At 43.7% G+C, this 239,272-nt stretch overlaps 5 protein-coding genes across 6 annotated transcripts; all 5 read right to left on the reverse strand.

Moving 5' to 3' along the window:
- Positions 1 to 7,135: 7,135 nt before the first annotated feature.
- On the reverse strand, positions 7,136 to 30,558 carry LOC311495802 (BTB/POZ domain-containing protein 10-like; the record flags this gene model as incomplete). Of its 2 annotated transcripts, none has more annotated exons than XM_084555413.1 (8): positions 7,136 to 8,318; positions 10,955 to 11,065; positions 11,212 to 11,409; positions 12,966 to 13,086; positions 14,293 to 14,395; positions 18,974 to 19,283; positions 19,372 to 19,694; positions 27,865 to 27,995. In XM_084555413.1, the coding sequence occupies 8 exons, from the start codon at positions 27,993 to 27,995 to the stop codon at positions 7,861 to 7,863; spliced, it is 1,755 nt and encodes a 584-aa protein (XP_084411539.1). In that variant the 3' UTR covers positions 7,136 to 7,860. The 2 variants fall into 2 exon arrangements, with proteins under 2 accessions (XP_084411539.1, XP_084411540.1); XM_084555414.1 differs by lacking the exon at positions 27,865 to 27,995 and adding an exon at positions 30,390 to 30,558 and having other exon boundaries at positions 7,137 to 8,318.
- Positions 30,559 to 31,053: 495 nt separating this feature from the next.
- Positions 31,054 to 31,853, reverse strand: pth1a (parathyroid hormone 1a). Its single transcript, XM_084554686.1, has 2 exons — positions 31,651 to 31,853; positions 31,054 to 31,532 (listed from the first exon to the last, which is right to left on the reverse strand). The coding sequence occupies exons 1-2, from the start codon at positions 31,731 to 31,733 to the stop codon at positions 31,274 to 31,276; spliced, it is 342 nt and encodes a 113-aa protein (XP_084410812.1). The 5' UTR covers positions 31,734 to 31,853; the 3' UTR covers positions 31,054 to 31,273.
- A 16,424-nt stretch (positions 31,854 to 48,277) lies between these two features.
- Positions 48,278 to 48,861, reverse strand: LOC311496067 (phosphatidylinositol N-acetylglucosaminyltransferase subunit Y-like; the record flags this gene model as incomplete). The annotated part of the gene is made up of 1 exon (XM_084555807.1): positions 48,278 to 48,861. One exon carries the CDS (start codon positions 48,859 to 48,861, stop codon positions 48,649 to 48,651), a length of 213 nt encoding a protein of 70 aa, XP_084411933.1. The 3' UTR covers positions 48,278 to 48,648.
- Positions 48,862 to 49,058: 197 nt separating this feature from the next.
- Positions 49,059 to 49,986, reverse strand: pyurf (PIGY upstream open reading frame; the record flags this gene model as incomplete). The annotated part of the gene is made up of 2 exons (XM_084555806.1): positions 49,719 to 49,986; positions 49,059 to 49,203 (listed from the first exon to the last, which is right to left on the reverse strand). The coding sequence occupies exons 1-2, from the start codon at positions 49,919 to 49,921 to the stop codon at positions 49,059 to 49,061; spliced, it is 348 nt and encodes a 115-aa protein (XP_084411932.1). The 5' UTR covers positions 49,922 to 49,986.
- A 13,920-nt stretch (positions 49,987 to 63,906) lies between these two features.
- Positions 63,907 to 211,326, reverse strand: LOC311495481 (polypeptide N-acetylgalactosaminyltransferase 18-like; the record flags this gene model as incomplete). The annotated part of the gene is made up of 11 exons (XM_084554941.1): positions 63,907 to 64,053; positions 73,515 to 73,682; positions 86,063 to 86,158; positions 96,367 to 96,504; positions 99,023 to 99,208; positions 104,548 to 104,662; positions 107,240 to 107,437; positions 115,087 to 115,273; positions 119,661 to 119,827; positions 121,041 to 121,248; positions 211,053 to 211,326. 11 exons carry the CDS (start codon positions 211,324 to 211,326, stop codon positions 63,907 to 63,909), a joined length of 1,884 nt encoding a protein of 627 aa, XP_084411067.1.
- Between the last annotated feature and the right edge of the window lie 27,946 nt (positions 211,327 to 239,272).

Genomic DNA, 239,272 nt, shown 5'->3' on the forward strand with positions numbered 1-239,272 from the left:
TACAGCAACATTTCACTGTGCAACTATCAACGCATAATGTACAGTAAAAAACAAATAAATATTAAAGAAGAATGAATTAACGTGGATCTTTGATCAGATCATCATTAAAAAAGAATAATTAAGTATAATTAAGTTATTTAGTATAGAATATGTCCAGCTGGAAGCACCACGACCAGGAGGCGGCGACATTATTCTACTTATAGCAATTTACCCAAACATGTTGAATGTGGGAGGAAGCCAGAAGCGTCTATCAATTAAAAACTTAATAATTAACTGATAGGAAGGAAAAGTATCCGCAAATATCGCGAGAAGAGAAGAAAACTGGAGCGATGCCACACAAGCCAGAAGGGAATTCGAAAAGGGGGCGTGGCTTCTACGACGTTCGAAGATATGATGACGCATTGGACGTCTAGAACGTCAGCTGAAGATCAAAGGCAGACACGGTGTGGCTTTGATGCTTTGATGTGAAGCAGAGTCTTTAAGTAGGACTCAGCCTCTTCAGTCCACACAGTTACGTTTCGTTACACTGATGCACCAGTTCGTGAACAGTAGTTTCTCAACACATAACAGAAGTTCTCAAAACTCAATGCAAGTTTCTCAACAAACCATTCGTCCAAGTTTCTGTATCTGTAACACAATGCAGACAACACAGACAACCAGCGCCATGGACGGAAGAACCCTTTCCCAGGAAGAAGACGTCCCTGGAATTACAGTGGACACAGTTCTCCCTCTGGTCGAAACCTTTTTCAAAAGGATCGACAACAAGCAGTGGCTGTTTCAGATAGCAGCGAACCCTGACGATGAAACCAAGTATTTGTTGGGAGAGCTGCTATCGGAGGTGGTAACACTCATTTCAAAACACATCCTGGAGAACGACAAAGCCGCCGTCTCTCCGAAGCGTGTTTTGTCCACGGTGGGCGACACGCTTCCTCAGACTTTCGCTCGATTCCTGGACGTTCCAGAGGAGGTCGACTGCGAGAGCTCGGATATTTTGAAGGTCTTGATCGCCATCGACGTGACAGTGTGTGTCAACTCTGTCCTCTTCGCTCACAAGTTCAACACAAAGTCAGTTGAACATGTCACTCCCATCGAAAGACTCGACGTTATGGTCCATCACACCATGAAAATACTGAAGGAGTTAACCGAGAAGAAGAAAGTGATGTCCAGAATTGACTCCTGCATTCTGACTGTGGACACCCAAGACACAGCCTCCGGAGGAGCACCAGAGAGACATTTTGAAAATGACCTGGACATGAAAATCCCAACCCTGAAGGACTACAAGGCCCCAGACACTGAGGAGCTGGAGAGACCAGCTTCAGTCACCAAAAACCCAAAGTCCAACAGCAGACGAAGAATAGGGAGCAGGATTAAGGAATTCTTCGTAAAACAATTTTCCAAAGTGTCACATTCTGCCAACAGAGTGGCACCAATGGAGACACCAAATGATAAAGACAGCACTCTTAAGGAGGCCTTTGTGTCCAAGGAAGAGTGCTCAGAGATTACTCCTGTGGAGGCCTTTGTGCCTGAGGAGGAGTGCTCAGAGATTACTCCTGTGGAGGCCTCTGTGCCTGAGGAGGAGTGCTCAGAGATTACTCCTGTGGAGGCCTCTGTGCCTGAGGAGGAGTGCTCAGAGATTACTCTTGTGGAGGCCTCTGTGCCTGAGGAGGAGTGCTCAGAGATTACTCCTGTGGAGGCCTTTCTGCCTGAGGAGGAGTGCTCAGAGATTACTCTTGTGGAGGCCTTTGTGCCTGAGGAGGAGTGCTCAGAGATTAATCCTGTGGAGGCCTTTGTGCCTGAGGAGGAGTCTCCAGAAGGCAGCGCTTCAGAGGTCATTGAACCTCTGGCAGCATATCCATCACCTACCCTTGGATCCGTGGAAATAGATAAAAAGGATCTACAAGCAAAACAAGAAAGATGCAGAATGTATGTGAGCCTCTTCGTTGAGGACCTGCTTTTGAAGGCCACAAAGAAATCACGGGCGACCTGGCCTCCAGAAGTGATACATGACATCCACCTGCGTCTCGTGGATAAAATCATGGCTGAAGTCGACTGTCTCAACATTGCCCCAGAAAAGTTTAACAACCTTCACAAGACAGTTTTCAAAGACCTCAGCAAGAAGTGGAAGTCTAAAATCCCTGTGATGGTTCTCATCGATTTAGAGAGTCCAATGGCTGACGATATGATCGTCTCTTTGTTCAAGAAACGTGTGACACAACCTGGAAACATCAGAAGGTTCCTGTCATATGCAAGAAAAACCACCCACAACATAATCTTCAGACCCCGTGCTGAGGATATGTGATTTGGGTTAATTCATCGAGAAAGAAAAACAAGTGGGGGGGAGACCTACTCCACTGGTTTCTGCTGGACAGAAATCATGGGGGGGGGGGGTTATTTAAAGGGGGGATGCCTTCTCTTCTTCTGGTTTCTGCTGGACAGAGATCAGTTGAGGAGGGGGTTACCCACTTTTAGGAATACCTCCTCTTTCACATGTTACTGCAATGCAGAGAGCAGTGGAAGAGGGGTTGGTGGGGCGGGGTGGGGTGGGGTTGGTGGGTTTGGTTGGTGGGGGTTACCTAAAAGTGGAGATACCTTCTCTTCTTCTGGTTTCTGCTGCACAGAGATCAGTTGAGGAGGGGGTTACCCACTTTTAGGAATACCTCCTCTTTCACATGTTGCTGCAATGCAGAGAGCAGTGGAAGAGGTGTTGATGGGGTGGGGGGTGGGGACTTATGGATACTTTCTATTCCTGATTACCTGTTTTTGAGTTAACCTTCTCCTCTGCTGGATGCTGCAAGTCAGATACCAGTGGAGCAGGAGGATACCTGAATACAGGTCAGGACTTCCTGTCATCTCAGTGGACAGCAGTACAAGCTGACAGCTAGAAGAGAAGGGATTGATTTCCCTTTCATCAACGTCTGTCAACGTGTGGTGCTGCCCACTTTAGTGGTGTGAGTTTTCACACCATTCAAGCGTTCAAAAAAAAAATACAATAAAAAAAAAACAACAAATCAAAATATACGTCTCAACTTCTTCTTATTTCATTTGTCATGTTAAAATGTAATATTATGTTTTCAATAAACTGAAATATACAGTCAAGGATTTCTCAGTTTTGGTGTGAATCATTTTATATATAGTAAATGTATAGAGGTATTACCTTTAGTGAACTTCATCTATTGTTGCTGTCACATTATATTCAGTGTTTATCCTTCACGGAAAAATAAACACAAACAAAAGTGTGTATTTTCAACTCTTGTGTACAGAGCATTCATTTAACATTTACACATCTAAGTGATTATCAACACTTTTTAAATTCAGTTTCATTTATGTTGCATCAATAACAGTCAAGACGTTTTAAAGAACCAGAGAGTCTGAGTCCCCCAGCAGCCTGGGCCTATAGCAGCCTAACTAACTGAGGATTCTAGGTTACCCTTTAAGCCTTTTTGAAGTCATATAATGGACAGTTTTGAACTATGAAGCAACTTTTTACAAATCAAAGTGTTTATTGGGAATCACTAAGTGTATTTAAGACCTTTTATTGACATTTCTACCATTTATTAGTTATTTTGAGAAGCTCAGAGATAATCCAGTGTCATATTTATGTATTTATTTAGTTGTCCTCATTGATTCTGAGCTGTGTTTTAGTGTTAATGCATTTTCACTGGACCAAACTATCACGGTGAACAACACTGTAATAAACATAAACAGTTTGAGTAGAACCATACTGCATGGTAGCAGTTTTACAGCTGAGTGATGGAGGTCCTGCTGATATGTTTCATCTTTTCAAGTCACCGAGTCGAGTCACACAAACAACATAGCTGCCAGCAATGCGTGGGTTGCCAGAAAAATTTGACCACCACGCTCATCAGCACGAAGGCACAACACGTTTTTGTCCGGTTTCAAGAAAGGAGAGCTGTGTCTTTTCATGTTCTCTCAACAAATCTTCAGTGATTTGAGGAACCAAAGAAGAAGTTCTGCCACTGAACAATCAATGCAGTGTTTGAGGGCAAAAATGGAGCAATCTGCTTGACAGAATCAGAGGTAGCAAAGGTTTACAGCTGGAACAAATGCCTTAAGTTATAGCTATGAAGCAGTAAAAGATGTGTATGCATTGGCCGGGAATCGAACCCGGGCCTCCCGCGTGGCAGGCGAGAATTCTACCACTGAACCACCAATGCTTGCACGAAAGACTTTTCTCCCTGTTTTTTTTTTTTTTTTTTTTTTTTTTTCGTGGTCTATTAACACATCTAAGAGATTATCAACACTTTTTATCCTAAATTAAATTCAGTTTAATTCATGTTGCATCAGTGACAATCCCAAATCAAGACGGTTTAAAGAACCAGAGACTGAATCCTAGTCTATGCCTGGTTCTAGTCTAGTCTTGTTTGAAGTACACATCCAACTACTGTGTAGGTAGACCATTTAGATCTGACACAGCAGTTACAGTTAATTAATCTGATAGATGACATTCATCTCTTTCTTTAACATTATTTTTTGGAAGTCATGATTGGATTTAGGTGCAGCATTGAGATCCAGTTCACGAGAAGCGTCTGTAGAAACGGCGCCCTCTAGTGGTAGTCATCCCAAGTGGAAACTTTCAATAAGGTCCAAATTCAGAAGTAGTGACATTTTTATTTTTATTTATTTGCTGATGTTTTCAGAATTTATGAAACTGATTGATGAGTTGATGAATAGTAATTTATACACACCATTTTCCTGCGTCCTCTTGTCAGAAATCCTGCTGCAGTGTCGCAAGGCCGCCTTGGTCATGTCTGAGGGTGATCAGAGAGCACCCTCAGACATGAAAATGTTTTTACATAATATATACCCAACCAGTTCATTCATTCATTCATTCATCTTCTGTAACTGCTTGTCCTCAGGTGGGTCGCGGAGGGCCTGGAGCCTATCCCAGCTGTCACTGGGCGGTCCACCCTGGACAGGTCTCCAGTCTATTACAGAGAGACAGACAACCAATCACTGTGGGAGGAAGCTGGAGAACCTGGAGAGAACCCACACAGACACAGGGAGAACATGCAAACTCCACACAGAAAGGCCCCAGTCGGCCATGATGGATTAGAAGCCAGAACGTTCTGGCTGTGAGGCATCAGTGCTAACCACCACACCACTGTGCCGCCCTGAAAGAAAGTTTAATCCGTTTGTTTTATGAACGCTCATTATGTGTAAAATTCAGGAAGGGACCTTAAAAATATTATATTAGATAAAACATCACAGGTAGTAGTTATTGAAAAGGATCATAGTTTCACCTGCTTTAAGTGTAGATTTGAAGATATGTTATTCATTGTCAAAATCAAAAACGTCAGCACCTTCACTCAAATTATTCCTTAATTGTTCTTAAGGAAATGAAATAAATGAAATGTTGAGAAACCTTTATTTCATTGTCTTAACTTTGCTTATGAGCTGGTATGTCTGAATGTTGTATAATGTTTCTGTTACATAATCATTTTCAATAAAGCACTTCTGTGTTTGAAACCTTTACTGGTTCATCAGGTGATAATATATTTAGGCCAGAACGGATTGAACAGTAGCAGCAGAGCAAGATGTTTCTGTAAATATGTGAAGAAAATAGTCTGTTAGAACATTTATTAGCCTGAATTTCTCTGGTAACTTAAGTCACTCTGCCATAGTTTATTGTTGGCCAACACAAATCACAACCTGAAGGAAAACAGGAACAGGAAACAGCCAATCAGACACCCTCAAAGCATTTGACTTCCTCATTGTCACCTGAGCCAATCACCTGCAGTCTTGCTAATCACCTGCAGTCCTTTCCACCTGGTATTCACCCCTTCCTTTGTTTGAAGTGAACTCAGCTTCATTCAGACACACAGCAGCCACTCGATCGCACCGCATCACTCCACATCAGAATCTGTATCGTAAACCAGCAGGAAGTTGGAAACAGGACTTCTCCTTGGATTGGTGAGTCACATCTCAACTGAAACAAGTTGGAAACTGTTCAGTATCAGAGCTAACAAATGCTAATGCTAACAGGCCTCCACCATTCCATTACCCAACCATTTCTACTGCTGCCTTGGATTTCTGGATAGTGACTTTTGTCTTAACACTGGTGAGACTGAGGAAAAGCGCATACATTTAATGTGGAAAGACTGATGATGATGATGATGATGATGATGCCTGTTTGCAAAACAGGTTAGGCTTTTATGGATGGAGAGATTCGAGATTGATGGCGAGCTACCCCTTTGAATGAACTGGACAACTTCTGAAAGGATTCGAGGATTCACCCATTCACCCACCCCACCTGTTGGCAGGCCTCAAGCCTACCTGCTTCATGCCTTTCTCAATGGTGTGGTAGGAACATCACATCATATACGGCATTCACTGTTCACCTCATGAACAAAGAACTGCCATTTCATACTGCTTTTGATTTAAGTGATTGAAAGGTTTGAATTTGAGACTTAGAGGTGCATTTAATGAACTTTTACTGAAACCACTACTAGTAGGACTGAATATAACCTATTGCATTGCAACTGTGAGATTTTTGTGTTATTGTTTTGGCTTTATAATTTTGCTCATTGTTTTTCTTGATGCATTTCAAGTATTTTTTTGTTCTAAGAATATTCAATACAATACCGGTAACATCAGTACTGTGTCATGTGCTTCATTGATCTTCACACAGCTCCATGAGTCGAACCTTAGCCCAAAATTACATAGAGTAGCCTAGCAAATTATTATTCTTATTCCACATATCTATTGTGTATTATTTAATAGGAATATTCCATTGTAAGTGTTACATAAACACTGGTACATCAGGCCGTTATATATTTAGTTACTTTGAGGGGAGGGGCCTCTGTGGATCATCCCACAGATACTTGATCAGTTTAGGATCTAGTGAATTTGGAGGCCAGGTCAACACCTTGTGCTGTTCTTGTTTTTTTTTTTTTTTTTTTAGTTGTTCCTAAAGTGTTTTTGTGTCTGTGTCAGGCTGCATCCTGCTGGGGATGGTCACAAGATTGAATTGTCACAAGATGGTTTAAATGTTATTTACTTCTCCTGTCAGTGGTCATAATGTTGTGGCTGATCGGTGCGGTGTACATCTAGCTTCAGTTTAGGGAAGGGATCAGAATAAGGAAGCGACTCGTGAATTCTTCTTGTGAATTCTCTTTATTAGAAAAAGAAGAAAACGGTGTTGAACATGTTTCCTGACGCCGCTCGGTCGGACCGAGGGTCTGCGCCGCGTTCGGAGCAGCTCAGTCAGGACGAGGGAGCAGGAACCAGTACAAACAACCAAAACAAATTTAACTGGAGTGAAAAAATCTCATCTGCGCCGTGTAAAAAAACAACAAAATCATAAAAGGCCTTCACATACAACCAGGATCAACATGGTGTCCCTCTGAGTAAACTATGAAGAGGCACTGGAGTCCACCTCCTCACTGAGGTACAGCATCCAACTCTCTCTCTCTCAGGCTTCTTCTTCATGTAAAACTCTCTTTATTTATTTATTTATTTTTTTACATGTGTACAGAAACAACTGAACTCCTTCGGGGAGATAAATAAAAGGAGGAGGGTGAGGAGGTCCGCTGATGTGCTTCAAAGTTCTCGTTTGTACGTTGGGGCCGCCGTGTCGACTGAGGAAAAGGCTGCAGCAGAAGGCAAAGTGGTGCTTCGCCACTCGGAGGGGGAGGAGGGGGAGGAGGAGGGAGGGAAGAGAGGTGGGTGTTCACACTGAAAGCAACAAGAGGCCAGAAGTGCTTTAATTTTAGCTGGAGAGGTGGACTCTGTGCTTACTGGCTTTTATTTCTCTCTCTAGCTCTAAATGTGGCTCGGTGCGGTGACGAGGGCCTTGCTGCTCGAAGTGTGAACGTGGAGGTGGTGGGGGGGGGGCCCATATCATGCAGAGGGTGACGGCGAGTCGGGGTCCGGCTCGTAGTGGTAGGTGGCCTGAGTGTGACTGCTGCTGTGCTGCTGCTGCTGGTTGCTGAGGGCCAGGCCGTGTGGGGCCTGGTTCTGGCTGTCCTGAGCCTGCTGGTTGGGCCCCTCGTAGGGCGCCGCCAGCTGGGGGCCCGCGTTGTTCTCCGTTGGCCCCGGCGGCTGGGGCGGAGTGTCCAGCTCGTCCACCTGCGGCCCCGGCGGGTGCATGACCACCAGCTGGTCCTGGGGGATGTCGGCGGCGGCGGCGGCCAGGTTGGTGGTGGACTTGGACTTGACGCACTGGAAGTCCACGTGGCGGCTCTTCCCCTCCTCCTTCTCCCAGGACATGCGGATGAACGGCCGCTGCACGTAGTTGTAGATGACCTCCGGGCGGCCTCCGGGACGCCGCTTCACCTTCTCTTTGTAGGTCGGGTATCCTGTGGGGAGCAAACGAGACGCGGGTCAAGACTTTTACTTTCACTCGCTCAAAGCTGCAGAAGATAATCAGACGTAGAGTCATCTGTCTGGATGTTATGACGGCCTGCTGTAGTCTGGTATCACTCCAAAACTCTCTCAGCATCAACTAGAACTAGATAGTCCTCCAACTCTCTTCTGTCCATCACCACATTAAGCCCCGCCCTAATGATCTGATTGGCCCAGCAGATCTTTGCAGGAGCATCAGTTCCCCACAGAGAGACTCCAGAACAACCTTCCACTAAAGGAAACGCTGTGAGAGGCTGACGTTTCTATGAGAACACGTCATTTTTCTGGTGCAATACAAAACCAAACTCCAGCTTCCTGGATTAAGAGGTAAATACCAGACCCTCGCCAAGATGTTTGTAAGAATCTGTGAAGTTTTTCAGCTGAGACTGATCTTTGAGATGAGGCGTTGGAGTAGACTACAGCAGAGAAACCAAGAACCAGAAACTCAGCAATGGACTCAGGACTCTGAGGGACTGTAGACATTTATTAAACATACATGAGTCAAGAGTATCTGTGCAATTAATCGGAAAACAAAAGTTCTGCTTTAAATAAAAAAAAACATGTTGGGAAACACACTCACTTGCCAGTTTATTAGGTACACTAGTAAAAATAACCTAAATCCTCCTTCACGACTCTTCTAAAGTTCATGTTTTATTTAACAGCGTCAGAAAGGTGGTGATTCACCTGGAGGATGACTGTGGAGGATGGAGGTTGTGGTGCAGATGAATCTCTCTGTTATTTATAAACTAAAGCTACATGGAGACGAGGTTTACTGCAGGACTGTCTTCACTAGTGTACCTAATAAACTGGCGGGTGTTGAGAGTGTGATGTGGAAACCGTGAAGACCACGGTGCGTGTACAGTAAATATGGAGCAACAGGATCAGTTGCCAGGCAACCAGCTGAGACTCCAGAGAGCCCAGTGTCGTGGCCAAGAACCGGTCCAGCACGTAGCGCCTCGTAAACCAGCGAAGTGTTGCTTTTACAACGAGCTGTGTGTCCATTAAACAAGAGAGAGACAGAGAGAGGCTCATAGGAATGAATGAGCTGTAGATATGCAGCTACATGCTAAGCTAACGGGTCGTAAGCACACGGACCTGAGAGTGATGCTGATCTGGTCTAATCCTCAGGGAGACAGTGAACCTTGGATCCAGTTACTCTTCGGTTTTGACGTTTTAGTTTTATTGGTGTTGTGGAAACTCTGTCCTCAGGTCGAGTCTGTTAGACTTTAACAAGGTGTTGACATCATTTACCGAGTGGAGACGTGTAAAAACGTCCCGCTGAGGCCCCGAGGGGACGGTCCAGTTTGTTAAACTTTAACATGTGAAGCTGCTTCCAATCTTTTAATCATCAGGGTTTGATCCACTGAGGAGGAGCCTGATTCATCCTGCAGCAGGACGACGAGCCCAAACACACGTAAAGAGCTTTAACCACAACAAGAACAAGGAGCCTGGGGCTAATTCATTAGCATACATAGTGTTGACTGTTAACTGTAACGTAGCTGTAATATTGATTTACTAAAGGTTAATAGAAATCTACAGGTTTTATTGGTCTGTATGTGCAGAAACAAACCGGAGCTGGAAGGTAGCGGTGCCATGCCGCCATGCTAACCTTTAGCATCTGCTCTGGAGAGTCTCAGATCAAATCTAGTCTGACACACACCAGGCGACACAAGGACGACTGTCAGACTCTGACCACAGTCAACAATCAGACTGACCTCTCTGCTGTCTGGTTGTTTTAAGAGCTGAAAGCTGGAGGATCTTGTTGATGTTGAGATGCTCATGTAGCTACGGCTGCTGTGCTGCTACTGAAGGATGTTTCACTTTCAGTGGGTGTCTGTTTAATGAGTTCCTACGCTTTTGAATACGGATGGGAATAGATTTTATCAATAAAAATGCTGTTTGATCCAATTTATCAGTTCCTGATCAGTTTTCGGTGTGGGGCAACGTAGTCCTGCATGGTTCCTACATGGTTCTCAGCACCAAACCAGCTGTTTCATTATCTGTCAGCACAAAATCTGGAGGCCTATGATGGAACGCTGCAGAGGATGATATCATGTCTTGAGCGGAAGCATTGGTCAGAAGAATCAATAATGTCCGAGGCCTAGGATTCTGATGAATTGTAAAAACTGGAATTGGTTCCAAGTAGGATCGGGTTTCTGATTCCCGCTCCTACTTTTGAAGTTTAAGTTCAGGCTGTTTTTTGCTGAATACTGTGACAAGTCCTCAGAGATTTAGGAAAGTATCCTCATGCTACGTTTAGAACCTAAAACTTTTGCACAACACAAAACAACAACAGACATCTCCTGCTTTTAGAAACTCAGGGAGTAGGTGTGTGAGCCAGAAGAGACACGCTATAAAAACCCTCCAGGAACATCATCCCAGCCTATCCCAGCTGTCATCGGGCGAGAGGCGGGGTCCACTCTGGACAGGTCTCCAGTCTATCACAGGAAGAACATACAAACCCCACACAGAAAGGCCCCAGTCGGCCTGGACTAGAAGCCACAACCTTCTTCACCGTGATTCATCAGTGCTAACCGCCGCGCCACTGTGCCGCCCATCATATAACATTCACACTGTAAATAATAAGTACCTTCTATTCCCAGTCTGATCTTCTTCAGTCCTCTGTCCTTCAGCACCGACTTGGCCACGTCTCTGTTCTCGATGTACTTGAAGAAGCGGTACAGTTTGGTGCTGTAGATGACTGTGGAGGAAGAAGAAAAAAGGAACGTTCAACACACACAGAATAACTGACACACTATTGTCTCAGTGTTGCCTTTAACTGTCTTGATTCAGTTTGTGTCGACGGTGCAACACCACGAGCTTCGTCCCCACAGAAACACATCTTACTCTGCGAGTACTCCTCTCCCATCTGCGGCGGGTACTCCTCGTCCCAGTCCACCACGTCGTCGTCAGTCAGCACCACGACGTGACACTCCCTCTCCCCGCTCTGAGCGCTGGCCACCATCAGCGGCAGCACCATCTCCTCCAGGTAACACTCGAACTGACGGCGCGCTCCGTCGTTGGACAGCTCGTGCATCAGGGCGCCTGAGGACGAAGCGGAAGGACGTCAGAGGAAGACAGACGTTGAGTTCTTGAGAACTATTCTAAAAAACTGCAGAAGCTACTTTTTGATTGGCTGTAACAAAGACTGTGAGTCCTGCTCTTGTCTTTTTTAAGATTTTAGTTTAAAGACATTTACTGTAAATGCTTCTCCAGGCTTAACTAAACTGGATTTCATTATGTTACAACCAAAAAACAAAAAACCTTCTGCATTCAACTGGACAGTCCTACAACCAATCAGAGTCCACGGTGCCCAGAAGACGTGTATACCTGTCCATCACCACATAAAGCTCCGCCCAAACTATTGGCTGTAGAATTCAGTGCTCAGTGGAGCGGATCATCCAGGCGACACCAATCAGCCACAACATTAAAACCACTGACAGGAGAAGTAAATAACATTTAAACCATCTTGTGACAGTTCAATGTTCTGCTGAGAAACTTCTGGACCTGGCATTCATTGGTGTAGATGTTACTTAGACATGTAGCACCCACCTAGACCAGACCAGACACCCCCACCCCACCTAGACCAGACCAGGCACCCCCACCCCGTAGCAATGACACTCCTTGACGGCAGTAACGGTTATGAACGCTTTAGGAACAACTAAAAAAAAACATAAAGAACAGCACAAGGTGTTGACCTGGCCTCCAAATTCACTAGATCCCAAACTGATCAAGTATCTGTGGGATGATCCAACAACAAGGTGGTCATAATGTTATGCCTGATCAGTGTATGTGCTTGATAAGTTGCAGTTAAAGGTCCAGCGTTTAGGACTTAGTGACATCTAGTGGTGAGGATGCAGACTGCAGGCAGCTGGTCCCAGTGGAGCGACTCCAAACCAACTTTCCACTGAACAAAGTTTCTAGGTAGGAGAAGTCCAGGCTGGCTGCCAGGCTAATAAATGTCTCCACTGTAGCAGAACGCTTTCTTTACTTATTTATAGAAATGTCTTGTTCAATTATGACCTAAATATATTACCGCCTGATGTACCAGTAAAAGGTTTCAAACACAGAATTAGACTCCAGACACAGAAACCACTAAAGACAATCGAACCTTGTTGTGGAGGAATATTTAGCTGATTGCTGCGGTTGCCTCGTTTCAGTCTGCGCAACCAGCATTAGAGCTCACAGCTAATCATGACCTACTTAGAGGCTCGGCACAGAGCAGCCTGGGAGCTGAAGCTGCTCCTCCCACACACTCAGACACACAAACAACAACAACAACAACAACACCACAACACAGAGGCGGCATTGTGACAAACCTACATCTTCATGTAGCTGCACGATGCTGCGTCGAATACAAACAATCGTTCATGTGTCGTATACTCTACGAGGGCTTTAAAAGGAAGATATAATAACCGTTCCAAAGAGATGTTTCTGTTTCTGTTTTGTTTTCTGCTCCAACGTAACAACAAGAACAACGACAACAATCTGCTGCACACTCACCAAACTCTGCACTGACCGAACCCGGAGCTACATCTGCCTGCAGCCACGCACCGTTCACACAGTCACCCGGCAGCATGTAGAGTTTGCGTTGTACTCACTGAGGTCTCTGCACTTGATGGTGCTGTAGTTGAAGGAGATGCAGAGGTAGTCACATGCCTCCCTCAGCTCGGGGATGGAAACGCCGTCGGGGCAGCGGATTATCCCCGACTTGTAGTAATCCTGCCATTTTCAGCGGCGCGCGCACACGGACAGGAGAAGAGCGGGAGAAGAAAACAGGTCGCCATTATTAATGCTGCTTCGCTTGCAGAGAGGGAGAGAGAGAGAGATGGGTGAGGAGGAGGAGGAGGAGGAGGAGGAGGGATGGAGGACGAGCTGTGATGAAACTGAAATCAGGCGACGTCACAGAGAGGGAGGGAGGGAGGGAGGGGGAGAACAGAGGGAAGGAGGGGGGAGTAATAAGCGAAAGGGTGATGAAAGCACAAGCTGCCGACGTCACTGTCCCTCCTCTCGCTGTCTCCGTGCAGCTTCTGTCAAACCAGACTTTACCCAGGAGAGTTTCTACAGAGCGCTCACTTCCTCTCCTGTCTCCTCGAGTTAAGATCTGATTTCTTCTTCTTTGACACACACACTCCTCCCACCGTCACCCATTAACTGATAATTACACCTTTGTTGCCGATGCTCTCACAGAGATGCCAACGCGTCGACCGGACGACACGTGAAGCTGCTGCAGTCTCCAGTGGGCGTTAATAAACCAGCACGCTCTCTGTTACATAAAAGATATTTGAGGTTGGACTGAAAACGTTGTGGCGCCGCGGTGATTCGCACTAAAGCTGCTCTGCTTTAATCCAAGTTCTCCTTCAGTTTACATGTTTGGCTTAAACTAATATTTATTTTTTACGTCAGGCAGGTGAAGGTACAGCTTGTTCTTGGACCTGCTGCTGCTGCTGCTGCTGAGTCAACAACACATTTTTCTTTTTCTTTTTTTTTTGCGTTGTCTCACACGATCTTCACCAGCAGGTGGAGTCTGCTCAGGTGGTAAATACTAAATAAACTTCTCTCATTCACTCACCGAAGAATGGCAGCAAATTTAGGTTTCGGTGTCTTGCCTAAAGACACTTCAGAGCATTTAACCCTGCGCTGCTGCAGCCTTTACTTTATCATTATTATTAATAATAAAGTTAATGACGTGCAATTCTAACAGGAGCCAGATCTAACTGAACAGGTAGAAGAAATATTGGAGGGCAGCAAAGTGAATAAAACATTGTGATCTATGATCCTGGTTCTGACGTCTGCGCCTCAGACAGAGGAGAGACGAAGATCAGAACAAAATGTGAAGCAGAGGAAGCAGGAATGCTTGACGGAGGAGAGGTGGTGCAGTGACACGGAGGGAGGCATGAACACAAAGTGGCAGACGTGCTTTCTCACCAGGATGGCTCTGAAGACGGTGGAGCTGATGCCGTCTGCCACCTCGAACTCGCCCTTTTCGTTGGGTCGTGTGAAGTTGTTGTCTCGCCCCGAGCCGAACATCCTAAAAGAAATACGGCCGACAGAGAAACAGAGACAGAGAGACAGAGAGCAGGGGTTTAATGGTCGGTTTCTTATGAAAATACCAAAACACCCTCATGGAGGGAAGCAGTAATTTCACTTATTCCAAAAGAGGGGAAGGATAGACATGAATGCGGTAATTATAGACCGGTTAGCGTGTTAAATCAGGATTACAAGATCTTTACACATATACTGGCCAAACGTATAGAAGGATTGTTACCACAAATCATTAGCCTTGACCAGACAGGTTTCATTCGCCACAGACAAACCCAAGATAATATCAGACGGACTCTACATGTAATAAGTCATATAATAGAACATGATTTAGAAGCAGTATTAGTAGGACTAGATGCAGAAAAGGCGTTTGATTGTGTAAATTGGTCTTTTTTGTTTAGAGTCCTAGATGAGTTTGGTTTTCACAACTCTTTTATTAAGACAATAGAAGCTCTCTATGATAACCCGAGGGCCAGACTTAAAATTAATGGTGTAGTTTCGAACCCTTTTTCACTGGAACGTGGAACAAGGCAGGGTTGTCCAATTAGCCCCCTTTTATTCGCGCTCTTTATCGAACCCCTGAGTAAATGGATTATTCAAAATAAGAACATTGAAGGAATACATATGAAAGGAGGAGAACAAAAGATTTCATTGTTTGCAGATGACAGACTGTTACAGTTATCCAGTCCAGAACAATCTCTAATACATTTGTTTTCACTTTTAGATCAATATGGATCCTTTTCTGGATATAAGTTAAATGTTTCAAAAACACAAATTCTCAGTTTCAATTACAGTCCCTCAGAAAATGTGAAAAAAAGATATAATTTGAGATGGGGAGCTGAATCCATGAGGTATCTGGGGGTGAATATACCAGTAGATTTGTCAAAACTGTTCTCACTGAATGTTCTTCCCCTGAACAACAAAATCAGAGAAGACATCAGAAGATGGGATTTAATACCATTTCTTAATTTTGGTTCCCGTATTGAATCTGTTAAAATGGTTATCCTGCCGAGGTTATTGTATATCTTTCAGTCCCTTCCATTAGACATACCTGATCAACAGTTCCAGGAGTGGGATAAACTCATCTCCAGGTACATTTGGCAAGGGCGCCGACCAAGAATCAAATATCAGAATTTACAGTTAGCAAAAAATAAAGGGGGGGTTGCGCTCCCATGTTTAAAAAATTATTATATTGCAGCTCAGTTGAGACCGTTAGTGTGTTGGTGCAATCCAGAATATACTGCTAGATGGAAGGAGCTAGAGGGGGCCATAACAGCAGAGTTCCCAATTCAAGCGGCAATAGGAGATAAGGGTTTGATGGAAAAGTTAACTGATATAGGAAACCCCTGGATTGCTTTACCACTTAAGCTGTGGAATAAGGTAGTAATTAAAAAGAAGTTGAAAGAGGCGATAAAAATACTGAGATGGTGTGCATTTGATCCAGATTTCATGCCTAAAAATTTGGATGCAAGATTCAAGGCCTGGAAAATTCATGGACTTACAGCATATTGTACCTTTTTGTTTAAGGGGTCAGTGAACAGTTTTCAAAACCTTCAGAGACAATTTGGTCTAAATAATGATGACTTCTTTAGATTCTTACAGCTTCGTCACCATGTTGAACAAATAAGGAAAAAGATTATACAAGAGCAATGGGATAACACTCTACTAAAAGTATTTATGGATGCATATGTTTCAGGCCCAGGCCAAAAAACCATCTCAAGACTCTATAAGGGTTTACAACAAATGAAGGGTAGCTCATTGCATGTAAAACAGAAATGGGAGAGGGAAGGAAATCTAGTCTTAAACGAAGAAGATTGGGAATATTTATGTGAGATACAATGGAAAACTTCAAATTCAACACTATGGAGAGAGTTTTGTTGGAAAACCCTTATTAGATTTTTTATCACTCCAGCTCAAAAAAGACACTATTCCAATTCATCTATATGTTGGAGACAATGTGGATGCCTCGAGGCAAACCATTTTCACATATTTTGGTCTTGTTCAATATTGTTACCTTTCTGGTACGAGGTCTACAACATTTTGCAAAAAGTATTCTGGACAGACATTACTTTTGAGTTTGTATCATTATATTTAGGAGTTTTACCATCAGAGAATGTCTCCTCTAATGACGAATACTTGTTTCAGATTTTAAGTGCCGCTTCTAGGAAAGCCATAACAAGGAGGTGGCTAAAACTAGAGAAACCCACAGTGGACGAGTGGTTTGACATCATTTATAACATTTTTAAAATGGAAAGAATTACTTTTGCTATAAGGCTAAAACAGGATCTATTTTTGAAAAGATGGGAAAGATGGATTAGATATGTCACTCCGATTCGTCCATCGTTTGTCTAGTACCAGGTTTCATATCCATTTCCTTTAGTCATCTATGTTTTTCTGTGTCAACCCATACGCATCAGTATTTTAATTTTATTTTTTTCCCTCTAATATAACAGATGTGCACCCCAGCATTCTTGTTCAAAGCCTAAGGAGTTACGTTCTAAATGTTTGTATTTTATTATTTTCATCTTTTGTGTGATTGAGGGAGGACCAATCATCCATATCTGTGTATTGTCAATGCAATCGTGGATGTATTACTGAGCTATTCAGATGTAATTTACAGATGAAAGGATGAGATTGGTAATGTGAGATGTAAATGAACATGTGAACCATGAAAATCACAATAAAAAAAGAATTGAAAAAAAAAAAAAAAGAAAATACCAAAACAGTTGATAGGTAATATTCTTTTTTTGAACAACTGTGTAAAAAGGACGCAAGAAAGAAAACCTCCTCATTGACTTGTGTGAGAAACAAAAATAATCCTGTATGACTCGAATTTCATGATTTGATTTGATTCCGATTCACAAAATCCAACAACTTTAAATTTGGAAACGATCAGGGATGTACTGATCCAAGTTATTTTGCCCCCTCGATCCGATACCAATCTTTTAAATATTCAGTATCGGCCGATCTGAGTCCTGGTCCGATCTTACATAAACATATAATGATGATGTTTTTACTACCACCTCACCAAATATATCCACACTGCATCATTTATACATTTATATCTGAGTGACTTTATTGACTATAGTTCTTCCAGACAGCAGACACGTTTAGTCACATGATTTTAGATCATCTTCTTCGATTTTTGGCAGCTTTGACGTTAGCCAACCAAGAGGAAGAAGACGTTTTGATGCTACAGAGACGTGGTTTTGGTTTATGGCAAAACTAGAATCAATAACTACAAAAGATCAGGCCCAGAATCAGTCAGATCATTTAGAAAATGCCTGGATCGGCCCCATACTGACTGGGACATCCCTAGAATTTATGTGTTTCTGAGATTTGTTGTATTTTCACAGCGTTCTACGTCTAGTTTCACATCTTTCATGCGTCTTTGCTTTCGTGCGGCTCTTCTCTGTCGTCATATTTTATAAATCCAATCAGCTTTCAGTCATATTGGTGCTCTCAGAGTTGGACCTTCATACGTGGGGATAATCTCACTGGGAGATCTCACAAAACGAGTCATGGGAAACCAGACCACTGCTAGATTTCTACATTTCAAATGAAATCCAAGGGTTTTTTGAACCGATATCAGATCTTTCAAACGAAGATCAGTTTGAATCGGAAATTTATTTATATGATTTTTTTAAACCCCGACCCTTGTGGATGCATATTAAAGCAGGAAGTGTGCAGAGGCATGACTCAGACTGAACCACCAGCTCTGATTTAACAGGAAATCTACCGGAATGATTAGAGCTAAAAAAAAAAAATATATATATATCTATATAGAAAAAAGGGAAGAGGAGGAGAAGAGCGCTTCGCTCAGCACAGATACAGTTAAAGCTTTTAGTTTCTGGGAACGGCAGATGGCTGATGGAGGGAAAGGTCAAACAAAAAAAACCTCCAGCTTTACTAAAGCCAGAGGGGAAGTAATAATAATGCTGTTATAAACCGAGAAGAAATATTCCATCACTTTCTACTCATTAACAGTTCATGTTATATCAGTCACACTCTTCTTCCATGTCTTCAAAGGACAAAATAAAGTATTGAAACTGTTTAAATTTAGGGATGTTTCCCAGTAAATGCTGCGAACTGTTTATATATAGGACGTTATTAGATATCACTGATCCTGCACGTAAAAGATTAAAGGAAAGTAATCAGATCTTCATGCTCCATGGATTCTGACTTTACTGGAGCTGCTGAATCAAGTTGGTAGAACTGAAGGATGATCTCCTACTACCACCTCACCAAACAGATTTCTGCCTGACTGACTTCATTTCTTTCAGCTTTGACACTAGCCAAGAGGAAGAAGACGTTTTGCCGCTGCATAGTCGTAGGTTTGGTTTCTGGAGGAGCTAAAATAAATACCTAGAAAAGATCAGACCTGACTGAAACCTGATACTGATCCGATCATTTTAGAATTGACTGATTGCCCACGATACGGATTGGGATGTCCCTACCCTAAAGTATGAGGCACTGGTGCATGGTATATACCTTTACACATAAAACAATATGGGAAATACTAAAGTAGAGACTAAAACTTGAAATAAATCCGTCTCTGTGAGCTCACCTGCCCAGCATGGTGTTGGGCTGAGCTGTGAAGATCGCGGGATCTACCACAAATCTCGTATTATCCACAATAAGCGTCACTCTCTCCCCCAGCCTCAGCCCGCTGCGATGCTCTTTACTGCTGATGTCGTACACGTAGATCATATCACAGGGTCCAGATTTGGAGTGGTGGTCGCTTCCCGGAGGACCCAGGGACCGAGGTATGTGGCCCCCCATCAGAGCTCCACCTATGTGGGAGTAGGAGAGAGAAACCCTGGGGGGTCGTGGGCTGGAGGATCTGGAGGACGAGCCTCCGTCGCCGCGTTCACGATCTGCGGATGAGGAGAGGACACGCTGGTGAGGTAAAGGGTGAAGGCAAACGAGCTCAGGTAAACGCTAACTTTACGTTCTCCTCCTCACCATGCTGTCGAGTGGGAGAGGTAACGTTCCTGATGCAGGGCGTCAGCTGGCTCTCTCCCCTCTCGTGTGAGGAGTCGCGGGAATGATCGCTGGAGCGCCTCCGCTGTTCCCGGTAATGCTCCACCACTGCTCCTCTCTCTCGCTCTCTCGCCCCGCCGACAGCTCCGCCGACAGCCCCACCGACCCCTTCACCGACGGCCCCGCCGGCGGCCCCACCGCTGGCACCGGCCCCGGCCCCGGCCCCGGCCCCGTATAGACTCATGGTCTGGACCTGCTGCTGTGGTTGGTGGCTGCAGTCCAACGCTGACAAACCACACGGCTCACTGGAGGAGAGATGGAGGAAATCACAATTAAGACTTAAGGTTAGACTTTAAAAAAAAAAAACAGCAATAATGTCACAGTTAGTTTGAGATCTTTGCAGATTCAGATGTGAAGGGACGATATTGAGCCAGTGATCACTTCCTGAACTTCAGCTCCACCTTTATCGACGTGACGAAGACATTAATGCGTCAGTGAATAACATACAGCAGATTCAGTGTCATCCATCTCAACCCTCTTATCGTCCTTCTGATGATGATTTCACTCCCGTAATGGTTTTGAGATTGCTTTTAGTCCGAACAGAGTTTTCCTGCCGTGCAAGTGACATCCTGACTCTGCACCCTAACAGCTATCCAAACCTTCATTTATAATCGCTGACGCAGCCTTCGCGGTGTACCGGCGGAGAAGAAGAAGAAGAAGAAGAAGAAGCTGAAACAAACAAAACAAAACTCGCACAGCGGATATAACAAAGATGTCAATTTGAACTGGACTAGGATCGTGACAGGACCAGCTTTTACTTCACAAATTACCAACATGGAAAATTTAAATGAGATTCACATCACAGATTATTACAAGTTACTACAGATCCCCAGGCGATACTAGTCCCATGAGAAAGGGGCTTTGGACACGGCTGTAAAATACAGACTGTGCTACAAATACCTTGAAGTATCTTCAAAGGCGACTTATTGTTTAGCAATGAATTTGCAGCCTGGATGAGGGGTGACACGTCTTCATGACAAGTCTAGTTTTCTTAGTACTGGGGCTGATTGTGAACGTTCAAGTTCGGCTTTACACCACAAAACCATTTACAAGTACATTAATAGTTTTTAAGCTGATTATTGGTTCAGTTTTATAGGTCTGTATGATCAGCGCTGCCACGCTACACATCAGCATCTGTTGAAGAAGAGACTTCGTTCAACCAGACCAACGTACACGACCAACATTTTATTATTTTTTTGTGAGGGAAAGTTGGTCTGGAGTAGCTCAGCTGAGAAGTGATTCTGCCATAGACATATATAGATAGACGCGACATTGAGCGCTGCCGTGTACTAGAGCGGCGTGCCTACAGGGCGGCCATCTTGGAACAGGGCCACTCGCTCCTACAGTGCATTACATCTATGGAGGAATGGGGTTTCTACACAATAAAAGTGATCATAAACCGCTCTGTCAGAAGCCAGTCTGCTGATAACATTAAGTAGAATTTGTATTTGGGTAGTAAAACCATATTTTTATCATAGCTACATGTGTGACGTTTTTAACAGTTCAATACGTTTTGAAATCGGTCAAAAATTCAGCGAATAATTCTACTTTGAGATTGAGGAGTACCTCTTTCCTTCGTATGTTCATGCACCGCTGCCTCTGCGAGCCCTGTACCAAGATGGCGGCGCTTTAGGCACGTCCCTCCACAGTCAATGTCGCGTCTATCTATATATGTCTATGGATTCTGCTCCTGCAAAGATCTCCTGGGCCAATCAGATCTTTTGGGGGGCGGGGCTTTATGTGATGATGGAGAGTAGAATAACAGCAGTCATGCACGTCTTCTGAAATCCAGTTCTTCTAAGTCAGGCTAGGCATTTAAAGACATTTAACTAAACCTTAAAGCAAATCTTAATAATCCATTATTAAAAACCTCACACCTCACAGACGGTTCTACTTATGCAGCGCGTCCCATAATGAAATCCTACTGGAGTGTTACCAGACTCATATTCTGGTAAGAGTTGAGTAAAGATGCCTTTGCTTTAGATAAACCATGACCAGGACGACTGAGAATCTTCAAAGACACCATTTTCAAACCTTTTATATCGACGACATAATCAGATATTTCTATCAAAGGAAACATATTCAGTGACATTTTCATTTCTTGCTTCTGTCTCGCAAAGAATAAAAAAAAAAAACAACCTTGATCACAGCTTCAAGTCTAAGCGGGATGACAGGACTAATCACACCGGTGCAGGATCGTCATGGAACAATGAGATGGTTTACTCGGTGCACAGACTACATCCTCTCCAGGCACGTCCACACACAGACACGTATATAGAGTTGAGCAGAAATCGCTCAGGGGGATAAAAGGACTCGTGTGCCATGAGCCGAGCTGCGGAGAAAAGAGGGGGCGCCGCTGAAGTCTGCAGTCAACTCGTGTGAACCCTTCCAGAGGCTGAGTGCTGCAGAAAACACGCACCAAGCTGTGAGCACCACCACCACCACCACCACCACCGACCCCATCCCGCAGCTACAGACGCACACATACACATCGGCCAGCATCCATTAGAGAGCTGATCCACGTGAGACCGACTCACTGAGCCGCACGGCAACAAACTTTTAACGCAAGCTGGTTTTTAGGCAACAACCGGTTCAACGTGAGAGCGCGTGGAGCGTCCTGGAGCGTCCTGGAGTGGTTCAGAGACAGACGAGCAGCCCGGAGAGAGCCGTTACAGTATCTGGCCTCCACTTCAGAGACTTAACACAGTCTCCTGCACGCATTAATGCAGAGGGGGGGAATACACAAACGTACATTTAAGATCCATTCAAAAAGATGCTTTTTTTTTTTTTCGCACAGAATTAGAAATTATTGCCGTTTAATGAATTTGACCACCATTTATGTAGCTATGAATGAACAAATATGAGACATCTGGATAATGGAAAGATGCAGTTTTACAGTGAATATGCTAAGACGATGAACGGAGGCATTGATGGTGGTTGCCTGAGTGATTATTATATTGTAGTTCATTGAGTTCAAGACTTTTTACACAGACTACGATAAAAATGACGTTAAATAAACACCAATCTTTTTGACTATAATGCATCGGCAAGTTTTATCTGAGTTGTTTTTTTTTTTACCGGACTCTTTGGATGAAGTCGACGCTGCTTCTGCATCCTTGCGCATTTTCTGTCTTTCTTCATATTCTGGTTTGTGCTTGTGTTCGAGGTGGTGGAACAAATTAGCGGCGTTACTGTCCTTTTTATGGTCTATTTGTTTGCAAACCTTGCATGTTGTAGTTTGCTGCTCCGCATCAGACTTTTTAACCCATTCAGACCGGATCACGCATCTGTGCGTAGTCACCATTAAGGCCGGCAAACGTGTCTGTGTCATTTTGAGCGTTGTCGTCTTTTTCGAGGCACATGGCCAATTATATGCACTGTGATTGGCTGAAATATTCTTGGGGTGAGTGACAGAGATGCTTAGGGATTTTTTTTTAAAACTCATGTGACTAATAAAACGCTTTGTGATTGGTCGAAATAAGCCTGACACGTGGAGTATGTTTTGGTCGAAAATTTTAAACACCGTGCTAGCGATCCGTCACGGCTGACTCAAGCGAAGGAAGTGATATTGACGAAGTAATTGGAAAAATAGATCTTTACTGATTTTCAAAATTTTAAAAATGTTTGGTGTTTATTGATTTTTAAAAAAAATGCATTTGAAGATTCCACAATTTTGGAATGTTGCCGCTTTTTTCGGGCTTCTCCATTCATTTCAATGGGAAATTTATCTACGTTTTTTCTTCTTCTTATTATTATTAAACTTTTTCCACACCCGATTTTTCGAAACTTTTCAACTCAAATACCGTTCGTCGCACACAGACACAAAATACATCAAAACGTGCGTCTCGATCGGACTCGGTGTGCTTCTATACAGTTTTTTCAAACAAAATTCCCTAGCAAGTCAGTCAAGTTGAAAGCCAAAGAAGTAAGCTGTCAAATGCTTTTTATCTCATGTTTTTATCTGCTACAGAGCCTGAGAAATTAAGGTTTTAGTAAGCGTTGACATATTTTGAAAAACCTCAGGTTTTGAGAGGGGGTTTACAGAAGAGTATTTAGGCCTGTGATTGGTCCGCTTGGTTGTAGCGTGTTTCATGCCTAATGTCGCAAATTCGCGACGCACTGTTTCCGTTCAGACTGCAGCCGAAATAACGCACGTAACACTCCAGTGTCGGTTTGTGCACATTCAAAAAATTCCTAGGAACCTTTTGCAAGCACTAGTTTCTGGTAGGACCGGCCGGAGTGGTGAGCAAAAATACAAATATTTCATTTCTTTATATAATTGAAAAATCAATTCAGGCGTTAAGGGGTTAAAACCAAACCAGATAACGGAGGTGGAGCCTCGTTTAGGAAGGAGCTCCTCGCTGCCCGTCGTATCTGCTCCGCCTTCCGCCATCGTCAATTTGTCAATATTCCATACGTGTTGGGCTGCGAGTGTGTCGCGCATATTTATACGTCATCAGTGGGAATTTATCGTTTTTTATCGCGGGACAACATATTCTTATCGTTGGGGAATGTTTTTGACGATATATCGTAAACGATGAAATATCGCACATCCCTAATTACCACATATCTTCATATTTATTGCATTCTAGTATTTTGTACATTTTATATACTGTTTTGCTGACCGTTATTTCTTCCGTCTCTACGTAATGATGCTACTCGATACCAATTTTCCATCCATCCATCTTTACTAGTGTTCCTAATCATGCCGCTAACAATGGTTAAATCCCATATTCATTAATCTTACAGCTGGTTTAGACTTCTGCGTGAAGTTGACGCAGAGGATACGGCAACAGTGCAGACCCTAACACCGAAGCTGAGATGATTGTGATTGGTCCGCTTGGTTGTAGCGCGTTTCCGCTTTAGTATTGCCGACTGCTTCTCCATTGCTGCAACTTTCAAATTGATTGCAATGGGTCAATAAAGAATCAGTAAGGTGAACCGAGGAGGTTTGGAGATATACGGACAATTGTACGACTCGTGTTCGGTGACATTTTTGGCAAAATTCGGTCGAAATTTCTGCGAAAGTTTCAGTTGACAATCGTTGAAAGTAAAGCAGGAAGTAGAAAAAAATAATTAACTGATGAGCAAGTATAGATGACTCGCACCGGCGCAGGCTATGTGCGTGAGTTACGGCTACTCTAATATTAATTTCGCTGATAAAAGATGGACAACTTCCATCCTGTGTCAATTTACTGCAGAGTACCACACGAAAACAAACAAATCCTCACATTTCAGAAAGCGAATTAATTAACCATCAAAACAGCTCCCAATTAATTTTATGGTGATGTAGTAACTGACTAATTGATGCAGCTCTAATTTAAATCTGGGAGAAGAACATGGCTGGCTGGCTAATGATACCGAACAGATGTTTAGCCCGAAATATCAAGTTAACCAACATCACACAAACTGTTTAATTATAATTTTAAAAAAAGTGCATCATGCCGCATTAGCAGATACTAAATGTTCTCGTATTGGTAAGAGGTATCAGCTGGCACCAAACCATTTATAATCATTATTTAATTTGGATAAATGACTTCCTCTCCTCTCGGCTCCTCTGCGACAGCGCTGCTGGCTGATCTGATCAATAGCGCTGAGCTTGTAAGGCAGAAACACATCCAGGTCTTAGTAATGAAGAGGGGCCGGGCTCTCTGGAGAGGAGCCGCTGTGAAATATGATGATGACCATCCACTGTAGGCTACGGCAACAGAAAGGAGGAGACGCAAAATGGAAGGAGGAAGAGGTGGAGGGGCGGAGAGAGAGAGAGAAAGATCTTTTTATTATTATTTCAGAGCCTGCTTCAACTCTGCACGTGTCCAGATAAATAAATTAAAGCCGGGGCACTGACTTTGCTCACTGACACTGATTTTTAAAACTAAATAAATCAGTGTTTAACCACAAAGCGAGCTGCTTATTAAGTGAATAACCTTTAGTCTTGCTTCCGTGCACCGTGCTGAGTGAACTGTGTGTTTTGGCAGAGCTTCAGATGCTCGTGATTAGAAGAACCTCCCTGGATACTGGCTGACTTCTTAGCACGCTGGAGCTGCTGCCGAGAGGCCTGACTGGCTAATAGACTGATTGAGTGGCTGATTGGTTAACTGTCTGGATGGTTAGACCCAGACAGGGAGGACCACAATGTGGTGAGACCAGCTGACAAAAGATTAAATGATCAGGAGCGCAGCGTGGCGGCGGCGGCGGCGGCGGCGGCACATCACCTTGATTTCTACTACGCACCACCCACTCAAGGTCACAGATTAATATTTATCTGATGGCTCCCGAAGAGGGATTATGATGTTTAAAATTCAATCTTCTCCAAACATGGACCAAAAAAATATGGAAAATCTAATTTAAAAAGGATCCAGTGATGTCGAATTTTACACACATAAAGTAGGGATGTCCCGATCAGTGTCGGGAGATGGGTCAGGACTGGACTTCAGCCAAGTCTGATCCATTCATTCATTCATTCATCTTCTGTAACAGCTTGTCCTGTGAAGGATCGCGGGGGGGTGGCTGGAGCCTATCCCAGCTGCCACTGGGCGAGAAGCGGGGTCCACCCTGGACAGGTCTCCAGGTCTATTGCAGGACGAACACAGAGAGACAGACAACCATTCACACTAAATGAACCTAACCAGCATGTCTTTGGACGGTGGGAGGAAGCTGGAGAACCTGGAGAGAACCCACGCAGACACAGGGAGAACATGCAGACTCCACACAGAAAGGGTTAGGGTTAGGGTCGGCCTGGATTCAAACCCAGAACCTTCTTGCTGTGAGGCATCAGTGCTAACCACCACGCCACAGTGATGAAGTCAGACCGACAGCAACTTGTAAATGACGCACTGTGGGACGTTTGGCGAGGTGGCAGAAGGATTGATTCACCAACAAAACATCGACAAACACCGAACGCTGAATTTAAAAAGGAGAGAAACGTTTCCTCGAGACGGCGTCAAGGAGAAAAATATCACAGAGAGGGTTAGGGAGTTGAACCAGCGCCAGGTTTTCTGGAGTCAAGGTACGAGCTACCCTCTTGTTACACAACATTAGCACTGACGGTCCTATTTATTGGACTTAATAAAGCCTTTCTTCGGGGGGGGGGCACATTTAGACGGGATGGGATCGGGACTTGGATTCGCCGATATATGAATATAAAAAGATAAGAGGTATTGGATCAGGGGAGCAAAAAAACCTTGATTGGGACATCCTTAATGTGAAGCCAAACAGCACATGGTACGGTTCTACTTTACTTCTTCGATTCTGCTCACGATCGCAGCATTTCTGACACGAAAAGGAAACCCCATCTTTTCTGTTTATAGCTAATACGGCTGCAGACTCTAGCAAACGTCCTTGAAGACAAGGGTCACCGTAACAGCCGAGGAAAAGGAGCAGACGCACACCTCCGCTTCTGGTTCACTGTCTTCAGGTGAACCGTCTCACAGAGAATTAAATGATCTTGTGAGATAAGACTAATTGCAATGTGTGTGTGTGTGTGTGTTTACATCCATGGCTGACACTGCAATCTCCCAATGGGATTTTAATGGTTGGCAGAAACGGGACAATAAAAAATAAAAAGCACGTCTGGCAGCCGGCAGGCCAGACCAGACCAGACCAGCAGGGCAGAAGGAACAAAAGAAGAAGGAACTGAGAAGGCAATATTTCACTTAGGGGGGGGCAAGCGCATCCTCTCATCCTTCACTATGCTAATTTTACAGCAGCAGCCAAAGATTTCACACATTTAAATTTATTGTCCCAGTTTCCTGTTAGCGTGCACCACCTCCTTGACATTAACAATTTCCCCCCTTTTTTTTCCCGATCGGGTCACTCACAAAAATCCTCCGGGCGCGAGTTCGTGGCGTTAAAAGACAAAGTTGAGCGACCTTCGAAAGGGCACAGGAACTCAAGACAAAGATGCAGAAGGCAAGGTCTATTAAAAGCACGAGGTGCGCGCCCCCCCCCCCCCCCCCCCCCCCCCCCCCCCGAGGGGTGAGGGTCCTATCTATTATTTAGGGGCTGCCGCCGACACAGACGCAACACTGACGGGCGAAAAAGCAGGGAAGATGCAGCCTGGCTTGAATCCGAGCAAAAAAATGACAATTAATGTAAAAAATAACAACATGTGTATTATTCCTTTTCTAAAGTGATTAGAAATTAATCTTTTGAAGGTTATACAGATTTTTCTTCCATTATAGAAAATAAAAGACCATTTTTATATATTATAGGGTTTATTATAGTATCAGAGAGCTCCATTAAGGATAAGTCAAGTCACTGGTTCTCCTTTAGGGGCACTGTTATTTATATAGATGTGTATTTTTTTTTTTTTTTAATTACACTGAATCAAAAAGCCTTGCACAACCGTGTAACACAATGACAAGGCTAAAAAAAAACAACCCCTCGGTGCTTTGAAAGAGGACGTGCACCTACCGGTCGGTGTCCGCGGGCAGACAAGTGAAGACAAAGCAGCAGGGGACGAGCTGCGGGATGACCGCGGCACAAAAGCCCTGCGCTCCTGCGAACAAAGCGGGCTTGCCGGCGGCTTCAGCATCCTCGCTCATTACTTTGCAACTTCATCAGCATCGTTTCACACACACACACACACACACACACACACACGCTCGAGCCGGACTCTGAACTCGCTGGTTAAAAAAAAAAAAAAAAAAAAGGGACCCAAAAGCGTCCTGGAAGACGGAGGTGGTGGAGGAAGAGGAGGAGGAGGAGACGCGCACCGGCGAGTCGTTCAGAGTCACCGGAGGGACCTTAAACTGTGAATGGCCGCGTGCTCGACTGAATCAGAGCGATGCTGCGTTCAAGTGCCACCTCGTAAGATGCCAACTCGAAGAGAGCTCCGTGAGTCGGTGGTGCATTCAGTTGCTCGTTTGTATCGATGAGATTTTTATTTAATCCTCATTTAACCTTGCTTCTTCCACATCATCCGCAGTCAGATTTATATTTATATTCATATTTTTTACTCATATTTATATTCCATGCCTCTCTAATATAGATTCAGATTATATATTTGTCCCTGCTGTTTTTTTTTTTTTTTTATACCATTTCTACTGGGCATCATAAAGAGCTGAAAATATATCTCGCTGCATTGCAGATATTCTGTTCGGCAATGACATTAAAGACTTTTCCATTATATTATTACATAGAGATCACAATAATATATGCAGTATGCTGCTGCCATGTCATATTATCACATAAATCCATAGCCATTAGACAATGACTATGATTCTAGAGTGTATTTACCACCTCTAACCATTCACGGGGGAAAATCGTCCTTTCTTTTTTCCAAAAGTCCAGGTTCTAACTCATTCTAGATGTAATGATCCAGATGGAGCCATCAATAAATAAATCACCTCTGGGATTAATGCTCAGCGGAGATTTAGATAATTCACACGCTTTGGGATTAACAGTAAGAGCATCTGTGTGTGTTCTGTGGGCACTGTTTTTCTGTCACTCCCATAACAGTGAATTATCCAATTAGCTTATTTCACTGTGATATCAACAAATTTTCTGATAGGATTTGAAGAGCTCTGATAGTATATTAAATAAAGACTAGATATCAATACAGTCAAGTTGACCTAGAAATATAAATTCATGAGTAAATAGATTCATTTGTTACATGTAAAACTACTGTTTATGTGTTTAACAGCAGTCTACACAGCCTTCCAATATAAAAGCTGTGCTCTAAATCTCATCTTCATGAAGGTTTTGGTATTCAGAGCTGTTGATTCAACTGTGTTTTAATGTTGGAGGCCATCCTCATGGCTTGAGGAGATGAAACACATTTTAAAGCAAGCTGCATTGTCTCTCTCACTCACCGAGAGCAAAGAGGAATATGTTAGTAAAGCTGAATAAAGACATAACTGAGGAAATACAATTTAAATTTACGCTTACTCGCCAATTAATTGGGTTCATAGGGAAGAGGATAGGGACAAAACAGTCCCCCCTCAACAACAGGTAAGTACCCAGTCGTTAATGGAAATTAGCTGCACCAGTTTCTGGTTATTAGCATAACAAGCAAGTTTTTTTCAGGAGGAGTTCCTATTTAAACCTCAGACTTCCCATCAGTGCCCTAGAACTGAAGAAGCTACTCGGATGAGTGGTGAAGCGTCTTCTCTAAAAATCTGCAAGTCCAGTTGCCTTTTTTGAACCTTTGTTGGATAATTAATTGGGTACACTATGAATATATCTATTAACAATCCTGCAGAGACCTGTTGATTCTGTGTGTTTTCATTTTGGAGGCTGCGGTTTGTAGAACTATTCAACTGCATCGTGCTGTAACGACACTAGCTCCTAATATTCTAACAAACTCAAGTTTTAGTCAGTGAGCTAGACTAAATAACACAAACACTTATAATTAAATTCAGTTAAACAGCACCAACAAACGACACCCTAAGAAATAATCACACAGTTGAATCACCACCTTTCTGAGCTGAACATGGAGGGTGATTTAGTGCTGTACTGACTGTTGTGTTTGAATATTATCCCAGATGTACCTAATGTTTTGTCCAGCCAGTGTATGGCTACAAGTTCACCTCAATAAACAGAAGAGGTGACATGTTCAGCTGTGAACAGATGTGGTGCCATCTCAGCAAAGAGCTCGTCACTGGCAGGATGTCACACTAGTTTAATGTAGCATTAGCATGAGTTAACGTCAGTTAAGCTACATAACTTGTAAAATTAGATATAAACTGGGCATCTTTCTTCCTGCTACACAAACCGCGGCCACATTTTTAATATATACGAACTTAACACCAGTGTTAAAATGAACCAAGTCGTGGCTTTACAAAGACGTTAGAGCAGCTAAGAGGATTTCAGACTTTTTGGTTAGCCTGTTGAGTTAGCACTAGCCGCTAAGCTAAACACAAAACCAGCCGTTGGGGTGCTACTGTTAGCAAGCTAACGACTAAAATAAACAAGATTTTCCTTCAGCATGTCTTTACCTCTTTGCGTTTCATTCCGGTTTGATCAGCTGTTGGAAGTGTCCGGTGTAAAATCCACCGAAGACATAAAAAAAAAAAAATAAGGAAAAAATATATTAATAATAATAAAATCCCAGCGTAAGCGAACCACCAGTCAGTTCAGGATTCTTTGTTTTGGTCATGGAAATCTGAATTCACGTTGCAAATATCGCGATAGTACAACAACGGCGTGCACATGCGCGCGCACTCAAACGTGGAGATCAACATGAACTGGTAAATATTTCTGAATAACCCATTAAAACGACGTTAAAACATTTAATCTGAATGATTTTAATTCATTCATATCATAGAAATCTAACATTTATTTAGCCTATAAAACAAACAGCCTTGTTTTATATTTGTTTTTTTGTTTTTAAATAGTTAAACATATAAAAATATCCTATACAATTTATTTCTAGGGTGTTGAAGTGCATACAGTCTTATTCAACCGTCTGTTTTTGGCTTTTTTTTTTTTTTTTTTTTTTTTTTTTTACAGTTAACATCCAATAAGGAAATAAGAAGCAAGAAAACATACAATAATATCGGCTAACTTAGGCCGATTTAACATTATTTGAAAAATAAAACAGAGTGCCCGACGATAAGAGAAATGACAAATAATTAAAAAAATAAAATAAACATAGCCTATAGTTGGTCCAATTCTTCACCTCCTTCAAGTTGTGGCTCTAAATAAAAGTGCGTACGTAACAGGGAAGCTTTGCCTCATGGAGGTACCGCTTTAAAATATAATGTCAATATCATAAATAGCCTAGAATTAAATAAATAAATTCAACATGTAAAATGGAACAAAACAAAAGTAGACACTGGTACATGAATGGAAATGTTGCTGCGGCAGATTTCAGACAGAATCATGACTGCTGTGACTTGAGGAGCCTCTCCAGAAGGTTCAGTGCGTGCTGGATCTCCTCCGATGTCAGGTCGCTGAGCTCGGGCAGCTCCTCGGGACGGAGCCTCCTCCTCCTGGGTGTCCCCGTCTCCCTGCTGCTGTCCCGGGCTGCCACGGTGTGGATGCCCCGGAGCCTCATCTGCAGCCACTCCCGGCGCTCCTGCACCTGCTTGTGCTCTCCGAGGTTGTGCATGAGCTGGACTTCACTCACGGTCCTTTTACTGTTAACACAGAACATATATTTGAGATTACATCACCAGTGGTGACAGGAGCCTATGAACATATAGACGGGGTGATAGTGTGGCGGAGGTGACTGAGGGGGGGGGGGGGGGGGGTTACCTCATGGGGCGCCCTTGACAGTGAATGGAGAGGTGCAAAACGCAGAGGGAAATGAAGAGGATTTTATAGTCCATGTGAGTCATGTTCACCTTGATGACCTGTTAAAATGACAATGAAACACTTAAAAATCATATTTATTTCAAATTATAGACTGTAAAACACTTTAAAATATGAAGTTTTTGTAGTTATGGGCCTTAAATCTGACATGAAACACTTAAAAATCGCATTTATTTCAGATTATAGGCCTTAAATCTGATATAAAACACTAAAAAACTAAAGTTTTTCTAATTATTGGCCAGAAATCTGACATGAAATACTTACAAATCACATATATTTTAAATTATAGGTCATAAATTTGAAATGAAACACTTAAGAATCCCATTTATTTCAAATTATAAGCCTTAAATCTGATATAAAACACTTTAAAATCCAATTTTCTTCAAATTGTCCACCATAAATTGGTAAAAATGTGAAAAGCAATATTTGAAAAACTGAAAAAAAAATGAATGTCTCAACTCCAGCCTTCAATGAAAAGTAATCAGTTCTTTTTGTATGTTTTAAAACACATTGCACATATTAAACCTTGTAATATAACGCAATATAAGCAGAAAACAATCAAAGACATAATCTCTGTTAGGTTAAGGCACATCTGAGGCCTCCACCTTCCGTCTGAAGGTGAACATACCTTGTGTTGTGGCTTCTCTTCGGTCTGATAGGAGCTGAAGTGGAGCAGTCTGGTTTGGTGCTTCCCTCCTATCAGTTGTGATAAGCACCGGTCTCCCCCAGGTTCCTTTTTATAGCCCGGGGGTCCGTGCCATTGATGAGCTGCCTTCATTATTGCTGTTGATGTCATACCTCGGGCTCCTGGAGGAGGAGGAGGAGGAGGAGGAGGAGGAGGAGGAGGAGGGGAGTCGGTGGCTGGATAGGAATGACAAAACCTCCCCTGAGCTCCAGGCGTTCATACCACACCAAATACCTTCAGACGGCCTTTGCATTTTATAGGAGCCTAAATTGTCCTGGCACAAATTACTCTTAAGTGCCTGCTGAGATTTTATTCATATCAATATAATGTTTTTTTTATGTATAATAAACACAGAAACACGTTTGGAAATATTCTCATTAAAGTGATGACAGGATGACCTCTACATGATAAACCTTGTCTTCTCCCATCCAAGACTACATGTTCCCAAGCATTGTTTTAGCCAAGAGCTTCTCGCCGCATTTTCAATTTTGCACGCCTGCCTTTAGTTTTTTATTTCTTTCTTTTTCTGCAAACTCCAACCAGATCTATCAGTCCACATCTGCTGTGACCTTTTTTGTCCGACTCGCAGCATGCCTCCCAACAATAGCACCGACGTTCGGATGGATTTATGGCCCTCCCTGACCATTAGGGGGTCTCCCTGGTTACATTGCCACTTTACTCAGGAATTAACATAGTTTTAATGAGTTCGACCCCTAAAAAAAAGGAGCTCTTACACCGACCTGACGTCAGAAGAAACACCCTGAATCAAAGAGTGAGTGGGAGTTGCGGGAGGTGTGACAGTGGGGGATGCCGCTGTCGTCACGGTCTTGGCCTTGACCGGCGGCTCGGTCATTGTCTCTTAATATCTGGAGAAAGATAGAGGTGTGCTTTCATGTTCATTTATAATTTGACAAAAAAAAAAAAAAACAATATCTGTGCAGAAGTTTTGGCACATTAGATCCAAAACTGCAGAAGGACAGCAACAGGAAGAACAAGGAGCCCTGCAACAGATGGTCTGAACCCCACAGAGCTCTGATCTCAGCATCGTGGAGTCAGTGTGGGATCACATAAAGAGAAAAAAGACGCTGAGAGAGACTGAATGCTGGTAAATGCTCCAAGATGCTGGAGCAATATCTAAGTTCCCAGTAGCCTGACAACCTGCAAACGAGTGTAAAGACAAAAACTGATTAAATGAAAGTAATGCATCATGTTCTGTACGTTTTCAGGCTTCTACCCGGCTGCGATGTGTCCAAAGGGCAGTGATATCAAGTCTTGATGGGTCCTCAACATGTCAACATCTCACAGCTTTGCATTAAATCATCAAATCAACTCTTCTACCTGTAGCAACAATAATGCCCAGTCTGTAAATCTGCAGTAATGAGTAGTAGTTGTAGCCTGAACAGTTGCAAACATCAACAACAGCACTCATTCATTGTACAGGCAGCTCTTGTACGGTTATAAATTAAAAGTCCCTCTTGTAGATTTCAGCTGAATATCTGTGGTGAAGGTCCTCTTCATCACGTGGACTGATTACCAAACATCACACTGATAACGGGTTTTAGGAATTCTACGATATAAGACGAAATATATAACTCACAGACGCTGAAAGCAGAATGTATTTTATTGTGAGTTTTGGGTGGGTTTCTCTTGGTGGGGCTTCTCAGCTGCTACTGATGAGGGGGCCTGTCTTGTGAAGAGATGATTAGAGAGATTTAATGTAAAGAGATTTTACATTAGAGCTTTTATCCAATCATATTTCAGCCGTCACGTGTTGCCGGAGTCAAAGAAATCTGCCTGGGCCGTCACAATTAAAACTTGAAACACATTGTAATGACGCTGTTCCTTTAACCAATCACATTTCTAGCTAGTATTCTTAGGTTCTTCTCTGTGGCCTACGGTAGCGTCAGCGTTTTCGTGTCCTCTGATTGGACGGTCAGAGAGCCGCTCTGTTTAAGCTAAGCTAGCAGTTCATGTTCATCTCTTGCTAGCTGCACAACGTTAATGTTTTGAACTCATGATGACGGAAGGAGGAGGAGAGGCTATCGATTTGGTTGCAGGTCTTCTTAGAAAGACATTTTCACGGCGGACTTTGAAGGAAAAGCTGGATATTGTGAGGAAAGGCCGCCCAACCCTGGAGGTAGCTAGCCTGAACCAGCCGGGGAAACTTTCAGGTCAGCAACTATGAGCGCTACCCTTGGTTGACAGGCTCTGAGGAGAACTCTAAATTGTTTCTTAGGTTATGAGTGAGTGAGAGGAGACTTTTTGAATTGCTTTAGCAATGGCATCCATCTAGCTACATGAGAGAAAACATCCTGTTTTACTGCGTATCCGTATGATGTTGATAGTTTCTAAAGCAGTGGCGTCATAGCGATCGTATTAAGACGTGTTTTGAATGAGGCTGGAGGTCATTGAAAGCCCAGGTGGAAAACACACGGCCCGCCACTGGTCCAGGGTGTACCCCACCTCTCGCCCAATGACAGCTGGGATAGGCTCCAGCCCCCCCTTGGAGACCCACCAGATGAATGAATGTTCTGGAAGCGGCAATAAACACGACTTGGATTTTCGTCATCTTCTTCATCTTCTTCATCTTCTTCAGTTTCAGGTGTCCCATGAACGATCTGGGTTAGGTTTTCTAAATGCAGAAACTCATTAAAACGTGTTAAAAAAAAAAAAAAAACATAATCAGACTTTTTAATGTTCCTCGCAGAGAGACGATCAAGAACAAAAAGTGATGTTTTGTGAGGAGAATCTTGCGTGAACCATGACGCTGTGATCATCCTGACAGGTACATTGATCATCTTCCTTCCGTGGGGCTGCTTAGACCTCCTCCTCCTCCTTCTCCTCCTCCTCCTCCTTCTGTTCCCACGAGGAAAAATAAGGTCATGACAGCATCCACAGAGAAGGCAGAGCATGACGTTATGTGAAGCAGCTCAAGCATTCACGCTCAAGAAGACATAAACATGTAGAAGCGGATCGCACATTCAAGATATTTTCATGCCCTTCACTTGCAAAATCTTAAACATCAGTATTGATCTGAAGTTAGCTGCTGCACCTGTTGATCTGTGAACGAGTGTCTCTAGAGGATTAAAGCTGTTTACATACCAGCTCTGGGAGATTTATGGAGATCGGCGTGGAGGCGCTGACCTCCTCTTGGTTTCCCCCGTGATACTATTACGGCCGGCAGCGGACACACGCTGGACGCTTTGACCTCTGACCTCAGCTCAGCGCCCTGCACCTTGTCGTCCTCATTACCTCATGCTCCCTCAATGTGCGGGCGAAGGCGGCAAGGTGCACCTACTCAAAGTCAGCGGTCCCACAATAACGCCAAAATGAGAAATAAGAAAAAAGGAAAACACGTCACCAGAAAGGTAAAAAAAAATTAAAATATCCGAAAAGATTAAATGATCTGAGATGGATTTTATACACAATAGCAAAATGGAGAAGAATCGGCTGTTAACTTGACATTGACAGCTGTTAAATCAGGTGCATCAGTAAGACAAGCTGGTCCCCGGGACCCAAGAATAGCCGGAGAGGGTGAATGCAAAGGAGGCTAACCGCTATTTCAGGTTCGACTCGGGCTTTTAAAGAGGGTGACGACATTTTCCTGACAGAGAAGACGAGTAACATCACAGCACAGATGCGTCTCGAGTCGCTCCGGAGAGAGTTTAAATAAAAAGAATTATAAAAAAGGATTCTTCTGATGCTTTTGTGGGAAACTGATGAATAAAGAGACTACCTCCATCCACAAAATAAGAGATTTTAGTTGATTTAGAGATAATTTGATGGAACATTTTAGTTATTTGGGTTAATTTTAGCCTCTTAGGGAGGCAGGACAATCTAACAACACAACATACTATATATTATTATACAGTATGACATATTTAATAACTTAGGTATCTTGTTGAAACTGTGGAAACTTTTAAATACCTTGGCACAGTTCTGGACTGCCAGATAACCTTCTCAGAAAACACAGACTTTGTTTTTAAGAAATGTTCACAGCGGCTTCACCTTCTTAGAAAACTGAGCTGTCTTGGGGTCAGTCCAGTGATTCTGGAACTTGTATATACTGCACACATAGAGAGTGTCCTAACATTTCATCTCTCTGCTTGGTTGGGACACTTAAGCAGTAAGTGCAAGAATAAACTAAACAGGATTGTGGCAATGGCAAGCAAAATTGTGGGAAAACCCCAAAAGTCTTTGACCCACATCTATACTGAGAGGACGGGGAGGAAAGCTGAGCGAATCCTCTCAGATAGCTCCCACCCTCTTTTTAATCAGTTCGAACTTTTGAAATCCGGGAGGCGCTATAGAGCCCCTCTGGCCAAGGGGGTTTTTAAAAAGTCTTTTATCCCTAATGCCATCGGCATTCTTAACACAACCAAGTGACCAATCCACATGTAGTGACTTGAACTGCCATCCACTGTCTTATTGTATTTATTATTATGTCAATGTAATGTTGTTTGTCTGTATTTGTCAACTTTGGTATTTTAGTACTGTTCTTTGTGTTTCTGTGTAATGACATCTATCTATCTATCTATCTATCTATCTATCTAACTATCTATCCATCCATCCAAATATACCAAGATGCTCTGCAAAGCTGAGCTGGTTTAGAAGCTGATCTCTGGGTCTAGGCTGACCCAGACACTGCCTGTCAGTAAATCCTGTCATAGAATCTCATCTTTATATTAAATCCAGTACGAAAGCTGCTGTTTTAGGGTTTTACTGCACATTTTAAAGTTGTTTCTTCTTTATCTTTAGGTTTACTTTGTGGGTTTTATGTCAGGTTTTGTTTTTGTTTTGTTTTTTTCTAGAAAGCTGAGGCAAACATTATATGAGCTGCATATCTCTCATATCTCTTTTGCAAATGCGCTTTCAATTTGCAGTTGCACTGATGATGTCAATTCATACATCACACTCTTTATTATTGCTGATATTGTGATTTATATCTATTTTACAGTATCCATTTAATTATGTATGAATGGATATTTATTGCACTGCCATGGAGCTGGTCAAGAACATATTTCATTTCTTATTTATGTAAATACTAGGAGAAATGACAATAAATAATACATCTTGAATCTTGAATTACCGAGATTTAAATACAGTAAGAACAATATATATATATCTATGGGTCCTGATGAGAAGAGATCAGAATCAAACCAATCGATCAGTCCAGTTTCTTATTTCAGTAAAGCTGAGAGAAGTGTAAAGCACTGTCCTGGATCTAATATGAGCAGTTTTGCCTCGTAGCCGTCTGCGATTGTCAGGACTTACGACGCAGGTCGAGGGGTCGGCCGACACTGTGAGTCACCTCTTGTGCATTGCAGACAGTTCATCACTTGGCTGCTTGACCCTCTTTTCCCGTAACTGCAGCCTGCCTCCCTAAGGCCATGCGCCGGGGTTTTACTGCCGACAGAGCTTTACAACCGTCAGAACTCCTTTCACAGCTCATGCTACCTCTCTAACGGATGAAATGTGGTTTATAACAAAACTGTATAAAGTTTCCTTTTAAACATTACACTCATTCAGGTTAATTTTGAGGATGATCAAATGAACAAACTGACTGAGCTGTTTCTCACTGAGGGAAATAGATCTTATGCATACAAAACACTGAGTTAATGTTGTTCCCTTGTAATGCAGAGACACAGGTTTTAAACGGACCCTGGATCAGTGACGTTGGCCATGAAACGTCTGCAGATGTTTTATGGACCCCAGAAGATGACTCATAAAGACTTTACCAATCCAAAGATGTGTCCTTTAATGTCGTCAGCAGGTGTACATTTTTGGTTTTGGTTTGAAATATGCCCACAATTACTGTATCAGACCACATGACCTTCTTCCATTGCTCCAGAGTCCAATCTTTATGCTCCCTAGCAAACTGAAGCCTTTTTTTTCCAGTTAGCCTCACTGATTAGTGGTTTTCTTAAGGCTACACAGCTGTTCAGTCCCAATCCATTGAGTTCCCTTCACATTGTGTGGAAATGCTCTCACTTTCGCTATTATCTATCTATTCTTCCAGTTTTTAATAATGCGTTGGACAGTTCTTAACCCAGTTTTAGTAGTTTCTACAATCTCCTTAGATGTTTTCTCTGCTTGATGCACGTCAATGATTTGACCCTTCTCAAACAGACTAACATCTTTTCCACAACCACAGGATGTGTCTTTAGACATGGTTGTTGAAGAAATGAGAAGCTACTCATTGCATCAGTTGGGGTTAAATAACTTGTTGTCAGCTGAAAGATAATCACCCATGCAGTAATTATCCAATAGGAGGCTCCTACCTATTTGATTAGTTAAATCCAGGTGGAGACTTTTATTTTTTTGGCCAGGCAGTGTACGAACGGTTCAAGGTGTTGACTTGGCCTCCAAATTCTGCAGATCTGCAGGACTTAAAAACGAAATCATCTGCTGCTAACGTCTTGGTCTAGGGGGAACCTAGACGCGATGAAGCATGTGGTCATAATGTTATGGCTGTAACTAACGTGCCTCTCAGAGCGTGTAGCGTGGCTTTAGGCTGCTACTCGATCACTGAAAGTTTTATTTTGGTTCCTGAAATGTTGTCTGGACTGTTCGTACTGTCTGCACTGTCTTGCATCGTCTTCATAAGCTCACACTTGTATTATACTTAGTCCTATGTCTTCATGTAGCTCCAAGGTCCTGGAGGAACGTCCTCTTATCTGACTATGTGCTGCACCTGATATATATATGGTTGAAATGACAATTTAAAAAAAATCCTTTGACCTTTGACCTGAAATTATTAATTTAAAGCAAGAACCTTCCTTCATAGCAGCCAGTAAAACATCATAACTAGTTCTTCAAATGTTCTGCTTTGTTAAGCACATATAATTAAGATGCAACAAAACAAGTGTTTCGACGACAGATTCTTTGAAAGAGCCGTTTGGAAACAGAAACCTGAGTGTGTTGGTGGATCTTAAGTTAAAGCTTCTTTCGAGAAACACCCTCCGCAGAGCGACGACAGCGCCGGCGTGTACTTCCAGCGTGAGTTGGAAAAAAAATAAGTGTGGAAAGTGTGCAGGGGAAGCAATTTAACACCAAAAACACCTGAGGGGAAATACCACACACCTTCCCCCCCTCTGAGCTCTGCAGCCTGGCTCCATGCGGTTGGCATGGCAACGGAAAAACTCCCCACAGATGAAACTGAAATGTCCCCGGCGTGAGTAATCTGGAGGCGCGACGCGGCCACTAGAATGAGGGATTATGGGATCTTATTACTCCTCCGACATGCTAATGGCTTTATAGGAGATTCAGTATCATTATGAGAGATGCACTGCACCCCCCCACCCCCCACCCCCCAAAAAACTAACCGGTAATAATAGATAATAATCATTGCAGTTGTTTTCTCTGTCCGTTAGATTTTGCGTGCAGGCTTGTTGAAGGGCTTCTGAGTCATGTGTGCTAATCACTCCATCCATCAACCCCCACACATGTATTATGGTCAGTTAATGCTGCAGGCCGCAGAGAGTCTTACTCATAACCTCTTTAAACTCCCAGGCAGAACGAAAATAACTCGCACGGTTTGGAGCCACATACTTTCTTTTACACAAAACATCATGGTGCTATATTTGCAGTGTAGTCACGAACGTTTTTAATGCGTTGCAGATTCAGATAAAACGATCTTAGACGATAAAGTCTGTTTATTGGAGATGTCTCAACCTTTCGTCCCATTGAAGTCACTCAGGTTCACACTGGTCTCACTGGGAGACCTCAGTATGTCAGGTCGGGGGGGTCTGCACGTCTGGAACTATGGTCAGCAGCACTGGGGACTGTCCTGTTCACCCTGTACAGCTCGGACTTCAAGTACAACACAGAGTCATGACATATGCAGAAGTTCTTAGACGACACTGCAATTGTAGGGTGTAACAGGGATGGACAGGAGCAGGAGGACAAGAATCTGGTGAACAACTTGGTCTCATGGTGCCAAGGAAATAGTAGTGGATTTGCATCATCAGTAGTCATAGACTCAGTATTCAAAAAAGGTCAGAGCCGTCTCTATTTCCTCAGGAGGCTAAGATGGTTTAACATCTGCAGGAAGCTGCTGGACATGTTCTACCAGACTATCGTTGTCAGTGTCCTCTTCTACGGTGTGGTGTCCTGGGGAGGCAGCACTAAGAAGAAGGACACCTCACGGCTGGACAAGCTGATACAGAAGGAGGACTCTGTGGACTCTACTGTGGTAGTGACAGAGCTGGAGTACCTGACATCAGAGGTAGATGCAAGGACCCAGAACAAACTCTGGTCCGTCATGAACAATGTCCACCACCCTCTACAGGACACCATAGTCAGACAGAGAAGCTGGTTCAGTGACAGGCTGCTGTCTCTGTCCTGCTCCACGGACAGGTTGATGAGGTCGTTTTTCCCTCAGGACACAAGACTCTACAACGCCTCCCTTTGAGGAACCAACTGGACTGTAGTCGTTGATGATACTACTGTATATTTTTTACACCGTATTATATATATTCGGTATATATAGGGAGAGGGACACATTACATCCTAAATTGCCATATTACATCCATTGTTAATGGATGTAGCCTTGACCTGGAAGAAAGTTCATCAGGTGGTACCCCGCCATCATTGAGTGTTTTGACCCTTAACCACAACACTCTCCAGCTGGTGGGTCAACAGTGGTGGCCAAGTCCCTGTCCCTCTCCTCCAGGCTTCCAGCTAACAGGAGGCTCTTACTGCTGCCTCCCCCAACCTTTCAGCTGCTGTCTTTCTCGTCCGACCACTAACCCCCAACTTGGTCAGCAGCTTCCAAACTGTCTTGGGTCCGCAGGGAATAAAGCAAGTCGTCCACCCTTTATTCTGAGAATCCTAGACATTTCCTTTCTTCTGCTTCTTCACAGTTCTCCTCCCACGGGACGGTTAGTTCACTTACTTCACTTCACTTCACCTAAGTATCGCTGTCTTACCCTCGCTGGACCACATAACAAAGTCTGGTTTTAGCGCTGTGGACAGGATCACCTCTGGGAACTGGAGCTATGTTTCTAGGGCTACTGTCAAGGTTTGTTATCTATCTATCTATCTATCTATCTATCTATCTATCTGCATATTTTAAGTGGTGTCTAATGTGCTTAAATGCCCTTTATAAGTAAAATTGATTGGTTGGTGATAGATCCGATCAAGGTGGTTTGATTTGTGCAGAAATTAAGAATTCTAAAATTTTCTGATTGCATGCAAACGAAGAGGGAAAGTCAATAAACCTGACACTAACAGGATTTTGACATGATTTCAGGGAAAAACAGATATAAGAGCAATGCAAAAAGGAGATTCTTTTACAGTAATTCAAACTTAATCCATGTTTTAAATAGAAAGCCATTTTCAAAAGCAATAAAACCATTTAAAGAAGTGACTCGAGATCATGTCACAAGTGAACAAGCGTCTGTCATCTTCCAGGAAGTCTTTTCCATAGCTGCAGACTCTGAACGCAAGTATCACCAACAAATGTTCCTTAATGGGTAACTCATACCTCCCAGTGCGAACCATTTGTCTCCTGGACCGTCAGCGGTTCAATATTAGAGGAGGGGTGGGAGTGATGTAACATCCTGCCCTGGATGAGGAGAAAGACGCGTGAGGACGGAGGACCAATGTGCAAGTCACACAGTGTAATCCCACACCGAGAGTCCGTGGGCCATAAACTGTATATGAAGACAGACTGACTTAATGTGCCCCATCGATCCGGTCCTCCACAACAATCAGCCTCAGAGTCAGAGTGAGTGCTGACGAAGATGTGCAAAATAAGAAAAATGTCCCGGAGCAAATGTAAGAGCAGCGTCAGGAACAAAAGGCCTGAATAATGCATTTATACGATCAAAATCTGTTTAACATCTACAGCACTATAACAAAAACATCATGTGAGGGAGTTTTCAAACCAGATTTTTTATTACAGCTAAAATAAAGTGTAAACAATTTAATTCACCATGTGAATGCCATAAACTACAACCACTTTGGGATGATGTACGTGCTATAACTCAGGATAGTTTGGGCTATGCAATACCTTCTTCTTCTTCATCTTCTGTAACCGCTTGTTCCTGTGAAGGGTCGCGGGGTCTGCTGGAGCCTATCCCAGCTGTCATTGAGGCGAGAGGCGGGGTCTACTCTGGACAGGTCTCCAGTCTATCACAGGGCTAACACAGAGAGACACTCACACCTACGACCAATTTAGAATCACCAATGAACCTAACCAGCATGTCTTTGGACGGTGGGAGGAAGCTGGAGAACCCACGCAGACACAGGGAGAACATGCACACTACACACAGAAAGGAACCAGTCGGCCATGATGGATTAGAACCCAGAACCTTCTTGCTGTTGTTTAATTTTATTAATATAATTATTAATAACCATAAGACTCTACAATGGAAACACTGTAATCTTTGTGGTCTGTGATGGGAGATGCATTTGATAAGAAGAAACCTACCAGTATCAACATCGCTGTTATTCAGTTCTGCAAAAATCTACGGTGAATGTTAGGAAATCTGCAGAACAGAGTTCGAAGGCTCATTCTTCACCGTGGAAATCAAGAAAAAGTGTGTTTACAAAACCTTTTGAAAGCATGTAACGGCCTTCTTTGGTTGTCGCGGCGCTTTTATCATGTCTTCATACAATGCAGACTTCAGTAAAAGGATTTGTTAGAGTTTATAAATTAAAACTTTCTCACAGACCCAGAAAACATTTGGTTAAGATAAATCCAGACTCATTTTTTTCCCTCATTTAATGTATCAAATTAAGCATTAAATGTGTTTTTTTATTTTTAGAAAACACTGGGGAGAAAAGGATATGTCCTACCTAAACTTAACTAGTCTGCTGCACATCAGGGTTTCAAACTAAGAGTATGAAGTATAAGATATGTAAACGGATTCAGACGTAGAAGAAGATACTGTAGATTAGTTTATGGACACATTTTTAAACTGAGGTATGGAATGACAGAAATAATGTTGGCAAATATTTTATTTCCCTATTTTTTATTTTGAAGGATTTCATCCCACTTCACGCGGCTGTATCGTTCCTGTATTTGTGGTACGTTCAGGTGCATGTGGATCAATTTGATTCCGTATCACATCAACGTTTTAAGCAAAGCAGCAATTCCGACATCTAGTGGAAAAAGGCAGTTTTTGCAACAAAAATAATTCATTCAAAAATACATTTCCAAAAGCATTTTATGACAGAAAGGTGTGATATATTTATAATGTTCAAGTGGCGTGTGATTTCATATTTGTTTTGGCAGTAAGTTGCATTTCTTCCCTTTAAGAAAAAAATAAAAAATAAATTAAAAATGTGTCGTTTGCTTAGAAGTCAGGCTTTTCCCATGCGCACTTGAATGCAGCACGAACTCTAGGCGGCAGATGCGGTGCCTTTGAAGTTGAATTTGCCGGATGAAGTTGAATTTGACCTCTGAGGTAATTATTAATTTATAACTTAATTTTTTAATTTTTATTGTATTGTGAAGGTGTAGTCGCTACACGGGTCATAAAACGTCCTAAAGTTGTTTTTAAAATGCCGAAATATGCGGTGAAAACATCAAAAATGCGAATTAAACCTGTTTCCAGTCAGCGGTTTTGCTAAAAGTTATATCATACATTTCTCCTTAATGCACCAGTTTCCAGCTAAAATTTAGAAAGTAGAAAGTTTAGAAGAATTCATCACAACTTTATGTAACTAATTTTAAATCCAATTTAAATTTCAGCGAGCAGAGTTTCAGCTCCTAGATACAATGTTGTAGACGCCATTTTTTAATTAACTACAAACAAATGTGAAAAGACATCAGCGTCTTCTTGTATCAAAGATACAAAGAAACAGTTTAATGTTGCGGAATACGTTAAAGAAATCACATCAGACGTATTTAAGACTTACTTAGACCAGTTAAACTACAGCAAATCTAACAAGAAGACGAGTATGTATTAAAATATAGATCATTATGGACGCTACATTGACTATAAGCGTGAATAATCTTGGGCTGATTTAATATGCCATAATGTGCCATGGAGTCTAAGTCTAAGTCTTCAATTCAAATTTCTTGTGTGGAATATACATTTCATGTCCTCCGGTTGGTTTAAACAGTACCTGGACATGGAAAACTAGGACTTTTAATACTTATTTTTTCTTATCTATTAATCTAGATAAGATAATATAGGTTTTATTTGTCACATGCACAGTTATACATAGCACAATGCACAGTGAAATATATTTTTGTACCTGCAGCCAAAATATAGACTGTAAACGTGAAATGTAAACTTAAAGGGGGCAGCTCGAATAAACATTTACAATATTTTAAAGCAGCTGTATGATTAAAGTGCAGCGACGCAGTGGTACTGAGGTCCAGTTAAGGCTCAGAGTTGCCATGGGGATAGAAACACTTCTTCAGCAACTAGTTTTATCATTGGATCCAGAGATTTGTGGTGTTACCGCAGCATTCTACCTCTAGTTTCACATCTTTAATGTGCCTTTGCTTTTGTCCAGCTCTTCTCTGTCGTCATTATTTTTTAAATCCAAACAGCTTTCAGGTCTGACGGGGATCTGAGAGTTGTAGCTTCTGTCGCCTTCACGCATGGATTGCATCTACCAGAGGATTGTATGAATCTATGTCTGATCCTTTAAATGATTTAAATGAAAACGCATTTGCATTGGAAAATCCATCTTTTCTTTAAACCCAGGTCCAAGTTGCAGCCCTACACATGGAGCCCTAGGCTGATTCATGCTGGAAAATGACAAAATAAACAGCAGCTACAGGGTTTATTCGTACCAGTATTGTACCACAACAAAGGCAACGCTTGTAAGTTTAGTGCAAAGGTGCAAGAATCAGCATACTGTATGTTAGTGGGTCAGAGTAAATGAAGGAACATACATTTAAGGTTTAGCCTGGCGTAGTCATTTAAATCCATACAGAGAAAAAATGGTGGACACTCCTCCAACCAATCAGAGCAAAGATAAATGCCTTAATCACTGTTAACTGTCCTGTCGTGAGTAAAGAATGCAGTTAAATTTACAGTTAATCTCAAATAAAAATTCCATGACTGATTAGAAACTGCATGTTTTAAAAATGTAATGTCCTCTTTCCTTTAAACAGACAGACGATGGACTTTGAGGACGCAGACTTCTTCTTGGACTCTTGGACTCCGCGTGAGAAAAGAAAAAGAAAGAAGGACTCCAAGAAAGCCAAAAAGGGACAAAAACCCAAAACCAGCACGGCCGTGAAAACTCCCGAGAGCATCCCGAAGAAAAAGAAAAGCTCCAAATTCAAGGAAGCAATGGAGGCAAGGAAAGAAAAGAAGAAAGAAAAGAAGAAAAAGAAGAAGAGGTCAGCTTCTGAGATAGATGACAGTCTCATATATACGCATGGAAAACCTTTAAAAATGTCTGAAGCATCAGATCTGCCCCGAAATGAGAAACCAAAGCCAGAGCACGTGACTCGAGACACCTTGAAGAAAACCAAAAGAAAGAATAAGGTGACGTTTGATTTACCACCCGGCCACATCCCCGCCAAACGTCCTAAATTTGAGAAGGAAGAGAAGGAAGCCGTGGGGGACGGCGAGAGCTGTCCACAGGTCCCCGCAACAGAGGACGAGTCTCAGTGCAGCTGCGACGATTACAACAGCCAGGACCTGTTTATCACCCAGAAGACGTTCAGAGCATCGCCCTCCCAGCCTTCCAGTGGTGAGGTAGCAGATGAAGCTTTCATGGCGTCTCCACAAGGGTTCTCACAGCGAGGCAGGCGTTGGTGCACGTCACAGCTTCACGAAGATCTCCATCAGCATGTCAGAAAGTCAAATGAGCACGAGCCGGAAGATAAAACAATACTTAAAAAGGAGGCACGGATGGAGTTAAAAGAGGACAAAGTTTCATCTTACCTGGATGAGCCAGTTGTTGTAAACTCCTCTCCAGACGTTGCACAGATAAATACCTCTTACCCTGCACACATTCACGAGTCGCCATCGCTTCCACCGTCTGCAGTGAGCACTTCCACGCAGACGGAAAACTTCTTCACCGCCGAGCTCTCCTCCTACCTCAGCTTCCGCCTGAAATATGTGGAGAGCGTACGCATCGAGGACTTGAAACCTTTAGACCTCAGCCTGCCGCAGAGGGCGAGGAAAGACGCCGGGAGACATCTGTCAGTAATTACAGTCGGAGAAGACGAGAAAAAGCTCAGTGACCAGAAAACATGGGCGCTACCGGGAGAGATTAAAGGCGTAGAGGTGAAGACGGAGGCCTGCGCCGAAGCTGAAACGACTCCGAGCCCCGAGTCCGAGTCTGAGGTCAAGGTCGTCGACACGACAACTTCCAGCGAGGACAACGACTTGACCTGGCGCTCTGGGAAGCTGGATCTGACCCAGGTGAGAGCACATGATCCTAGTCACTGAAGTTATGGTAGAATTAATCACATGTCTGTCTCTGATAGAGATTATTATTATCTTTATTTACAGCTCCCGCAGCATTTATTTGTACAGAAACAGAGAAGTAAAGTATTTTAAAAAAGGAGGCTATGGATAGTTAATTTACTCGAGTATCAGACTGTACACCGATCAGCCACAACATTATGACCACTGACAGGAGAAGTGAATAACATTGACCATCTTGACAGTTCAGTGTTCTGCTGGGAAACTTCTGGACCTGGCATTCATTGGTGTGGATGTTACTTAGACATGTAGCACCCACCTAGACCAGACCAGACACCCCCACCCCATAGCAATGACACTGACACAGACACACACACAAAAACACTTTAGGAACAACTAAAAAAAACATGAAGAACAGCACAAGGTGTTGACCTGGCCTCCAAATTCACTAGATCCCAAACTGATCAAGTATCTGTGGGATGATCCACAGAGGCCCCTCCCCTCAAAGACACCACAGGACACCCTCAGAAGGCCCATGTCCATTCTCTGATGAGTCACCACAAGGGAGACCCGCACAATATTAGGAAGGTGGTCATAATGTTATGCCTGATTGGTGTATGTTTTCTGTGTTTTTGTCTCCCTTACAAAAGCAAGGTTCTTAATATACTCTTCCTGGTAAAATAAAGATGAAAATGACTGAGTTAATTTGCTGTGTGACAAACTGTAATTACTAAATATGGCATAACAAAACCAAGTACCTGGAGAGAACCCACGCAGACACAGGGAGAACATGCAAACTCCACACAGAAAGGTACCCGTCGGCCGATGGATTAGAACCCAGAACCTTCTGGCTGTGAGGCATCAGTGTTGTCGATAGTGCAGCAACAGAGACGTGTTGATCAGAACAACTTCTAACTGAAACACCTTGCGTTGTTGGACTCCAGGTCAGAGCCGTCCAGACGAGACTCAACGAATCCTTCTTCTTCAAGACGAAAGGAGAGGGACGGTCGCCGAGGCCGGAGTCACCGCTGATGAAACTCACTCAGGGCAGAAGCATCAAAACCAGGAAGAGGTCGTGAGTGGCTGCCGCTGCGTCACCTTTACCAAGCACTAGTTCAGTGTTTTAGTAGCTCGAGTTAAAGAACTTTGTCTGTCAGATTAGTACTATAGTGAATAATAGTGAAACATCTTTAAACAGAAATGTGTGCAGAGATAAACGTCTATGAGACAGAGTGTAGATAGTTATGATGAATGTTAGCAAAAATAAATCTTCACTAATCCAACATGAACTTCTGGGATAGAAAAACTATTTTCTTCTGACTTTTTTTGAAAGTTGTTGTTTTCGAGTTAACTTTTCCGTCATGTTTGTTTCATTTAAGGTTTAAAGTTTGAAGTTTTTCCTTAAAATATGTTTTTATTTCACAGAGGTATCAATCTGAAGTTTGTAGCTTTGTTCTGTCTGTATGAGAAACAGCCTTTTTATCCATTAAAGTTTATTTATTATAAAGGTCTTATGAGTATTAACACAACACCACAGTCCTGCATCCAGTTTTATTAATTCAATCTTTATGGAAATATATAAGTTTCTATGTGACACACAAAAACATTTACCTTTGTCCACGTTAGTTTATTCTGACTATATTATTGTCTATGAAGCAAAGAAGCAGCTCTCCCCCTTAAACAATAACTGCAGTGAAGTAAATCTGCCCTTGGTGACTTTCTCTCTGCTTCATTCATCTTCCTTTGTCTTTATTTCTCAGCAGTACATTTTAATCTGGAGTTTATGTGATAAAATAGCATGTTGAACCATCCATGCATGGGCAGCAAAGGGGCTCAGACATCCCAGACGCATCAGAAATAGAAGTTTTAATACATTTAAAAGGTGGATCCCAGCTGGAGAACAACAGCCTAGTTGTGCCTGAAGAGCTTGATCCCCATCCAGCTCCAGAGGTGGAAGAAGACGTAGACGGGGATGGTGACCGGCAGCAGCAGGCTGTAGAAGCACAGACTGCTGCTGCTGGTGCAGCCTTGAGGGAAGTTCTCGTCCACGGCGGCGGAGTAGAACAAGCCAAAGAGGGACACTATCGGGACGAGTCCCACCATCACCGACAGGGAGAACATGCTTCCTCCGGTTTAACGTACTGCTGGTTTAAATAAATAGGAGGCGATCTATTACACGTAGTAAGCTACAGCTGCAGGAGTGGCGCTCAGAGCGACGGTGTTACAGGTGATATCCAAAGCCTCTGTCTTACTCAGTTCAGTTCATTTACCAGAGTCTGGGTTTGAGCGGGTCAGCTGAAGAGGCTGTGGTGGAGGTTCTATTCTTGCTGCGGTGCGCCCGAAGTACCTGCGCCTTTCTGCAGGAGTCTGGCTTCCTGAGGGATCATGTTGGGGATGCCGTCGACGATGGGATAGGCGATGCCGAGCTCCTCGTTGATCAGCTCATTGGTCTTAGCCTCGTACCTGGGGAGGGACAACGTGACGCAACCTTTTAGGACGGCGCTCTACATGAGTTTGACAACACATCCTAAGACGCATTTGTGGAGTGGACTTTTTTTTGTGTTTATGTTTTTGTAAATTTAAAAAATAACACCGATCTGGCATAACATTATGACCACCTTCCTAATATTGTGCAGGTCTCCCTTGTTCCTAAAGTGTTTTTGTGTGTGTGTGTGTGTCAGGCTGCTGCCACCAAGGAGTGTCATTGCTATGGGGTGGGGGTGCCTGGTCTGGTCTAGGTGGGTGCTACATGTCTAAGTAACATCCACACCAATGAATGCCAGGTCCAGAAGTTTCCCAGCAGAACACTGAACTGTCACAAGATGGTTTAAATGTTATTTACTTCTCCTGTCAGTGGTCATAATGTTGTGGCTGATCGGTGTACAGCAAAGTACTTCAAAGAGATGAAAACCTTAATAAACATATTTGCTATCATTCCCTAAAAGAAGCAACACGGCTTGTTGTGAGAGTCTTGTCACCTCAGCGGCTTCTTGGACAGAGGACAAACCAGGAAGTCCAGCAGGGACGCGTCAAAGGGCGGCTGCTCTTCGTCCTTCACGTCCGTAAAGCTCCTCGCAGGCGCCGAGGCGGGACTCAACCTCCGCAGAAACGCTCCGTGTCTCACATAACGATCAACGAGAACCGTTTCTGTCACCAGTCTGCTCAAAACATTCTTAAACATGACCAAAAAAACACAAAAAACGAGCTCAAACCGCTCAACAAGCTCGCCTTAATCTCCAACCGGAAGTATCAGAATCAGTGTGACACAAATACCAGACAACTTCCGGTTAGCCGCTCGCCAAAGGTTCCGCTTGTTTAGCGTTCTTCTCATTAACTACTAAAAACTACTTAAAAATAACACTTTAACTGATTTTAACATTTTAAAAGTTTCACATATAAGATGTTATATATTATTAATCTCAAAATCGTTAATTTAATTGTAAAAATGCTTGTTTCCACTTTAGCCCGCATGGGGGCAGCATTGTACCGTTTAGCCTTGACTGGAACTGGAACCAAAGACGTGAAAAAAAATAAAATAATATATATATATAAAAATACTCATGAATACTTTGTTCAGCTTGACTACACTCAACACCTAATTGCTCAGTCTATTTCTTTTCTTAATTTAATCTTTTCATAAGAGTTTTGCAGCCAGTTTCATGCAGAATAATAAAGATCACAGATATTAGTTGGACCGAGCAGAAGAAACGAATGCAGACCCACACACCGTCTGTGGATTTTTCACAACAGTTGCTGTTTGTGCTGTGGTTTCATTTGAGCCACACAGACGTCCCGGACATGATTTCCCAGCAGGTTTATAGCTATACAATATTAAATATTGTCTGAGAGCCCGGTGCCAGCAGAGCCGTGTGCATTCCCTCATCCATATGGCTGCAGATATTGCTCTGAGACTTTCTTGGCAGGGACCCAACTAGTTTTAAAACTGCTTCTAGCTGTAATATATCCCGCTGCTCGATACATGACAGACCGGCTAATAAAGTATTTTCCCTCTCCTTCCTTTCCAGCCTTGAACACGGCACTTGTAGCACAACAGCCTGTTCACCTTCTTCTTTCTTTGTGCTTTCTCATGAGGTATCCATCATCTGTGACATGTTCCACACAGCACGCCGAGGCTGGAATAATACAGAGAGAGGTCAACATACGCTGGAGACAGAAAGCATCACAAAAAGATTGAGTGCCTGGCCTGGATGGTTGTTACGCAAGGAAACTAAAAGAGTGAGGTTAAAAAAAATAACATCTCTGTGCGTCTGTGTTTCCTGCAGATCAAAATTCAACATTTATCTTGGCTGCTCGGTGCACACGGAGGAACGTCAGCCAGCTGCTGAAAATCCTAATTCTCTGATGTAATTTAACACAACATTGCTCTTGAATGAGATGTCAGGATGGGACGTTATCCACGCAGAGGAAGATGAGATGGGATAACTCTGCTTTACATTCCCTTTGAGGCAAATGACCGAGAAATTAAAACAAAAAAAAGATCACAGTGATATTTGAAATGACACAAATTGCTGAAAAACAACCTCGTAACGTAATCCTGGCAAATAGAAACTGTTCAATATCTTTTTTTTGTGTGTGCGTCACAACATTTATTGGAGAAGTATGAAGGTGCGAGACAGGAGAAAGGTACAATAACACACACTGTCCAGTAACTTAAACACTTTAAACTAATGTGTAAAAAGGTTGCATGCACATAGAGCCCATGGTCGATGTTGTACGTCCCGTAGCAGGGGCACAGAGGTGCTGGGTGGAGGGAGGAGAGGTCCCTCAGTGAGTTGACATGAGGAGGAATACTTTTACTAAATCATGTCACTGGGAGGGAGGCGCTCAGAAAAGTTAATAAGTGATCTCCTGTCTGAGTGGAAATTATCCAGGGAGCCTCTAAGAGAGCATTTAAATTTCTCCTACTTTGGAAAAGACATGACATGAGTTTAAAGGATGGAGGCTGGTGATACTTAGAGCATCTATCCATCTAGAACAGGAGACATCATCTACGATCAGTTAAGGAAGTAAAAGCTTTTGTATTAGCTTTAGGAACAACTAAAAAAAATAAATAAATCACTAGATCCCAAACTGATCAAGTATCTGTGGGATGATCCACAGAGCCCCCTTCCCTCAAAGCCCCCCCCACTAACAACATTGTGTTGCCAGACACCACAGGACACCCTCAGAAGGCCCATGTCCATTCTCTGATGAGTCACCACAAGGGAGACCTACACAATATTAGGTCATAATGTTATGGCTGATTAGTGTATAGCGCAAACTAGTCTTTTTAAGACTAAAAACAAGCAGATTTATATTGAAACAAGGAACATATGAACAGTTTACTCAATAGCAATCGTTGCTCTGTGGACATGTGCAGTGTCTGTGCTGTGTTGTAAGACTAACAATAAATCAATTATCTGTTTTTAACACGCTTGAAATAAGACATTCTAACTTTGACAAAGCGGTGGTTGCACGCATCTGTGTTCATCTAAAAAAGAAGAATCATGCTGGGAGACAGAAAACAAGCATATCACGCCTTGATTTAAGATCTCCTCATAGTTCGACTACATTTTGTTCCTGCGGTGCAGCCAGCAGCTCAGACTTGGCAGCTCCGTCCTCAGGCCTCTGCCAGGGTTGTTACAACACTAATAACGTCTAAGCTTTCTGGGCTGGGACACCGTCTCTCACAGTCTCAACACACACCAGCAACGTTGCTCCAAACTGCGTCGACGCAGAGGACGTTCAAGGCCCCGTCCCAGACTGTGTTAGATTTTCCTCCAGTGGTGTTTATTTGCTGTTTTGCATCCAGGAGCTCATCATCAGAGACAGTGAAGAGATGCACAACCTCCCAGCAGCCTCTTTTCAAGCTTCTCTGTTGCTCCCTGCAAAAAGGAAGAGAGGGGAGCGGTTGGAAGGCCTCGATGCAGGGAGGGGAGCGTCTCATTGCCGAGCCCCACTCCTCTCCTCTCCTTGACGGAGCTTTCATCCGGGCCCACGCTGACCTTTGTGTGACGACTGTTTTTCAGGTTTTGCTCTCGAGGAGCAGAGAGCGGCGTCAGACTCGTCAGAGCTTTCGGATGAGATGTTTGACGCTTCTTTTGTTCCTCACAGTCACCCCCACCCTCCTCCTCCAAGCAGCCTCCACGGTGCATGCGCAGAATCGTGCAGGTTCCACAGTGATGGAGGGAAAAGGCTGCACACCTTCAAACTAGACTTTCGCTGCATAATGGAGCAGCTCCCCTCGTCAGTCTAATTATCACTGACCCATATGGCAAGTCTATGGTAATGCCAAACTCTCCTCCTCCTCCCCCGGTTTCCACCATATTAATAAAATAAAAGCCTTAATTTTTGCCTCTAAATTTCAAATTTCATCACTGCTCTGCATGCAGAATTAAAATTGAAATAAAAAGTTAATGAATTTCATGAAAGTGCAATATCAATTACATTTATCTTCAGTCGTATCTGGGTCAATTGTGGACAGGTCAGGTTTGGTGTAATAAACTCTGTGGAGCACTTGGAGCAATGAGGCTCAGTTAAACACCAGAGGAATTCAGAAAAGGTGCAGCTGCATCAAATCTTCCCCATGAACGGCTCATTTATCTGCAGCACCAGGTCATAGAAATAAGAGACCTGGCCCTTCTCGCTAAAAACTAAACTCTAGAATCTGTTGTAGCCGGTGTGAAAAGACGGTTCCTGCTAATATAGGAGTCGATAGTGAGGAGGGGGAAGGCGCTTGCAATATATTTATAATGTGTGAGTTCATTGCATTATGGCTCAAACGGTCTCAGGACTCAGCACGGCTGGAGTTATGTTTGCCAAACTGCAATTTATGAACTGAATTTCAAAGTTCACCACTGCTCTGCACGCAGAGTTAAAATGGAAATAAAAAGTTAATGGAACGTGCTCTAGAAAATCAGCATTCAGCGTCATCCTGAGTCTGATCGTTGGCTTCTTGAGCTCATGTTTTATCCAAATAGAAACAGAAGATTAGAAACTTTTTTATTTTTACTTCCTTCCAGGAGAGTTTTCATTTCAATGTTGTTTACTTCTATCTTCAACCGTTTCTGGGTAAATTGTAGAAAGCTTAGGCTCTAATAAACTCCGTGGAGTACTTGGAGTAATGAGGAGGAGGAGAGTCAGTCAGAAAAGGTGCAGTTGCATCAAATCTTCCTCATGAACGGCTCATTTATCTGCAGCATCAGGTCATAGAAGTAAGAGACCTGGCCCTTCTTGCTAAAAACTATAATCTAGAATCTGTTGTAACCGGTGTGAAAAGACGGTTCCTGCTAATTCAGGAGTGGGTAGTGAGGAGGGGGGAGGCGTTTGCAATATAGTGAGTTCATTGCATTATGGCTCAAATGGCCTCAGGACTCAGCACGGCTGGAGTTATGTTTGCCAAACTGCAATTTATGAACTGAATTTCAAAGTTCACCACTGCTCTGCACACAGAATTAAAATGGAAATAAGAAGTTAATGTAACGTGCTCTAGTTACTTCCTTCCAGGAGAGTTTTCATTTCAATGTCGATTACTTTTATCTTCAAGTGTTTCTGGGTAAATTGTAGAAAGCTTAGGTTTGGCTCTAATAAACTCTCTGCAGTACTTGGAGTAATGAGGAGGAGGAATTCAGCTCAGAATCGGCCAGAAAATGTGCAGCTCATCTATCTGCAGCACCAGGTCATAGAAATAAGAGACTTGGCTCTTAGCTAGCGAGTCAGCACCAAACTACATGATCTGTCCTGTAAATATCTGCAAAAGAGCCGCTCACGTACAAGTCCAAACAAAACTGAAATGTAGAATCTGTTCCAGCTGGTGTGAAAAGACGGTTACTGCAAATATAGGAGTCAATAGTGCAATGTGAGTTCGCTGCATTATGGATAATACAAAAAAAAAAAAAAACCCGGCCTCAGGACTCGGCCGGCTGGAGTTCTGTTTGCCAAACTGCAGCGATTAACTGAATTTCAAAAATTCTCCCACTGCTCTGCACACAGAATTAAAATGAATAATGTTAGTGCTCTCTGGTTCCCTGTGCACGACCTGCAGGAGCTGATTCTGCAAAATAAAAGACAAAAAATGAGAGAGAGAGAGAGAGAGAATCTTTTTTTTTGTAGGAAAATGAGAATTCAGTGTCATCTGGAGTCAGATGGTTGGCTTGCTGAGCTCAGGTTTCATCCAATTAGAAACAGAAGATTAGGCCCGTCTTCTTTTTATTTCCTGCCAGGAGAGCTTTCATTTCCAGGCTGAAATTATTGCTGACGTTGCATCTGCTGCCTAATCTGATAATCAGATCCCCCGTGGACATCATCCTTCTCCTCTGGCTTCCTCGTCTCCCCCGTGGATCCTCAATCCTCTTCCTTCTCTCCGTTTGCCCTTCCCATCGTCTTTCCGGCGTTTTCTCCTCTGCCGCCGTGACAAAGCTGAGCTCGTGCTAATTGTGCCTGACTGATGCACGGGCGTGGGGCCGGTGAAGCCCCGCCTCTCAACTGGGGCCTCTGTGGTCACCCGGCCACCGTGCCGACGACCATTCAGTTGGGCCTCACCAGTTGCTCTGCAGAAGCCCGAGCATCGTCAGCGCTCCTCCCTTCCAGGCTTCAATCACTCAGCTCAGGTCTGGGTGTGCGTTCACGGCTCGTTGGAGGCTCTCAGACTTGTTTACGAGGTCTTCATGGTAACCCCCCCGCCCCCCAAACAAGGCCAACGCAGGGCTCCAGCTTTTATGGCACTCATCTGTGAAAATGCTTTATAGCTCACAGAGGGAGCGTAAAGATGTTTTGATGCACGGGCGTTACTGTAACGCTGTAAGAAGGCACTGCGTTAAAGGACGGATCCCTCTTTAGTGAAGACGAATCCTCTCTGTAATGGTCTCTAATAAAAGATGGGAGGAGGAGGAGGAGGAGGAGGAGTGGGAGGAGGAGGAAGAGGAAGTCCGAGCTACTCTTCAGCGGCTAACGAGAGAGTCGCACGTTGCCTGGAGGTGATAATTAGCGTACCCCTCTGAGGCTGGGGAGGCCCCCACCCGTGACCCCGAGTTTATCGGCACTACAGAGAACAAACCGCTCCTCTGAGGGTTCATTATTTTCTCTTTGGTCTCTGGTGTTTTCCCCAGAGAGTTTTCTATCTTGTGAAATCTTCCCCGAGCCTCTAGACCGTCACGAAATACTGAAACGTTCATTCATTCGTCCACTTTCTGCCGTCCCGTGAAGGCTGGAGCCCATCCCAGATGTCAGAGAGGCAGACAACCATTCACACTCACAGCCAATTTAGAATCACCAATGAACCTAACCAGCATGTGTTTGGACGGTGGGAGGAAGCTGGAGAACCTGGAGAGAACCCACGCAGACACAGGGAGAACATACAAACTCCACACAGAAAGGAACCAGTGGGCCTGGATTAGAACCCAGAACCTTCTGGCTGTGAGGCATCAGCGCTAACCACCACGCCACTGAAACCCAGGATGGTGACATTTCTTTCAGGGACAGCGGCTCTGAAGCAAAAATGACTCCTACGTACATTCTGGGAATTTCAAAAAAAGGTAAGTGAGCGACCTTAAAGCAGAGCAAGTTTAAAGTTGATGTAGTCTCAAATCTTTGGTGGGAGGTGGGAGGGGGGTTACATGTCAGCGGGGAAGTCTGAAGTCACGTTGCAGGAGGTCTCTCTAGCCAAGTCCCCGCTCTTTAAACTGAAATGAACCGACCTACAGCGTGGGTCTTTTCTGCGAAAGCTAAAAGGGCAAAAGAGACACTTTGACAAAGCTTTAAGAGAACGTCGGGTCCAGTCCAAGTAAATCCTCACGTCCAAGTCTCAAGAGGCTGGCGTATGCTAATTGCCAAGCCTCATACAGTATATGTGTGTGTAAAGCCTTAGTGGACCGGCCTTTGGTTGCCTAGGTAACCCTCCTGCATGTTTCCTAGTGATACATGCAGAGCCACTTCTCGTTTCACTTTTTTAAACATTTAACTTCTGTCCCCAAGAAGTTTCAGTCCCGTTCACACCTTGAGACCGGAGCCCCTGACAGATAATGGGCCGTTAGAGCACCGTTCATAGGGATAAGAGGACCGGGACACTCACCACCTCCCACCAGTCCCTTGGACCTGAAGAAGCTACCCGGATGAGCTGTGACACGTCTTCTCAAAGTCAATCAGCTGAGACAAATTCTTCAGATTTGGTAGCAGATCTCCTGGAGTTAACATCAGATCAGGAAGTAAGTTTGACTCTGAGAGGTTCCTAGACTTTCCTTTTTGGTCCATTTAGAGAGAAATCTCTACTGTTTCAGCTGTGAAACACATTAATGGCTTGCTGGACAAATATTCAAGCGTCCCTCCCAATGTGCAAAATGATATCTGTTACTAAATCCATTGAATAAAGCTCCAATGCTCCTTGAAATGTTAATCTGACAAGTAAATGAACATCACCAGACGCTCTGCTTTGTTTTCGTTTCTGACGATGTTCACTTTAATCTGCGACACGACGGAACGCGTGGAGCATAATGAGATTACTGTAAATCCATTATGTAAAATGTTTCGCCCCTTAGCACCTCAGGAGTCAAGAATCACACACACCATCCGCTTCTTTTCCCGTCTCCTGTTTTTTTTTTTTCGTGAACCGTGAGCTGTGTGCGTGCGCCGGCCCGTGTGCATGCAGATGAAGGCTTTTACCAGACGGTGGGAGAGTAAACAGCAGCATTACGAGGATTTATGTCAGCGGAGCTCAGCGTTCGCCTCATGCATGTTTCATGGCGGCAGACTTGGGGTTCAGCAGAGACGCTCGGGATGATGAGGCCCGAGCTCCTGTTCAGAGGCCTGCATCTGTTTAAAGCTGATCTAAAGTTTAGTAGACGCAGATGAATGAGGCCTCAACTGTTTTAGACTCGACGCTGGTTGGATGGAATGTGGATTGATACCTGCAGAGGCTTGAGACTGTGAGACATCTTTTCTTTCTTTATAGACTTTTGCAGTATGCACCGATCAGCCATAACATTATGACCACCTGACTCCAAAACAGTTGTGACTCATCAGAGAATGGACATGGGCCTTCTGAGGGTGTCCTGTGGTGTCTGGCAACACAATGTTGTTAGTGGGGGGGGGGCTTTGAGGGGAGGGGCCTCTGTGGATCATCCCACAGATACTTGATCAGTTTGGGATCTAGTGAATTTGGAGGCCAGGTCAACACCTTGTGCTGTTCTTCATGTTTTTTTTTTAGTTGTTCCTAAAGTGTTTTTGTGTGTGTGTCTGTGTCAGGCTGTATCCTGCTGGGGATGGCTGCTGCCATCAAGGAGTGTCATTGCTATGGGGTGGGGGTGCCTGGTCTGGTCTAGGTGGGTGCTACATGTCTAAGTAACATCCACACCAATGAATGCCAGGTCCAGAAGTTTCCCAGCAGAACATTGAACTGTCACAAGATGGTCAATGTTATTTACTTCTCCTGTCAGTGGTCATAATGTTGTGGCTGATTGGTGTACATAGTCATTTTTTTGTATTTAAAAATGTATGCATTTATGAATTGTTATTTATCAAAATGAATGAAATATTTGCTTTTATTCAGTTTCCAGTGAAGATCTAAACATTTTTGTAGAACCATTGTTTTAAGTACAAACGTCTCAAAGGGTTTGTCCATCTCTATCTACAGTTAATTGTTGCTGTGAGGCATCACAGTGTCTGAATATTCATCATAAAAAGAAAAACAAGTCACACAGAGAGAGTGGGTTTTATTCTTTTTTTTTTTTACTATCATACTTACAGTATAAATATCTGGTTTAAATACACTAATAAAATAGCTTGGACATTGTCATGAGTCGATAAAGTAACAGCTTCCCAAAAATTGAGATACTTTTAAAATTTTCAGGATCTACAAACCTGAGCCACAAAAAGAAATAATAATAATAATAACGAAGAAGAGAAGGATGACAGGAGGTTTAGAAACCGATGCTACACAGTAGCCGATAGAAGACGCACAGCTCCAGTCCTCCACAAGTTACCACTGCACTCAGAAGTTTCCATTTGCAGTCATAAAGCGGTGGTGAGTTCATCATGTTTTTGTGTTGAATCGTTGACTGTTGGAGGACGGGGAGCCGGTCAGGCTGGAGAGCAAATTTAATCAAAAAGGACTGTCACTGTAGAGTAAATAATTTAGCAGTAGTTTAGGAAAGTGTCCAATCAGCAAAAGCTATATTTACCCTCACACGAAGCACAGATCTGCACACTTAACGCCCGTACATTATAATAAATGTCACATATTTCTGTGCAGGCAGTGGGACATTTCAAGCACAAACGAATTAAGATTTAAACACGCAGAGAAATTATTAATGATGAAAGGTGTGATAAGAATTTCTCTGCAGTCTCCTGTTGCTGGAGCTGTCCCGACGCAAGCTCAAAACTGAGGCACAAGTTAAAACCATAGACTGAACATAAATATGGACAATGCGTCCTCACTAGTGATGTGTCATGCGCAAAAGACACAGGCTCCCCACTACTTTTTTCCCCTTTTGCTCGTTCATCTCTGCTCGTGTGAGGACGGGGGGCAGAACTTTGTTTTGGTGAAAGCAGATAGGGGGAGTAAGACAGCAGACAGTGATGAACAGCCCGTCAAAGCTGAGGCATCTGATTTTTCTCTAGTCTCCACTTCCTTGCATTGGCCAAACTGATTCCTGGGGATACGGGCGACGCCTTCTTGCGACTTTGGAGCCAGAGTTTGATCAGTAGGGCTCAGAGAGTGGAGTCGATATTGATGCCCCGCCCACACTTCCTCCAGACTCACTCATGTTTTCGTTTAATTAATACTACGCTCTGCTCTACCTCCACCAGTTACAAGGAAATGTTGGATTATACACTGGACTTATTTTTATTTTTTTTATTTAGTTTTTACAACTCTCACGGTCCTACAGGATGCTTTACGGAGCGGTTGGCATGGCAACTCATAATCGCCGTTATGTCACATCCTGTTTCTATAGCATCAAATAACTAAAACAAAATTTATCCGAAAGAACTGACACTTGAACATTCATCAACATTATATTAACTACCTAAAATGACAGAAACCATCTTTGAAAAAAAATTATTTGACGTGTGTTTTAGTGTATTTGTTTGTCCCAAGTCCCGCCCACTAACATGGAGGAGGCGGAGCTTATGACCTATACTGCAGGGAGCCACCAGGGGGAGCTCTACTTGCTTTGGCTTCACCTTTGAGGAGCTGTTCTGCCGTCCATCTTTATACAGTCTATAGTTAAAACTCAGTCAGACCCATGTATATATATAAAACTGATTGCATGTGTTTGGGTGCCAACTAGTGACAAAAAAGAAAAGTAGAAGAAGAGAGGGTACTCTTCTTCATTGGTGCAATTTCTTGCAAGCATCACTTAGCCGCTGATGTGGAGAAAAGTTTTACCTGCTCACGTTTCCCTTTGTTGAATTATTACCTGCATGAAAACACGTAAATCACAGCAAACTTAAACTTAAATAAGAAGTCAAACACACACACACACACACACACACTCCACAGTGTTTCTTATGACTCCAGGACTCAGACTTCAGATATCTCTCCTCAGACGCTCATTCGCTCCATCTCTGACGGATTATGTAACATCCACCCGTCGTGTTCAATCCACTGCTTCTATGTTACTCATCATCGTGATTCACCCTGTGTGGCGATGTCCTACATTTCCCACAGCGCACCATTTAACCACCCACTCTAACGGGGGGGAAGGTTGACCTTGTTGAAGCTGTGTGGGCGGAGAGAGAGTGGAATGTCAAACTGGGTCCCATTTCAGGGGCCGCCTCCTAAAAGGACGCACCCAGGCCTGAACCTGAACCTGAGATGAGACGACGGAGGATTCGTCAGCGTGTCACGGAGGAGAGCGAAGCTGCTGTTGAGAGCTTTAGTTCCAGGTCATCAGAACTATATTAAACTTTGGCCTTAGTTTAGTTTTGAAAGCTTTGTTTCCAAGGCTTCAGACTGTTTAACCCGCGTAGCACTGAGAGGAAACGAGTCCAAAATGTGGGAAGCAGTGTTAATGTTTTTGATTTAGTCAGGCGGTTTATACCTCGGCGCCAATTTGTCCCTGTAGCTATGGCGACAGCCCAGACCCTACGCAGACGCTAGCGTCATAGTTTAAGTGCACCTCCCCAGAAATGTAACAATGCGCCGCAGCGACGCAGACCGCAAGAGCTGTGATTGGTCCGCTTGGTAGCAGCATGTTTCCGCTTTAGTATTTCCGGCTGCTTCTCCATCTCCACAATTTCTGAATTGATTATTTTGCATCAATAAACATGGAACACATGGAGGAAAGGTTAACTGAGGAGGTTCGGAGACACAAACATTTGTACGAGTCGTCTTCAGCGAAATTTTGACAAAAGTTTCAGTCGCCATTGTTGAAAGTGAAGCAGGAAGTAGAAACAAAAATTAAGAAATTAACCCCTAAATTACATTTTGTCAAACTGTTTTATATGTCGTCTCTGGACAAAATAGCAATCATTATCTATTATTATTCTCGCTTTAGACCAATTTAATTTGAATCCACATCTACATATCTCTTTCCTGCTGTGCTGTCCTTGATCATTTATACGTTTGGATCAGACATTATAGAGAGATAAAAGGAGGGTAGCATGCACAAGAAGGATTCATTCCAGGAACTTGGACACTGTTTAAATATGTGTCAGAAGGCAATATCTTCATGTAGCGCAAAACTGCAAATTTTAAAGTACTTAGATGAGCCTTCTTTAAAGGGGAATTACCGTTTTTTACAACCTGGACCTTATTTCTGGCATAAAATATGATTGTTTACTCACCCATATAACTTTCGTGTCATTTTAGTCCTATTTGGATCCAGTGGAGCGCCATGTATATCCATATAGTGGGAGTGACTGGGGCACCGAAACGCAGCCTCTAAATAACACATTATCTGCCGCGAAACTCGTTCATTTCACCAATATTTTGTTATGATATGCTAGTGCTATTCCCCGTTGAGTCTGGAGTTACCTGTTATCTATTCGCGGCAGATAATGCGTTATTTAGAGGCTGTGTTTCGGTGCCCCAGTCACTCCCACTCTATGGATATACATGGCGCTCCGCTGGATTTAAATATCTTCCGAAGGACTAAAAATGACAGCAAAGGCTGCATCAATATCAGAGTGATGATTCCTTCAAATGTCGTATTCTTCCACCTAATTTGTAGCCACGGGGCTAGTAGCAGCTTGCTAGTTTCGCTCGGTTAATGCTAAGATAGACATACGGCCCAGTCTGCCGGTATGAAGAGATCTTGTATTCTAAATGTCCAACAGTTGAATATCGTCTCATTAAGTAACATTCTGGTCCCGTCTCGTCTTGTTAACAGATAAAGACACAAATTTTCTCGTAGTTTTCATCGTCAGATATTAGTTTTAGCTCGTCAATAAACGGTGGTTGACAAATATTTTTTGTCTTCGTTAATGAAATTAAAACTGGTGGGAAGTAATCTCTTATTGTACGGTAGCTGGGTTCACCATAACTTTAAGCCAGATTTAAGGTTCAGCACAAGATCTAAATGCTGTAAGTAGTTCCAAGGTGCTGCGCAAAACCAATTCACTTAAAAGTTAATGGAAAATAAAAGCCGTAGGACTTAAGCTTGTCCGTCATACTGTGGGGGGGTAATAAGAGCAGCTTACATGCCACGATGAAGAACATGTTCGGGCCTGCGATGAAGACGAGCACCCCTTTTCAAACCTTTTCATTTTTGAAATTCAAAAAGAGGAATTCGAAAGAGGACGGCCCTGAAATGGTAAATATTTGAGCTCCCGTGCACATTCATCTCACACCCACACAGGCATTTTCAATTACTCTGCTCGATTAGACCTCATCTCAGGACTGTGTGGGAGTTAACATCTACGCGCTGTGTTAAACTGATGTTCGGCTCTATCGTGCCTTCTACGGTAAGACGTGTGAAGCTTTCGGTCGCCTTGCTCGTCTCTTTGAGGACTCAAGGTCTCTGCTGATCTGCTGATGCTGACGATCGATTGATTCCTTCGAGCTGAAACCACAAACTAAAAGAAACAAGAAAAATGAAAGCGCTGGGGAGATTTAAAACTAAAATCGGGGTGCAGAAAATATAACTGAACACCTAAATGGATAAATCTGAAATGCTTCTTTAAATACCCTGAACATTGCACAGAGTTTGGTTAGAGGCTAGTCCACAGCTTCTTATGCAAGTGGAGTTTGTCTGGGAGTACTTTTGAAATCCTGGCTGCTGCTGCTGCTGCTGCAGGTCTGATGTGCTTTCCTTGAAATCAGACCAATCTTTGAGGTGTGCTTCATCTTCTCCAGCGCCAACTGTTGCCACATCACTTTCACTCTTTCGCCCGGGGTGTTACAAGAGATTGCAGGAAGTCTGAAAGCTTCTTTTCTGGGATGAATCTCCCACGAATGTGGCGCCTGCCAGTGCGATCGGCGGCTCCGCTTCTGATCCAATTAATTCAGAGCGCACTCTGTAACTTCTGAGGGATAAGAGTTTCCATCGGGATGCCAGTTTGAATCACTCTGTGGTTATTCCCTCTGTCCTGCCTGCGCTCCCAGTCGATCCTGTCTTATATAATCTAGGGGAACAAATCGTCCGCTTTGCTTTGTAACACATCTTGAGTTTTGTCCGGAAGGTGTGCAGTCACTCACCTTAACGCCTGTCCGTCTGCACACAGACACACCAGAACCATGGTTTTATGGCGACAGAGTGATGAGAGTGAAGGTCCATCTTAAACTAAAAATGCGTCACAGCCTTGCTCCTGCAATTACCAGGCTGCTTACGCGATTTCACAAGCCTGTCCCGTGGAACAAGCCGCTATATTTCTCATTTCCGTTGCGGCGTGGGAGGTTTTAAGAGCCCTGCTCCATCTGTGAGTGTCTCTTCTCTCAGGTTGTTGGTTATAAAACGGTTAGTAGGTTCCTGATGGCCCGTGTCTGATTGAAGCACATCATTTCCTGTGCAGATCCTCGTTAAAAATAAGTCCAGTAACGAAACTTTGGATACTTAGTTTGCTTTGTTCAGCGTGTTAGTCGACGTCTAACAGGACTGAGACTCGTTTTATGTGCAGCAGAACTGGAGGATGCGACGGTCCAGCCCGGATCTGGGCCCTTTTGGTTTTATCGATTCAAAGTCCTCCTCGCAACGACAAAGGCGCTCCAGCTGCTGAGAGGCGTCGCTGGGTTCACTGTGGCAGGACAGTCAGGATGTTAGTGATGGTCCATCTCTGACCGGTGCAGTCCTGGATGGCCAGCTGGAAACTGAACTCTGACTGTCGGCTCTCCACCAGCTCCAGACAACGCTGAGACTCAATGTTCTGGATGGATCCGCCCTGGAGATAGAGAGGAGATAGAAACAAGGTGAAGGAAACTAAACCAGTAATAACAAGGTATCTTGAATTACAAATATAACGTATGAGAAAGGACTGGTGCACAACTAGCCTGGCCAGTCCACACTCACTACAATAATATCAGAATATGAGTCTGGTAACACACCATTTGGATTTCATTGTACTCGTACAATGACAATAAAGACATTCTATTCTATTCTATTCAAATGTTGGCTGGGCATGAATGTGAAGACGAATTTTAATGTCAGGCATGAACACAGGTACTTAAAGTTGGACACTTGGGATCAGATCGCCCAGGTCGAATGTTAATGGAAGATCTGAATGAGGACAGAATAAAATGTTCAACAGAGGCTTATACACATTTACACAAACACTGTTTCGGACTGCTGTGTCCAGAAAAACCTGCTCGGTTCAGCCGGAAAACAAAATGTAAACGCAGAAACATCAGCTCATATAAAGAGCAGGACTTCATATCAATGTACATTCAGACAGAAACTGACCACGTGCTAAATGCAACGTACACAAAAGGCGACGTAGAACCTCAGTTCTCGTTCACAGTTTAACTTTATTCTTGCAGCCCTTCCTGCAGCTGCTGGATGGGCGCTGTAAAAAAAAAAATTACGAGCCACTTTACGGCGTGGCTTTCAGGCACAGCCGGTGTATGTTTGACCTTGTGTTCTGAATTTCACAGCCTGTAATCACAAATTAGAACCAGTTTAATACCACAGACAGATCCGTTTGGTCTCTGCTGTAGATTACTCTGGTTTAACACGAGCCTCGACCCCTTCCGTTGTGTGCGTGTCAAACGTCTTAGCTTCTTAAACAATCGTCCGGCACCAAAAGAGCTCAGTTACAAGGTGAGAGCAGTGATATGTTTTAACGAGACTGAGCCCCGCGAGAGAGAGGACTGAACCCATTTGTGTCTAACCGGCTTTAAGAAGGCTGCTCGGCTTTAAAATCAATATGCTTTACATCTCCTACGATTACACACAGGAATGACCATCAGAGGAGGCCTGAGGAGAGAGATGTGTGTGTTTCTGGACACGCTGCTAACGCTGCCTTCTGTTCTCCAGCGACCAACCACATAACAAATACAACAGCAACACCGTCACATTGAGCTCGAGGCGGTCGGCTCGCTGAGAAGATATCGATTCCCTCGGCTTGCTCGGGTGTCTGCGCACGGCTCTTTGCCCACGTATCGTCGGGCGATGTGTGGGCAAACCGCTGACATGTAGGAGTGATCGCTTCATGGATCAAAGTGTCGGAGCACAACGCTCAGGTCCTAAACATGCTCCGACGCAGAGAGGAGGAATCCGTCTTTCAGGACCCGTTCGCTGGTTTCACTGGATTCACAGCGTTTAACCTTTACATGCATTGATCCGAGGCTAATCTCTGTAACACCACACCACGCTGAGTTAGGAACTGAATTATATCCTGCTTGATTTCTCGTGATGGAACAGCTGAGCTTGATTAAAAAGATTCTTGCTGAAGGGTAGCTTTGTGTGAGGCATTTAGATAAAATTGAATAAAGGTCTATCTATTGTGACTTTAAATGACACAATCTCCTTGTTTGAAGTTTTTCAGATCTTGCTTAGTGTCCTTAACCCTTTAAAACCGCAGGCAGGCACGTTGACTTTGCATTACTGTAATTGCATCACGGTGTCCGGAAATATTCCAACAGTTTCTGGAATACAGGCAATACAAAAAGTGGACGTCATGACAGCTCCTCAAAAGAGAAGCCAAAGCAGGTGGAGCTCCCCCTGGTGGCTGGCTGCAGTATAGGTCCTAAGTCCCGCCCACTTCATGCATCTAACCCAATCACCAGTGAGTCTTACAGAAGTGTCTGCGGGTCAGACTCAAGCTCAGAAAATGGCGTCGTTTGTATCCCAGGATACTAGCATCAGTTTGAGCAATGTGGAGACACGTCGTCCATTTTCTGTGACTCACACTATGAGTGACAAAAACTACAACTCGGTCAGCACTGCCAGCCACATTGACCCAGAGTGGAGTGTCACTCAGGCACTGGAAGACCTCATTGACAGGATTGACTGTATTCCTGTTAGGGGTTTAACCGACTGGTCAACTGGTGATCACATGACAATAACAACATGGACGCCTCCTAGAAGACAGGTGAGGAGCCCAGTGGGTTGTTGCAGCAAACTAGCAGCAGTTCATCAAGTGTGTGGAAATACTTCACTAAAGATGAAGCCCATTCTACCGTCACATGTCAGTCCTGAAATACAACTAAAGTACTACTGCAATGCATCTGAAAAGGCTAACGCTAAAGCTAGCAGAGGAACAGTCCAAATCCTCTGGACAGCAGTCAGTTAACAACTTCACCAAACATCCTGTGGTAACAGAGAGAAGGAGGCTGCACATCAACTATTTGATAAAGTTATTAGACCTTTAGCTGCAGTACAGCTATCCCAGCTACATTATATTATCTTACAACACGCTGCGAAGTACTATTAAACACTATTGACGGTGCTGATTTATATACCTCCATAGCTTCTTTTGTGTGAGATGCTACAACGTGTATTCAGGTCAAGAATATAGATTTCATTGGTGCAAAGCATTACTTTCTTTACCGTAACGCCATCGACTAGTTGACGTCGACTTTAAAAAATCCAAAGTCACTCAACCCCTAATACGTATATAACACAGCAAGCCAATGCACTTGATTGGTCGGCGTGTCATGGCGCCAGAAGAGCAACAATAAAAGTTAAAGCCAGCTCAACCTTCATGTCACATGTCCCGTCTGACAAGTGTCGGGCCGTCGGCTTGTCGTCTGAGCAAAAGTGACCTAAAAGAAGAGTGAGCACTGAACTGATGTCAGTAAGTTTTGCAAAAACACATCTCTTAGTAATTGCTAATGTTACTTCATGTCATGTAGTTGTGCTACAAACAAGTTTTTAACCTTTTTTTCCTCCTCTGTCGTGTTCAAGCTGCCCAAAAATCACACAACAAATTCCATGCATGCGTGAACACTGAGGAGCTGTGTAGTGAAAGCTATGTTTGATTGATGACACAAAGCTTGTGTACCTTCAAGGTCTTATTTTACAGCGCTGCACAAAACACAATCATCTGCCACATTTTTTAATATATATAAATTTTTTTTCTGCACAAGCTCTGCACAACTGACATTTTCAACTTTTAGACTGTCTCCTGCAGTGGGCTGCTAATGGGACATTACAGCAGGAGGAAGCAATCACAGCAGTGTTCACTTGATGGGTCTTACTGCATACGGTACAGTAGGGGCAGACTTTAGATCCATTAAAGTAATCACAATGATCTTTTTTGCCTTCTCCTCCTGAACACGAGTCAATTGGCTTTCTCTAAGTGCGCGACCTCCTGAGTGACTTCCATCAAAATGTGCTGAAAAGTCCGAGCTCGACCCCCTTGAGCTTTCCTCGAGGAACCCAACGTGCAGAGGCTGAGTGAGTGCAAATTCACTCATGCGCAGATACATATATATATAAACGTAGACAAATATTTGGCATATTTCCACCACCATGTCCTCAGTTCTGCAGTGAGCCAGCCGGCCTGTCATTCTGCAGCGTGCAGAGTTGGAGTGCACTATTGATTCCCTGCTATTAAGGCGGGACCGGTAGTTAATCAGGCGTTCAGACGGCCAGTCAGCCAGAAAACCATCAGACAGACAGGCAGCCAGGCAGGCAGCTGGACTGGCAAGGCAAGCAATCTGTCAGCCAGACGCTCAGTCATCGAGACATTCACCTTAAAGGATTTGGCAGAGAGGAAGCATGAAGCGCTTGTGCAAATGTAAGTTTTTTAGAATCGAAACATGTTCGTGCTAAAGTGGAACAAATAATCCCTTCTCTGCAAACTGAGGCACTATATCGGTCAGAAATAAATTTTATCAATAGTTCTGCATCTGTATAACGATAGACTAGTCTGGGATGTCCAGTTTTGAAGCTCAATATGGTGGCTCTGGTTGCTGCCATCTTGGAAATGAAAAAATGTCAAAGAAGTAGAGCATGAGTGGACGTCAGACAGGCATGTGACGCCCAGGTAGGCAGCTAGCAACGTGTGAGGACACCCAGCTGTTAATCAACATGGCCCCTAATTATGCAAAACATTAAGCCTTGATATAATTTTAACAGCACGGTTCTGTTGTAATTCTCTTGTGAAGAGTAAAGAAATTGACTATAGAGGCTGTAGACATGATTAATTCTGCTGTAAAGTTGGACATTTTAACATGGAGGTCTATGGAGATTGACTCACTATTAGAGCAAGCATCTAGTGGACATTTGAGGAACTGCATGAGGAAAAACAAAACCATAAACCCTGCTGGTATTCTATTATATCAAGCTCATAAATCACTTTTAGTAATTTTTAGAATATAATAAAATATTATAATTATCAATCCACGGATTGTTATAGATTTATAAAAACTAGTTCAAACTAGTAGGCGATCCGTTTTTGAGTATATGCATATGCTAGCACTTTTGATGTTTGTAGCAACAATTTGAGAAATTTGAGAAACAAAATTATTTTTTTTTGTCCTGAAAAAGGTTTAAATTCAACACGTGCTTCTTACCATAGCAACCATAAAGGCCACTTGTGCCTACCCTCTGAAGAAGTTGCATAAGAACATAGTATAGATATTATTTTCAACATTTTCGTTTACTTTAAGCACAAAAACATCTTAGATTTAGGGAAGGAGCAGGGGCTGGGTTAAAAGAGATGACTGGGAAACAAACAACAGCCTCCCGTGTTGGAATCCAGCGTTTTGCTGACCCATCCATCCACCCCAACATAGCTGAATTCAATTTAATTCTTAAGAAAAATGTGAAATTCTGTCAAATTGCAAAATTGTATCAATGCTACCCCACGTTTTTTTCAGATTTCACCCATTCTTCCCCCATAGATTTTTCGTGCTGACTTTAAAGATCTTTTAAACACATATAAATTGTTCTCTGTGAGCTTTGTTGAACTGCTAGGGATAAAAAAAAGAAAAAAACAACACAGTCTTGCAAAAGCTATTCTGCAGAGAATGCAATCCTAAGATACTGAACTTCAAAGATTCATCCAACCACCTCACAAAACAACTAAATATCTTTTAAATATTTAAACACAGATGGTTCTTTCATACAACACTACACAAGCAGAAAGTAATATTCTCCGTTTGAAATGTGTCAGTAACTCCAGACAGTCATTTAATTTATAAGCTGAATTGAAATGTTAATGACTGAAGTTTTCAACACACGTTTTGTATTTGCCGTGTTCACAGCCTCTTAGAGAGGAGCTGATCATCTGGGAGGAATTATGAATGATTGATATTAGTTACCTGAACATGACTGGAAACTATTTTAGTAATAGTCTGGTGTAAAAAAGAAAGCGGGAAACCTGCACAAGAACCCAGACGGCTACGTTTGATCCATCGTCATTCACTTCACAGTCTGGATTCATACGATACATTGAGGTCAGTAGAAAGAACTGATGTTTCTCTTGATGTCTGAGCTTTGATCACGGCTGAACGCAAACAGTTCTCGCTCGGGAAGCCCTGACTGTTCCCGTCTGACGTTGTTCTCCGACGTTCTGTCGTGCAGCAAGTCAAAGTGATGATGTGCTCATGGTTGAACAAGGGAACTTTTGATTTAGCTACCTTTAGGGAAAGTGGACGAATAAAAGCAAGACAACGAAATAAAAAAGCCAGCGCAGAACAATTCACCTTCATCACAAGACACGAACATCAGCCACAACATTATGACCACTGACGAGAAGTGAATAACATTTAAACCATCTTGTGATAGTTCAATGTTCTGCCGGGAAACTTCTGGAACTGGCATTCATTGGTGTGGATGTTACTTAGACATGTAGCACCCACCTAGACCAGACCAGGCACCCCCACCCCATAGCAATGACACTCCTTGATGGCAGCAGGCATCCCCAGCAGCAAAACTCACAAAAACACGTTAGGAACAACTAAAAAAAACATGAAGAACAGCACAAGGTGTTGACCTGGCCTCCAAATTCTCTAGATCCCAAACTGATCCCTCCCCCACTAACAACATTCTGTTGCCAGACACCACAGGACACCCTTAGAAGGCCCGTGTCCATTCTCTGAGGAGTCACCACAAGGGAGGGACACCTGCACAATATCAGGAAGGTGGTCATAATGTTATGCCTGATCCGTGTATGTAACAAAATACTAGCCGCTGTTTTCTATCTCAGATTCCTCTTCCCTTCACCCTCTTGTTCTCTATATTGATGACAGCTCCCTCAGGGTCAGGCTCAGTTCAATATTGTAAAAGATCCACTCATCAATAATTCACCAACACTGACCGCCCGCTTCAAATGAAACGCTGCCTCCCTCCGTCTCCGCTTCTCCACATTCGCTCCAGTCCTCTCCAGCTCTGTCAAACCCCTCCGTGTTATCTTTTATTCTCTCATCCCGTCTTCCTCGGCTCAGATTCTGACACAAGTCCGCCGGCGTGTTTTTATTCTTTGTGCCTCCTTGCCCGAGCCTCCTCTCCGTCTGAGCTCCGTCTGAGCTCCGTCTAAGCGGGGGAAGACCTCTGACTTCAAAAACCACAGAGCTGTGTGTTTGTCGGCTGCTCAGCCTTCACTTGTGTTTCCACAACAGCATCCTCTTCTGTCTTTGAAATAATTTCTGCTGCTTCTGTTTCTGCTTAATCTACGTTACTGATTATATGTTTGGACAATTAGCTGGTTAACAGTGTCCAAAGGTCTTCAAGATGTTCCATCCAAGACTGGCGGAGAGTTGGGGTTTAAATATGAATATCTGTGAGTGTTGCCCGTCAGAAACAAGTGTAGAGTCTGTGTGGACAGCGGTGAAAGTTCTTGGGGACCAGATTTGTGTTGTAAATTGATTTGAGGACAGCAACGTCCACGTGTTTTAGCGGATGATTTGAAAGAGGACAAAAAGTACCTTCTCATTGCCGTCACCGCTCTCTGCTTTAGCGAAGTCAGTTTGAGTTCTCTTGGAGATATTGGTTCTCCAGTTGTATCTGAAGTTTCTAACTTAACTGTTCACACGGACATCTGATCAGATAAAAGTGTTCTATAGACCTTTATTGGCAAAGTGGTTCCGCTGCTGTGGAGTGACAAATGTGGAGGAAACATAATAGAAGAAGAAGGTTTTAGAAGATGTCTCCACGTCTCCAACGTCTCGGTCCACATTGGTTCCATCTTGGTTCATCTTTGTTTTTCTACCTCCATGTTTCTGTCCCTCACCTGATGTTTACCCCACGTGGAGCAGACATGCTCAGAGAGAATGGATTTATTCCAACCATTCTCTAAACATGTGGAACATATAACGAAGGAAGCAGCTTTTTAAAAGCTTTCTGTTTCGCTTGAAATATATTTGTGTGATTTAAGCGACAGGGAAAGAGACATTGAAGAAATAACAGTACAAGCACAAGTCAAAACTAGTCATTTCTGGACCTCATTTAACTCCACCAAACTTTTTTTTTGAAGAAAATGGAGTTCTCTTTTTTAAAAAAGCCCACAGGGACGTATCTAATGGGTTTCATCTCTTTGACTTCTGACATAAGTAGGAAGTGAAATTTCTGAATCTGGCCAATGCTAATGAGAGGATGATTCCCCTACCACCGTGCCCAGCAGCTGCACTCGAAGGATGGCGGGGTGGTATGGTTCTCTGAGGAGACAGGACGGTGGGCGAGGGAGATTCATTCTGCCGTACGGGACAAACCCGGTGCACAGACACATGTGGGAAAGCTTAAAAATGTCACACACAGGCCAGAGACGCCTAGGGCTCTAGCGCCTTCTTTAAACTAATTATCCTTCGCTCTCCGCTTATCTGTCACATTCGGAGACAACATTAAAAGTGTGAAGATTAAAAATAAGAGAGGGTTGTTAAAATTCAGAATCGGTGGACGTGTGAAAGCTCATTATCCGACTGAAATAGACGTGCTTTTAAAACCGCCTGTCGCATTAAATAGTGTAGAATAGAATGATCTCTGCTTTGACGAAGCCAGGAGAGGTGCCTCTTAGAGTCAGAAACAAAGTGGAGGAACAGAGGCACGACTCCCACTCAATTTTTTAGAAAAACAGAACAGACAAATCCTGGAGCTTTGGTCCAGCACGTAGAAGACGTAAGATGTTACAGCTACATATTAACCTGGAAGCCAGTCCAACTTACTGGTCTATATATTGTTTGTGGTGGAAAGATGGTCCACATGAAAATGATTTTGATCCACAGTGACGGATACAGCCGTGTAGTTCATACATGAGCGGTTTCCTGCACAATCAGGTGGGTGAACAAAACGTGGGCTGGTTTGGGGTCATTTGACTCTTTAATGCTGATTTGGAAGAAAACCATAGTCTAGTCGTCACCGACTAGTCTCTGATGACGTCACTAATAAAAACACAGTAGAAAGTAATGAAATCTATATTGTTAACCTGAAAACATATGCTGAGAACAGCTCATGCGCTACATACTGTGAGCTGTAGATATGTATAGCCTGTATAAAAACAGGCAGCACCCCAGCACCATCAACAGCATTTAATGAGATGGGTATTTCTCTGAAGCCTTCTCAGTGTACTGCAGCTAAAGGTCTAATAACTTTGTAAATAGTTGATGTGCTGTCCAGAGGATTTGGACCGTTCCTCTGCTAGCGTTAGCGTTAGCCTTTTCAGATGCATTGCAGTAGTATTTTAGTTGTATCTCAGGACTGACGTGTCACGGTAGTATGGGCTTCATCTTTAGTGAAGTATTTCCACACACTTGATGAACCTCTGCTAGTTTGCTTCAACAACCCACTGGGCTCCTCACCTGTCTTCTAGGAGGCGTCCATGTTGTTATTGTCACGTGATCAGTGACTAGTCGATGTGATGCTTAAAGTGTCAGCAGTGAAGTTGACAAACCGACCAGTCGGTAGGCCACATTAGGGAAAGCAATCTAGGTGGTTAAAGTGCTAAAGACATCTAATATTTTGGGCCATTTCGTGTACATCTGTGTGCAACAACACCAAAGCAAATTCCTTGGATGCACAAACATACTTGGCAACAAAGTCTTTTCTGATTCGGATCTTATCTTGGCGTTTTTTTGAACAGCTTTTGGGTTGGAAACCATCAGCTGTATCTGGCCCCACTTTACAGATAATCTGAGCGCCGTGGAGTTGAATTTGTTTACAACAAAATGTCTGCCATGAAGAAAGTGAGTTGTTTGGAGTCCGCTACCGCTATTAAGGTATTTGTTGAGTACATCTTAATGGCTTAGCACCAAATCTTTCCTTACGCTGAAACTCATCCCATAATGAAATCCAGATGGAGTGTTACCAGACTCACATTCTGATAAGAGCTTAGTCTGGTTATACACCAGGCTAGCTACATACAGGAGACCAACTAGAACATCTAAACAAAGGACCTGAAACGGATAAAACATGTGCACAGCCGGAACTTGTTGTGTTGGGCTGAGTGTGGCTCGAGTGGCTCACCTGAGAGAACGTCCAGGTGAGCTTCATGTGCTTGGTAGCCGCGTAGCTGCACTCCAGCAGCCTGGGTCTGCTGTTCACGTCCACCAGACACTTGTTGTCGTCGTCGTCGATGGTCGGACTCAGCACCCCCAGGTGAAGCTGCTGGGAGCTGGTGTAGTACACGTTCTGCTGGAAAACAAGAGGCAGGCAGTGAGGAGAAAGGACTTCACGATTCACAAATCTAAGGATCTTGTAAGTATTTAATAATCGAGTAGTTAGTTATGCTGCAATAGGCCTAGGGTGTTGGGGGACGATGCACTGAGCATAGGTCCGGATTCAGATCTGCTGACTGGGGACTGGATCCTTGCTGCACCTTCCGACCGACCTTCAGCAGTCACAGCAGAAATGGAGATTCAGATTCAGACCACGCTACGTTTTCCAACCTTCATCAGTCCAGTTTTGGTGTTTTTATGCGTCCACTACAGACTGCAGATTTATATTCTTGGCTGAAGTGTTCTTTTCGACATTTCATCCCTTATTAATTTAATTTCACAGGAGGATGATTTTCCAACACTCCAGTTTCTCTGGGGTCTGCCAGAGAGAGGAAGGAACCGTAAACCACAAAATTAAATTTCAACATATCTGTCTCTGCAACCTCGCAGCCCAAAAGTGAACGCGAACAACTGCTCTCTGCACAAGCAGGCAGTCCGCTTGAATGCTGAATGATTTCCAGCTTACTAAGCTGTCGTAGGGATGGCATAGTAAGCTTCACTTGATTGCAAAGACATAAGCTATGATGAGTATAATGTAAACAGTAATATACCTAGAATAAGCCCCTGAGGAATCCCTTTTCTGACGGCAAGTTCATCATCTTTTTTTTAGACAATTTACACCAACTATCTTGACCATAAACATCTTCCGTCCTCTCTTCAAAGCATGCAGAATTAAAGGCAGTAGATAATTAAGATGGTGCATACTCCTCCAGTCGATTATAAAGCAGCTTTGCAGTTGCCTATATTCACAGAGGGTTTTGTAATTAGCAATTAGCTGCAGGGAGTACCGCAACTAGGCTAATTTTTGAATGCTAAATATATTGTTTTTATTTCACCTGCAACACTTTATTTTCAGGCCTTTAAAAAGCATTTCCATTTTTAATGTGGCAGAGAAATAAACAGACCACCTGTAGCTGATCTAATTAAGAAGAAAAACAAAGAGGAAAGAAACTGAGGAGGAAATATTCAGTGGCAAAAGATGAAGGGGGGAGAATAGAGGTCAGGACAAAAAAAAAAAAAAGATCCTAACTAAATATTAGCTGAGGAGATTCTGCATACCTGAACAAGAAAACAAAAAACAAAAACAAATCACAAGGACCTGGTAATGAAGGTGAACGCTGGCCCAGTTTTGAAGCCTGCAAAACATCTCAGCGAGGTAAATCAGACACACACCTTAAAGCGGTTTGAAATTTCAAACCATGAAGTGAGACGCGCATTTCCCTTTCTGACAGAACAGAAGAGGATGAGGCAAAGAATCACAGGCAGCCTGACACGAGTAAAGAAAATGAGGAGGATCAAGGTCGACACGAAATCCAAACAAGCAGAAAAAGTTCAAGATCAAGGAGCAACAGAAGAGGAGGCGCCGAAGCGACGCCGCTAAGAACAAACGGAAACTCGGGCTGAGTGCTCTGAGTGTGTGTGTGTTTGTGTGTGAAAGCTCGGAGGAGGTAATTGAGGAGAATGATGACCGTCTTGCGGGAACAGGACATTTCTAGATGGGAGCCATTATCACAACGCGACGCGGCCGCAGAGCTTTTAAGCTGCTCTTTAAAATCTCCCCAAAGACAGAAGACGACGGCGTGCACTGATGTGGGGGAGCATCATGCGTATGAGTGCAAACGCTCGAAGAGGGAGAATTTGTTTGTTTCTCTGCGTGCACGTGCGCTAATAAGAGTGATTAAAGCTGCATCTGTCAATCGAGTGACGCTCTGCCTCCAACAGTGGGCTTAATGCTATCTCCTCGCCTGTCACGGCTACTTAAGACCGTTAATAGAAGGATTAACACAGTGCTGTGTTCGGCAGATAGCAATCTCTCCTGACAGATGCACATATTAACAAGCGTGGACGGAAGAAAGCCTGTGAGAGAGGGAGGCAGATTTTCTGGTGTTTAATGTCTACCTACAGCAGATGACATTTTAATCTGGGGATGAAAAAAATAAATCTGAGCGTAGAAAACTTCATCTCGTCTCGTTCGTTTGAAGTTTGCATACTGAATGCACAGGCAAAAGTTGTTCGGTGTGGACAGCGCCAACACTGTACGAACTGGAAAAACATGTGGAGAGGAGGCTGCAGCTCGTATGCAAAGTTCAAAGACCCCTAGAGGCATTCATCACATCCTGAGAACTACACATTGACAAGTGAGCTACTCATGTACGCCCACGTGGATGAGTGTCAGAGCATTGCAAGGCATTCTGACGATTATTTATTTTTTGTTTGCACAAGGAACATTTGGCCTGAAGTTGGAGTGAGCTGAAAGGTCAAGGGGAGATTTTCATTCTGTGACAAATGAGAGCATCGGTGGTTTCAGCATTTCCACAAATCCCCAAAGCTCTTGTGATTGCAAAGAAACTTCTGACTATGCAGGAGTGTGATGGGGTTGAAGGGCAAAAAGGCTCCATAGACACGGGTGGATGGTTGGGTCAACAATATGTGGACGATTAATGTTCATTTCCTAAACCAACTGGAACCAACGGCTTCCTGAGGGTTGTCTTAGGGCTGTGACGTGCCACCAAGCCACCGTGTCCCACACTAGACGGGTCCCTGTCGCTGGGTTTTGTCTGATTTCACATGTGGCATCGACGACAGGGAACCATCTGAGACGTGTTCAGACCTTGCAATGACATCTGTCCCGGGGAATCTGATTACAAGTGACCAGCATAAAGTGCAGGCGTGAAGACACCCATGACACTTTGAGATTGCATTAGAGAGATCTCTGACCACATGTGGAGGTGGTCTGAGACACATTTGACCTCATTACTTCGGTAGCGTGAACACGCAATGAGTCCTGGGTCACATTGAAGACCACCTACTCAACAGGGGTTTTGCCTCATTTAGTAAATGATCACATAAAAAGGAAAAACAGCCGTCAGTGATGTCTGTTCATTAGTAACCAGAGACCTTTAAAATATTCTGTCCTTGTAGCTGCTAACTAACTAAAGAAGAAATAATTAAACAACATATTTGACATCATGGTGCGTGTAGAAGCTTCCACAGAGATAAATAACTTAATGTGCACGCCCAAGTCATGATGCTGTGGTTCTTAAACAGCGGTAGAGATCCATAAGAAACAGTCGTCGTTCAAATATTCTACTCAAACAATGTCGGAGTTTGTTTGCATACAGGGAGAGAAACTGAGGTCAGATTTAGAGAGCTGGCTGGAGACGAACGTGGAGATGCATGATAGTGCCAAGTGTGATCACACATACTTAAAGCTGCGATCAGATTGTCCAGGACGGATGACGATGTGAAGTCTGAACGGGGCCTCTAAATGGTCAGGAACTCCAGACTCAAGGTGTAAAAGGGGGTGAAACTTTTTGCAGATTGATGTTGAGACCATGTTGTAAGTGGCTTACATCTGGACAACCTCCCCTGTTTAGAAGAAGCCACCTGGATGAGCGGTGAAACATCTTTAAGAAAACTCAAACAGTTGCTTTTGTTTGACGGCAATGAGAAATACTTTTTTGATTTATGATCTAAGGAAGTGCAGTGGGTTGCAAACATGTGACTCCATGGTGCCAAAGCTGCTTCTGCAGGAACACAGCGGCACTTGAAGAATATGGAATACCTTCATTAGACCATCTTCTATTCTGCAGCTAAAGGGCTCGTCCGGGATTTGAACCCGGGACCTCTCGCACCCTAAGCGAGAATCATACCCCTAGACCAACGAGCCATGTTCAACAACCACATCTGCTACGCTACACCAGACATTGACATTTTGATTGAAAACACTTTTAACTGAAGTGACCTCTTGTATCCTAAGCGAGAAGCATACCCCAAGACCAACGAGCCCTGACCTATCACTGAAGCTTCATATTTGTATGTTTAAAAAGGGCAGTGGGCTGCCCAGGGAGCAGATTAGTGGTTTCTCAAGGCACCTTAAAATGTGAGCAAAACGACATGGGGTGGGGGTGGGGCGCTTCTGTGAACACTGCTCCACAGCTCCCCTACAGGGCTCTGAACCCAGGACCTCTTGCAGCCTAAGAAAGAATCACACCCCTAGACCAACGAGGCCCAGAACCATCCCCTGTTCACTGAAAGTTTGACTGATATCATTATTTATATTACAAGAGGTTACCAGGGCAACCAGAGTCTGAACCATCCCTTAGCGACCAGCTGTCAGCTAGCTCTATGAGTCGACAGAGCTTATATGACCAAGAGTAGAAAAACACTATTACACTTGCTTTTCTGTCCATCCCTTCACTAGTCACGATACAGTTGACCCCTAATTACACCAAGCTAAGAACAATCTAACCCCCCCCACTGCACTGGCCGTGCACAGCGGACATCTTTCCTCGGCGTGAAAGCGACTCGGCTCCGTCTGAGGCTTCCGGTGAGCTTATTCCTGACAGCTAGGGATGTAGTTAGACGGGCTAATCACCGGTGTTTCCCTCGGCCATCTGCTGCGGCGGGGAGGAGACAACGCACACAAACACACAACAGCTGCAAAGTTGTCCCAGAACATAATGAACATAATGAAGAGGTTTTATCTGGACGAGTGGAGCAGACAGAGGAAGGGGAGGGGAGTTTGTGGCTCCAGAAAAGATGTGATTTATAGAAAACAGAAAACGACTTTCTAATTCTAGAGGGAGAGCACTGATCAGATTGGTTCCAGGTTTAATGGGCTTACAGTTCATTGTAAAACTGTAAACTGATTACTTCAGTGCAACGACAGCCATTACGATATCTCGTCTTTATCGACTTTTAATGACCCGAAAATTTAACCGGCAGGCTTCGCTGTATATTCTCCTGCAGCTCACGCCTTTTGCATTTAAGAAAATAAAGTTGAAAGTTGTTTGAAACCCCCCACCATGGAGCTCCCGTAGCTGACGTCACCCTCCACCGGCAATCACAACGCCGCCATATTGGCAGGAAAGTTGCGCTTTTCGAATTACTATTCTAACTTGTCCTTGTATCAGTTGGATCCAAAAATGTTCGACAGCTGTTGCGCCCCAGGATGCCAGAATAGTCGGGGACAAGGGAAGGGGGAAATCGTTTTAAAGGATTCCCAAAGATCTCGCAAGACTGCAGAAGTGGTTAACTACAATAAAACGAGAAAACTGAGCGGTGGGATCCCTCAAGAAACGGATTTGTCTTGCGTAGTGATCACTTTATATCAGGAACAGAATCCAGTGTTTTCCAAGTGTAATGTCTTGTTTATTTAGCATGTTTTTAACACCATGTCCAACAGATTTCTTTTCATAAAGGCAAGTTAGGCTAATGTTTATAACATGAATTACAAAGGGGTGTTGCTCATTCAGCACTAAAACTACTCAACTGGGGATAAACAGTTACTTGTTGTTGTAGTTACTGTCATGAACGTCCTCAGAAGAATTCTTCAATGTATGCTTTCAGTGACTCTCTGGAGTAGGATGAATGAAAGTTAATGAGGTAGTTATATATGTCTGGATACTGTAGATCAGCAGCCGGCTGTTTCAATGCCCGAAAAAAGCACACGATAAGGGTCCGTGATATATAATCTGTGGAGTTTTGCCTTGTACTGGTCGATTTCTATCTGTTTAAAGTGCGCAGTAAACTCATTGGTGGTACATGGATATGTATAAAGACTGAATCCACTGGGAGGACGGGCCAGAAGGCTTTTCTTTCGCGCTGACACACACAAACATGTTCTCACACATCAATTTTGGCAATGGTTAAAAGTTTCATAAAGTCCAGTAATTGGTTTTCTCTGAGTTTGTCAAAACTTTGGTAATTACTTTGAGTTTTCTCTGCCTCAAACCGACTCCCTGGTGAAATCGCGCCATCTTAAATCATTAATGCACACCAGACTCTCTCCCAAAAATGATAAATCGGCGTCTTTTAAAGCCTCTTTATGGGATGAAAACTCGCCGTCGGAGCATTGGAGGAGAGATTTGTCTCCTCTGTGAGTGAAGAGGCCGAGTTTCAAAGTGTAATCTTTGATTAAACTTGTCCGGCTCTTTATCAAGGCCTGTTTTTTTCTCCCCCCTCCCCGAGCCACTTGCAAACATCAAATTCTGCTGCAAGATTTCCTGCAGCTTGTTCATTTCTTCCTGAACTTACAAGTTCAATATCCAAGTAATTGTCACTGTGTAGACGCACAGGCACGCCAGTACACACACTTACACACTCATATTGCTATACTTGGGAGAATTCTTGGTGTCAAAGTATAAAGAAATGGCACAACAACAATGAAGTCACGTCCTCAAATAAGATCAAGAAGAACGGCACTTTGCACAGAAAGTCTAACAGGTCCTCACAAAGGCAGGACTACACACCCAGAAACACACACGCTCACAAATGCCTCCCCGGTAAACAGCCTCAGAGGTCTAATTTTCAGACTTTATTGATCCGGCCACAAACCAATCTTCTTTGCAAGGCTACACCAATATTGAGGCACAGATCAGATTTCTATTACCTGCTTAATTTCCACTGCAATTTCTCGCTACTCGCTCGAATAAATATCGTCACCCCGCGCCTCCTGCACTGGCCTGAGATTAGCCCCGCCGATTCGACGGCTGCATTCATTTCTGAAATTGACCAAATGGGATGCAGGCTTGTTTATAAAGAGTCGAGGATGTGTGCACAGCTGGTGGGTCCAAAAAAAAATTGGCTTCTAGACAATTTCAGCATTTAGAAGAAAACACAGATTACAAGAACACTATGGATTCGTGTCGTGACGCTTATTCTTGTGATGAAACGCCCGGGTCAGCGTACTTGTAGGATTTGCAGAACTATCGACCAACCGTCACTCAGCGTGCTTTCTTCTGGAGAAGCTGCAGAAATGTGACTTTTTCTACATTTCTGCATGCAAATGACTCAAAATATCAGCGGGGTTTCACACAAGTCCTGAAAGTAGACAAAGAGAACCCAATAAAACAAATGAAACTATAAGATTATATTTGTTTATTCGGGAAAATGAGCCAATATTACATATGCAGTTGAAGGGGAATTACCGTTTTTTACAACCTGGACCTTATTTCTGGCATAAAATATGATCGTTTACTCACCCATATAACTTTGGTGTCATTTGGAGTCATTCGGACGATATTTAGATCCGCGTATTTCCATATAGTGGGAGTGACTGGGGCACCGAAACGCAGCCTCTAAATAACGCATTATCTGCCGCGAATCTCGTTCATTTCACCAATATTTTGTTATCGTATGCTAGTAGGTCAATCTACAGACCCTGGATGATGATAAGAGGTAGTGCTGGACTCAATAGCGTATCATAAAAAACTACTGGAGAAATGAATGAGTTTCGTGGCAGATAATGCGTTATTTAGAGGCTGTGTTTCGGTGCCCCATTCGCTCCCACTATATGGATATACGCGGCGCTCCGCTGGATCTAAATATCGTCCAAATGACTCCAAATGACACCAAAGTTATATCTGTGAGTAAACGATCTTATTTTATGCCAGAAATAAGGTCCAGGTTGTAAAAAACGGTAATTACCCTTTAATTTCAAGGGCAAATGTGTTTCCATTCAAGATGCTCATCAGGCCGGAAAATGTGACAAAACCATCTCTAAAGAGTACTTCAGCAGCTAACGTGAGTATCTATCTATCTATCTATCTATCTATCTATCTATACTTCGTGTCGTTCTGGAAAAACAATAAAAAATACTTGAAATCTTGACATGCTCTGTTGTTATTTGTATTTTTTTTCTTCTCCTTTCATGCTCCTGTTCTTTGTCCCGAGCCTCAATCCCTGTGATCACCAAGACCTTCAGGTTCAGGTTTTTTTTTTTTTCCAGCTGACGCCACTCGAACGCAGCACGGGGTCGATAGCTGGGGTCATTTACCGGCACGTCTGGAAAAGTGCTTTTCCCCCTGAGCAGGTGAATTACCCCGGCTGCAACATCTCTCACTCTGTTTGTCTGACTCCTCGTCTGAACAACCTTCTCACCCCCCCCCCCCCCCCCCGTCAAATGGCTGAAAAGGAAATTGAGGAACGTTATGCATCGTCGACGCTTGACAGTTCATCAGGTATTCAAGGCCACATCCGTCCATCCGTTCACTCTGAAACGGAATGATTCTGTTCAGAACCAAGAGGACTCAGAGGTAATCTGAAAGATTGGATGAATCACAATAAAAGGCTCTGAATGGGGAATAAGAAGGGCCTGGGGGGGAGGGAAATAACATTACAAACCATACTCCATATGAATAAAGAATAAGGAATGAGAAGCGTTAAAGTCCTGATAGAAGACCCGAGGAGTGTTGGGAGTCTTTGATGTCGGCTACGATGAGCTTCCCGCTGCTTCTCGCCCTCCGTCCTCAGGCTGCGATTCGCTGACGTCTTTCAAACACGACATTTTCCGGACACGAAGCGAAGAGCTCCAGATTTTAACACACAAGCATCCGAGGGAACGTGTTATTGTTTCACTGTGTCAGTCTGAGCAGGGTGAGTCACAGAGGCCTGAAATTTCATTAGGCTAATGCAAGGATGGGAGGCTTACCAGCGAAACGTGTATGAAAATATCCATTAACCGGGAAAGATTAGGGCTTCATCCATTATATGGTAACGCTCTCTAATCCCTCTCTGACTATCACAGCAGGTACAGCATAGATAATAAGTTCCACTTCATTTTATGTGCAGCGTAACGTATGTATGAACCTCCCACTCAAAAAGCCCAAATATGTGGAGTCTCTAAAGTGATTAGTTCCGCCCGCTGATCCCGTTCTGTGTAATGATATTCCGCCGCTATCTCGACTCATCCCAGCAAAGCCCCTAAATATCCCCCGTTATCGGAGGACATGCTACAGTGCAGCGGGTGAATTATGGCTCCATTCATTTTCTCTTGGATGGACAAGCTGGAATTGCTGGAGTCTGAGAGAATGAACGAGCTTTTCATTGACCGGAAACAAGCGAAACACAGACTGGGAGAAGCAACGTGCTCAGCTTTGAGGACGATTACGTCTTAAAAGTTGTCAAAACAGCTGCTCAGATTTTAAAGCATCGACACTGAATGATCTTTCACTCCTTCTGAGCTTCACAGGATCGGATCGTAAGGTTGTTAACACGTTTAGGACGTTAGGAAGTTGTAGAACATAAAAGAACGTGGGATGGTATGACACTACCTACAGGAAAGAAGATATGACTTAATAAATATAGGGGTGATCCTCAGATTCTGGATTTGAGGAACTGGATGGAATATACACCGATCAACCACAACAATATGACCACTGACAGGAGAAGTAAATAACATTGACCATCTTGTGACAGTTCAGTGTTCTGCTGGGAAACTTCTGGACCTGGCATTCATTGGTGTGGATGTTACTTAGACATGTAGCACCCACCTAGACCAGACCAGGACCCCCCACCCCATAGCAATGACACTCCTTGATGGCAGCAGCCATCCCCAGCAGGATGCAGCCTGACACAGACACACACACAAAAACACTTTAGGAAAGGCTTTATTGAAGGCAAAAATGTAAGAATTCATGGGGCCAAAGCAATGATGCTTACATAGTCTGTACAAAAAGTGGACGCCATGACAGCTCCTCAAGAGCGTCTGGCTGCAGTATAGGTCATATGATAGAGGATCATCAGGTGAGGAGTGCCCAGGAGGGTCAGAAATGGCACAAGGTGTTGACCTGGCCTCCAAATTCACTAGATCCCAAACTGATCAAGTATCTGTGGGATGATCCACAGAGGCCCCTCCCCTCAATTCCCCTCATTCTGTTGCCAGACACCACAGGACGCCCTCAGAAGGCCCATGTCCATTCTCTGATGAGTCACCACAAGGGAGCCCTGCATTATATCATAATGTTATGGCTGATCGGTATATGTATCCTCTACTTAATGTTTGCCCTCAAGCAGATGTGTCCCCCCCTCCCACTGTCCTGTCTTGAGACAATTATTATTGAGGCTATATAAATAAAACTGTCTCGAATCACTTTGGGCCGCCTGCTCTGCCAGAGGCTGAACACAGTCACCTGTCCTCTCCTCCGTTTGCCAAATTCCTATTATTATCGTGACAACTTCCCACAAAGTATTAAGCTGCCAGACACAATTTAAGCAAAAAAACTACTGGCAAACTCAGAATTAAGCTTTTCATTGTGAAGAGAATAAGCTCAGGACCGCCGGCGGCAGCCTCTCTTACTTCTATTACTCCTGTTTAAATAAATAAATAGAGACAGTAAGGGGAGATAAAAATGCACTAACAACTCAGTTTCTTTATCGGCGCCTGCTGATTGTGTTGTCTCCAGGAGAGAGAGAGAGAGAGAGACGACACGGGAGGCTGGGAAGACAGGAGAGGCGGCGAAGCGCAAACACAGCTGTTTCTGCGGCTGATGCCGTATTTACCGAGCGTGACCCAGAAAGAAAGTTGGATGTCTCCGACGTCAAGGCGCCGGTCAAAGCTATTAACTTTACTGACAATGGAGGCGAGGCAGGGAGCATCCTCGGCGAGCTCTTCAAGAGTCTAGCTCAGATTATGCGAGCCCTCTTTTGTACAAGGCTGACAGTTAAATATGAATTTTTAATTTTGTGCGGAGCTGCAGAGCGTTTCAAAGCACTGAAAAGTGGAAAAATACGCAGTCGCATTCCCTCGGTTTATAAATTGTTGTCCTTCAGTCTCCATTAAGGGGGCAATAAGTGCAGCTTTTATTGCCTCTCTGAATTAAATGGCCTTAAATCTGCAGCGAGGTGATAGAGCTGTTGATTGGCCTCAGTGACTCCAGCATAACTTTGCAGATATTTCAGCTGCAAAAGGATAAAAAAAATAAAAAAGTTTCCCCTTGACAAACAGACGCAGCACAAGACGGATCAGGCTTATTATAGCTCGGTGATATATAAGCCACTTTGCTAACATTTCATTCTAGATCAATGGTCTAATTAGCTGACCCACTCATTATGGAAATACATGCCTCCACAGCTCAGCATCTCAGCGTCACTGACGCACCCACGGCTCTGAAACTAATCTAACTAACAGACCTTTGTCATGGCAGACATCTTGACCTGTCAGAGTATAGGGGAAGCACAGATGTATTAATGATGGCTCGGTCCCAGGAAGCCATGAAGAAAGGAAACAAAAGCAGATTATCCACTAAATAGAATGCGTTAATGCACCTAAGTTTTCCCAAAATCAATAATCCTTCAATAATTTCATACAAAGAACTATCATTATTTGAGCTTTTCTTTTGGGGCTGAATGTTGGTCTGGTGCATAGACTGTATATAAATATGGACAATACATCCCCACTTCCTGTCATTGGCCAAACTGACACTATTTTCCTGGGGATACGGACGGTGGCATCTTGCAACTTTGGTGCCAGGGTCTGATCAGTACGAGTCCGAGAGTGGAGCCACGTGGAGCAGCGATATCGATGCCCCGCCCACACTTCCTCCAGACTCACTCGCGTTTTTGTTTAATTAATACTACGCTCTGCTCTACCTCCGCCAGTTACAAGGAAATGTTGGATTATACACTGTGTTTGTTTTTAAATTTTTAGTTTTTTACAACTCTCACAGAGCGGTTGGCATGGCAACTGGTGGTCACCATTATGTCACATCCTGTTTCTATAGCGTCTAATAACTAGCTAAAATGAAACTTATCCAAAAAATTCACACTTGAACATTCATCATCATTATATTAACTACCTAAAATGACAGAAACCATCCTTGAAAAGAAATTATTTGACGTGTATTTTAGTGTTTTAGTTTGGCCCAAGTCCTGCCCACTAACATGGAGGAGGTGGAGCCTATGACCTATACTGCAGCCAGCCACCAGGGGGAGCTCTACTTGCTTTGGCTTCACTTTTGAGGAGCATTTCTGCCGTCCATATTTATACAGTCTGTGGTCTGGCGTCACTCTTTTAGGAGCTGACTATGCTCCTGCAAAGATCTGTCGGGCCAATCAAATCGTTTTGTTCAATCAAAGTTCAGATAAACCAATCGGTGGGCACAAATCCAGTATTCAGCAGCTCCCTTTCCACAGTGTAAATATGTTACTGTGGTGTTTATCTGTTCGCTCCACCGCCCCCGGAATAATCAGCAAAACTCAACTCATGCAACTTTAACAGCTGGGCTCGTGATGTCAAAATACTTCCATAAATAAGTGTTTAGAAACGAGACAACACGCCGACTACACAGCCTTTTAGTTCTAAAGAGATCACAGAGGCCGATCTCGCTAATTTCTGCTGCTATGATTCAATTTAATGCAACTGCCTGCTCTTTCTAAATCCCTCATTTGAAACAACAAAAGGCTGTGAATCGGTCCAATTATCTGCTGCTGACGAGCTCGCCTCATATCTCCCTGTGCGATCGGCCTTCATTGGTGTTTGTTAGGTTTGAAGAGGCAGAATGAAAACCCACTGACCTGAGGCGTCATACCGTGACAGAGGTACATGATGGGGACGTTGTCGGTATCGGGTCCCTGGTCCAGGCACAGGTCTTCCCTCAGACTGTTCTTCAGCTGGAGACATGGAGGAGGAGAAAGAGGGAATGTGAAAGTGTTTTTCATCTCCAGCCATGATAAGACTTAATGGATTGGTTCTGCGTGCGTTTGATTAGTGAAGGTAGAAAAAGAAAACACACATCAAAATCAAATCACTCGAAGCAACAGAGCCAAGAAGTCATAGATTTTATCACAATATGTCACTGGTGGAAAACCTTCAATAAAAACCTAGCTGAAGATTGGCGAGCACAGCCTGAGCACTGGGCAGCCATGCAGGCGTTAAGCGGTTGGCAGCTCTGATCAAGGGCACTTCAGCCATGGATTAGTTTGTGTGATGGCTAATATGCTAGCTCCACATTAGCCTGGAAGCTAACGGAAATTTTACACCCACACTTTTACATACCTGCCAACTTTTCAAAAAACCTTGGAGTGAGATTTTGTCGTGGGTGACCAAAATTATGCTGTGAACGCAGTCACACAAATTGGTGGCTCAGATATAAGATAATTGGAATTAATTTGATGCTGTACCCATGTTGTACCCTGCATTCTGGTGGTTTGTGGGGAGGTCCAAAGCTGTTGATAGGGGCAGCCCACTGAAGATGGACAATACTGGTTACATTCTGTGAAGCAGACATTGCTGAAGGTCCACCCCCAGGAGATTTTGGATTAAGTAGATGTGGTTTCCAGCATTCTAGTGCATTTTTGGGCGGTCTGCTAAAGATGTGCAATACCTGAACTTATTCTGATTCATGTTCGGCATCATGACTTGTAGGTCTTAGTCTGTAGACTTGAGCTGAACATTCAATCAGCAAACTATCGGTGTGCCTAAATGACAATAAAGCCTTATTCATAGATCAGTGTTTAAGATTTGACCTTGGTAGGTTGATTGATATTTTGATTAAAATGGTATTAAACTAATTCTTAACTAAAACCTAACCTATGTTGTGAATAATTGTATTCTTAAGAGCACTTAATGATTTATGTTCAGCCAAAAACGACACAAGATTAGTTAGGGAGGGACATTATTCTTCATTCAAAGTCTCCCACCACATGGTCCATCAGAGACAAATAAAGTGCAACAAATAAAGTGCTTAAACAGTACAACTTTTTCAAGCAATAAAACAGATGAATGCATTACAAAAATAGCTAAAATGAGGCATAATCAGTATCAGATGCAGATCAGAAGCTGGGTAAAGTCCTTGTCTATGATCTGTGTGCATGGTTATACTGGCCTAGTCTCAGCTCAGATTCTCTTCTTTATCAGACTTCTCAAAGTAGTTTCTGGTTTCTCCTGCTGTCCTGGTGGTCTCTGTATCTCTTCTTCTGTCTACTTCGGGGTGCAGGCATAGATAGTAAAGGGGTGCACTGCAGGTGTAGCGCAGCGCAAAGGTTCAGGGGCGCTCATCAGCGCCATCTACCGTCGTGGAGTTTGAAAAGGAACGGAAGAGTCTCGGACCAAGATCGGATTTTTTTTTTTGCGTGAGAAATTGGATGTGTGGCGTGAGTGCGTGTGAAAACAGGCAAAACCGTGTGTCACACGGCGAAAGCGTGAGAGTTGGCAGCTCTGCTTTTATTAGTGGTAAAAAGTTGGTCTGGAGTCTCTCTGTTGGGAGCTGATTCCGCTCCTGCAAACATCTGCCGGGCCAATCAGATCATGTGGGCGGGGCTTTAAGTGGTGATGTACAGAAGAGTAACAGCAGTCATACATGTCATCTGAGAAACGTGGAGTTGAACGCAGAGTTTAATTTTGTTCCTCTATTGGTTGAAACACGCCCCTTAATGAAATCCAGATGGTGTAGCTAGACTCAGTTATTATCTGATTATGAGTCTGGCTTTGCCCAGGCTAATAAAATATTGAAAGTAAATGAAAGGATTTTTTCTTTTTCTTTGTTAGTTTAAGGATTTTATGTCACAGCAAGAAGGTTCTGGGTTCTAATCCATCATGGTCAACTGATTCCTTTCTGTATGGGGTTTGCATGTTCTCCCTGTGTCTGCGTGGGTTCTCTCCAGGTTCTCCAGCTTCCTCCCACCATCCAAAGACATGCTGGTTAGGTTCATTGGTGATTCTAAATTGATGCAGCTGCAGAAAGAGGATTCCACTAAAACCTAAAGTGTTTAAAAAGTTATTTAAGCCTGCAACACATTTTCCAGTTATAGATGTGTCGCTATACTTTATACATACGAAAGGCATTTAAAACTGCATCTCTCTCTCTCTCTCTCTCCCTCTCTCTCTCCTCCATCTGTCTCTCTCTCACTGTCTCTACATTATTAATTACTCCATTATGACAGAGTGGTGCACTACACAGCTCTAATTGTGTCGTTAAAGTGAAGACAAATGGAACCACTGCAGGCTAATTACTGCTCGCCAGGAGAAAGTCATGCACACACTTTAGACTAACCTTCACCTTTTTTTTTTTTTTTGGCAGCTGCTGAGTAATATTTCAAAAGGAAAAAATAAGTGTCATCGCAGGTTATTCCCTCAATTTGGCCACACGCCACAGACGATTAGAAACTAATTGTGCAAAATATGTAGATTAATGCTGGAAAATCAATACTTATGGTTGTCTTTGTTCCTTCAGTACGGACATGAAGGCGCATTAAGCTCCAGATTCCAGATCTCAGCAATTAACTCAGTGGATACAGAGTTATTGTACATGATAGAAGTGGCCGTGCTGGTGGTCAGATTAATGGAGCTGGACGTCAAATATAAACAATATGAGTTATATGAGCAGCACATAGGAAAAGAAAAAGAGTACCGTGGAGTGGAAGAAATACTTCAGCTCAGAGAAACCTCGCTACCTTGAAATAAATTATATAGTTTGAAACGTCTTTTTTCCATCAATGTCTCTGTCTGCACGTTGAAGAGAAGGTCAGGTGGCACGAGTTCTGCTCGAGCTGAGCGAGAAGAAACCTGCTATAAATAAAAAAGGACGACGCACAGGAGCTACGGACAGAATGACTGAAAATGGCAGCACTTTGGTAAATGACTGCAATTCACGTCTAAGCTTCTAAAAACAACAACAACCATTTCCTTGCGTGACAGGAGTTTTTTTTTTTTTGCCGTGGTGCTTTCAGGAGCACGTTAAATCTGGGCACGGGACTCGGGACATGTTTGCAGTAATGGCTGACATCGGCAGCAATTTCAGCAACGCCAGAAAATTGTTAGCCGTGTTGCATTAACCACCAGCAGTCAAGGCTGATGTGTTGGTTTTCTCTTAGAAATAGGGTCCTGTCAAATCTGAGGTATAACTAAAAAAAGATGAGACCCAAACGCAGTGCTTTGCCCTTAATGGTAACACAACAAACTTCACCACAAACCATTATCTGCTATTAGCATGGGTTTACTCTAAAGCAACCTGAGAATCCAGTGACAGCCTCGTCCTCAGTTGCTAAACTCTTGTAGTGTGGCCGGTAATTGGGTTTTAACACGTTTAAACCTGAAATGATTCTGCAGCGGGCATGGATGAGCAGAGACAATGTGTGAACACAGCACCAAGAAAATAAATCATCACAGAAAACATTTGTTTCTACACACATCCAGCAGACATGCAGCGGCCTCGGGCCTGAGAGAAGGATGTATCCATCATAAGGTAGAGACCGCAATGGATTTTTAGAGGTTTTCTTTTTACTAATAGGTTTCTTGCAGCTGCTGGAAACAAGGCGACATAAGGGTAGCAGAACTGATGATGTGCTTTAAAACCAAAGCAAACAGTGGCCATTAGATTTGCCATTGTATTAGCATTAAACCCTGTCCACATAACAGCAACTAACTATCCTAATTACTAAAGGAAAGTATTAGGCCTGGTCTGGTCTAGGTGGGTGCTACATGTCTAAGTAACATCCACACCAATGAATGCCAGGTCCAGAAGTTTCCCAGCAGAACACTGAATTGTCAAAAGATGGTCAATGTTGTTCACTTCTCCGGTCATAATGCTGTGGCTGATCAATCAAACACATATATGAACATGTTGGTCATATATAGAACTATGATACATGAACCACAGAACAGTTAAATACCTGCTGCTGAGGCTCCACTAATCACTAAACTCTTTGCAGTCAGTGGTGTTGAAGATGTGTCTTGGTTGCTTTGTCTTAATTTCCCTGTGAACATGAACTGAACCAAGGTTAAATGCAATCATTGGAATTATACTGTATGAATTATTCCATGAATCTGAATGAAATATTGCTCTGAGATGACCCTTAGTTACTGCAACGGTGACATGAAGGCAGGAAACTTTGACGTTATGGCTTATAACTCTGACTTTGGACCATTTCTTCAGCTGCTTTGCAAACGTTCAGGGCCACTGGTCTGAAGTCTGCCATCTGAGTGACCTTTAAAAGGAGAGGATTTGAATAGAAATGCCTGTTTATCTATTCCAACTCTGAGTCCATGTGTGCTCTGTGTTTAAACTAAACTAAATGTGTAATATTTGTAGATTCTGGTGAGTAAACGGGAGGCTAGACCTTCATCTTCCACTAATATCTTTTACATACACGCTGCTTTTCTTTCCTGTCCGTCTGCAGAGCGCTCCGTCTCATCACTGACGACGTATCCACCTCCTCTCTGTTGCTTCTCTGCAGTCACATCACATACGGTCCCGCGGGGGATTCAGCATCGTTCTTGATACATTATTGAGGGCCGAGCTCGCCTTTCTATCGTTCCACATTCACAGCCTCTCACGCTGCTGTCACACACATTACAGCTGCTCAATAAGCTGATATTTTATTGACCGCCTCCCACCCACCCTCCACTCAGGGAATTTCTTTTTCCTCTAGCCCAGTTTTTAAGGCCCAACTACGACACTACAGAAGATTTGTCAAAACAAAAGCTTGGACCTGTCCTCTTCACAATACACCGATCAGCCACAACATTATAACCACTGACAGGAGAAGTCAATAACGTTGACCATCTTGTGACAGTTCAATGTTCCGCTGGGAAACTTCTGGACCTGGCATTCATTCATGTGGATGTTACTTAGACATGTAGCACCCACCTAGACCAGACCAGGCACCCCCACCCCCGCAACACATACTTTAGGAACAACTAAAAAAAAGATCAAGATCAAAAAAGATCAGGTGGTGCAGGGAGGTGGTCAGGGTGGATGGTGGGTGTACAATGCTTAAGTCTTTTGATACCAAACGCACGAGTTTGTGTCCTGAGTAAAGATTGTGGTTACATTTGTAATAAGTTTGTGACATGTTTTCAAATCTTCAACAAGATACTGCATGTGTTCTTTATATGTGGACCCCCTTCCCGATACTGTGCCCTGGCCCCCTCAATCAGAAATTGTCTAGAGCCGCCCCTGCACGCCGCTAGATGACAAGCTGATGGCATTTCATCACCACATCTGACAGAAATCCTTCCAATAGTCGACCTATTTCATTGGACTGGTGGAAACTTGTTGACCTGGTGGTGATCTGGGAGTCTGGGCACCGTGAATGTCTGCGCCAAATTTAGCAAAATCCACTTTCATCCTTCAAGAAACGTTGGCAGCATTGTTAAAAGGTTAATTTCTTCGTGTAGTACCTCGAGCGCTGCGTCTCTCCGTGCTTCTGTCTCCGAGCTAAACAAGAGGCGAGCTCGTAAACACCGTCCACAGATGGCATCACATCACTTGTTGTGCTCTCCCCAGCGGCCATCTCCACAGAGACAATGTTTTTTTTTTTCGTCAAATATGTAAACTTCATATCTGCATCTCTCAGATGTCGCTGCGGCAACACTTTCATCTCACACACTGGAATCCAGCACACCCCCAACCCCTCCCGCACGTGCTCAGTAGTGTCAACAGATGACAAATCACATCGTGACTGAAGTGTTTATCGAACAACAAACACAAGAGGCGACACGGAGGCTGTTTTCAGAGCAACAGACTCAACGGCTGCTGCAAATGTCTGAGTAGGTTTTCCTCCCCGTCGCTTCACATGCGTCTCTTCTTCTCTTGCACGGAGGAAATAAAGTTGGAGGAGTTTTCAAAGCACATTTAAGCTTTCAGGAGACATATGACTTCAGCTATGTCCACGCTCAGGCTGTAACTTTCAAAGGTTTTAATGGCTCAAAGATGACAATCAAAAAACCAAATTAAATTGTTAGCAAGTGGACTCGGCCCAGAAGAAGTCATTTTTCTTCCTCTATCAGCCCGAGCAGTCGGAGCGGTGGGACAATTGTGCTCAGCTTTCAGCAGATTACTGTCATTTTTCAATTATGCAAAAACCTCCCACAGCCGTTCGGCGAAGAGAGGGAACGGCCGTGCGGAAATTAAGCGGGCGTAAAAAGGTTCACCCTTTCAGTACCTCGCCGCGGTGCTCTGGAGTGGGCAAAGAAGCGTACGCATGAAAGGGCTGAGCGCAATTAGACTCAACATTAATGGAAAAGTTCACAGTTTGAAAGTTGATGAAAGTGTTTTAGCCACGGAGGACGTGTTTATGTGTCAGGGCGTATGATAACAACCACGGACAGACCTGAGAATAGCGCCGCTGCAAAGAGCCTTTAATAATATCTGCAGATCAAAACATAGAGTCTGTGAAAGGGAATATTAATGAAGGTGGTGTAAAAAAAAAAAATAAACCACTGAAAAACACAATATTTAATCACACGGTTGAGACTTTACAGCTGGAAATAGTGGAGAGTTATGAGGAGATGTTAAAGATGCTATTGTTATGTTAATGCTTAGGCCACAGATTATGAATCTTATTTGCATCTTCTAGTCACGAATAACCCTGTAAATAGAATTTTTGATTCATTCATCATCTGTAACTGCTTGTCCTCTGGAGGGTCACGGGGCTGGAGCCTATCCCAGCTGTCACTGGGGAGAGAGGCGGGGTCCACCCTGGACAGGTCTCCAGTCTATCACAGGGCTAACACAGAGAGACAGACAACCATTCACACTCACACCTACGGCCAATTTAGAATCACCAATGAACCTAACCAGGATGTCTTTGGACGAACCTTCTTGCTGTGAGGCATCAGTGCTAACCACCACCCCACTGAGATGACCTGGTGTGATTCAGTATCAATTAATTTTGAGATATTTCAATTTTGTTTTCAACAATTTTGCTTTGAATTTTTCACAAAACTGATATTGCCACTGGCCGACACAGTGGTGTGGTGGTTAGCACCGATGCCTCACAGCAAGAAGGTTCTGGGTTCTAATGGTCCGACTGGTTCCTTTCTGTGCGGAGTTTACATGTTCTCCCTGTGTCTGCGTGGGTTCTCTCCAGGTACGCCAGCTTCCTCCCTCCGTCCAAAGACATGCTGGTTAGGTTCATTGGTGATTCTAAATTGGCCGTAGGTGTGAGTGTGAATGGTTGTCTGTCTCTCTGTGTTAGCCCTGTGATAGACTGGAGACCTGTCCAGGATGTACCCCGCCTCTTGCCCGATGACAGCTGGGATAGGCTCCAGCAGACCCCGCGACCCTTAACAGGAATAAGCGGTTACAGAAGATGAATGAATGAATGAATGAATATTGCCACTGGTTCCTAGCACCGTGCACACCTTGCATAAGGTTTTGCTTTTGTGCAGCTCTTCTCTGTCGTCGTACATTTTACTTCCAATCAACTTTTAGTCCTGACGCTGCTCTCAGAGATTTTCTGTGCAGGGCATGACATGTATTTGTAAAAATGTATCCAAGGATTTCATGAATCGAGATCATAATCAGATAATCTAGCAAATAGGAAAAAAATATAATCCATATTTTTAAATAGGCAGCCACTCAAATAACCATCCACACGTTTTGCTCTGTGCCAAAGTTCAGAACGTTTTATAAACACAATTTTTCGGAAGATAACTATCACTTTATTTGGTGGAAAGAACCCAGGCCCAACACCTGAGAAGCTGCAACAACTCTAACTGCACTGCAAGGGGACAAAAAACTACAGAAGGATCAGGAACCAGGACAATGGTCTAAATGTAATGCCAAAAAAACGTAACGTACAACAGACTTGTTTGGAATTGTATCTGCCCCATCAGGATTTATTTGGTTAATTGGTAAGTTTTTGGGGCTGCGTACGGCTACTGATTTTTATTACTGATGTTTTATAAATCCACATCCATGTCCATTTGGAAGAGGCAGACTTGGGTCTACATCAGGTGTGAAAGCTAGCTGTACAAAAAACGACTAATAAGGATTATACGTCAAAATTAGCAACCTAATCTGGAATCGTAGTCACTGTAATGTGAAAATTCCCTTGTGGTGATGAGTCCATTAAAAATATAGAATTTTATTGTATGTTTACCTTCAGCTCTGCGAAGCATTTTGGCGTCATTAAGCTTTCCGTTTTGATTTAACGGTCAGGTTTTGATTCACCCTCCCCTTTCTCATCAGCTGACAGTTGTTTTCAGAAGCAAACAGGTGAAGCAGAATGAGTTTGTGAGCAGTCAGTAACACAGTAGAGCATTTAGCAAATAAAGAGCGAGATATTAAACTTGTGGAGACCAAAACTGAACTAAAAGAAGAGTGGACACTGGTAGCCACATGCTAACAGGTCTGTTTGTCCAAAGATGCTAGTGCATTTAAAAGTTAAAAAATCATTTTATATTAAATTCAATTAAAAAGTCGTTCTGCTCTCAAGTGGCAGAAAAGAAAATCAGTTAATGCAAATTTAAATTAAATTTAAAACTCCCCATGCTGACTTACTCAACTAAAAAACGGAAAACATTTGAAAACCAACAGCACCGTAAACCCAAAGCCTTAATGTTTTTGAAGTCAACACTTAATGAGTCTCTTAGAAATGCTGTTCGCGTTCCTCTGAATAGTGACAAGACAACAGACACATGGAAACATGTTCGCACATTTCTGAACTCCTTGCTGGAGCGCTGCCACGACAAAAGGCTCATGAATATTTGATAAAGCTAAAGGAGTGACGGTATTTTTCATGAAGGGATTCACACAACCCCTGAATACTTGATGTTCTGGGTTTGAGGAGCTGTGTAGCAACCAGCGGGGACCGAGGGTGGGAGGATGGATATGGTGTAGAGGTGGGCTGGGATCCAGACTGGATATGGAACAAATAGCAGGGAACTTAAGCACAGTTTATACCTCTGTGGGACATAGACGGCTTAACGTATGCATGTAACATATGTCGGTGTGAGCCATTTATACTTTGTCACCTGGCAGTACGTCGAGAATAACATAATTACACGAGGAGGAGGTATGCTGTATCGGTACGTGGGATCTGGAGACAATCTCCACTGCTCTCAAGTGGAGTTGGTCTCTAGGAAAACTAGGAAAGCAATTTAGTCTCGAGAGGATCTTGATCTGTGGAGCAAAGAACAGCAAATAAATAAAAACTGATGCTTGTCTAGGGGGTTAACTGACATTTGAGAATGGGATAGATGTGAATCCCAACAAGGAGAGGTGCAGACATGTGAGCTGATGTCGATCACTACATGAGAATATTGGTTTCAACTGCTTGCACTATAAATGTTGGGTTGGTATACTTCCTGGAATGACAGCTCAAACGTACGTAAAGGCTCATTTAAAGTACCGCGGGACAAAGACCTACGTACGTAGCCTACGCCGGTGCGATCCATCTATACTTGTACGCTCGTCAGTCTGACTCGCTCTGTAAAAACACCACCCAAACGTTAGCCGGCGCTGTGCCTTTTTTACCTGTCGGATTCATTTTAGTTTCTACTTCCTGCCTCACTTTCAACAATGGCGACTGAAACTTTCGCTGAAGACGAGTCGTACAAATATTTGTATCTCCGAACCTTACTCAGTTAGCCTTTCCTCCTTGTGTTCCATCTTTATTGATCCAAAACAATCGATTCAAAAACTGCGGAGACGGAGAAGCAGCCGGAAATACCGAAGCAGAAACACGCTACTACCAAGCGGATCAATCACAGCTCTTGCGGTCTGCATGGTTACATTTCTGGGGAGGTGCATGTCAGGCTACGGCGCTAGGGTCTGCGTAGGATCTGGGCAAATTGACGGAGATGTATAAACCATACATTAAGGTAGTAAGAAAATAATTTGTCTCTGCTAGCTCAGTTGAAAGACTCTTAACCTCAACCCTTTGAGCCCCATGTTGGCCACAAGCATTTTCAGGGGACACTTTTAGGACTGTAAGGCCTTGAGCATGGCACCTAAAAACACCCCAAACAGCTCCCTGGGTGCCTTGCATGGCTGCACAAGTGTGCTCACCAGATACTGTATATGTTTATATGGCAATAAAAATAATGCTGATTTAGATTTAGATTTAAAAAAAGGTTGACGACAGGAACTCACCACTCCATAGGCGACTGTGTCACTGTAGGACCGGAGCTCGGGGTAGATGTTGGACAGGAACCAGCTGAACGGTCGGCACTGGAGTCTGGAGCGCAGGGCCTTTCTCTCAGAGATGTCCCCGATGTCTATCCCCGGGTTCTAGGAGGAGGACGTAAACACAAACACGTCAGAGTCTCCATTTTTTTCCCCCCACAACCTCGAGCGACACAACTACAAAAAAAGTACAAAACTTTCTAATCTCCAACGTTGCAATAAATCAAGAATAACAACTGCCTCTGGGTCCTTGTGGCACTACTGGGTACTTAGGATGGAAATGTAAGAGCTTGGAAAAAAAATAAAAATAACTGAGTAGAAAGACAGCGGGAAATGTTTAAAGAGCAATCACACAGAGAAATGACATTCAGAGAGGAGGGGCTGAGCTGGGGGGACATTTTTATACGGAGGCTTTTTAGCTAACAAAGAGAAATTAAATGAAAATAGACCAGAGCTGACCCGGCACAATGTGCATTTAAAATGTGTGCATTAAAGAGAGCTTTGGGCTACTACCTAGGGATGGATCTTTAATATTCTTTAGTCATAAACCAACTAAAATTTTTATGAACCTGCTGCTTTTTCCTCCATTTGAAATCATTTTAAATACAAAAATGAAAACGAGAGGAGGCAACAAATCACCTCGGGGTTCGTGAAAGCTGTTGAAGGCATTTGCGAATGCTTCCAGGGATGAGAGCGAACTCGTGAATAACAGTTTAGGTGACAGTGGTGGTGAGCAGCGTTTTCTAAAAGTTATGACTCAGACTCCTCACCAGAACTGAACAGACACGGTAAATAGAGAATAATCTGAAAAGTGAAGATAAAGAGAATAAAGGTCGCCATAAAGAGAATTATGAAATTATACTAAATTACCCAGAAGAGGGCTTTATTCAGTTATATTTAGACGCTCGTACTGTAATTAGTTATGAACTCAGAGGAGAACGGGTGAAGGCAGAGGGGTTATATTTTTGTCGGAGAGGAACACAGTCATAGCGCGTCGTACTGTAATGTGAAGCACAGAGAGAGACTTCTTTGAAATTAGAAAGTTTTTCCTGCATTTTTTGGGCTGGTGTTTCTGCAGAGAAAGTAAGCATTTCTGAATCGGGGGACTCTGTGGTAGTCACAAGGATGATTTTCATTCAGATTCAGATTCAGAAAACTCGATTTGTCCCTGTGGGGAGGAGGGGGGGGGATTTAAGGCACAGGTGAGCAGCGTGACATGCAAGAACAAGACACTTTTAAGGAACAAAACACAGTATATTCAGAAAAACGATGCCGAAAATGTTGGAATGTTCAATAATTGAATAAATGTTTAAAACACAGGGTCACATACGGAAAAATAAAAACAAAGTTTTGTAGAGCTTCAGACTAGCTGCCATTTGCTTACTGCCTGCTCTCTTTGAGCACCAGTGTAAACCTGACGTTTGGTTTCATGGTGTCGTTGTGTATTATATATATTATCCGTTTCCTTTTCTGTCACGAAATATTCATTTTCGTGTCTGAAATGTTCTCCGCTCCCACTTCTATCTTGGGTTTCTTTGGTTCTGCCATTTCCGGTCACCTGTGGCCACAGTCTCCTTTGATTAATCTTGTTTTGTGGAGAAGCTGCAGAGTTCAGGATGTTAAACTAAATGCAGTCAAGTGCAAGTTCCACATGCTGCATGGCGTTTGGACACCACTGGGTTAATTGGCGATTCTTAGCCCTGTGATGGACTGACCAATTAGCTCCATCCCCTGTAGCCGTCTACAGGATAAGTAGTGGACACTGATCATTATCAGCCCATCGTCTGCCTAAACAGTTTGATCGGCGACTTCTACAACGACAGATCGAATGGCGCAATAATAGCGAGATCATTTCCGTGGCTCGCACCCAAAATGTCCTCCAGCCCCAGATATATCACCTACATGCCATGTGTGGTGTTTCACATCTGAACACATGCCTATAAGAGCCAGTCGTCCTTCAAGAGGCTTGTTATTTTTGTTTTTTTAAGCGGAGGAGAGAGACTGTTCAGCTCTGCAGCTCATACTGGAGACGAGAAGGCTCTATATTCAATCTTTCTATCAGCCCAGTGGAATTTAAAGGAGTGAATTGACTCTTTTTTTCTGTTCCCGTCTATCAGCATGCTGGGATTTATTTCTGTGGCTTCAGTATAATTATATTTGCTTTCAAATTTTATTCCAAAGGAAAGCAGGGTAAGATTTGTTCTGCTTTTTTTCTCGACTAACCGATGGAGAAAAAAACATTAACGTAATTTTTTTTTTTTTTATCCCTTTTGGGAACAAAACTCAACAAAAATAAGTTCTTGTTGAAGCGGCTTCAGACAGACACGGCCAATAGCGTTTCATCGGCTGCAAACGCGCTGATTGGAGCTGATTCCTGCTGGACCTGGCAACCCTTCACTTCTACACACAGCATGCATGACTAATATGACATGTACCCACAATACCACAGTCTGTCCTACAGTCTCCCTTAGGTGCATTCATATCTCGTTTATATGCAGCTGATTCTCCAGTGGACCTCTATGGTGGCACTGGTTCATCACGGTTGCTACGAGATGAGTAACACAGCCTCTGGACACAAATAATTCACAATGACGCCCACACACCCACACACAGACGTGTTTACCTGCAGTGGAACGTTCCAGGCCATGTACACGTGACTCTTGTACTGGTCCATCCAGACCTCGGCCACCCTCAGGGCGTTGCGACGCACGTGGGCCGTCAGGTTCTCCGTGTAGGGTTTGTGGGCGCGCTCGATGTGGGCGATCCGAGAGCAGGGCAGGACCTCCACGCTGCCCCCACATTGCCACACCTTTGTGAAACACACACACAAATTACTTGAGGAGTCTATAATGTCATCAGCTTGCCATCTAGCGGCGTGCAGGGGCGGCTCTAGACAATTTCTGATTGAGAGGGCCAGGGCACAGTAGCAGGAAGGGGGTCCTCATAAAAAGGACGAATACAGTATCTTGTTTAAGATTTAAAAACATGTCTCAAACTTACTGCAAATTTAACCACAATCTTTATTCAGTCAGTATCAAAGACTTCAGGATTGCGGTCACTGCTTTCTATTAGAAAGTAAAATACTACCAACATCAATGCCGCCCCTCCATCTGGGTTCATCTAACGCTCCGAGCCCACTATCAGCATGGTGAATTTGTCAGTAGGAACCGCAATTGCGCACGGGTTTCGTTGTGGTAGACATTTGAGCAACCTGAACTGTATCAGTCACTCCCATTGGTCTTCGCTGCAAAGTTGAGATTAGTTCAGTTTGATTTTTGCACTCTTAGCAAAATGTTTTTCTGCAACAACTACACTGAATTTCCCTCTTTTTCGAGTGCTGTCTGTAGAGAGACAGGAAGTAATGTGGTGCCACTGTGTCCAGGGCTATTAGCCTCAGTTCTTGGGGCGCCACCTCAACAAGGCGAGCTATTGGCGCACTCCAAACCCAGATTTCACAGTCTCATCCACATCGCTGCTAGTCTCTTCCTGTATGTGGGTGCAACTCGTGCTCTAGAAATTCCAGCTTCATTTGCTACACTTTCAGTGCAGCTCATATCTTTAAATAATGCTCCTTTTAACATTTCTAGCACACACTTCGGCTTCTTCCACTATCTGCGTTCCAGCTGCTGCTTCACATATTTCAGATGTTTTCCATCGGCGAGCAGATGGAAATCCACCTTTTCTATTAGCCTCAACAAGGTTATCCACTGCCACACGCTTTAAACCTTCAAGAAGTAAACCTATGCTAATTTCCAGGATGGCACTGCTCAGCATTCCGCAGCAGGCACCTTAGAAGTTCAGTGTATCCACCAAACTAACGCCGGAGAACACTGATTTGAATAGAAACCCCTGCTCGCTCTATTCCAGTTGCCGCACTTTGTTTGTGTTGTAATCCCTCCTGCCGGGCCAGCCTCCTTCACTGTACCCTTCAAAAGGAAAGAGCGACTGCAGCACACGCAGCAAAACTGTGGCACTGGCCTGGCGCCCGAGCAGGAGCAACACACTGGAGCCAAATTCGGAGATAATACATGCTTCTTTCAGAAAATACCTCGCCTCACTCCGTGAAGGATTTACAACACAGGGTTAGAGTACGAGGCGCTGTTCTTCGAGTATGACAATCTACGTCTGAGCATGTGGGTGTGCAGAGCAAGATAGAGACCGAGACGAGGAGGAAAAAGTGAACGAGGAGGGGAAGCGAAAAGGCAGAGATTCAGAAAAAGTGCGAAACATAAAGCAAAAGGTGAAGGGATAACAAGGAAGGGAGGGAAGGTGGGAGGTACACAGAGAAGATAAAGGCCGTGAAACAAAAGGGGAATCTTCTCGAGTCGTCCTTTCCAAAGGCCTCTCCTTTCTTTTGTTTTCTTATCTTCTGTCTAAATAAAAATCCTTCTCCCATGTGATGAAGCAAAGTCACACACCAAGCATCACCCAAGCAAACCTCGCCCAACGTCACGGCGACGTCTGGAACTTGTGCCTGGCTGATTTATATTATTATATTGGCGTCACTCAGACAAAAGGCAGCACATTTACATCCCTAATTGTCTCTCGCTCTGTCTCCTTTGGTCCGACGCGGAGCGAATCTCACCCTCGGACTCGTGTTTTTTTAAAAGTTTTAATGAGAAAATGAGCGAATGAAGCAGCGTATTATAAATCACTTTCGAGGACGACCGCCCGTCGCGATAAAGAAGGCGGACAATGAGAATTAAATATGCACAGTGTTGCGCAGATGAATCGGCATGAAAGCAATCTTTATCGCAATGGGAGCGTGCGGGCCAGAGATACGGAGCGGCTCTGCAGAAACCGAGGGGAGGGGGGGCGAGGAAAAAACTGATAACAAAAGACGCCCGTGTTTGCTGTGAAGGAGATAGAAATAACTGGGTGTTTTCTGACTTAAACCTCGAACTGAACCTACCGCATGATGAATTAATGCCCTTGAGATGAGCGTGAAGAACTGATTCTGTCAAAATATCACCGCTGATTTCCATAATCATTGATCTGAAAAAGAGGGGGGCGTCGGCACTGCAGTCTGCAGCTTTAGCAGTAAAACTGAAATATTGACTTTTCTTGACGCGTTTATGGTAAAGTGTGTATTATAAAATAACTGAGAATGATGAGGTGTTTGTAAAAGTCTAGGCAAGGATTTTCTGGGTTCCCTTTGATCCCGGGACTTCAGAATACCCCCGGTGGCGCTGGAAGTGTTTGCCGTGGAAATGAAATGTCAACGCTCTGGCTGATGTTTTTTCTGCTAACCTTTTGTTGCCTTTCTCTGGTTCCAAAAAGCTCCACACACAGATAGATAGAAAGAGAGAGAGAGGGGGATAAACCTGTCCAGATCTAGCTTGGCCCATAAGCGTGGCTCAGCAGCAGCTTTGAAGCGCCTCTCAAACGGGACGGGGTTCATTTCAGTTCACACCGTTTGTTGTCGTCGCTGCAGAGGAGGGCGGTTGATTTCCAGCAACCGTGAGAGACTCTTGGCCCTGGTTGTGTGTAAATGGAACGTGGGCAGAGCAGCTGACAGCTGGACGGAGCATCTGATGTGGGGCGGACAGACACGAACCGACGGGGTCAAAGCAGGAATCGGTGAGAACCCCCCGTCCCCCCTCAGAGACAACGGCTGTTCCACGGCCTCGCAGCTCATGCTCAAATAACCCATCCAAGCCTCCTCTGTGCTAATGTCAACAGGTGTTCAAGCAATTTGTCCCTACAGTAGAGGTTGGAACGGAGCAATTACGCGCCAAAAGAGCTCTTTAATACGGAATAACCCCAACGTTGCAGAGGAGAACGGTATTATCAGGCTACGGGAGGCTGCAGAGGTCCGAATGTCAAGGAGGAAAGTCCTGTCAAAGGAAGTCAGATTATATCCAAACTGTGCAGAAACAACAGGACACTTTGAGCCTTTGGCAGATTTAGTCATTCATATTCATGACATCTTACAATGCTTATGATATCAGAGAATATTCAGTGCACCCTAATTCATTTAACGACGGCCCTAAATTGCTCCTTTAAGCAACATCGCTGACCTAAACTGATTCCTTTCTCCACAGCGTCACTGTGCAGTGATTATGGGGGGGGGGGGGGGGGGGGGGTGGCATTCATCACTCTCCAGACCGAGCGGGATACATCCGTCACCTTGGATACTGCCAGATTGTCGACTTGTTCAGTTTGATCCCTTTTTAACTTATGTGATGCACGAGCACAACTGAAGCTACCATTAAGGATGTGTGATCAGTAAGCACATTTAGATCTCAGTCATAACAAATCAGCTTTAATTGGTCGACTGAACCAGAACCCCCCCCCATAAGTTCTGCCCGAAATGATGCTACATTTGTCACTGGATTCTTGCTAAAGTTGGGAAACCTAGCAATGAAGTTGCTAAGCTGGCGGCTCTGCTTGTTGACCTTCACTCAACCATCGCTGTCCTTCTAACATCAGCACAGCTCCTGCAGACCGTTACACATTCAATACACTGTTAACAGTAAAGGCAGTGGTGGTGGTTAGCACTGATGCCTCACAGCAAGAAGGTTCTGGGTTCTAATCCAGGCCGACTGGTTCCTTTCTGTGTGTAGTATGCATGTTCTCCCTGTGTCTGGGTGGGTTCCCTCCAGGTACTCCAGCTTCCTCCCACCGTCCAAAGACCATGGACAGAGCCATGGACATGGGGAGGGGTTAGGACCTGTGATCCCAAGCTGCGTCTCTAACCACTGGGCAATTTTATGTAACTTCAATAATTAACTTCAATAATTACATGTAAAGATTGTAGCAGAGACAGCGGTTCTGTTCAGACCTTACGTTAGCATCTGACCCGGGCAATCAGATCACAAGTGTTCAGCTTTTAGTACCTGTGTTCACAGGCGGCATTAAAATGCATCTCCACATGTGTCCCCAGCCAGCTCTTCAGATCCAATCTCATTTTTGAGCCCTGAACCTTGGTAAGGACTGTAATCTTTCCAGGCGGCAAAGTGGTGTGATGGTTAGCACTGATCAGGAATTAGCTCGAAACTTTTTTCTCCAGTAAGATAATAGAACAAAGAACCCCCGTCTGTAGGACATGATTCCTTGACGATCAAGTGTCCGAATCACCAAAATTGCTGCAAACTTCTCCAACTGAGCTCAAAGCAACCTTCATTTCTTTTGCAGTAATTCGGATCTTCTGGCTTCCATCATGTCTCCCTCATGTTTTCATGTTTTCTGCACTTTATCGATTGCCACCAGCGTAGTGTGTTACCTGTAACTACCAACACCTCACAACCGGATGCAATAAGAGGTACGGTAAAGCCACTGGTGCTGCACTGCGGTATGTTCTGCACAATACGACAATTACATGACTATTTCTCTCTATCGATGGTCCACAGCTGAGCACTAAATCTGAACCTGACGACCACGGAGCCTAAGAGGGGGTTATACATCTTTAAGAGAGGGATGTGTTCTTAACCCAGAGGCTCCGATCACTGTCAGACGGGCCTCAGCTGATAATCAAACCTGTTCTCCACCGGCACGACCCTGTAAATCTCTCTCTGCGCCCAGCCTGAGTCAACAGTTTCTTTTTTCCTCCGACGTCTCCTGCATCAACTCTGGGGACTGATTTGCAGCCTCGGCGGGACGTCGCCGCATTTGGAGATCCGATTACCGATAAAATCCCCGCCGTAACTGTTAACATTATCGTGTCGTTACACTCCCTAAAAAAACTGCATAAAACCTGTTAACGGCTCAAATAATCTGCTCCAGAAACAGAAAGAAAACTGAAAATTACATGGAAATTATAGTCTGGGTGAAGAAATAAATGTCAAGTAATGCAGCTGTATTTTATAGAAAGAAATGAATTTTGAATTTAATCTTATTATATTAGGCTGCAGTGTTATTTTCCAGCTGGTCCGTGATTAGTAATCAGCTCAGTTTGCCTGAGTCAGACTGAATGAGTAATGTCAATGACTGATAAAGGCCCAGTTCTGTCAAAGGAAAGGTCATTCTTCTTCCTCCTTGTTCTCCTGCTATTCAGGATATTTCAGTTTGGACAGAGTCAGTGTCTGAAGCCTCTGTGGTGTACGGGACATAAATAACACCGTGCTACAGGTATTTTAGTGCATGAATCACTGTACACTGAGGTGACTACAGCATGCGCAGCAGTAGCCCCGGCTTTATAAGTCTCACCCTGACGCCGAGCTCCACGTTCTCCCCGCCGTAAATCTCCATGCCCTCATCGAGCAGACCAATCTCCTCAAAGTATTTCCTGTCGACCACGAAGCATCCAATCAGAGCAGGACTCCTGAATTACAAAAAAAAAAAAAAAAAGAAAAGTGGAAAGAGACGGGGTTAGAAAAGTAGGATTTTGTATTTTGCAGTGTGCATAGCATTTACAGGGCTTTGGAATTTGAATTATTCTAGACAAGTTTCATCCTAACCCTCAATTATGTCCACTCAGGGCATCAAGGACCCTGAAGGTGTATTTCCAAGCAAGTGGTGCGTGTCGAGCTCTGAACGCAGGCCTCGGCCTTCCATGATAAACCTGTGCAGTGCATGATACTTACACAAATAATCCAGCTGTCAAAACGACGCCTTGGCTCGACACAGGAAATTTAGGACATTTTACAGAAATCCAAAAGGAAAAGAGAAGCACACGGATCTTTCATCGACATCAAACCGAGTCAACGGGAATTTAAAAATAACTCCTATTAGCATTCACGCTGTCAGTCCCACACATCTCCTCTTATCCGTACCAAATACAACACTTGCTGCAAGAACAGCTTGTTTTGGTGAATCTCTCCTCCCCGTGGATGCACAGGTTGGCAAACAGCCAGACACTCCAGAGATCCAGGAACGCTGAAAGCCCAACAGGCTCCTTTGAACGCACACGCTCTTCAAACAGGAGCACGGTGAAATCAGTTCATCAACGGTCGGTGTTTTTTTAAAGGATTGAGGTCTGAGTCCAGGAAACAAAGAGAACATAATGGTTCTAATTTAATTTTTCTGCACATTTTGCACAAGAAGCAACAAAGTCTAGCTATGTAGCTAACAAGTGTGCTGTGTTAGCATCAATGCTAAGCTAAGTGAGAAAACAAAATGTCCCTTAATGTTATATTTGTGAAATAAAGGTGCTTTAACCTGTTAAATGGCTAGTGCAGCGCTATTTGTTCTTTTTTATTTTTGTTATTACTGCGAAAACTGAGCCAGGGAGGGGACAGAACCACCACCACCAACTTTATCCACAGCTTTTCTTATCCCGTGTGAATATGAAACATAAAACACAGACGTAGAGGAGGGAATTTCTAAATCATGTGAGACTAATCCCACGTGAATCAGGCTTGTGTTCTTCACCAGTGTAAAGAGATGTTAGGAGTACATGTGCATGGAGTCCATCTTGGTTCCAAATAAGCCAGGACAGAGACGGACAGTTGCCAAACTTGAAGCTTTGAAATGGTAGCCAACAAAACATTTGGCAACGTCTTTGCACCTACACCCATCTTTACATAAAGCCGATGGTCCAGACTGCAAGTATTTGCACAGAAACCTTTAGTAGCCAAGTGTCCAAATACTTTTGGACTCCTGTATTATGGGAAATATTTCCTGTGTCAACTTATTTAAATTAAAGCCAGCTCTATAGTGTAGTATCCAGTATTTTGTCTGAAACTGAATGCAGTGAATCACATTGTCTGAATAACAAAACAACGCGTCATACTGTCTAAACTTGTTCTTCAGTTAGGGAAAAGCAAAATGAAACGCAATCTACATATTTACTCGAGGAATGAGCCACTTCTTGGACAAAACAGCCTTGAAAACCGTTAAGCACCCATGAGTGGTGCTTCTGAGCAAATCCAGTGATGAAGAACACTTGATGAGGATGAGGAACAAACAACTGAGGCCATTCATCTTACGCCATCAGAACATCGAGCGGGATTCGCCTTCTTGTCTTGTATAAATCTATAAACATCCACTTCATTGATTTGCTTGAAATAAACTGTAACTGCAGATGAAATATTATCCCCTCGTGGATATTGGCGAGTAGGCAATTCCTCTCTCGCTTGCTGATTTTCTGTAGGAGCCTCGGCAGCGTGTCTGAACGATCTTTATCTGTCATATATACGGGGTTTTCCTGGATGCTGCTACTGAAGATCTGGTCATTATTTCCATTTTTAGAGTCCGTACAACAGATGCTGGAAGTGCATCAAATATGAACCTACCACTGCATCAGATCAGACAGTTTATATACACCGGCTTATATCAGGCAAAACATTATGACCACTGGCGGGAAAAGTAAATAACACTGACCAACCTTTGGACCTGGCATTCATTGGTTCATTGGATGTTACTTAGACATGTAGCACCCACCTAGACCAGACCAGGCACCCCCACCCCATAGCAATGACACTCCTTGATGGCAGCAGCCATCCCCAGCATGAAAACGCTTTGGGAACAACTCAAAAAAACATGAAGAACAGCACAAGGTGTTGACCTGGCCTCCAAATTCACTAGATCCCAAACTGATCAAGTATCTGTGGGATGATCCACAGAGGCCCCTCCCCTCAAAGCCGCCCAGACACCACAGGACACCCTCAGAAGGCCCATGTCCGTTCTCTGATGAGTCACCACCAGCGAGACCTGCACAATATTAGGAAGATCTGATCCATGTATGTTATTATTGGTTGTGCTGCTTCCTCCCGGTTTTATTCGTGTCAGCAGACTTTACATGCATAATTATTCATGGAGATTAGTGTTCAAGAAATGATCGTCCCGAAATAATGAGCTTAGCGAGTGATCTTATCACAACTACTTCTGCTTTGAGTCACATTGTTAATAATTAAACCATGATAACAGGACGTTTCACTGCAGCTCATCTTCTCTTTACCTGATGGGGGCCGTGTGGTTGCGCTGCGTCCACCAGGACTTTGGTGGGTTGAGGTATCGGCACCACAGCTCCCAGTCGAAGCCCTGTGCAGACAGAGGGTACTCCTCGATTTCAAAGGTGTCGTACTTGATGTTGTCAAAAGACGGAGACACCACGCGGGTCCGGTCCTCCTTGATCCGCTGCAGAATAGGTTCGGCCCTGCAGACAGAACGTAAAGAAAAGATGGCAGGCGTTACATTTCTGACTCCTGGTCTCAACAAGAACTATTTTCTATTAACGCTGTGGCAGCAACATAACCTCTAAAGCCACCTTTATGTGTTGAATGAATGACGCACACGTTTAAGAACTGCACTGCTGTTGGCGGGAGGTGGTTGGGGTGGATGGAGGGCGTACAAAGCGCTTGAATTGAGTTCACATCCAGATTCCTGGCTGTGATTCAGGCAACAAAAGCAATCTGGTCCATATTTGAAAAGTTGACGGTGCCAGCAGAAGCTCTGAGTCTCAAGTCAAGGTTGACTTCCTGTGTGCTATGCCACCTCTTCAACCGTGTCTTTACATTTAACCAACAGACGCAAATTCACATCTAGTATTGTCCCACAACTGTTATTATGATGAGAAACATTCTTGGAAGGAAAAATAAACACAAGTACGTCCTTGATGAAGACATTCCTGATATACTCAGTGTTACAGCTGTAGAAACAGCTGTACGAGGCTCTGGAGGCGTAGTGGGGTCACAAAGGTTTCTTTCAGCGGTTGCACAGGAATGTAATTTCAAGATTCAAAATGTGAGCAAGTCTAACAGCTTCATTAAAAAAATAATACAAATAATATACTGGATCTACACCGATCAGCCATAACAGGAGACAGGAAAAGTGAATAACATCAACCATCTTGTGACAGTTCAGTGTTCTGCTGGGAAACGTTTGGACGTGGCATTCATTGGTGTGGATGTTACTTACACATGTAGCACCCACCTAGACCAGACCAGACACCCCCACCCCATAGCAATGACACTCCTTGATGGCAGCAGCCATCCCCAGCAGGATGCAGCCTGACACAGACACACACACAAAAACACTTTAGGAACAACTAAAAAAAACATGAAGAACAGCACAAGGTGTTGACCTGGCCTCCAAATTCACTAGATCCCAAACTGATCAAGTATCTGTGGGATGATCCAGAGGCCCCTCCCCTCAAAGGCCGCCCCACTAGACACCACAGGACACCCTCAGAAGGCCCATGTCCATTCTCTGATGAGTCACCACAAGGGAGACCTGCACAACATTAAGAAGGTGGTCATAATGTTATGCCTGATTGGAGTATTGTGATGCTAGAAAACATCCCCCTGTAAAAAACTGACTCACACTGCAGCAGGAAATATACTGAGGTTATAAGCACAGGAGTTGTTCACGCTCCCTTTCCTGACTGTGTGTCCTCCCTTCATGCTACACTAGTCAAACTAACCCGTGCCTCATTAAAACATAAGAAGGATTTAAAGAGACAAACCAGTTTCTCCGGCTCTTTTGAACTTAAACCTTGTATTTGCGTGGTGCATGTAATTTATATTCTCTGCTCAGATATGGGCAGTTATTTTTTTTCTGGCTCACAAGAAGCAATCCATTTCAGTTTTCATGTAGATGAAGAAAAAGCTTTTATAGAACAAACCAAGCATCAAAATGCAGATGGAGAATTCAACACAAAATAAACTGAGATAGTGGGAGATCCAAAAACAACAACAAGAAGAAGAATCTCTGTAACATTTATCATGAATTAATTATTAGTGATGCTCAGTTTCTGCTAGATCTGTAAGTTGGCAACAACAACGTCAGGAGCAAGAATATGCAGATCTGCTGGTTGTTTATTGGCTTGTTTTCACGATTGTAAGGCTTGGTCAGAATTGCTTAAGAGCAAAGCAAACAGAAAGAAGAAAAAGAAGATGATCTGGATAAAAAGAACTGAGACACTAAAACAGGGAATGTAATAAAATGGTGCAGGGAGCTGTCAGTTCATCGAGGGCGCTGGGGAATTAGTCTGCAGTCCTGACTGGATTAGGAAGGTCAATCCACCGGTGAGCGGTGAGGATGGAGCTGAATCAAGGACTGAAGGGGCGCAGGGGAGGGTTCCTCAGGGGGAAGGCCCCGCACATTCACTGAGAGGAGTCGGGCAGAGTCTGGAATGTGAAGTCCCGGAGAGATCTGAGCCCACCCTCCTCCCACCTGGAGCTTTGAATCGAATGAGAAATATAAAAATGCAAGTAGAGGTCGGGAACTCCTGAGCCTGAGTCTGTTCTTGATCAGGAAATATTCTGTGGAGGTTGAATGTGAAGCTGCAGGGCTGAGGCTGTGACGCTGACCTTGTGTGAATCAGATGTTTTATTTAGATTCAGTTCGGCAGGTGGTTCTGAAGTTCAGGTACAGATAATACCTGTACTCAGGCAGATATGTTTTTAATGTTTTAATCTTTAAATCTGGGAGTGTTTAATGTACAATACATGTCAATGCATCTGGTTGTTTTAGCTGCAACCAGAATAGTTTTGTTTAAAGTTTTCAAATGTCAAGATGACAAAATGCTTACACCAGTCACGCTATTTTGGCTTGCAGGCTACTTTTACAATTAACATGACATGAGAATGACAATATATATTCACTATCTGGCCAAAATAAAAGTCTCCACCTGGGTTTAACTAATCAAATAGGTAGGAGCCTCCTATTGGATAATTACTGCATGGGTGTTTATCTTTCAGCTGACAACAAGTTATTTAACCCCAACTGATGCAATGTGTAGCTTCTCATTTCTTCAACAACCATGTCTAAAGACACATCCTGTGGTCGTGGAAAAGATGTTAGTCTGTTTGAGAAGGGTCAAATCATTGGCATGCATCAAGCAGAGAAAACATCTAAGGAGATTGTAGAAACTACTAAAACTGGGTTAAGAACTGTCCAACACATTATTAAAAACTGGAAGGATAGATAATAGTGAAAGTAAGAACATTTCTACACGTATAATGTGAAGGGAACTCAAGGGATTGGGACTGAACAGCTGTGTAGCCTTAAGAAAACCACTAATCAGTGAGGCTAACTGGAAAAAAAGGCTTCAGTTTGCTAGGGAGCATAAAGATTGGACTCTGGAGCAATGGAAGAAGGTCATGTGGTCTGATGAGTCCAGATTTACCCTGTTCCAGAGTGATGAGGGCATCAGGGTAAGAAGAGAGGCAGATGAAGTGATGCACCCATCCATCTTTGTTTTTATTATTCCAAGAAGAAAAATTGTTGCACAGCACCGTTAGGAAAATAGCGCAGTTTCTTTAAGATAGATGGTCGTCTTGAGTTGTTGTTGTTGATGTTGTGCACGGCACATGGTGGATGTCTGTCGCTGAACTGAGGACATGTTGCTTCGCAATCTACCGGTCAGTCGCTATCAACATATTGGGCACCCCTGGCTTACACTGTAAAACAACTTTAATGTACTGTAAACATTTACGTTTGGATCTTGTGGATTTCACACTGAATCTTGGAGAAGACATTTAAAAATATGAATGTATACTATTTGTTATTGCAGTTTTTGACGTTTTTGTTCTTAATGACTCAAGAGGATGGTCAATTTTAAATCTGATGCTGCACAAAAACTAATAATGCATCAAAGTCAATATGTTAGCTAATCTTGGACTGATTCAACATTAGTTTTATAGAAATTAACTCATATTTTTGTGACTTTAAGTAATCAAACTGACATTTAAAGGGTTAAAATCCTCAAGGTGACTGAATGTTCGGTAGTTTTGTAAAGTGCTGAAGTGATTTAAGAGATTTATGCAGAACAAAAATTTGAATCAGTTAAGTTTTTATAGCAGTTTTTTGGATGTGAACATTTTTGTCCTTAATGACTCAAGAGGGCAGTAAATGTTTTCAGTGTTCTGTTGACCTGTTGGAATAATGTTTTTGTGTAGAGAGAGACAAAATTGTGCCATATGCACTAACACAGCCCAAACGAAGGCCAGATGAAGAGGAAAAATACAAAAATGTCTCTAATGATGCGTCATCTCGGACCTTTTTGATTCTAAGGTCATGATTTACCTAATAGCTAAGATTTAGCGATTACACAGCAGCTCTGTGGATGAAACTGCTCCACAACCCGAGCACCGAGGTCATTCTCTGAGTCGCTTTTCAGATTTAGCGACAGAACACAACAACAAAAACTTCAGAAAGGTCAGACAGAAATATTGCTTCACACTAAAAGCAAAGCCAACACTGCTCTACTCTAATAGAATCATCATTTAACATCTGCTTAATGAGAATGACAAGAGCATCTACATCATCCTACACTGAGACTATTGATCCGGAGAAGACGCAGCGGCCGACGGGAACCAGGAAAAATAAAAGCTTTGTGGGATGAAGTGCCGACGTCTGTCGTTTAAATGCAAACTACCCCTGACTGTCCCCAGAGAGAGAAAACATGGCGCCTTGCAATTATTCACGTTTTATCAGTCGAGCACCACAGAAGTATGTGATAATAACATCACAACGTCCCAACATCAGAGACCAGGAGGAGGAGGAGGAGGAGGAGGAGGAGGAGGAGGAGGTGGCACACTCTGATTGCCTCTGGCTTCCTTTTCCACTCCTATACACACAAACAAACACACACCGTGAGCCCCCGCCCAGACAAAAAAACAAACCCTGAAACCTAGTAGTTATAGAAGGAGGAATTAAAAATCAGGTAGCCGCCCAATTAGTGAGACCTTCACATCAAAGAAAGGTAACGGCTCCATGTCGACCCAGAAGAAATTAATATCTCACCGCTGAATACTTAAACATGTGAGGAGATCCCAGATTAGACGAAGCGTAGCCTCGGTGAAGGCCACTTAATTAAAGTTACAACTTACAACGATCAGGCATAACATTATGACCACCTTCCTTCCAAATACTGTGCAGGTCTCCCTTGTGGTGACTCATCAGAGAACGGACATGGGCCTTCTGAGCGTGTCCTGTGGTGTCTGGTAACACTAACTGTTGTTAGTAGGAGGGCCTTTGAGGGGAGGGGCCTCTGTGGATCATCCCACAGATACTTGATCAGTTTGGGATCTAGTGAATTTGGAGGCCAGGTCAACACCTTGTGCTGTTCTTCATGTTTCTGTCGCTCCTGGATGCTCCTCACCTGATGATCACCTGATTTAGTTTCATGAAGGGGGCGTGGCTTATGACCTATACTGCAGCCAGCCACTTTTGAGGAGCTGTCGTGGCGTCCACTTTTTGTACAGTCTATGTAAGCATCATTGCTTTGGCCACATGAAATCTTACTTTCTTACCTTCAATAATACCTCTGCGTCAATTTGATGCAGTAGCTATGGCAACAGCCCAGACCCTAGCACCGTATCCTGACGTGCACCTCCCCAGAAACGTAACTACACGTCACGGCGACGCAGATCACAAGAGCTGTGATTGGTCCGCTTGGTAGTAGCGTATTTCCACTTTAGTATTTCCCGTTACTTCTCCATCTCGCAATTTTCGAACTGATTGTTTTGGATCAATAAAGATGGAACACATTGAGAAAAGGTTAACTGAGGAGGTTCAGAGATACAAACGTTTGTACGACAAAATTTCTGTGAAAGTTTTCGTCACCATTGTTGAAAGTGAAGCAGGAAGTGGAAACAAAAATGAACCTGAAGGGCAAAAAAGGTACAGCGGTGACTAGCGTTAGCGAGCGCACAACGTATAAGTGGCTCGCAGCGGCGTTGGCTACGCCATCTACGTCCCACAGTACCTTAAACGAGCCTTTATGTACGTTTGACCTGTCATTCCATGAAGTACAACCAAACACCTAAGAGCTGCGAGCAGCTGAAACCAATATTTTCATGCAGTGATCGACATCAACTCACATTTCTGCACCTCTGCTTGTTGGGATTCACATCTGTCCCATTCTCAAACGTGAATTAACCCCCCAGACAAGCATCAGTTTTTATTTATTTGCAGTTCTCGGCTCCACGGATCAAGATCCCCTCGAGACTGAATAGCTTTCCTAGCGACCAGCTCCACTTGAGAGCGGTGGAGACTGGCTTCAGATCCCACGTACCGATATAGTACACCTCCTCCTCCTCCTCGTGTAATTATGTTATTCTCGCCGTACTTCCAGATGACCGAGGATCACGGTGACAGCGTGGACAGTCTCTGCAACATAAAGCGCCCTATAATTACCTGCGTTTCACCCCCAAAATAGGCAACATTGCAGATAATTGCAATGCACGGTGGAGACAATTATGTAGATCTCGCAGTCAGTGCTTCGTTGGTAATTATACAGCAATTTCTCAATTTCTTCCAAAAAGAAATATATAATCTGGGAGCGGGTGGGCGAGCTTTCAGAGGACGGAGAGGATTAAGAGGAAGTTGGCGGCGGAGGAAGACAAAGGGAACGTGTAAAACAGTTCTGTTCATTACCTCGTGTGAAATCAGCTGCTAATAAACACAACAGACGCGTAGCACAACAAAGATAAGCACCGGACCCAGGAACATTTACGCAAATAAACTGAAATAGACGAGAGAAAAGAAAGAAGTTGACAATAAAGTGTTGTTCTGCAGCTGAGCTCATTTGTATCTCTGCCAAGAACAGTTTCATTAGTCATAGACCAATACCTCTTCTTCTGTGGTAATATGTAAGACGCTTTGTGTGGGTGTTGTGAGCAAAAAGAGAGAGAGAGAGAGAGAGAGAGAGTGAAGGAGGAGTGGGTGGAGGAGTGGAGGGGTTAGGAACCTTGTAAGTGCCTCTTGACTAATCTGGAACACGGCGGCAACAAATGTTATTCTGGATGCAGCCCAGGCATTGTGATGAAGTGTCGAACGAGTGCAGGAGAGGAGGAAGGCCTGACAGCGCACGCGAAACCTGCAAAACGCAAATGTGTTATTCAAACGGCGGCGTGTGAAATTTGTCAGCCTGTCAAAATGATTAACAGGTACAAAGCTCTGCTGCTGCTGCTGCTGCTTTTATTTATTTTATTTTATTTTTTTCAAAGCGAGGACCCTGAGGTGACGAATCGTCCGCTGCTTCAAGAGGCTGATGTGAAATAATGTGTGTAAAAGAAAACACGCGCTTCATTTCTGTCAGAATAACTGTTAGACTCGCTGCGGTGGATTAAAAATAACCTGCTACGATAACGGAGGCCGGTTAATTAAAACCTAATGGATTCATCAGCAAACATTTCTACTTAAAGGTTAAGAGTGAAAATAAATGCTCCCCGTTGAAATACAAGAAGTGCAGCACTCAGATCAGAATATGACACATTCTAAATACACCGACCAGCCACAACATTATGACCACTGACAGGAGAAGTGAATAACATCGACCATCTTGTGACAGTTCAGTGTTCTGCTGGGAAACTTCTGGACCTGGCATTCATTGGTGTGGATGTTACTTAGACATGTAGCACCCACCTAGACCAGACCAGGCACCCCCACCCCATAGCAATGACACTCCTTGATGGCAGCAGCCATCCCCATCAGGATGCAGCCTGACACAGACACACACACAAAAACACTTTAGGAACAACTAAAAAAAAAAACATGAAGAACAGCACAAGGTGTTGACCTGGCCTCCAAATTCACTAGATCCCAAACTGATCAAGTATCTGTGGGATGATCCACAGAGGCCCCTCCCTTCAAAGACCCTCACCACTAACAACATCCTGTTGCCAGACACCACAGGACACCCTCAGAAGGCCCATGTCCATTCTCTGATGAGAATTTGTACCTAGAAAGGTTTCTAGGTACGAACGCGTACTGAACTCGCCACCATCTGGGTCCAGCAGCTGTGTAGCAGGATCCAGCACATATCACCTCACATAATCACAGAAACCCTCCGCTCACCATCCGGCGTTGAACTCCACGTGTGCGTCGAACAGGGCGACCACCGGAGCAGACGCCGCCCTCCACCCGCTGACCCGGGACCTGATCAGTCCCTCCTGCTTGTCGTGGCGGACCACCTTGACAAACCCCGGCCCGTGCTGGGCGTTGGTCTCGTCCACGAAGCTCTGCAGGTGCTCCTTCAGCTCCACTGGACAGAGAGAGAAAGAGAGAGAGCACCACACATTAAAAACACACACTCGGATGTTAAAGTGAACTCACTGAAGGCTGTTGCAGCATCGATCGCATCGACGGGGCTCCAGAAAAGCCCACTCAGTCCCACTGGTGGGAGAAAACAGAGCTAAGAGAGAATATATATGTGTCGGGTGTGTGGGTGTGTGATTTAAAGCCACGGATCTTAAAGAATTCTGACCATTCTTTCTATTGGCTAATATTACTTTCAGATCTCAATATGGTTTTATTATAAAAGTTGCACAAATGATCCCATTTCATGAAGCTCCTTGAAATCACCAGAAGCCACGGACAAATGCGCCGAATTTACACAAATCCAAATGCTAGAAAAGACATTTCAGGAGGAGTTAAATTGCTGAGCAGCAAAGTAGAGGTGCAGCAGGAAGGAGGCATCAAACTGTGCAGATGAGGTTCAACCAAGAAGAATAGCTCTGCAAGATCTTAAAAAAAACAATACAATATGAAATCAGCAACAGAAAAACACTTAAAAAAATAAACGTAGAAAAGCATGCATACATATTTTTTGTTTTTTGATGGTTGTTTTGTCACGTCAGCCACTGGAGCAAGTCAATTTAGACTCAGGTCGACGTCGGTAATGTCCGAAATTGCCTCGAGAGGCTTTACTGAAACCACCAGGTCAGAATATAACTCCCCTTCAACAGGAAGAAACCTTGATCAGCTCATATGGAGGAACTCATCTGCTCGAGGCCGGCCGGGTAGAGAGACAAAACGTAAGAGGGAGGTCTGAACATTGACCGCTAGTCAGGTCTTACTGGCCGACATCTCTTCAGCCAGCTTTTAAAATGTACTACCTTCTGTTCTAGGGGCAGATTCATGCCCACAGCTTTAGAAGAAGGAGGTGCTTGAACTCTTGAGTCAGTGGAATGCTGTGAAAGTGTCCACATACTTTTGGCAACATAGCTATTTAATGAATTTGTGGATTTTTAAGCCTAAATTCTCAGCATTCATTTGTACGCTGTTCTGGCATGGTGTTGTAAAACTGTTCCTCATTTTACAGCAAAAACAAAACCTGGGCTACAGTATTCCTGTAGTTATACACAAATACACAATTTTAGGCAAAGATTACCAAATTATTCACTGACCAACATTGCTATAATATGTTTAAATCATGCAGCAACCTCATTGGCTAAGAAACGCACAAGTGCAAAAAACTACAGTTCCTCTAATGTCCACTAGAGGCTGTGAGTTAGCCCTATAGACCTCAGTGTTAAAATGTCCAGATTTTTGGTCTCTATAACTTATTTCTCCATTCATTACAACTGTGCAGAGGAGCGTGTTTGTAGAACTCACCTGTTTAAATGATACTAAGGTTTAAATGTATGCATAATTAAGGGCGTGGCTTATTTCAGTGACAAGTTTTTCTGCACAGAGGAAAAACCAAGACAAAAACTTCAGGCTGAATGTCAGTCTGAAATATTTGCCCGTTCTAGTTTTGTGTAGGAATTACAGTGAGTTAATAACAGTGACATTAACACATGTTCTGATATTTCCTTAGTTTGGGAAATCAACAAGTGATCAAAGAAGCATTAACGACGTGGAAAGCAAGTAGAATCTAAAGAGCGAGCGTAGTCATATCAACATTAACACTTCAGAGCAGCTAAGATGTTAATAAGAGTAATATAAACCTGAAAATGATCCCTTCCAGTTACATTTAGCAACAGATATTAAAAGAAAAGAAAAGTGCGACTAATTTGAGTTAACGATGAAAATCATGCGATTAATCGCGATCTTTTATTTCAGTCTAATCACAGCCCCAGCAGAGGGCTAGATATATAACTTAAAACTGATCGCTGTCTTTCTTCTTGGCTTTTTATGCTTTGAATATTGTTATCAGATGCTCTAAGGTCAAAAGATCACATGAGACATTTGTGCTAAAAATAAAAACCTGCAGCTGTCCGATAAGGGACCGATTAAATGACAAATGACAAATACACTTCATTTCATTTCAAGATGTTCTTTTCTTGTTTCCCTCTTTGTGTCGTTTCACACATTGAGTTAGACAGACGCTACACACAGCGGAAGAGAGGACGTCTTCATTTCCTCGTTGTGATTTCTCTGTGCTGTAATCCTGTCTGCAGGCTACGGCTGCTGCCTTCCTCTTCTTAGTCATTACCGCCATCAGCCTGGATTCTCCGGTCTCTGTGTTTTCCTTCTAATGAGCCTCAGTTTGCTGCTGACCTGAGAAGGATGGGCTCATTGGAAACTGGAGCTGGGGTTATTTAAAGAGCACCTTATTGTGTTATAGATTCATATGAGATTTCTTCCCCAAATAGATAAATAAATAAATAAGATGTAAGAGCTGCTGGGTTCAGTGTGACCAGCGGAAACAGATTGATACGTCCCATTATTTAGACACCTGTGCACATACACTTCAGATCAAATAATTATTTCTGCATAAATAATAATGAGCTGCCGCTGTGCTAATGAAACAAGAAACTAATATTAAAGCAGCGCATGAAGCAGGGGATACATATTAGAAAATAGATTTGCTGATATTCATTAATATGCACGTAGTTATGCATGCCATCACTACCAACGGATATTACTCATTTATTTTAATATTTAATTTCAATATTTGTCACTAATTAATTAATTCAACTTTTGTTTCATTCATGTACCTTCCTACAGGCACAGCACACCCTCATGCACACCATGTACACCAATCAGGCATAACATTATGACCACCTTCCTAATATTCTGCAGGTCTCCCTTGTGGTGGCTCATCAGAGAATGGACATGGGCCTTCTGAGGGTGTCCTGTGGTGTCTGGTAACAGAATGTTGTTAGTGGGGGGGGGCTTTGAGGGGAGGGGCCTCTGTGGATCATCCCACAGATACTTGATCAGTTTGGGATCTAGTGAATTTGGAGGCCAGGTCAACACCTTATGCTGTTCTTCATGTTTTTTGAGTTGTTCCTGAAGCATTTTTGTGAGTTTTGCTGTTGGGGATGGCTGCTGCCATCAAGGAGTGCCATTGCTATGGGGTGGGGGTGCCTGGTCTGGTCTAGGTGGGTGCTACATGTCTAAGTAACATCCACACCAATGAATGCCAGGTCTAAAAGGGACTGGTGGGAAGTTGAGGTCTATTTCAAAGCCGGCAATACACTCAGGCAAAAACTGGTCCACCCTAAAGACAAAACACCTAGGCAGAAACAGAGTAATGAGGACTGAGTGAGGATGAAACCAAACAACACATCCACAAACGCATGTACCAACACAGGAGAGACATTGTTTCTCCTGATGAGAAGGTGCACGTCCATTCTCTGATGAGTCACCACAAGGGAGACCTACACAATATTAGGAAGGTGGTCATAATGTTATGCCTGATCGGAGTACACACACACACAGACACACACTAGTTTCTCAGTACATCTTTTTCTGAACTGCTTTTTTTCCCTACCAAAAGTCTAAATTTGTCATAATTACACCATACACGGTCAGTAAGCTGCATTAATGACCCTGCTCTCTTATCTTTCATCAGTCGCCTTTAATGCGATTTTAATTCATCGCAGAGTGAAAGCACAAATCCTTCGCTCACATTTCCCAGATTATTGTTAGACTCGACATCAGTAATGCAGTGGTAGAGAATAATCTGAGGTAAATATTAAGTGAATGTGTGAAGTCGCGGAGCTAATCAGCATTCAGCCTCGTACATCTACCAGAACTAAGCTGTGATATATTGTATGATTGGAGAAGAGAGGAGCGGCGGGAGAGCCATAAAACCTGCTGGCGATGCTAGAACAGACTGATTTGTCATAATGGTGATTATAGATTTGACAGCAGTGAAATACAGCGTGTTCCACAGTGAGTTTATTATTAACAACGCACAGGACGCACCTAGGCCTCGACTGGGACCGCTGTAATAAGTTTGAACCTTCTTTTGTAACATACACCAGAGTCTGTCGTTAACAGACTTAACAAACTGATCAGGAAGGGTGGAGAGGAGGATACTGAACAAACTGTTATTGATCATGGATAACCCTGAAGAGGAGGAGAAAAAGAAGGGGACAGAGAAAAATAAGTAGAAGAAGAAGAAGGAGAAGGGCAATGAGTAGGAGGAGGAGGAGGAGGAGAAGAAGAATGAGATGAAGACTGAGAAGGAGGATATCTTTTTTAGATATAGTTTAGAGGTTTGTTTGTGATTTTGGAAAAAGTTTGAAAGACTGCTTTGTTATTTTACTCTGGTGTTAAACTGGTCTGTAGTTATTCCTGCTGCTGTGACAGATCATCTGATGGTAAACTCTTCTATATGTAGATGTCAATGAGCTGATGCTCTGCCCTCGTGGCTCCTGGTGGTGATTATAAGAGGAAGGTTCTGAGGTTCTCACCGCTGGTGCTGTGGTCGTCCACCAGTATGATCTCTTTGAGAAGGTGGGACGGCGTCCTCTGGATGGCCGTGTGGACGGAGCGCAGCAGCACGGACAAGGCCTCGTTGACGAAGATGAAGATGACGCTGAGCTGAGGAAGGTCTGACGAATATGACATGTTCCTGCATCTGGAGGGGAAGAGGAGAGTTTACTGCAGCTATGGAAACTAAATATAAATATAAAAAATGTGTTTGGAACATCACAAATACACAACTCTGCCAAATATCATAGCAAAAAGCACAACCACCGCTATGTTATCATAAAAAGAAGGAGGAGGAGGAGGAAGAGGAGGAAGAGGAGAAGAATGAGAAGAATGAGAAGAATGAGAAGAAGATGAAGACCAAGAAGGCGGAGGAGAAAAAGAAGTAGAAGAAGAAGGAGGAGGACGATGAGTAGGTGGAGAAGATTGAAAAGAAAAAGAAGATAGAGAAGGAGGGAAGGAGAAGAAGAAGGAGGAGGATAAGGAGGTGAAGACCAAGAAAAAGGAGGAGAAAAAGAACTACTACTTTTAATGTTTATAAGTTAGCCTCTTTTGTTACTAAAGCCTGGATGAAACGTCAGGATAGTTTATAACGTTAATGTTAGTATTGTTTAGCATCTACTTTTGGTTTTTGGCCTGTCTATGTTTTATAATGGTGTCTTGTAAGCCCTTGTGGGCTGGGCATGCTAATGCATGACACAATAATAAAATAAAAATCAGTAAAAGAAGAAGAAGAAGGGGGACAATGAGTAGAAGGAGGAGAAGAAGGAGAAAAAGAATGAGAAGAAGATTGAGAAGAAAAAGGAGAAGGAGAAGAAGGGGGAGGAGGAGGAGATGAAGACCAAGAAAGAGAAGGAGAAAAAGAAGAAGGAGGACGATGAGTAGGAGGAGGAGGAGGAGGAGAAGAATGAGAAGAAGAAGAAAGAGAAGGAGAAGGAGAAAGAAGGAGAAAGAAGGAGAAGAAAAAAGATTGAGAAGAAAAAGAAGGACAAGAAGAAGGAGAAGAAGGGGGAGAAGTAGATGAAGACAAAGAAGGGGATGGAGGAAAAGAAGTAGAAGAAGAAGGAGGACGAGGAGTAGGAGGAGGAGAAGAAGAAGAATGATCCCTCATGATCAATGTTGTTGCTAATTACTGACTTTAGATTCAGATTAAATGTTTGTGTGTTTTCTAAAGAAAGATGAGAGCTGCCGTCACAAACAGTGACATACAAAGGGTTAAAATTATGAAATGAATCAAATATTTGGCATTTATGATGATTAGTATGAAAATATAATTATTAAACACGGTGTAGAGATGCTTATGAACTAAGAATTAAACATTGCTAAACACTACTAACGCCTGTATTAAAATATGAACTGACCCGTCTGGCCGTAGGTCTGGAATGGGACGGGTGAGGGAGATGCGGTCGCTAAGGTAGCCGTTGTAGCCGTAGTAACGGAACTTCCTGAGGGCCACCCTGCGACTCTCGGGGCCGAGGTCGTGACCCCAGCGGTTGAAGAGTGAGGAGGCGGGGTCCGAGGCGGAGTCCGAGGAAGACGCCGCATCCTCGCTGTCCTTCTGGGGGGCGTCTGTGGACGGAGAGAGAGGGGGAGGGGTGGTGAGTTTCAGGATGGTTTTCACTAACCTCCATACTATGACAGATATTAAATGATAAATGAGATTCCTTCTGCTCTATTCACGGTGCTTTCTCTTGATGCACGGCTGTAATCGAGCTCTAAGAACCTCCTCCTTCTTCTTCCTCTTGTTTATCAAACAAAAGCCCTTTTTTGAGCAGCACGGGGAGGATTTTCATTGTCATTACAAATAACTGGGCAGCCTGGCAGCCAGGCCGATCTATTCCTGCAGAGGTGGACATAAATCCACTTCCAAGGTGACGTCCCTCGTTTTGAAGCCGACCCCACAGCACTGAGCCGCTTCCCATGCAACAAAAGGAACAGAAAACATCCTCGAGGCTTAACGGGAAAAAAATGAAACGACAACAGCAAACAAAAAAATACTCAGCGGTTTAAAATTTTATATGACTGTAGCTTGTTACTTTCCTCTCGCCTGTTGTCGCCGACGAAGAGAAACGTCTGAGAGAATGAAATATTCATGAGGTGATGCGTTTGGAAAGTCTTGACTCAGCTGTACGGTGTTAAAAATATGGAGAGAAATCTAATTTAAAAGAATCCAATAAAAAAAATCTACGGAACAATAACAGCGTGAGACTCCACTTCAGCTTGTGAGTCATGAAAACATAAAACTTCAAATCAGCTTTATCGGCCATGTACACCTTTCAGCCACAACATTATGACCACTGACAGGAGAAGTAAATAACATTTAAACCATCTTGTGACAGTTCAATGTTCTGCTGGGAAACTTCTGGACCTGGCATTCATTGGTGTGGATGTTACTTAGACATGTAGCACCCACCTAGACCAGACCAGGCACCCCCACCCCATAGCAATGACACTCCACTTTGGAGCCATGGAGAACTACACGATATTAGGAAGGTGGTTCTAATGTTATGGCTGATCGATGTATATATGTACTTGGAGCAGTGTCATGGAAACTCCCGGGGAACAGTTTAGGGGGTTTAAGGTGCTTGATCTCAACGTTTCCACCTCTAATAGAAACTAGGAAGTATAAATAGCATCAGAGGCTCAGCTTGTCAACAGGCAAGGCAGGGAACCGATCAGGGCCCCAGGCTGGTAGGGCCCCCGCCCCCCCGAGGGCTGACAAAACTTTAGACTTTACAGCAGTGGTAATGTGTGTAAAGTTTTCAGTGACATAAGGAGTATTATTCTCTGAGGGGCTTCCACCTGACACAACTCTGCACATTCAGTTCCCGTTACATGCCCTGTGCGTGGCTCTTTAAAGTAGTTGAGTATGAAAACAATTCAAACTAAAAAGAAGTTATCCTTCTGGGGAGTTAAGAAAGAAAAAGAAAAACAAAGATGAAGGGTTGTAAAGCTGCAAATGAAGCGGATCATAACATGCTAATCTAGCTTTAACTACGGGTAACTTCGGACTTCAAGTACAACACAGAGTCATGACATAGGCAGAAGTTCTCAGATGAGAATTTTGGGGTGTATCAGGGATGGACAGGAGCAGGAGTGTATGAATCTGGTGAACAACTTGGTCTCATGGTGCGGAGCAAACCACCTTCTGAGCAATCCAGCTAAAACCAAAGAGATGGTAGTGGATTTCTGGAGGTCCAGGCTCCACCTGCAGCCTGTAACCATCAATGGGGAATGTGTAGAGGTGGTTCAGACCTATAAGCACCTGGGTCTACATCTGGATCACAAACTGGACTGGTCGGCTAACGTAGACTCAGTATACAACAAAGGTCAGAGCTGTCTCTATTTCCTCAGGAGGCTAAGGTTGTTTAATATCTGCAGGAAGCTGCTGGACATGTTCTACCAGACTATCGTTGCCAGTGTCCTCTTCTACGCTGTGGTGTCCTGGGGAGGCAGCACTAAGAAGAAGGACACCTCACGGCTGGACAAGCTGATACAGGAGGAGGACTCTGTGGTAGGGACAGAGCTGGAGTCCCTTGGATCAGTGGTAGATGCAAGGACCCAGAACAAACTCTGGTCCATCATGAACAATGTCCACCACCCTCTACAGGACACCATAGTCATACAGAGAAGCTCGTTCAGTGACAGGCTGCTGTCTCTGTCCTGCTCCATGGACAGGTTGAGGAGGTCATTTGTCCTTCAGGACATAAGACTCTACAGCGCCTCCCTGTGGGGAACCAACTGGACTGTGGTACTAGTGTGGACTAGTATGAAATTCGCTGCCATTCTTTCTGCTCCATGTTAAATCATGATGCAAGGAACAACATGCAAATCACAAACGAGACAACCGGAACAACGTCGTCCTTCAACAGGACTATCTGCCTTCTGTCTTTTAAAAGTAGCACAAACCTTGTTTAGAGTGTCTGCAAATGCAGAGCAGTCCCTAAAATCACACATTCATTGCCGCTGAGAACGATAACAGGCCTGACGTTAAATAAAAGTACAGTTTTTATCAATCAAGCCCCAGAAAACCTTCTACTTTCAGTCTGACTTTAAGATTGCGGCACAGACCAGTCAAACTTCTTTTGTGAAGTGCCTCCTTGCCTCTCTGAGCTGAATGGCTTTTTTTTTTTTATTAGTTTGAAGAGCGATACTTCCCCCCTCTGGTAATAACACGCTTAATGCTCTCGCGGGTGAAACGTCACCTCCCCTCCGAGTCCCCTCGTATCTTGGTAATGGGCGCCCTAAAAGCATCCGCAAATGAGTCTGTGTGCCATTTTCACTCGGCCCCAAATGCACCGTGACTCACCAGAAGTTTTGAGAAGTTTTAAGACGTCAGAGTTAAGCTTTTTTTTTTTTTACTTCTTCTTGTTGATATCAGCCCTTTCTATTCCCGGATGCTTTTAGTTAATGTGTTGTGCTTTTAACTCAGGAGAGGGACAGATTCTCGAAGGGGAGGAGGACAGGTTCATGTGCAGCCCGTGCACCTGTGCAGGTTTGCTGGTGTTCGAGCTGGGAGGAGGTGAGCGGAGGGAGGGAGGGTGTTGTGTTTGCTGCCCTGCGCCGTGTCGGACAAGATTCATTATTAATGTAGTTGTAACCTTTACAGCACAAGCTGTTAGTTCAGAGCTCTGTGGAAGAAGCCACAGAGGATCCAGCAGAGCGGCGGAGTTTGTGTACAGTTCAGTACGACTGTAGTGTACACCGGTCAGGCATGACATTATTCTTCATGTTTTTTTTTTTAGTTGTTCCTAAAGTGTTTTTGTGTGTGTGTCTGTGTCAGGCTGCATCCTGCTGGGGATGGCTGCTGCCACCAAGGAGTGTCATTGCTATGGGGTGGGGGTGCCTGGTCTGGTCTAGGTGGGTGCTACATGTCTAAGTAACATCCACACCAATGAATGCCAGGTCCAGAAGTTTCCCAGCAGAACACTGAACTGTCACAAGATGCTTTAAATGTTATTTACTTCTCCTGTCATAATGTTGTGGCTGATCAGTGTATGTACAAAAGATGAAGTTCTCATCAAGCATTACACTACTTGTCAAATGTGAAAATGGATCCAAATGAACGTTGTTCAAGGTCTGCAAACAGGGATGTAAGACAACAGCTTTCAACTGATGCAACTGGATGGTAACTTTAAAGAATGAACAATTAAAAGTAAAGTAAATCGGTTGAAACATGTCCCAACATGAAGGCCTGTTACCAGACTCATATTCTCCATGTGGAGTAAACATCAGGTGAGGAGTTTCCAGGAGGGACAGAAACATGGAGGTAGAAAAACAAGAAGAACCAAGATGGAATCAATGTGGACAGAGACGATGGAGACGTGGTCAATAAACTTATATTTGACATTATCACCCCAGCTCCATTCCCTTTGTCCCACTTAGACGGTATTTTACTGAACTGCGGTCACTCCCAAATGTTTCCTCTTACAGTATGCTGGCAGACCAGCTGCTAGAAACACACACTCACACAATAACTGGGGCTCGACACACAAACGTGCTGCAGGTTGTTCATCCTGCTGGCAGCCAGGACTGCACTGTGGCAGCAAACAGTGGAAGTTTGCGATGCTGCGATATCCTTGTTGGGAATAGAAACTTGGCTCCGGCTCAGTGTCGGCTCAGCTGCAGTTAAATGCGCGACACAAACACTCGCGAGCACACAACGGACCGATACAAACGAGAGCACTACACAAAGAGGAGGCGAGGTGAACGATTGCGTAACTACACAATCCTTCAAAAAAAATAAAAATAAAAAATAAATGCAACAAAATGCACATTTGCTGCACTGGAAATAGGCTTTAAAATATTAAGGAGATCTACACTAATGCAATGTGAGTGAAAGAGGAAAAGCAGAAAATAAATAGCAACGATAAAAATGAGAGCTGAGTGAGGAAAAGCTGGAGGACAGAGAGGAGCGTTGGAATAAAAGTGCTTACTTACAGGATGCTGAGTGAGGTGATAGAGAGTGATGGAGAGGAGGAGAGGCAGAGGAAGAGAGAGTGGGGAGGAGAACGGGAGAATAAAGGGGCTGTGACAGAAGGTATTCATCCCTGGGCGTCTGTAAACGAGGCGACCCTGAGCTCTGTCACATCAGCTTGCAGAGAAACACTCGTTTATTAGCTCAGACGCCGACACATCTCCCTGTCCACACACACAGACACCGAGGGCATCGGGCCCAGACTCCACACGACCTAATGGATTAGAACCAGGCCTCTCTGACAGGTGACAGAATGTCTCACCTCGTCCTACGCTCACTTTATGCAGAAGTGGCATGCTACTGGCTCAGCGGGATGCCACGGACTGGATCTCAACCTCTGACAGGGTCACAGTCACAGATTAGAGTCAGAGTAAACTATTTATGGCAACAAAAGATAAAAAAAGGCTGTTAGCAACAAAGAGCTTCCCAATCATTTTGAGGCATGTGGATGGACGAGTCTGTGGCTGAACATAAAGGGAGGAGCTATCCATGATTAACCTGGAAGTCAACTTCCATGCCTGCAAAGTTTTTGTGGAGGAAAGTTGGTCTGGAGCATAGACTGTATATAAATATGGACAGTACATCCCCCACTTATTTGCATTGGCCAAACTGACGCTATTTTCTCTGGGATACGGGCGGCGCCATCTTGAGACTTTGGAGCCAGAGTCTGATCAGTACGGTCTGAGAGTGGAGCCAGTTGGAGCCGAGATATCGATGACTCCGACCACACTTCCTCCAGACTGACTCGCGTTTTCGTTTAATTAATACTGCACTCGGCGTCACAACGGAACCGTCTTCTTACAGCAAGAAGGTTCTGGGTTTGAATCCATCGGCCAACTGTTTACATGTTCTCCCTGGGTCTGCGTGGCTTTGTTAGGTTCATTGGTGGTTAGGTGTGAATGGTTGTCTGTCTCTCTGTGTTAGCCCTGTGATAGACTGGAGACCTGGGATGACACCTGGGATAGGCTCCAGCCCCGCCGCACTATACGGCAACTGGTGGTCGCCATTATGCCATATCCTGTTTCTATAGCGTCAAATAACTAAAACGAAACTTATTCAAAATATTGACACTTGAACATGCATTAGCATTAAAATGACAGAAACCGTCTTTGAAAAAAAATTATTTGACGTGTATTTTAGCGTTCTACTTTGGCCCAAGTCCCGCCCACTAACATGGAGGAGGTGGAGCTTATGACCTATACTGCAGCCATTCACCAGGGGGAGCTCTACTTGCTTTGAGTTCACTTCTGAGGAGCAGTTCCATCGTCCATCTTTATACTGTCTATGAGCAGTCCGTGATTATCCTGGAAGACAACTTCCCCACTTGCAAAGTTTTTGCACTGGATCTGGAGTCTCTCTGTTGGGAACTGATTCTGCTCCTGCAAAGATCTGACAGAACAATCGGATCATTTGGGGGTGGGGCTTTACAAGGTGATGGACAGAAGAGTAACAGCAGTCATACATGTCATCTGAGTGCCGTGGAGTTGACAACAAAATGTTTAGGACTGCTTTAAAGCTAGTTTATTCAAGTTTTGTTTGTCAGACAGGCAAGATGGACATCTGCTCAAGAGCCCCAGACTGTTGTCTGACTGTCCACAGCTGCTTGTGGATTTCTACCACTCTCATATTAATCATATTTTAGGGGCCCACAGCAAAATAATAGTAGTAGTTGGTAGTTAAATTAGTTTACTACTGTTTCAACAACTGGTTGTTTTTCTACCTCCATGTTCTTGTCCCTCCTGGAAGCTCCAGGAGCAAAGGGTTACAACCAAACCAAACAAAACCAAACCAAACCAAACGTTTCCAGTTTCATTCTAAGCAGTCATCACTTCCCTTCATTAAATATATTCACAGTCACAACACCTTCACAACTCATTAATATCACTTCCACTTTCACTGCATTTTTAATATCGCGGCATTAAAAAACGTGAATTTCAGCCTCAGACTGGAGAAATCTGATTAATGCAGTGATATTATCTTTAATACTGAACAGAACCATCATCTGAGGATGTCTGCAGCCAACACACAGCTTGAATCTGTGTGCAAACAACGACTGAAAAACTCCCGACTGCTGCTGCAGGAACATTCTGACAGATTTAAATGCTACATACAAAAAAACTGTTGCTTGTTTGGGTTTGATGCAAAACTCGGCCACCCCCCGGCTCACCCGCCGCTGTCCGTCAAACGGCGGCTGGGCAACAGCTCGGTGTGTAAAAGCTCTCCAGCCGGGCTGTCGGCGGGGCTTTGATTGACAGTCGGCGGGGTTAGGCGAAGCGTTGCGTGACAGTTTTCAGGAGGAAGTAAGATGCAGTTTCGACGGGAAAAGAGAGCAACCAAAATAAATTTAAAGCCTAAACTGAGCTGTGAACGAAATCCAGGAGGATCAAAGCGCAGCGCAGTCTGGGTGCAGGATGTATTTCTGAGCCAGATGTGTTTTAAACAAGGCCTCGTCTTCACTGTCAGTCTTCCAGCCAAACGCTGACTCGCAAGCAGTCTGCACTAGAGTTCAGAGACGGAATAAAAACAGTTATCAACAAAGAGATGGAGACGTCTTCTGAGGACGGACGCTGTTATTATCGTGCACGTGAAGGCCCGTCGGCGTGGAGTCAGACTGCTCGAGGGTTTATTCAACAATGATTCAGTGGGAGCAATAATTCCTGCTCTGCCGTCTGAACAGGCGTAAGGGATGCCTCCAGCGTCGAGCCATTAGTCTGAGAAACCTTTTCACCTTTTTGTAATGACTCAATTCACTTAGTTTCCAACGATTCACCAGAAAATACTCCTGCTACACATCCTGTTTTCAATCAGATTTTATTCTGGCAGAGTGAAAGCGTGGACAGGGATGTTCTGATTAAGTCTTTCTGCCCCCCCAATCCGTTACTGATCTTTTAATATTCAGTATCAGCCGATCTGAGTTCAGATTTGATCTTAAATAAATTACATGTCCTACCCTGTAGATTTGCAAAGGCTTTTCCTATATGACGTGTATTCTCCTAGATCTTGTGTGGACTGTTACAGTTAATGTAGTGTGGAGAGGGTAGCTCGTAACTTGTGTTCTCTACTCCAGAAATGTTCTGGTCATAAACTCCCTAACCCTCTTGGAAGATTTTTTCTCCTTGACGCTGTCTCCAGGAAACTTTTCTCGTCTTGAGTAAAAGTGTTTGTTTTTTCGGTGCCACCTTTACCGGAATGTAGGAATCAAGTTGGTAGTATTGAATGATGATCTCCTACTACCACCTCACCAAACATCCACATTGAATCAAGTACTACCACCTCACCCAATATCCACATTGAATCAAGTACTACCGCCTCACCAAACATCCGCATTGAATCACGTACTACCCCGATACAGATGCCAGTCGGAACATCCCTAAGCGTGGATACACCGTGTTTACAGACATCAGCCGTGCAAGCGTTTGTTTTTACTCTCTACCTTGGATTAAAATCAGGAACCAAACTGACTGATGTTCTGGATAAAGACGCAGGCAAACAGCTTAAACTGATCGAGGCTTTAAATGGGACACGAGCCTGAGTTGCAGCAAAAGCACGCGTGGATGTAAAAGCACTCAATTAGACGTCCACACGTCTTCCCGTGCACTTTCAAGTTGCTCATCAGCCATGCATTGAAGCGCTCGCCGGGGCTGCCGCTTCGCAGGAACCTATCCCAGCAGGCTTTGCACTTGCAACACAAACACACGCCCACGCGCACACGAGGATTTGAAAAGAATTTGTTGTTTTTTCTTTTTTTTTTGTAGAGAGAATCTCATTTGCTCGGCAAAAGGCCCGCAACATCTCATCTCCCTCCGAAAGCTTTTTGTGTTCCAATATTTAAAGAGGCATGAGGGAAAACACAGGCAATTCATTCGCCTTTTGTATCCAACTCTGAGCCCCTCCAAATCGCACAACGGGCTTCTTTTCATACTGCAGCGAGAGATGACTCAAAAAAAAAGAAAAAAAAAAGGACGGCTTTTAAATCGTTTGCTGTGTTTGATTGCATTGCCACGAGCATGTTCACACAAGGATCATTTTTTATTTTTTTATTTTTTTATTTTTGCAGTGTGAGCCCATCTGCAAACCCTGTATTAAAGGAGAGCTAGACTTTGCATACATACTGACAGAAAGAGTTTGTGTGATGCGTGACAAAGAAAAGAGAGAAAGAGAGAGAGAGGGATGGATGGGAGCCTCGTGCAAAAGTTCACACATGATTAATTTAATCAAGCAGCGAGCAGATGGTGATCTCTGTCTTCCTCCTCTCCCTCAGGTACCAATAATGTGTCTAATGGATCACACCTGGACAAGTCAAATCTGTGCCTACAGAGTAACAACAGAGACGGAGCGAGGTGGAGAGGAAGGAATTAACCTTTTTTCTTTCCGATTGTAACGTTGCTGGATTCATCTGTTTGTTTAGTATTCAAACTATCTCAGTTATATAAATGTTCTGCAGTTTCAAACACAAGAAAGCTGAAGCGCTGCATGATACCTGGCGCCTTGCACGCAGGAGGCAGCGGTGGAACTGCAGGAGAGCTCGAACAGTGACATGAAGAAAGATTGTTTTCTGTTCTCTCCCAGACGGGCGGATTTCATGAAAGATAAAGAGTATTTCAGCATTTTGGGGAAATTCCCGTTTGCCTTTTCTTTTTCATCCTTCTGAGATGAGAACATGAATAGTCGTCTCGAGTCAAGTACAGAGTCAAGTCTAGCTTAAAGACCAGAGGAAGAAAGGGAATGGCTAACAAGACTCTGTCCAAACAAATATTTAAGAAACTGAAAAATCAGGATTTTAAAAATAATGATTTTGAAAGACAATGTTCATACTGCTTCTTTAAGTCAAAAACTTAATAAGCATTTCTGCATAAAGTCAGTGGAAGTCAGTTTCCTCACATCAACTGCTTGCTTCAGGTCCTTCCACAACATTTCTATTGGATTAAGGTCAGGACTTTGACTTGGCCGTTCCTAAACATTCATCTTGTTCTTCTTTAACCGTTCTTCTGTAGAACCACTTGTGTTCTTGGGCTCGTTGTCTTGCTGCACGATCCAGTTTCTCTTCACATTCAGCTCATGGACAGATGTCCTGGCACTTTCTTTTAGAATTCCTTCACAACTCATTGGTCTTTTAGTGACTGCAAGACGTCCCTGCCTTTAATCTAAGTGCATTGTTGTCTCAGCTGGTGATCGCCAAAATCAAAATCAATATCTACGTCACCACTCTAGTCCAGTTATCTATTTACTCGCCTTTTCTGAGCCAGTCGTTTTAGATGCACTGTAAATCTGTCACTCCATGTATCACGAAACCCTCCTCCACCTCAATTTCCACCTCTTCCTGGTGGTCCCAGGAGTCTTCATCAAAGGTTTAGTCCGTCCTCCTGCTAACATCTGGTGCTCCACCACCACCAGCGTCTAGAGTCTGGGTCCTGTTCCTTTCTTCTTTCATCTCTGTCGCTCTTTGGACTCCAGCTGCCTAAATTTATGTTCATGCTCGCTACTCTCACACTTGATCTCGCCTTAGTGAACTGAAGTTAACCCAGGTTCAAGAAAGGGCCATGACTCATTCCCCTCCTTGGACCTTACCCATCTCTATATACTTCCATTCATCCACTGTTGCCTCTTTTTTTCCTTAGTGGTCCCCCCCATCCTGAATCTCCTCCCATCCAGCCACCAACATTGAGAATCCCAGAACTGCCTGATTAGACAACCTCCACATTCTAACCGTTCTCTGTTTCTAACTTGGTTCTCTGTTTTTAGCTTCTCTTCTTCTGCAGTGGTGGGAAATTCACACTTACAGTGAGCTGCAACACCCAGCTGGTGCTTTTACAGTACAGATATTCAGGGAGATTGTGGAAGTGGAAGTGTGTGTCTATCTAACTACTCCAAAAAAATAAACAAAAAAACAGAGAGGATACACCACAGCGCTCACAGTTTGCCTTCTGCAATTTCCCTGTGTAAGCCGACTTATCTAAATTTGTACTCCCTCGCTTTGATAACCCTCACCTTGTTGTTTACTGAGCAGAATAATGCAGTGCGTTTTTCTCTCCCCCTTTTTGTCTCGGCGGCTCGACGCCTGACAGGCGGCAGATTAAAGATCGGAGCGGCAGATTCCATTATCGGGCCGTTGCCCTCTTTTACCACACTAACAACCCTTTAGAGCCACTGGCCATCATTTTCAGTCCATCCCGCTGTCTGCATATCGTGACGGCTTCTACAAATGACTGTCATCCCTTCTGCCTGTCTGGCTGTCAGTCTAAAGTACATACAGTGTATATGTGTGTGTGTGAGGGCAATGGATCGCTTTGCTCTTCATCTTGGCCAAAAGCATTATCCATCATCTTCAGATGAGTGTGCATTGCAGTAGTACTTTAGTTGTATTTCAGGACTGATGTGTCACGGTAGTATGGGCTTCATCTTTAGTGAAGTATTTCCACACACTTGATGAACCGCTGCTAGTTTGCTGCAACGACCCACTGGGCTCCTCACATGTCTTCTGGGAACATTGTCGTCTGAGCACAAGGTCCCTGTCAATCTCACAGCTCACTTGTACCTCTGTTCGTGCTTCTGAGACTTCGGACCAAAAATGGTAAGGCCATGTTTTAGAAAAACACATAATTGAATATTCAGATGTAAGTAACGTCAATTTATAGCTATAGTCACAGCATAAACAATATCGGATGAAAATAAAGCACATTTAAAGTGAAATGACATTAATAAATCACTCATCAATACTCAGGAAAAAAGTAGTATCGGTGCACCCCTATAGTAAATGCTATTGATGGTGCTGAGTTGCTGCCTGTTTTCATACAGGCTATACATATCTGCAGCTCACAGATACTTTCTACTGTGTTTTTATTAGTGACGTCATCAGAGACCAGTCGGTGTCGACACGACTTTCATCACGTTACAGTCGACTTTAAGAAATCTGAAGTCGTGCAACCTCTAGTGCAGGGACCACACATGATGGGAGGCTAATCTACGTCTTGATCGCAGCTTGACTGCAGCCCGACTCTTCCAATCGGCCACTTTGAGAAATCAATACAGATTGAGTGGGCCTTCCTGTAAGTCCATACGGCTCTCTCTCTCTCTCTCTCTCTGCTGCAACAGACGGCTCCACCGCTTCACTAATTACGTTACAGCACCACTGATAAGGTTTCATTGTCTCAGCCAAGCAGATGAGCGGGACGGTGCGGTTGCTATAAAAAGCATTTCTTGGAAAGCGAGATGGGAAATAAGATTTTCTTATCGGACACGAGCTTTATGAACTTCCTCAGTCTCATTCTGCTGAATTTGCTCACTCTGCAAAGAAAAAAAAAGCTTCTTTCATTGAGGGACAAAAGGGTGCATAGCTCTATTAAAACGCATTCTTTCTTTCTGTAACCTTTTATCTACTGTAATGCAGCTCTTGATGAAACCTTGTGTTGCAGCTGCAAAAAGAGGCAGCGATGACTCAGATAATAAATCCCGCTTCTATTTGTTTAGATAACTTTAATAAACGTCTTCTGGAGCACAGCCCAGTAGATAAAACTGATGACATTTTATTTTCTTTTAAAGATTTTGTTGGATTTAATAAAAGAGTATGTCACTGGTTTGGCGTTGTACCCTTAACTTGATGGGAAAATAATGAGAAGCAGCCGAATCTGCGATGTCTTCTATTTCATTTGGCATAACAATCTCTTTTTTTCTTCCTCTTGCACCTTTCATGACAGGAAACAGGATCTGAAACTTCCTGAAATGTGCCCCCACTGTATGTTACACCTATATGCCCTTTTTCTACACATTCCGCCCCCTTCATGTCTTCCCTTGTCCCCCGTTCATCCCATACCCGCGACCCTTTTCATCCAATTCCCTCGATCCTCTTCATCCCTCTTCATCCCATCCTCTCCGACCCTTTTCATCCCATCCTCTCCGACTCTTTTCATCCCGTCCTCTCCAATCCTTTTCATCCCTTCCCCCTCAACCCTTTTCATCCCATACCCCCCAACCTTTCTCATCCTTCCATCCATTTCCCTCATAACCAATAGACTTATTTGCATCAATTAAGGCGTGCTCTTTGTTATTGAACATCTCTTTGTAAGCATGAACGCTTGCAATTTGGAAAACACAGTCCCTCAGTTCTAAGGATAAACTGCAATTTGTGGTTCCTGAGGTATGAACTGAGTTGGGAAAGACAGATTTTAGGTTTTCTGCTCCTGCTGCATGGGACAACCTCTAATCTCGAACTTTAAAACTTAGCGTCCCTGTTCGTCTGTGCGCAAATATTTACCTGAGCATGATGCAACACAACCACAGTTAACTAGTTTAGAAATGTGTGTGTAATATGCTAGTAGCAGCTAGTTGTAAAATGACTTTCAACATTGAATTTCTGTCTTTATCTCATCTATGTTTATTGCCTCTTTGCCCCCATTTCTGAAGCCATCGCTCTTTGTTGGAAGATTTCATCTACATCCTTATACCCTGCAACTGAACTCTAGTCGATTATCTCTCCACAAACACCTGACCTATTTGTAAAGTTGAATAATTCAGAGAGGGGGGTGGTGATTCTTGTGGCTATAAAGCGGATAAAAAACTTCAGAAACAGTTGTTGCTGCTTTAGAAAGAGTTTTGCATGTTAAAGTCAAACATCCAGCAAGAGATAAAAATTGCTTTGGGATAAACAAAAAAAAAATAACACGTGGCATGTTTTCTACAGTGACCTTTTATGCGACAATACTTCTGGTTGAAAGGAATAAATAAATTAGATCCAGAGATATGTCATCTTTATGCAAATGACTCCCTTCCTCCCCCGAAGACGAACGCTGCCCTCGCGTCCCTCGCTTGAAATATACATCAGCATTTGCCGCGATGCTGCAGTTTAAAATATTCAACAAAACAGATTGGAAAAAGCTTTTTGTTTTTTCCTTCTGAACAAGGAATTTGCATTTACGGTGGTCTGTTTGCTCCGACAGCACAACACACTTGACTTCTGGGGGCGTAATCAGACAAACAGAAAGGCATGAGTGTACTGTTAAAAAAAAAGAGACCCTGGAGACACTGGGAGGAAAGAAATCTGTTACTGGTGCTTCGGGAAGCCAATTAGTACACAGCGACAGAACAGCAGGTTTGTTGTTGAGGAGGTGAGGAGGTGTGAACAGAGAGGAAGAGGAGAAGAGAATCTAAAGGGGACCTATTATGCATATTTCCAGCTCTATATTTTTATTCTGGGGCTCCACTATAGCAGCTTTGTATAATTCACAGCTGAAAAACATCCTCATTTATCTCACGCGGCCTGACAGTTCAGCTTCGGCCTGAAAACGAGCAAAATCAGCTCCTGTCTCTTTAAGTCCCCCCTCCCTAAAAGCCCACTTTCTTCTGATTGGCTGCCTTAACCGAAGATTTTGCTTGTGGACACCGTCAGCTTGTCTTACTGAGGTGCAGAAAGCAAAGTATAAAGCTAAGCTACATAAATTCTCAGTCTTAATTTTCAAATTTGCACATGTTCGAGCCCAAATCCGATCAATTCAAAATATTTACACCTATATTTCCTTTTACTAGTGGATTCCAACTGTTTTTTTTTTTTTATGTGCAACTGACCCTATTTTTCAGATTATCCTTCAGTCTTTGCTTTTTAAATTGTTGAAACACAGGGTAGTTTTACATTTTCTACGTATTTCAACACATTCGGCCGACAGTTCAGAGATGACAGGAAACGACGTGGGGAGAGAGATGGAAAATGGCACGAAAGGTGGAAAACGCAATGAAGAGAAAGGCCTCACCCTTCGCTTGAACTCAGACCTCCTTTGCTTTCACATCAAGCGTGACGCTGCACAGAACGAGTCCAACTTTGTCAATAAACCTCCATTGATTTCACTGCAGGCTGCATGGCCCCAGTTCAAATAAGATGAACCTCCGCGAACATGCGTCTACTGACTCCACTATTCAGTGAGAACAGGGGAGGAGTATACAGCATATAGTAAAACAGAATAGCAGAAGAGTTGCTTCTATGCACGCTCTGAGAGTTATTTACTCTGTGAATCTGCACTCGTTGTTGCTTCCAGCTCAAAGATTTCGTCAGCCAGCTATTATTAGATCATGATAGATTCAACTTCACCGTCATAGTGCAGGGCAGAGATACGGAGCCAAAGATCAGCACGGTTAGCATCTAATCAGAAGTGCAAAGAAGGTATTATCTATGTGCAAGTATGTACTAGAGCCAAGTGGTCCCATGCCCTGCAGTAGCTACACAATATATACAGGAAGAAGAGTGTTGTTTACAGGATATTTACAGACTATGGACAGCATGGACACAGTTAACAGTGGGAGTAGTGTCTAAATTAGTGCAATAAACAGGATAAATATCTGCAACTGACATAGGAATAAGTTATATTTAATAAACAGGTTATGAAGAGTATGAACATTGTATATACAGTAACTGCTCTTGTCTTTATATGGAGCTTTCTTTTTGTACTCAAAGTACCTGAGCAACTCAGGGTTCAGTGTCTTGTCAAGGACACCAGCATGTGGTCCATGTACTGGGGACAGAACCACCAACCCTCTGGTTTGTGAACAAACGGCTCTACCTACTGAACCACAGCCGCCCCCACAGCCACTATATACAGTGTGTAGGGGTTAAATCAGTAAGGGGTGTTATATGGAGTTAATTGAGGTCATTGGCTCAAGGAAGAAGCTCTTCCTGAGCATGCTGGTATGCTAGCAGAGGCTAACATGCTAACATTGTCCCAACGGGCTAACATGTAGCAGGGATAATATTTGCAATTGTAGATGTTGGAGCCTAGAAACCATAGAGTTTAGCAGGCTAACAAGCGGGTAATTTAATTTAGGATATATAAATATCTACAAATATTAATATTTTCCTCAGGGATAGATAGATGACTGTACAGGACAAAATTACAATATATGAACTGGAAAAAGAGTCCATAACTACAGCAACTCATGCATCTGAGCACAATTTACACCAACGATCATTAATACCACAAAAGGGCGCCACTCATATGGGCTTTTCTTGAGGACACATTCAATCCAACCCCATGTGGTTCCCCCATCTTAGATTACCGTGTTAGCATGCTATCAACAGCTGATGGGTGTCATTAGTTTTGCAGGTATTGGTCATAATAAAACAAACGGGGGCCCTGCGATAGACTGGCGACCTGTCCAGGGTCCAGGGTCTCGCCCGATGACAGCTGGGATAGGGTCCAGCAGACCCCCGCGACCCTTAACAGGAATAAGGGACCCACGTAAATATCTCTTATAAACTGAATTCATCTGCTGAGATATCCTCAGTAGTATGCTGCTAGCATGGCTAACAATCTCAAGCATGGTTTTGGATATTACAGAAGACAATGATAGTTTATATTCTGATGTGGCATGAATAATCCTGCACGTACATGATAGACAATGCTTTACAAAAATAAAGCCTAATGCAACTTTGCTTCTTAGCAAGCATGCATTGCTTCAAGAGATTGCGTAAAACAGGAAATCGACAACAAATGACAACGGGCTGCAAGTCGACATCGCTGTTTGCTTTAAATTGTGTGTTTTTGTGCACTAACACAATGAAACCAGCTCGGTCTGAATGCATCTGCACATCGTTGAGGCACTTTTGCCAACTTGCCCTTTCGTCCCGAGAACCTGCCAAAATGAATTTCTGTTTTAGGCGTTCAGCTGTCTTCTCAAACTGCTCCACATGTCCTGGTTTACTGAGCCCACAGTAGACTTATTCCTGGTTGGTTTGCACATCAGAAGTGCACTAATTAAGTAAAATAAGTCACAGCTCCGGGGCGAGACATAAATTCTCACATGGATCTCTTAACAAAAGGACATAAGAACCCAAACTAACTGTGTTAAAGGCTTTTCAGTTGCACATTTGTTCAAGAGCTGTTTCAGTGATTCGTGATGGTTGAGCATGACCGGCAAACAACTGGCAGCTTTTCAGACTGACTTGGATGAAATAAGATTATAAACTCACTTCTCGGGTATTAATGTGCAGCCAGCGCAATGCACGTTCAGGACGTTTGATTCTTTGAGATGAAAATGAACATCACCATCGCCCAAACAAGCGCGCAATTGCTTGTGAATGAAATCTTTCTCTTTGCCTTTAGAAGATCAATCCCATAAACATCCAGTGACTCTCTCACTCTCTCTCTCTCTCTCTCTGTGTGTGCATGAGCTGCCAAGGTTGGTGCTCTCGGCTTGGAGCTAATATCCATCCCAGAATCATGCTAGTCACGGCGATAAGACGCCAACGTGAGTCACACCCACTCTCATTTCAGCCGCCACACACAAGAGTAATAAGAGCTCATAAATTAAAAGCTAGTATACGACGTAATCCCTGGGAGTTAATGAAAGGCTTGGCAGGGCTACTCGTTTCCCCAAAGCACAAACTTTATTAAATCTATAGGGGCCTGATCAATACATGGGAGCTTATAATTACTCCAGGTGCTGGACTTTCCGCTTTCCCAACTGGATTTTTCCTGCTATTAAAACTCGCTGCCCCAAATACGAACCCAGCAAAAACATCTTAATCATCGTGTCTCAAAACCTGAAGGCCTGTCCACAAAGAAATCGATTGACTCGTCTGCCAACTCTTCGTAGCTGACAGCTGGTCTCTGGTGGACCTTCAAGGACGCTGATCTTGTATATTTCCTACCCCAAATGTTTCCGGATGAAACAACGCCTCCAACGCCTGCACGTCTGCTGCCAGCCGGGTGAACTTGGTGGTAGGAACCAAATTCACGGAGGGTGCATCGGTCGCTCATATTGGTCGCCGCCTCAGATTTTTTATTTCGCTACGAAACGAGCACATTAAATGCACTTTAACGCCAATATTTCGATCCGATTCAGTTAGCAACTGATAACAGTTTAGGTTTGGTTTGTGTTCAAAGGGCAATCAAGACAAAGTTCTGACACGGCCTCAACACCACATTCACGCAAACAGTTTTGTCGTTGGCCATAATTTTGAGGGAAAAATGGATTTCAGGGAATCGAGATATAAACAATTTGAAAGTGTTTGATAAGCAGAGAGTGTGGTCATTGGAAGTTATTGATGAGAGGACACACCAGCGTTCAAAGACGCATCAGGGTAAACCGCTTGGTTACATAATTATATGGTAGTCGTATTGGTCTGGGGTTAACCTGTGTTCACACTGCACACAAACAGGGATGATAATCAGTCCTGATCTCACGTTAAATGTATAGTCCATTGTACTTCTCGTATATATGCCAGTACTTGTATTTGTTTTATACCCTACACTTTTTACTCTTGATATATTTGCGGCTCTTTTCTATGCTGTTGTAAACTGCAATTTCCCCATTGCGGGACAAACAGAGGATTTTCTTAATCTTAATCTTAACATCCATTAAAACAGAAGAGGAAGAAGATGTTTTGACCCTACAGGGACGTGGTTTTGGTTTTGGCTGAAGTCCGATACCGATCCCATCCAATCATTTAAATAAAATGTATGGATTGGCCCTGATACCGTTTACGACATCCCTTGATCACACCAGCCCAGAAGAAGCAACCTGAAAGACAAACGTTTCTGGTTTTGGAAGAACGGCCCTATTCATTCATTCATTCATTCATTCATCTTCTGTAACCGCTTGTCCTCTGGGGGTTGGAGCCTATCCCAGCTGTCATTGGCGATTTTAGAATCGCCAATGAACCTAACCAGCATGTCTTTGGATGGAGGGAGGAAGCTGGAGTACCTGGAGAGAACCCACGCAGACACAGGGAGAACATGCAAACTCCACACAGAAAGGAACCAGTCGGCCCTTGAAAGGCCTTAACTTTTGATAAATGCGAACAGAGCCTCCAAACTCAAGCCTGATGACAAAGCGTAGCTCTGTTCCTGGTGGTGTTCTGCTCTCATTAGCTGCAGGCAGGTACACGTGACATTTTTCATTTGTGTCAGTAAGAAGGCGTGCAGGTGAAGGTGTGCGGAAGGAGGATTTCAATGTTGCTACACATCTTTGTGTTTGCAGAGGAAGCGGCTCGGTTTGAGAGCACTCCGAGCTCCTTTGACATTTGCAGTTTCTTCTTCTTCTTCTTTTTTTTTTTTTCAAAATGCCACGGAGGTTTCTCTGCATAGTAACATCACAATGCTCTGCGTCTGCTGTGATGTGAATATCACTCTGAACTCTCTGTTTGCCGCTCCGAATGTTTTTCTTTTTCTGTTTTTGCTGACGGCAGCTGCTTCGGTTTTTCAGTCGCACGCAAGTTGTGACATTAGCTAAACAAGTCCTGCAGAGGCTTTATAAAAATGCACAACTGTGTACAAGCCCATTTAAGACATTTTCCCGTTTTAGCGTGGGACCTGGTGCAGGGAGTCACAGAGGCCTTTGTCGCTCGCCCTCTGATGCTTCATGCGCTGGCTGCTGCTGAATCATGGTGTTATTTCTCGGAGCTGAATGCAGAGTTTGTGAAGGACATTCTGTTTACTCGAGTTGTTTTCCTCAGTGCTGTAAGTGGTCGCTAAAAGGCTAATGTTAGGCAGCGGGATAATGCACACTGACAAGGTGACTGCTGCTGGCCTTCAGAGAAGAAAATCTCCTCATTACTGCACACATTTCTTCCCGTCTGTGACCGAGCGGCCCCTTTCCTCGCCGCCACCGCTCGTCCTCCCGGCTCTTCTTCGGTCTGTCTCGCTGTTTGTCTTCGGTCTGAGACGGGAAGTTGTTCAAACATTGTTTATCGCAGATTTTCCAACGAGTCTACACATTTCCCTCGATACCCACAGCACTTTTTGTTCTAAGAGGGGGGAGAAAAAAATGTCTTGTCTACTCAAATAGTCACTTGTCCCTGTCCTTCTGCATTCTCTCTCGCTCTGATTCATCTGCACGAGAGACAGCAGGGAATATTTGACAGCTACCGCGGGTCAGTGGACCGGCTCCTCTGCTCTGTGTGCGCGACTGTGTTGTGTTTGCGATTGTGAGGAGGCAGAGGGGAGAGGAGGGAGCTGAGGGCTGGAGAGGGGAAGAAACGCTCCGGGCGCCGCAGTGTCCTTGGCTCAAACCACCAGAAACAAGGAAAAGGGCTTCGCTCACAAACTCAAAGAAATCATGTCCCGGCTGAATTAACTGTGAAGGCACTGGTACTGAGAATGCACGTCAATAAAAGTCCACTCATTCATTCTTCTTTCTGGGTTCTGGGTTCTAATCCTTGGGTTGACTGATTCCTTTCTGTGTGGAGTTTGCCTGTTCTCCCTGTGTCTGTGTGGGTTCTCTACAGGTACTCCAGCTTCCTCCCACCATCCAAACACATGCTCGTTAGGCCCATAGTCGGCCCGTGGATTAGAACCCAGAACCTTCTTGCTGTGAGGCATCAGAGCTAACCATCACGCCACTGTGCCGCCCAGTAAAAGTCCAACTAAAGTATTTTTCTCTCAAGCCCTGAACAGCTTTAAATATGCAAAAAACAAAATGTGCATCTGTGTTTGTCGTTAAACCATAATTACTCTGTAATTCAGAGGCCGAATTTTAACTTGAAGGTTCAGCCACTGACGGGCTTTAATTTCCTGAAATTTGCCAGATAGTCCGAGAGGCTACGGCCGAAGTAATTAAACGAATGATTACACGAGGATGAGCTCATTTCCATGTTAGAAGTTCATCCTGTCACATTTTAGGGGCGGCTCTGGCTCCGGTTTGATTCCTGGCACATGGACCACATGCTGAGGTGTCCTTGAGCAAGACAACTGGACCCCAAACTGCTACCACACCACTGGAGAGACACTGTGACTGTGAAGTGCTTTGAATAGTCGGAGGTTTGTCCTGGGGAGAAACGTCTTCGTTCTTTAGTTTTTATTTCTTCCACTGAAGCAAAATCTTATTTAATATTTAAGAATGTAACTTGTGTAAACTTAGAAGTCAGACATAAATTGGTGTTTTTCCATCATTCTGTGAGTGATTTTATGAATTTCATGCAGCACAAGTCTGTGAACAGCAAACAGGAACTTCTCTGAGAAGGAGGTGGAGGTGTGCAGCGCCTCATCCAACAGCTCACTGCAGCTGCTCCTCATCGTTTCATTACTCCACACAAAAAAAAAAAATGATAGTAGTCCAAAATCATTATTATGAACTTTGGGAAACATCAAGCCAGACGGTGCCCCGTAACCAGAGATTTATGCCTTTAAGCTTTGTTCTAGCACTCTACTGAACCTGGTTTCTCAAAGGTTTTTAATTAAATATCAAATAAATGTCTGGTAAATGAGGTAACACCACCATGGGGTATGTGTTCTTTCATAGTTTTGATGTCCTCAATATTAGTCTACGATGCAGAAAATAATAAAAATAAAGACACACCAGGTTGTCATCGTTTAGTGAAGATGAGGATTTTAGACTGACGCTCAAGACAGAAATGTTTCGACCACTCTGCTCTTTTATCACTGCCACGGTTTGAGAGAAATCATTCAGAGTCATTTATTTATTACCCTGGAATCCAACGCATTCAAGCTTACTGTACCAACATGCCAGTATGAGATCCATTCTCACAGAGGAAACAGTGAGCTCTCTTCCTGCTTCTTCCTCGTGTGGCATTGAGTTCCTCTTAGCTGTGCAGCTTATCTCTGCTCCAGCTCCTGCTGTGTTATCCTTCTCCGTATCCTTTTTATCAGCAGCTATCAGATGATTAACTTGAACTGTGATTAATCTCAACAGTCCTGTATTTACAGTAACCGAAACGCTGCTGCTTCCGCTGAGAGCACTGAGGTCGAGTCCTTCAGTTTTGATTCATTTCTTCAGTTTTTCACACGGATGCAGAATTTAATTCATCCAACTCAGGAGCACAAGAGGAAGAAAAGTCAACCTTTACTCTTTATTAGGGCTCGGCATTAAATAGAAGTTTAGAGGAAAATGACCTCCTCGATTCCAATTTGTGGTATGATACACTGATCAGCCACAACATTATGACCACTGACAGAAGAAGTGAATAGCATTGACCATCTTGTGACAGTTCAATGTTCTGCTGGGAAACTTCTGGACCTGGCATTCACTGGTGTGGATGTTACTTAGACATGTAGCACCCACCTAGACCAGACCAGGCACCCCCACCCCATAGCAATGACACTCCTTGATGGCAGCAGCCATCCCCAGCAGGATGCAGCCTGACACAGACACAGACACAAAAACACTTTAGGAACAACTAAAAAAAAAAACATGAAGAACAGGACAAGGTGTTGACCTGGCCTCCAGATTCACTAGATCCCAAACTGATCAAGTATCTGTGGGATGATCCACAGAGGCCCCTCCCCTCAAAGGCCCCCCCACTAACAACATCCTGTTACCAGACACCACAGGACACCCTCAGAAGGCCCATGTCCATTCTCTGATGAGTCACCACAAGGGAGGCCTGCACAATATTAGGAAGCAAGATGGTTTAGACAGAATGGATCTATTGGCATAAAATCCTCAGCTGATGGTAAGTTAATGACATTTAATGGAACCAAAACTGATTAAAGAAAATTAGTCTAGTCCTGCATATGCAAAAAAACATCATTTACTTAGATTTAAGTTCTTGACACAAACTTAAAATTTTCACTAATAAAAACCAGATAACCTAAAGGTGTAAAGTTTTCATAATTCAGTTAAATTTTCTGGACCAAGGCTGGATTGCTGACCAGTCAAAGGCCCTCGGCCCCCTCCTGGGCCCCTGCACAAATTTAAATAACATAATAAGAGACCTCAGACATGTTTATGACCCAATCACGAGGTCCTATAAATCAAAGAACAGCCCTGAGCCAACAGCTAGTCATAAAACCTTCATCATTTCACTTTATATGATGCATCGTCTGCCGTAATTAAAGATATAGCCTGTCGATCAGACTTTGACATTTTATTCTTTTTGTGTTATGAATTATTTCATTAATAAGGAACTGTGGTCAGTGTGTACTGGAAGCGAAAAGTTCGAGGCTGACTGTTTTACAGAGAGGATGCTAACTGCATCTGATGAGCTGACACCTGGGTGAACATGTCCCTGTAAAAGTAGACCAGGAGGTACAGGAGGAAAGAGCTGCAATAAAATAAATGGTGTCGTCGGTGAAGCTAATCATGATTCAGTTTCTCCTGGTTCTCCTGTGCTTGGTCTAGAAAGCCGGTTGTGCTGCATTATCCAGGAGGAATCCTCCCGGGGGGAAATCTCTAATTCCTTATCCCAATTATAGTATCCAGGTTTCTGGTTTACACTGCAGTTAAGAAAGAAAATCAGCTCACTGTGAGACGCTGCTACTGACGCTGTTCATTTTATGAGAAGGAATGAAGTGTTCAAATTAAATGAATCTATGATTACAACACAAACAGACATCATTTGTTTTAACCGCTGTAGTAAAGCGTCGCTCTCTGGACGAGCACAGACTCCTGTTGGGCTCCGTGTTTCAGAGCAGACAGGAAATGCTGCGTTGTCTTTAATTAACCTTCCGGTGTTTAAACAGCCACAGCCTCTGTTTCACAGTATATTTAATGACAAACCTGAGCGTGCAGACTCCTGCAAACCCAACAGCCAAACTCAAAGAACTCGTCCCGAATCGATACAAAGCTGAATATAATGAATAAGAAAAGAGGGAAGAGGAAGACGGAGAGCGATCACAATTATTCCCTCGAGGTCTGAGAGTCGTAATTTGGAAACAAAACAAAAAAAAAGTCAGACACTGTGTGAGTTCATTTATTATACGCGTATCACACTGTGACATCCATGGTTTTCTTTAAATAAGATGACAGTATTGACACCACTCTCTTGACTACGTGTTAGGAGCAGAGGAAGAGTATTTTTAGCCTAGTTTGCTCAAGATTTGATTACCTGCTCAAGAGCCCCAGACTATATTCAGCTAAATTTTCCAACCAAACCGGTTCATTGAGCCAAGAGCTTAGCATCGGATAAATCTGGTAAACAAAGGCAACTGGACTTCAAGAGTTTCTTGAAAACACCACTCAGCAGAAATCCCAAAACTTTCCCACAGATGTTAAACCCTAACTCCCAACCAGTCTTTTAGAACTAAAGAAGCAGCTTGGAAGAAACTCTGCCAGTCCATTTACCCGTGTTTTCAACTTGTTTGGATATTCAAAGACCTAGGCAGGGAGCTTGACGAATCATTTGCGACTCTGGCAAAGATCTGCAAAGCCAATTAAATCATTTGGTGCGAGGCTTTAACTGGTGATGGGCAGAAGAGTAACAGCGACGTGGTCGTACATGCCTTCTGAGCGCCGTGGAGTTGAATTCGTTTACAACAAAGTGGCTGCCATTGGAGTCTGCTATTAAGACATTTGCCAAGAATACCTTCATTGTTTTATGCTACATGCTCAGCTAATTGGTTGTAAGACTGTCCGGTTGTGTACAGAGGTGTTTCTTTCTCTGTATCGGCTGAAGCGCGACCCATAATGAAATCAAAATCGAGCGTTACCAGAGAATAGAGTCTGGCTATGACCAAGCGCCTTGCTTGTTGTCCACCTCTTTGTGGCCGACAGTTGGTCCAGGCTACGGTTACCTAGGTAACCCTCTTGAATAATTCCCACCTCAAATGTTTCAGAGTGAAACACGCAGAACCTGCAATTTCTTTGTGACAGAAAGTTGGTCCGGTGTCTCCTCGTTGGGAGCCAACTATGCTCTGGCAAAAAGATCTGCAGGGCTAATGAAATAATTAGTTCACAACAACATGGCTCTGATTGGAGAAGCAAGATGTTCAGAGTTTGCTCTAAACCCTTGCCTGTTGTAAAAGGACAAACAGTTAAGATTAAGGCATTTAACAAGAACACTTTAACTGCTTTATGTACTTAGCAGATTGGTCGTAGGACTGTCCAGTTGCATGCAGAGGTATTTCACCTCATATGTTTTGCTAGTGCATGGACGGATTAGCTCTTCTTGCCGTCACCACTCTCTGTTTGTAAAGACAATGCCGTCAACGTCACCAGCCTGCTATCAGCACGGGGAATATAGTTGTAGGAGCCAAAGACGAGGAGGGTAAATGTTTGTTGAATGTCCCACTGGTTGTCTCCCTGATAGAATTACCTCAAACACTCAGATTAGTACCGACCTTTGACGACGCACCGTTTTAATCGCCACGTCACTGCCAACTCCATCCTGTGCTCCTTAAACAACCTTTGGCTGAATTCAAATTTGAAGCCTGGTGTGTTACAAACTCACTAAACTACCTGGATCACACATAAAACAGAAGACGAGTTCATGAGCTGCATAAGACATAATAACGTTATTACCACGGCCATGAAAAACACGGCTCAGCATTCAGTATTCATCTGGGAGAGCTTAGTCTGCCTGCACCGCTGCACAATGACAGGAGAGGGTCGGGGCAGCAGCAGTGATATTAAATCATTTAGATAATGTGTTGACCCGGGGGGAGCTCACACACAGATGACCTCAGCAGTACCGATAGCAGGGAGAAGACGATGTGACTGGACAGTCAATACGTACACCAACATGCATGCAGTACACTCAGAGAGAGGGAGTCCCGTACGATCAGGCAGCCTCCTCACACCTCCGCCGGGACGCATATATTATTCATTTCTGGTGCTGGGGGACACATTTACTGCTCGTCCCTGAGGGAGGCAAAGGTTTGCCTTGGGACAGGTCAGTTTATTGAGGAGCAGGATGGGCCAAGCTGCTTTCAGTGGCGAAAAGAAGCCACAGAAACACAGACAGAGATTCAGAGGAGTTAAACGAGGGACAGTTCATCATAGAAACACTGAAAACTGTTCCAAGAAGAAAGAGGAGGAGCCAGGGCCGTAACGACTGGTCGACGGCAACGATGATGTTGAGTATGTGGTGTTATGACTCGGCTTGAGGGCTGCAACATGAAGTGAAGACAGATGACAGAGTTACAAAAATAAAGGTAATACATTTCAAAAGGCAACAGGTGACCTTTACACCCATGCCCTTCTATCCACACCTCCTCAGGTGTGTCTGGAACCGACCCATGAAAACACTTGCACTGCCACTGGAAGCCCAGAGTGGGTGCAAAGGAATGGCGGCTTCCGGTGCAAGGAACGCCGTAAATGACCAAATAATTCCAAATCCAAACATCCAAACATGTGGGAATCCCTTAAACCAAGATCTAGTAAGTTTACAAGAAAGTCAGGTTATTATTCAGGAGCGGGACGGGCCGGGTTGAATTTGAGCCCCCGCTATTCTGAGGTGTTAAAGGCGGGACAGTTCATCTGAATTAGCAAAGCGTATTGCTCCTGTTGAAACACTGAAAACTACTCAGTGAATTATCTCAAGAAGACAGAGATGGTGCCAGGGCTGCAACGACTGGTCGATGCCGTCGCTATTACGAACCATCTCCAGGGATACAACATCTTCAGAGCGCAGACAGATGACAGAGTTACAAAAATGAAGGGTTTAGTTCAATCAGGTGAGACGTGGTGAGCTTCTGCAGCCGAAGTGTGGAGTCTCCCAGACCTTTCCAGCCACGCCCTTCTATCCACACCTCCTCAGACGTGTCAGATTAGAACAATTAAGGCTAGTGGGGGTGCGCAGTTACGTAACATAAAATACGTCCTTTTGCGTGGAATACGTTGGCGCTTTGCAATATGGCAGCATCCAGTGCCAGGAAGTGCCAAAAATTACAGAAAAATCCCAAATCCAAACGTCAAAAGTGAATCCTTTAAACCAAGAAAGATCACAAGAAGGTGAGTTTATTCAGGAGCAGGACGGGCTGGACTGCTTTCAGGCCTCAACCAAATTACCCTCCTGTAGAAACACTGACAACTGTTCAGTGAATTATTTCAAGAAGAAAGATGGAGGCCGGAATGACGGGTCATTCCTAGAAAGACTAAAAAACTGAATTAATTCAAGAAGAAATCAACTGGACCAGAGCTGCAACGACTAAATATGCTTCGACGATGCTTCGCAATGTGGGAATCTAATTTACTAAAAATGAAATCCTCAACAGAGAAGATCCGACAGCTTCCAACTTCAAGTCAACCTGCCGACTGCTGTACAGATTGACGGAGGCATCATGTTAAATTATGTGTGAACAAAAGTTTAATTGGTGACATTCTGTTAATTAAGGATTAATCAAGTGCCCAGAAAATATTCACCACATTACTTGACATAAGACTGAAAAAGGGAATCGCTTGTCGATGGCGCTGAATCAAAGTCATTAATCTCCGTCAATCATTGTGGTCGTATCTGTGAAATGACGTTCACATATTCCCAAAAGGTTTTTTCCACTTTTCAGTAAGTGGTTAATCACTGCCTATAAAACTTTTACTCAGGAATAAAGCGCCACCTTTATGTACAGGCCAGCATGTACAGTAGGTGGATGAAGGGGTTGATGGTGGGCATACAAAACATCAGGGTTTCCCATACAATGTTAATACTATGGCAGCCCCCCAGGATCTAATCTACTCTGCCATGGTCTCGTAATGAATCGAAAATATTTTTGCACATTTCAAACAACGTTGTGCTTGCGTTATTTTTCATATTTCTCCCGAAATGATCGTTCAATTGCGGCTCAATTTAACTTGACGGAGAAAACGGCACGGACAACTCACGTAGCATGTGTTGTTCACTAATAAAAATCAACGTTAAAACCCGAAGGTTGTGCTTTTGACTTTTTAGGCCATGGAGATTTACAATTATTTAAAGAGTCGATCAAAACCCTGAAGAAAACGACTCCAGACGTAACGTGAACTAGCTAAACTTTATAAGGGCTAAATAGCTAGCTAGATAGATAGACTGAAAGTCAACTGTTCTATTCTACTATAAATTAGATTTATTCGCTGTCCAATGGACTAAACATATGTCTCAACAGCCTGTACATGAACTGATGAACTGCACAGGCTGCTGCTATTTGTTGCTAAATCCAATATCGGTATACATTATTATTAATATTTGTTATTACAGTAATTTAAAAACGGACTGATATGAAACACATGCTCTCATTTTATGTGCCATATACTGTATAAATAGTTTATAGTTGTTAGTAGTTGGGATAGCATCGTAATTAGGGGCTTTTATAAAGACAGTAGCCCAAACACTGAACATGTCTAATGATCTCGGCAACATTTCTATATTTAATACTTCATGTCTTCTCGGTTATGTTCGCAAAATGTCTTTCAACTTGTAAATTATGCACAGGTTCATCCGACACATATGTATTAATAATTTAGTGTTGACTTCTTTCTGCAGTCGTGTTTTTTCATTTCCACTTGAGTTAAATATTCAACCTATTCAATCCTTAATAAGTTCTCGCGTGAACCGTGGCAACGGCTGGAATCTGGAACATTCTGAACCATTAAGATACAATAAAAAACGATTTAATATAGACCAGCGCTTTGCTCCTGCTCTCTGGTGTGAAAGCAGAACCGTCAGAGACCTTCAAATCAGTATGAATCATAATAATAATTAAAAAGAAAAACACCTGCTGAGCTACATACCACTAAATAAGTGTTTGGCTGAAACGGCTGCACCGTTGTGTTCCGATGCTTTTGGAAAAAGTAGCACATTAGGGATACCTGCACCTTTTAGGACCTACAGAAGATGCTGAGGCATAAATATAATTGGAGTTTGTTTGCAGAGAGAGAGGGAAATTGTTCAAAGCTGCAATTTAACTGTACGAAGCTCCGCATCGAAGCGGACATTAATGAAATCCCTGTAAGCGCTAGTTGTGGCCAGGAGAATCCAGTTTGCCTCCGCAGAGAGTTTAGCTCTTAACCCTCTTACTTTAGTAACCCGGAGGAGAAGTGGGTCAGAAAAACCCGGCTAAGCTCGGACTCCAATTAAGAGAAACCTGTTTAAGGGCGGGGCTCACTCCCTCTATTAAAACGCTGCAAGGGAACACGCTGCACCGCTATCTCTGTTGCTTCCCACCATCTGCAGAGCTTCAGACTCACGCAGTGTTATGAATTGGCTGACAGGGACACGCTGCCCCCCCCCCTCCTCCAACATCTCCCTGACTTAATTAACAAGTGTAACTTTCGCAGCGAGCAATGTACAATACAATGAGTGTGTGTGTGTGTGTGTGTGTGTGTGTGTGTGTGTGTGTGTGTGTGTGTGTGTGTGTGTGTGTGTGTGTGTGTGCGAGCAGGAGGACGGGATGGCATTACAGGCTCCGTGATGCTGCACATCGTGGAAAATGAGGCGTTCAAACCTGCTACATCTGTAAACTCAAGACACCTCTCGCCTCTCTCCCCCCGCCCCAGCAGCCCTGACAGGCCTGCTGGTGTATTTATGGTCCCAGTCCTTTCAGTCCTTGCACCGTCAGCACCACTTCCCGCAGCTACAGTCCAGAGCTCCCTGATGTCCAGGATCCGATATATATATGATAATTGAGTTGAACGTCAGGAAATTTGCCCAAAGCTTAAATCACATGTAATGTTGCATATTCATTAGAGAGGCGGGATTTTATTTTCGCGACGAGAGTGAAACAAACAATGCTGCATAAGAGCACAGATCTACCAGCGCAAAGAAATCGTGTATAAAATCATTCTGCGCAGCGGCGGTAGATGTGCATTTACATTGTGCATGAAAGTTCACTTCACTGCAAGCATTAAAGGAGCTGTAGTCAGAGACCGGAGGTGATGAACTGGTGCAGAACTTGCACACACCTGAGCTTTCCACTGATGATGAGGATGATGATGATGAAAGTAGTGGATTAAAAATAAAAACAGGGGGTCAGGGGTTCGGTGACGGCAGATAATTAGGCTACATAGCACTTTCTGAATGGCTACAGTGAATTAATTATACTAAAAGATGATGCTGGTTTTCAAAAACATTCATTTATTTAGCTAATTTACTTTGTGAGGCAAATTAAGGCATGTGACACACAGGCCCACTGGGTAATGTAGTGGGTTTTCCTCTGATTAGTGAAACATCGATCTATATCTGCTATATCTGGATTACTGCTGGAGAAATGTAGATCTACGTTCACCACAACTGTGGGCTAAACTGGGGTTCTGCAAGTGTTTAAAGATGCTTTAAAATCTTTAAATAAAGTATTGCAAGACCGGTTTCTCACGACTAATCTTGCAGGATCACGCAACTAGGTTCATCCACATGTGAAGGAGATCTGAAACGTGACATGAGCTCCAACACTGAGAGCACTGATCGGGTTTAAGCAAGTATGACGACGGAGAAGAGCCGCACAAAAGCAAAGACACGTGAAAGATGTGCAACTGGAGGGAAAATACCGCAGGAATGCCACGAATCTCTCTCGGTGAAACAAACCAGGACCTTGTGAATCGGAATTGAATTCCCAGCCCTCATGTCAGTTGCCTGAAAGCATGTGGAACGTACTTGTTTTCCTGGAATCAGAAGAAAAGAGACAGAGCCGATATAGACTCCTGAAATCCTTGGATCGATTATTTTTAAATATAGTCCTGCAAGACTGGTTTGGTAGCGCCAGGCCTGACGGGTTAGAGCTGTACAAAAGTGAAGCCATGTGCAAGATGAGAAACTAGAGGCAGAATATTCCAGAAATGCCACAAATCTCTTGCAGCATTGGTTTAGTAACTGAAATCTATCTAAATGCATCAAGTCAGGAAATCAGTAGCAACACGTAGCCACCACATGTTAACTGTCATTCCATATCAATAAAGGCTTTAACACTTGAGTGTACCAGACTGATAGAGGGTGCATTTTACTGCTTAGAATTTCCGCTTTTAATGTCTGAGAAAAAAGCTGTCTTTCAAAGTTTCAAGGACTCCCTCCATTTAACAAAGCTGCTGCTGTGCACGTAAACTTTGCACGGAGCTGCCGGCGCTGTGCATGGAGCGGACAGATTGGAGCTGCCGGGGAGAGAGTGGAGCCGGCGTTTGGGCTGGATTACGACTGGCTGACTGGGCCGCTTCGCCTGCAGCTGAGAGCGGCTGATGGGTAGGGTAATGGTAACGGGAGATAGCGCTACCAGCAAGTGGGGGGGGGGGGCGTGTGGAGCAGTGTGTAATAATTAGGCATTCAAATGTGGGCTGCACACATTCAAAGCTACTCCACAGAGGCTCTGTGGTTTTACTAGCTGGATAAAGAAAGATGCACAAAATTAAAATGGAACAAAAAAACGAGCTGCTGCCTTAAACTCTAAAGATAAACAGATGAATTCACATCTAATCTGAAATGTTATTGCATCGACTCAAGGGGTTAGACAAACGATTTAAACACGAACAAAGTGATAAAAAAACTTGTGAAATTCTTTGTGAAACTCTTGTTGACAGAAGTGCTGACATTTGCTGCGGTAACGACGATTATATTTTATCTGGGAGGGTTGGACTCTCAGAACCGAGGCCACATCACAGCTACAATCTTGTTTCTCAGGATGTGGTGACATTTTGAATTAGGGTTCGTTTTCCCCCGGGGCAGGCATCTGTCAAACCCGTGGGGAACGAAAAAGAAAACACAAGTCCCTCTGATGGCCCCTTCACCTCACCCCCAGAATGAGACAGGTGCCCCGCCGAAGCAAAAGAGCAGCGCAGGAATTCAAAATGTCACGTCACCTTCCAAAAGCACATGAAAGAAGCCTGCCCCGGGTAAACAGAGGTTAAAAATGAATCCTGATAATGTATGGGCCCTGTCCCGTTTCATTCTACCCAGGGTCTTATAGCCTCGCCCGGGGCATCCGTCAGCCGTGACCTACCGGTGGCATGAATGCGGCAGCGCGCCAAAGACTGCAAAGCCAAGGAGGGGGAGTGGAGAAGGGCTCAGAAAGAAGAATAACTGAATGAAAGATGAAGGGATGAGTGGACAGAGAGGGAGAATAGAGAGCAGGATAAACAGATGTAATCCCACTCTGACCCGTAAAGCCTCGTTCTCGCTCCACATCTGTTGACGTCTACATGAAGTCAACCAGACGCTTTTAAAACATGTTCTTCAGAGAAAATCAATCAATAAACCATTAGAGCAGACTGAGTTTAGCAGTAGCAGCAGCCTCTCTGCACAAATCCCCAAAGGGTTATTAAAACATGATTATGATTAATGTGCTATTGACTGTAATAATTTCAATTTACAATTAAGTTTTAAACATGCACACAAGAAATATTAGTGTATATTCAGAATATATTAATAAAGACTGAATTCATGCCGAATGAATTAAATTATAATTAAATGCAACATCAAATGTATCATATTGGATACACAAGTTTCTAAAGGCTTTCTACCAAACACATAACTAAAACCTGCATAAAAAAATGTGTTACTTGTCATCTGTTGTTACTGGTGAAAATATTTACTTTACTGAAGCAACCTTTAATTGCCTTTTACTTTATACTTAGACTAGTAAAATCATGTTGTAAAGTTCTGATACAGCAGGTATATGGTTACATATGGAGTCACAACTTATTTTATATAAATGAATATAAAATGAAATCATCTTAAAATGTGCATAAATGTATTGCATATTAGTGGAATTTAATAGGGTTAGGTCTTTCTACTCAGCCTCATGTTGCAAAGCTTCACCTGGTAATTATTGTCTCAGTCTCAGTTACATGTATAACATGTATGGCCCAATTCAAAGTAGCCACTAACATTAATAACACGTTAACGCACATTTCTTTTCACTTTTTAGTGGCCGATTAATGCACGTACTTTATGACATATGAACTTTATGATATATGAACGTAGCTTGGGAAATCCTGAAGTGATCAAAGCAGCAGTAACACTGTGGAAAGCAAGAGGAGTCTAAAGTGTGGTCGTAGGAAATAATTTTTCCCTGCAGAGGGCAGTAATACGTCCTCTAGTGTCAAAACAGTCACAAATCCCAAAAGAAGAAGAAGAAGAAGAAATGGAGAACAGAGCGAGCCGTTTGATCAAAAAGTCCAGCTTTAAGTCGTGCTAGATGGTTCTCAACGAGAGTTATCCTCATTGACTGTTGATGTGAACAGTTACCAGCAGGTCAAGCAGATGGATAAATTGCAACAGAGACGCCTGGACAACAATAATCTGGATAATAATAATAAAACCATACACTTGCATAAAGCAAGCATATTTGTCCCATGTTGATAGGAGTAACAAAAACTTAAGAACCCTCCCTTCAAGTTATGATTAAAAAGTGCGATTCATTTGCATTCATTGTGCGTTAACTATGGAAATTAGGCAATTAATCCCTATTAAATATTTTAATCTATTGGCAACCTTAGTATTAATGCTGATAATAAAATACACACCTCATAGAGGGAAGAGGTAACATACTGCTTGCAGTTAAGGGGGATCGTCATTGTGTACGAACATTAACATTTGGTCAGTTTTTAAACTTTTCTTTGAATTATATCTCCTCAATAAAATGTTATCAGTGGAGTTTCAAGGCCTCCTGTACCTGCCAGGATATAATGATGTTGAGAAAACACCTTGAAAGAATAAAGAATGTGCAACACGGGATCAGAAATCCGATGTCTCTCACGTTTCCTCTTCCTCATACAACAACAAAGGCTCCAAACGTGTCGGGAACAAAGAAACAGATACTAATTGTGACGGATCCTGTAAAACGAATATTGGTTTTAGTTTGTCCGTTTAGTTTCCAGGCAACATGGATGAGGACGCCGGGTGACCTTATCGAACCTGAAAGGCTCTGCACGTTTGTTTCTTTTTGTATACTACATTCAGGAAACAAAAAGAACTCTTCGATGAAGTGGAAAACATGATCCAGCTGTGTCTGCGTTTACCTGCTGTGACTGCCACTGCATGCTCTGAGTCCAAATGCTGCACTGAAAACACACGTCTGTCGGTGAGGACATTTTTAGACGATGCTGACATTCAGGCTGGCACGTGTTTAACAGCATCTCACCAGAGCGGACATCTGCCTCCTGCTGAAGCTCTGTGGTCGCTAACAGATTGTTTGTTCGATTCGATGTGATGACTCCGTTACACCCTGCTGCCCTTTGCGTGAGAAGTGTTGGAGTGTAAATGGACTAGCTCTGGAGCTTGTGAAGCCTTCCTCATGTCAAATAATACGTCTCTGTGAAGGATTAACAAGGTAAAATGCTGTACAGATACTCCTCTAAGATCAGAGTGGGGAATGGAGGGTGCAAGGAGTGCACAACAGAACCTAGAAGGACAGGGTTGGAGGAAGTATGCTACGTGTGTGGTGTGGTAGCAGCAAGCCATCGGCTGCAAGGGTGTTTGGTCAAGTCACATCACATCAAGCTCCCGCTGTGGGAACAGGAGGCCTCAAGATCACAAAGCTGGTTACTTGCCACCGCAACTGTACATTAAGCTAGGGTGGCAGCTCAAGGTCTTAGATATTATCACAGACTACACTCAGGAAAAGATTTGGTCCTGACGCTGACTGTATATTAAAGATGGACGACAGGACAGCTCCTCAAAAGTAAAGCCAAAGCATGTGGAGCTCCCCCTGGTGGCTGGCTGTGGTATAGTCCAAATGTTAGTGGATGGGACTTGGTGGGTTTTTGTCATTTTATGTAGTTAATATAATGTTGACGTACGTTCATGGGTCCATTTTTCTGAAAAGTTTTGTTTTAGTTAGCTAATTAAACCGGATGTGACATCATGATGATTGACAGTTGCCACTGACAACTGGTGGAAGTAGAGCAGGGCGTGGTACCTGGCTCAAAACTTGCAAGATGGCGCTGCCCATATCCCCGTTAAACTTGCATCAGTTTGACCAATGGGAGGAAGTGGAGCCGCATTGTCCATATTTTCTACAGCCTATGGGTGACACCTCAGTGAGAACAGACCGGCCCAGTCAGATGGATTGACGGAGGTGGTGTAAACTCTCAATGCTGCTGGTTTCTCTCTGGTTGTTGGAATAATTCCATTTTCTCTGAGCATGTCTGCTCCACGTGGGTAAACATTAGGTGAGGAGTTTCCAGGAGGGACAGAAACATGGAGGTAGAAAAACAAGATGAACCAAGATGGAATCAATGTGGACAGAGACGATGGAGACGTGGAGACATCTTGGTCGTCTTCTATGACTCTACACATTCAGTGTTTTCGATTAAGTTAGGGGGCCTGTAGAAGCCAAGACAACGCTTTAAGCACCTCAGCTGCTTAAAACGTCCAAGACAAAACTTGGATTTGATGACTCAGTTTGTTTATTATTCACCAGAGCTTAAATCCATAGAGCTTGAACATAATTACACACCACAATGTGAACAAATTGTCTAAAACTCCTGAAGCCAAATGCCGCTTCAGCGCTCAAAAACTGTTTCCCTTCCGGGTGAAACACGTGACCTAGTAAGGATTAGTTCCCATTTATAGACACACCTCAACTAGACCTATCACAGCATCATGCATTCAAATATATTTGTATCATGACTCCTACAGGGCCAAAAAGACTCTCCTTGCAGGAAGTACCCAGTCTGTTGTAATGCAAGCATTGGGATTTGATTATGGGGCGTGTTTCAACCCGTACAGAGGAATAAAAACAAACTCTGCAAGCCACAGACGTGATGAGTTTCCACAGAAAACTCTGTCTCTTGGGAAGACTGCATTCAGAGAAAGAGAATCCAGAAGTAGCAGCCGGGCGCCAGAGGCAAAGATGGCGTGCGAAACGTGGACCCGTCGAGAAATGGCTGTAGAATCTTTGCTGCCCATATGCACAGCCTCCGAGCTTTCTGGCATCCCAGGGAGAGCGCAGGAAGAGAGCCATCAGTGATGCCACAGAGAATACCAACGGACAAGCTGACATGGCCTGATGCAGCTCGGCTGGGTCGCCGGCAAAATACCCAGCGGTACAACACCTGAAAACTATGAGATGGGATTATAAATAGATCAAAATAATGAAATGAAAATGACTAATGAACAGCAGGGGTGCAACCTCATTTTAGTTCGGGGGCCCAATTTCATGCTAAGGGGGCCAAACCAGCAACATAATGGCATAATATCCTATAAATAACAACAACTCCAGATGTTTGCCTTTGTTTTAGTGCAAAAAAGCACAAGAACATTATGAAAATGTTAACATTTGTTTACAAAACATTTCATGGACAACTTCAAACCCCGCCCCCCCAAAAAAATTATAATATTTCGGCACATTGCTGCCATCTGCTGTTTAGTTCTGGGTCTCAGTGTCATGTTGTGTGCACGACTCTTACGAAAACAGTGCGACCCCTAGTGGAACAATTAGACATAGCAGTTACTTTTATTGAAAAATCGCAGTTAATGTCTTCCAAGTACTTTTCACACCTTGCAAATTCATCCCATTTTTGGCCCGCGAGCTGTATGTTTGAAACCCATGATGTACAGACTCAAGGAAAGCAAATCAACATCATCTGTGTACATCCAGGACATGCAGACCTGAGTGTCTCTTACATGGACAGTATAAAGATAGTCGCCGGAACTACTCCTCACAAAGTGAAGCCAAAGCAAGTAGAGCTCCCCCTGGTGGCTGGCTACAGTATAGGTCATAAGCTCCACCCCCTCCATGTTAGTGGGTGGGACTTGGGCCAAATTAAAAGATGAAAATACACGTCAAATCTATTTTTTTCAAGGATGGTTTCAGTCATTTTAGGTAGTTAATATGGTACTGATGCATATTCAAGTTATTTGAAGACTATAAGTTGCCATGCCAACCGCTCCATGAAGCGGCCCCGTAGGACCACAAGAGTTGGAAAACATAATTAAATAAATAAGTTCAGCTTATAATCCAACATTTTCTTGTAACTGGTGGAGGTAGAGCAGAGCGTAGCATTAATTAAACGAAAACGCGAGTGAGTGGCTCTGCATGGCTCCACTCTTGGACCATACTGTGCAGACTCCAACACTGCAAGATGCCGCCGCCCGTATCCCCAGGAAAATAGCGTCAGTTTGACCAATGCAAGGAAGTGGGCGACGTGTAGTCCATATTTATATACAGTCTATGGTCTTTTGGTACAGTCTGTTCCAGAAAAGCTGACGTGCATAGAAACACACACAGACTGACCACCTACCGGACAATGACAAAGACAGGCAGACACACAAACACCCCCAGCGTCCTCCCTCCCCCCACCCAGTCTTCTCTTCCCCCTCGGTGACATGACACCCCGCCATGGATTGCCAGACTGAGCTCTCATTCTATCAATCAGCTGTGATGCCTTCAAGACAAACCCTGTGTGCGCAGCGTCTCGCCGGCTTCGCTCTCCTCTCGCAGTCTGACTTTCTTCCTCACGCTGTCATCTCGCCGTCAACCTAAAGCTTCTCCTCGTCCTCCCTCTCTCTATCTCTCTCCTTTCTTTTTGTACTTCATCTGTCCGTCTTTCTTTCACCCGTCTCTCTCTCTTTTATTCCCTTTTGGAGAAAAATACTTTTTATCGGCACGTCCTCCATTGAGTGGGAGTCATATCGTCCTCTTTGGCCTTTTAATAAATCAGCTCGGTGCACACAATATGTCCACACAAAACAAGCTGTTGTTCTAATAATCGCAGTCAAGAACCAACTAATTCTACGCACAGCTCTTTAAATGTCACTAAGCTGCAGACAACTCACTGTAAAACACGGGAGGTAAAACTCTCTAACAGCAGCAGAGAGTCTAACTTCAGCTCATCTGTCCTGGAGGTAGCGATTATTGCTAATTAACCTCTTTTGGCCTTTTTCCAGGGAAAGGGGGCCTGAAGGTAGACGAGCAGGCCCAGCAGAGAGCAACCTGGCCCGGGCAGATGGCAACCCACAAGGCCCTGCGGTGGCGTGGAGGGAGGGATGGAGGGAGGGAGGGAGATAGCAGGATGTGAATTAGACTGAAAAAACAGAATTAACACGGACATGGCGGGTGGTGATTAAAGGTGTGATTGAAATGAGAACGGTAACGTTTGCTGGCTGTGATTGGCGGATTGCTTCCAGACTTATTATCTGCAGCGTCAACGGGAAGGAAGACTCACAACGAGGCTGTAACGGTGCAACAATCCAGCGCTCTCTAACCTTTTTTCTGCACCTGGGACCAGTTTCAGTCAAGACAATTCTTCACGCACCGGTCGGTCCTCGTGCACATGACAAAGCAGAATCGTAAAAAAAATATGAATGTCTTCAATAAAACGACTCCACCACTCTGCTGTATTACTCTAAAGGCTTATCTTTTATTGCGGGGTGCTTCGTTTCGTCAAGCTGAAGCAGTTTTGAAGGTTCAGATGGCCTTGTTGGAAAGCTGGTGGCCACGTATTCAGATGTGATTCACCTGTGGATTCACATTAACCTGTAGTTCAAGTAGGTACTTTCTTTTAAATGCAGCTTTCTTTCTTTCTTTCTTTTTGTTGGTACTCGTGGAGTCTCCTGCTGTCTCATCATTAGCTCTTTCCCCTTTTCTCAAAGATGCTCTGCAGTTTGCTTTTTGCTCATTTAGGCTGGAGCTCGTTTGACGTCCCCATCTACCGGATGTAGACAAAGTCAAACGCTGATAATTTTTCAAAATAAGACCCTGCAGACTCCGATAATGGATGAAATAATTAGATTCATGGCCTGGTACGGCCCAGGGACCCCGTTATTGGGGATCGCTGCATCAGTGCATTGCACAAGACCTTTTATGCCGTTGTATTACATCACTACAGGGATTGTTATAAATGAATGAGCACAAATCTGACAACCCACTTTGACCGAGTCCATTGACAGGATTAGCTTTGGTCTCAGCACTATCGCACACGGGTCACGGTTTTCACCACCACAATTTTGGCACATGCACAAAGTTTATATCGTCTATAGTGACCGAATTAAGACCACATTGTGTTCTTCTGTATGAGGACACAGTTCCACAGCCCTGCTTTAATATGCAGACTGTGTCCAGATATGTTGACAAGGCTTTCTGACACCTGGTATTAGTAAGCGTTCTCCTCCTCTTGATCTTTTGACAGCGTCTCACTATGTAAATTACAGAAGCAGAGCCGGTGGATTTGTCAACAACCCGGACACGTTCCAGGTCAAGGAGGCACGCGACGATCGGGTCTCCCCAGACGAATTACGCCAGGAGGCTTAAGAGGCATTTTACCCTCAGACGGCCCCGGAGCTTCCCGACACACGGGGAGGACGCAAAAAGTCAAGGCGAACTCAACGGCATAGACAGACAGTTTCAATTATCTGTTTATTTAAATATACAACAACACTCTCTGGAAAACACTTTTTAAACTTTTCCAGGAGCAATTTCTCACACAGCTGGCTCAACACCACTTATCAGAGAGAACCCCTTTATCACACATGTGCTCCACATGGGTCTGGCTGCCAGTTTTCACACAGTTTCTGAATTTTAGTCTGCATGCTTCAGGCATTAATACAACACCGTAGCTTTCACAGGTTCATAATCTAAGCTCAGTGCTTAAACGTCCTTTTACACTGAAAACCAATCAGCCCCCCACCCTCCCAATCAGTGGCCAGCACACAACACAATTAGCTGAAATAATAAAAGGCATCAACCACTGCAGGCATGGAGGAAGAACAACACGACACAGGCAGAACCCACGCACAATATGACCCGCGGTCACAACAGTGCAGGGTAGCCTCGAGGGGGCACCGTGATGAGCAAGGACAGCGTTGTGTAACATGTGAAAGCTGCTTTGTAGGATACGCTGGCTAGATTTACACCGGACAAAGCTCGGAGAACAAACTGTTTTCAACCTTGAATCAGCTGCTGAGATGTTGTTAAAGTGTTTTTACACCTTGCCGAGGAGGAAAATCTATAAAAACTACGTATAAAACAAAACTGTTAACGTGAACGCTAAATAAAATGATCAGCTTTATTGATAAAATGGTCCTGCCTAGTCCTAGATCTGCAGGGGGCAATCAAATTGTGTGGGCGGGGCTTAATGTGGTGATGGATCAAACAGTAACAGCGGTCATTCACGTCTTCTGAGCAGGTTGGAGGGTTATCCAAATGTGTGCAGAGGTATTCTACACGCCCCATAATGAAACCCTAATAAAGTGTTACGTCGGGCTGGGTCCGGCCCACTGTGGAGAGTAAAAACTGCCAGGCATATAACAGAAGAAGACATTTTCTCCACCCAACTTTACCGACAACACTGAATTGCTAGAATAGAAGAAGGCGACCAAGATGTCTCCACGTCTCCATCGTCTCTGTCCACATTGATTCCATCTTGGTTCATCTTTGTTTTTCTACCTCCATGTTTCTGTCCCTCCTCTAAACTCCTCACCTGATGTTTACCCCACGTGGAGCAGACATGCTCAGAGAGAATGGATTTATTCCAACAACCAGAGAGAAACCAGCAGATCAAGAGTTACCATGGTTATCAGGAGCTTTCATTATTCCTACATGAATAATTTTTTGTGCCAGTGGAATACTAGAGTCCATGTTGTATTTACTTCACATGATTGGTTTAATGGCTCTCGACTACTAATAACTGAGACCCCTGAGTTCATGAGCTGAAGTCCTCACGTTCACAACACAGCAGGAAACGTGCTTTCATTTTCATTTATTTGCATATTTACCGGATATTAGCATAAAACCTGTCTCCACGTAAAGAGCAAGGAAACGACTGGAGACCAACATTCCCGCACAAAGTGCAACCGCACACCGAAACGCCGCTGTGCGCTGCCCAACTGTTGGTGATTCATGCGCTCCTATATATAGCCACGGAAAAACAACCTGAGGGCACGCGCCGAGGAGAAACGCTGGAATCTGGGGGGGACTGTCGGGATCTGAGGAGTAAGTGAAAGGTTTCTGCAGCACAACTGGGACATAAAAGACAACCCGAGAGTTCGCGGCGGAGCGGGTGAACGCGTGGAGCCGTGCAAACAACTGCTCATGTTGTAGAGGAAGTCATTTTGATCGGACGCGCTGAGAAAGCGGAGGGTTTGTAGATAGGACTCCTGTGACCAACGTCAAACAGGCAAACTAATGTGAAGAAGCAAATAAGGAAACCGTACCCTCTCTTCTTTGTGTGTGCGTCAGGAGGATTCACGTATTATTACCCAGTCACAAACCACGTTAGGTTGGTCCACACACAAAGCGGGTGATGTATTTGAAGTTAGATTAGAGACGACAGGTGGGATATGGAGGATGCTTATATATGCAGACTACACATGTTTGAGTAATTGCAGCGAGTGTGTCCAAGACTATTTTTATTTCTCTATTGGGATGACTCTGTGTGTGTGTGTCGTTGTGTGTGTGTGTGTGTGTGTGTGTGTGTGTGTGTGTGTGTGTGTGTGTGTGTGTTCTTCTGTTTGCACAGATGTGTGTGTACGGCAACAGTAATCCAGTGTTGGTTTATCTCTGAGAGCCGCCGTCAAGGGGCAGAGCGATAAATCATCTTGAGAGTGTCTTCGCCTCGCGACTTTATCCAAAGACAGGACAGCTCAGGCCCATCACTCACGTTTTTCTGCGAATGAATATCGACATTTCATCCCTCACGATGCAACCTTGGGGCTTCACCGTGGATCTCGGACGGCTCCTCAGCATCTGCGTCGCCGAGGTGGACGTCTGAGTTTGCCTCCAAGAGCCCGGACAACCGAGCGACTCGCCCACAAAGGAACAGGCTCGAGCAGAAACAACCTTGGGAGTCGAACGTTGCCGGCTGCACACAGAACAATTCATCGACAAAACGCCTACGTCTCTGGAGCCTTAAGACAGGAGAGCCAGATAGGTCAAAGCCAGGCAGCGTTTGCACAAAAACAGTTGTTGTAGTCTCCTTTAAATGGATTCTGCTTCGTCAATAAGTTAATTGGTCACATTAATTAGTCATTTGGTTTTGCTTTAAAATGCTTCTGTACAAACCTCCATAGTGTTTACATCTCAGCTGTCTCATTAGCAGCGTGACGGTCGACAGGAAAGCGCTAATCTGAACAAAATGTGCAAATAAAAAGAGTTATTTGAAATGAATTACTAAAGACAAGACACAGAGATGAAAGAGGACTCTGTGCGAGGCGTGGTGAAGACGAGTTACGTTCACTAGAGCCTCTCCTGCTGCCTGATATTAGAATGAACAGTTAATCGAGCCGCATCGTTTGTTGCTAATTAGCGTTAATGCTCTTAAATTGTCAGGAGCCATCTGTCCCTTCCGCTGCTCTGGAGCTAAGTGCTACGAGCCCAAACAATAAACTTAGAGCTCATTATTCTCTATCATTAGTAACAACAACAAAACAAAAACAGACGTTAGTCATGTTCACAGCTTCCAGTCAACTGAACTTTTTAACACATCAGAAGGTGAAAAGGTTAAGTTGATAACTACAAATGAAACGGGTGAGAACTGGGGATGAGAGTTAAAGAATTAAAGCTCAGCCACAAGAACAACTGGAACCCAGAGCCAAGCCGACCCCAGACAGGACGCCCCGCTAGCGTCAGACATACTGCTTTCATGTGATGTCTCTACGTCTTTGCCACGCTTCCGTTAAATGTTTGACCTTTGACCTCTCCAGTTCCCATCGCTCCTGCACTGCCACCCCACCGCTGCCACCCATCAGTACAGAGACACAGACAAACATCTGCCTTTCCGTGTGGGCTGAAGTGGGCGTGGCCTATAAATTCTAGAAAACATCTACAGGACATGTAGACCCGAGTGTCTCTTACATAGACATACATAAAGATGGACGGAGGTACAGCTCCTCACAAGTGAAGCCAAAGCAAGTAGAGCTCCCCCTGGTGGCTGGCTGCAGTATAGGTCGTAAGCTCCACCCCCTTCATGTTAATTAGCAGGAACTAAAACACTAAAATACACGTCAAATAATTTCTTTGTAGGTAGTTAATATAATGTTGATGCATGTTCAAGTGTCCATTTTTTTCTGATAACTTTCTTTTCAGTTAGTTATTTGACGCTATGGAAACAAGATGTGAATGAGTGAACACCAGTTGCCATGCCAACTGCTCCATGGGACTGTGAGAGTTGTAAAGGAAAAAAAAAATAAAAAATACATATGTACAAATACGATGTATAATCCATCGTCTCCTTGTAACTGGTGGAGGTAGAGCAGAGCGTAGTATTAATTAAATGAAAACACCAGTGAGTCTGGAGGAAGTGTGGGCGGGACATCAATATCGCGGCTCCGCATGGCTCTGGTCCGTACTGATCAGACTCTGGCTCCAAACTTGCAAGATGGCGCCGCTCATATCCCCGGGAAAACAGCGTCAGTTTTTCCAGTGACAGGAAGTGGAGACGTGTAGTCCATATTTATATACAGTCTACGCTCCAGACCAGCACTGGTGCATGGATCCCTAATTATAGCACGATAGCTTGATGCAGGTTGATTTTATACAGCTATACTGTCTAGGCTTCCTATAAGCTTACAGCAGAGATTTACAGCTGCAGTGTTTCTCTCCAGTTGAGAAAAGGTCAACATTTTGAATGTTTTTTTCCCCCTTGTTTTTCAGCTGAACTCTGAGTTATAAAATCTTACCCCATTTTTAAAACAGGTTGCATCACACACTTGAGGAGAATCTCCACAGATATTTTTGTTTCTCTGAAATCCTAAATATCAAAGAAGCTTCAGACTGTTTCAGCAGGAGGTTAAGGAGCGCGTCTGTTAGCTCTCACTAAACTAATCTAGGCTGAACCTCTCCTCTGGTTGTCAAGGGGAGTGAACCGGTGGATAAATCTGCCCGAACCTCCTGCAGTCTGATCTCAGCATCACTGAGAGTTAGATGAGGAGATCAGTACCTCCCTTTGGTGTCCATTAGTGGAGGCTGTCTCATGTCCAGCACCTTTAAGGCTCAGCCATTAGCTTGTTTTATCGGTCCAGACAATCCGGGATATGTCCAATCTTCCAGTGCATCTCCAGTAAGAGGCTCTTTAACCGGATACTCAGCTAAATGTTTGCCAGCTGGTGCCTAACTTTGTCTGCTTGTGTGGACAGTGTGAATCAGGTTTATTCAGGTTCACCTGCAGCTTCTGCTGAGAGTTTGAAGTCTCAAAACTAAAACAACGAGCTGAAAGACGATAAAATAACGCCATGTATGAAACTCCACCACCTAGTAGTCATTCTTTATATCTATATCATATTTGGGAGGACATTAAAAGGTTGTTCAGTGTTATTTTGATTTGCACAAATATCTTAATATTATTCCAGCAACATGGTCAGACTCGTCCATTTCTTTCCTTTATCTCGACTCTTAGCCTCACGTGGCTTCAGCTGGAATATCAGAGCTCCAAAATCAAAACTCTACATGCACTAATGAAAGGCTTCTTTAATTCAAACATGGTCGTTTTATCTCTAATCAAACATTCTGTTTATCATGTGAACTCTCGCAGTACATCTAGTTTCTGGCCGTGTTGTACAGCTATGATTAGAGTCAAGAAATTAGTTAAATATTTCTGTTTACATCATGAATCCTCCTTTTCCCTGCTGCTGCTGCTGCTGCTGCTGGTGATTTTATCATGGGAAGCAACACTTCCAATCACAGCTCTGTCACAGTTTATTGGAGCAGCTTTAAGGATCTGTGGTAATTTCTGAAGCGTTCTTTTCAAATCGATAATGAGTCTTTTTTAAACATGTCACACTTTATTTTTCTCTTTCCTTACAGCCCAGATCCACCTCTGTAACCCAGCAGTCTGATTCTCAAGCTATCAAAAGATAAGGCCATGTGATGAATAATGCAAAGTTCCTTGCAGGTTGGATGAAACCTACACGGATCAGCCATAACATTATGACCACTGACAGGAGAAATAAATAACATTGACCATCTTGTGACAGTTCAACGTTCTGCTGGGAAACTTCTGGACCTGGCATTCATTGGTGTGGATGTTACTTAGACATGTAGCACCCACCTAGACCAGACCAGGCACCCCCACCCCATAGCTAATTCCCTCCAAATTCACTAGATCCCAAACTGATCAAGTATCTGTGGGATGATCCACAGAGGCCCCTCCCCTCAAAGGCCCCCCCACTAACAACATTTTGTTGCCAAAAACCACATGATACCCTCAGAAGTGTCCATTCTCCAATGAGTCACAAGTGTTTGGAGGCACAAGACCCTGTGTCACTGTCCTTACATGCCACAGGGTCTGAAGGTAATATAAAAAGACGGGTGCAAACAGCGATGCAGAGGAAGCAGCCATCATACTGATGCTTTAAAGCTATAAATCGAATAAAACAGTTTGATGTATATATAACTTAGCATCATATCTTTGGAAACTTGAACTAAGAAGGCTTTTTGGCTGCTCAACAACCAGAAACATCACACCTACAATGTCGTGGACATGCTAAAGCTTCTTTGCAAAGGGTAACATCCCAGAACCTTTAGCTCTTCAAACAGGATTTTCAATTTTTTTTTATTTAACATCACCCAGTCTATTTTCATAGATAATTTTTCTGCAGATTTCCATAAATGGGCACTTTAAGTCGGTCACACTGATTCATTTTTAGACAACTAGCACACTGTAATTCAAACTATTGGTGACAAAGTGAAGATAAATCCAACATAAAACATCTTGGTAAAGAATGAACACGCATAACGTGGCAGAGACCACCGTCCCACGGGAGCTAAACTGTTTTTTCTTCCAGGTGAATGTGAAGGTAACAGTTAAAAAACAAGTCTTTGGGTTAAGCACCTAAAAATAAAAGAAGCAGAGGAAGCAGCGCCTCCTCTCTCCTCATCTGTCCTGAGGCTTTTACAGACTCATTCCCTGATCTAAATCCCCTCAGTGGTGCTTAATGAAGTGATTTCCGCTCTGCTTTAAAATATGAGTCGGGTCAGATTTTAGGGCACGAGCAAACTTTGCCACCCGCCCGGAGTACAACGGGAAATTACACATCATTTAATTCCTTGGAGACCTAAGTGGAAATGGATGGATCCGTCGGGGTAGATGGTTCCCGTGCAGCTACTGTAAACGCGTGACCGGTGTAAAACTCAACTTCACTGCATTATGAGGCAATGACGGCACGAAACAGAGTGTGGGATGGAGAGATACTGGGTCACTGTTTGCTCATCTGCAAAGGGATTAAGATTACGATGAATAATCTGGACGGCACAGATGGATGAGCGGTCCAACACACCCACACAAACACATATTCGTGAACAGATATATGTGCCTCGTCAGCTCAGAGCCTCGGATAGACGCTCAGAGCAGCATTCCTCAGTGATTTCATTACATTCAAGTTATGCAGCCACTTCTAGCAAGGTTGACATTATTATTATTATTGAGTATTTAGTTCAAAAAGGAGTAAAGCACGGGTGCAAATAAATTTTCATTCAATTGCCACGTTCTTTTCAAGCAACAAACAAAGCCGACATACCTTCTCGCTGGAAGCAGTTTACATAATCTCCTCTTAATTTCTGAGACTTTTATTGAATGTTATATTTCCTCTTAATATGTTTTTTTGTTAAACCTTTCAGTGTCAACAAGCTCTTCAATGAGGAAGCTATTAACAATTATTGGAGCATTTTAATTTGTACTCATATTATCCTTATTTAAAAAAATACAATTTATTTTATAATTTATTATTTCCGAGTTTATAAAAATGCAATTAAATCAAGAAAATATTATTCATGTGAATAAGTTCTTGATGTTTCACCAATAAAAAAATAAAAACTTTGATGGATGAGAGAGTCCAAAAACATAAAATGCTAGTAGCCTGGCTAGATTGTAGCTTGTAGCTTATTAGCATTGACTTTAATTTTAATAAAATTCAATGATCTGCAGTTATGAGACTCAAAAGTACAAATATATTATGTTGTTTAAATAAACAGTCAGAACCAAATGTTCTGTTAGTGACCAAGCTAACTAGACTGCAATATTGTAAATGACCAGAGTTAGCATGTCTATGGCTAGCTAACGTATCTGCAATTAGCTTTCCGGCTAGTCCCGAGTGTACTCTTTATGTATGTTACTGATGATGCCGTAAAGTAGGATTGTGTCTACCCGTGGTTTTGGAAATAGTCCATATAATCTGGGCCCTCTAGTGGTTTTCCAAATCTCATGTGTGAAATTTTTTGACTTATTTGTTGACATTTTCAGAAATGGTGGCGGTAAAAGGTAAGTTTAGATACTGTGATAATTTTGTACAGTTTTATGATATGTCTGAGGCAAATGTTGACACGCGTCAAATGACTTTGCATTTCCTATGTTACGTTCACCTGCTCATTGGCTAGCTAAAGCGTTAGCCTCGCTGGCTTCTCAACACCAACAGTTGCCTAGCAGCGGCTGACAACTGCAAACAAATTCCATTTAAATACATCAAAATGGAGAATATTTCCAATATATATATTTGCTGCGATACTTCCTGGTGTGACCTGGCCTTACTTGTTATTTTGGGATTTGTACTGGTCCTGCTTCCTGTTTGATTGCATAAACATATAATAGGAACTGGATGACAGATTCAAAGATGGCCGCCACCAACTCACCACTAGAAATCTTCCGAACCTCCACCCATGTATTTCTGCTCATTCATACACCTTACACTGGGATGACGTTGTGAAAATTAAATCCACTATTCTAGACTCAGGAAAACTTTAACAAACATCGACAAATATGGAAATTCATAACCCAAACAAAGAGCCCAAAGCTGCTTTGTTTGCAGTTATGATCTGGAAGTGATCAGTGGACGACGCCCCATCTGACTCTCCTGATACATCCATGGATAACGAATGACTCAATTAGGAGTTTATCAGACATTTCGGCCAACAGTGAGTAGAGAAACAGCTCAAATCTAAAGCATTTATCCTCGATAGGTTACAGAAACATGTTCACTAAATGTTTTTAACATCACATGTACAATGTCGAAGCTTTTCCCACAGACTAAGAAAGACTGATTCTACAAGCAACCTCCTCAGGCTGCACCACCTGCAGGAAGAATATCACTGGTGTTATCATCCGTGCTGCTATCTCCAGGATGTTACAACACAAAACCCTCTTTCACTGCTGCCATAACTCTAATCTGCTTACCGTGTTCTTTGAGGTAAACCATTAAACCATAATGGATTACAGAACATTTCCCCAACTTCAAAGCAGATTACTGTAACTCCATTACATTTAATCTGTTATTCTACTACCATGGGTGGATGGTTAAATAGAGTAGGTTCACGGTACGCTGCGTGCATGTCAAAATCTTTTTCTACTTCCACAAAGAAACACGTTCAAGACACCTGAAATATTTACACAAAGCGATGTTAGACCATTTGGGACTTCCACCACATGGGTGATTTGTTTTTTGACTGCCTGTTATCATATGTTTTATGATTTCCATCTGTGCTCAGTTTTCGTGCTCACCTGTTTCCCTGCAGACCGATGTGTGCACCACAGCGACCCAACAGCAATAACAAACAAAGAATTGGATTATTGTCAGAGATCACATCCTCCTGCTGTACGATGCACATATTGATAAAAGAATATCAAAAGCCGTCCCCTGGAAAGATGAAACATAAAAGCATCCAATATCATGAGGCTGAATCCGTTTTTATGAGCCGGTACCTTAGAGGAAGCTCAACCTTTGTTTCACTGAGTCGTGTTATTATTTCCTTTCTTTCATCTGTCCTTTGTTTTAAATCACATTTAATCCCCCAATATTTTAAAGCTGCCCTTATAAATATATTTATAAGAGCAATAAAAGATGTTGCTTGTAGAGACAAAGTATCACCAAACCCTACGCTTCCATTAGCTCTACAAACCTGCAAAGTATTTTTCACACAATAATTTAGTTTTAACAGTCTCTGGAAGAACAAATACAAAAAACAACTGTTACAAAGTTACTGAGAATAAACTGTAAAGTCACCAAGTGATAAAATGTTTTTTACATAATTAGGGTATTTGCAAAACGAGCTCTATATGTATCTTTGCCCAACCATATAAAAACATATATATATATATATATAGTAGGTATTCTTAATGGTATTTTAGAGATCAGTATTTCCTGGAAAACAATTTATTGATGACTCATCCTGCACTCAGGGACGTGTACTAATTTGCCGTCAGAACTGACCAATCAGAGGAGACTCTGTTTTTTGAGGATGGTGTGCCCTCCCTTTCTATGTTTTTACAGTCTTTAGTTTAAACCATTTTTTTACTCCTCAAATTATTTAAAGCTGCATTTATCAATATAATTATATGAGTTATAACGCAAATGATGCAAATTTGCAGCAATTTTGTTAACACTTTAGCAACATCAACCGTAAAATAGCCATGTGGTAAAATGCTATTTTTAAGTGTTTTTATAAATTTAGCATTACCTTACACATCTATGCCCAAGAGTATAAAAAATATTATTTTGTAGGTATTCTTAATGGTATTTTAGAGTATAGTTTTTCCTGGAAAACAACTTACAAATGTTGATGACTCATCCTGCACTTGGGGCGTGTACTTATTTTGCTTAAGCTGATAAGGCCATTGATGTAATATTTGATGGTCACAGGTATTTGACTTCTGTGAACTCTTGATTTAAAATAAAATGTAATAACATAAAACCAAACAAAGCGTCTATACTGGCTTATAATGACTTATTCTAATCAATAAAAGGTTAGAAACCTTGCCCGGCACAGTATGGATCCATTCTGCATTGATCAGTTGATTGTGATATTACGTGGCTTGTAATTAAAGGCGAGTACTGACCTCTAATATGATAACATTGGTATACAGTGAGGGTCTAATCGCAGCAGTGACCATGAAGTTGAGATGGAAGAGGAGGTAATGAATCGTAAACGTGTCCTTTTTTTCAGTTGACAGATTGCTGAGGTTTGTTTATGTGCGAGAAGACTCCATCGAGGTCAGCGCGCTTCGCATTACAGCAACGTCCTCCTCAATTTCCCCTCTGCCGTGTTTCTCCTGCCATCCCTCACCACCTCGTTCCTTCTGTCAAATCATCGCGTCGCAGGCTTTAAATCTCTCTATCTCTGCTTTGTTTTTACCCAAACAGAGAGAGAGAGATGCTGAGCCCGGTGAAGGTTTACAAACTCAGCGTCCCGTCGAGAAACGTCTCGTCTCGAGTCGTGTGGAAGCTCCAAATACCAACGGCTGATGAGGTGATCCGAGGGACCCCTGCCAAGCCAATCCACACACAAACACACTTGATCAACCCTGATCTTATCCATACCCCGTCTACTCAGAAGAAGAGCCGGCCAACCAACGGGAACTAATTCTTCGCTGTGGAGATGCAACTGGCATGCATAATGTTCTCCGGGGCAGATTACTCATCCAGCGCATCGGTATCAAAGCGTGGGACCGCTCAGGCCACATTAAAATTAGCTCAAAGTGATCTCTCACATTTTACGTGACTGCAGGAAATAAATTATTAGCATGCTAAATATGTTCTGTGGACATATGGAAAAAACAAACTAGAAATAACCTTGATGTGAAACCACGAGATCATCATCATTTGTTTTTTGCCTAATTGGCCGGTTAGGATAAACATGACAACCTGCTGGCAGGAGCTGACTGCGTTCCCACTTCTCTTGGACTGCACCTCCAACAACAACGCGTTGACAGCTCAACAGATGAGCAGGAAAAAAAAAAATACTAATTTAGCTAGACAACAACACCACAACTGTGAGGTCAGACTGGGCTCTTTGACTCCCCCACGTCTCCGTCATCACTCCAGCAAACACATTTTAATTTCCACTCAATCGAAAATCGAAAGTAGAGGATTAACAAACAGCAGCCTTAGGGGGTGTAACGCACAGGAAGACACTAGCAGCGATGTGGAGACAGGAGATCATGTAATGTTAATTAAATTCAGCGAGTTGTAGCGAACGTAGGAGGAAGACACCTTCGGCGATACGAAGTGGGCGGGTGAGGAAGGTAATTAGTTCCACTCATTCAAATATATCCTATTGTCTGCACGCTCCAGTGCAGCTTCACACTGGATGGTGATGATGAGCCAAACTACCATGTTTACTGTATGTAATGACGGATAAACTGTCAGTGAAGAGTGGTTCTGAAGTTCAATATGGGCGGCAGCGGTACTTGCCATCTTTGCTCCCAAACAATGGAGGAGGCGGGCGGGTAATGCAGAGGCTAGCAACCTTAAAGGGGAACCACTTTTTTTTTACAACCTGGACCTTATTTCTGGCATAAAATACGATCGTTTACTCACCCATATAACTTTGGTGTCATTTGGAGTCAATCGGAAGATATTTAGATCGGCGTATATCCATATAGTGGGAGTGACTGGGGCACCGAAACGCAGCCTCTAAATAACGCATTATCTGCCGCGAAACTCGTTCATTTCACCAATATTTTGTTATCGTACACTAGTGCTATTCCCTGTTGAGTCCAGAGTTAGTTGTTATCATCATCCGGGGTCTGTAGATTGACCTACAGACCCTGGATGATCTCTTCTGACCTGGATGATGTCATCTCTGCGCGCCGTGTGCACCCGCAAAGGTCGGCTTGTTTACCTGTAATTTGCTACTGCTAGTTTTTTGCGACATGGCTGAATATTTTTCCGATTCTAATTTGCTACTGCTATGGTTCGTAACTCCGGACTCAATGGGGAATAGCACTAGCGTGTCATAACAAAATAGTTTCGCGGCAGATAATGCGTTATTTAGAGGCTGCGTTTCGGTGCCCCAGTCTGAGATGTTCAAGAGGGTCACTCAGGCAACCAGAGTCTCTACAAAGCCAACAAACAAATGGTTTCATATGTGGGTGGGGCTTTCTAACAAAGAACGTATGCAACTAAAACCAATCAGAGCCCTTTTGTTGCTAACAAATTCAAGCTCTGATTGAGCATAATCAGTTCCCAAAGGGAGAGACTCCAGACCAATGTTCAGCTACAGCGGGAAAAGTCACACCGGCTTAGAAAAACACACAACCCTGTCTTTATGACTTCCACACAAAACCATTTTTTATCAGAGATGTAAAAGCACTGGCATGCAGGGTGGCATATAGTTAGCTTCAGCTGCGTGGACGCATCGCTGACAGTGATCAGTCAATGCAACAGAAAGCTTCACTCGCCACGGCGCCTTCAGACACAGCCGTTAAAAACTTAAAACGAGTTCACGGGAGACTTTTGTTCAATAACACTTGAAGAGTAACAGCTGATGCGTACGATGCATGGATAGACTGAGGAGCACCATTCTGGCATCGTCACACAGTCAGGGGGCAGAAAACAGACTTGCAGAGGGCAACAGTGAGAGGAGTCTGAGGAGGAGTTGTTTGGTAAAGTGCATTAATCAGAGAAGTGATGGGCGGAAAATATCCCAGCATCCCAGGAGGAATGAAGCATCCCTTCCAGCACGAAGGAGGACATAAAGCCAAGCAATAAGTGATTTAGAAGCTACCAGGCTATTTATTATAGACAGAGAGTCTATGTCAAGTGTATGGGGAGTATGTATGATATGCTCTGAATATATGCTACTAATTATGAAGCTCGTTTCTTCTTTTACAGAGTTAAACATAGTGAGAATGTGAGCAGGGTAGTTTGAGGACTATTTGATGGTGCACAGCCGCTTTAATGAGAAAAGAAACCATTCGTCTGGCACCATAATCACAGCTTTACTAACGGATAGAAGTGCGCGCGTCGGGCCGTCGGGTTTCAGAGCGTGACAGCTGCCACTTAGTCTGCATTCAGGTTTGACAGCGGCGGCCAGATTACAGCCTTCAGATAGAAAATAAATCACTTTCTATGATTGTTTGATGAACACAAACCACAAACGGAGAAGTGAAGATATGCACACGCGAGTTCTTTTTCACATGCGGGTCACTGAAGGCAGCACAAACACAGCAGAAGGGACTGTGCTCACTGCAAGTTCGCGTAATAATTGCATATTAAGCAAAAGCAAATGGTTGTAGAGTCGGTGGAGACGCTCTTGAAGTTAATCACATTCACAAAGACTTCATTAGTAGCAACAAATACAAAACCTGCAAAAGTATACAACTGTGCACCTTACATCTGCACGCACGTGATCAGACGTTACTGTTACCACCCAGCAGCTGAGGAATCAACTCTTGACGGTGAAGCATGAACAAAGGCAGCAGACACCAGTCAGGGAAGGCAGCATTAGTTGCAGGAACTCTGCAATGCTCCATTATTCTACGCTCAACATCTGGCACATCTCAGAGAGACGGTCGGCGCTGGGGACTCCTGCTCTGGAGCTCTGCAGGGTTCATCTAATTACTCTCCTTTGCAAGTACTACCATATGCTACCAGCTACCGTTCCGGAGTGGAACTGGAGGTGCCTTTTTGCATCCGGGCAGAGAGAGTAACGGAAGTTGATCGTGGATGTTTTTGATGAAAGTAGCTGAAAAATGACTCTAGATGACATCTAGAAGTTTAGGAACCAGAAGAATCTTGCTGTCCATTCATCTTCTGTAACTACTTGTCCTCTGGAGGGTCACAGGGGGACTGGAGCCTATCCCAGCTGTCATTGGGCGAGAGGCGGGGTCCACCCTGGACAGGTCTCCAGTCTATCTCAGGGCTAACACAGAGAGACAGACAACCATTCACACTCACACCTACGTCCAATTTAGAATCACCAATGAACCTAACCAGCATGTCTTTGGACGGTGGGAGGAAGCTGGAGAACCTGGAGAGAACCCACGCAGACACAGGGAGAACATGCAAACTACACACAGAAAGGAACCAGTCGGCCTGGATTAGAACCCAGAACCTTCTTGCTGTGAGGCATCAGTGATAGCGACCACACCACTGTGCCGTCCACAAAGAGAATCCAATCAAACAAATTAAACATGCACTTACTCATTCAAGAAAATGAATCATTTGTTCATATCTGTGAGTTGTTAAAAAAAGTAAGTGCCTCCTTGTTTCCAGTATCTGCTGTGACCTTCTTGTAACTAAATGTTTCTGCAGCGACTCGGGAGGAATCTGCTGATGTTCTGAGTCATTTTTATGCAGAAATGTAGAAAATTCTGAAGGGCACAAACACTTATAGGAGGCAGCCACGGTATATTTTATTATAGACAGCTAGACGTATGGAAATCTGGACTCTTTGATGCCGCGGTAAAGCCAGGGGATCAGATATGTGTGAGATAAATCACTGTGAACATAGTCTTAACTGATGCAGATACAGAAAGGTAGAGGATATCGAGGTTGAAACAAACATGCATCAAACTGTTGTGGCTACGAATGCATAAATAACAATAAATCTCGGTTGACATCAATCTGATCATGAAGATCTGAGCCCAAAAGTACAACAAATATACAACAATATGAGGTTTATGCAGGAGCTTAAGAATTTCACAACTTCACATTTAATGTCTGCAGATTCTTTTTACAGAAAAGAACACAGTGTACTTTTACTTTCTTATGAAGTCTTGGACAAGTCGTTCATTTTAATTCAACAAGAGGGCATCGGCCCGTCTGCACAGCACGACCGAGACGTTAAAAAAAAACAAAAAAAAAACACTGAGCTGAGAAAGTACCGCGGCTCAGAGGTGGTTATCAAACCCAAGAATGCCAAGTCAATAACTGCAGCAGAGAGTTCTTCATTAGCTGATTTGGGGAAAACAAACTCCTGAAAAAGTCTCAAAAGCGCAGCAGAGTACGCTCAGTCTGAGGTTGGCTCAGCGTTTGATGTTATTCCATCAATTAAAACACACGGCTGCTGATTTTGTGTGTTTATTTCAGGTCACTGCAAATCACAGGGAGGATGAATGTCGGTACTCAGGCTCACTCTCACACACCTGATCATCAACCAGTTGGCGAGTAAAGCCGCATCATCCTCATGTGTTCTTGGCATTCACCAGTTCTGGACCCGAACTTCATTGATTGGACTCTGGGCTGGAACCCGAGTACACACTCACTGATTAGGACCTCACGAGACTGATGTCACTAAATGCTTAAAGTTATAACCACAGCTATGAACTAACATAAACTGACAAACAGTGGGACAATGATCTCAAACTCTTTATGTCAGCAGTTGATGCAATGACGGTGATGCAACAAAGACTAAACCCATGCTAGCAGCTCTTTTAAGCTAAATGCTGAAATTAGCGTGCTAACATTTCCATAATGCAATCATGCTGATGCTGCATCTTAGGGTGTTTCCACACCAAGATCAATGCTCAGAAAAAAATAAGAGCGTTTCCTTACGTATCTTTGGTTCTGGTGTCAACGCAGCCATCGCACCCCGCCCCGAAATAAATCACCTAAGCGGAGCCCAGTTAAAGAAGCATGTTACCCACAGACAACCCTTATGCACAATCCTGAAACCCAATTTCATTCATTCATTCATCTTCTGTAACTGCTTGTCCTGTGAAGGGTCGCTGGGGGGCTGGAGCCTCACTCACACTCACACCTACGGCCAATTTAGAATCACCAATGAACCTAACCAGCATGTCTTTGGATGGTGGGAGGAAGCTGGAGTTGAAACCCAATGTTTCCCGCAAAATTCTAACCAATCACATTGCGTTGGAGGCATCTCAGAGCTTTGTCTCGACCGTCCTGTGAACACGAGCCAAGTTAACGTAACACAGTAACATCATCAATTGCCAGTTACTCGCTGAATCTGCATGTCATATACAGTAGATTTAAAAACACCCTCACTTTAGCGGATACTACAGTTCCCAAAATCAGAGTCAAACAACCTCATCGTGCACCGGTATATCCCCTCCTGGTCTGCGTCCTCTAGTTTGGCCGCTCTCCACTTCCAGACCGGCAAACCAAAATGCACAGTTTGGTGCATGTGCTTTAACTTCAGTCAGAAAGATTCCTCACGGACCTTTGCCAATTAGCACTTAGCACAAAGTCCACCTGAGGCTAATGGGAAGGTCGCAGGTATTCTGACTGGCTCTACTTTTTAGGGGTTGCAGCTGTGCTTCGGTGTGGCCGAAGCTTTTCTGTGTGGAGTCTTACATGATCTCTTTCTGCCCCTTTGGGTTTTCACCTTCGATTTCCTCCACATCTCCAGAGACATAAGCCGGTTGGGTTAACCTGGAGGTACTGTACCTGTACTGGGACCAGGCTGAGTCAGTAAAGAAGCAACATAGCGCTACTGCTAAAATGGAAGCAGTGTTTCTGTGTTTCATTTCTGTTGCGTCAACTTTGGTAGAGCCACAGCTCAGTATGAGTATTTATAAGGCTGTTAGTATGAGGCTCGGAGGACGGCTACTGACTAAATCCTGGATGTTTACCAGGAATAAATAAATAAGTAAATAAAAAGCCCTCGGGTTGAGCGGTTAATTGTTCTGTTAATTCACGGCGACTCTAAATGGCCCTTAGATGTGAAGGGGAATGGTTTCCTGTCTCTCTGTGTGTCAGCTCTGTGATTGAGTGGCAACCCTTCCTCTGCCCAGTGTCAGCTGGAATAAGCTCCAGCCCTGCGTCGGCCCCCGGAGGATAAATGGGCGCCGCTAATGGATGTGTGGATTGATGGTGGTGTTAGAGGAAACATCACAGGTTCACGACAGTGATTACAACTCATCCTGAGGGGCCACGCGCCCACATACATACATATATATGTACGGCGTTTCACAGGAATCTAGCAGCTCTCAAGACTAAATTGTAGTAGGAACAGTGAGGAGATCAGCGAAGTCAGAAAGATTCTTCGTGCTGCTATCCGAAGGCAGTAAACAAGAATATGTCATGAATGTTTTATGATACGAAAATATCTATATTTAAAAAAAACAACTATACTGCCACAAGTTTAAACCCGTCTGGATGTGTCAGGATTTGATCTATTAAAGCAACGATGTGAGCACAGAGTATCGGCTTATTCATTCATTAGTCACCTACATACGGCTTAGATAAAAACAGTGTGGAGAGACAGCACAGTCTTAATTTACATGTCAGAAACAACATATAAACACCTATCAGCCACAACATTATGACCACTGACAGATTGACCATCTTGTGACAGTTCAATGTTCTGCTGGGAAACTTCTGGACCTGGCATTCATTGGTGTGGATGTTACTTAGACATGTAGCACCCACCTAGACCAGACCAGGCACCCCCACCCCATAGCAATGACACTCCTTGATGGCAGCAGCCATCCCCAGCAGGATGCAGCCTGACACAGACACACACACAAAAACACTTTAGGAACAACTAAAAAAAAAAAACATGAAGAACAGCCACAAGGAAGACCTGCACAATATTAGTAAGGTGGTCATAATGTTGTGGCTGATCGGTGTACATGTTATAAGATCTGACTGAAATACTCATGTGTCTCATGTTAGTAACGTGTTGAGGAACTGATGTGGCAGCGCTGATGTTGTCATGGAGATAAACTAAAAACTGTAATTTGTCCAAATTCTTATAAAGTATGTCAATTTTCTCTCTCCCTCTCTCTGTTTTTTTATTTTTCACGAGGACACTTCGTTCTGTTCTGTTATGATGAATGCTGCACTTAAGCCTTGTAAACTGAGAATGGAGCAGAATGCTGCATTAAAACATCATTTGTGACTCGTGAGAAGTGGAGCTGAATTGGAGGATTTTGTTTTTTTTCTCTCTCTCTCTCTTTCAAGGCTACGAAAAAACAAAACAAGACACGGACCTGAAAAAGCAGTAATCGCTGTCGACAGTTACATTCTCCTGATCAGTGCCTGCAGATATTTTTGAAATCTTTCGCAGCTTGGCGAGAGACAGAGGAGCAGAGTTTGAACCATCGAACGGTACATGTAAAGAATTTGCTTCCGCTGGAAACGTGGATCAGATTTAAGGTGGATTTGTATCCTTCACCTGGACTTTAATGAGGAGGGTTGAACCAGGTTTGTCTGTGTGTTCAGTGAACAGACTGGGTCAGAGACTTGTTAACGTTAGCTAGGTGAGTATGCTGAGGGGAGAGGAGCGCTGTCCTCTTATCTAAAGCATGTGATCATTCAGATCAGAGATACCGACTTAACTGTTTCAATGGATGCTAAATAAAAAGATCACATACACCGATCAGGCGTATAATTATGACCACCTTCCTAATATTGTGCAGGCCTCCCTTGTGGTGACTCATCAGAGAATGGACATGGGCCTTCTGAGGGTGTCCTGTGGTGTCTGGAAACACAATGTTGTTAGTGGGGGGGCTTTGAGGGGAGGGGCCTCTGTGGATCATCCCACAGATACTTGATCAGTTTGGGATCTAGTGAATTTGGAGGCCAGGTCAACACCTTGTGCTGTTCTTCATGTTTTTTTTTTAGTTGTTCCTAAAGTGTTTTTGTGTGTGTCTGTGTCAGGCTGCATCCTGCTGGGGATGGCTGCTGCCATCAAGGAGTGTCACTGCTATGGGGTGGGGGTGTCTGGTCTGGTCTAGGTGGGTGCTACATGTCTAAGTAACATCCACACCAATGAATGCCAGGTCCAGAAGTTTCCCAGCAGAACACTGAACTGTCACAAGATGGTTTAAATGTTATTTACTTCTCCCGTGAGTGGTCATAATGTTGTGGCTGATTGGTATATAATGTTGTTAACTCAATTGACAATGCTGAATAGATTCAGTAGATGAAGAAGACGACCAAGATGTCTCCACGTCTCCATCGTCTCTGTCCACATTGATTCCATCTTGGTTCACCTTGTTTTTCTACCTCCATGTTTCTGTCCCTCACCTGATGTTTACTCCACGTGGAGCAGACATGCTCAGAGAGAATGGATTTATTCCAACAACCAGAGATCAAGAGTTTACATGGCTGTTAAAGGTTTACACCACAAAACTCCTCGTGATCAGTCTGTTCCGATGGAGGTGGTTACAGGAGGGAGTTTTATTCAGATTTTTAGATGAACACTAGCAACTGAAACCTGTAGAGAAAAAACAGTACAACCATCATCCAACCACACTCAATTAAATATCTAGTGAATTTAGAGAAGTGTGTCTGGCTTCTCTGATTGATTACCTAATTTAGGCTCTTCAGCAGTTTCGGTAACAGATGTGAATATGATGAGTAATTTGCTTTTTCAGTTTACTAATTAAGTCACGGTAATTATTTCCTCTAAGTTTAAAAGTCAGTTGTGTTGATAGTTTCTTCTTGTTTGTTAAAAATAAATCAGAAATTCAGTCTCCGGCTGAAAATCTCGTCAATATTTGATCGTCTTGATGAATATCTCACGCTCTGTTCCTGCTGCAGTGCTGACCTTGGTTTATTAGAGACACTCTTCCCTTTGAGCCTTTATTTTATTTATTTTTTCACTGTAACCGGTTGCAGATATCTGCCTGGACCTTGTGACCGAGCATTAATAATGCATGGTGAAATGTCAAAATATTCACAGGCCTCGCAGAAGGAAAATCAAACACTGGGACAGTTTGCAAACCTTCTCATGGCTGCAGGATTTATGGAAGCTTCAGAGTAGAAAGAAAAATTAAATCCCAGTGAGAAGCGACACTGTGTGCCGTCTAGCTTAAAAACAACCGACTCTTCTATCGGAGCATTGTCAAAGCAATCAGGAGGCTACAGTCCTGCACCTCGCTGGTTTTGATTTTGATAAGAAAGCGTGAAAACAAGAATGATCCCATTTGTAGTTACGACGTGAACTTCACTCATGCATGAAATCCAACGGCGGCCGCTGACGAAGCAGCGCACGTACGTTAACCGGCGTGGATATTAATTCGTACGGAAACGAGACACGGAGCAATGACACGCTTCAGCAGATCAAACGACATCAGCAACGAGCATCCAGCGGTGTCATCGGGCCGTCCTCACCGCGAGGAATCCATCTGAGACGGAGGCCGAGCGACACGGAGACGAGCTGGAGCAGTGAACCGTGACGCCGTATGACGAGAAGACATTAGAAACCATGGGACAGGAGCAACGAGAGCCCACAGCGGACGAACAACTAATCTAATTATCTTTAAATTGGTCTTGTTTCATTTTAATGGGGAAGAAAATGTACAAGAACAAATGGGATCAAACCACAGAGCAGCTCATCACGAGACACATGATCAAGATACTGCTGTACAGCATGATATTAGCTCTGTGTGCTTCTCTACACTAACAACATCCTGTTACCAGACACCACAGGACACCCTCAGAAGGCCCATGTCCATTCTCTGATGAGGCACCACAAGGGGGACCTGCACAATATTAGGACGGTGGTAATAGACTGATTTTGATTGCGCCAACCATCTCCTTCATACACTATATTACCAAAAGTATCCACTCATTTATCCAAATAATTGAATCCAGGTGTTCCAATCTCTTCCATGACCACAGGTGTATAAAATCAAACACCTAGGCATGCAGACTGCTTCTACACACATTAGTGAAAGAATAGGTCGCTCTCAGGAGCTCAGTGAATTCCAGCGTGGTATGTGATAGGATGACACCTGTGCAACAAGTCCAGTCGTGAAGTTTCCTCTCTACTAAATATTCCACAGTCAACTGTCAGTGGTATTATAACAAAGTGGAAGCGACTGGGAATGACAGCAACTCAGTCTCAGGCCACGTAAAATGACAGAGCAGGGTCAGTGGATGCTGAGGAGCATAGAGGTCAGAGGTCACCAACTTTCTGCAGAGTCAATCTCTACAGACCTCCAAACTTCATGTGGCCTTCAGATTAGCTCAAGAACAGTAGAGAGCTTCATGGAATGGGTTTCCATGGCCGAGCAGCTGCATCCAAGCCATACATCATCAAGTGCAATGCAAAGCATCGGATGCAGTGGTGTAAAGCACGCCTCCACTGAGTCCAGTGGTGGCTCTGGAGTTCTCTGGAGTGATGAATCACGCTTCTCCATCTGGTAATCTGATGGATGAATCTGGGTTTGGTGGTTGCCAGGACAGCGTTACTTGTCTGACTGCACTGAGCCAAGTGTGAAGTTTGGTTGGGGGGGGGGGGGGGGGGTTATGGTGTGGGGGTGTTCTTCAACAGCTGGGCTTGGCCCCGTAGTTCCAGTGAAAGGAACTCTGAATGCTTCTGCAGACCAAGAGATTTTGGACAATTCCATGCTCCCAACTTTGTGGGAACAGTTTGAGGATGGCCCCTTCCTGTTACAACATGACTGAGCACCAGAGCACAAAGCAAGGTCCATAAAGACATGGATGAGAGAGTTTGGTGAGGAAGAACTTGACTGGCCTGCACAGAGTCCTGACCTCAACCTGATAGAACACCTTTGGGATGAATTAGAGTGAAGACTGTGAGCCAGGCCTTCTAGTCCAACATCAGTGTCTGACCTCACTAATGAGCTTCTAGAAGAATGGTCAGAAATTCCCATCAACACACTCCTGAACCTTGTGGAAAGACTTCCCAGAAGAGTTGAAGCTGTTCTAGCTGCAAAGGGTGGACCCACGTCATATTATTGACTATAAATTAGACTATGGATTATAAATGGGATGTCTCTATAACAGTACAGTGCACATCTATGCAGATCAGAAACATAAACATCATACATGTTTCATTTTTGGTTTGAACATGTGCTACATTATAAGAAGTGAACTTCTTGAAGCGTGCTGCTGGCACCGCTGGAGGAGAGCCGTGCTTCCTGCCGCCGCCAGCAGCCCTACCAGGGAGACACGTCTGCTCTAATTAAACAGTAGAAGAAGTCTGCAATGCGTTTACTGCGTCACTGATTTCTGCTGCACGCCGTGATTTCACACTCAGTGAAAGAAATACTGTTCTAACTATTATTAAAAGTACTGACTGTGTGTAACTGCTCAACAACACCTCCCTTCACTTTGTGTACCTGTGCCTGTCTGTTAATGTTCCAAGCTGCAGATATTACAACATGTTTATTAGCATTAGGACACTTGGAAAACTTTTGTTGAGACGCGGTTTTATTGCACTGAATAAAAGAGGTGTAACAGCTGGAGGACGTGAAAGAGCCCCATAAAAATAAGGAAAGAACTGAAGCAGCACAGACTCATAACAGTCCCCAGTATGGGTCACGCTTCAACACCTCCGTGCGTCTCCACGCGGTCGTTCAGACTTTTATTTTACGTGTTTTCAGGAATCTGATCACAAGCAACTGCCTGGCATTTTAAAATGTGTCTCATAATGGGTCATGAGATCCGATCGCAGTTTGCAAATAAACACAGGTTTGAATATTATAACAGCTTCTGTCTCTAATGGACCTCTACCTAGTGCTGGATCAGGACCATGGACAGCGCCATATGTTGAGAGTGGGTCATGACGTGAGGACGTGGGGAGATGATACATATTTTAGAACGTCTCTGTCTCTCACTGAAAGCACCACAGACTATAAATATGGACGGTCGAACTCCTCCTCAAAAGTGAAGCCAAAGCAAGTAGAGCTCCCCCTGGTGGCTTGCTGCAGTATAGGTCATAAGCTCCACCCCCTCTATATTAGTGGGCGGGGCTTGGGGTGAACTAAAACACTAGAAAACACTTCTCTTAAGTTTTTTCAAGGATGGTTTCTGTCATTTTAGGTCGTTAATATAATGTTTCACCTGTTTAACCTGGACACTTACTGTCAGATCTCTTAAACAGCCAAGTTTGATAAGAGCCTTCATCACACGGCGTCTGCAAAATGTCTTCATCTTTTCAAATCCATGCTCCTGTTTTATCACACAGCTTTCATGTCACATGTTTCTCAAGCCTCATGAGACGCAGCTAAAATCTTCTGTGCCTCCTTCGCCGCAGATGATTTTCCAGGCTGAGTGTTGCTCTCCATTGTGGCTGCACATATGGTTGTAAAATTAGTGCAGATGGTCTCTAAGTTTCCTCTCTTTGAGCATGCTTTCTTAAGCTGCAGCTCTGCAGCGTGATGAGCCCTCGGGGCCGGCAGCGTGAAAACCTGAGGAAATGTCTTTATTTTCCTTTGTTATCAGACACATAAACACAAACGTCCTGGCATCACTTCTGTTCAGACTCTACCTGAGCTGCATCCAGAAGAAGAAGAAGAAGAAGAAGAACGCTGGGGGAATAAGCTGCCTTTCTATAAGGCTTTATGAGGAATGCATAATCTCAGACAGTCACAAATCAGTCTCTCATGATTACAGCTCCTTTATAGAACGTGTGCTATGAAAAGCCGTTTTTAAACTAAGGAACTGATAAGGGAATGAAAGGAGCCCGACTCCAAAAAATCAATGTGCGAGATATAAAAAGAGCATTAAGAGGATTCTTATTTCCAGGGGGGATTTCTCTACAGCAGATCATGTTTCATTCACAAAAGGAAATATGTCACTAAGCAGGATTTAGCTTCTCATTTCCTCCGGTTAGGAGGGAGTGATTAGTGTCAGTCAGACGAGGCTGACGTGCCGCGTCCTTTAATGGAACGCCAGTCTGTTTATAGCTGATCAAATTATACCAGCTGTCATCTGAATCTGACGTCCTCTCACGCATAGCCTGTATAAAGATGGACGGTGGCAGTGCTCCTCAAAAGTGAAACCAAAGCAAGTAGTGCTCCCCCTGGTGGCTGGCTGCAGTATAGGTCATAAGCCCCCTCCATGTCAGTGGGCGGGACTTGGGCCAAACTAAAACACTAAAATATGCATCAAATAATTTTTTTTTTTCAGGGATCGTTTCAGTCATTTTAGGTAGTTAATATAACGATGATGCATGTTCAAGTTTCCATTTTTCTGAGAAGTTTCATTTTAATTAGTTATTTGATGCTACAGAAACATTGTGACATCACAATGGAGCTGGATGATGGTGGGAGTTGGAAAAAAAATAATAAATAATTAAGTACAGTGTATAATCCAACATTGCCTTGTAACTGGTGGAGGTAGAGCAGAGCGTAGCATTTAGTGAGTGAGTCTGGAGGAAGTGTGGGCGGGGCATCGATATCGCAGCTTAGCGTGGCTCAGCTCTCGGACCGTACTGATCAGACTCTGGTTCCAAAGTCACAAGATGACACTGCCTGTATCACCGGGAAAATAGCGTCAGTTTGGCCATTGCAAGGAAGTGGGGACGTGTAGTCCATATTTATATACAGTCTATGCTCTCCTGCCAGAAATAGGCCTAAAAAAACAACGTTACTTGTTGTTACTTATAGATTATTATGCTGTTATGTTACCGGTCCGGCCCCGCTTGAGATCAAATTGGGCTGTATGTGGCCCCTGAACTAAAAATGACTTTGTCACCCCTGCTTTAAAGTATGAATCATTCATTCATTCATTTTCTGTAACTGCTTGTTCTCTGGAGGGTCGCGGGGTGGAGCTGGAGCTTATTATTAACCCAATTTAGAATCACCAATGAACCTAACCAGCATGTCTTTGGACGATGGGAGGAAGCTGGAGTACCTGGAGAGAACCCACGCAGACACAGGGAGAACATGCAAACTCCACACAGAAAGGAACCAGTCGGCCTGGATTAGAACCCAGAACCTTCTTGCTGTGATTCATCAGTGCTAACCACCACTGTGCCGCCCTAAAGTATGAATCAGGCATAGCTAAAGGTATGTTGCTATAATATAAGCACTGTAAGCAATTGCTGTAAATTTACAGCCAATTTTCAGCATTAAAATACTGTTTTCGTGTTAAACAGCTTAGTACTGTAGTTAGCAATGCATTGTGGGCTGCTTAACTTGGAGCAACAGGACAGAGGCCCCAAACAGTATGGTGATGTTTTAAATTACAGCACACTGCAGTATTTTTCGATTAAGCATGATTTGCACATGCGCATTGTTGAGTTTGAGATCCCGCTCTCTGACCTGTTTACGTCCAAATAAAGGAGTTAAAAAAAAAACGTCCGTCACTGAACAATCAGTGGGCGGCGGTCGGTTCACTCCAACAGACCCTCGATCCAGGCTGCGACATAGAAGAACACAACGAGCAACATTGATACTGGTAAGGTAAAAACATTAAACTTTGTCTACCGTTAACGTTGTTTCCAAGTATACCTGACTGGCCTTGACTCTGGCCGTAATCTCAGCTCTCCCGCTTGATAGTTTATAAATGCTAACGTTAAGCTAGCGCTAACGTTAGCATTCTTCATTCAAACTATAAAGTTAACTTACATTAGCCGTCCTCTGGTCGTGGGTGGGTTATGTTTTCACAGTTCGCTAGCTAACTAAGAAATAAAAGCAATCATTTGTAAACGTAATGTTATTTTGTGGCGGCATTGATGGTAGTTACCACGTTTAAGTTAGTTAACGTTATAGCTAATGTTATGTTCGTACCTTAGAATGCGTTTGCTCTGCTTAGTGTTTTTAATTGTTAACAGTGGCGCGAAGAGCCGACATTACTGTCTTAAAGTGCTCTGTGTTAAAGCTACTGAACATAGTACCAACCATGACATGCTAGCTTGTCAGGAAGGGGTTAACCCTCCAAAGTTTTTTGTTGTTGTTGCGTTTTTGACACTTGACATGTGGTAACGTTAGTTAATCCCCAGGTTCAAGCTGCAAACTTGACTGATGGTTATTTCTGCTGTCAATAGCATAAGGACATCTGTGACCTTTTATTCACCCTCCTAATTATCTTGTGTTCAGTATTTATCAGCCATAATATTACAAGGCCCAGCTAGTTCTTGCTGGTAATGTTAATATGTTACACTGAATTTACATGTGGTAGAAAAGTACCTTCCCTAAAATCATAAAATAAAGTATATCTGTTTATGTTAAAAGTTGGGTAATTTGTGCATCATGTTAGTAGCTAACACACTTGATGGCTAAAAACTAAATAATGTATTCTCTTTCAACTTAAGGGAAGCAGCCACCAATCAGTCGTGTTTCTGCTGTGCAACCATGTGCATTTGGAAGCTCCTGCCAGTGATCATTGCTTGTGGTAAGTTCTATTTACAATGTCATAAGGATATTATGATCTAACATGAAATCTGGAGATTTCCGAAACAATAACATGTCTTTTTTTTCTTCTTCTTTCTTTTTAATGCAGGAAAATGAGGTTGAAGAGCTGGAGCAAACAATGGCGATCTTTGTCACTGAGAAAGAGGATCCTCTCCATCCACCCAAAGACATTAAGACTGTCATCGAAGGAACAGAGGTCCTGAACGAGTTGCCCTCAGTTGCAACAGCTTTTGTGTTTAGTTGATAATAAGGCTTACATCTGAATAAGAAAATGTATGTCCTGGCATGATGTCTTAGGAGTTGAGCTACTATTGCAGCTCCATGATTTGTCTTCTGATGACATCAATAGTCTCGTTTCTGGTGTTCAGCTGAAGAAGACTGTTTATCTAAATAGATTTTAAACACATGTTCAGTGTTGTCAATTTATGGAACAATAAATATGAATGTGTTCTTAAGGAAAGTGTTCTGAGTAGTCACTGATCAAAATGTATTGAAAGAAATTTTTTAAAATTTGATTTACTATACATTTCAAATAATGACAACCATTACTTTTTTATTTGAGACAACCTAAAATAGTTATGCTCCAACCTAAAATAATTAGTTTGCTCCAACCTAAAATAATTAGTTTGCTCCAACCTAAAAACAATTAGATTGCTCCAACCTTTAATTAGTGGTTGCATGGAGTTAATCTTTTCAGGTTAAACGAAATAAAATTATTTGCTTTGAGTTAATGTCAGATATTTCGTGTGATCGATTACCTCAATTTTTTTAAGTTGATCCAAGTTTTTTATTTTTTCAGTGGAGAGACACTTGAATCCAGGCTTAGGGTCAGGTTGAAATTGTTTGTTTACTGTAGACAGGCACTGTCTACAAAGTAACAACCTAAACAAAATATTATTTTAATTTCCAAATAATCACAGAAATATGCAGCATTTATTTTTTACTGTAATAGACTGTATAATAACAGTATGAATACAGAAATATACTGTATGTCTGGTTTACAGACTACTACTGTAAAATTACAGTATATTGCTGGCGTCTTTGCTGCCAGCTCTTTACTGTAAATTATAGAAATACAGGAATATACTGTTTTTATGGTTCACAGACTAATACCGTAAAGTATTTTACGTTTAAATACCGTTAAAATAACGGTATACTGCTGGCGTCTGTGCTGCCAGCTCTTTACTGTTATTTTACAGGAAAATTGTTTACAGTGAGGATTAAACAAAACAGTAATTATAAAGCTCAGAAAAAGACATCCTAAGCTTTATAATTACTGGTAGGCGAGGCTAGCTAGCTAGGGGGCTAGCCTGCCGCCTTGCTTCAAATCTTTATGCTAAGCTAGGCTAAAGATAAGATTTTTCAAAAATATTAACTACTGCTTTAAACCTGAGCAGGGCAGCCTTCCTGCTCACTACCAACGAGCTCTGAACCCTCGTAAGACTTCATGCGCCTTAGCTCAAAGCCGAGCTATTATCCAATAATGCCACTTTAATAAGAACCGTGATCCAGCTTGTGCTTCGTCCCATCATCATTCTGCCAGATTAGAGGTGCAAAGACAAGAAGAAGATATTTGATCTCGTAGGTAAAGGCGTCTCTGTGCGAGGTGTGTGCGCCCTGTGGTAACGTTTCAAGGCACGCCGTCTCCTCGGATGCTCAAAATCCGCCGAGGAGACGCCTTCGGAAATTGTGTTTTCCGGTCTCGGTGGATTCCAGCTCCGATTTCAAGTGTGAATAACGCGGACGTGGCGGAGATATGAGTGAGTCTGGTGAGCACAGAGACAACCTAACAACAACAAAACACTGCACCAGAGGAGGGTTGTCCTCTCGGATTCAAACAAAGAGGTGAGACTCTACCTTTGAATTTATTTCATCAGCTTTTGTTTTTCAGCTCAGCTCTAAAGGATATGAGCTCTCCACATTGCTCATTCATTGGTGAAGTTTGCACAGCTAGATCATATGCCTTACGCTTCTTCCCCTGCCACTTTATTAAATTTGAAAGACCTGAAATGCCCCTTTAAATCATATTCCCAACCATAGCGAGTCAATTTCGTAGGTATAAGCCGCTGCAGCGCCACACAGTCAGGTGGAGGAAACAGAGGAACCCAGACGGACAGATTAGCACCACCAGGTTTGACCTTAGCAGCAGGCGCGGCAGATGAAAAGATGGAGAGATGGATGGTCTCCCCTCGCAATGATCTCAGTCTTAAGAGAGATATGAATCTCTTTATGGGGTGAAAAAAAAAAAGACAGTGCCATCTGTGGAGATGATTGAGACGACGACTTGGCCATCGGTCTCTTCAAGAGCATGAGACCATTTTTCAAACGGGCTGACAGGTGAGATTTCACTGGGCCGCTTGAGTTTGTGAAGAGACATCTGTGCCTCAGCGATCAGTCCAATTAATCTCGGGCGCTAAAGAGAAGGATCGTGGGAGAGTCTGCAAAACTACACATAACTCAGTGTAGCCCTGCAAGAGAAAAACATGCATTTTTTTAACACAATATTGTTGCAGACTAGCCAATAAAGACACAGAATAACGATGCATTTACTAGTTTGTCTCTCTATATGATGAGTCCAACGCTGTGGTCATGAGAGAGGCTAAATAGCAACAGGCTACGAGTCATTTTTAATGGATGCCAGTGACATAAAGCTACAAACGCGTCTATAACACTTGTCAGATCTCAGCTAGCTCCAACCCTTCAGCGCAGCCTTCCAAAATTTCTACGTTCCTGCACTGAAACAACACAAAACATCAGTGGATTTCCACACAAGCCTTTAAAGTAGACAAAGAGAACCCAGTCAGACTAATGAAACAGAAATATTATACTTGTGTGTTTGTTTATTGGGGAAAATGAGCCAATATTACATATCAGAGAGGTGCACATCTGTGATTATTAGCTAATTATGAGGCCAAATTAGAGTCCATCTGTTCAGGTTGGGTTTCTTTGTCTACAAATCAAAGCTGACCTAGCTCCCACACTTTTTCTACATCTCTGCACTGAAATGATGCAAAACATCAGCGGATTTTCACGAGTCCTGACATAAGACAAGGAGAAAGCATGCCGTCCTTTCGCAGCGTGACCAAAACAAGCTAAAAGAGGCTAAAAAAACTCGGGAGAGGTGCAGAGTTGGATGACGGGTTTGACAGAACCAGAATTTGACCCGCTGCTCGTTTAAAAACATTGATTCGCTCAAAAATGTAATCCAGAATGAGAATAAACTGAAGTGAAGTAGCGTCTTTAATCTATTTCCACTTGTATTTCACTATTTATTAAGGAGTCCGGGTGATATCTGCAGCGTGGGATGAAAAAACGTTACGAGGCTAAATCCAAGTTGAGCCACAAAATGCAAAGATCCAGTTGACGGCGGCTCAGTTTGATCCGAGTGAAACGTCCTGGATTCAAATCTCTCTCTCTGTAACCTCTTACACTGACCTTGAAATTAAAAGACTGCAGAAATGAGAAACCCCTCTCCCGCCACCCTGCCCAAAAAAACTCTGAAAAGGTTCTTCCGGACGAGGATCTGCTTTGAAACTTTTTGCAATATTCCCTCAATGAAAAACCCAGTTGCACAAAATAAGGCTGGAATTGCAAGTAATAATTGCTTCAAAGAGCATTCAGGAAATTGTGCAATGTTTATCCGGCCTATTAAGGCGGCGAGAAAACAAAGGGGAGGCAGAGGAGCGTTTCCTCAAGGCGCGCGGTCCGAACATTAAAGCAGCGCCAGTTCATTACCAAGCTTGGGCCGTGCGGTTTTCTAACGTGGAGGAAAATCCAAAGGAGTTCTGGGAATATTACTGCTGCACAGTAGTGCGTGTCGACGTTTGCACACATGCAAGAAAATAAAAAATAAAAATGCTGTTTACGTCACTTATGCAGCCGGGGGGAGGAAGTATGGAGGAAGTGTGTGAGCATGAAGGTGTTTGTGCACAAGGCAGGGTTTTTTTATTTTTTTTCCCCCTCAAGACACGAAACGTCGCTCCTTTCTCCTGTTGCTGCTTCACACACACTCCCACATATGCACGCATGGACTCGCTGCAGGTGTGCGCCCACATGTGTCACATGAGATATCGTACTACACACAGACACACACAAAGAAAGAGAGAGAGAGAGAGAGAGAGCGAGAGAGAGAGAGAGAGAGAGAACTCCTTCAAGTATTCCCCAAGGACTCTGAGACATGAATGTGGACAAAAAGATGGAAAACAACAGTGTTTACTCTGATTTCAATGTGTGTGAGAGAGAGAGGGGGGGGGGGGGAGGGAGAGAGACGGAGGGAGGTTTATTGTTCTGTAATCTGCTCTCGGGATCCTCGGGGGAAGTCGAATTGCAACACCTGATTATCTCCGAGTCTGAGCATCGACACGAAAGGTAATTCTGCGGGGACAGATTGTTTCTACCGCTCTCCCTTTTCTCCAATTTCTTCATTCTCACTTTTTTATTTTCTTCCCATATCTTCTTTCTCAATCACTCCGCCACACTTCCTCCCTCTCTTCTGCACACACACTCTTTAGCCTAAACCTCCCCTCTGTCCCTCTCCGTCGGTTGCCTCCTACCTTGTATTCCTTCTCATTTACCCCCTCCACCCTCATCCCTCGTGTCCCTCCTCCTCCTCCTCCTCCTCCTCCTCCTCTTCTCTTTCATCATTCTGTTTGAAAGGCACAGTAGTCTGACGCTGATTGCTTCGGAGAGTTTTCCATCACCGAAATAATTCTGCAATCTCCGATGCCATTTCATTCCCTCTACCGCTTGCGGAAAAAGGGCATGAATCCCCGTGAACGGGTAAAAGGATCTGAGAATAAGTCTTTTCGTGCTTGTTTCATAAGTGTGGTACTACTCCGTAAAGCAGACAATCAAACGTAGGTGAGTGCAGCCGTTTGCCGCTGCGCCGCGACCTTTCCCGCGCGATTCACCTTCAGGAAAATTCAATTTCGCTTCACCTCGGATTCAATTTGCCGCCCGTGCGAGGCTCCGCCCCGTGCTTTGGCGATGTCGCGGCGGTCCCGGGCCCGCCTGCGCCGAGAGATTGGATTGTGCCGCTTCAAGTGAGTGACAGACGGTCGGCCTGAAACAGCCCAGAGCTCTGGTGCCGTGGCAACAATAGCCTTTACATAGCAGAGCCTCGCTTCATTTCAGTCCCATTACATTCCGTCGTCCCCTGCTGCTCAAGGAGTACATTTATTTCTCCAGGAAAGAGGCAGCAATCTGTACGCTCAAACGGTTCGCCAAGATCATTCATATTAGAACTGTGGAAGGAAGGATCGGAAACGTTCCGTCTGCACAATCAAGCACCATCAGGTACCTGGAATGGCCTGAATGTCATTTGAAAAACAGAATACACCACAGAAACCTGGGTGAATGATCAGATGCATCAAAGTCTTAACCATAACCAAACTGAAACAAGGCCAACGGGGAGTTTCTTGAAGACATTTTGCCACCCACCCAAGAAGCTTCTTCACTTCTGGAGAACTCTAAATGCCACAGATGAGTTATGGCAGATTTAGGTATGGGCGACATGGGCAATCACGCAGGGTGGCATATTGTCAGGGGCGGCACAGCCACTCAGGATTACCAAGGTTCCCCCAGGGCACCAAACAGACTAGAACTGCCTTGAACAGACACAACTTTAGCTCTTTGGAACTGTAGAAGGTACTTGGATACACCATGACCTGGACGACTGAGAACTGAGAAGTATGGGAGTACAAGAAGACATCAAGGAACGGGATTATGAATAAATGAGCCCCGTCATCCGGTCCTGTTTATAGACAGGAGCATTGTGAGAAATTAAAGAACCCCAGAAGCCACAGATTCACTGATTGCCGATTGTTCTTTCGGTTAATTTAATTGATTACGTTGTTTTTATTTTGATTGGATATCTTTCATTTGCATACACATCTAGAGCATATCTGAGAATCTGCACCAAAGAAATTGTCGCCACAAAAAAAAAAAAAAAAAAAGGTCTCACACTCTAATACTTGGTTGGACCTCCTTTAGCTTTGATTACAGCACACATTCTCTGTGGCATTGTTTCAATGATCTTCTCCAATGTCACCAGATTTATTTCCATCCAGTGTTGCATTCATGTTTCACCAAGATCTTGTATTGATGATGGGAGAGTCTGACCACTGCACAAAGCCTTCTCCAGCACATCCCAAAGATTCTCAGTGGGGTGTTGTTGCAGCTGAAAGATAATCACCCATGCAGTAATTATCCAATAGGAGGCTCCTACCTATTTGATCAGTTAAATCCAGGAGGAGACTTTTTTTTGGCCAGGCAGTGTATAAACCTTTGCTGCCAACTGTCAAGTCTGAAGGAGCCCCCAGACTTCCTCCCAATGTTCCGCCTAAATAAGAAGCGTTCTAATATGCCACTTTAAGTATAATCACCGTGATACACTGAACATAACCAGCTATGCTAATTAGGCCATTCATTTAGCTAATTAATGCACTAATTAGAAAATGTTCCAATGTCTGCCCATAACTCACTGGTGGCGTTTTAGATGAGCTCCATAACCGAAAGTACTGAGGAGTTACTGTAGTTTCATGGAAATGAGTGTTTCCTCATTAAAGCCTGCTGAAAGCAATGTCAACATAAAATCCTTGAGGGCAGAAAAAAAAAGGTAAACATACAGACATGGGCTCAGATGTGATCAGGACACAGAGCAGAAAATGTTCAGACAGATGCTTTTTCCCCAGAAATGATTGAGGGTTCAGACGCGGCGTACACGAGTCAACAGAAAGAGCTCCGTTGGCCTCGCCGTCCCAGACGTCTGCTGTTTGTCTGACTGAGAGGCAGCCGCTTTGTAGCGCCAGAAGATCTCCACATTGGAGCAGAACAGCCAGAGGGCACGAAGCACTTCACTGGAGGACGGCGAGGGAGTAAACTCCAGAGGGAGATCCGCTAAAAGCAGGTTACCTGGAGTCTGACAGCACATAGAAACTGGAATACTTAAAAATCATTTTTTATAAGAGATTAATGCTCCACTGCATGTGTAAACCTTAACATGGCTGAATATAAGTAAATGAAGTAGATCTGCATGCATGGCTTTTTATGACAAGCTACACTTGCAGAAGTAATCTGAATGGTGACTTAAAAAGTACTCAGCTAAATATCAGTCTAATATTTGGGGAGGCTTTGTGTGCATTATTTGAACAGTTTTTAAGCTGGAAACCATCAGCTATATCTGTCGACACTGTTTAAAAGCCCTGCTGTCCCCATTCAGACCACGCATTAACAGCCGTCCAGGCTTAAAGTCCAGGTGTGAACGCATTTGACTGATCTGGTGTCAGTCCACATGTGGAGGTGGTCTGGGACACATGTGACCTCCTTCCTTTGGTAGTGTGAACACACAATGAGTCCTGGGTCACATTAAAGACCACCTACTCAACAGGGCTGATCTGTGGAAGAGGAGTTTAACTCATTCATTCGTTAAAAAACAAACATAAAACACAGGACCATTTGTAGCTGTTAACCAACTAAATAATAAATGTATCTAAACAAGAATTAACAAATAAAATGCTTGGATATGAGGGCTTGAATATGTGTGATTCTGCCACTGAATAACATATTCGTCATGTGGTTAATTATTGATGTGGTCATGTTGTTGTATAAGCAGCCACTTGGTGTTAAATTACATACTGTATTTCACCCCAGAGGTTACAGTTTGTATGGAAGCTTCCAGGGTTGAGGTTATAATCTGACTTTTGTGCAGGTCACGTCACGGCAGAGATTAATAAGTAATGACTTGTGTGCCTAAGTCGTGACTCACACACATAAATAAAAAAAACGTACCGTTCATGGTTCTGAAACAACAGTAGCCAGCTGCTGTTATGACGTCGGTGTTTATCTGCATACAGAACCAGACTCAGATCAGATTTGATCATGGTTCTGAAACAGCGGTAGGTAGAGATCCATTTGAGACAGACGCTGTCAGATGCTGTTTATTATTTTCTATGCAGACCACGAAACTGAGCTCGGCTATGAATGTGTGAACACAAAGCTGGGAAAGGATTGCCCAGGACGGATGTTAATGCAAGGTCTAAACAGTGCACACAAAGCTTTCCTCTATTTTTATTACAACAAAAGTCAAACAACAATGGATCTGTATTGATTTCTAGAAAGGTATCAGTGAACCTCTTACACTATGTAAATTGGTTTGGGTTACGAGCAGAGATTTGTCTCTGCCTAAAACACAATAAATGAATATGAATATTTAATCCTTCAACTCTATATCAAGGGTTTATCCTTTAGAGTTGATAGAAAAACTCCGGTCGCAGTCAGACTAGTTTGACTTTACAGGAGCGATTTTCATCTTGTCCCCTACTTTGTGAAAAGCCTCCTCCTCTTCCAGCAGCTCAGGGCCGAGCCACTGTAAAGATATAAGTGAAAGATTGAGATGTAGGATATCCTTCAGGCCAAAGGCATTCAATAACCAAAGTCCTCTTTGAAAGTTGATGGAACTGGGAGGATCTGAGGGGAGGGAGGGGTCGAACGCTGCCTCGCCGCTGCAGGCCTCAGATGGCAGACAACGACAGGGGGTGGCAAACTAATCTTAGATAATCTTTCAAAAGCAAAAGGCAAGTGTCTCCAGCAACGAAAAAAATAAATAAAATAAAATGTAGTGCAGCACTCTGAGTCCTACAGCTCGTCTCTTTGGGGGGAGATTAGCGCTGTGGGATGAGCTCAGGTGCTTCTCCACATTTCTGTTTGCCTGGAACAAATTCCTTGTATATATGTGTGTGTGTGTATATATATAACCTCGGTGAATAAAGCTCATTTGTTTCCATAGGAATAAGAAGTCACCTTTACTGCAGCAGAGTCTTCCTCCAGTATCTGTGCAACTGAATGTGTTTCGTGATGTAAAATTTTCACTGTTCCCATACCCATAAAGGTTTTGTACAAAACATCATTCAATAAGTAGTTTTACTGAGGAGGGAATACACTTTCATTCTCTGAGGTAAGGTTATTTACTGCCGTCTGCAAGTAGAGTTCACTTTAACAGCACAATGTTTAAGTCCTCAGACCTTCGTCGGGCAAAGTTCCGTCAATACTGTCAACCAGGACAATCTCATTGATCATAGTAAATTCTTATACTCAGTTATTATCAGAATACAAGTCTGGTAACACGGCATCTGGATTTGTTTATGGAGTGATTTTCCTGCTAGCTTCTCCTCCAACCAATCAGAACCACTTCGTTGCAAACAAATCCAACTCCATGGCGCCCAGATGTCACTGCGTCGCTGTTATTCTTCTGTCCGTCACCACATGAAGCCACACCCAAACGATTTGATTGGCCCCGCAGATCTTTGCAGGGGCATAATTAGTTCCCGACAGAGAGACTGAAGACCAGCTACTTTAGGTATGTTAGGTATGTTCTAGATTCAAGGGTAGGACTTGTTAAGTTCTTAGATGCCCCCACAGTTGTAGCAAAATTCAACTTTGAAAAAGAAATTGAATGCGAAAAACACAAAACCAGGAAACCAGGCTTTTGCTGCTGATAACAACAACAACAACCTGGTAGGCTTTTGTTGACAGTGAACACTTTCTGTTCCTCACAATGTCTAGCTGTCCACCTAGCTTAACATGGTCAAACAGGCAAAGCAGGATAAGTTAACACTGTTTAGAGAGCTAACGTTAGCCGCCTACAATTCCTAGGGGTTGTGGTGGTTTCAGGATGGCCGAACACACACACCAGCAGCTGGTTTTGTCTATAGAACGTTGGTATGTTTTAAAATGACCATTTTTTCCTGAATTTTCAACATTTCTGCATAACCTGCAGAACTAAAAATACACAAGTATAATATTTCTGTTTCATGAAGTAGAATAGATAGAATAGAAGAACGTTTCTGAACAGCTGGACTCTAATCTGACCTTACAATTAACTTCACAGATATGTAATATTGGCTCATGTTCCAGAATGAACAGAAGTAAAATATTTCACTTTCATTGGTTTGATTGGGTTCTCTGTATGTGTGATGTATGAGGGAATCGGGTCTCTGTATATTTAGGTTGATTCCACCAACATGAAACTGTTGGTGGAATCAACCTAGACATTTAGACTTAAGTCGTATCTCACAAAGCTGGTGTGGTGCTGGAAAGCCTCGGGGCAGAGATGCTGCCTTGTACCGCTGTGAGCAACAGCCGACTACGCCCAGGACATCCAAATGATTTAGGTGCGCTTCCCTTGACCCCAGCGATAACCTTGCCCCACCAGTAGGCAATTCGAAGTGCGACCTGAACTTATTTAGCCGGAAGGTAGCGGCCGTATATCTCCATGCTGTCTGCAGTCCTACAGGCAGCAGGGAGGCATGCCTATCAGCCAGCCAGCCATATCAGCCAAAGCTGACGTGACAGATTCAGCGGAAGACGGCAAAGCATAACAGACGGATTCATCTGCTGGTAAATCCAACGTTCGGACAAGCCGCCGTGGCTCCACCGGCCCTGCTTTGTGATTGGCGTGCAGAAAGCAGTGTATCACAACAAATCAATGAGGGCCTCTATCGCTCCAGCAGAGCCACAAAACAAAACCAAAGTATCAGGGCTGTTGTGTTTACAACGAGCCTGAGGGGATTGAAGAGTCTGCTCTTGTCGGCGGGCACTGAGGGGCACGGACAAATGTTTTCAGGAAAAAAGTCTTTGACAAAGTCATAGAAATAAAGGCCTGCTCTCATCCCCTCTGCTGCTAATTGACACAGGAAACCAGAAGCAGTCTTATCAGTCCAAATATGCAGGAAATGTTGGTGCTTCAAGCCATTACGTATCTGCAGCCAACCATCTAGAATCAGAGCACAGTCTGAGCAAGGTAACCCAAGAGTTCTCTATAGAACCACGACGGAGTGGAAATGGATCTGTAGCATGCCCAGACCAGAAGGGAAACCTATCCACCTATCAGCTAAAACATTAAGACCACTGTTTTGTGGTGAAGCCTTGGGTCATGGCATTCACAGATGTTCGCAGATGTTACTCTGACATGCACCACCCACCTAAACACTTTTACAGATCAAGCACACCCCCATAGATTACAGGACAGCAACAGCCTCCCACAGCAGGAAAGAAAACAGCCCAGGAAGCCCGAGGAGTTGGTCCAGTCTGCAAATTCCCCAGGTCCCAGTGTGATCAAGCATCTACAGGATGCACCGAAACCAGGCCAGTACACGAAGGCCTTACCCCGCAGCCCACAGGACCCAAAAGAATCCACTGATAGAGGACAAGTCCAGAGGTCCACGCCTTAACGCAGGGGTGTCAAACTCATTTTATAAAATAGGTTCCGTCAGAAAGTCGTCTGCATTTACTACGAGCCTGTGGGACGACTTTATCCCAGCGTGAAGAAAAGGCAGCAGCTTCTTCATGAGGAGCTAAAAGTGAATTTAGCAGCAACTGTGGCAGTTTCAGGAACAGCGGGCGGCAGTGGATGAAAAACATCAACATGAGGGGAAGTTTCATAATGAGCTTGGTATGCTGTGCATGTCTGTTAGACTTCACTGGACACATTACCGTCAACACTAGCGACAAACATCTCGGAATCTTTTTATGACAGTGAATCACATTATCTGACATGACAGTGTGCGTCATATATGAAGGTTGAACGTCTGATCAGAGGAAAACAAGAACATTTGAATGCATTTGTCTCCAGAATAAAAACCTCAATGATATTAGTCTGATGTAACATTTAAATGTAATTATAGGGCGTGTTCCAACTGATACAGCGAAGTAAATCCCTCTGCACACAACTGACTAGTCCTACAACCAATCTGAGCCATTTTGTTGTTAAATTTAACCGCATGGTGCTCAGATGACGTATTTGACTACGTCGCCGTTTCTCTTCTGTCCATCACCACATAAAGCCCCGCCCCAAACGATTTGATTGGCTCGGCAGATCTTTGTCGGAGAGCAATCAGTTCCCAACAGAGCCAGGCTACACCAGCACTACACATATAAACAAAACACACACTAGGGCTTATACCGACCAGTCGACTTTACTGCTGCGCCGTGACGCTTTAAGCAGGAAGTTGACTAGTCACAGATCACGTGACAGTAACAACATGGACGCCTCCTAGAAGACAGGTGAGGAGCCTAGTGGGTCGTTGCAGCAAACTAGCAGCGGTTCATCAAGCCCATACTACCGTGACATGTCAGTTCTGAAATACAACTAAAGTACTACTGCAATGCATCTGAAAAGGCTAACGCTAACGCTAGCAGAGGAACGGCCCAAATCCTCTGGACAGCAGTCAGTTAACAACTTCACAGAATGTCGTGTGGTAACAGAGAGAAGGAGGCTGCACATCAATTATTTGATATCCATCAAATGCTACTGACAGTGCTGATTTATTTAGGCTATACATTGTTTTTGCAAAGCAAGTGCCGCATATTAGAAGTGTCAGACTGACGTTGTTTATTGTGTTGACGTGGGCTACGGCCGACAGTAGTTTGTGTTCAAGCTTCAATGAACTTGCAGAAAAGCCTCCGTAGCTTCTTTTGTGTGCGACGCTACAACATGTATTCAGGTCTAGAATATTGATTTCATTGGTGCAAAGCATTACTTTCTACTGTGTTTATATGTCTGACGTCATCGACTCAACTTTCACCACAACTTTAAAAAACCCGAAGTCGTTCAACCCCTGATATGCACACGTTACGGGAAACAGTTTGCCTTCTGCGATAAGGCCCAGCAGCACTGAAGAAACACCAAAGGCGTTTCAAGATGGACCAAATGCCAAACTGACATGAATTAACTTCAGAAAAAAAACACTTCAGAAGGAGACATGGCATCAAATAAAAATAAAACTTAACCCTCCCACAGAGAGCTTGGATTAAAGCCTCAGGGTACCGTCGGCACAAACTTGGACACCAGTAGTTTGAAAATCGCCTGAATTTACTGCGACGGCGTTTGACATCCCTGCTCTACACGAGCACGAAAACAAGAACAAGAATCGGCTCACTGTGATGCTTCTGGCACGTTGAATCTACAGTTTAAGCTTTTTTTCCCCCCCTTCTTTAATATTTACTTCAAGTCCCTGACAAACTTTAAGAAGAGACCTGACACCAAATGTGTCAGACGTGTCCTCCAGATGACGACTTTATGAGGCTTACAGCCCGCGATCGTCTTCCCAAAGCCCCGCTGGAGGAATTTAGCTGTGGGGCAGCGCAGAGGAAAGCCTCCCCGCAGTGTCTTACTGCAGCCTCAGGGAAATACGGCGTGGGATTTAGGAGACGGTGAGTGACAGTGGCAACTTCACTAAGTGTTGGACACATGGCGTGTGAAATGTGAACAGATTCCATCGTGCAGCCTGTCGCCGGGGAGAGGTCCCCATGTGAGCGCAGACACACAGGTTTAAAGCTAAAGCATGCACACAAACCTGCCTACACTCTTCCTGCCTATGGGATGAGACAGTGCATGCATGAGAGGCTGAATTAGCAGCTTGCACTTTGCTGCATTTGGGATTTAGAAGAGGGAGTGTGTGTCTGTGTGCATGAATTCTTCACAATCCAGTCTGCACATACATGTCAGGTCAAAGCCACGATGAGCCGAGTCTCTGCGCTGAGGGTTTAGTCCATTATGAATCTCCGGCGGCCCTGAGGGTGAAGTTACAGGGTGGATATCGACTGCCTTAAGCGCAGCCCCCCTCCTTAATGAACCGCCGTGTTCACAGCTTTGCATTAGTGACCTGCAGTAGCTGCTCTCACGGCCTGGTTATGTGTTTAACATGACGGCCGGGACGGGAAGCTGTTTAGACGAGCGGGACTGAGGGGATTCCACCAAGTCCTGTGAGTAAACCTCCTGTTTTTATCGAGTCACATTCTATTATGCTGCGGCAGGGAAAACACGGCACTTAAACATCTGGAATATGGACTTTATTTTTAATTTATGGTAGAAGAAAGCTTTAAAAACCTCATTTCTTAACTGAGCTTATACACACAGTCACTTTCTGAGTGTTTGCAGTTTTCTAACTATTTTAGTCTGGGATTGTTGTCACGCAACATACGCTCCAATGCAAAACTGTCCCTCACAAAAGAAGATTTAGGCCGAGTAACTACTACTTGGCTGTATGATTTTGAGGCGGTCGTATCGGGCCGTAGCTAACCTGTGTTGACACTGCAAATGACGAATCGCTGCAGGGAGTGGATGCAATCAGGTTTGAGGCCACGCTCTCTCACGGGGATCAGCTTAGATTGATTTGTTCCAGGACGGAGTGCAACTGCTGCGTTCACGGCAGAACAAACCAACCGACCTGAAGGAGAAACCGACCTCCCGGTATCAACAACCTAGCTAGGTGTGAAATAACAGTCATGTCATGTCATGTCATGTCATGTCTCTGGTCTTTATTGGATTGTTAGAGAATCATTCACTGGTGGACAACAACCACAGATGTTCCTATTCAACCCCTAACTTTTAGATCTGAAGACTTGGATGAAACGTCTTCAAGAAACTCTACAAGTCCAGCTGATTCAGTTGTTTCAGCTTGGTTTTCCAGATAAACCACGACCTGGATGGTCTGGATGTCCTCGCTTGTTGTCTATCTCTTTGTAGCTGCTCACTGGCGGACATTCAAGGCTGTTCCTGCCATCGGGGTGGTAAATTTGGTGGTAGGAACCAAAGTCATGGACGGAGTTTCCTTGTGGTAAATGTTTGGGGAACTCTCCGTTATCCTCACATGTCAAATCAACTGTAATAGTCACTCCTGCTGGTAGTCGACACTTTATTTTCGTATTTTTTTTCACTTTTTGTCAATATTCCTCTGTCATGTTTCTTATTCTTCTCATTAAATGCTTTGCTTTCTCCTGAAGGCAAAACTTTGTCTTACCATCTCTGGCTTTCCGCTATGTGCACGGTGCATGCTCCAGAAAACATCCGGCCTGAAAGCTGCTCTTTAATTTTATCAATATAATTAGTTCCCCCGGTTACATACTGACATTGAACTGACGCTACGAATGCAGAATAAAACCTTAAATGGAGACTTAAACGTCTTCCTGTCGAGCAAATTAGAATGTTAGATCCGACGCGGTGAGCAGGTGTGATCAACCAGGCGGGGAGGATGGATTTTGACGGATTTCTTTTACACAACCTGATAATGTTTAACCCGCAGGTGCACGCAAGGCACCGAGCTGGCACGTGAACTTTTAAGACGTCAGCATTACTCATTAAAACTCTGCGGTAGCCTGAAGTGTGCTCCAACACAATGTGACCCAAAAGAAAAGGCAGCAAGCGAGACTTAGGCTAAGCTTGTATAACCGTGCTGCACCCACGAAGCCTTTCTGGATCAGTATCACATGCATCATGTGAATAAAACGTGTCTGCAGAGCCAAAATGCCAAGAGGACGAATGTGTGGCTTCTACTGATAAGTTTCGGGAAATTTTCTATTCAAGATCAAACCTTTCAAAGCCTCGATGTGATGCTATCGCTTTCTGTTTGTGCAAAAATAGATCAGGTGGGAATATGTTGACTTTCTGTTAAACAGTTCATATAAAAATAGATTGTTTCAGCTGCAGGAAGGATTTACTGTTAGTTAGAGGAGAAAATACACCGATCAACCACAACATTATGACCACTGACAGGAGAAGTAAATAACATTGACCATCTTGTGACAATTCAGTGTTCTGCTGGGAAACTTCTGGACCTGGCATTCATTGCTGTGGATGTTACTTAGACATGTAGCACCAACCTAGACCAGACCAGGCACCCCCACCCCATAGCAATGACACTCCTTGATGGCAGCAGCCATCCCCAGCAGGATGCAGCCTGACACAGACACACACACAAAAACACTTTAGGAACAACTAAAAAAAAAACATGAAGAACAGCACAAGGTGTTGACCTGGCCTCCAAATTCACTAGATCCCAAACTGATCAAGTATCTGTGGGATGATCCACAGAGGCCCCTCCCCTCAAAGGCCCCCCCACTAACAACATTCAGTTACCAGACACCACAGGACACCCTCAGAAGGCCCATGTCCATTCTATGATGAGTCACCACAAGGGAGACCTACACAATATTAGGAAGGTGGTCATAATGTTATGCCCGATTGGTGAAGGTCTCATTATATTGTTGCACAAACATTCCACTTATTGGCTCGAGTTGCCGTCTTTGACTGCGTGACAACACTGCACGACATGCCCCCCCATCCAACACTTCTTTTCAGCCAAATGAGTTTCATCTAATGGAGGTGTGAACTGCTCTGAGTCCTGTCCTCAGGAAATCGCCCAGAGCTGCTTTCAAATCTGGTTTCAGTCCAGCAGAGACACAAACTCCTCTTTGACTCGTTTTCTTTTTTGTTTTTAATCACGTATTCCTAGCTTCAGGGCAGATTGTATGTACAGTGATGTGGTGCAGCGGTACATGATCCATTCAGACTGTTAGATGTGCAACTCTGCAGACTTCTGGTCCTCTGTTACATTATTCTGTCTGATGTGTTGATGTGCAGCGGGCTAACCTTCCAGCTCACTGCATTAAAATGTCACTAAACTATGTGATACTGCAGTAAAGGTCGTCTATTAAGCCGGGTGTTACACCTTTCTGCTTTTTCCTCAACATCCCTTTTTTATCCACCACATACTCAATAAGTCAATAAAATAAAAGTGAAGCCATGCATCTCTCTCTCTCTCTCTCTCTCTCTCTCTCTCTCTCTCTCCTGTAAAGCTCTGCCAATCAAACTCTTCAGGCTGCAGATGTTTGATGGAGTTAAAGTCTTACAAGGTGCACACGTGATGATAAAAGATGGCAGCAAGGTGTGAACACACACAGGACGCACTAAGGACACTTTTGATTGAACCAATCTCATGTGGAGGTGGTCTGGGACACATGTGACCTCCTTCCTTTGGTAGTGTGAACACACAATGAGTCCTGGGTCACATTAAAGACCACCTACTCAACAGGGCTGATCTGTGGAAGAGGAGCTCATTACATAAAGAAAAAACGCGATACACACACAACATCAGCTGTTTGTAGGTAGAGATCCATTAGCTGTTACAATATTCTGCTGCATCCCACATGATTTCTGCATTTATTTGCATACAGAGGATGAAACTGAGATCAGATCTCCAGAGGTGGCTGGAGACGCATGGTGGAGACGCATTTTAATGGCAGGTGTGAACACAGGTAAGTAATGCTGGACAACGGTGATCAGATCGCAAAGTCTGAATGGGAGCTGAGTCTGAAGGAATTTTCAGTCGGACCATGTAGACCCTTGGAAGCTGCTGGTTTCTCTCTGGTTGTTGGAATAAATCCATTCTCTCTGAGCATGTCTGCTCCACGTGGGGTAAACATCAGGTGAGGGACAGAAACATGGAGGTAGAAAAACAAGATGAACCAAGATGGAATCAGTGTGGACAGAGACCATGGAGACATGGAGACATCTTGGTCGTCTTCTACTCTAGACATTCAAGACTGGAGATAAAGTTGGTGTAGTTCTATAGCGATTGTTGTTTTCGGGCATCAGATCAGTTCATTTGGAATCTGATGAGAATAATTTCCATCAGGCTCCCACGTGAACGCAGCTATTGTCTCTATAAAACAATGAAAAACAAATAATCTAAATCACTCTTCACTAGCTGACATGTTGGAACAACTTGCATTGTCCACAACGTTCATCATCTCCTCCGTCAAGCTGTTAAAGTGACGGCCTCCCATCAGTCAGACACGGGGTCTGCTCCTTCGTTCATGAAAAGAGACGACGCTCCGTTAACGAGAGATTATTGCCTACGATGTTCTTCTCTTGTTCTCCTACGTACTCATAGTAGAAGTGAACATTTTAAAACTAATCTCTCCACGTGAGCAGATACAGTAGCAGTTTGTTCTTGGTATTTTACATCACATTTCACAGAGATGGATATAAAGTGAGGCTTTCTGCCCTGACATCTAATTTTAAACAATCCCATTTCCACAGCGGGAACTTTTCCAGGAGCGACCCACTTTGATCAGACGAGGAACGTACATTTATCTCTTAGCAGAACAGTAGATCTTGTAGGAATGAAACTCTAGTCCCGGGAAGTATTGGAGGGAAATTAGCAATGCTCATCTTGTTGCATATTTGATTGTCCTTATAATTAGTAGTAGAGTCAGACACTAATAGTTATACTGCATGTAAACATCCATGACTCCTGCAGCTGCAAAAGGTTAGCTAAAAAAAATTTAGTAGGTTTTGTCTAGGTCAACAGTTCTGAGCAGGTGATGCAAGAACTTTCATTTAGGATCCTGCCTTCCAGATCCTGCATCTTAATAATCTGCACCACGGCGCTTTTCAGTTAGGTGCAAAAGAAAAGTCGTCTGCCTTTAATCCAAAGAAAACGACCTTATTAAGGTCACCTTAATTTCATTATACTAATACAATGGCAATAAAGACGTTCTCTTCTATTCTATTCTACTGAAGCATCAATAAAGTATCATTCACATCCAGCTGCTCTGAATTTTGCATATCAGCGTTTTGTCCTGAGGCAGGGAAAATCCAGAGCTACAAAATAAAAACAGGATTGATTTCTTTCTGCAATCGTCCCAGTGCACCTGCGCGTCGGCGAAGTCTGAACCCGATGGATGTCAGGATGTTTACAGCGACCGCGCTCTTCACGCAGCGGCGCGCACGCTCCGTGGGCAAGGCCGTGACACCCACGTCAGATCTCACGCCACCGCAGCACACCTTCAGTGACACGCAACGTACGCCCCGATGCACAAACACACAGTCGCGCTCACAGACAAGCCTCAGAAGTCCACCCCACGCTGCTCCTCTCCAGCGTGGCTGTCAACACGGATCAACTTGCATTGACTCACAGAGAGGCTGCTAAAAATAAGACTTGGCGGGATAGGGGAAAAAAAACAACAAACAGAGCTCGGATCAGGAATCAAAAAAATAAATGAATAAATCACACGTGAGGAGACGTAAGACTGACAGGAAGAAGTCAGAACAGGGGCCAGGAATCCATTTTGTGGCGACACTCGCGCCTTTTGTTCGTGCACATCTCTGTCGTGGGACGCCCCGCGGAGAAGAAATGAACGGCTGTGAACAAATAAAATATGCACCGTCTCATGACCTGCAGGGTAACACGGCACCGGTCAGAGGGGCCACCCGATATCGAGCGCCAGCGCAGCACAGGGTGTCTCGTTTCTGCTTAGCAAACGAATCCAGGAAATCCACCCTAAAACACAAACGATTTGTTCTGTATGCAGTCACAGAGTGTGCAAAATTAAAGGAATGAATTAAAAGTGGAATCAAAACGTCATGTCCCAAATCAGGCTGCATGATTCTAGTTTAACCCCCAAAATAAAACTCAAAACTGCTCGATCTTGCAGCACAGCTCTGCGTGATTTCCTCTGACAGATAATAAATGTTTACCTGCAGCATTGGCTCGTTGCTTTATTAAGACAATGTTTCCCAAAGCCTGAAGATTCAGTTTAGGCAAAGATATACCAAGGTACTAAAGTCCAGGGGGAAGATAATGTTTCTTCAGTCACACTCTGCTGTCAGAGTCTCTCAAAGGTCAGAATCACAGTTGCCAGATGCAGCAGAAGCTCTCCAGCCCCAATGCTGCTTAGAAACTCACACAAAACCGCCCTAAATATTAGATGGATGTTTTCTTTAGTACTTTTTTTGGTTACTCTAGTGCAGCCTATCGCAAGATGCACATGCAAGCATAGCAGAATTTTCTGCGAGACCCTGGCAACTTTTGGGGGGGGAAGGAGATGGCCAACTCTCTTAAAATGATTTTAAATCTCTATGGTCTAAAAATCCAGTGCACAAATATACTGAGATCTATCAGTCTGGAAAAGGTTATAAAGCCGTTTCTGAAGCTTTGGGACTCCAGCGAACCACATTGAGAGGCATTATCCCCAAAGGGCGAAAACATGGAACGGTGGTGAACCTTCCCAGGAGCGACCGGCCGACCAAAATTACCCCAAGAGCGCAGCGGCGACTCATAAAGGGGTAAGTGCATTTTGGGTTTTGTTTCAAATCAGCATTAAAAAGTCAAAATGATCCCGATCCAGCCCCGACTCCATTTCTACCTGCAAAATAAAATACAAAAACGCCTGATCGCCCACTTCTCCAAGCACACACCCAAAATGTCCTGCAGCCGCACATACGTAGTGGCTCTCGGGGCCCCCAGAGAAATTCCCACCAGCTGGCTCCTTTCACGCCATCGTCCCTCAGAGTGGACACAGATCAGGAGGAGTCTGTCAGAGACGACCAGATGACTGGTTTCCGTTTCTTCTATCAGCTACTGGAATTAGTTTTTGTGTCTTCAGTATTATGGTTTGGTTTTTGTTCCAGATCACCGTTGAAAATGATCCCAATCCAGCCTCCTGACTCCTGACTCTACTTCTACCTGCAAAATAAAATTCTAAAATGCCCGATCTGGCAACACAGCTCCGCAAAGTTTTCTCTGACCTCAATAATTTGATCTGTGACCTCTATTACGGACGGATAACTCCTTCAAGCACACACCCAAAATATCCTGCAGCCCCAGATACGTAGCGGCCCTCGGGACCCCCGGAGAAAGTCCCACCAACTGGCTCCTTTCACGCCATCGTCCTCTCAGAGTGGACGGATCAGAAGGAGCACGAGTCTACCTCTGAGCATCGCGACCGAGCGGAGACAGGGAGACACTTTCCAGCTCTGCAGCTCTGGCCGGAGACGACAAGAAGACTGGAATTTATTTTTGTGGCTTCAGTTTTATGGTTTTGGTTTTTGTTTCAAATCAGCGTTAAAAAGTAATTAGAAAAAAACATCAAAATGATCCTGAACCAGCCTCCTGACTCTATTTTTACCTGCAAAATAAAATTCAAAACTGCCCAACCAATCTGGCAACACAGCTCTGAATCATTTCCTCTGACGGTTTGTCGTTTCTTCAGGTGTTCTCTTTGAGACTCTCATCGTCTTTGACACCTGCAATTCCGAGCATCTTGAGAGAGTCGGTTTTTCCTCTTCAGGAAAATCACTGGAAGACAATTTAATTCCCTCATTTCCGCTGATGCTCGCCAGCCGAGGAAGGTTAAGTCTGTAAATAACAAGCAACGATTCAAAAGCTGATCTGGTGGAGCGGCGCCTGAGTGTCTGCCGCTGGAAGAAGTGACTGAGTGAAGTGATTTTGGATGAACGGGAGTCCCAGAGTGTGCAGTGTCAAATAAATGTCACGTCAAACTGTCAAGAGGTTTTTTAATTCGTTTCATATTTTAGTTGAGGTCAGCCGTCCAGATAAATTAATACGTGCTACAAAACCAGCCACCGAGAAAAGACGAAAAATCATCTTCAGATTCAAATATGAGAAAATATTTGATGCTGGAAAGTGCACAGATGCACAGTCAGAGCTTTTAGTTCATATTCAAGGACCAGTTAACATCATTACATCTGACATAGAGACATCCAGGAGCTACTCTGAATCTGAACCAAGTGGATGTGGAGACTCCTGATTATTCCTGAGTAGCTGAACATTATAGCGACCACACACCGTGAACATAAATGAGTCCAAATAAGTGTTTGTTTCTTTTTTTTTGAAGCAGCTTCAGACAGACGCCATGCTTGGTGACTGGCGTCGGCCAATCGGCTCCTTCCGTGATCGACTCATCACGTGATTTTCTGCAAAAGCGCTGATCGGAGCACCGCTAGTAGCTCCTTGACTGGATCGGCAGGAAGCGGAAGGGACGACGACGTTTGGGAACAAAAAACTGAAGTGACGGGCAGCGCCATCTTGCTCCGACCAGTACTGTCTGAGAGTGGAGCCACGTTGTCAAAGACCCGCCCACACTTCCTCTAGACTCGCTGCTGATTGGTTAATACTACGCTCTGCTCTACCTCCACCAGTTACAAGGAAATGTTGGATTGTACACTGTACTTACATATCTTCTTATTTTTTATTCTTAATCTCTCCAGGTCCTACGGGACCACTTAACTGAGCAGTTGTTATGGCAACTGTCAATCGTCATGACATCACATCCTGTTTTTGTAGCATGAAATATCTAAAACTAAACTTCTCAGACAAAAATGGACACTTGATGCACACATCCATATTATATTAATATTACCTCAAATGATGGAAACCATCCTTGTTCTAGTTTGGCCCAAGTCACATCAACTAATATGGAGGGGGCGGGGCTTATGACCTATACTGCCTATACAGCAGCCAGCCACAAGGGGGAGCTGTCATGGCGTCCACTTTTTATACAGTCCGTCTGAAATGGTTGTGATAAAATCACTATATGATAAAGTGACAATGAAGTTTAGAAATAAAACATTAAAGATTTATACTTCATAGTTCACACTACAACTTTAAAAGTGTGCTTCAGTTTTTTATTTAATACTGGAGATACTGGGCCTCCATACATGTCATAATTGAAGGTGGTCTGTTCAGAACCAGAGCCAGATCTGAGGTATTGACTCAACATGGAGCTGATGCTGTAGCAGGATCACAGAGATTATTAGTAACACGCTCATATAGAAAACTCATTCAAACTCTGAAAACGCTGTGACTCAGCCTCCAGCTCGGCGCCAGCGACAGTAGCATCAGAGCGTTCTCACCTAACGCAGCGTTGTCCTCCTTCAGACCTGCCTGTCGGCCCCTCCGTCTGCTCTTTTTGTAACGGTGACAAAAGCACAAACACATAAACACATCGGCCCCCGGCTGACAGTGTAATCTGGCACCGGGCTCCCAGGGCCGAACGGAGTGGAGGACGGGGAGAGGAGGACGAGGAGGACGAGGAGGAGGAGAAGGAGGAGAGCGCGCCAAGCACTCCTGAGGCTAAATTTATTCACCCGCTCTAACCCTGGAGCCTATGCAGATTCTATTAGCGCTCCTGAACGGTTCAGTTCACCATCAGTTAACGACGAGTGCGCTCTTATCTCTGCACGGAGACTGAGCTGCACTCTGAGCCGACCCGAAGAGAAGAGGGACGCCGGCGTAAAACAGAACAAGCAGAGCTCTGGAAACATCTCGTCGGATCTGCATCTAATTTGGAGAAGATCTAAGAAAGGGTGCTCATCTTTTTCCCCACTTGTGAGAAACCTCTTCAACATCCAGAGTGGAAACAGAGCTCTGGAGGCCGACACTCTGACCTTAGCGTTAGGGTCATCATTAATCTGATCAATCACAAAAATAACGCAGGTCAGAAAGACTCAACCAGGCTCTTAGCTGCTCTTTGGGAACTATTCATCTGGAGAAACATAAAAACCAAATTATTTCCAGGCTTCTTTCAGTCTCCAGGAACGTAAATTAATTAGAGGGTTTAATAAGTAAATGAAAAGCTGAGCCGCTGTCTGTTTGATGAATGAAATGCCCGCTCATTTGCATATATTAAAAACAGACTTTGGATAACATTACTGCTCAAGTATTACATGTTGAACTCTGTCCAGCTCCTTAATACTGATCCTCAGTCTGAGGTCTGAGTTAATGTCATTTAAAAACAGCTTCTTTGTTTGCACTTTGAATTCTGAATGCACAACACAAACAGATGCTGTGAGATTTACTGTACTTGTACTGTAAACGCCACGGTTAGCTGCTGCGTCTCTGCCTGTAAGCGTCTCCGCGTGTGCAACGATGTTTGTCCTCTCAACAGTTTTAATCCGGCCTCTCATCGAGCTCAGTCCTGGATCGACCATCTTCCTCCGAGATGTTGGATAAATCACGCCCCCCGTCTCTCAGAGGACTGGCGCTCCTCCAGCTGAGCATTAGAGGAGACACCACGCTGCTCCCCGCGTACTGTCCCATTTAGCGGAGGACGCGGGAAGAGTTTGTCCTACTTCTTAATTCGTGTTGACTCACTGACGTGCAGCTCATTAAAACACGGGGGGCGGGGTACGAGCAGCCCCCGTGTGAGTATCATGTAAACATTTTTTTTTTTTTTTATCAATGAACCAGATCCTCTCTCTGTGATAGTAAACTGTTTGGTGTCTTGATCTGCAGATTCTGACCTGATCTGATTTCTGAATCTAGGTTTAAGAGAGACGGCTGAAAAACGGCTGCAAACACAAATAGTACAATAAAGTGGGACGCTAACTGTCAGTGGGTTTGATGGTCGGCTCAGTCTGGACAGTACTGAAACAATGAGCCATGTGCACCTATCTGCCACAACATTATGACCACTGACAGGAGAAGTCAATAACATTTAAACCAATGTTCTACTGGGAAACTTCTGGACCTGGCATTCATTGGTGTGGATGTTACTTAGACATGTAGCACCCACCTAGACCAGACCAGGCACCCCCACCCCATAGCAATGACACTCCTTGATGGCAGCAGCCATCCCCAGCAGGATGCAGCCTGACACAGACACACACACAAAAACACTTTAGGAACAACTAAAAAAAAAACATGAAGAACAGCACAAGGTGTTGACCTGGCCTCCAAATTCACTAGATCCGAAACTGATCAAGTATCTGTGGGATGATCCACAGAGGCCCCTCCCCTCAAAGCCCCCCCCCCCACTAACCACAGGACACCCTCAGAAGGCCCATGTCCATTCTTTTCCTTAAAGTGTCTTCCACTCACGAATTCATTCCAATTAAAGGTTTGTGGCTTGACTTGGATCTCTAACCTTCTCTGCACTCGCCTCAAATCTGACTTTAAGAATTTGTAGCTTCCCAGATGACGGTGCAAGCTTAGCTATGCATGGTATCAAAATGAAACGTTTCCTTTGCACATCAGTGAAGCAGTTAAGTCTGAGCCTCCTTACATGCATTTTTATTTTGTATTTCATTTTTTTGTACCGTTTACTTTTTTATCTTCTGTCTAATCTGTTCTTTAAACTGCAGACTGCTGCCACTGTGGGATAAATAAAGGATTATCTTATCTTATTTTATCTCTTTTCAGTGCGATGGGATCTTTAAATCTTTAACTTTTAATTAATATATATGTTCTAATAATAATGTTCATTAGCTGTCAATTCTGATTTGTATCTCACAACTTCTCACTTCTATTCTTTTCTATGTCTCATTAAATTAAGAGAACAGCAGCAAAAAGTCACTTTTCAGAAGCTGGAATCCTTCAAACATATGTGACCGTTTTTACGCATGAACGCAGTGAGTACTGGAGATCAGCTGATGGTGGTGATTTCTAGTTTTTATGATCAAACTGATCCCTGACAGCAGCAGGGGATCCTTCCTGATTCAGAACAAACTTTGAGCAGATCAACCAGCAGTACTGACCTTTGATGTGCTCGTTGACCACGCTCTCCAGCCGGTCCAGCCTCTCGATAATCCTCAGGGTTTCACCTTTACTGTCCTCCTCCAACTTTCTGTCCGCCTCTCCTCCTCCTCCTCCTCCTCCTCCGCCGCCGCCGCTCTCCGCAACTTTAGGACCGTGGCTGTTGGCCACATAGTTGGTGATCCAGCCGACGTACAGGAGACACACGATGTTGGTCATGCCGCTCAGGATCACGCATGTCGACACCAAAGTTTTAGTTCTCCTTGTGCACAGCATCGCGACATCACCTCCATGGGCTCCTTGTTGCCGACGCGCGCAGAGCAGGTGGATCGGTACGCTCCCGAGAAACGAGTCCGAATGGGAGCGAAGCGACGCGGTGCCGCGGGGTGTCAGTCCGCCTCTGAGCTCTCCAGACCCGGCTGAGGCATTCTAAATCCTCCGGAGGCTTCCGAGGGCTTCCCGCTGCCGCAGATTGACTCTGACTGTGACACTGAAGCGGAGCGTTCCTGGTGAGCAGCCGGCGAGTCACGCTGCGCTCAGCCGCTGTGAAGCAGGGAGACGCAGCGCTGCGCTCCCTCCACCCCCTCCACCCCCGCCCACGCCGGCTCGTAGCGCTCCCACAGCCCAATGGAAGGCGAGGAGGCGGGCTTTACTGCCTTCTGCCGGTCCCCCCTCACAGCTGGAGCACACGGAGGAGGTGGTTCCTGTGTCAGGAAGCCGAAGACCCAAACAGAGACGGACGGCGAGGTCATCAAGACAGGTGCGTTTTCCTCAAAGGTGTGCGCGCATGCGTTAACGTGCCTCATTGAAGAGCCAGCCACGTGCAGGTTCACACACTATGGACTCCCTTGAGAACATGCAAGGGTCTGTAGACTGTAAACGATTAGGGGCCACTTTATGAACATTTATTTATTGGATGAACAGGATCATTCTGACGCACCCCGAGAACCCAGGAGGAAAATAACACTTAATATCTCTCTTTCTACAGAAAAAAGTAGGTTTATGAATTATTCAAGTCACAGCAGGAGACTAGCCTAACATGAGGCTGAGGTTCTAAGGTTAAAGAGTAGCTCTGTGGCTCAAACTGGAACATTTACAACCAGTCATCTGCATAAAAACAGTAATAAATAAAATAATAGCACACTGTAACACTTTAAAATGAAAAACATAAAACAAAACTCTGTCAAAAGTCCAGTCTTTACGTTTCTTATCAGCAGCCTAAGGATGATATTTTAGACGTCCCTCTTCCTGGCGGCACGTTCCTCGTGAGGAACCCCGAGGCTTTCCCGGGCCTCTCGAGATACAGAATCCCCACTGCGAGTTCCGGGTCGCCTCCCAGCTGGCCGTGTCTGATAAACCTGCAAAGGGAGGCGCCCCGGAGGCACCCGGACCCCTCGAGATGTGAAGGAGCGGTGGCTCTCCTCTGAGCTCCCTCCAGATGAGTGAACTCCTCACCCTGTTTCTAAGGCTGAGCCCAGACGGCCTACGGAGGAGCCTCATTTCAGTCACATGTGAGACACTGTGGCTTAGGAGACAGCTTCTTAAAAGTGACTTTTTGCTACAGTTCTCTTTCATATTCTTATGGTACGATTCATCAGTTTTATGGGGCAGCTTTTATGCAGCGCAGTTGTTCAGGGAAGCAGCAAAAAACTCCAGGCAGCACAGTGCCGTGGTGGTCAGCACTGATGCCTCACAGCAAGAAGGTTCTTGGTTCTAATCCATGGGCCGACTGGGCTTTTCTGTGTGGAGTCTGCATGTTCTCCCTGTGTCTGCGTGGGTTCTCTCCAGGTACTCCAGCTTCCTCCCACCGTCCAAAGACATGCTGGTTAGGTTCATTGGTGATTCTAAATTGGCCGTAGGTTGTTTGTCCTATTAGTCCCGTGATAGAGTGTAACCAGCTTCTCACACAATGATAGCTGGGATAGTCTCCAGAACTGTTGTAAGGGGAAAGTTGGTCGGGAGTCTCTCCTTTGGGAACTGATTCTGCTCCTGCAAAGATCTGCCGGGACAATCAGATCATTCCGGCTGGCTTCATGTGGTGATGGACAGAAGATGAGCTGAATTTGTCGTCAGCTAAATGACTCTGATTGGTTGGAGGACTATCGAATTCTCAATGAGGTATTTTTTCTCTATATTCGTTGAAGCTTGTCTCAGTCTCTTAATCTCAGGGTCATGGGTTCGAGCCCCACAATGGGCGTGAATTATTACAGAATTTCCCATTAGTGATGTGTCATACACAAAAGAGCCGTCTCTAAGAGCCGATGCTTGGTAGTGAATCAGAAGAGTCGATTCCCATCGAGTTAGAGCCGGCTCCCCACTATTTTGTTTTTTTTCCTTTTGCGCATTCATCTCTGGACGGGGTAGAACTTTGTTCTGATGGCCACGCCACGGCTCTAAGAAAAGAGCTGAACTGCTCATCACTATTTCCCATGGTATAAATAAAGTATCTAATGAAATTCAAATGAAGTATTACCAGAGTCATATTCTGACACAGATCGAGGCTAGCTACTCCAGGCTACAAACATTTTGTTTTTGTTAAAGACCACAAAACCTGCATGAGCCTGAAGGTGGAACATGTTTTGATTTAGATTTTTCAGCCTCACTTGTTTGTCTCGTTCTAACACTCGAGGAGCTGCAGTCACGTCTGTCTTTACATTAAAGCCCATTTTTAAATCCATATTTCTTCCTAGAAGTATTCGTATCTGCTCACACACTCCACCCTCTGACACTCGATGTGCATGAACTGCAGGGCTTCAGCTTCACATCTGAAATCAATAATCATGTATTTTACATGTTTCGTTATTTTCCCTCAGTCTGAGTTCATATTTTATGACCTCGGGGGCTGGGACCTGGCGACGGCGGGGGTGTCTGTTCATTAAGCAGCTTTCAGTGGCTTAACTGTGTGAATGTTTCATTATGACGCGCAGAGGCTAAATTCTGTATGCGCTTTCAGATACTGGCTTTAATGAACGGCACGCTCTCAGTGCTAAGATATTATTTTGGAAGTTCGTGGAGGTTTTTTTGCACTTTTCATCGAGACTTAAGCTTCAGCTTCCCTCCTCATTCCAAGGACTCTGGTCAAACGTCCAAATTCAAAATTCACATCAGCCTGACGGAGCTAGACTTTAATTCTTATCAAGATTTAAAGAGTTAATGTCATGTGCACAGTATGGAAACATGTCTCCAACAATGAAAGTCTTCACACTTTCACAAGTCGTCCAAACGAATGCCTGACAATATAACATCTTAAAGGTTGTATATAAAATAGATGCATATAATAAGAAATATAACATATAAAACTATATAAAATATAAAATATATATAATATAGAAAAATATATAAAATATAAAACTACATAAAAATAAAGAAAATATACAAAATATAAAATATATACAAATATATAAATATATAAAAAAATATACAAAATATATATTTAAAAATGTAAAAAATAATATAGAATAAATAGAAATTATAGAAAATATAAAACTATATAAAATATACATTAAATATATATAAATTGTAAACTAATCCAACTCCATGTCTATCAGATGACGTGTACGACTACTGTTACTCTCCTGTCCATCTCCACATGAAGCCCCACCCACAAACGATTTGATTGGCCCTTGCAGATCTTAGTCGGAGCAGAATCAGTTCCCAGCGGAGAGACTCCAGATCGACTTTCTGCTGCAAAACGTTTGTGGGGGAAGTGGAGTTAAGATCTTCTCACATTTAGCCTAAATCCACAGTTTCAGATCCCTTCTATGGCATTTATATTGATCATGTGTTTAATTTTGTAAAACGACTCAATTACTGTGGAAAAATGCTTCAGGGTACGCTGGTGATGATAAGTCCTCCACTTCTGGATGACCCTTCATTGGTGAAAGTGTCTGGGGACTTGTCCTTGGAGCTGGCTCCCTTCAGGCTAAATGTGACAAGATGATAGTGATGACAGTCAGCTGAAACTAAATTTTTAATTTATCTGATGTCCTGTCTGTGCATACATTACAGGATGAGAGCGATGGAGCCTCTTAAGCAGCTTTAAAACACAGCAGCTTTGCTCCGAGCTCTGGAAAAATCAATGACATTTTTCTTCCCTCCTCTTTTCGTCCAAATTGAGGGAGAAGTAAAGGCAGAAGAGACGGACAGACAGCCAGTCAGACATGATTGAAAGCAGCATCGGGCAGAGAGCCTTAATATTTCAGATCTAATGCATTATTTATACCCATCGGCGAGGCGGCTGAATCTGCCAGAGTGCTCCTGGGTGAATGGCGAGTTTTCGATTCTGCACCACGGAGCGCGTGTGCGATCGGCGAAGCAGTGGATGAAAGACAAAGATGAAAGCAGCAGCCCGGAGGCCCTAACTGTGAGATCCATCTGTTGGCGGTGTGAAGCTCTGAAGTTACTTTAGCTCTCAGGTAGGCACGATAGGTGGCCAATGATCAGACATGTGTGTGTGTGTGTGTGTGTGTGTGTGTTCATAAAAAAGCCAAGGAGGTGGGGAGGTGATGCAAATGTGAAGCTTTTGAACCAACCTCCTGCTGGCAGCAAAGTCATATTTACTGTACATTACGCAACCAAGGACACAGCAAGAAGTTCACACTGCAAAGAGGTGGCACTTGAAGTTGGAATGGTATATCAAAAGTTAAGGCATCTCAAACTTCTAAATCAATCAAGACAAATACAACTCACTGTTATTCTGGGGTTGCTCAGTTGGAAAGTGGTTATACTCTTTTTAAAATGAATCATCTGATCAATGATGGCCTTGACTTATAAACTATTTAAATGACTGACTGAATGTAGAGACCGGAAACTGTGGATTCTGGCTTAATGAGAGAAGATCTATCCTGGAAGCCAGGTCAACTTCCCCCTCCCACTACATTTCTGTGCCTCCAAAACAAAGTGAAATTACATTGACCGTTGACTTCTACCAGTAGCTGGGACCTGAATACCGAAAAGATGCACAGGAGCACATCTCTTGGATTGCACCACTATTCTAATGATGCAACCAAGACAAAAGAAAAGTCAATAAATAAAAAAGTGGAAAAAAATAAAAACGATCGACTTGGATCTGCTGGATATGTAGCTGCCAGAATAATGGTAAACATATCTGCACGTTGAGCAGCCTTGAAACTCTGGTGGTTAAATATGCATCAAAAGTTCAGTGACTCCTGAGTCAACAAAGTCTGTGTGCTTTCAAGCAAGTGTGAGAAGAAAAGCTGAAAGCGAAGCTCACGGCAAGTATAGCGTACATCCTCATCGCTGGTGACAAACTGGAAGACGTAAAGATGGCTGTCGAGGGAGACGGCGAGCCAAAAATATCCCTTCCATTTTTTGGCTCGACGTCTCAGTTTGACGTCGGATCACACCGCCTCTCTGACTTTCTCCGACAATATGGAGCTGATTATGTGGGACCATGCCCGGCTGCAACAAGGGCCTAATTAAATCAGTTTGCGGGTGGATCAATTGAAAAGCCCTCTGTGTTGACAAGTGTTTGCTCGGACGGAGCGAATGAGAGCTGTGCTCCCCTGCTGAAAGCTAATATCACAATCAGCTCCCGAGAATGGCCAAAAGAGCTCTGCAGCGGAGGCAGGTCCAAAATGCCAATGCTCATTTTAAGAAGATGACTTTTTCTTTATTATTTAGGGCTAGGGTTATGCTAAGCCTTGCTGTGCAAAACAGGCTTTATGTGAAAATGAAAACAGAGACGTTAAAGCCTTCTAAATGACAGGGCTGCTGCCTGAAGACGAGGAATCAAAGTGGAGTGTTTGTTGTGTTTGATGGTGAACTTGTCAAAAAGACCAGACGTCAAATAATATTTGAGTTCTTGTCACAGCTCAGTCAGTCATATGTCGCCGCAGTCATCCAAGAATCCTCCGCCTCCCTGCACATTTAAGTTCGGTTTATATTTCTTCAGCAGATCAACACAGGGTCAATGAGAGGCAACAACTCGATCAGTGTTGCCAACAACAATTTTTTTGTCGACATATAATTGGTTGACATGTGACTGCATGATAAAAGTTGAAGCCAGCTCAACTGCCTTATGTCGTAGCTACAGTACGTATCGCCGGCTTCCTCTGAACGTGTATCGTAGCTTGTTGCTCTCTCGCCGTGTGAACGCAGCTCACTCCAGCATCACTTCTTATTGTCTTTCTCTGCAGAAAGCCTTGGCTTAGATTCTGCTCCTGGAGCAAAAGGAAAAGGTGGTTGCCAACAGAATAATAATAATAATAATAAAACTAAAGGAGGCAGCTTAAAATAGCTGACAGTAGTCTAAATGTGACTGCCTAAAGCAACTGGGCAACCAGATTTTTTTATTCATTCATTTATTTGTGCTGAGTTTGCAGAAGGGGTTTAAGGGGAATGCCTCACTGTGACCGCAAAAAGAAATGTTCTCTGTCAATGGGAATTTGCCTTGTAATCATTTAAATACAGTTTATTTAGAGAAACGGTGGATGCGTAAGCCGACTGTGGGGCAAACGGTGATGCTTCGACTGGCTTCATAGGGACTCCAGGGCTGGAAAAGAAAGGGCTGCAGTTCCTTGAATGTCCACTAGAGGCTCCAAAAGTGAGTCAGTCCCCATAGACTTCCATGTTAAAAGTAGAGACTGTACAAATACTACGGAGCCAGGCGGAGCCGTGATAAAGATGCCCCGCCCACACTTCCTCCAGACTCAACCGTGTTTTCGTTTAATTAATACTACCCTCTGCCCTACCTCTATGTACTTATTTATTAATTTTTATTTTTACACCTATCATGGTCCCACATGGCATGCGGAGTGGTTGGCATGGCAACTGGTGGTCATCATGATGTCGCATCCTGTTCTATACCGTTAAATAACTGAAAATGAAACTCATCCAAAAAAAAAAATTCACACTTGACTACCTAACTACCTAAAATGACAGAACCCATCCTTTTTAATTATTTGACGTGTATTTTAGTGTTTTAGTTTGGCCCAGGTCCCGCCCACTAACATGGAGGGGGTGGAGCTTATGATTTATACTGCAGCCAGACACCAGGGGGAGCTCTACTTGCTTTGGCTTCACTCTTGCTTTGGCTTCCATCTTTATACAGTCTATGATCATGACGTTGGTGCTTTTTGTTCTCCTGTTTGGTTTTCTTGAATTTCCTCTTTGCATTTAAATTATTTCCCGTCTTTGTCTTTTGGTTAGCTGCTGAGCGGGCCATACAAGCCAGCAGCGTTAGGTTAGCTTATATTTCACAAGGTCTGAATTATCCTCTGCTGCTCTTTGGGCCTACAAGCCAGCAGCATTTACTTAGTTCATTTAGATTGTAGGTTAATCTAGCCTGCAGCATTTGTTTAGCTTACATTTCACAAGTTTTGAATTAGCCTCTGCTGCTGAGCGGGCTATACAAGCCAGGAGCCTTTACTTAGTACACTTAGATTGTAGGTTAAGCGTCATATCACATGACTGTAGGTTTGTTAGGGCGTCTCAGTTGGACAGGGCCTCTAAATGTGTTTTGCCTGGGATTTTGGCACAAGGGATTGTAACATCTAATCCTGTGTATTAATGAATGTTTTCCCGATACCTCTGCATGTGTATATAGTCCTGCCTCACCGTTCCCTGCTTGTGTTCTCTGGTTGCATCTCCCAGATGTTGTGTACCTGTTCTTTTTTGTCTCGTTTGGACTCGTGTTTTTGCAATTCCCTGCAGTGCCTTGTGTTGTTTCTTCAGTTATGTATTTTTATTTTATTTTATTTTTTTGCATTTGGGTCCGCTCCTTTTCCCTGCAACAATTTGTTTTTGGAAAAATGTCTAACATTGCACCAAGACTTAGATCTTTTTTTATGCTCTTATATTTAGTGAGGCGGCTTTGCAGCTTTGCACTTCAGCAGAATGTGTTCCAACGTATCCCTTATTCTCATTAGAGGGATATAGAGTCCTGGTCACCCGCCAAGCTGAGGTTGATTAGTGAAGTAAAGATACAAAGATATGTGCTGAAATCCCACAGAGTCGTTCCTTTGCTCCTCTAGTTAGCTGGCTATCCTGGAGCTCATGAAAAAATGTTTCAAGTCCTGCTAATGTTTTTATGCTAAAGTCTTTTCCTCGAAAATTGTTGAACATTTGAAGGCTGCAGCCACCACAGCCTTCTGACCATCCTGCCATTTACAGCATGACTGGAGAAGGATGGCATATTGTTCTTCAATAAACAGACAGAAGAGCAAATCCAAGCTTTTAGCCCTCATTAGCTCTTGAAGACACGTTGACCTGCACTAATGAGTGTCATTCAGTCACAGAGCACGTGGGGCGAGGAGTCCATGAGCCCTCCAGTTTATCATTAATTATTAATCGGTCTGAGCACGTCTTCATCTCCGCATTCTGAGGGATATGATTCAGTTTTCCCATTAAGCTCTTAAGTGGTTACGGCTTGATGTTAAATACATCAAATGAAACCTGCTGACTCCCGTTGGACACGTTAAATTCAGCTTGGGAATAATTGAAATCGGAATATCATTTAATAGATCGAAGAGGGTTTGCAGAGACACTTTTATCAAGAAAAAGTGATGACCGCTGTACTTCTGTGCGTGCCGAGGCCTTTCTCTAAAATTGGACCCAGCGCCGCCGAGTCGCTGCCAGACACTTAGGAGGAGTCAGTTGAGGAGCTGAAAGTTCAACAAGGAGCTAATGAAATGGAGGTCTTGATTTCTGTCGGAGCGGATGAATTTTGACTACCTGGCATGGACACACATTCCAGAAATAGTAGCAGTGAAACGTGGCGATGAATAGTTGAAAAAATATAGTTTCTTTATGACAAGTTTTATCGTTAGGCTTATTGGTTATTTGCAAAAAGATAATTATGACTCAGAGGCAGGAGTCTGACACTAGGGTAAGAAATGGGCAGTTAGCTGCATGATTAAATCAAATTTATCACTATTCAACCTCCAGCTCCTGCCGTGTTCTTCTCTGCATGGTTTCGTCTTCTTTTTGCAGATTTGCAATCATTTGAAATGGGAAACTAAATGTTTAAACCATATGCTGCTTCAGGACGGACAGAAAGCACAGAACCTGTATCCACTGGTGCAGCAGTCTGTAAATACAGCATGTCATTTTTTGTCATTTTTTTAAACAGACCATCTGAAAATGACAGAAAACTGCTAAAAAGTGTGCGGTCAAATCACTGAAAATAATGTGTGTTGTGAAGCTGCCTTTGAAAGAAGGGTGGAATACAAATGTGAATATAATCACATCCTGTTTCAAAAATCGAGTTTCACCCTTTTGAAAACTCCAGTTTCAAGGTTGCAATAGATTTTTTGCAGACATACTGTATGCAAAGAGTTTTTCTGCAGATCCCCATTTACGTAGCTTTCAAACCAAGAAAACAAAATTTGAAACTTCATAGAGAAAGAGACCAGAGGTAGGGAGGGACCAGAGGGACATCTGAAGAGTAGATGCAGATGAAAAGCTCGAATGAAGAAGATGCAGACGAAGAGAAAGAACCCAAGACACCTTGTTCTACTGGAGGTAATGTGGAGTAACAAACAGAAACAGAATTCCCCCAAAGAAATCCATATCTATGGAATTAAGAAATGCAAAACTGAAATTAAATTAAATTCCCTGTTTTTACTGTTCACTGTTAACATGTCAGCTCGGCACAATGGCGAGTTGGTTAGCACTGATGCCTCACAGCAAGAAGGTTCTAGGTTCTAATCCATGTTCCGACCGGTTCCTTTCTGTGTGGAGTTTGCATGTTCTCCCTGTGTCTGCATGGGTTCTCTCCAGGTACTCCAGCTTCCTCCCAGCTTCCAAAGACATGCTGGTTAGGTTCATTGGTGATTCTAAATTGGCCGTAGGTGTGAGTGTCTTTCTGTGTTAGCCCTGTGATAGACTGGAGACCTGTCCAGGGTGGACCCCACCTCTAGAACAGTGACAGCTGGGATAGGCTCCAGCAGACCCCGCGACCCTTAACAGGAACAAGCAGTTACAGAAAATGAATGAATGAATGTTAACTTGTCTTGTTGGGAAGTTGATCAACATGACCATGGAGTAATGAAAGGGAGTCTTCCTCCTACTTAAGAGGAACAGTGCTGAGGGTAAGAGTCTTAATGTTTAAAGTGTCTGGACCAAAGTGGCACCAACTGGCACCAACTGACCATCAAACCATTTGACCGTCATAGATGAAAATTCCTTCACATCCTTGTAAGTATTGGACAAACAAATCACCAAACCTTTTAAAATTCAACATGAATTTCTCAACCAACTTTCTTCCGGCAACATTTGAATATGAAATAAAAACCAAAGCCAGCAGGATTCATCTTCAGGGAATCCACGACTGTCTGCATAAAACTCTGTTCCAATCCATCCAGTGACTGTCACACTGCCTAGGAGCTGATGATGTTACCATCCTCTGCCACTAGCATGAGTAGAAATCCTCACCTCTGGCTGTTCAATTCTTCTCTAAAACCGACCAAATCCCAGTAAGCACCCATAAATTCCCAACATATAACCCTGGCTCTTACCCTCTGACTCTATATTCCTCACACTCTCCCAGTCATTCCTGGCTGGCTCTCTTCCCATTTTCCCTTCGGGCACCGTTGCAGGAGAAAGGTTTATTCCACTAGAACCCATTAGAGGCAGACTGCTGCTTTCACGCCTGTCACACCATGAATGTGTATGTGTATACATTAGTCTGTGTGTGTGCAGTGAAGCTGTGAGGAAGGGGGGGTATTATAGCTTCCTGAATGTGCATTAGTATGTGTGTGTCATCCGTCATGCTTGTATGCTCCTTCCCTACTAACGCTACAGGCTGCTTACCTGCACCCGTCCTCTACCCATACACCCTCGCCTCCTAATCTGCTCTGATTTGCCGGCTGCGCTGGATGTGATGTGAGGAGCGGCACGGCCGTGGCCATCATCGCCCTCTCACCTATTATGAATCGGGACTACATTAGCAGCTGTCATCACCACTTTTTCTCAAAAATCGTACAGACGGACTGGACTGCCAGACAAGATCTCGTAGCTGTCTCTCCATTAACTGGTTGCCAAATCATCCCGACATCCTTTGACAGCCCGGAGCAGAAAATAGTGTTTCTGAAATAAAGTGCTTTAGGGCAGCGAACCGCAGGGACTGCTCTTCCAGCTTCCATCCCCACGGCACCTCCTAACACCTAGGCTTCCTCATCTCTGGTCCTCACACCTGCACAAAAGTACCTCTAATGTCGCTTTTCAGGGCTGCCATCATTGCCTTCATTGCAGCTTTTTCTGATAAAAGACATTAATCTAAACATGTCTATGCTCTTGCAATTTTATGTTTAAGTTTATTGAATTGTCTTAAGGAAACTATTTTAATCTATATTTAAAAAAATGACCAATCAAGCATGACTTGGCAGGTGACCGTCACTTCACATCCTCTAGCAGCCAAGAACCAAGCCCTGAACTGAATTAAATTAAAGAGATTCAAAGAGCATCTCGTTTTGCAAGGTTTCAGACCCTGAATGCAACACTTCACATAGCTTAGCATCCATTGACCCACAATGCAACGCGTTGCTTTGAAGCGTGTCCAGTGGTGCTGACTCGAGTCTAAAACAACTCTGATGAAATGTAGGATTGACAAAGAAACCCTGTGGATTGAATCCTGTCCGGACTGACAAATACTTTATGTTACCATCAAGTTCAAATGCCAGACCTACAAGTTTAATTCGCCATAAGTGTGTCGGGTCGGGCTACTAAAAGATGCAAGATCTGGAGTCAACGCATTGAGAAATGCCACACGACTTTCCGGACAAACTTCCCAGAGGTTCTGTTACATCACAGCTCTGTTGTTGTGTCTTTATGCATTTTTTTTGATGAGCCTTTGTCATGTTACCATATCTAAAAGGGAGACTATGAATAAAAGGTGCATGCTTTGTCATTATCAGCTTTTCACTGGCCGCCTACATGTCTTCATTTTAAAATTTGTCCAAACTGAATTTGTAATTGAACGACTATCCCCTAGGGTTAGGGTTAGCGTTAGGGTTACTGTCACACAATAGTACAAGGCAAAGGTTCTCCTCAAAACCTTTACTGTATATAAAATTGTCGGAGCCAGTAGCGCTCTTTCTGGCAGACTGTTCCACTAACTGTTCCAGACTGTCTGCACTAAGCTACAACCATTCGGTCCATTTACAATTATTAACTCATGACACACTTTGTGAAAGATATATGAAAATTGTTGTGGAAATTCTTTGCTGATTGCTGTTGGTGAATAATGAAATGGAGACTTCTGCCGGCTGACAAGTTTTATTTCCTTGCAAGAAAAGGTCAGTCCCCAACTGAGCGGTAATGGTGAACGAAAGACTCTGAGCATGGGGAGACATAGACATTTATACCTGAGGACCTTCTTCTGCAGGTATTGGAGTCTTGACATCATCAGTTTGCACGTGATAAAAGACAAGGGTCTTGGAGAGCGAATGGGGGGTGATGCATCTCAAATGATTGAATTTTCCATTACAATATCGATTTCGGTTTAGACTGGATGATGTTTACACCCTCGCTCACAATCACATCATGACCTTTAGTACGCCCTCTGCACACGCTCTGCTGCTAAACTGCAGCTAATCAGTCTAGAACCCTGGCTCATACGTTGTAAGTCTGTTGATCAGTCGGCGCTGCTCTCTGCTGTAGTGTAGTGTCTTTTTGTAAGCGCACTCGTCTGCCAAAGCGTTTCGTTCTGCAGTGTTTGTACTGTCTGCACAAGCTCGCACTCGTCCCCTGCAATGTACCAAGTCCTTCATGTAGCTCCACAGTCCTGGAGGAACGTCCTCTAATTTACTCTATATACTGGACCTGTTATATATGGTTGAAATGACAATAGAAAACCTCTATGACCTTGACCTCCTCAAGTTATTTCCTCAATTGGAAGCATTTATATTGAAAACAACAATGGCCTTGTGGCATGGCACTGATAAAATGTATGTCACGGCCCTGGCTAGTACCTCCTCCTCCTCCGTCTCTTTCTCTTTGTTTCGTCTATTTTCCATTTCCCAGTGTCTCTTGTGGCCACCCTCTCTGTCTGTTTTGTTATCTGTGGATGAGTGTTGACGTGTCCCTCTCGTCCTCCCAGCTTAAAGCCAATCAGCACCTATCAACCCTGGTTCTCCAGCTGCCTTTGCCGGATCTGCTCAAGCGGTAGCGACACCACGGCCTTTTGCAAGCTTTAGCTTCTAGTGTTTTGCCCAATAAGGAAAACGTGAAAGTCCTTGGACGTAATCGTGGTACCTTCAAGGATGAGGAGAGGACCCAATCCAGGTCCCTGGATGTGAAGACCAGAAGGTTGCAGGAATTTTAAATGACAGCTGACAGCAACAGAGGAGGACATATTTAAAGTTTGACAGCAGTCTGGATGGAGAAACTGGAAACTCCTGTAGTCAGCTGAATAGAAAAGGGGGCAATACAGAGAAAGATGTGAATTAGAAAGTCTTCTCTACAGGTCATAGACTGAGATTTGCTTCTCTTGGGCTGAGATCCACTCTCTCGTCTCCTGCCTGCCTCGCCCTCCACCGGTCAGCTCTCACTTCCATCCACTGGCTCTACAAGGCAGCTCATTCACCCCCATACACTCCATTAGCTTTACGTACCGGCAGTAAAGTATGCCATGCATTTGTTTCCACAAATGATCAATCATCCTAACAAGGGAAACAGAGGACAGAGCATAACCAATAGAAACGGAAAAATGTTCCGTGGTCGGGGCGTCGTTTTAACGAGCAAGAGGAAATATCAAAGATCCACTTTATCAGAGCTGCAACAGCTGGATGAGGTCGCCGCTGCTGCCGCTGCTGCTGCTGCTGCTGCAGGCGGAAATGAAAACTAAGAGAACGATTAAAGGAACCAAAACGGAAAAGCTGCTGGTCGTTAAACCAAAGCCATCAGCGGCAAGCTGTTAGAGTTCCTCTTAGAGCTGAAGTGAAGAGTGCAGAGTTGGCTGATAATTCACCAAGTCATCCAAGATAAGTTCAGATGCTTTCTGCTATATTCCCTGGAGTCAAGTTTTTTCTTCTTTTTTTTTTACATGGCAAACAAGATGCTAACACACACATACACAGATCAGGAGAAGTCAACGTTCAGCGTTCTGCTGGGAAACTTCTGGACCTGGCATTCATTGGTGTGGATGTTACTTAGACATGTAGCACCCACCTAGACCAGACCAGGCACCCCCACCCCATAGCAATGACACTCCTTGATGGCAGCAGCCATCCCCAGCAGGATGCAGCCTGACACAGACATACACACAAAAACACTTTAGGAACAACTAAAAAAAAAAAACATGAAGAACAGCACAAGGTGTTGACCTGGCCTCCAGATTCACTAGATCCCAAACTGATCAAGTATCTGTGGGATGATCCACAGAGGCCCCTCCCCTCAAAGGCCCCCCACTAACAACATCCTGTAGCCACAGGACACCCTCAGAAGATGCCCATTCTCTGATGAGTCACCACAAGGGAGACCTGCACAATATTAGGAAGGTGGTCATAATGTTATGCCTGATCGGTGTATGCTGTGTTATTTTGCGTATGAGGCCTCGTTCTGTAGCTTTACTGTATCAGCTATCATTGGGTGGGAGATGGGCTACACCCTGGACAGATCACCAGGCTTTTACAGGGCACATCTACGGCCAATTTAAAATCACTAATTAACCAAACAAGCACGCCTTTAGATGGTGGGAGGACATAAAAACATGCAGGTACAGAGAGACCTCAGCTGACTGGCAGTTTCAAACCCTTGCTCTTCTAACCACAACACCACTGTGGCGCCCAGTTAACCCAAAGGGTCCAAAGGCAGCTAACGCAAAAAATCTGCCTAACAGTCACTCTCCAGGCAGAGTCTCTGCATTCTCAGTATCCAAAGCTAAACTACGTCACATTGTCTGCACCACTGAGCGGATGATTGCCTGTCAGACGGCTTCCACAAAGGAGCAGCGAGAAGCCCACGACTGGCAGGACCGCTGTCATACCAGCACGCCTATAAAACCTGTTCTCCCCTGGGAGATGCTACGGGATCAAATCCACTTCCTCCCAAGAACTGTCAGCTCTCTCACGCAGTCCTACGAATCCTTCCACAGCCCTGCCTGCACATTTAAGAGCTGGAGTCCTGCTGGACCGTCATTTCAAGTATAGAAAGGTCCTGATGTGTAAATGATTGTCCACAGTGGTTCTTCACAGTGGTGTTGGTGTCCGCTCTATTTATAGCGACTTTCAAGCTCCCATTTGTTCATTGGCGGGCGACACCACACTGTGAGATTTCTACATACCTGTGTTCCCTGCACAGTTATTATTCTTATTCTCTCTCTGCAGATCCTCACTCCCTCTACACAGACTATTCCACGGACTATTCTCCTTCTCTGGAAAGAGGTTCTGCAGCATTCGGTGCAGCTTTTTCCCCCAGGATGGGAAGATAAGATAACATGATCCTTTAAACATGGGCAACTAGACTAGTAGAGGCTCTTCCAAGTAGCTTCTTCAGTTCGAAGAGGCGAGTATTATGAATCTTGAATCTTGAATTGTGAGTCCGGTTGCCCTTGTTGCAGCTCTGTTTGAATAAACTATGTCCTAGATCAGTGGTTCCCAACCTTTTCACAGCCCGTACCCCTTCAGACATTTGACCTTCAGCCATGTACCCCCTACTCTCACGCACTTGTAGCAGCTAGAAAAAGAAATGTCTGAGAGCCTGACTGGTGGAAGCAGTTTAGGTCCTATGCCCAGCCCTATGAGAAAACATTCCGTTTTTTCAGTTTTTTCAGAATCAACTCTTTCACGTACCCCCTACGTCACTCTGCGTACCCCAGATTGGGAACCACTGTCCCAGATGACTGAGAACCTTCACAGACATTCATTCATTCATCTTCTGTAACTGCTTCTCCTGTGAAGGGTCATGGGGGGCTGAAGCCTATCCCAGCTGTCATCGGGCGAGAGACAGGGTCCACCCTGGACAGGTCTCCAGTCTATCACAGGGCTAACACAGAGAGACACTCACACCTACGGCCAATTTAGAATCACCAATGAACCTAACCAGCATGTCTTTGGACGGTGGGAGGAAGCTGGATTCCTCCCACCATCGGCCGATGGATTCGAACCCAGAACGTTCTTGCTGTGAGGCACCAGTACTAACCACCACGCCACTGTGCCGCCCCAATTCACAGACGAAATGCATTAAATGCACCATCACATTCAGACGTGTGTCTGTGTGGCTGCTGGCCTTGGAGGACATCTTGGTGCATCATGTAATCCGAGTGAAAAGTGAAGGAACACATGGTCACAGCCCCCTCCACTGTTAACATACACTTCAACAAATTATGCCCGCGGCCGACCGATGGGGAATGTCGAGTCACGTCTGAATCTCAAACGGAAGCCGCCGAGGGCCCTGGCTGACCTGTCCTTCATTTGCATGACGGTAATAAATTTCCCTCTGAATGTGTCACAAGTGGCTGAGCTCAGTGGGCTGGAGCTCCCACTGGCTTCTCCTTTACTTTCTGGGCACACTCTCTCTCTCTCTGCATCCAAGCTCTACCTCCTCCCCCGCAGCCCCCGTGTTTTGTAAGAAAACCTGCACGTGGGACACTTCCCATCTCCCCATCACCATATCCATCACAAACTCTTTTCTTTCCTCGTCCTCAACCTGAGAGTCCTTTGTTTGGCTCCCTTGGCTCTGACAGTGCCAGCCGTTATGAGTCAGAGGAGATGCACTTTAGAGTCTTGTAGAAAGGTTGACTGAGTTAACCATAAAACTCCCTCTTTCTCTTTCGCTCCTTCTCTCGTTCCATCTGTCTCTTCCCTCGTCACTCTTAAACTCTTCTTCGCCTCTTTTACTGGCGCTTTTACAAATCACTGTTATGCAGCCACCTTACCTGACGTAAACACAGCGGCCCCATGTATTATAGAGTAAAAGCTACTCTAGCTGCTGCACACGTCCTCCGCTTTAATATTAAGACGAACACAACAAGGATCACAATAATTAATCTAAAGGGCACAAGCTGGACACTCGGCCAAAGTATCAGAGAGACCCTGACGACCGGTGAATGTCAGCCACCATCTCCTGCCAACCTGACTGTAATGGAAAGTAGAGGTGTTATCAGTGAGCAATCCCATTCCATCACCTCCAGTCGCCCGTGAGGAACCAAAAAAAAAATCTCCCTGATATGCAGCGTTTTTTTTTTTTCACCTTCTGTACACCCTGCCACTCTCATGACATGTGCACAAAGTCTGCAAGGAAGCACTAAAGGTACAGACCATAGACTGTACATAAACATGGACTACACGTCTCCACTTCATTGCATTGGCCAAACTGATGCTATTTTCCCGGGGATACGGGCGGCGCTATCTTGAGCCAGAATATGATCAGTCCGAGACTTTAATATACATTGAGCCTACCTTAAATGGAAATTATTAAAATAAATAATAATAATAAAAAAAACTACATCTGAGTTTTTAAAAACACTCCCTGCTCACTTACCAGCAGAGGTGGCAAAAGTATTCACATTCTGTACTTAAGTAAAAGTACGGATACTTGTGTAAAAAAATACTCTGGTAGAAGTAAAAGTACTGATTCAACTCCTTTACTCAAGTAAAAGTAAGAAAGTACAGACTCTGAAATGTACTTAAGTAAAAAGTGAAAATGATTTTGCCATTAATGAAACAATTCATCTGCTAATAACTTTGCAAAATGAAAAAAGTTCTATGAGAATAATCTAGACTAAACTGACCAGAGGTCCTGAATGAGCATCTGGATAATTTTTATTAATAAATGGAGGGTTATTGGGTTGTTGTTTTTTAAACCGAGAGCTAGCTAGCGTTACCTATATATACGATCAAAAAGATGTGTTCCCATAGCATTGCTAGTGTAAGGAGTAGAAAGTACAGATATTTTTGTACAAATATAGGGAGTAAAAATAAAAAGTCGTCAGAAAAAGAAATACTCAAGTAAAGTACAGATACCTGAAAAATCTACTTAAGTACAGTAACAAAGTATTTGTACTTCGTTACGTCCCACCTCTGCTTACCAGACGAGGAAAATCTATGTCTGAAGGCAAACACTGTGTGTGGACGCATCCAGGAGCTTTATCTCTTGGCGAATCAATTCACTATCTCACACTGTGCTTTGAGAAATGGTCAACAACCACTTAAAGAATTTACAGATTCATCATCTATAGGCTACAACATCTCAGAAAGACTAGCCTTTTCATTATATCAGAGATTTGAGAATCTCTATCCATCATGAGATGAAAATTAAGTTTCTCTGAGTGCTGATCAGGGAAGGGTTTTTTTTATTAAAAGGTCTCGTTTGAAGAGATTGAAGGCAATCAAGCCTCCGTGCCACCTATTGGCTATTCCAGTCGAGCATCACATTCACACACTGAGAGGGAGAAAATGTGCAATTACTTTTCGCATCGTCTCATCTGTGAAGAAAATTGATGATGCCAAAGTGTTAAAAGGAAAATCCAGCCCCGACTTGTCGGAAACTCAACGCGAGGGTAGATGTCGCAACGGTGAGACAGACAATCAATCAGAGAGCAGGAATATGAGAGCAAGAATAAGAAGGAGGCATATCTGATTTAGCAAACGACACTAGAAATGACAAGAAAGGCAAGTGGAGCTTAAATGAGTCGGAGTGAGCCGGCGGGATGGAGCAGGTCGGTGTGTAGATGTGATGTGAACACAGTTCTGATCACCGGTGAAACGCTGTGTCATCAGCAGTCTTTATCCTGTAGATTACATCTTTTACATTTACTGCAATTTGGAAGACTAAATGGAGTCTGATCAGTGGTTTTAGCTGCATGAGGTTGAGCTTTGACTCAGTGGGATGACCAGGAACAACAGTGTGAGCCATGAAAAAGTGTTGGGCTCGTTTGTACGTCTGCTGTGGTGCCACGGCACTTTAAAATATACCCAACTGTTTTTGAAGCTGTTTCTAATCTTCCTAGAAAGACCTCCAAGGAAAAAAAAATAAGATAAACATAAATGGTGGCAAGCTCCTTTCTTCCAAATGCATGATTAGAACTGTTTAGAAAAAACATAAAGGTCAAGTTTGTGCATAGTTTCACCTGTTTTAAGTGCAGAGTCAAAAATATGTTTCTCATGTCACTTTCCAGGACAATTTTGCAACTAAATCAGGAAGTCACATAAAGTTATCCTGCAAAACTTTGGATTTCAAACTACTCTGGCAGATTGAGCCATGGATTCCAGAAAATGGAAGGCTCTGAAAGTCTTTAGCTGGTCCAGAATCAGAACAGCTTCAGGACAGATAGAAGTCTGTTCATATTCTTGATTGCAAAGGAGAGGAAGTCTGCACTGCTCATGACTTGGAGGTGGTCTGGGACACACTTGACCTCATTCCTCTGGTAGTGTAAACACACACAGTGAGTTTCTTTGAACTGTTTGACCACTTCTGAATTAGCTGGGAAGTTAGTTGGAGTCAGGCAGTCCCTTCAGGAAGCTCAATGGTGACGTCATGGAGGGTTTGTTCGTCTCTACATAAGGTCAACAGCGGAGACATGACACCCACTCAAAGACCCCGTTCAGTCTTCGCTTTAACATCCATCCTAATCTGATCTGTGTCCAGGTTAGAGTTCAGGTGTGAACACTGATCTGGTCTCTAGAGTCCAGGTTAAACAGGTCCAGGTGTGAACACCGATCTGGTCTCTAGAGTCCAGGTTAACCCTGTCCAGGAGTGAACACCGATCTGGTCTCTGGAGTCCAGGTTAAACAAGTCCAGGTGTGAACACTGATCTGGTGTCAGTCCAGATGTGGAGGTGGTCTGGGACACATGTGACCTCCTTCCTTTGGTAGTGTGAACACACAGTGAGTCCTGGGTCACATTAAAGACCACCTACTCAACAGGGCTGATCTGTGGAAGAGGAGTTTAACTCATTCAACCACTATTAGAAATGATCACATGAATCAGTGATGTCTGTTCATTAGTAATGAGAGCCTTTTAAAAGATTATGGCCTTGGAGCTGAGAACCAAACTAAACTAGAAACTAATCTGAACAAGTATTAACAAATTAAATGATTGAATATGAGTACACTGTGTGTGATTCAGTCATTAAATAATGTATCAGCGCTGAGGATCATTACTGATGCAATCATCTCATTGTATAGTGTCTTTATTTACTTTTATTACCCAAGATTTTTCTGCCACTGTGTATGTACGTTTTCAGGGCATATACATATAAATATCTAATAACATATAAGCTTTCATTGAGAGAGAAAGACTTTACAGCTCCAAAATATGCACCAAGTCGTGATACACACAACAAACAGCTGTTCATGGTTCTGAAACAGCGGTAGGTAGAGATCTATTAGAGACAGCATCTGTTATAATATTCTATTGCATCCCAAATGATTTTAGAGTTTATTGGATTATAAACTGGAGATGCATATGAAGAGGTACTTAAAGCTGGCCACTTGTGTTCAGACTGAACTGAACTGATGCTTATGGAAGGTCTGAGTGAGGCCTCATTGCAGCATGACCAGATGTAGATTCACAAATTCCACCATAGACTAAATCAATAGCAGATTTCCTGCAGAGTCAAAGGTCGACAGCCTTAAAGATACCCCCTTGTTTGATTCCATTCTGCATCTACAGTTCATGAAATCTCTCATCTCACCAGTTGTGTCGACTCAAATGTGCGCGCTGTGATCCGGGGGTAGATCTTGACATTGTATGTGATTAGGCGGGTGCATCTGTGGGTTGCACTCATGCACATGGGATCACGAGCTGCTGGCTCCGTAATTAAAAGACCGCTAATTAATTATGAAAAAAGGGAACGAACGAACGAGTTCTGACTCACACATGTAATGAATGTGAGTGTGAAGGGACAGCTTCCAGCCTCTCCGCTCCTCAGAACAGGAAATGGGCAGATGTAGAAGATGAATGGATGTGATTTCATTTTTTTGTGACTGCATGCACGGCTTTTCCTACAGCACTTTAATTAAATTTAATGAAATACTAACGAATCTCGGTTATGTCTCATTTTGAAAATTTCTGAAATCTAAATGTCACTGAAGTCAATGTCCGTAATTAATGTTGTGAAAGTCAATCAACACAGAACTTATTACTAAAAAAATGGAACAGTACAAATACACAACAGCAAAAGCTCTCGGTACAATGTAAGAAAATAAAAAATACATGCGATGTTCAAGCTACAAGCAACAACGCTGGCCGTCTACATTGTCGTTAAGTCATTGTTGAAGTGTTGCTCAAACACTGATGCTAAGCACTTAACAGCTAGCTTAGCTTAGCATCAGTGCCTGCACAAAACTGCAGCTTCAGACAAACTTCAACTGTTCAACCGTTGCAAACGTGATTCTAGCTAGGGAGCCAACCAAGCTGCAGTTCCTCTACTGTCCACTTGATGCTGGCAGAAATAACAGCAGAAATAAACACATTTACAGGCCAGTACAAAAATCTGCTCTTGTCTCACAACTTGCCACTGCCAAGACGGAGACAGTCACCACACTGAGCTTCAAAACCATTCTTCAGGAAACATGGGTGACATCAGGGACGGGTTCATTTGTCTTCATGGACTTAGACTCAGACTTTATTGATCCACAAGGGAAATAACTTGATCGTGGTAGCTCAGCTGCAGATAAAAAAAAAAAAAAAACACTCTTGAGAACCACAAGTAAAAAAAGAAAAATAGGTGAAGACAGTTAAAAGAATAAAAAAGAATAAAAAAAGAATAAAATATAATAAAATATGAGTAAAAAACTAGTTAAATAAAAAAGTATAAGCAAAATGTACAACATTTGCATATGAACGAATGTACAAGAAATAGAGACATTAGTATATATACACATATGTGTATAAATAGGACTTCTGAGTGTCTAGAATGTCCATTTCTTTGTTTTTCAGCGGGTTCCCACTCTACAAATTGAGCCAAACACTCAACATTTAATCTCCTAATGCACAGGGATGAGATTTACTGTACATCAAATCAACAAGGCAACCGTTACAAGAACCAAATCCTGACAACAGAAACACACCCAATCTGAGGGGGAAGGTAGCGAAGGTAGCTAGAACTGATCAAAAAGCAACACCAGACAGCTGACATGCCAACAGGTTTCACCTCCTTGTAGTCCTTTTCTGGTAACTTGTTCACCGTGTCCACAAATAACACCTTCACTTCAACACTTAATGTTCACTTTCTCACCTCGAATCCCACAAATACACACAGACCTGAGCCCTGCAGCAGTGAAAAGAGACCCTACCTGACTGGATTAGAACACACTCCATAATGTGGACTTCCTTGTGTTGCTTGTAGTTGTTTGCACATCGCAGCGTTCATATCGTTTAAAAAAATAATGAAGGAGATGATTCTACACAAACACTGCACATTACTCTAGGGTACAGAAACACAGCAAGATTAACCTTCATGCAGACTGATTGCATTTATTTGCCAAATTGCTGTGAGAAACAACAATCCAAACGCTCCATCACAGTCTTATCAATTTGTGCAGCATAACACTGAGGATTAATCTCAATGTCCTATAATGTCACCACTCAAAGAGCCCAAAAAACACAATAATGCTAATATATATGTATATATTACAAAATGGATGGTAATGGTTTAATCTAGAATAAAAAATAAATAACAAAAGTCCACATAACCCGTCAGTGTGAGTGCTGTTTTTTCACAGATTTTACAAAGGGAGATGCTGCAAAAGAAAACTGCTTCTCACTGCTCATTCAGTCTGCATGGATACCCATCAGTGTTAACCACTGATAGGGAAACAAGGCAACAAGGCACGCTGAAGGGAACTGGTTTCACCCGCTGCATTCTCTTGTTGCCATGCAGCCGCTGACGAGCTCTGAATGGGTGACACAGTTTTCTTAAAGTTTAAATTCTCCCTAAATGAACCAACATGCATCACCGGCGTGTCATGGAAAGAAGAGACAAACCAACAAGAGTCAGTCTGACGTATTGACTACATGTCGTACACATTCGTACGTTCAGCTGTCCCCCGGTGTGCAGCACGGCCCTTAGGGCCCGCACAAACACCATACATGCTGTGAGAGTGGTTGCAATGCAAAGCCGCTGCAGGGGTCTGTGTTTTGAAGCCCAGAGGAGGGATTCCTTGATTGGTTGAAGGGTACAGAGATTGATGGGAAGATCAAGATATACTGGCACGGTGCTCCACGTGAGTTGAAGTAGGAGGGGGTGTTCAAGAGTTTGATGTAAAGGCTAAAGAGGGTCATGTATCCATAGTGATTTTTTGAATTTCATGTCAGTGACAAGGTTTTTGAAGACCAGATGCAGAATAATTTAAAGAGACTTTACAGCCTAAAGAGGCAGGGTAATCCAAATAATCCAAAAACCCCAAAGAAGTCAAAACACAGAACAAGGAAACACAAAGGACAACAAAGAACTCAGACAAACTGAAAAGTGAAGAGGCAGGACTTTATGCACCCTGAAGAGTAATGAGGGAACAAGAGACAGGTGAGACCAAATAGGGAGGAGCCAACAGTCACAGAGGACTGAACACAGACACAGACAGGAAGTACAACTGAAAGATACAGGGTAAGGGACCCTTTCAAAATAAATCAGGAAACGAGTCCAAAACTCAAAGCCCTGAAGGACCAGAAAAGGTCCAAACATCAATACCATCTGTTTTAACTTCAATGTACATTCCATTGACCAACCGATTTTTATCCGTTCCAACCTTCAACTATGGTCATGACCTTTGAGTATTGAATGAAAGAATCACATAAAATAAGATAAAAGATTAAAGAAATGAGGTTTCCTCTGTAGAGTGTCTGGGCTCAGCCTAAGAGAGTAGAGCCATTGCTCCTACGTGTCCATAGGGGCCAGTTAAGGCGGTACGGGCATCTGGTGAGGATGCCTCCTGGGCCCCCAACCTTTGGAGGTTTACTGGGCACGGCCAGAGGAGAATCTGGGATAGTCCCAGAACTCCCTGGAAGGATTATATATCTCGTCTGGCCTAAGAATGCCTCGATATACCTCTGAAAGAACTGGAATGTGTTGCTGGATTGAGCTGTTGTGTCTTGACATCAACAGGAGATGGGGAGCTTTATAAGCTAGCAAGCAGTTAGCACGCTACTGAATGTTGTTAGCATGATATGAAAGTCTTTCTAATGAGTCATCGTCATCACACCTACAACATATCCTCCAGTAGACACATTTCTATTATAGATGAGAGTAGTTTTGCTGGTGGAGCTAATGAGGGAGGTGTACATGGACTAACCCCTCATGGAAGGAGAGGGTAAACACAATAGCCTGCCCCACTGGAGAGCCCAGACCCCATTAGTAAGGAAAGACTACTCAGAGACGCATAAAGAGCAGACACGGGTCTTTTGAACGGCAAGTTCAGCTTCAAAGTTCATCTTTAAAACCCTGCAAGATGGTTCTCTTGAAAAGAACATTCACTAATGATGTGAACTGAGCTATGAACTGAGGAGGGAGCTTCCTGAGCAGCTGAGATGCTAATAAGACGCACATTTATAATGAATCACTGATTATAGAAATCACTCGTCACTAATAATTAAATATTAGTTTGATTGTTTCAGATGATGAATGATGATTATGATGATTTACTGCTTCTTGGTTATTTGCACTTTACTCTTCAGAATCTGCAGCACATTTTCCGCACGGCTCCGCTCAACTGCAACCCTCTAAAAGCAAACCTCAAACTGACAAAACAGAAAGAGATATTTTTCTTGATAACGTGTGATCTCCATACGGGGTCCTATTATATTCAAGGACAACACACTGATGCATTTTCAGCATCAGGCGGTCGTTCTGAAAGGAGAGCCTTCGGACCCTTTTGAGTGCAACCTGAAGAGCGTATTGATCCGTGTGTTTTGCAGCGTTCACTCAGCGGATCTTGGTGAAAGGATCAAAACATGGAGTTTTGTAAAGCAAGTGTACACATGAATAACAGCGATGGCCTTTGCTGCTGATTCTAATATCTGAAGATAGAAACTATGACGAAATGTTAACGAGGGTTAGGGTTAAGGGTTACATGATCTCTTTCAAAATGTGTGTTCCTGTCATTGGATTGAATACGAGGGGTTAGCCTATGTTATCTCAGTTAGCGTTAGCCTACCAAAGCTAGCAAGCTGCTACAAGCCCTGTGGCTACAAATTAGATGAAAGAATATGACATTTGAAATCAGCCTGATATTGATGCAGCCTCCATCACGGTCCTTCTGATTTTTTACAGACACACAATTAAATTAAACCATAGACTGTGTATAAATATGGACAATGCGTCCCCACTTCCTTACATTGACCAAACTGATGCTATTTTCCCGGTGGCACAGGCGGCGCCATCTCGCGAGTTTGGAGCCAAAGTCTGATCAGTACCGTCCAAGCGTGCATCAACATTATATTAACTACCTAAAATGACAGAAACCATCCTTGAAAGAAAATGATTTGACGTGTATTTTAGTGTTTTATTTCGACCCAAGTTCCGCCCACTAACACGGAGGAGGTGGAGCTTATGACCTATACTGCAGCCAGACACCAGGGGGAGCTCTACTTTCTTTGGCATCACTTTTGAGGAGCTGTCATGCCGTCCATATTTATACAGTCTATGATTTAAACAGTGGACAGTAGAGTGGATAATGGATTAGCATTTAGCATTTAACTAAAATTGTCCATAAATATAGTTCCTGGGATGAATTCGTGTTGTGTATGAGTCCACATACAATGTAATACGATAATAGCATTAAAGATGTGTTCACCCTTAATTGTTTTACCTCATTATAACAGTTAATTAGAATTATGTGATCAGATCATTCTGCTTCTGAACATCTGTGTTTATTGCACTTTAATTTAAAGTTTCAGAAAATGCATTTTTTATTTTGCCCTAAGAATGACACATAAAATATCTTCTAAAATGAATGCTCTCAGTTGCAGTTTGACTAAATGTAATAATTAAAAGTTGTGGTCGTCTAAAACTATGAAAAATAAAACTGACTAAAATGTGACTAATAAGCATTTTGATCTGAAGACTAAATCAGAAATGGCTGAGAATGTTAACACTGTCAAGGACCTGATGCGGCGTCGTGCAAAGACCATTCATTCTCCAGACAGTTCAAGCTCATTTAAGGACATGCCGGGATTTTTTTCAGCTCTAAATTTTTTTTCAGACCGGCCATCACTCTTAAGTTTTAATAGCTCCGGGGCGACGCTTGGTAAATACACACGAGTTGACGAGTTTCAAAAACAACACGTCGGATGAATTATATCTCGGAACAAACCGCCATAAAGCAGCGTGAAGGATTTCCAGCCGCCGCCGCCGCCGCCACAGCAGCAGCAGCAGCAGCAGCCAACCTCTGGCACCGAGCAGAGTGTTTATTCTTCATACGTCACGTTTTACGACATTCGATTCGTCTTTGCGCAATATTTATGTGACAGTCCTTGTTTCTGGAGCGACGCCCCGACGCGCACGAGCTCCCGTAGAGATTGCTTGCCCTTTTTTTCCCCCATGCACCTTCCTGGTCTTTGTGTTTAATTACGGTGCTGTCCTTGACTCCAGAGGGGATTTATAGTCGGGCCGTGATCCCGAGGCCTCAGAGGTAGTGAGTGCAGAGAGAGAAAGATGAGAGGAGACGGCACGCCACCTGAATACATCCACATCTGCAGCACCTCCAGGTGTTATAAGTATATTTTAGGTTATGATGCAGAGGAGGAGCATACAGCAGCGCTGACTGGGACACGTGTTGTCTTCTAGAGAATAAGTGGGAGAAGATAACCGTGCCGAGTTATAGCTCCATTGTGTTTGAGCTGCAAGCCGTGCAATCTATTAACCTGAACACCAAAGTGCAGCAAAGTTCGGTCCCTTTGTGCCCTTATTGTTTTCCATTTATCCTCTGGCTCCGTTTCAGCCTGGAGTCGATAACGTCTGCGCGGGTATTGATGCAGGTGCAGGCTGGATGTGTGATGTTTCATACGACCGGCTCACGAGCTCCACAGCAGAGCCAGAGAAAGAGGTCGATTTGCAGGTGGAGGAAAAAAAAAGGGTGCTGTATGGATGTCTTCTGTTTTGTGGCAAAATCATTACGTCGTAATTGCTGTCTTGCACACTTAGGTGCTACAGTTGTGTGGCTTATCTTTCTGCTGATAGGAGAAAGACAAAAGCTTTTCTGAAGTAACTCCCTCCCTAAATAAAGTTTCAAAGAGCTAAAGTTAATTTTACTTGCTAGAAAAAGGTTTTAAAAACACTGAATGTAAAAGGGCGTATCAACACACAAACCATATGTTTTTGCTGTGTTGGGCTGATGCTAAATAAAGAGCCACTCAGGAAACTTCCCATCACTGGAAGACACATAAATGGACCTGAGTGCAGTCTTTCTAGCTTGGCACCAGTCCTGACGTTTAGGAACTCTGTGACCCTCCACGGCAGAAATGATCTGCATGGACTAAATAAATCTTTTATTCTCAGTTAGTAAGTACATTTTTCAAAAGTCTCAATCCATATGAATGTCATAAATGAATCATTCATTTCATCTTCTGTAATCTCTTGCTCCTGTTAAGGGTCACGGGGTTTGCTGGAGCCTATCCCAGCTGTCATTGCACGAGAGGTGGGGTCCACCCTGGACAGGTTTCCAGTCTATCACAGGGCTAACACAGAGAGACACTCACACCTACGGCCAATTTAGAATCACCAATGAACCTAACCAGCATGTCTTTGGACGGTGGGAGGAAGCTGGAGAACCTGGAGAGAACCCACACAGACACAGGGAGAACATGCAAACTCCGCACAGAAACTCATTCATTCTGAATCCAGACTCCCTCACTGCCGTTCTTCTCACGGACAGGTCTAATGAGCGATGGAGTCTCGTTTGCAAACGGACGTTTTAAGGACGCTTCTATTTCCGTCCACAGGGGAACCGTTGGAGTGGTTTTAATTCAGATTTAAGGAACAGGAATGGGCGTGTGTGCAGCTTTACAAATGCAACCAAAAATAAAGTGTGTGTTTCTACGTAGTCACGAACCTAGTTTCAAGCATCTGACCACATGTGCTGCTTCTTAAACAAAGCTCTGCTCTCCTCAGTGAGCGATGCCAGCATGCACGCCACCACAGACCTCATTCATTTCATTATCTGCACATGTTCTTTTCACACTGTCAGCATGTCGTCTCTCAGAAGGGCCCTGCAGTTTTTTTTTAATACTTCCTTCTTTAATCCTGGGTGACACACTGGAGTCCTTCCACTTCCTGGGATCCATCCCAACCCAGGACGGGACCAAGCTGGAGCTGATTTTCTGG

This window comes from Chelon labrosus, assembly GCF_963514085.1.
Source record: "Chelon labrosus genome assembly, chromosome: 11".
NCBI lineage: Eukaryota > Metazoa > Chordata > Actinopteri > Mugiliformes > Mugilidae > Chelon > Chelon labrosus.

Excerpts from the sequence above, each read along its gene's own strand:
- pth1a (XM_084554686.1), bottom strand. The coding sequence starts at position 31,733 with ATGACTCACATGGACTATAAAATCCTCTTCATTTCCCTCTGCGTTTTG. Across the intron at positions 31,533-31,650 it reads TGTCAAGGGCGCCCCATGAG|TAAAAGGACCGTGAGTGAAG; the intron begins GTAACCCCCCCC and ends CTGTGTTAACAG.